At 31.6% G+C, this 288,358-nt stretch overlaps 11 protein-coding genes and 1 long non-coding RNA gene across 22 annotated transcripts; 3 read left to right on the top strand and 9 right to left on the bottom strand.

The window, feature by feature from the left end:
* Nucleotides 1-703: 703 nt before the first annotated feature.
* On the bottom strand, nucleotides 704-36,599 carry LOC130452993 (proton-coupled amino acid transporter-like protein pathetic). 4 transcript variants are annotated; one of them, XM_056792580.1, is made up of 10 exons: nucleotides 36,441-36,599; nucleotides 36,239-36,343; nucleotides 18,685-18,741; nucleotides 12,766-12,861; nucleotides 10,385-10,535; nucleotides 7,440-7,561; nucleotides 6,512-6,596; nucleotides 4,113-4,421; nucleotides 2,012-2,163; nucleotides 704-1,123 (listed from the first exon to the last, which is right to left on the bottom strand). In XM_056792580.1, exons 3-10 carry the CDS (start codon nucleotides 18,732-18,734, stop codon nucleotides 724-726), a joined length of 1,365 nt encoding a protein of 454 aa, XP_056648558.1. In that variant the 5' UTR covers nucleotides 18,735-18,741; nucleotides 36,239-36,343; nucleotides 36,441-36,599; the 3' UTR covers nucleotides 704-723. The 4 variants fall into 4 exon arrangements, with proteins under 4 accessions (XP_056648558.1, XP_056648542.1, XP_056648550.1 ...); XM_056792564.1 differs by having other exon boundaries at nucleotides 36,239-36,464; XM_056792572.1 differs by lacking the exons at nucleotides 36,239-36,343; nucleotides 36,441-36,599 and adding an exon at nucleotides 31,900-32,194.
* On the top strand, nucleotides 32,380-90,984 carry LOC130452959 (proton-coupled amino acid transporter-like protein pathetic). Of its 6 annotated transcripts, none has more exons than XM_056792520.1 (10): nucleotides 32,380-32,533; nucleotides 53,107-53,323; nucleotides 76,008-76,063; nucleotides 76,607-76,711; nucleotides 79,383-79,533; nucleotides 81,675-81,796; nucleotides 83,304-83,388; nucleotides 88,219-88,450; nucleotides 89,559-89,787; nucleotides 89,843-90,978. In XM_056792520.1, exons 3-10 carry the CDS (start codon nucleotides 76,014-76,016, stop codon nucleotides 90,243-90,245), a joined length of 1,377 nt encoding a protein of 458 aa, XP_056648498.1. In that variant the 5' UTR covers nucleotides 32,380-32,533; nucleotides 53,107-53,323; nucleotides 76,008-76,013; the 3' UTR covers nucleotides 90,246-90,978. The 6 variants fall into 6 exon arrangements, with proteins under 6 accessions (XP_056648498.1, XP_056648506.1, XP_056648531.1 ...); XM_056792528.1 differs by having other exon boundaries at nucleotides 32,415-32,533; nucleotides 53,107-53,124; XM_056792553.1 differs by lacking the exon at nucleotides 32,380-32,533 and having other exon boundaries at nucleotides 53,091-53,124; nucleotides 89,843-90,984.
* Nucleotides 47,748-50,653, bottom strand: LOC130453016 (uncharacterized). The gene is made up of 2 exons (XR_008911014.1): nucleotides 50,546-50,653; nucleotides 47,748-50,012 (listed from the first exon to the last, which is right to left on the bottom strand). It is a non-coding gene; the product is annotated as an uncharacterized LOC130453016 (long non-coding RNA).
* An 18,503-nt stretch (nucleotides 90,985-109,487) lies between the features above and the next one.
* LOC130441107 (proton-coupled amino acid transporter-like protein CG1139) lies at nucleotides 109,488-138,327 on the top strand. Its single transcript, XM_056774641.1, has 9 exons — nucleotides 109,488-109,818; nucleotides 123,359-123,425; nucleotides 127,937-128,038; nucleotides 129,261-129,411; nucleotides 130,612-130,733; nucleotides 133,524-133,608; nucleotides 135,055-135,334; nucleotides 136,711-136,897; nucleotides 137,000-138,327. The coding sequence occupies exons 2-9, from the start codon at nucleotides 123,367-123,369 to the stop codon at nucleotides 137,400-137,402; spliced, it is 1,389 nt and encodes a 462-aa protein (XP_056630619.1). The 5' UTR covers nucleotides 109,488-109,818; nucleotides 123,359-123,366; the 3' UTR covers nucleotides 137,403-138,327.
* A 3,443-nt stretch (nucleotides 138,328-141,770) lies between these two features.
* On the top strand, nucleotides 141,771-150,224 carry LOC130443779 (uncharacterized). Its single transcript, XM_056778605.1, has 6 exons — nucleotides 141,771-142,347; nucleotides 144,679-144,975; nucleotides 145,366-145,621; nucleotides 145,680-145,913; nucleotides 148,365-148,542; nucleotides 149,921-150,224. Exons 1-6 carry the CDS (start codon nucleotides 141,987-141,989, stop codon nucleotides 150,071-150,073), a joined length of 1,479 nt encoding a protein of 492 aa, XP_056634583.1. The 5' UTR covers nucleotides 141,771-141,986; the 3' UTR covers nucleotides 150,074-150,224.
* A 907-nt stretch (nucleotides 150,225-151,131) lies between these two features.
* LOC130448221 (protein king tubby) lies at nucleotides 151,132-167,389 on the bottom strand. Of its 2 annotated transcripts, none has more exons than XM_056785502.1 (8): nucleotides 167,176-167,389; nucleotides 166,986-167,112; nucleotides 166,844-166,933; nucleotides 166,578-166,732; nucleotides 164,104-164,374; nucleotides 163,448-163,662; nucleotides 160,597-160,832; nucleotides 151,132-160,286 (listed from the first exon to the last, which is right to left on the bottom strand). In XM_056785502.1, exons 1-8 carry the CDS (start codon nucleotides 167,215-167,217, stop codon nucleotides 160,214-160,216), a joined length of 1,209 nt encoding a protein of 402 aa, XP_056641480.1. In that variant the 5' UTR covers nucleotides 167,218-167,389; the 3' UTR covers nucleotides 151,132-160,213. The 2 variants fall into 2 exon arrangements, with proteins under 2 accessions (XP_056641480.1, XP_056641487.1); XM_056785509.1 differs by having other exon boundaries at nucleotides 166,587-166,732.
* A 3,135-nt stretch (nucleotides 167,390-170,524) lies between these two features.
* LOC130446059 (retinol-binding protein pinta-like) lies at nucleotides 170,525-180,851 on the bottom strand. Its single transcript, XM_056782082.1, has 3 exons — nucleotides 177,367-180,851; nucleotides 173,972-174,239; nucleotides 170,525-170,779 (listed from the first exon to the last, which is right to left on the bottom strand). Exons 1-3 carry the CDS (start codon nucleotides 177,723-177,725, stop codon nucleotides 170,540-170,542), a joined length of 867 nt encoding a protein of 288 aa, XP_056638060.1. The 5' UTR covers nucleotides 177,726-180,851; the 3' UTR covers nucleotides 170,525-170,539.
* Nucleotides 180,852-181,011: 160 nt separating this feature from the next.
* On the bottom strand, nucleotides 181,012-185,212 carry LOC130446054 (uncharacterized protein C2orf42 homolog). Its single transcript, XM_056782068.1, has 6 exons — nucleotides 184,272-185,212; nucleotides 184,075-184,209; nucleotides 183,913-184,019; nucleotides 182,527-182,751; nucleotides 182,219-182,341; nucleotides 181,012-181,304 (listed from the first exon to the last, which is right to left on the bottom strand). The coding sequence occupies exons 1-6, from the start codon at nucleotides 185,029-185,031 to the stop codon at nucleotides 181,050-181,052; spliced, it is 1,605 nt and encodes a 534-aa protein (XP_056638046.1). The 5' UTR covers nucleotides 185,032-185,212; the 3' UTR covers nucleotides 181,012-181,049.
* Nucleotides 185,213-185,378: 166 nt separating this feature from the next.
* LOC130447686 (cilia- and flagella-associated protein 58-like) lies at nucleotides 185,379-209,190 on the bottom strand. The gene is made up of 13 exons (XM_056784649.1): nucleotides 208,889-209,190; nucleotides 206,203-206,564; nucleotides 202,050-202,224; nucleotides 201,445-201,759; nucleotides 201,078-201,336; nucleotides 200,752-200,963; nucleotides 200,377-200,648; nucleotides 198,699-198,795; nucleotides 198,490-198,640; nucleotides 198,118-198,400; nucleotides 192,235-192,406; nucleotides 186,321-186,635; nucleotides 185,379-186,254 (listed from the first exon to the last, which is right to left on the bottom strand). The coding sequence occupies exons 1-12, from the start codon at nucleotides 209,006-209,008 to the stop codon at nucleotides 186,387-186,389; spliced, it is 2,667 nt and encodes an 888-aa protein (XP_056640627.1). The 5' UTR covers nucleotides 209,009-209,190; the 3' UTR covers nucleotides 185,379-186,254; nucleotides 186,321-186,386.
* On the bottom strand, nucleotides 185,500-186,246 carry LOC130443234 (copper homeostasis protein cutC homolog). The gene has a single exon (XM_056777802.1). It carries the CDS (start codon nucleotides 186,244-186,246, stop codon nucleotides 185,500-185,502), a length of 747 nt encoding a protein of 248 aa, XP_056633780.1.
* Nucleotides 195,700-196,026, bottom strand: LOC130447695 (cytochrome c-like). Its single transcript, XM_056784660.1, has one exon. The coding sequence runs from the start codon at nucleotides 196,024-196,026 to the stop codon at nucleotides 195,700-195,702; it is 327 nt and encodes a 108-aa protein (XP_056640638.1).
* Nucleotides 209,191-222,561: 13,371 nt separating the features above from the next.
* LOC130449108 (lateral signaling target protein 2 homolog) lies at nucleotides 222,562-246,144 on the bottom strand. 2 transcript variants are annotated; one of them, XM_056786801.1, is made up of 7 exons: nucleotides 245,975-246,144; nucleotides 245,772-245,897; nucleotides 235,965-236,243; nucleotides 229,625-230,652; nucleotides 227,279-227,617; nucleotides 226,798-227,190; nucleotides 222,562-223,168 (listed from the first exon to the last, which is right to left on the bottom strand). In XM_056786801.1, exons 2-7 carry the CDS (start codon nucleotides 245,805-245,807, stop codon nucleotides 222,850-222,852), a joined length of 2,394 nt encoding a protein of 797 aa, XP_056642779.1. In that variant the 5' UTR covers nucleotides 245,808-245,897; nucleotides 245,975-246,144; the 3' UTR covers nucleotides 222,562-222,849. The 2 variants fall into 2 exon arrangements, with proteins under 2 accessions (XP_056642779.1, XP_056642772.1); XM_056786794.1 differs by having other exon boundaries at nucleotides 245,772-246,144.
* Nucleotides 246,145-288,358: the final 42,214 nt, after the last annotated feature.

Genomic DNA, 288,358 nt, shown 5'->3' with positions numbered 1-288,358 from the left:
TGAGAGAAAAGATAATGTGATAAGGAAGAAGACCTTTACGTGTAAGAGAAATGAATGTGTCCGAATCTGTTTTAGAATTCTAGTTTGAGCGATTCTTACGAGTGAAGTTTATAGTCTAAGGAAAAACCATACTAATCAAAATTGAAGCTAATTGAATGAAAAAGGAAAAGATTGAGCTTCATTTAACTTCTAATTGAATTAATTATAGAGATACAGTTGGTTGTTAATAATTTTTGCTAGCTAGAAATAGAACTGAAAATATCAGAAATGAAATTAAATAGAGAAGTATATTTTTAACAACGAAACAAAAAACATAATAAAAATAGTTAAGAGAAAAAGGTTAAACTTTGTTTAAGACACAGATATTACTTCTAGAAGTTTGAAACTTGGAGCGAGAACCGTTTTTCTCAAGATTCTTGATTCAAAAATGTAAAAATTGAAATGTTATAAGATTTAAACCAACTGGAGTTGTAAATGTTGCAATTTTCTGTAAAACGATGTTAATACAAAGATATTATTCTCGATGCTTCAGTGATAACTAATTGAGCAGTCAATCAAGTAGAAATTGAAAGAACAATGGTTTTATCGGCTACAAAACACTAGCTTGGGATACTTAAGGAGCTATTTCTTAATCCCTGGCAACTTGTTTATCACTAAGCTGCTACTTCAATCATAGGGAGTAACTGGAAAATAAAACTCTGTATTTCAAATAAATAAAATTTATCAAATTATATTTCTTATAGCGCTGTACGTTCCCGAGGTAATTGCAGCTACAAATGCAACACACAATAATAGATTCTTCCAAAGACTCCAGTTCAGTGTACCCCAATCATTCCAGTTGATTACAATATCGACAACGGCGGGAATGAATATTCCCAATATTGAGAAGAAAATGGCTCCGGTTAGATCAATGAGAATGTTCATACTACTTCCTGCTGCTGCAGCTATACTAATAATTAGAGTAAGGGTCACCACTCTCATAATGACCTGAAAAATGTTCTGCTTTTTATGTTTCACATGCAATTCAATTTTCTTCCAAACAATCTCAGTTGGTACATAAAAGATCAAAGTAAAACTTAAGATCATTGTGATTGATATGCAGGCTTGTACCACTTGAGCTGGCCTGAAAAAAAGAGAAGGCTATTTAAAGGCTATAAAACTGATTGTGAAATTAAAATTTTTCCCTAATACAATGAAAGTTTTTCCATTACTAGACCTACATTATATAATATTCTATCTTAGGAAACGGATAGCATCTCTTGATGCAAAATATGGCAAATAAGGCGGATAGTTTAACAGTTTTATTTAGCTGGGAATATCTTCACACATAATGTGGAGATAGATGTATTGTATTTGTTAAAATAATTAATCCTTCCACAATTCCTGTAACCTTTTCTCTATTATTATTGTTTTATGTAGTTCAGCAAAACTGTTATTAATGTTGATTGAAAATTTGGCAGGTACACAATATACACACAAAAATTTTTCATTGTTTTTTTTTTCAAAGTTTGTTTAAAGAAACGAGAAGTACTACATTCGCCTATATCATATAGCTACGTTATTTGATACTAACACCAAGCACATCGATGGATGTTTTTTGTTTCATCTAGTATTGAGAAAAATGGATGATAAATGACAGTATCAATTATGAGCTGTATTTACTTCGATTTCAACCAAAGATGCTTATAATTACATTAAGTTTCCCCTCTATGTTTTCTTCCAAGGTCGATTCAAAATCAAAGTAATCTCATCAGACTACAATTGATTATTTTATCTTACCACTTCGTGACCCACAGCATTTCAAAGACTGAAAGAAGTTCAACTTTGGAGTCTGAAGTAGATAATTTGGTTATCTAAACATATGTCAGGTAGTGTATGAGTATTGAGATAGTAAAAATTTTCACTTTTCTATATAAATGTGATTTTTTTTACAATTTGAGGTCGAATTATTAATTTTTTGATATTTATTTCGATTCATTATAATATATTTGACTTTTTTTAGAATACTAACCATTCTTCATTTGGTAAGTTTTGTGTAATGGCGGCATGAGTTTCTTCTCCAAAAGCAAAATATCCAAAAAATCCCATGGCTGTGTAAATAGTTACAACGCAGAACATAGCGACATTTAAAACACCTACAGTCCCAACGAATCTCGGCTCTAACTGAAAAAAGACAGAGTAATTAGAATTATTTGATTTGAAAATAAACCTCCCTATAATCACCACAAAGTTATGTGGTATACCACTAAATTCAAACGACATCATGATGTGATGTTTGCAATATAATAATTATTTGCCAGGATTGGGGGCGGATCTAGAATTTTTATTTAGGGGCGGGGCTGAAGGCAAAGTAAATATAACTAAGACATACAAAGAGGAATTAGGTCATTCTTGCTAATGAATATAAATTACAAGCTTAAGTAATTATATTTGTATAAAATTTTCATTCTGACAAATTTTTTTTTAGACGATTTGGGGTGAAGGGGCTCAACCCGAAAGACCCCATAGAACCGCCACTGGCCAGGATTAAAAGTTTTATCGCTGGTCGAATTGTGAAAATTTGATTCAATATTTCTGCACAATGGCAGTTTCACTTCCAAAAACTATCCCAAATATTCAGTATCGACAAGAACTTTATTTTTTTGAATGGAACACTATATTCTATTGCGTTTTTTGATTTACTGACAAAAATAAACGTAACTTTCATGAGACCGACATTTGATATCCGAACGGTTAAGGAAATATTTGAGTTTCAATTCCGCAAAATAAAGATGGACACAAACCTAGGTTCATTGAATTTTCATGATTTTCGAGTCTGTAATCATATTGGATATCTTTTTACTGTATGAGTTTCGAATTTTGTAAATAACAAAATTTCATTTTTTTAAAGGTATATACTACCTTTAATAAAACGCACATAAAAATTAGAATAATTTCATATTAGCATGTCCTATATATATTATTATGGTTGTAGAATTATTTGACTCTCTCATTTTTTCGCCCATTCTATATTGAAAATAATAACACAATTGAGTATTACAGTATTGAAAAAAACTAAATAGAAAATGTTTATTAAAAACGAAAAGCTAAAGAAATATCGTACCATAATTATACTTCAATAAAATGATGCTATTTTGAAATAAAAATATTAGATCAAAATTGGTGGAATCCATTTTTCACGAGGTCCGTTTTTTATTTAGCCTTTGATCACTCCGTGCAGATGCGGGCATGCGCTGTAGGCGACTGCAAAGCTCTCTCACTATACACTTCACCATTGTTGACATTCAGGCAACAGTCGGCGTTGTGCTACAGCCATGTAAACTTGTCCGCCATTATTGATGTTCCCGCCAAGTGTGAATTGCGAACTGGAGATTTCTACAAGCTTAAGACCATAGTGCTGCAGGAATCCATCAGAAAATAAGTCGTGTGTATGAGGAAAACTTCAGGAGTGATGGTGTTGTGCGTGAATGGTATCGAAAGTGCATAATGAAGGGGTCCAAAGAAGCAAATCTGTCGTTTCAGATGACCTGGTTAAACGAGTAGACCGAATGAATAAAAAAAACCGTAGATTCACCATTACTGCTTTGTCTACGGAGTTTCCAAGAGTTTCAATATCTATTTTGTACTCTATTGTTACTGAAAGGTTAGGCTAAATTGGCGGCAATTTTCTTTGAAGTATGTATTGAAAAGCTTGTTCACAGGTATGATAAAAGTCTCAATCTCTTCGGTGATATTTCGAAAAGTAACCGTACTAATCTTTTGTTAACAAAATTATTGTTTTATGTGAACTTGTCTTTTATTTATAGCCTATCGGTTTGAAAAAAACGGCCCTCGTAAAAAGAGCGGCCCATCGAGCATGGTCTAGGGCGGCAGTATATCTAAATTTAATATGTTGAATATTTGTTTAAAGTCATTATATCACTACGCTTAATGTTGATTTTCTAATGTTTGGTTTGACGTTTTTTAATTTATAGGAGCTGAATGCTGGTTATGTTGCATGTAAGAAAATATAGAGGGTTTTCAGGCGCTTTGGGTTCTCCTAGGGGATGCGCCCCTACATACTGATAGTTTTTTTGTTCTTCTATATGAATACAAATTGAAATTCAACTTACCATCGAATTTTCCACGGGCATTATTGTTCCTATTCCTTCAATAGAGAATAACACCGTACTGAAAAAAGTGGGAAGACTTCCAACATTTGTGAATAAGTCTCTATCTTTCACATCAACTGTTTGTATTTTTAGTGCTATGTAGTACAAGGTGATGCCGAATGCGGTGACAATAGTAACATTGGCTATTAGGGACAGTGGTACCAAATGGTTCAATTCTCTGATTTGACATAAACAAAGGAGAACGCAGAACGCTGCTATTTTGAAATAAAGTCCCCAATCTACTGCAGGTGGGTAATAGAATGATACCAACTGTAAAAAATATTAAAAAACTATCTTTAAAAAATTAATCATGGAAAGAGGATAGTATCGTTGCCGCTAATAAATCTCTGAAAAAAAATCATTCTGAAATATAAATGTATTGTGATTTTAGATAATTCTCCACTATTTTGACTATTAATTTCTTGGTCCCTTTTTACATGTTTTTTTTGATAAATTATTTTGATTTAAGCTCTTTTCATTAAAATTGGTTCTTAAACAGACGTTTCGAGCTAATTTCGATCTTTATCAAAATATAATTTGATATTGTCAACTTGTAGAAATTATATCAATCAATTCATCACACATCATACGAATATAAATACAAAAGTTGAGTAATCTTAAATATTAAGTAGTAATTGTGATGTGATGTTGTGATGTTGTTTACATAAGACAGACATTTACAAAATAGATTAAAAAGTTATGATTATGATAAACAAATAGCACTGAATTAACAATTGATTATAAAAACTCTTAAAACAGAATCAAATACAAGGGTAAAAAAATTTTTAGCAGGGGTTCACATATTTAGAAACGAGAAAGCTGTCAATGATAGAAAGGCACTAAACAATTTGAGTATCATATTTTATAAATTTAGGGATATGACAATGGAGATTAAAAAAAATTCTTTTTACAGCGTGGTTGAAGTACATTTTCATGTGGTAGGTGATTTATCTATTGATATAATTATACACACAGTGCCAGTGTCGTATAATGTTTAAATTTTGGAGGGTAGAGACAAGGAGGAAATATATTGTATATGACCAAGTGTCCGTCGAAATGCGCTGAATAAAGATTGCGCCACATTTGCATTTGGGTGGATTTTAAAGGAATATTATTTACGCCTTCGATTACACGCTTTTGTACACTGCAAGTTGTTGAAATTCTATTTAATGAACTATGATTTTATATTTTTCAATGCATTATACATTTACAATTACTATATTCATATCATACCCTTTGTCTACACTAGCGCTATTTTGGAAGGTCCTCATATAAGATACACCTCCTTCTGTTTACCTTCCATAGTTTTGATAAAGACCAAAACTACGTAGCATGTCACTTTCTTCGCATTTGTTTAAAAACGTTGGGCTTACAGCATGTACAGTGTTTTATCCTGTATCTCTTCGGATTTTGCATGGAAACGGCACTGCTTGAAAGAGTTTCAATATAATTTACGATTATGTGGTAGATAAAGAAACAGGCAATTCCAACGATGTTTTTTTCCTTGCTACTGTTTTGGATCATTGTTATAATCATATTTTTTGGAAATATCTCAAGATATTTCAGACAAAATTATTAGTCTTTCAAACCTTTTCTTTGGTATACAATATTTCTCATATTTGTTTTTTTCTCTTCCATATTATTTTGGGAGTAATTCGTATCCCTATTATTTTCCATAAATATCGTAGAAAACTAGAAAATATTTTTGTCACTGTTCCAATTCTTATTTTGGACTTACTAAAAATATTGAATCTATTAACTCATTAGGGACATGTGAATTTTATTATTATGAACATGATAGGAATATTTGAACAATTGCCAATTTTTGAAAAACTGGAGATTCCTAAATTTAAGCCGTACCACTCATCATAACTAGTTCCAATTCTATGTACCATTAATGAAATACGTAGTCCTAAGATTTCAGATAAGCAAAGATACTCTTAGGAAACTATAACCAGGGAATATCTGTTCAATGTATCAACCCAGGCATGAACAATCTACGAACACTAAAAGGAGTTTTGTTGGGGTACTGCCTCAATAGACACTTGAAGACGCTAGATTTAGTAGAGAGTGCAGATTCTGTTACGTAGAGGAAGAAACCTCTATCCATATTCTCTCAAAAGCCTACAGGACTTCGGAGTATTACGTTTGGGAATGTATGAAATAGAAGACGAAGATCTCTGGCATAGGAGTAGGAATAATGGATCAGCCATAAAACTGGAGATGGCATTGCCACATCAAGAAAAGGTCACACAATAAATCATTTGAGTCGTATATTTATACATTTGTGATACTTTGGTTTTGGTCTTCCTCACTAAAGAATTCTGAAAAATTTGATTAATCAGTGAAGGAATACTTACTTTTGTTAACGATTCAGAGATTAATACAACGTATACTGCTGCTGACAGGTAATACGTGAGACTGAGGGCTATTTCCACAAAAAATCTGCAACAAAAATTTTGTCAGAGAAGTTTATGTATCATTGTAACAAAAATGTATATAGGTATTGCAAAAATTAAAGAAATTAGTAATTAGAATCCGTATACGCTGTCAAGATTGACCTATCACGGCAGTATTTCGAAATATAGTACTCAAAATACCGTCATTTTGATGTTATATTCAGAGATTTAAAAAATTTTACAGTTTCTATTACAGAATTTAGTAGTGCACATTAAGTGTCGTTTAGTCTAAGTTGATATTTCTAAATTATGCTAGTTTTGAGACACAATATATGTTCAATAAATGTCAGACTATTTTCCTTGACTTATTTGGAGCGTTTCTCCTTCAAAATAGATATGAAGAATTTTTGGAGCTGTTGAATATGAATATATCATTAAATTTACAAAACTTAATGTCCTACAAATCCTAACCTAACCTTAAACTTGTAAGCCTCAAAGGAAACTAGAAACTAGAAGGAGGGTGATGACATTTCCACAAGAATCAGGAGATTATCCAGTACATTTCATGAAATTGTGAGGAGGTTGATGATTTGCAATTTATTTAATATGGTGAATCGAAATGCTAAAGATGATCTATATCATGAATAAATTTTTCCGAAATATATAATGAACTATGAAGAGTATAAAAAAGGCCTCAAATATTCTGAAAGCTGTTAATAATTTATTTCTGTTATATTTTATATTTTAGCGATATAGTGTAACAAAAATAAGACAATTGTAATGAATAGAAATAATTTTGAAAGTATCACTTGAAAATTGATGATATTATTACAATATTAGTAAAAATAACTAGAAAAATTGTGATATTATTATTTAAACATATTCTTACTTTGCACACGACGCCCACGGTTGGATCCATCTTGGTCCGTTCTGAAAAACTGCTTCAATTGTTTCTGAAAATCCTAAACTAGGTGTTTTTGTCCTTGTGCATATAATGTGGGATGCTCGAACCTATAATATTGGTACCTGGGTGTTAAAAGAAAACACGGTTTAAGCTCTAATTGATTAATTATCAAATAGATAAACACATTTTGAGAAACGGTATATAATTTCTATTTGAAATCAACATTTTGAATAAGATAATAAATTCTTGATACAAATTGTTCGTTTTGGATGTATATCTTATTATCAGATGCTTGTCGGATTAAACACGACGAAGACGGTATGCCGAAAGGACGACGCTAGAATAAAAAAGAATGTTTTGCAAAAAAACTATTATTTTACAATATAATCTCCATTTCCCATAACAAAACTGATTCAGCGAGGACTTCAAATGTATCAAATGTTTGATATACAGGCTGTTCCTAAGCTGGAGATGGAGCCTCTTCCCATTACCTAAATGATCATCTTAATAACATTTTTCTAATAGGTGGATCGGTCGGGGAGGTCCATTTGCCCCTCTTTGGGGATATCCCAGAAGCTTGGTACATGCAACACCGGTAAACACACGGAACGAAATGATACATAATAAACTAAGATAGAATCGTGACGCTATAAGGCAGAATCTTTGAATGCACTTCCAAGTTCAAAGAAATATCCTCCGTAGAAGACTCTTGAAGTGTGTAGAGGTGTAAGGTGGCCACTTCGAACATTTATTATAGTTTTTTGTTTTTGTTTGATAATTTGTAAGCTAGCTCAATAAGTTTTCCAACATTTCAATTTTTTTCCTTATAACACGATGTTCGGCGGTATGGAGTCCAAATGGGAAATGTTTAATTGTGTTTCAGTACCTCATGTAAGTATTTTCAATAAATAATTACAATTTATGATATTTTTTTATATCTTTCTATGGCGAATTGTTTACCGTTTTCCGATCTAAAAATCTAGATATCTCCTAAACAATAAATTTTATCGAGTTACCTTTTTGTTAAAAAATCGATTGAAAAATTCATTTTTGTCATCTTTAGATTGTACAGGTTGTTCTCGTGAAAGTTACGGATTGTTAACCGTTGAGAATGAGTCGGATTAATAGTGTTCGAATGTATAATTAGAAAAATATACTTAAATATAAAGTTCTGATTACGCAACTTTAAAGGCCTATGACTCAGAAAAGAGGGATCGTATGAGAAATTTTTTTTATGCAACAAAATTATCTTATTTACGTTATCTACTTACTCCCGAATTTTTTGCATCAAATCCCGGAACATTCTGTATAAGTGAAAAAATAATACTACAGGGCAACAAGTATCAAGGCTCAATTCTTTATACCCTTGTATATTAATTAGGTGATAATTTTATCATTATATTTACACCCATACTTTAAATGAATGCCAAAAATGATGAAATGATGCCAAAAAAATGAATCAGCAAATATATATACATTGAATTAGGTTGAAAGTGACGAAATGTGGATTCATTTTAATGGTCTTAGAAGTGTATAATATTTTTGTAGGAGTTTTTCAAGACAAAACAAACAAAAGCGGATATCTTCTTCCAATGAGATTAATCACATATAGTCCATAGAAAGTCCTATGGAAATGATATGTAAGTTGTTTTCGATTATACAAATGAATATCTAAGATCATTATTTATTGTAACTACTCAAGAATAATAATAACGGAAAATATAGAAGATCTTAAAAAATTACAGATTCAGCGAGCAGTATGGGCTACACATGAATTTAAATCAAACTAAATAGATGCACTTCTCGAAGATGTAAGATCAAATTGGAAATTAAAACATTGAAAAAGTACAGAAATACAAATATCTAGGAACTTGGATTAATTCGAGAAATGACAGCACTGAAAAGGTAAAAGTAAGAATTGAAATTGCTCGCAGTGCATTTTATAAAATGAAAAACTTCTTTTGATATTATAGCCTGAACAACGAATTGAAAAAGAGAATGATAAAATGTTATATATACTCAATCCTTCAGTACGGCAACTACTTTAAACAAAGCAATAATGAAAAAACTGGAAGCCTTTGAAATGTAGATATTGAGAAGAATACTACGAATATCATGGACAGATAAAATCGCAAATGAAGAAGTTTTACGCAAAATAGTGACACACATAATAGCCCTCAAATTAGAGTAGTTCGGTCATGTAATGAGGAGACAACGATAAGAATTCCAGAGAATTATTATGCAGGGAAAGATAGAGAAACATGACGAAGAATATAATTGCTTCGAAACTTAACGGAGTGGTTTAACTGCACTTTGAACCTATTGTTTAGAACATATGTGAATAAGATACAAATAGTCATGATGGTTGCCAGCTTGCGTCCGAAGATAGCACTTTAAGAAGAAGAAACTCAAGAAATAGTTAATAAAATCCTTGCCTTTCTACTTAGCGATCGCCGAATAAAAGCTCATTCAATATTTTGTATAAATGCTGATCAAAAGTTTGCTAGGTCTAAAAATTCAGACGAATGTTTGGATGTATTCAAATGGAATGAAATGTTTTTATCTGGTTATGTATTACAGCAGATGGAACTTGGTCACATTCTTAGACCCAAATATACATTCAAAACATCTGCATTTGTTGGAGAAAATATTGTTTACAGTAGTAGTTTTATTGAAAATTCACATTTCCACCAAACCGTCTTCCTGTATAATACTTATTGTAAAATAGTTATAAAGTAATAAAAAACATTGAAGTTGAAGTATACTATTTGGGATTTTAGATTTTAGAAATTGATTCTTATTAACTGATGACTAAAGAAAAATCCTACGAATTTCCTCTAACTCGATTAGCACGATGTTAATTTCTAAATTATAAGTACGTACAGAAAATATCTTGATTAAAACATTCTAGAAATAGATGTTATACTTACTAATAAATGCACGTTGTATGTACACAATATTCCTACAAATAATGTCCCTATAGTTCCCACCAGAAGACCTGCTGTTTTAAAGGCTCTAGGTACTGAAAATATTCCTATTCCTAATGAGCCCTTAATTATATGCACAACCGCACCAAAATATCTTGAATAAAAAATACATTATTAATCATTGGAATCTCTCATATTTATTAGAATGTCAATGCCAATATTGAAAATTATGGCAGTTATTTGTATGTTATCAATAGAATATTTCATCAGGAAACTAGAAATAAGGATTTTTCCGTGCGCACGTGACAAATTCTCATGGAGTTTTAGCCCACAGCCTGACGTTCCAAAAAAGCAGAAGTTTTTGGATATTTTATGTAGCTAAACAACTCTTTAGCGTCTTTAGCATAAAGTAGAAGGTTTCATATTCTTGGCTTTTTCGATAAAATAAACTAGAATATCATCACTTTGTTTTAACTTTAACTCGCCATTTCATGAAAAGTTAAAACTTGTGTTCATATTTCAGCTTGGATTTTGCTGGTAACATATCAGCCCTTGCTTATGCCGCTATCTTAAATATGTTTTTAGGAAAATCTGGATTTTCTACCTTCTTATTCTTTACAACCATATGAAATAAACTGACAGAAAATAGAACAATGCAGATAATAAATATATCGTTGCTATGGAAATGTTAGTATTATGATTTTTTATTATTACTTTGAAAATTTTCTGCTCTAGTAGAAATCCAATGAAGTCAATTAATTTGAAGTGATTTGATTGAAGACAACCAATCAGAAACATTTACTGAAAACAGATCCCATGGGCTGTTTTCACTTTATCACATTGCCATGGATACATATTGATTTATTTCGATTTTAACGTTTCAAATATTTGATATTTTGAAATGTTAATGAAATCATAGAACCAAACATACCAAAAAATACCGTTTACAGTAAAAAATTTGTATGGAAAGCATATATGGACTTTTGCAGTGATAGAAAGTATTAATTAGATGGAAATCGGACGGCGGAAGAATTGAAGTTGATTGGGCAGTGAACTTGAGAATAAAATATGTTACAGAGTTTAATACGGTCAAAACCATGTGGAACCTAACATGTAAGCTGTTACAAGAAAAATATTATAAAGAAATGAAAGTTGACGATGACGAAAACTGCATTCAGATTCCTGTGAAAGGACAGCATTAAGTTCCGTAGAAATAAGGAAAATATAAATTTATGGAATAAAAATACCCCTGAAGGGCTGCAAAGGAAATTCTATCACATAACCGTGGTAGAATTAGCTTGCCGAGGTGGGTAAGCTCCTGCTTACTTGACTGACTTTTTTTGTATCGAATCAAACAGCGACGGTGAATATAACCCTATAGAGATGGTTCTAGAATGTATACTGAATGTAGATTTCTAATAGAAAACAACGGCATCAATGTTTGTCCTGTAAGATTACTTGAAAAATTGATGTCAAAAAGGGACGCAGATTATTCCTAAGAATAAATCGTCATTGGAAATCCAAAATTGATTACTGGTATATAATATTCCCACTGGAAGAAATATTATTCAAAATTAGGCAAGATCGTCTGCCGAAAGGATTATCTTGAATACGAAGGAAAAAATAGCCAATCACTCCACTAGATCGACCGTCGTTAGTCGATTGGACAAAAGAGTTGTACATAGCAAAAATTAGGTACGGGTCACAACAATAAAACTCTATTTACAATGTGACAATTAAATCACAATAAATAAAAGAAAAAAATGATAATAAATAACATCTACTTGCATGAGGTACAAGTTTGTGTCTTGTAAAAATTAATAAATCAAAGTCTGTTGTGTCTATTATGATCGGTTACTCATATTTATTGTCAGGAAATATTGAACGTATTACTAGGGGTGCATTAGCCTTAGCATTCACGACACGTTCACGACTATGGTCTTTCCTGTTCAACTTAGTTCAGAGCATTATAATCGTAGACCCAAGTGGAATGGCTTACGAGATGCTGTGAACGTTGATATAAATATGATCGAATAGCGAAACAGAAAAAATAAACTGAAAGCTCTAAGAGGTTATGTTATTTGGATTTTTTTAGTGGAGTGCTCTTAACTGATTTATATTAAAGTGAAATCGGATTATCTTTTGCGGCGATAGTGGAATATTTGGTGCTGCGTCACAAGAATACTTCAAAAGGACTCTCATACTATATTTTCATGGTTGCAGTTTGCGTTGCTTGAGTTTTTAAATTTCCGCTAATTATTTCAACTTCTCACTGTTCACTTTGATCCACCTCTTGACAAGGGTCGTCGTGAACGTTAGACATGAAGTCATGGGTGACGTTCTCGCCGCGACCGCTTTGTGGAATGCACCCCATACATACTTACGTATTCGGATGTTGTAACTTTCTATTAGCGTACGGCTCATATTCTTTTTTCATCACATCGATCGTACAAAGTTGATCATTGTTTGGCAAATTGACCCTGAAACAAAATCTATTTCAGAAATAATTGTATTTGTTATTCATAGGAAAGCGTATATTTTTCTAACTTATGTTTTACGTTATTTTAAACAAGTTATTCCTTATTCAAATTCATTTAGAGAAAGGGAGGAAGAAATGCTTTATTGTTACAATTTGTAGACAAAAGCTTGTAAAAACTAAAAAACAAACATAAAAATAACTAAATAAAGGTAAAACAAATAAAATAAAAATTCAATATACAGAAAAAAACCACAAAGAGTAACAAAATTATAGGTAATAATTAGTATATAAGTCCATAACAAAAATTAAACCAGTATGCACCATACCCGGAATTAAATATTATTGTTAGAATAGAACTCGTTTACAGAGTAGTAGGCATTTTCCAGGAAATATTCCTTCAAATTATTGCGTAATGCGTGAAAAGATGATGTCGATTTAATTTCAAATGGCAAATTATTGTGCATTTTTTTGCATTGTAGAGTATTGAGCCCCTGAACTAATTCTGAACGTGGATTGGGTAGGTAAAGATCGTGCTCCGCGTTCTTTAATGGATAGCCGTGCAACGATCTTTCTGAAGATATATATGTTCGTCTTATTTTTAAGATACAATTATATACTAACAAAAATGAAAGAAGAGTTTCATAGCATAGAAAACATGTTGAATATATTTCTAAGCAGCCTACCTAAATTTTCAATCTAATCGTCCACGCTTCTGGTGCTCATTTTCTAACCAAGATATTTGAACATGTGTACCAGAAAATAACTATCAGATTTTTTGTCGTTTTTATTGAGAATTGTCAATTTTTTTATGATCTGTTAATACAGTAGTTTGGTCTGTTAGTTGATGTTTCACGGATAAACGTTTAAATTGTATCATCATGGTTGCATATTATTTGAATTTTATTTATATAGGGATATTTAAATAGGGATTTTTGATATAGGTACCTCTAAAACAATGCATGAAGAGAGGCGGTTTTGCATCTGAATGTTCATTAAAAGTGGAGAGCGCGTTTTATAATAAATAAATTTTCAACTAAACGAGAAGAAATTGTCCCATGTGGTTCAAATCAGATTTAGTTGTTTTTCGTATGCGTTAAATAGACACAACGGAACCGAAATCAATTTATAAGACAGTAAATCGCTCAAATTTAGAGACTGAAATTCAGCTGTAACTACTATCCTTCTAAACATCATCTTGGTGCCGACATATATTTTAGGAATTAGTTTTGATGTTTGCAAACGTAACAACCTTTCCTTATGTCAGCCACAATGTCTAGTAAACTGTAAAAGTTCGAGATTTGATTTTTTTCAAATACTTTCTGAATATATGGACTACATTTAACTCAGTATATATGTATAAAAATTTTCAATATTTCACATAGATCGCCAAATTATGTTTTGGATGTACGATTTTGATAATTCCATATTTCTAATTTTTTTCCACAAAAACTAGAAGTATTTTCAAAATTTCTGAATTGCTTCTAGATGCGCTCTCACTTTGAGTACAAGTGTTACAAAAGTTACAAAAGTTAAATTAAAAACTTAAATTACTACAGCGATTTATTTTAAGAAAAATGCAGTTTCTTATAATTTAAGCTCAATTACCTTTAACGATTATTTTCTAAGATTGGTCCTACTGAAAAAAGTTGTAGAGCTCAATTTTCTGTGCCCTAGAGTATCCTATACAAGACGAAATAGGTTTCATTTAATTGTACTCTTCAATCACTGACCCCCAAAAAACAGCAATTAACCGAGCGATTTTGCTCCACAAATGGTCTCACTACACACATTCTGAGCGGTAAAAACCTGGCGGGTGTTCGGTTGAAGTGAAATCTTATAGAATATACATGTTTTTTTTTCTGTCTCGCATATATCTTGCTATTTTCTATATTATAAAATTAACCACCTTCTTTTTTAATACGAAAACTCTGATTCCAATCATCTCCTTTAGTTATATCCATTTATTACCTCCACGGAAAACAAAAATTTTCCATTATTTATCATTTATTTTCAAATAATAGAATAATTTTTTCATTTTATCCTCATTTTTGGACAATTTTTTATTTTATTGAATAGAATTCAGATATATTTTATTATTACCATGTTTTTGACGTATCAAGGTAATTAAAAAATTAAATTATTTAAAAACTAGGATTATAGATTTTGTAAAATGTAAATGGACTAACTTTCCCTTGTTTTCTCTGTATTTTTCTTTGTTCTCAGGATTTTCATTCATTTTTTACTATTTCATGTTGAACATGTCCTTTTTTTATTGATTACTTCTTGATCTAGATTCTAAATAGTAAGATGTCTGTCTTATGTAATCGTCATCTCAATTGTTACAAGGAAGCTCATATATAATACTACTGCTTTCAGTTTCTTGTATTTTACATTTTAGATTACGGAAATAGTTTTATAATGTATAATTTCCTTTATAACTTCTTTTATTTATATATTTATTAATATAATTTGATAACTATTGAGAAACGAAGCATCAAGAGCATGTTCTATAACAAATGCATGACTTGTTCGATATTTAAGGATCAATTTTAAAATTGGTTTGATCCTCGACTTTCTCTAAATTTAAATGTTCTTGTTAAAAATCAACATTTTCAATCTGATATGAGTAAGTTATCATTCAGGATGTGGATAACGAAGTTTTCCTTTCTATAATTATCAATGAAAATTTATATGATTATACTAGACTGAAAGCCTGTTACAGACTGACAACAACAAAGAAATAACTAAATAATGTTGAAGATAATTCTATTTTGGGGGTGATGACATAAAGCAAAATTATCAATACAGAAGTAAGGCGAAAAAATGTCCAAAGCTTACAAACTTACGAGCTATTCAAACATGAAATGGATAAACAGACTTACAAAGTTTTATCCATTGTCTTTTTCTGAGAAACAGTATTGAAGCACACTCATTCTAATAACAACTTTTTTCTCAATTTTTGTAAACAGTAAATGTTCATAACCAACACGTTCACTGTATGGTTACCGTAACATTTATATTCAATATGACAAAAATATATAATGTACGTTAAAAGTTTTGGCATAATATCAAAATTTCAGTATTTTTTCGAATTTAGTTCGCTGGTAAGGATTTGTTAAATAGATATAGTTATTCGAGCTAATTCAAAAATGAGTCATTAACTTAAAACAACAGAAAAAATACTAGAACTTGTAGAATATAGGACGGAAATTATTAAAAAATATTGCCAAAAAATATAAATAACATATTAAGTAATAATTGATGAGATTTTCATTAAGCCCTAGTCAACAATCAATATTGGTCTTCTAATTCATTTAATGATGTTTTCAAATTTACTGATTTTATGATTTCTAGTCATTTTTTTTATAATTTGTACTTTTTTATAACTACTTTTGTGTTATTCTAATTTTCGTGTTTCAGTTTGAAATTTGAGATCACAAATATTTTAAGAGAGGTTTTTCATTTGATTATATCTTCAATTTATCAATTTAAGAAAACATGGTGCTAAAAGTGAAAATAATTGACACAAAATTCCTTTCTCTTAAAAAATATTTCAAAAAACATGTATACAAACCTAGGAAGTAAAATGTATTTAGAAGTTAACGGAACTAATATATTTTGAAATGAATTGGAGTTACTACAAATGACTGTGGAACAACAGATGACATTAATGATATTGAAAGTGAATTTTTAGATCCAAGTATAAGCAAACCAAAGTTGGAATTCAAAATTACAACTTTATAATTGGTTCTTATCATTATCCGCGATCATTAGCTGATTGATTACGACCCTGTTAATATCTTATATAATATATAAGGTGGTTAGTTTTTGAGCGAAATTCTGGTTATCTGATAAAAAATAATTCAATCTCTTTCTCAATTTCTCCATTTTTTATTCGGTATATCTTTATGTATTGTACTATTCCTTTTTTTCGATCCGTTTCTTCATATAACATAAAATTTAAATTAATTTTTAAAGAACTTTCTTTCATAACAATGAATTTTTCTTAAAGTGTAATGAATTCATTTCTGCATTCTTTTTTCTTAAGAAAGTTTTTCGTCTGATACGAAATGTTTTCCTTTGATCACTTTCTTATTTCAAGGCTACTTTGTTCGCAAAGCTGAAGGCCTAGTTAGAGGTGAAATATTTAACAGCGGCAATGATATTAAACGGATGGTGTACATTTTGACTCATGCATCATGGCATAAAATCTTTAGTCAGACGTTCCCAAAAGGAAGAACATTTTGAAAAGTAATCACAGTTATTTTTATTCATGACCTTTCACGGTTATCCACTTAGGAACGCGGAGCACGACCTTTACCTATCTACTCCACGTTCAGAATTAGTTAATGGCTCAATATTTTACAATGCAAAAAATGCACAATCACTTGCCAATTGAAATCAAATGGATATCATGTTTTCCCGCAATAATTTGAGGGCACACTTACAGGAAAGTGCCTCCTACTCTGTAAACGACTTCTATTCTAATAATAACATTTAATTCTGGGCATGCTGCATACTGGTTTGATTTTTGCTATGGACTTATATACTAATTATTACCTATTACTATTACCTACAATTTTGTTATTCATTGTGTTTTCTTCTCTATATTGAAATTTTCTTTTATTTGTATCTTTATGTAGCTATTTTTATGTTTGTATTTTAGTTTTTACAAGCTTTGGTCTACAAATGGTAACATTTTTTTAACAATAAAGCATTTCTCTCTCTCTCTTTCTTTCTTTTATATTAGGCTAAGAGCTCATGGACTGGACTACTTATACTTATATCAAAAAACAATAATGCGGTAAATTTAAATGAATGTTGAGCGTTGTTGTTATAATGCAAAATAATTCTTAGAAAGCCAAAGCCATAATTTTAAATCATTCAACATATAATTTCGAATGCTATAAAAAACTGTCGAGGATGATTCAACTTCAAGGTGATTACATATGAAGAAAGGATAATTTGATTTCGATAATAATAAAAGTAAATTGATATTTTCAAAAAGACATTATATTCGATTTTCTATGCTGTACTATCCGAATTGTACTAAAATCTGATATACTTAATTGAAAAATAAATTTGAGAAAAAAATAATGCACATTATTTTTTTCAAATAGCTGAAATATTCTCTAATATCGAGAGATATTTATCTGGTAAAAAATTTTATAGATGAATTTAGGAATATGGCAAAAATGGTTCAATATCCGATGGAAATATGCATTCAGCTTCCAGATTTAATCCTAGGAATAGCTACTTCAAAAATATTCCCAAATTCTTGGGAATATTTCTTTGATTCATATATTATGCAGATTCCTTATTAGAATTAATAAGACGTTAGTCATGATGTTCAAAGTGCTAAAGTCTAACGAACTTAAAGCTAGTTCCAAGCAGGATGAATCGGTTTCTTTATTATCAAATTGGACAATAAAGAGCTACTTATTTATTTTTTAGATATTTGTTTTCTATTTCTATCAAAACAAATGTCTTCCCAAATACAACTAATTATTTAAGAAAATATATTGATACACCAGACATATATACAACCAAGTCTTTCTCATTCAAACTAATAAGTCTTATTCAATTGGATTTGTACTAATTTCACGTCTTGATAACTTTAAGAATAAAAATTCTAAAATTTGATAAATAGCATTTGAAACATTCAAAGTGTTAGGTGAACCATAGTGGTTATTTATTTGTCACTTATTACTACATTTTATTTGAAATTTTGTTAGTGTCTCGATACATTATTTGAGTTTATCTTCGGTTCATACTAATTACTTCATTTTTATAATATTAATAATAGAAAACAAAAAATACATACCGAGAGCTGAATTCTATACATGGAATACTGTTGGATTTTTCCGTTGTCATGGTTCACCTGAAAAATAAAAATGCAATAAATTTAAATTATTTATGTTATTATCATATCTATGAAAGGAGGGAGAATTTTGTTATATAATTTTACTATCTTCTAAAAAACATACAATAAAATTAGTTAAACATTTATTTACATTACAGTGTGATCCGACAAATAATAAATACTATACTATTTGAGGATTTTGGGCTTAATCAATAAAAACATTTGTAATTAATTCTCTTTTTACTAATTGTTCTTATTTTTAGAAAGTTTCGTGCTAAAATTCTAAGGATTTTTGTCATATTTAGACATTTAGGTTTATATTCCATTGACCGATAATATTGTTTTTCAACATATGTATACTATAACTGGAGTTAAAAAACCCAGTAGCCAAACTTAATATACCAAAGCTGATCCTTTTGATTTGCTTGATCCCTTTATGTATCAAAACACTTATTATTTATTATTTTGTATATACTCAAGCTACCTACAGTAGCTTTATTTCCAGTCAAATTTCAGTATCAAAATGAATTGGGATGAGCAGTGAGCGGTGGTTAAATAATTAGATTTGGAAATTTTGGCAAAATCACAAAGAGTTGTTGGAATCATCAAGAGAATCTGTAGTATCAAATAATATAATAAAGGTGGTGTCGTCAGTTAAAATGAGATATATAGTCGGGCACAGACGAACTTGCTGGTAGAAAACGTTAAACCACTACCATACATGAAAAGTCCACGTTCCCATTTTTCATTATCGATGTGTTGCCATTAGAAAATATTTGAAGATAATTGTTTTTCATACCATCTGGTAAATACTATATTAAGAGCCTGAACATGAAAAAATTTTCTGTACCATAGGTACCTCGAATGTTAATAAGTTCACACAAATAAACTTTGATATTTGCAGATTTCTTTTCACGTTATAGCCTAGATAAAGAAAATTTTATTGTTTGATTATAAGTCATGGATCCATCACTACGATGTTTGCTTGATTGACTGAAGAAAACTAAAGAATCTCCAGTATTTAAGAACATAAAAACAACGCACGCATTTAAATAAATTTAATGGGGTATATATATATATGAATAAATGATTAGAAACAGTGTTATATAAAAAATAGTATAGTTACTCTTCACTACGACAAACGTTACACATCCGAGACTACTAAAAATTTCTTTATATTTTGCATAAATAAATCTAATTATTCAAGCGCAAAAAAACAACTTTTCGATATAAAAATTAATGATAAAATTCAAACCTTACTTGTGAAATTAATATATAAAACAGTCAGATAAAAGTTTTGTGGAGCACAAATACACAGACAATGTTTTTTCAACTAAATTGCACTGGACAAGCGGGTTTCAGGACCTGCAGTTTAGTCGACAGAATCAGATATACTAAAACACTTTCCAATTATATTCCGCAAAATATTTGATTACCAAAGGAAACTTCGTGTATTGGGTATTCCCTGAGCATGTTAATCTTCAACAATTAGCCTTAGATTGCTTCATTTTTTGGGGAAACATCATAGTCAACGTAATAATATGCATACTGTTTTAATGACATTTTAATTAATTTTTTAGTTCGAGTTTACTTTTAGTTTATACATTTATAATGGACTTTATTTACAATATTTTATTTAGATCAATGTGTACCTTTTGTTATGGGAAACTGATGTAATTATTACAAAATAAAAGAAGGAATGGAATCGATTTTCATCTTGTTCGATTGGTTTCGACACGGTTAATTCAACTTTTGTTATAACACCTTTGAAATTGATTATATCGTAAAAATATCACAACACTTTTTAAAATCTAACAAACTAAAAACGAAATTAAACAGCAACGCTATCGGTACATAGAAATATTCTAATTCAACGTTTTGAAACCTACAGGTACATGGTCTGCTACTTTGGTCGAGAAATTGACAAAAGTAAAATGGTTCTCGAATCAGATAATATTTCATTTTTTTTTCCAGGAATCGAGATCGAATATTTTTTTCCTTTCATAACTGAAATTATCGTTATTTTATGATATCCATTTGATTTCATATTTTATTTTTAAAATATTTATTATTTATCAAGTTAAGTTGGAGTTTCTGGAACCGTTTTTGATATTCATTCTGAACTTTTTGTTTATACGACGTCTGGCTATTGAATAACCAGACTGGTTACGAAAAAGGGTTTTATTATAAAAATTATTCTACATTCGAATGTTCCCCTTCAATATACTCCCCTCCTATCGCCACTCACCTTTCCATACGTTTTTTCAATTGATCGAAGCAGTGCTGGAAGTCTTCTTTGGTGAGTACCTTTAGTAGCTCTGTCGTTTTTTGCTTTACCGCTTCCTTCGACTCAAATCGTGTCCCTTTCAAAGCAGATTTTATTTACGGAAACAAAAAATTCGCAAGGTGCCAAACCTGCTGAGTACGGCGGGTGCTAGCACTGGAGTGCGCTTTCTGGCCAAATACTGTTTCACAGATAGTGCGTTATGGGCAGGTGCGTTGTCTTGGTGCAAAATCCACAAGTTGTTCTTCCCCAACTTGGACCGTTTTTTACGAACTCATTCTCGCAGTGTTGCCAAAACTGACAAATAATAAGTCTAGTTGACAGTCTGACCTTCTGGAACCCATTCAGTCATCACGATACCTTTAATCAGCATTGCTTTGAATAATTTTAATTTGCTCTTTCGGCCCTCAATAAAGCGCTTAACACCACTCAAAATCACGCGCGGAAAAGAACGAGATAGAGAATTGTCCTCATAGGCCTCTTGCCACAATTTATAGCACTCGGAGTTTTTTTCATTTTAAGGAGAAATTTGAGATTGATACATAACTCCTGTTTTTCGTTACACATGGTTTTCGACAAAGCACGTTCATTTCAAACTGCTACTGTACAAATACTATAATAGTGGCGGAAACGTTTTGGGACGTGCATAGACAAAATATCTAGATACCCAACGTACTAATCGTTTTTTACCCCACCCGTATAGGGCGCTCTCTAGGCGCGCAGTCTCGTTATTCAATAGCCAGACCTCGTACTAGCACTACACCAACAATCACTATTACACTATCTGACGCGCGTTTCGATAAGCAATTTATCGTCTTCAGAGGCTTAAGTATACTGTTCACCTTCAACCTCTGAAGACGATAAGTGTAAATGTGATGGTGTAAACAGTGTGTTCAGTATGTATGTATGCAAAAAAGTACCCTAACTTCCAACTAGGTCCGTATGGGTCTCCAATTTAATGCCACATCATTACATAACTGACTCACTGATTTATTAGTTGTTATTGTACTTTGCGTAATTCAAGCTCATTTTTCTATAATCAATTGATAATTTTGTGGTATAAATCCCTTTTGGAGTGGTTTTGGACTCATAATCAACTTGATAATTTTAATAATAAATATACTCGTAGTATTGAGCACGAAACTATACAACCTTGGGTGATTTAAACATCTATTGCATCTTCTCATAAATACTTTGAACAATGGATAAGAATTTGTTTTATTTTACAATTTTGTACTTCTGAATTAATTACATGGGAAAATCATGAATTTGAGACAAACTAGAAGAGCGAAGAATCATTGCTTTTTAAAAATTAATAGATTTGAACTCATTTTCTAATTGTTTTTAGAAAAAAAACTGCATAGCCAGATGAGTTTGTATAAAAAGAAGTTGTAGTGAAAATCAATTGAAAAATACTTTATATGAATTGAATTATTTTATTATAAAAACTTCTGGATTCAAAAAAATATTTTAAACGATAAAGAAAAGAATGTGAATGAAAACTGTAAGAGATGTATAAAAACCACAAACGTAATGCATCGATAAAATCCACCGATATTGTGTTTTGAATCACTAGTATAACCGGAAATTTCTGCCACAAAACCAATACACCTTCAATCTGAAAAGTAAATCGGTAAAATGGATTTTCCGCATTACATCATCTCAATAATATTAAATAGTGAACGAGGAAATTAATTGGAGTACGTAATATTAGTCATGAACATCACAAAAATGGACGAGTTGTATAAGTTTTGGAGGGGTTCCCGCAGATAGTTGCTATTACTGAATACTGGCTACATGAAAATAAACCAGTTTTTATCGAAAAATGTAAAGTTATTAGTAGATATGACAGGGGTAATTCAGGTCACGGCTGTACCAAATTACGATTTTTTATTAGTAGAAAATGCTTATGAATTTTTCATAACTCACAACAAAACTATCGATTTATATATTACTTGTATTTATAGACCACCTAAATCAAATATTCATTCTTTTTTCGAGAATCTTCCAAAATTACTCGACGCTCTGCCTACTAAGAGTAGAAGAGTTCTACGCGGGGATTTTAACATTGACTTTTCTAATGATTATGCCGTTCAGAAAAATATGTACGTGGATTTACCAGCTCGAATTATTAAAACAACTTCCTTAATTCGAGATTACATAGTGTCAGACTTCCTAATCATCACAAATCATGAACTACAAAAGGAACACGTACTTCATTCAAGAATAGAGATCAATCTTGTATATTAAAAAGACAATCCTCACATACTCAATTATATCAATAATTCCGATACAATAGATTATTGTATCGGAAAACTATCAAAACTATTACAACAATTGCATCTCGAGAGCTAAAACTTCGTCGAAAGAAACTTGGTCTGTTATCAATGATTTGAGAAACAACACACGTTCAAGAAACTCTATTGTCCTCGACCCAGACAATTATTTCGTGAACGTTAGTAAGAATATTAGCACTAAAATATACCCAAGTCTTTCTTTTCTCGTTCTTTCCGAAAGAATAACTGACAGTATCTTCCTTAGACCAGTAAATAAATCTGAGTTAGAGCAAACCATACTCAGCATTCAAAACAAGACTTTCTGTGGCATCGATGGGTTCTCAGCTAAGTTATTTTTGAATTTTCCAGAAGTGATGCTTAACGTATTATGTTCTCTAATCAACGAATCTTTTGGAAGATCAACTGAGAGATCCATTCATGCCTACCCTACTAGAAGAAAGAATTTGGACATTTACCTTACATCTTCGGCGCCAAAAAATTATCCTTCGGAATTACAAATACATTTAATAAGTTGAAACAAACATTTCTGCTTGAAATACCTCATTACACTGAGGCAGAATTCTACAATTTACCATATACTCAAAAAACTAGCATAATTCAATTTAGTGTGAAGTAAGATATTATATAATTATAATTACTATTATTAAGTGAACTTGTTATTTCATATTTTTTTATTATGTAATATAAAATTGTGTCGATTTTTTGGTAAAACTGTAAAATTTTCTAATAGTAATAAAGCTTTATCTTTCTTGAAAATAACACTCCTTACATTTTTCTGGTGATCAAATCAAAATTGGAAAATTTCGTACTAGGATTATACGTATCCTTGGTTCAGAAAAAATATTCACTTGGTCTCCACTGATTCTGTTTGTACAAACAGAAAAAGCTTCTGAATGGCTCAGAGTAACACCTGAAAAGTTGAAAGCTATGGGGGAGGGAGCTTTAGACTTATTTATCAAAATATGCAGCTTGGGATTAGGCGAAAACATCAGTAGCCTTGTTACTACCAATTTTTAAATCAGGAGGTAGCAAGCGATGTAACAACTGCAAAGGAATAACTTTATTGTATACATCGAGACCAAAAGTAGAAAATTAGATGATGCAGATTCCGCAAAGGCAGAAGTGTTCACGATCATATAATTTTTATCAAGCAACTTATAGATAAAAGTGTCTGCGGAGAAACAGGTGCATTACTTGGATTTGCTGATATAAAAAAAGTTTTTGACAAAGCAACTAGTGTCAATAAAGACTTTTCTAACAACAAAAGGAGTAATACAAATTTGTGACTTGAGTCTATTGCTTTTCAACATATTTATAGATGATTTAATAAGTATCTGCTCAAATAACATTATTCGGTAGGGTCCAAATCGTCTTGTTCGTCACTGCATCTCTCCGTAGTTGTTCTCAGTGAACTCGTTATGCTTCATTGATGTAAGAACTGTTGCAGCTCTAACAACAGATAACTTCTTTCATTTTTAAACAAACTAGAACCACTGTGCCTCTGTAGGAAATGTTTGTATGGAATATTTCATCAATATCCCTTCGCGTACAGTCTAAATTATCAGAATATACTATTTTATAATGATGGACTGTTGAAATAGTTAGCTTCTTCTGTTTTTTCATCAGACATAAATTGTTTCAACTCTATTTGGGTGTCCCTTTTAAGCTCTTTCGAGCGCAGGGCTTAACAGAAGATTTTCTATTAGGAAACTGAAACCAGAAAACAGGATGTTGTCTCTATCCTGGGTACCTTAATAAACTCAACATGGTTGCAGATTGAAAGAAAAAAGATTCTACCATGTAGTTGTCAAATAGAAGGTACTTAATTATCTCAGAAAACTTAACAAAATAGTTTTTCGGAGATAATCATTGGAAAGTATGTAGAGAAGGGGGCACATATTGTTTTCCAAAAATGTAATGACTAATGTTCCAAATATATAGTGAAATTATAATACGTTTCAGAAATTCTGATAATAAAACAATATATTTTATTGTCTGGTTGTAATTATGAAACACCTTGTCCTCATTGTCAGTGATTACGTAATACATCATGAATACACAACAATATCCCTGTTATCCAGCTAATAAAATCGCAAATAAACGATAAACTATACAATTAATCAAATTTACATAATAGTGATCCCCGTAACACAAATTACAACTACTGTAATAGATAACTGGGTTATTAACAAAAAATAAGGACAAGGTGAAATCAGTAGCTTAGTATTTATTTTATATTTATCGATATATTATGCAATTCGCGAATCAATTTAGCGAAAACTACTTCAATAAGGACCAGTTTCATGTCAATAAATTTCAAATATAAATACCTCCATTAATATCAAGGTAAATTCAGATTGTGCAGATAGTGAAGATAAATTATTATGTACACCTCCAAATATAAGGCAAGTAGCTAATGTTTCTATAAAGAATTTTTTTTCCGAAAACAAGTAGAAAGGTGTATACAAAATTTTTAAGATTGAGGTAGCAGTAAGAATATTATTGTTTATTATATATTTATAAAATAGCCATTCGGCATATTTTAACTAACTTAGTACTAAACATAAAGCATCATATCTATGAACTTTGACTCCATGCTTAAAAGCACATTCAACATCTATAATGGAATCAATATAAAATAATTCATTAAAAATTACGTGCGTTTCTTGAACTCCAATCAGAAATACTTATTGCTTGAAATGCAAAATCTTTTTTGCTAGAACAACTCATACTCAACAACTAGCGGAACTCATAATAGTTTTGTTGATAAATTTTCTTTGTTTTTTCATCTGAAAAATATGTATATATATCAAACAAATTATTCGTAGCTGCAATGTATAAAATAAAACTGTAAATTTCACTTAAATTATTTCTCCTTTTTATGTATGTGAACTATTTCTAAAAATTCTTGATATTCAAAAAGCACAAACTGTGTTGAAAAGAAATAATTAATCGTAAAAAACGATAAACAACATATTCCAGACAAGGATAAATAGATACTATAATCAATTAAGAAAAAAACAGCAACTACACATAAAACTATTATACTTACTATTTGTTCAAGGACATTCCCAACAACGATCGAATTATTTCAATAAATATGATATTAGTATAAGTCATAGACATCTAATTATTCAGAAAATAGACTAAAAGTTCATCAATATGTAAAAAAAAATTGCATTAACGAACAAAGAAAAAACATAGTGTCGAAACGTCAATATTATATACGAAATTTCAATTGATAGGTCTAAAATCATAAAAGATTTCTACTATTCACATTTGAAATAATTTCTCAAAGGAGAAGACAACTACTTTCCTGGCTAATACCACGAAGAATACTGAATTACATCTCCTCCGAAGAACATGATGTCATCGACAATCCGCCGAAATTGGCATCCCTAATGGCTAGCAATTACAAGGAGATGGTCGTAACCCCCTACTAGTTTCGACGTTGATGCGTCTCTACAGTGTGGCGTAATGACCTCTCGATCGGAGTCTCTAAACGGAACTGAACAAGAAACGGCAAGCCAACATTTCAAATCATGAAATTTGAAATTGAAGGTGTAAATAGATATTATGTTTTTCAATTACTGAGCATGCCTCATATATCAAGTAATAATTTAATTTACGTATCGCCATCTACTGCTCGAGATCTACTTGACCAATGGTTCGTACTGAAGAATGTTACGCCAATCTGAGGAGATGCAACAACTTTGAAACTAATCATTGGTTACGACCCTCTACTTGTAATTGCGTGGCATTAGGGATGCCGTTTTCGGCGGATTGTCGATGACATCATGCTATTTGGAGGATATGTAATTAAATATTCATAGTAGATGCTGGAAGGAATAAAACTGCAAAAAGAAATAGTATAGTATTTAACTTGTGGTATTGACTGTATCTTACACCGACTTGAGCTGCAAAATTCATCTGCAATGAGTTATGACTTATTTCCACATATTGAATATCAACTATTAATCAATCAATTTTATTCTTGATTAATCTTATAAACTTTATTTTCCTTTTATTCCAAACACTTATACAAATTTTCAAACAAATTATTGATGGTTTTATGGATGAAAGAAGCCTAAATACTTCAAAGAGCTGGTATCCAATTGGGATCAATCTCGTTTTCCTGAATTTTCTAGCATTTATTGAACCGTGGATTAGATTAACTTTTTTGAACATGCTTCTGATATAGCAATCCTTGATTTGTTAGTAGATTTATTCGTACTATTTGAATTCCTCTGTATTTTATTATCTACGGTTACCACTTAGATCCCTGGTCACTTTTATCGGAGTGTCAAAGAGGATTAAGACGGTCCTTCTATAAATTACAATCGTAATCGTTTTATCCGCAGGCGTAAATTTTTTAGATAGTTATCATTGATTATTTTGAAAAAGAAAATAATATCAATTGTGACAGTGCAAGAAACAAGAAATCAAGTAGAAACGGTTGGATTTGGTTCAGAAAGAAGTGTTTTATAAAGACAAAGCTTCAACTCACGAAGCTGTTACTGTAGTGGCTGATTGCTACACCTCATGCACCCTACTCACCAGATTTAGTCCTATAGATTTATTACTTGTTTCTAAAAAATAAAAGATGAAGAAGTTGGCTAGTTAGTACTAGAAGTTGGTGGCTATTGAACTTATTAGAAATCACTGGAGAAAGTAGACAGAGTTAAAAAGATTATTATATAAATATTTTTTTTACCAAAGTTTTTTTGTTTCAATTGTAAGGGCGAATACCTTACCATTTGGTTGGTAATTTTCAAACATCTTGCCTTTTTGGTACACTCTATTTTCAAACAACTCAATTAAACATTGTCGAAACTATTCAACTATTCTGAACTCAACTTTTGCACGTAACACAACTTCATTGCTTCACTTTATATTAGAGGATATTTTTGTGTGACTGAATAATGCAGTTTGGTAAATAAACTGAAATGAATAAATAAATGTTTAATTTTCAAATCCAAACAATAATTGTATGCTTGAAAATAAGATTGCCCAAATATTTCATTTATATTCATATAAGTATGAAGAATTGAGGTGAATCGACAAACAAAGAGCCGAAAGAAAAAAACTTTACCAGAGGAAATCTTGTTGTTAAATAATTGATAATTAAAATCCTTTTAATGAATTGAGCTTACTGAAAAACGAATACCTACTCATATCGCCAGTATCTAAAGATTAAGACTTGTCTATATTTCAAAAATAAATTCAAATTCGTAGTAACTTCGCAGTTGTGCTAGATAAACGATTCTTATATCAAATTAATTTGTCTGAATGAAATAACGTAATGGTGCCAAGTTTAAAATCGTAAATTTAGAAATAAATTCATATTTTGAGTGGGAGGTCAACATGCATTAGTTGATACAATTTTCTCAGACGTAGCTAGAGTTACAAAATATTTCAAAATTTTTTTGGATAATAAATTAATAAACATTAGACAGCTGTTGACTTCAAAGATTATTTGAATTAGACTAATTATGATCAAAAGGTACTGAGAGTTCCAAATAAACTATGTTTATTGATTTTTCAGTAAATTAATTTTATCTGTTTTAGAATATCAACAATTTGACATTTACTCAATTTCTTGGAAAGGCAATTTAAGTGAAAAGAAGGAGAGGAGAAAAGTTGAAATGTTAGAAATATTTATACAATATAGAAATTAAAACACGTTATTAATGTTATTTCTTAAACTCAATACCAATAGAAGACCTCAAATACCATAATGAGCTTCTCGTTTTGTATAATCTTGAGCAGTTCGAATCAATCTGTTAGTTTTTTGTTTTAATTATTCAAATCAATATCTTGTTAAATATAAAGTAATAAGTGAATGGGATGTGCATGTCCATGCTATTAAAAAAAATCAAAACTGCAACGACAGATTACTTGAACATTAATCAACCCATAATCTCCTCAAGAATCACAGCAATAAAAGATATTACAATAACCGTCCGAAGGTTTAATTTACAACCATACAAACGTTGAGTAAAAATCGACAAAGAAAGCATGAACATTTGCTAGTTTTTCCATTCGAAGGATTGTAGTCAAAGCTTCTTAGCTATTAATCTGAGCCTTCACTCGGATTAGTAAATTTTTAATGTTACTAACATTAAATGGCCCCGTGAATGCTGCATATAAATGATAATGTTTGGGAACAGATTATACAGCGTTTAAAAAAAATCTTAATAAACCTCAACAATTATAAATGTTTGTTTTCATATGTGAAAATTCGTCTCAATTTAAACATGTGTCTATTTCTATAAAGAGTACCATTGCTTTATTTTCTTATAATCATTCTGTTTTTGTTTATTGACGACTCAGTATATTTTTATAATAATTAGATATAATTTGTTAATAATTGTAAATACATTACTGGAAACAAACGTTTAAAGCTGCCGTAACTGTAAAATATGTGAAATTGAAATTGTAGAAAAAGACAATTAATGAACCAACGGTTCAGTGTTGGTTTAATAATTGTTTTAGTAGTGACACTTGAAGATCATTCGCGCTAAGGTCGTCCATCTACGTGGAATTGAGATTACAAGGGAAGCAGTAGAAAACTATCCTAGTACCAGTACTCGTCAATTATCGGACTCACTTCTAAGGGTACTTTACTTCGCCAATCAAAGTCAATAGGTAAGATATATAAAAGTTGTCGAATAGTGCCACATTGATTAAGCGATAATCAAGCGAAACTTCGAGTAGAGGTCGTTTTGTTAGACGCATTGTTACTTGTGATGAAAAGTGGATATATTTAAACAACCCGAATGTAGAAGATCAGTGGTTAGAGAAAGGGAAATTATCTGAACTCGTCGCAAAGAGAGATAGATTCGAGCGGAAAGTCTTGTTGTGTCTGGTGGAATTATGACGGCTTAGTGAACTTCGAAATCATTCCAGATACTGCGAAATTTACGCGGAGTAAAATCGAAGAATTTGTCGTATGGGAATCCTATCACATTCAGTATTGAGTCTGGATCTTGCATCGTGAGATTACTATTTATTCAAATTCTTCTTATAACCGAATTTTCAACTAAAATTTTGAAAACTGCCATTTGAACAGTCATGGAAGGATGGTATGTAGGAAGTAAACACTGAAAGTCTTCCCTGTGGAGTGCAAAAGTATTAGTTTATATATTATACATTATGTACAACGAAACTTCTCTTTTTTATGCATCTTGAGAATAAAATAATATATAACATCAAATCGAAGTTTCTAAATCTTGACTGTTATTATTGGATTTATGTTCAAATAAAATAAGAAAACTGTTGATTACGGTACTAATAACGGTGAAATTGTAAGAGGAAATAAATTCCAAAGTAATTGTTTACCTTGGCAGTATGTGATGCAGCCAATTAAATTAGAATTGTTTCGCATATCGTTGATATATTACATCATTCAATAACTCGTGTGATTGACACACAGATGGCACTCTCGTTGTCAATTTCATATGTCATTTAGGAAGTACCAGCTTTCAAAAGACTATATGTAAAGTTTCATGACATTTCAATTAGTCAGAAAAAAGTAACAGCCATTCATGTGAAGTTAATTTTGTTATTTTCAAAACAATGGATTCAAAACAATTCCGTCTGTTAATTTATCATTGCTTCTTGATGAAAAAATACTATACAAGCTCAGCAATGGCTTCAAAAGAGTTATCCGGACCCTGTTCTATCGAAAAGAACCATTTGTTATTGGTTTGCTAAATTTAAACGTAGTCGTAAAGACATCGATGATGATGAACGTTCTGATAGTCCAATTGTGGTGTTTACTCCAGAAAACATGAAAAGTCCACAAATTGGTTATATCTAATCATAAGCTTTAATTGCGTTAGATAGCTGAGGCAGTAAAGATATCAGAAGGAGGTGTTTTTACAATTATGCATAAACATTTGACCATGGGCTTTTTTCAAAGTGGGTACCGCGTTTACTCACAGACGATCAAAAAGAACAACGTGTTGATGATTCAGAGCCGTGCTTCGCCATAGTTACATGTGATAAATCAGATTTTTGAGACATTATGTGACAGCAGGTGATGAACCGATTACATAGAATTGTTAGATCGTTTGAATGCAAAAATCAAGAAAAAACGGCCTCCTATGTCGATTGCTTCTTCATTCACCGTATAGTCCAGATTTGGCCTCCAGTGAATACTGTCTATTCGCAAACCTCAAATAATGCTAGTCGGTAAGAAATTCAGCATGGAGAAATTGGATAAGCGTTGGAATGATTGTATTGCTCTTGACAGAGATTATATTGATGAATAAAATCAATTTTTGGCAAAAAAATGTGTATTTCTTAGTTAGTCTCACACTCAATACATAGTAAGACTCAATAAGGTCGACTTATTGAGTGATGTGTTAATATATTACAGTGAATTTGAAAAAAAAATATATTTGATAGTATGAGAGAGTTAATATGAAGTATTTATGCTAAAAATCAACATTGTTATTTTTATTTTAGCAAAATACAAAAATGAGAGTTCGTTTATTAATTTCGCAAATATTCGAATAAAAAAATTAATATGCATATTAAGTATTTATTACTAGAGCCATAGCTTTGATAAAAATTTTATAATATACTTACTAAATATAATTGGTAGGAGAAATCCATAAAATTTGGGCACCCCACACTTACTAACCACTGACTGTCGCGTGAAAGAGTAAATTTTGGTTTTCAATGAGGGTCTCACTACCTTATTTACAACTTTGAGAACAATTCAGGTATCTAAATATATATAGAATAGGATACGGTTGCCAAAAACATACTAGCAAAGAACGATTTTTTTAGAAAATATTACATTTTCAACGTTTCCATTATTGTCAAGTAGATTTAAAAAAAAATAGAAGCGTTATTTCAGTAGCGAGTCCACGTCGAGGTTATGTGTCTTATTTATCTGCGAATGTGGGTTCGATGGAGGGGATAAGTCACATTAAAAATTGTGTTTATATACACAGAAAGTATTTTAGTTTTAGTTTAAAAATATCAACACAGCAGAAATAACGAAATTTGATTTCCTGGCAAATTTTCAATGGAACGAAAAATATTTCTTCCAGGTTTTTGTAGTTTTTTTTTGGGTATATGAACCACTAGACATAAATTACGTATAACCAAAAATTTCATTAGTTTAAAGATCAAAATTGCAAGTCAAAAGACAAAGAGGAATTTGGTGCTAATTTATTCAGTGTATACAGAGTGTAGCATCTAAATTTGATATCGAGTAAGTTTAGTATTGTGAACTTTTCGTACAGCGGGAATTATTTTATTCTGCTAATTGAGATAAAAACCAAAAGATGTTTCACTTCTTCCTAAAAAATCAAACAATACAACTCTACATTATACTGATCCATAGAGCGAACATTCAAATGTTGCTAATTCTCTTTTATGCATCTGCTTATCTTTTATACAGATTCTTTTATATCAAATGAAAAAGTACGTCGAAGTCAATAAAAAGTTTTTTGGTACTAAAATATGAAACTGTATAAATTTAATAACAAAAGACCTAGACAAATCGAGTTTTAATAGTAATATGATAATCCTTTAATTATAATAATATAATATAAGATGAAAATAAATCTCGTAAAAAATATTATATTTAAATAAATGTGAATTGGAACGAAGTCTTTGCCAGCTAGATTATGAGAGTTGTCATACTGGGATTGTGGGAAAATAAAACACCAAAGGGTACTAATTCTAATATATTCCGAGCTTTCGCATACTTATGTATTCATAGTCTGGGATTGAAATTATGAATTCGTCGGTTGATCGTAGCATGCAAGCCCAGCCCGTGTGTCGCTAGCAGCCCAAGACCCAAATTTTTTTAATTTAATCCGGACTACAAGGAAACCCGAACGGATGGCAACCGTACATAGGACAGACACGTCGATATTTGAGAAATAGATCAGGCGTTATCAGTACGTTGAAACAAACCATGGAAGAACGAAAAAAGAAAACATACATTTCATTGAGAAAATTGAAAAATCCCTAAAATAGAATCGAAAATCAAAATGAGAAATCTGGTAAAAATTGTCATTTGAAACTTTTTGATTTTTCATGTTTAATAATTGGTCTCAGTGGACCAAAATCAGTAGAATAAAAGCAATATATGATATGCTGTTTCTTTCCTTCTTTCTTTCTTTCTTTCATTCATTCTTTCTTTCTTACTTTTTCTCTTTCTTTCCTTCTCCCTAATGTGTTTTTGTCACATATCTATCACGCCAACTTTACGAACGTACGTTAGTTTATACAATCTACTATCATATATTGAATCATATAGTGCATATAATTATTCATTATTAATAGAAGATTTTCTAGAAGTCAATGCTAAACGTGTTGGAACATTTCCAGCTGGCAATTTGTCAATTAGAAAGCTTATAGTGGTTCTTCGTAAATCTGTTATTTGGTTTTTTTATACCAAAATATGCTTTATTGTATTGCTTGGTAGACTAAAATTATCAGAATCAAATGACATAAATAATTACAATAAAATATTATACTTTCTGATAGCGAGAATAAGGATTCCCAAGACCACAGTAACAAATTATGTTCATATCGAATGTTGAGTGAATGTTACTCAATATTCTCATATTATATCAGAAACGGCTTGCAAGATCTTATAAATTTTATTTTTCAAGGTTTTCAATACGAGAAATAAATGTTATGGTTATTAATTGGTTGTACTTTATAAAACCAGATTTTTCACTTCATCTTCTGAGAAACACATTATAAAAGTATTGCCTCACAATATGCTTATAGTGAGGTGGATCTCCACTTTGTTGCAACTTAATAGCTACATTGTAGGCTAATCAAATCAATATATTTCGAAGAATTAATTTCCAGCCAGTTGGGAATCATTTTACAACCTCTATTTGGTCTTCAATGTATGAAATCTGACTTCAGATGGTCAGCTCAACATTTGGTGGCTGAAAAACCGCAAAATTGTTTCAAGTTTTTTGCTTGAAGATGGAAAACGGTGCGTCGGACTAAAAACGTTTTTCTATTTAAATATATGGAGAACTAAATTCTGCGTCAATTGACATATAAAACTTCAAATTCAGTTAAGTGGTATAGCCAAAATCTAACGTTTAAAACGAAAAAAAATCGTATTTTGGTGCAAACTTACATTCGCGGTTTTCCAGGACCACATATTGAAAACAGATGCTCGAAAATATACGTGGAATAAAATTTGTAGATTATAAAATTCTACGTATTATAACTGCCTCTGTTTTTTAATTCAGTCAATTTTCAAACACTATATTTTGCATCATTTTAAAGTTTTATTCAATATCTACAAACATGAATTATATATCACATAATGAGGTCTCATCAGCAAAAGAAAGAGGAATAGAAACAAATATAGCAAAGAAGAATGAGAAGCACCTTCAACTTCAAGGTCTTGCTTTAGTGATGATTCACAAAAAATGCAGGAAAATATATTCGAAGGAGAAAAGATGTAACGAAGAGGCGTAGAGAGAGTTTTGATTTTAATTACCGTGCAGTATGTGTAAAAATTGAATTTACAAATTTCCTCTTCACTGCAGCTGAATAGTGGTGGGATGAAGCTACTTGCAAGAATTCGACTTAAAACTGTTCTGGTTGATGTAGAGGCCAGGTACCACCACTTTTGCAGTATCAAGTTCTTGAAAAAAGATGTAATAACTGGATTGTCAACTGGACGACCTGAAGATGGAGACGTGTCCCTTGCACTCATTTAATTGTGAATAAAAGAAGAAAATGAAAACCATAAACTTTGTCAGAACTGTCAGAATTCGAGGGCTATGTCCCAACTGCTAAATTCCTGATGTGAAAACTGAAAACAAAATTATAACTTGCATAGTGAAAGTCGTCACTGTCATTATCCGCGAGGATATTAGGTCAGTGATTTATGGTCTTGATACTTATCTCAAAGTAGACGAAACTTTAAGGACGTTGAGAGTGACATTCCAGAAACCCTCAAGGTACTTGTAGGGTCCCGTGTAAGCCCCAAAGCGGGAAAATACCTTCCGCTAGGCCTAAACAAAAAACAAAAACCTGTGCTATTGCTCACGCAATAATTAATCCCGCAAGACCGCGATCCTTGCTGTCCCCACAGCTCTCAGGACAATTATTTGAACTACTCCAATTTATACTCAGGTTATGCATATTATTTTAGCATTGTAAAGCAATGAGAAGGGCTGATTTAGTGTAAAATTTTGATAGTTTTTCACCTTAAATAACACGAATTTACTCAAAACGACAAAAAAAAACGATTTCGAATTGATGTCAAATTTCGAATTTCAAATAAATGTATTTAAAAGCTAAGGTATCTACGTCAGATTACATTTATTTATGACTAATTAGGAGTTTTAAAATGATTTAAAGCTTGCTCCTCCCAACGGATTCTTTTTTGACTTAATTTTACTGGCCTATTGTCACTGAAAGTTATTAGAATGAGAATTAATCGAAAATACTGTTGGATCTGAGGCTAAGATCACGTTTTCCGTATATTTATCTAGTACTCAAGTGCGAATAGTCTTCTAACATAAATATCTAAAGATCTGTTTTCACTTTTTTATATCCTTTCGTTATTTTTTAGCAAGTTACCAACACTAGATGTTGTAACAGGATTATTGTTTGGATATAAATTAATATAGATTTTACATGTGTCTTGTTAATTACTACATATATGACTATATCATTTAAAAAAATGCAGTGAGATCAATTTGAAATAAAAACTTCATTATATCTCCCGAAAAAATTATAGGTCTGACAACAGCGGCAATAATATAAAAAAAACTATACAAAATAAAATAAAAATCGTAGAAGTTAATTGTTGCCTTTCATACTTCAAAAGTCAGAGTAAATATTTGGCCAATTACAATGAATACTGTAAATATTTTGAAGCAAAAAATAACAATTACATTATTAACTTAATGATGGTACTAACCTGTAAAATAACACGACCAATAACACTCCAATAAGTCAAAGAATAAAACACTGATTTCACTAATCTTAAAATGGCGACACGCTAATTATTGTTCTTATAGAAAGGCTGAAAGCAAAGTTGATCTTAAATCAAATATATTTCCAGATAAAAGTAGCTGCGTCACAATTGCAGAATAAATAATATTAGTGAATAAAACACCTACCACCGTGTGATATAGAATACTAAATAATTAAATTTCCTAAATACCGATTGCCAAAAAAGTAGCAGTCCTTAACATGCCAAGTGGAATTTTACAATTATTATTTGTTTATTTCACATCAGGTCGATGTTGTGATACCATAAAATATGTTAATTATTGACTTATTTAAAATAAATAAAAACTGTTATCCTTGATGTACCTTCATAAAATACAGAGTGGTGCATAATAATCAAATTATTAAAATTGATTCGAGGAGACACAACGATATGTAGTTAATTAAAAATACTAATGTCAATTGGATTTACGGTATCAAAAAATCTATTTCGACTGATAATATCAATATGACTAATGATATTATATGAAAAACTTAAATTAACTTCCAATGTAGTTTTCTCATTTCACCCACAACGAGAAGCAACATTGAAGGCAATTATTTGTCTACTTTATTTATATATTTATTCGGTCGCATCTACCAATGGGGTGGTTATAAGGGTCTTATCATACTAGTGGATTGCGAGCGTCGCATTCAAAATCCAACTCATACGCCTCACTTCTGCCCGAGTTATTTAAAAGTGAAATTCAAAATCGTTATGTAATATGGAATCAAAAAAGCAGAAAATTTAGTGATCGTAATTTACTGCATGATTACAAAGTTAATGCAAAGGATGAAGGAGAGGATGATTAAAGACAGAAAAAGTGGGGAAAGTGAACCAGAATACAACTTAGCATTGTCTGTGGTTGAAGATTTAAAATCAATTCATCTAGTCTATAAAATGGATGCTAGAATGGAGATCATACAAGCATATGTCTAATAACTATGCTCCAAACTATCCATGATATTTTACAAGTCCAGAGCAACCCCGGAATAATTCATTGCAGTCAATCAATTCTTCATCAAGTAACGCTGAAATACAATTTATAATGATTTTAATTATTTTTGAATAGCAATGACCTATATCCTGGTATTTACCACCTTATATCCATTTTGTTAATGATTGTATTGTGCGCTAAAAATACGCGACGAAAACGTTGTATTTCTGCCACGCGACCGCGACGTCTTCGCGGCACAGCCGCGGCCTTTTTCACAACGCATTCCGCATCCACTTTCAAACCGTTATAATTAGTTACAATTAGTTTTGTTAGAGAATTATATGAATAAAATACCGAGAAAGATTGTTGTTTTCACAGTTTATGCAAAGTACTTGTTTTTGATTGTTTTTGAGGCTGTTGTCTTGTCTAGGTTGGTGAAATTTTGGGCATGACTATCAACTGCAGGTTGTACATATCATAATCCAAATTTTGGGGATTTACTTTAAGTAAAATTATGAGTAAGGCTAGATTGGCCTATTGGTAACCTTTTAAGTCTCGGTTTTAATCTACAGATCTACCATATAAATTAAAAATTTTGCATACCTATCAAGGACTATTTGAAGAAAGTACTTCAATAAATCTTTGTAGAATTTATACGTAAGAAAGTATACTGATATAATGTTCCTTCAATAAAGAAAGTTCCGATGATTTAAGGAAAATGCGGTCAATGAGTTCGTGACCTCATATATTAAATAGAATTTATTCGCAAAAATATTTATGCATGCGTCAGTAACAAGTTTCAACTTGCTACTTCGAACTATTTTAGTACTGTTGAGCTCGAACCACTATACTCAGTCAACTTATGTTTTCAAATGTTTCCAGTTTGAGTTTCACGCTGCACTAAAGAAGAATTAACACCAACACAAATCAAAAACAGAATTAAGGCTCTTTACGTTGACTTGTGTCCATCAATCTGAACAATTAAAAATTGGACTAAGTTGATTCGTTGGGGACGAGAAACATTAGAAGACGACCCACGTGCGGCAAGTCTGTGACGGTGACTATTCCAGAAAATATTAAATTAGTGGAAGAAATTGTTCTAAGTGACCGGCGTATAAAAACAAAAGAAATTGCAGCACAGACCGGCAGTTCCAACACAAGTATTCTAAGGATCCTACATGAGCATTTATATATAACAAAAATTAGTGCAAGGTGTTTGCCTCGAATTCTCAGCGCAGTGCAAAAGTAGTGTCGAGTAGATTGTTGTGAGCGATTTTTAGAGCTTCGTCGTGAGGACCAAGAAAGTGTAATTTGATCAATTGTAACAGGTGATGAAACTATGGTCTTATACTATGATTCGACATCCAAAAAAGATTCCTTCTAGAAAGGAGAGTTCGTGCCAAAAAAAGCAAAGGTAACGAAATGTACCAAAAAAGTGATGACTATATTTTTGAACTGCAAAGGTATCCTTTTAATTGACTTTAAAGAATTAAATACAATAGTTCACTTCTTATTCATTTCTGTCTTTCATTCAGCATCTTTCATTAACAATGAAACGTCTAGGCATTAAATGAATAAAAAGTGATAAATGAATTTATTAGTGAACCAATCCAGCGATGTTGGATTTCGGCATTTGGCATCAATCACTCGCACTCCGAAGGAACGAAAAATGAAAAAATGAAACGTATGAACACGAAGAGAACGTTCACTCAAGTTCGTTTGACGACATATTCGAGGAAATGAGCAAATAAAGTTCATTTTTTTGTCATTTTATGTGTGTCTTGTGAAAAGTGAACCGTCTGATATCACCTTAAGGGCGCGGCAAAAACAGTGAGCGTTTGCTTAATGGCAATGACAATACACCATATAGCACTGATCTTACCCCTTCCGACTATTTTTTGTTCGCAAAGTTAAAGGTCGAGTTGAGGGGTGAAACGTTCAACAGCGACTATGAAATAAAACAGGTATACGAAAATTTTTACTCAAAAAAGCGTAATATGTTAATAGTTGCATAAAAGCTTTAGTTAGATGTGATAAGTATGTGGAAACAAAAAGAGATTATATAGAAATATGATCACAGTAATTTTTATCTATCTTTGATCGCAATACATAGCTCATTAGACACGGCACACCAAACATTCAGATTTTTTAAATACTACCTGCTTGCAATTACATAATGGGAATTGCCTTGTGAGTAATTGCTTTTATCCGTGTAACTTTGTGGCCATTTTTGTCAATCATCATGAATATTGTTAAATATCTTGTAAATAAAAAAAAATTTAAAAGTGAATTTATAAAACAAGTTGGGAATCGCTGCCTATAAACTGCTGTAATTGTAATTACAAAACTAGTTATGTTATAGTTTTATGTGCACCCATATATATATATATATATATATATATATATATATATATATATATATATATATATATATATATATATATATATCGAAAAAATTATTGGTTGTTAAAATGATGTTTATAAATATTATTTTCATATACAGTACTCAACAATTGTCACAAGTATTTTTGAAAAACTCAAATTTATTTGTCACAGTCACAATTTAATTGTTTTTACTGTAGTAATTTTATTTGCTCTTCTTATGGATATAAAAAATTACATTTTGTCAAAGATGTCACTTAAATAAAATATCATTAAAATTAATTATTTACCTCAGTATTATAGAATAATACAGAAAATATAGAAACATTTCTTCTCTATCTGGACGTATTAGTGAAATTTTGATATAAACTTGTCCAGCATTTTATAACAGTACATGCTAAATCATCAATCTTATTGAAAGGGTACTCTAGGATATTAATTTGTCTAGACTAGACAATGCGGCCCAGACATATTCTATCCAGTTCATGTCTGGTAACCTTGTAGGCCACTCGACTCTGGCAATACCGTGAAGCTCTAATCTTTCTGTCATAAAACATTCATGGTGAGCACGTGCATTATCATCAATTAACACGAAATTTTCACCAGTGGCATTCGAAAATGAAAAATCATTTTTTCAATAATCATATCTTCATAAATAAGCGATCAACTTAGTATTGTAGAACATTAACTAAAAGCAAATACTGGAGCCATGAGATGCTTATTATATCTCTGGCCTCGTTCTCACCAAACCAAGATGCGTTTATTGCAGTTACTTAGACGAAACCTGGATTCATTCGTGAATAAACAATTTCCACATTCGTTGATGATACATTTGCTTTATCTAGGACAGCCAACTCTTTTGTTTCTGTTATTGAAGTACATTGGTTGTTATAGGTGAAAAAAAAGTGCATAGTATTAAAATTAAGTACAATTTATTTTCGTTTATTTTATGTTAAAACATATTTTTGTGACGTTTTGCTGTTTTTGCACAGAAAAAACTCTTTTTGTGCATGCTGACATGCAGAAATTAAAGTGTTTACAAAATTATCATTACTCTCATTAAATAATTGCTGCCATTTTGTGCTGTTAATAGTTCTGTCAACTCCTTGGTAGTACATATCTGACTATAAAGTTGCTTTATTGAAGCATTTTTCCATAACGAAATGCCTGCCCATTTTCTTCGTTCTAGTTAGCCCTGGATATGATGCATTTCTGCTTACCCTTAAACCCTGCCACATTTTGACAGTTTAATTTGAAATTATTGTATGTGTCGTTAAGAAATGTCCTATTGATGCTAGAAGACACTAAGCTGGGTTCCTTTTTGATGTAATGCTTCACAGCTAGAGTTGTGGTATATTATCAACCTCCAATATGATCATAAGTTTACGCTATCCATCACATGCGACTCTACACGCGACTTTTTCCACTTTTTGTAAATTTCAAAGGTTGAGATACTTCATGTTCTCGTAATCCACTCTATCAATTGCTGACGGTGGGTAGATTCTAAAGCATATTTTACAACAAGAACTCTTTCTCAAATCGATTACTTTTTACAACAAGTTAAAATAATCGTAGAGTTTGATTTTCTAGTTTTTCTAAATTTGATAAAACCAAGCAAGAAATAAATAAATTCTATTATCATTACGTTGAATTTACATAAAAACAATATACAACTATAAGTTTGAATTTATTTCTGTAGCTTCTACAAGGTTTACTTTGGTCTCCATCAATTGTTAAGCAGTGTACTTGAGAACTGTAAACCATCCTTCTCTCCTCATTTAGTTATTCTTAGGAGTGATGACATGAGATGTAATTATTGCTTATTGTTTGTGCTAAGTGATTTACAGATTTTCAAGGTTCAGCTGAAAGACTTCCAAACAAGGTTAAATTATCCAATGTGAATGCCTTAAGCTGAGCATTCTAAGAATAATTTTTTATTATTCAAATTAGTAATAAAAAAACAAATGATTATTATCACGAGTAAAAGTGATGGTAATCTTTAACATCATATTAATTCAGGGGCAGATTCGATAAATCTTCTTTTAATACTGACAAAAACATTTTTTAAGTCAATTCTTTCGTCACAAAGTTATTACTATTATATAACGGTATACAAGTTTAGTGGTACTATTAATTCAGGTCATAATCTGTAACAATAACTTTCATAATTTATTGTCACTTTCACTCCTTTCCTCAAATCGCATACTTCTCTAAGCAGATTATTTATGTTTCATCAAATCGACAAAACTATGAAATAAAAGGAAAAATTGTATAAAATTGTCCTCAAAATTAAAACAAAATTATAAACAGTAAATGAGCATACTCGTTCAGTTTAGTTTTAGCAATGGGAGGACACAATAGATCTTCCAGATCACAGGGCACATTCAAAACCGCTTATATCTCAATATACTCATAAGTCTAAGTCTTTACTGGCATACTATTCGTTGTAGTAAAACGAGGTTATGATTTTAATATACACTTTAAGTAACAAAATTATAAGCAAACTTGTAATGTCATCTGTAGAGTCCAACAATCCTTACCAGACGTACACGGATATAATAGATTATTTCAAGTTACCGTCAATTGGGGTGTCCAGTTTTTGAGAAAATGGCGGTCTAGGAATTTCTTATCATTCCAAACAGCTGTTTTCTCTATCAAACAGTCAACAAGTGTTTTATAGTGGTGTTAAACTTTGGTTTGTGGAGCCTCCCTGAGCAAAAGGTGAGTTAAACCAACTACATATATAGTTTATTTAGGAATATTATAAGGATTGACTATAAGTTGTTGTTTTTGTTTAATTCGTTTAATTAAAATTAAAAAAACTTATGGGCAAAGTCACCTTGGACTTCACCAGAAAAACGGGGTTTCTTTGTCCACCTAGTTTTCTTGTTTAATCTTCATTAAATTATTAAAATAATTAATTGTAATACTAATTTACCTATGAAAATGATTAAAGTTTTATTATAACCAATGTACGTTTTTGTATATACATTACTAATTGAATAAAATGTTTGAGTTTAGTCATGTCTTCATTTATCCTATTCTCCATTTCGAAAATTGTATACCAAGATCTCAAAACCAATTTTGAAATATTTTGTAGTAATAGTAAATTATTATTGTATTTATTTTCCTATTTTCTCCCTCGTTTCAGATATCCTCGCCATGGTACGCAACTACAAGGGAAAGCTGGGTACACGACCCGACATAAATTATTTAAAAGAAGTTCTGCAGTCTGCCATTGAAACAGTTAGTAAAGGCATGCTAAGAGGAGTAGCAGTAAATTTTGGAGTTCCAAAGAATACCCTTGCAAATAAAGCGTATGCATTCTGGAAATGTTGGGGGACAATGCGTTCTCACTTCGAACAAGGAGAGGGAAATCGTCAAAAAAATATTCGTGTGTGCTGATCGGGGGATGCCACTTGATTCTTTGGACCTTAAAAGTAATTGTTAAAGACTACCTGGACAAGCCTGGAAAAATCGTCCCTAAATTTAGAAAAAATTTTTCTGAAAATGATTGGTATGTCTCGTTCGTGAAACGCCATAAGACTGACCTAACTGTAAGATGATAAAACATTTCTAGGGCTCGGGCAGGTGTAGGGGTCACCTCATTGACGACTTATTTTGACCACCTGGCACAGTCGAGTTTATGAAGATTTTTCTATAAAAATAATTATTAAATAAAGTAAATTTTATTTTGTATTCTCTTCAATTCTGATCCTTTCAGCATGCCAGAGTGCAAAATTGCCTACACGGCGAATATGAACCTATAAACATAGGAAAATAGTGGGGGGCAAAGTTACCTCTATCATGGCGATGACTTTGCCCACCCACTTTTAAATTTTTGGTGACAAGCTATAATGATGTAATAGAAAAAATATTAATTCAGTAGTTCTAGATCATAGTCGCACAAATGGGGTGATTTTTTTTGTGGAAAATCCATCTGCAAATATCTGAATTTTGATTGTAAACTTTAAAATGGGCAAAGTCGCCCCGATTGACGGTACATAATATTTTGTTTAGTAAGATATATCATAATGCTATTTAGATTCAATAGTTCGAATTTATGTTTATTCTCGTAATTATGAAATTGTTGCTAATTGAAAAATCAAAAAGAGTGTCAATAGAATTGTTGATTAAGATGTATTCAGCTATTTCAAATCCGTATACTTGACTATACAAGCATAAGAAGTATAAATAATTTTGTTTTTACCATACTAATTTTTGTTATTTTCCTAATTCAATAGATATTGGATTCAAGATTGCCACCACGGAACGAAGTATTTATTTTAGATTGAACAAATAATGTATTACATAGATAGTTATAACGTAACATTTATTTTGTTACTTATTACGACAAAAAGTACTTAAAAAACATTTACTATTACCTTTTATTTTATTCATTACACATTTGCATTTCTTGTCTCCACAGTTGCACCGTACAAATCCCTGCGAAGAAATAGATTCTTTTTATTCAAGAGGTACATCAAATTATTTCAATGTATTTATTTAGGAAGGTTGTAAAAGAAAAATGATATTAAAACCATTTTTAAATCCATTTAATTAACAATCTTTCATTTCTTGCATATAGTTTTTCTAAAACAACAATTGATGTATGAAGTAGGTTCAAACCCTCTTTCTCCGATAATATAACAGCCAAAACATTACAAGGAGCCAAACGTCCTCTACAGACATCAGGAATCTTTACCAAGACGTTCTGTCCAGCTTCAATTTTAGGAAATTTGAAGCAACTTTGTTGTAACATTTTCGCTGCCTGCTTTTTTAAGCACTTTCAGAGCGATGCTGAATTACTTATGAATTTTGTATGAAAAATACAAAAACCACTAACAAACATCTACACATTAGCACTAATTTGAGGTTAGGTTGCTTATTTACAATTCGATCAGCAACTGCGTATTCAATGAAGGTGTGTATTCCGCAATATGGCCAAATTAAGTTAATCAAAAGGCTATTGAAGGAAGCTTATCCGAAAATTTCGGAATAACTGTTTCCTTCTAGAAGTGATTCTCGAAAGCGAAAGACAAGTCCTGGCATATGCAGATGATGTAGTGCTAATAACCAGAACACAACAGGAACTAGAAAAAATATTTTTATTGTTTGAAAAGTCAGCAAAAGGATATGGCTTACGTGTCAACGACCAAAAGACCAAGTACATGGAAATGCGTAATGACTTTTTAGGTAACAACCAGTTAAAAATCCCATCACAACAAAGTAAAGAGTTTGAATACCTGGGAGTGACAGTAACAAGTGAAGGTGACGAAATTGAAGAATTCCACGACCAGTGGCAAAAAACAGTTGAAGCTCTAGGGAACCTATTTGGCTCCAAAGACATCTACAGGCCAGCAAAGTTAAGAATTTATAGGACAGTTATACAAACTAGAGTGTTATGTTGTAGTGAATACTGAGTCACGATTAAGAAGAAGGCCAAATGCATAGAAGAGAAGCGTTTAGAAAAATATATGGAGGCATACGAATGGAGCAAATGGAATTGAGAGGAAGAACTAATGCATATGTTGAAACGTTATATGATCAGACACATGGACTATATAGTAAGAGCAAAAAGACTGCATTGGTTGGGGCATAGCCAGATTAGAAGAAAATGGGTGGGTGGAAGGAGACTTAACAAGAAAAGGCGTAAAATAAAGAAGAGGGCAGAGGTATGTAAGGAAGACTGACAATATTTAGAGGTAGTAAATTGGCGCAATACATCATTAACAAAAGGAACTGTGGTCAATATTCATTGACGTGGGGTGACTGGCATTGGAATCGCCTAAAAAATTTTGACAAAAAATAAAAAAAATATTTATTTATGCAACAAGTGAGTAAAGTAACACTTTTTTCACAAGTAAGACGGTTTGACCGCACGAGCCGGCAATTCCTACCTATGAAAAAAAAGTTATTTTACTCACAAGTTTTATACAAAAATTTTTCTACGTCCGTAGACTTAAAAAAATCTACAAAGCTTTTATCAATTTTTGTTTTGTAATAGGAATACTAAAAGTACAACTGTGAGCATTATTAATTTATAGTGAAGAAGAAGTTATATTACTATTGGTACTTGATTTGTCAACATGAGTTCAAAAAAATAACATCGTCTACAGTTGTATCAGTACTTATTGGATTACGGCATTTTTTTAACTCAAAAGCGTGAAAAAATGAACCACTATGGTACTTTTTCACACGCTTTTTGACCGATTCAGAAATTATATTCTTCATAAATGCAAATGAATGAGAAAACACGTGAATATTATAACGGACGTAGAAAAAATATATTATTGATCTCCAAACGAGTCCTTATTATACGTTTATGCACTGCACTGTGCATAAACGTATTTTTTTAAGCGCTGACTATTATTTATTTAATGACAGTCTTCAACTTGAATACCTTTACCTACTTTGAACTTTAGAAACAGATTATTCCGTTCATCACAAATGGGATCTTAGTGAAAGTTGGCGGACGTTAAGTAATTGCAAATTAATGATTAAACGTCCCAATTACATAATGTTTGTTGATTATTTTCTTTCGATTAGTGCAGTATTTACAAATACAGGTCATTATCTTCAATTAATAATTTTATGAATTACAGGATTGCCGAAAAAAATTTTTTCACACTTAACAGACTTGGCCCAAACCAATTACAGTTACAGGGTAATACTTCGTATAAATAATTCATGTTATAAACTCTATATAATAAGAAAAAAATTATGGCCATTTCTAATACAAATAGTGAAAGAGTTAAGGTAATAGGTAATGGCCCCAATTATCACAAGGATAATGATATATTGGACTAAAATATAATAGATATTTACACAAGGACAAAAAATTGTCTATTATAGACGAGTCGTGGCCGAGTCAAGCAAACAGGTGAGATAATCACACTACATACCTTTATGAAAGTAAGTACTCACCTGTTATGCTAGTATCGGTTACTTCTCACTCTTCAAAGCTTCGACCTCGATCTTAATTTGAATAAATTCAAACAAAATATATTCTGATTATATTATACTCATACTCTTTATTAATAATATTATTTATTAGTTAATCATTATTGATTTTATAGTGTTGGATATTTGTTAATACAGGTGTTAAAATGCTTTTTGCGACGTTAATTATATTGAAAATGACATCTTCAATATACACCTTGACAACTGTTGTATTTCTTATCTCCTCCCCCTGCTGTTTTCATGACAGAATATTTACTCCAGAATTGACCAAAAGTGTGCTGATGGAAGTTGATAACAATGCCTGATGTATTCTACCTTTTGCTTTGTTTGCTTTCCTAAATTATAAAAATTTATTCCCATTATGATTGAAACGGTGTAATATTAGATTAGTGTATTGATGAAATATTTTAACATTTGTTTGTAACCGTGAAAAATCGCCTTTCATCCAAACTTTGAGTTGTATATTGAGAGTTTCAAATGGGGATAAGTTAATTAACTCATCACGGACTATCAATTTAATCACTCATTTACTGCGCAAATTCCGATTTTATAAAATTTATAAAATAACGTGTATATTCTCGAAAGGATGAAAGTTGTAAGTGTTTATAGGACTGAAGTAATAGGGGACTCTGTATATTGTGAGATGTCCCGAAACTAAAGGAGTTACAGCTGGAAATACTGATTATTGAATATCACCATTCTTGATTACTAAGGTGAGTAAGTGGTGGCATATACGAAATATGAATTGACCAATATGTGCTATGATATACTATGATTTCAAGATTTGTTCAAGATGACAGTCTTGAACGGTTGCAATACACATCTGGTGATGAAGGTCTTTCGAGAGCAATTGGGTTTCGCTGGAATAGGAATTTTAGAAGAAAACGGACTTAGCTCATTTATTTGAAAAATTGAGAAAATTGATTGAAGAAGATCCAAGATGTATTTATCAAGTGTTTGACGCAACTTTTGGTGTTGGATGCCAAACTTTAGTAATTTTATATAACTAAGGACATTGTATTCTTTCTAAAACAGGTGACCATTTTATGAAATTTTTACCTTTCGGGAAAGTTGTGTGTTGACTCACGAAGATTTCCCAACACAAAAATTACGAAGTTTTTCCTTGTAGTAGGGGATCAGTGAAAGCAAACAAGCTTTAAGATCAACTTATAATTACAACAAATTGATACAACTTACAAAGTTTACGTACAGCTCCAACATTGCATCATCTTAACACACAGTACAGCATAAACTTGAATTTTTACGTTGAAATAATTTGACAGACATTGTTTATCATTCAACATTACACACATTTTAGGACTCGATATTTCATGATTGAGGATAAGATAGATGAAGCAAATCATCAATTTTTTCAGACTATTCCAAAAGATTACTGCTTTGAAGCTTTTAAGTTGTGAATTCTTCTGTTACAAGAGCATTGCTTAAGGTGGTGATTAATTTAAATATAAATAAAATAATTCTCTTAAAAAGACTTTTTTAATTTCCATAGCATAGATGACAATTACATCAGCTTTACAAGAATGTTCGGAAAAACATTGCCAGAAAGATTTTAGACATTTTATGTTTCTGACGTCAGTTCTTGTATGTGTTGTTTCGTAATTTCTGTAGTAGGATATCAAATTTGGTCTTAGTTTCTAATTTTTGTAGTTAATAACTGATTAAGTGTTACCGCATATACCTCCACTTATATTATTCTAGAGATAACAGAGAAATTTGAAAATTAACTAATCAGCAGTGATCTTGTTCGGAAATAAATTTATAAATCCACCCAAAACTAATCATCATTTATTTATTATAAAGAATATGAGAACACATGACAGTGATTTTGTTTTCTCTTGAGTAATGATCTGCGAACGCCCTTGAAATTATTAATGTAATTCCTCATATTTCTTCTCAAGTGAACTGCGGAAGTAAACGTAATTTATACCTTCGCTGGTAAAAAATTATGTCGATATTTTCTCTACAGAGATATTAAAAATCAAGTCACAAGCAATTATCTAGGTATAGGTATGAATAAATCACTTAAGTTATAGCACATTTTCAATATAATTTATGATAGAATGTTAATTTGAAGAGCGTTTTCAATAAAGAGATGTTTTAATTGATCAATTTGAGTTACTAAGTTAATTAATACTTATACAGAGATAAAAAATAATAATTGTACATCCTTGTTTAACACGAGCGTACAGGTACAAGTTGATACGGTTACATTTTATATGACCACGGATATTCATTGATTTGTTTCGAAAGTGTATTCCTAAACAATTTTTTAAGTTCATTATTATCATATCGCTACAATATAAGAATATTAAATATCGCAATTTGATATTTGAATAAAGGACGACCACAATTTCAATCTTATTTAGACTTCTTGTAAATTTGGGTAAGTTACTTACCGTAAATAAATTAATATACTCGTTTCTCAACTCATTTGATTCTCAACAAGACAAACAGTCCTTCAAATAATTTTTTTTATAGTTTTATAGTTTTATAGTTTTTAAAGTTTTATAAACTCATTTTGATGTGAAGAATTATTGGAGGTGCGATTGATTGTAGCGAAAAGAATACTATTGATGACTTTTTTTGCTAACCTAATTTTGTTAGTGTTGAATATTTCTATATAAAAGTTTTTTGATGTGAACTTTTGAATACTTTTGATTCTGTCCGTAATATGAAAAGTTGGTGGAATACAACAGAATTGTAAGATGACGATGAATGGTGTGATAAAATCATTGAAAATAGTGTGCACTAATCCTATGAAGAGCAGTTTATAACTTTATAATAGCTCAAACGGGCATGGTGCTCAATTTTGGTTAACGCACAAGATCCAGCCAAAATTATTCCGAAATTAATACCCTAATAACCCGAAACTAAATCATTAAAGCATTTTTGAGGTGTAATTGGTAATCGTTTATCAATTTTAGCACATATTTCTAACAATTTACATAAGCTCTTTCTTCATCATCTATTTTGCTGAGGAGTATAATTGTATACAATTATTTTATGTAATGAATTATTACAAGGATTGATTTTTAAGTTTTTACAAATAGTGTTTTATTGCTTTTCGAAATATTCTTCTTCTTCTTCTTAAGGTGATGAAATAGCTGCCTGAGCATCTTTTCTTTGCAGCCAGAGGTAAACAAAAAAAAGTCATTAGGAGATAAATAGGGCAAATACGAACAACGAGACATTATCCCGTATTTTTCTTCTTCACAATAATGTTCATGCAAAATCGATGGTATTTTAGTCTGAGATATCCTAAGAGACGCCGCTATCTGTCTGTAAGTCACATGTCAATCTTTTTTAATCATGTTGCGCACAGCATCGAATGAACAATCGGTTTTGGCCAACCTTCTCAACATCACCGACAGATGCACGACCTTGACGAAATACTGCAAACTAATAGTAAACGATGGTTATTACCAAAAGTTGAAGGAAGCAATTCTATACATTGTTATTGATTAAGGCCTTTTTTAATTCATGAAAAATAATCCATCGTAAGGCTTTCAACTTGCTTCTCTTAAACGTTCACAAATCAAGAACTCACTCAATCAATTTTCAAATTGCCACTGGCTTCACTAAACAAACATCAGTGTTCACAAATACAGTGTAACCTCAACTAATTAACGCCACCTATTGTTCGATTGTGAAAATTCAAACGCAACCCTTGTATAGATAGGATTTTACGATCTAGTAACAGGTAATGAGAGCAATTTGGCGTAAAACATGAGAGTGAAATAAAGTACCGCGCGCCACTGGCACTGGCGTCGATCAAATTGCACTTAGTTAAAAGTCAAAAAATAATGAAAATATAATTTCCATGTTCACTTAATTGGAACACTAGACGTTCAGCTTTTAAATAATTTTTTTATTGCTATTTTATTTACAAAAATCATGTAATTATATTTTTGAGCATTTAAAAAGGTACTTACTGGACTTTATTGAACATTATATACACGTCAGCACTATTTTTATAGTATTGCATCTAAATTTATATTCGTTTTAGATGATCGCTCATAATCCAAGAGATAACTATGATTAGTTACGCTGGAAAATTCCACTTTAAGGCGTGCAAATAATTTCATCGTATTGAATAATAATTATATACATACAGGAAAAAAAATTATATGAAAATGATACCTTTCCATTTATAAACATTTTAGAGGATTCCTCAAGAAATCTGTAATTGAAAATGCAAATTATTTCTGAATCTGTCATCATTTGGATCACGTTTGTTTTATAGTTTAATTTTTATTTTATTCTTGATTCTTACACAATATTTCAATAACAGACAGTTTTCGTAAATTAACTACGGAAGAAATAGAAAAAAATCATTATTATATCTCGTTAACTTGTTACAACTGGATATTACATTATAAAACGTATATAGACGAGTAAAGTGTGCCTGCCTGTAAAGGTGTTTGGTTTAAACAGGATACCAGACCAGAATAGAATAAATTTTCTCTAACTTTAGACCTTTAATAACAGTAAGCAATTCTTTTTTTTCTGCTTTTTTTACGATCGCTGACAGGAATAGGAATATTTTTTGTAGACATAAATGCTAAAATATGAACTTTGTTACTACTACTATTTGATATCTTAAGAAGTTGCTGCCAGTGGTAGGATGTTAGGTAGAAGCTGTTCATTAAACCACTTTTCAAATAATTCTGTTGTCATATCTTCATGAAATCAGCTGTACAGATTTGTTTAGCAGATATTAATAAAGCATTAGGCACGAAACCGTCTTCGCTTTCAGCATGTACTATTATAATGCGTTTGCCTTTAGAACATGGCTCATTCAAACAACAATTTTTACTATTGTCAACTCAACCGAAATTTACTATATCGTGACTGTCAAAGCATGTTTCATCTAGATAAATTATGTGTCTATTACAACTTTTATCTGTCGCCATCGAACTATTTTTGACAATTTGGTTACTGCAATTCGTCTATTCAGTTTTTTTGGGCTCAAAACCATATGCTGACAAAACTTGACGCAATGTTTCTAAACTGGTATCATTTTATTCTGGATAATCTGCTACTTTTTGCTGTATTACTTCTAATTTCACAACCTTGTTTTCCTTATGTAAACTATAAATTGTCCTACGTATAAAATCTTGAGTACATTTGTCAACTGAATTCCAGTTTTTCTTCACACGTTTTTCGGTGCTGTAAATGATCCAGCAACCTCTTGACTACTCGATAAATGGAAAATTTGTTTACTCTACCTAATTCAGCAATTCTTATTAGAATTGCATTATCAGATTGCTGAATATTTTCCTTTCCTAAACATTTGAGTATATTTAAAATAACTTAGTGTGTTTGTATATCTAAATCTTTATTATTAAATTTATACCTGTCTTTATTCTTACTAAACTGTACAATTTCATTGTCTTCATTCGTCCATGGTCTAAAGAACGCCATAATTCTATTTATTTGAAAAAATTTTTGAATTAAATAAATCTCACCAAGCCATGCCACAGCTTATCGCAGAATATCTAGCACTAATATTTCAAAAAATTGTGTATATACGCCTTCCGATAGCTTCGACCAATAGAAATGCATTTATGTTCACGATTCATTGGTGATGAGTCTACGTGGACTGACGGTTTGTTAGATGTTTGCCGAATTTTATACGGGGCGTAAACATTATTCTGCATTTCTTAATTTGGTATGTGTGCCGTGCGTATATATGAAATATTGATTGTTCCTCGCATATGTATGCGATTCACTGAGAGCTCAGAGATCTGTAAATATCCCCTCCTTAACTAAGTTCTCCAGGTCTGTCTTTGGAGCTAGTACTAGCGTTTTCATTCCCGATTCCTTCAATAAATTATAGGATATCCCCTATCTTAACTTTGGATAAGTCTTCTACTCTGTATATTCCCACGTGTCGAGTTCTGAAATTCTTCGGTGTATTGTATTCAGCAAGTATGTAGAAATAAAATAACTCACACAATTTGCAGTCGTCTCTTCGCAAGCTTTAATTCTTTGCTCCACATTGAGGCAACAATGACCGATCTGGGTTTTAATATTCTATCGAAGCTGATTCTACAAAATAAATTCTTATTTTTAAACTTATCAGTTATCTCCAGTGTGCCATGATATCCACAACTTGTTATTTCTTTCTAGTTAACTTTGATTTTGTAGTAGCTTCTAAATGACGATACATATTTGTAAAAATCACCTGAAGTGAGAAATTATAATGTAAAAAAATTGTTTGTGATATAAGCTAATTACGATAAAAATTATTTGATCCCACCTTTTCTATTTCTATTGATATTCATAGCTAATTTGCTCGAAGATCAAGCTTACCAGGTAGATTTCCTTATGAAACTAAGAATGAAAATTTATAATATCTTGTTTGTATCGGATACCAAGTAATTATATGACTAGAACAAAAACATTACAATGAATTTGCAATTTACATTATATTATCAGATATAATATACCTTCAACTTGTATTGCTAAATAACCGCATTTTGTGTTTTAGTTGACGACCTTTCAACAGGTAGGTTGTAATAATGGCATTTGGAAGGATCAAATATCTCTATATCTGTCAGTGTAGATATGTTTTCTCTTGTTAGAAGTTTTCGGGTCAAGATCATTGAAAGTAAAATGTCGGTTTATATCAGCAACACTGAAAATATGTATGTTCAGTTAAACGTAACGGTTCAGTGCTGTTGTGAACGGATTGAAAAATATACCAGGTAAGTGAACATTGAAATTACTTTTTGTATTTGCAGTGTGTAATTGGGTTTCATTGAAAGTTATTTTTTCTCAATAAAATACGCGACAATATCCGAGGGTACTAATGGAAAATGAGAAGAGGACCATGAAGAGAATAAGATGAAAAACCTTTAAGATGTGATATTACCAGGTTCCATGAAATATTTATAATACCAATCCCATGGTATAAACTGACTCATGATAAATAGATTTCACTTATATTTAGAAAATATATTTATATTTGCTCGAAATCTTTATGATCCAGTCAAGTTACTCTCTTTTTCCTTATTATATTTCTGAGCCTGACTTATGTCCGATATTTCTCAATAATATTTTAGAAACGGAACTATATACTTGAAAGTTCATCGTCTTTTGTATGTAGTTAATTACTAATATTTTCAATTTTCGTGTTGATCAATATATATATATATTTATTTTTCTAGTTCCTAAAGTACGTACTTTAGACACAGTGCGTAAAAATTTACTTTACGCACTCATGCGTAAAGAAACATAGCTTAAGCAGAAGTGCGAAAAAAGTATTATTAAGTTCTCTGTAGTGTAGGGGCTAGGTACGAGACTTACATGCGGGAGGTACCAGGTTCAAGTTGCGCAGATGCCATATTTTATTTTTATACTTATGTAGTAATAATCGTTTTCAGGTGGCATTTATACATGCCAAAGAGAAGAATTGAAAAATTTAATAACACAAATTCGTCTGTTGTTTTGTTAATTTCTTCCAATTTTAAAATGTTCAAATTACCATTAAACTTTGTTTGATACATTTTCGTTACTAAAGGCCTTTTTTGAGTCATGTGAATGCCTCATTCGTCGAAAAAAGGCTTTACACACTTGTTACATAAATAATTATTTCATGTGCCCTATAGTTTTACAATGGGGATTTTTTTAATGAAATCTGAATGACGGAGCAGTTTTATAAAATATTTGTGGGGATCATTGGACAGTAATACCAGTACCATACTTATTGTTAATATTCACGTGATGCAGATTAAAGGCGAAATACACTTTTTGTTCTTTGAGCAATAAAAGTGTCCAACAATTTGGTAGCTCACATATTTCAAAGAAACTTTCTGTGTAAAGAATTTTTTTATAAAGCGCTAAAGGATCTCTAACTTACGCATTGTATACTGTACGAGAAATTATGCATATTCCCACAGTTCTGAGATCAAAGTGATTTAAATACAAGAGAGATAAATATTTTATTTTTACATTTTTCTACTACGAAGTAAAAGTTGAAATTAAATTTATAGAAAAAACAGAAATTAGGAAAATCTTGTAATATTTGTATATAAGAGCCTCCAAATTTTCTGGTCTGGTCTTAAACCATTTTATATATTTTTCTGTATAAGTCGTCTGTATTTGTTTATATCAATATTTTGATTTATGAGATCTCCGAGTCCCTCGCAATCCCCGGTAAATACCTATAAAATTGTTTCCGTTTACTTTGTCTAAAATTGTCTCTTTATTTATAGATTTATTTCAATGATATTATATGTGTTGAAAAACTTATCAATTCGTTTTCCAATTTCTTTAAATCGTATTTCAGTTTCATTTATTACTCAAAAGTATTGCAATGAATTTATTCGCTCAATATATTATCATCATCCGTTTTATCAGTCATTCCCAAATCATTTTAATTCGTATTCAATTACATTCTATGTAAATATTGAAAATCATATATGGATACGCCGTTTTTGATATTTATATTAATTGATTTTCCTACATTTTTTGTGGTTTTTCAATCCAAGACATTTTTTCATACAAGATGTTAGTACATCACATTGTTTCGATACAGAGTTTCGCTAAAAATATTGAGTACGATCTCTATTGTTCTTTTTTAAAATCTATCCATTATATTCATTTGATTAATTTATGTCTCTCGCTCCAACGGCGGTATAAATTCGAGCCGGAGGTTTCATGGGGTTAAAGATCCAATTTCAAATAATTTTCATTAATATTTACATATGCTAGCTCCATTTTTCGCCCTTCTGGTTCAAGTATCAATCCTTAAATACTTCTTGTACTTGGTTTTTTATTTATCCAGTTATTTATCGGCAATTATTACAACAGTAGTGTAGATCGTTAGTGGGGGAGGGAAACTTATCTAAGTATATATAACGGGGGTCCTAAAGCTTCCTTAATCACATCCTGCATTTCGTACGCCACATTTTTTTATCTGTCCAATCGTTTTTCTGGATATCTCTGGATTCCTTGCTGCCAGGTACTTGAGTGTCTTCCTCGCCTTCTTCCATTCTGTGGTTTATACATCAATGCTTGTCTCGGCCACCTGTTGTACTCCTCCATCATCACATCCTCGTATCAGAGTAGTTTTTTTAGTCTGTATTCACTCTGAAGTCGTGTACTCAACTTATTCTTTGTCGTATATCTTGATTAAAATGGGATACACTATGACTTTTCCTTTTGTCATTTTTGAGTAAGGATAGTATTTTTCTGACCAAAGCAATGCATTCAGAATTTGTGTAGTTTTTATCCTTGTTGCACTGTATTTCTTATATCTTATTTTCATTATTCCATCTTCCGAAATTATGCTTCCTACGTATTTGAATTGTCTTCATCGTCTTATCCTTTTTATTTGCAGTTCGGGGTCACCATGTGTGTTCCATACAGGCAGATATATTCATATTCAAACCCCATTTTGCATATTCGTCGTACAATTTTCTCAGCATATAATATGCGTCGTCTTGTTGGCGTTTATCCTCTATCTAAATTTTTAGTTCTCCAACTACTCAGAGCAAGTATCCTACTTGCTAAGTTATAATAAATAGTATATTTTCCAACAAGTGGGAAAAGTTCAACTTTTTTCGCGAGTGTACAAATTTGTGCAAACACACGAGTGGGAAAAATACTTCTCCCTCATGTCGCACATTATACTTTTTCTACAACTGTACAAATTGAAAGAATAAAAGTAATGGAACTTAATGTTTATTTTTATTAGTAAAACCAAAATAATACTAAAGTATCCTCTTAACTGTTGAATAATATTATTTAAAATTGTAGTTGATTGTGAAATTTTTACAATTTTGTTTAGTCATTTCTTATTTGTTTCTTTTATTGATTCTAATTATTGATTCTTAACTTCTATAACTCCTCTCTACGACATGCCCCTGCAAACGCCTATAGCTACTGCTGTCTGCAAATAAAAAAAAACTCAGAATAAACTCGGTTCCATGCGGACACACTATCCACTGCACCATTGACCATTGGTCTAAATGTTTTGGTTAAAAGTACAAATATCTATCTACCCTAATTTGAAATAGAATGTTTAATGATTATTTAATTCTTTTTATCTACTGAAACACTCACTAATTTGAAAAATCTATGTGAATTCAAGGAAAAATAAAATTACATTCTAAAAATAGTTCCTTCTAAATAAATTTACATTTATTCGTTTAAAAATCTCTGCAAATGGTCTGTTGTCAAATGTTTGATTTTTTGGGGACTTAATTGTCGGACTTTCTTTTCAAAAATGAACGTAATTTCTGATACGTGGATATATCAATGTTATTTTTTATACTGATAGTACTTCGCAACATTGAATATTGTAACCAAAGTGTAGACGCCTTTGAAGTTTTCGACAACTCTTCAAAGTGTACCAAAAGTACAGTTTCCGAAAAAGATTTCATTTTTGTATTTATTTCTGCATTCCATAAATTTCTCGTATGCTAATTTATATTTTTTTCTTGAAGTTTCCGACAACCAATCTAAAATTACTTTGCTTATTAGAATCGTAACTATTGTCAGTATCCATATTATTTGTTATAAATTTGTATAATTATTATTATCAAACCACGTATGAAAACTACCTATGAAAGAATTTAAAAAAACTTATATACATATAAATAATATTTCTCACAATGTGAGCAATATGTGGTTTTGAAATTAAGTTAGCTATGTGAAATACGTCACTATTCATAGCAGTTGTAGAAAAAAATATTAGTTGTTAGAAAAATGGGCTAAAATAATTGTGGAAAAAAACACTCTCTCTACCGTTGAGGCAGAATAGTGGTGGTGGATTGGTGTACTAAAGTTTCTCCAGCTACTTGATTGACAATTAGATACAGATTATGTTTTGTACAGCTTTCGTTTGAAACATTTTTGATATCTCTATTAGTAACAAAATTGATTGATAATTCAATGTATAGTAAAAAACTACCAAGTAACAATATTGTTCCAAATAATGTTATTTTCACGACATGCGGTAACGATTATTTCAAAAAGATATTTGAGTCACGTTTTGTTTGTTATTGAAATTGTATTGTACAATTCGACTTATTCATTCAAACAATACATGAAAAAAAATCTCAATCAAATTGATTGGAATACATTTTTCAATCTTATTATTTTGTAGTTACATAAGAGGTTGATTTATTTGTTTCGGGCCAGTTAACAGCTTGCCGTTATTCAATTGTTGACTATAGATATTGTTGCTACTGCACTAGACAAAGTATGATTTCACTTTTTGTTTTAATATACCGTTGTTTGGAAATAAACTTTTTCATTCTATTTGAATCAACGGGAGCCCACCGATTAACTTCACACTAAATGATTGTACCTAAAATGATTTTTGGCCACTCGCAAGGAAAGGGGATGAAAAAAAATTCCTATCCTAGCCTAACCACGTATTTTCAGCTACTGATATTTTGTATCTGTATTTAAATTTTTTATGACACAAAGTACTCGTGAAAGTACTCTACTTTGGTGTAAGAAAATAGGATTTTTACCTAAAGGAAGTTATTGCAAAAAGCATAGAAAGAATATGACGGTGCTGGATGAAGGAATTTGCGGAGTTTTTTGTCATAAAGAATCTAAATATAGGCACAAAATATCAGTAGCTGAAAATTCGTGCGAACGCCAACACTCCTCAATAGTTGTCGACAATCGTAATTGTTAAATGACATTCGTATAAAGTTATGTTAAATGTTTTAAAAAAATGTAAACAACTAATATTTTATATTATAATATATAATATATAAATAATAAATGAGTGGCTTTTGTTTTTTTGTTACCTTCATGTTTGCCTTTGTCAAAAATCAATCATCAAATTTTTTTATTATGATTCAATTTTAGCTGTTACAAATAACTAATTTTTTATGAGGAAAGAATACTAGTAGGGGTAGGTTAAAGAGAGGAGTGATAAAATAGATATCATCAATTTCAATATTATGACCTGGCAAACGTTGTTTTGCCATATACATTATTTCTAGGAAATATTTTTTGAGAAATATGTGGGAAATATTTTCAAAAATAACTAACACTATAAGCATGTGGGGATATATTATAATTGAAATAGGAATTAATCGATAGGTAAGCCGTGCAATGGTTTAGGTGGTGTTGACAACGAATCTGCGCGTATCTCTTAATTTTTAATTGTCTGTGTTAATTACAGTAGTTGTTCAAACTGTTGGCCGCTTACTTCAATACACTTATTATACCGTTTTGACATTGAAAAACGTGTCTTTGAGAATGAATCTGGAGGGAATTGAATGATTTCTGCCGCAGCTTGAATTCTAGCTCGTACACTAAGGACATCATACAGCCCCATATAAAATTATCGATAGGATTTAAGTCAGGTGATCTTGGAGGCCAACAACTTGGTCCACTCCAACCAATCCATTTTTCTTTAAAACGTCTGTTTAAATAATTTCATGCCGCTGCAGCAAAATAAACAGATGCCCCATCGCATTGAAGAGGAAATATTAAATAATATTCTTGAAAGGCCATCTTTAAGTACTCGAACTGTAGGTCGCGATTTAAGAGTGAACCATTCTACAGTATTAAAAATCTTAAAAGAACAAGTGTCATGAAAATCCGTACTTTGTTCGTGAAAGAGGATGTCAGCATAAATATTCGGTTAATGTGTGGGTGGGTATGGTTGGAGATTGCTTAATCGGGCCTCACATTTTACCAAATAAATTAAATAGAGCAATTTATATGCGCTTTCTGAAAGAAATGTTGGATGAATTGTTGGAGAAGGTACCGTTATATATTAGACAACACATTTGGTTTCAACACTATGCGGCATCTGTTCATTTTGCTGCAGCGGCAAGAAATTACTTAAACAGACGTTCTAAAGAAAAATGGATTGGTCGGGGTAGACCCAATTTGGCCTCCATGATCACCTGATTTAAATCATCGAATATGAACAAGATCCAATTGCTAGAATTCAAGCTGCGGCAGAAGTCATTCATTCGCATCCAAATTTATTCTCAAAGACACGTTTTTCAATAACAACGGCAAAACGGCCAACAGTTTGAATAACTACTGTAACTTCTACTGTCTACTGTCAATTTTGTTATTGTTGTAATACACTTTTGTTTGAAATTGAGATTATGAATAATGAAATTGAATGAATAATTAATCAATTTGTAAATTACTCACGTGCTTGCAGACTTATGTTTAGAGGCAAATTTCTACAACACAGTTCATTTTAGCTCCATAGAAGGTTATCAGTTTTTTAACTAAAAATACTCAAAGAATTTAAAACAAAATACAAAAAACTATTTGCTCCAGTGGCGTAAAAAATAGTGACAACTAACCCTGATAGCGCGCCACTGGTTAAATTTGACCAAAGTTTGTTTACGTCAAAATATTACTTTATTAGGAAGCATCTGGGTCACTAAAATTGAAAAAAACATTTAAAGGCGTTCTTGATTTATGGCAAAATTTTGATTTTGATACAAAATTTTGATCACCCTATATCTCAATAACTAGACTCCGTAAGGGTTCGTATTCCTATATCAAAATTAATTATTTATTGAGATCTCTCTGTGGTATAGCGTTCTCGGTCAAATATAGAAATAACCTGTATAAGTTAATAATGTTTTTAGCAAAAATACTAAGATTTTAATGTTTACCCCGATGTGCCAATTTAGCTCCAGAGCATACGAGAGCAGTTCGACATCATTACTGTGTTATTTCACATAAATCTAACAAATATATTAGTTTCAGTACTCATATATAGAAAACTGTTATCAATGGATGGTTAATATTGAGAAGAAATAAATTCAACCGAACGGATGCAGATTATTTTGCACGGAAGGTTATATGAGAAAAGGCTGGAAAGGGGGTGCCATGATTGCTTAATATTGGAGGCTCGCTCGCATTGAAAATTCTAACGAATGCTTGGATATCTTTAAACGTAATCTGTAGATTTTTCCGTCGACACAACATAGTAGACGAAGCTTGGGTACACAATTATACTCCAAAATCAAAAATACATTCAAAACGGTGTACTTCATCCGATCGTTAAAAAATCGCTCTTCCTAAAAACCATCCTCGTATATGATGCCTGAATAACAATCTCAATTGACAATCAATCAGTTAGAAAAAAAATTTTAAATGTTAATATAGAATTTTTATGAACTATTCGTAAACAAATTATTGACAAGCTGAATTTTGTAAATCTTTTAAAAAATAATTTGTATCAATTAATGACATCCTTATATATTTTAATGAAATTGTCTATTACCTTAATGAGACTTTATGTTAGTTAGTTACTTCAAATTACAATGAAGTGTTCATCCAAAATTACTTAATAATAAATAACGGTTCCAGAAATTCCAACTTAGAAAAGGTGTTATTTTACAACATGATAATTCATAATCGCACTGTGTAAGAGAAGTTTTTATCAAGGTCCGTTTTGGAGTTAGAATATCAGCATCTTTTATAATTTCACCCTCTAAGGGTGACAAAAGGATGAAGTTAGAGATGCATAAAATATGCAAAAAAGTTTCTTGAACGACCAAAAGAGGATTTCAGCACTCAAGGATGTATAATTGGGATTATATATTTATATGAAACTCTTCAACATACATAATCTTAATTGATAGTCATATATTTATTAATTTTTCGAGACAACCCTTGAAAAAGAGTGCAATTGAAAACTACATTATTCATGAACTTACTCAGCACTTAATCTCTACTAGCAATTATAAGAAACTTTTTTTTCTAAGCTATGAATATATAAACTAGTTTTACGGATAACTTTTGATAATTTTCAAATGAATGTCTCTAGGTATTATATAAAACCTCCATAAGCCATAGTTATGTATAATAAATTATATAGCTAAGTTCGATCACACCAAAACATTCTGTTCTACTAGTAATCGGTTAACTAATACTATTTAAAGGATGAACAACCTCTATAAATACATGTTAGTAACTGATTCATAATTAAAGGTTCAACATCCGATCAAAATAATCGTGTTAGAATTCTGTACAATCAAATAATTATTCTATAAGACATTTTCATTTATAAAAGAACAATGGTATCTGATTAAATCTTTTGTGTTACGAAGATAATTCGTTGATTCCAATTTGTCCTCATCTCATCCTAGAACTGTACTAAATGAAAATCATTTTAGAATTAATCGGACAGTCCGAATCAGTCGAAGTAACAGGCAACTTCTGAAGATGCCAACCGCAGGAGTTGGCGAAACATCAAGCAGCTGTGGTTATTTATGATGACGGTCTAAAAGCCGATTGACATAATGCAAGAAAACATGCATGATATTGCATGCAATTCCTTGCAAGATCGAAATATTACATAGACAAATATTGCATGTCGCTTTCTATTGCATCATCGTTGCCACTAATAAAAATTCCATAAGTAGAAATAAAGCATTTCCTAACCTCAAGCTTTATTTAATATTTTATGGGCAGTTTGAAAATGAAATTAACAAAACTAGGTGAAATTAACAAGAAAAAAATGGTCAGTGCATCACTGGCAATAATTATATCTGCAGTTACCTTTATTTCTGACATCCGATGGACAGTTTAGCTGGAGAATTGGATGAGAAAACATAGAAAACTTTGTTGGAAATGGACGAAGAAACATATAAAAAATTCCTAAGCAAAAGAAAACGTATTATCAGCAGATTATAAACTTATTTTTTTCTAAAATTAAAACTTGCACGGAATAAAAATGGTACAGAACCGATAATATCAAGATCTTGTCTGAAACAATCAACTGAACTTCATCTACACATGCTTTTGATTAAGAAATAATGTATCTTGTATTATATTGCACGTTGTATTGCATCTTGTCCAATGGTGAGAAACATTCCAGCAATCATCGATTTGTTGAATTTGCGAGATGGTTAGACAAACACTCTTGTTTTCTTTTGTTTATAGAATAAAATAAATAGAAAAGCATGCTTTTGTTTTATTCTAGAAGCTAATTTATTTGTCTTTTTTGTTTATGTTCAAAGGTAGATATAGGCGTTAGATACTTATCAATCGTTTGTTACCTGTTAATTTTGACTCGCGAATTTGGTTGAATAAAAAATTCATTTGCTAGAGCCTGCTCTCGTTTTACTGTGTTCACTTCGCTGGTGTAACCAGTGGTTAACGGTTAGGTAAATATGTCAATTTGATATTTTTGTTCGATACAAATACCATTATTAAGTTATGATTATCATGTGCAATTTGAATGTGCTAATTTAAATTAATTAATGTTTCAGATCATATCTTTTGTGTTACGAAGATAATTCGTTTATTGTATAAATGTACTAAATGAAAATGATGTTGGAATTAATCGGACAGTCGGAATCAGTCGAAGCAACAGGTAACTTCTAAAGATGCCAACCGCATGAGTTGGTGAAACATCAAGCAGCAGTGGTTATTTTTGATGACGGCCTAATAGTGAGAAGTTTTTCAGAAATCATCGGTTTGTTAAAATTGCAAGATGGTTAGGCAAACACTCTAATTTTCTTTTGTTTATAGAGTAAAATAATCAGAAAGCATCCTTATGTAAAAGAGAATGGACTGTATGATAATAAACTTAATATCAAAAAGACATAATTCTAGTTGCTTCATTGGAATTGGATTTCTCAAAAAATAATATACTTTAAGGTAATTGGGAAAGATTGTAGGAGCAAAAACGATATACTGAAAATTTTTTAAACAGTTGAGACTAGACTAGAGTACGCTAATCAATAATTCATTTCTTGTACAAGAAATCGAGGAGAAAACTTCAGAATTATGATAATCAAAAGTGATTTCCACTTAGTATAAAGACACTACAAAAATAGTTATATTGTCAGAAAAAATCATAATAACATTTATAATAAGCAATGACTCTACATACTCTACATACTAAACTGACGAAAAGAAACCTGAACCTTAATCTGAACTTGTCTTTAATAACATGTTTCGTTTATTAGAGATACTCCGTATATATTTTGTTTTATTCTAGAAGCTAATTTATTTGTCTTTTCTGTTCATGTTCAAAGGTAGATACAGGCATTAGAGATACTTATCAATCGTTTGTTAATTTTGACTCGCGAATTTGGTTGTATAAAAAATTCACTTGCCAATCAGAACCTGTTCTCGTTTTACTCTGTTCAGTACGTTGTTGTGACCAGTGGTTTACGGTTAGGTAAATATGACAATTTGATATTTTTGTTTCATACAAATACCATCATTAAGTTATGATTATCATGTGCAACCAATTTGGATGTGCTAATTTGAATTAATTAATGTTGTGTTACCCACATTATCAAGTGTTTAATACACATCGCAACAGACTTATTCCTAAGTACAGTCCAGACGTTCACTTTCTTTGGATAATGCGTTCCCTAAAAAGTTTCGAATTTTCTTTGCTCCAGAAGCAACATGTTATTTCTTAAAGTGTGTTTAAATAGCGATTCGAGATGTAGATATAATAATTATATTAACTTGTTTTTCGGAACTTACTTTACTTTGCAATTTTTGTATTAAATGTTTGTGTTGTGTATTTATTGTTATTACCTAAATTCGTGTGACAATTGTGACGACTTTTTGGTGACCATCCGAAATAGGATAGATGTAGTTTTAAGTGTCTAATGTCTAATAATGAATTTTTAATGAATAAATGCGATTAATTTAAATTTCACATTTCCACGCAAACAAGGTTGTTTATGGCGAAAAACCCCAGTTGTGAGCAAAAAAAAAATAATTTATTTCTCAATTTTCGAATTAATTTTTAAAAAACTTCAATAATCTATTTTTTCAGAATTCTATCAAGAGAAAATATACTTGCGTGCATAGTACTGTATACTTTTGACTTTAACTATATTTTTGAATAATAATACGCTGTTTGAGTATATTATGATATATATATATATAATATGAGTATAAATTTATGAAATCAATGCATTAGGCAAATTAAGGTTTTTTATTATTAACATAAATCAACACTTAATTTCTTAATAATGGGTATGACCTCCTCTTGCCCTGATAAGATCTCTCATACGATTAGGCAAAGATCTAATCAACTTGCTATTGTTTCATGTGGGATTCTAGCGCAACAATAAACTCTGGGATCGAGTTGGGGAAAGGAAATCTAGCTCTAGTTCTTCTTTTCAGCTCATGCCATAAATGTTGTATCGGATTTAGATCAGGACTGTGCCTATTTTCATTGTCTTCCATAAAGGTAAATTCGTCTCCAATGTAGTTGACGTGAGTTACCACATAAATTACTAAAATCTCCTCGATATATCAATCAGCTGTTAAACTTCTTATTCCTTACTCCTACGAATGAATACAGCGTCGTTTCGAGCTCCTATAGAAATTACACCCCAGATCTTCCACCTCCAAAAGCACTCCACTCTTCAAATCAATCATTCTGCAAATCACTCTCTTGATCTTTGGTACACTTTTCTTCTTCAGTCGCTACGGTGGAGGCATACTTTGGTCTGATCTCATTTGAGAACGGAACAGATCCTCATTGTTCCAACATCCAATTCAGATGATCCTATGAAGAACGCAGGCGAGCTTGCCGATGAGATGAAGTAAGTTTTGGACCAATCGCAGGTGTTTCAGGGGTCAGGTTATTTTTTCGCAGTCATCCTCATTCGGTCCACTGTCTTCTTTGCACTTGAACGCAATTAAGGTGACGATTTCTTAATTTTGTTAACACAATATAACGGTCGTCATGAGTGGTTGTAAATCGCCTTCTGTCTGTTACATTTCGCGAATAAAAGGATCCATTCTTCTCATATCGCTGGCAAACTCTTCGAACTGCTGCGCGGGTCATACCAAATTGTCTAGTAAATAGCTCGTTGCCCAAATCCTATTTCGAATAAATCAATAACTTGGGCGAATTTTTTTGGTGTAGTATGCATTAAACTAACTTTTGGGAAAATCCCTTATAGTCGGGGAGCTGGCTACATAAAACAGCATCGATAAGATGTTTGAGCTTGGAAACGGGGGGTCCGTAATTAGTACATCACCAAACGGCATTTCTGACACTCTGTACAGGTCGGATATGAAAATGCCAGCCGGTGTTTCCGAGCGAAAAAATGGGCTGGAAAACCTCATATGGTACACGAGTGAAAACTCTTGGATCGTGGGGTCTGAAAGTCTCGCCAGAAGTGACCGAAAGTGCCGGAATATTTGTCCGAAAAACCCGATCTCTGGGACTATTATTGTTTAAATCGACTCAAAGCTGCTTTTAAAGTGGTTTCAAACTTGTCACCGCAGCGTAATGAATTGTTGGTATAAAACTTCATTCACTACATTTTCTTATCACACCTCGTATATATAATTATTTTATCACCCTGATGAAGTTACTATTATTATTAACAATTTCTTGTTTTTCATGTTATCCTAATTATTTAGTGTGTTGGTGTTCAATTTGTAGATGTTTTCAGGTCACATTTTACACAAATCTTCCTTTAATCCGTTTACTAACGATCTGATTGTTTAAAATCAAAATAGCGCTGATAATAATCAGGAGCAGAAATTATTTGTTGCTATATCAAAAGAAATTGAAGATTTTTATAGGTAAATCACGGAGAATTTGCAAAAACTTGTACTGTATATTTCCTCTTCGCCGTAACTATTGTCGATCATTGGCGATCCAGCACCTCCTTCACCAAATTAATGAAAATATAGTTGGAGACCAAGAAACTATTTTTATTACACTTATATGATTAACCATATTTGATAGAACTACTAAACGACATTCCTGTTCGCTCTGATAAACCAAAGCGTCTGCTGACACATCTGTTCTAATGAATATCTTAGGAAGTTGAATACTAACTTAAATCGTTATAATTGCATTCAAATTCCATTAAGCGAAATTTTTTTAATTGTCTGATTTCCACTCTAATCTCTAACCGTAGTTATTTAATAAATGTCCTCGTCAACACGTTGTTTTATCATTTAAACGTGTACGCGCCTTTGACGTACTTTTATCGCGTATTATTTGCTTTTAACAGGAATTACAAAAGATAATTAGTTACCTAATTATTTTTGTAAGAAAAGTAAATAGATCATATATGTTATAATAATTTGTGTGTATTCAAATATTCAAAAACGTAAGTACTACCGAATACTAACATGTGTTATATATTACTGTTATGTTCTTTATATGCCTTCTCTATTTGTTTAAATATTCAGCTTTTGTTCTTCAAATACGTTTTATTTCTTCATAGAGTTTTGATGGTTCCGAATAACGTTTATGGCTCTTTTATATTGTAGGAAATTTACCAACATCAAACTCATTTAGAAATTTTCAATGATCTGAAATAATAAATTATAATTTACAATCTTACAATTCAGTTCATTTCGAGTCATGAAACAGTGTCAGAATCAAATAAATTTTATAAAATACTAATTTATTTTAGTCCGGTCAGTTTAAACACTCGAAGATACATAAATTCCCATCAAGCTGAAAATCAGTAAAATTGTTTATAGTATAATTAATATTTCCCATCATTACTATGTATGGAAAAAAAATTATTCAAGGTCAAGTGTCAAAAACGGTCGGTTTTTTCATACAAATATTCCAGACAAAAATTGTAGACTATAAAATTATCGACAAAAAAAGTATCGATATTTTTTTTCTATGGCCACTGTTTCTAACGTATAATGATTCAAAAAGTTGTAAAAGTTGTAAAGTGGTTCCTCCAGTAGGCATATTGTACGGGTCCGATACGTAACTTCTAAATTTTTCTTCTTGTTCTTCTTTTTCATCTCCATCTTCATTCTGAGTGCATGCAAATCAATAGCGATGTATCGCATGTCGCCGCGTTGGAATCAAAAGGATCCTCCACTGTTGGTAATTCAATACTAGAGCACGACCGGTCTTGAGAAGGTCTATATGTCAAAGGACAAAACAGTCCGACTTTTTTGCAATCAGTAAAGTTTGAACAGGATCAACTTGCACACACAGTCTGTAGGATCTAGCTGATAACCAAGACACACTTGAACTTGGTATTATACCCGAAAAAAATGTTGATGAGCAGCAACTGAGGTAGGAGGAAGACAAGCCAATTGAACATGCACATCGAGACTGTTTCATTTTACCTGATATTCTTATAGTTACAACTTATGTATATTTTATATTTTAAGTGAAAGTTAGAAAGCCAATAGTGCAGCAGGACGCCTCAATAATACAATATGGAGAAACAAACATATTAGAACGGAAACTTAGACTAGAATTTACAAAGTTGTTATAAGACCAATAATGACATACACAGCCGAAACGTGACCGGACACGTCCAAAGCACAAAGAATGCTGGAAACAGCTGAGATAAGAATACTGAGGAGAATCACGGGGAACGCACTGAGAGATCGAGTGAGTAGCGACTACTACGAGTGGTTATTGAATAGAAAAAAAGAATGGAACAACCATATAAGTAGAATGACAGATGATAGTAAAGACCGCAAGAGACAAATCGCCGGCCGGGAGGAGAAGCGTCGGTCGACCCCGGAAAAGATGGAAGGATAATATAACTTAAAAGTACAACAAAAGAAAGAAACAGGCAGAATTGCCTATTGAAAAGATAGAAGAAGAAGAACAAGAAGTGTAAGTTACAATGACCGATAGAAAAATATTACAACTAGAGATTTATATACGTAGCGTTCTCATGCATATTGTGACAATTACAGCTTTTACACATTTTTGAATAATTATATCTAAAAAACGTAAGAAATAAGTATTGACACGTTTTTTGTTGATAATTTCGTTATCTACAATTTTTATCTGAGATATTTTTATGATAAAACTTTTTACTGAAAATTGCAAAAAACTCATTTTTCTGACCTTTGACCCAGAATCAATTTCTTTTCATGTACGGGAATGATGGGGAACTTCCAAATTTTATTTTTAATCATATTTAAGCAATTTTACTGATTTTCAGTTTGGTGGGAAATTATGTAGCTTATTTTTGTCCGGACTATTTAAACTATAAGGAATATGCCGGGTATTAGAATAGTCTGTCAAATTTCATTCCCTAATATTGTTTAACAACTTTCTTATGTTGTTTCAGGAGTGTTTTGTGAAAAAAATGCTGTTGTTTCTGTTCTAAATTAACTTTTTTCATTTGATAACCTTCATTCATAATGAATATCATAGGTAGCCCAAATGCCCAAAAAGTAAATTTTGATACAAAAATATGGAGGAAAGACCTTATTTTTCTATAACACTAATTGTATTCCTATAGTATAATGAAAAGCTAGCATACACTCAATTGGAGAGAAACCCTTGATTTGAAAAAAAAGGGACAGCAAAAAGCACAAGAATAGCCGCACAAATAAAAAACAAACTAAAACTGAAGTAAACGATGCAATTAGGACACTATATAACGTCAATAACAACATCAAAATACGAAACTTTTCCTTATGTATCAAGCACCCAAATTTTCGAAGCAATAGCTAGATTAAGATCCGATTGAAGTTGTGATTGTAATTAACAAAAGATCGATAATTGAATAAAATCTTATTTTGTAGCTTTGAAGCCTGTTAAGAAGCAAAAAAGACACATTTGTAATTACAATTGAAAGTTTCATATCAATGGCAGATAATTATGTAATCAATCTATTCACTCACTATCATTTTTCTCATATGTGCGTTATATATAATATTTGTACCTGTTTTTGTTTTGGACTTTGATCAATTAACTACCTTATGAATTAGTATCAGTTTTTCCAAGTAAGACAATCATCACATTATCATTTATTTATGGTTTTTAATGTGGTTGATAAGTTTTTTTTTCCAAAAATCTAATGCGGGAAGACAACACGTAATAGTTTCTATCTACATTCCAGTACATCATTAATATAACTATTCCAAAAGTTTTAAGTCTACCCAAGGTCTTATACAGGACAAGGAATCAACGAGTATTTTATAGATTTATATTTTCAAACCTTATGATCATATGGACATGCGATTACTTTTAAATTAAATGGTAACTAATACAGTTTTTTTGCATACCATTTACACGTATCCAAGATGTTTCCATATAGATGCAGTGTATATGTGCAATGGGACACATTTCTGTTGATACATGAAGTCATATGAAACGTTTCGAACTGTGGAAAGAGGTAGTTTTCGAAAATATCAGATATATAACTTCCGGAACTGTGTTTCATCAAAAAAGAGAGATTGTACAAAAACATTAACTTTTGGAGAATCTTGCTGTAAAATTTGATGTTTTTGCTTGGTCACCCATATTCCAAAGTTACCAACTGGTCTTGCATAAGCTCACAAAACTCACATATAGTTCTTTGTTACCTCCATGCAAACCGTTTATAATTTTCTTACGAAGGCACATAACACGCCACATAGATGTCGAAGGAATGTTAAGTTACCTAACAGCTTATTTTCTTTGAACACGACTTGATAATTTGCCAAAGATAGCCTGTATTACCGAAATTCTTATACCATCTTTTTGTGATTTGGGTACTCTTTTTTCACAACTACTAGTTTGGCAGAAGCTAGCTATTGTTGTCTAGTGGAAAGCAAGTGAAACTCCACATGGAATATGAAGAAAGACAAATATTGCTTCAGGATTAATGAATGTTATCACAAATTGTCGAATTTTTATTTGTTTTGGAAAGAAAATAATTAGAGAAGGAACTTTGACTCTACGTAAAGATTTGTGATAGAAAGGCTGTTTACATTTGCATATTCTGAAATAAACTGTATTTGTTTATTCTTCTCACCTCACAAATGAAATCGCTGGTCCGTAAATCATATTTCAGACTACTTAAAAATCACCCATATAAAAAACAGTAAGAATGTCCTCGCTCTTTAATACAATAATGGACTGGACTAACATATAATTCTTTATAATTGATTGATTACCTGATTGAGGTTTACCTAGTAGAAAATCTACATATTTATTGAATTCACGTCAATAACTATACTTCAACTACAAGAATTGAAATCAAGGATAATCACAATGTTAATAGTTGAATACAACCTCGCGTTATTCTTATTTTTTGTGTAACATATCGACAAGCAAAGGTGAGTGTTTGATCACAAATTTAGTACATTTTTGAAAAGTTTCAGTTTAATTGTATTTACACATCTTTAACATTAATATTAGCTCTAGCTGAAACTTAAATTTCTATATATATCTGGGTTAAATATATTCCGTATATAGAAAAAATGCAGAAGTTATGGTAAATATATAAAGCAAAGTATATAATTAGCTTGGTTTACGGCAGCTGAAATAATTTAAGTGATAAATTTATTTAAAGATATCTTAAAATGATATAAATATTCACATACTTTTTAATTACTTATTACTAAGTGAAAATTATTATTGCAAAAACCTTAAATATAGAATATTACGTGATATTCTTATTGTTGAGTATTTTTCATTTTTGAAATTAATTTTAATGAAAAGTATGATAATATACCAAAAGAAAATATATGAATGTAATGGAATATTAATGAAAAGCAGATTTATATTTACGAAACAAGAAGTACATATTTGTCAAGAAAATGCACCATATCATTTTAATTGGATAGCAATACAGAGAGTATTGGGATGAGATTTTGCAAATGGAGAGTATTATGGAAAATAAATCATTGCATTATACGAGGGTTATACCTTCACTCCGCCTCTGACCCGTTGAAGAGCTTTATTGTCATCATAAAAAATAACCTATAATGAAAAAATTGCTCACAATAATGTCTATGCAAACAAAATTCTAAAATTTTTATTTAAATGGAAACAGTAGATAATAAAGATAAAGATAGACTAGCATAGTTAAAAAACCGATTATATAAGAGCAGGATTTGTTTTTCTGTCCCAAAGCAGCCGAAAGATTACATTTGTTCTATGTATACAATAATTTCACCAGACCGCCGAGCGAGGAAGGTTTTAAATAGAGGGAGAGGTCATGCAAATTCAATTGGAATAAAACCAAAACTGCAACGCGAGCAAAAACAGCGGAATAAAATTTTCTGTAAGGTAACCTGTTTTAATATTATTGCTTCATTCGCCTACTTAGAAGGTACTTTTTTAAATCAATACGCTCAAGTGTATTAATATCAATAGATTTACAATGGATAAACAAACGCTTGACATGATGCAGTACCATGTGCAAGAAATTGCATGCAATTCCTTGCAAGATCGAAATATTGCATAGATTAATATTGCACTCGCTTGACATTATGCAAGTCTCTTGCTATTGCATCATTACTGTCACTTACTAAAATTCTATAAGAAATAAGATAATAAAGCTTTACGAAAGTCAGCTGATCTAAGTCTCACATTAGGTGGCTGTTAAACCAAAAGTAACTAGATTTCTTCCTAGAATTGCAGCTTTTTCGCAATAAAAATAGCACAAAACCGATAATGTTGCAAGTACGAGATTTTCCATGTAACAATCAGCTGAACTTTATCTGCGCATGCTTTTGAAGAAGAAATATTGCATCTTGCATTGCATTACACGTTGGATTGCATCATGTCAAGCGGCCTTAATGTAAATAATCATATTAAGGAGGCAGCTTCCAGCAGGAAAGATCATGCTTACATATTTTGGGATACCTACTGAAGGCATAATTCTCATAAAATACCTGCGAAAAGATTCATTCTCAGTCTTTGAAGACCGTCAAGCAGTGTAGTTGTGAGTGTAGTGGTAGTGGTTCAAGAAAAAACTAAATTAAAATTAACATTAAACCATACTTTCTTGTTGGTAATTTTTTTATTTATCCAGTAAACTCAAGATGATTATAAATTAATTAGAAATTACCTGTATGGATCCTTTTTATCAGACAAATGTGAAAAGCTCCTCTAGCTATCAGTGATCTATCGTCTACAGGACATTGCTGACTTCAGACATTGCTTTTCCTATTTTTTGACATCAGTTTTAAAAATCCCATACCACAGAGGAAATTGATGCAATGACGCGAATAATATTTCCATAACCAAAGAACATGAATATTGTAAACAAAACAATACCACAAATACAGACTGACCAACCGTAATCACAAAATTAAGGAATTGAACCAAAAAGTTAAAAGTTGGCGAACTCTTGTTTAATTTTAATTTAAATTTACTGTTCATTTTCTGCACGAACTACTATCAGTATTTCAGTGTGTTTCAACAAGTAATTTATTTTATTAGTTTAATGGTAACTTTTGATTTTGGCTGCATAAACCAAGCTTTAGTTCCAAAATAAATGAGATGATCAAATAAAAACGCTGGTGGAAGCTGTGCGACGGTGTTATTTTGCATCAGGATATTGCCTCCAGTAAAAGCTTCACCATTAAATTAGTTTAGACAGACAGAAATTAACCACCAACAGGTACCCGCATTTTCCAAAAGATCAAAGAACATCTGATAAACGATTTTCTTCGAATTATGAAGTCAAATGCTAAAAAAATATCGACAGAAAACTTTTGTGTCAGTAACAAAAACAATACAGTATTTCTGATACCACTCTCGATGACTTTCTTGTTCATAGTCAAATTACGATTTTTTTCCGTATTAATGGGTTGAAAGCAGAATTCATGACGAATACTGATGTGTATTTTCGGAAACATACTATTTTAAAAAGTTATACGATAAACTTGAAATGTATCACTCTACATTAATATTTAAACAAAGGCTCAGTAAATATACTTACTACGTATACCTTTAACATTATGATAACAACTATCAGCCCATTGCTTTGTGTAAATTCAATTTTAATAATTACATTACAATTTGAATAAGTTTTATCATTCATTGCTATGAAGGGTATTCACAAGCCTTGAAACTTTGATAAAAATTTCCATTGCTTTTAAGTTAACATTAAAACTTAATTCGTCAATATACAATGTATGGAATAAATTCAATTTTAGTGTAAATATGTACTATGCGAAAAAAAACTGAAACAGGTCGATTTTTATTCTTAAATTGACAATTATGGGAATATTATCCTCCTCCAGCATCCCCTCTAAATTATAAGCACCCGTTGAAAATGTAAATTAAGAAAGGGGATGGTGTTGCACCTTGTTGGAAAGGGATTTTAGTCCTTTGCAATATAAAGTGTTTTGTTACATTTGGCACAATTATAACTGAGAAAATTAATTTTTTAGATGTAAAATTTTGATATTGTATATCACAATACTTTACGTAGAATGAAGCTAATAGATAATGTCGCATAATATTTAATGTTCAAAATGATCACCATTCATTCCTTGACAATAACCGAGGCGATTTTGGAATTCTCGTACAATATTTTGTATGACTTTAGGGGTTATTTTGTTAATTTCTTCCTTTATCCTAGCTTTTAAATCAACAATATTGTCTGGTCTATTGAAATATACTTAAGATATTGAATAACCCCATAAGAAGCAATAAAGAGGAGTCAAATCGGAGAATTTAGTCTGCCATTCGATCGTTCCACGTCTTCCAATTACCTATTTGAAGAAACCTCGTTTAGGTGTGCCAAATGAGGTTGAACTCCGTGTAGTTGGTAGTGAATAGATCGATCTATCTCATTTGGATGATTAACCTGAGAAAAATGTCTTTGTAATGTGGGCATTGAGAACTTCTAGATAAACCTCACCATTAAATGTGCTCCATCTAGTGAGAATTTCACTGCTCCAATATCTACAGTTCTGTTTGTTAACAGTTCCGCTTAAATGAAAAAACTATTTTGTTGATGAACTGCAAATCTGCGTTCATTCTGTCCATCATCAATTCACAGAAGTCTTACCTTCTATCAAGATCATCTTCATTTAACTCCTGAACCAACTGAACTTTGTAAGAATGGTATTTTTCATTTTGCAAAACTCTATGATTTACTTATATAATTGACGACGGCAAGTTCTCGAGTTGTCTTATGGGAATTTTCCTCAATCTCTAGAAGTACATCTAAATTTTTTTATCAGTAAATTGAACATTTCTATCTTGTTTTTCAATATTTTTCACATTTCCAGGAAACTTTTTTTCAATTTTGCTAACTGTAGACTGCAAAACGTGTTGACCACGGTATTCATTATTAAAAATTTCACAAATCTCCTTCTGAATTCTTCTTTTATTACCATAACGAATCATAATTAAAATGTCTACTTTTTAAGTCTCGGACAAATAAGCCATTATTAAATTTAATACGCTCATAATTATTATACTGACTTCTTTTAGTAACTTTAAATACCTAAATGACAGCAGCCTAATAGATTCATATCAATTGTTTATTCGGCTTTTTGACTAATATTTTAAGGCCGCTTGACATAATGCAATATAACGTGCAAGAAATTGCACAAGAAAACATTAAAAGTAAACAAATTTCTAGCCTCAAATTTTTACTAATATTTAGTACATAATTTAACAATGAAAATAACGAAGCTAAGTTTTACGAAAGTCAGCTGTTCTGCATGCTTTTGATCAAGAAATATTGCGTCTTGCATTGCATTGCACGTTGTATTGCATCACGTTAAGAGGTCTTTAGTATCTTCAAAGATTTTTTCCTGATGTTTAGCAAAACTGATACTGAAATACCTGATTATTTCTAAAGTATATTTTAATAGATCAGATAATATTGTTGATTTAAAAGCGAGGATAAAGGAAGAAATTAATAAAATTACCCTGAGGTCATACAAAATGTACGAGAATTCCAAAATCGCCTCGGCTATTATCAAGAAATGAATGGTGAACATTTTAAACGTAAAGTTTTGTGATAGAAACTTTATCAACATTTTAAATTTAAATTTATTCCATATATATGGATCGCATTGTATAATTTCCTGGATAGTGTCCGCCTATTACGGAAATGGCTATTTAATTGTAGTGACTATTGAGCTGCAATAATTTATTAAAGAAAAACGTAGCTGGCAGATTCGCTTACATCTCCTCTCCTCTGCTTAGAGAAAATAGTACACTGAAGATGAAGAAATATTTGAAATAGAAGTGGCGAAGGCGCAGGCAGTCTTATATATACTCTCAAAAAAGCACCGGGTATTCTAACCAAATTTGTGCGAACCGGGGTTGTACAGCACAGCTGTGGAAAATCTAGAGGGGTGGAAATCAGAGGCATTTGCCGAAAGTTACATCGATGAATCACAAATAACAAGCTAAAAAAAGATGTGAAAATACTGGTGTACAAGGAATATGCAAAGTATAAATAATATTAGGAGTGCAACCTATAACTTCCAATGATTATTGTTGATATAGTTAATAAAAATTAGTGAAACATTTGTTTTTTGCTCGTGTTAGTGGTAGATAGTTTAGATGAATTACAAAAATCATCCTAATAGCCTTCATTACCCACTTATTGAATGATATATTATTTTTCACGATAGTGTGTTAGACATTTTTTGTTACTAAACGACAAAAAAGTGCAATGATTTGCTAGCCCACGTAGCTTACGATATACATATCAATTTTATGGTTATTGAAGAAATGCTTTGTTACAGATCACGATGACGAAAAAAAAATTCGAGTTGGACTCCCCTAATAACTTCAACTCCACGTAAGTAGTTTTTGAAGCCATCATTTATTACTAGCATTGGGCGTATTCAAGATGGTGGCGGGATGAATTATTGGAATCAATATACTTCTGGTATGGAAAATTGGAGACAAAAAAGTTAAATTCGTGTTCCAAAAAACTTTTAAATCATACATAATCATTATGAATCTTTCTTAATCTATTGATCTCCGAGGAACATTAGATGGCTTGATTTATGTCAAAAATGGATACAACTCACAACATATGTTTTAAAATTAGTTTTTTTGAGATAGTTTTTGAAAGAAAGATAAATTTTTACGTTTCGAATTTTCTTTAGTCTTTATCAAAATATTTTTGATAAAGACTTAAAGAAAAGTCTTTTAAAAACAATCAAAAAAAACTAATTTTAAAACGGAAGAAACCTAAAATTAAGAACATTTAGATGCATTAATATATCAAAAGGTCTAAGAAATAAGAAATTGAAGAAATTTATATATATATATATATATATATATATATATATATATATATATATATATATATATATATTATTTTTTTATTTTTTAGAACAACACTAGCGAATAATGAACAAATATCCACACAGATTAGTATTGAAAGTATAGATAAAATTTACAGCCCTTATGAACATAGAATACTCGCTCATCCAAATTCGTAAGTATTTAATTTTACACTATTAGCTAATTCATTGTTTTGTCATTATTGTCATTTCGTTAGTTATAGTGATTTCTCACTATAAAAATTGGTTTACACAGGGAATATGAAGCTGCCATTATTTGAGAGTTGTTTTGATTTTGAAATTATATCGTGTATTTAGCTTGTAAGTCTAATTTTTGTTAGGCTGCCTGCTTTATTTTTAAATTGTGTCTATTTTCCAACACTGTTCATTTGACTTACGTATGAAGGTTTTATGAAGATTACTAGTCTATTACGTATTTGAGAGAGAACTTCAGGTAGGCCAGTTTTGTGATATGCTATCTTCCTCACTCTCCCGCGCCTGATTCATCATCCTACCTCTACAGATAAAATATCAGTTTTTCAAATCATTTCAAGAAGTTTCTTTTTTTTGTTATTATTTGTATTGAACCTTTTGCAGCTTGAATTTATTATTGCCAGATATTTTTCATATTATTTAGACTGTTAGTCCAAGAGCCTTCTGCAAAAAACCTGGCCTATCGAGTTACCGGATGAAGTGTTTTTTAAATGATACTTGAAAAAATCATTTAGTCCCAGGGCAAATATGGTGCATAACATTGCTATATTTTTTTACGGTACATTTTTTGGACATAAACTGTACCTGTCGAGTAACCACTATTCCTTCAAGCCTTATTCTATTGCTATTCATATTGCGAGGCTAGCCAATCTTTGACTATTTTGGAGTGAAGAGGGAAAGACTTAAGTACTTTTTCCAAAGATTTAATGTAGTTCTCTTTGAGTTTTGAGGTAATATTAGGTACCTGAGAAGTAACAATAATGAGCGTCAATGTAAATTTTGTCAACAAAAACGGAAAGCGGTCAGAAAAGTTGTTGTTATTAAACCCATAATTGTTTCACATATGTCAGGTTGACCTCATAGATTTTCAATCACAACCTGGAAACGATAAATTTATTCACCTTATAAAATTTGTGGTTTTGAGACCTCTTCAAACAAAAAGAGCGGAAGAAGTTGCAGGACAGTTGATTAATATATTCCTGTTGTTTGGAGCGCCATGTATATTGCAGTCGGCAAATGGAAGAGACTTTTGTAAAAAACTTATTGATAATTTGAAAGTACCTTGGCCAGAACTTGGCAAACCAAGACATAGCCAAAGCCAAGGAAGTGTTGAGAGAGCGAATCGGGATATAAAAAATATGTTGAAAACTTGGATGCAAGACAACTCGTAGAGTAACGGGTTAAAATTTATCTAGTTTATAAAGAAAAGAGAGCTCCATTCTGGTATTAAAAGGTCCCCCTAAGAGGCTATCTTTGGTTGCACACATGGTTGGACTGTCAACAACTACCATTCCAAAGAAAGCACTTAATTCGTTAGTCGACGAAGATCAATTGGAAATTTGACTGCATTGAATTTTTATTCTCAACCTGATAATGAAAAAATAGTTTAACAAACAGTATTCAATAATCCCATTACGAAAGTACGTGTTGTCTGTTTAAAAGAATGCAGTTAAGATATAGTTTGCTTCAGATGTATGGTGCCTGTCCATAATCATGTTCGGAAGATTATGTTTCAGAAGATGAAGTTGAGCAGAAAATCTGCAAATTGTATTTTAATAAACTTTATGTTCAAAGAGAAAGAGTCTAAGGAATGATTAGAAATTCAAACGACAAATATGAAATTAATGTCGGACAAATCTCATTCTGAATCCTCTTTGAGATTTACCGTCCGAATTCCAGTGCCTGAAGTTGACAGAGAAAAAGGTGATGCTATATCTATTCATAAAAATAGCCGAAGAAGGATCCCTGGTTTAAAAAATGTTAGTATCAAACCCAGTGTATCAACAAAAAATGTTTTTGTTTTAGAAATAATGTTCTTTGTAATTTCAAGTATTATTTTAGTGATCCTGGTTGTAACAAATGATTTTATGATACGTTTCCATAAATACCATTTATACGCTGCATAAATTGGATAAATTGCTTCTTTTTCATTTTAATTGTCTATTAGTTTATTTATAGAATACCTAGTTGTTTCATTTTAGATAAATTGTTTATTTTACACTTTAACTGTCTCTCATTAGTTAATTTATAGAATACCTAGTTATTTCATGGAATAACTAGGTATTCTATGAAATAACTGCATTATATACTTTAACGATAACATATGGTTGCATATCCAATAGGTTAGGCTCTCAAGGAGGATTGTAATCTGAACAAGGAACAACCAATGTGTTAATATAAAATTTATATCATGAAATCTAATGAAAAATATTCGTAAGATTCAACATGATATTAACTAAAATGATGTAATCAAATACTAGGAACAAACTGAATGCGTAGGTGGACGATTGAAAGTGATATTTTTGGTACTCAAATTGTAAATGTTAATAAAGATTTAAATTAGACAATGTCAATTTAATCAGATTATTGAATCGTTGTATATTGTTTTAAAATTTCAGTAATAATCGAGTTTTGATGATATTTCAAATAAGACTAAATTGTTAGTGATATATGAATACAATTTTCATTCACTTAGACCTTATTTTTCATACGGAAACGGGAGGTAATTTTTACAACTAGGAATTTCTTTGTTCTTTTGATAATAATTGCATTCTACAATTGAATATTTGAAAATTACCGACAATTATTGTTAAAAATCAACCTTTTATTCAGTTTTTTAGGCGCATTAATTCATATATTAAAAGGCTCTTTAGGAAGTGGTCTACTTGCAGTTCCTAGGGCCTTTCTAAATTCAGGTCTTCTAGTTGGTGTTATTGGAACGATGTTAATTGGTTTCATATGTACATATACAGTTCATCTTTTGGTACGTACTTAAATAAAATAAATCAATCTTCGCGTCCATTTTATTTACTTGAATCCTTTAATAAGAATTGTTTAAATATCAGATTACCTACAAAACCAAAATCTTTATATATCTTTGCTTTTTTGTGTATTTTTATAAGGATCATTAATTCTATCGTGAAAACAAGCAATATATGAAATCTATCTTTGGAATCTTGTATGGGGTATGACATAAATTTCAACACTTTATAACCCTTCTAGGGTTGGAACCATGTAGCGTTAGTGTTGGGGTTATTCCCTCGGGGTTCTTCACTTCTTGCAATTTCAGTTACAATGACATACGGTATTACTCGCCCTCTATTGCCAATTACACTACATTAATTAGTGTAATGAGTGTAAATTTGATTAAAGCAAGACTTGATAACAACTGGCACTACTATTAACCTAACCAAACACAGCGCCCACGGAACAGGATAAGTATTAGTACAGGTAAAATAGGATTAAACCCGAAATTAGATTGGACGCTTCTGATTTACTGAATTCTCAGAGGTTTAGGGTTACTGAATAAGCCTAGCAACTCTTAACAAAATTACGGGCACGGGAAATTTTAGACCTTGAAACTCAAAAAAATTTTAGAACGCCAATAACTCGAAAACTAAAAGAAATTCGACAGAAACTTTTTTTACAAAAAATATAGAGCACAATATTTTCTACAAAAAAGGTCTGTGGTAATTTTTTCGTTGCAGCCACTATTTCTTTGTAAATCTCCCTCAATGCCGAAAGCCAATTTACGTTCCAGGCGCACATGGAAACTGCTCTATTGGAAACTACTTAGTTTTCAAAAAATCAAAATACGTCATGATGATAAAGATCTCTATTTTTTACTCGGGTAGGCTAGCATACTTTTCAATTTCATCTTGCCAGATGGAGAGGTATATTGGCCACATAAGCACTAGAAGTTTCAATGGATATATTTCATCACTCGCCAAATAAATAAGATAATCCAACGAAAGATTTGTCGTTGGAGTCATTTTCAATATTTTCATGTATCTAACACACATAAACTATTTTCAAATGAACTAACTTTTAAAAAACGCGATTTTCATTCTCGGTAGATTATTATGTCAATATTCACAGACTTCTTAATAGTTTCTCTTCCACAAAAATATGGGTAACCATTTTGTACTCTATAGTTTTAGCTCCGGAACTTTTTTGAATCCTACGTAGTTTTCGAGTTATTTGCGATTAAAAATATTTTTGACCATTGAAACCCGTTTTAAAATGGAAATTTTGAGGCTAGGGAAAAATTGAAACCTTTTTTGTATAGGACGTTGTTCTCCACATCTCTTGTTCCAGCAGTTTGTGTCGAGAACCTTATAGTTTTCGAATTATCCGCAATTCAAAATGTTTTTTAGCACACGAACCGATTTTACGTTAGGAAAAAAAGTTCAAGACAATATGTAGAAAATTTTTTGCTGTACATTCTTTGCTCCAGCACTTTTGAGACTAGGAACAAATACCTCGGATACTCGGATACGTGTTCTCGTAATTTTGTTAAGAGCTGCTAGACTTATTCAGTATTCCAAACTTCCCAGAATCTAGAAAATCAAAACCCTCAATTTAATTTAGGGCTTTAGCTGAAAATCGCCTAATTTCCCTGTACTATATAGGCAGGCGTTATATTCCGAACAACTTTGTGTCATATATTGAAGATAGACTTGAAAGTGCATCTATTTACGGTTCAGTTAGTGCTAGAAAATCTCTAAATTGAAACACATTTCTCCAAAAGTGCATAGGCCAGAAAGAAACATATATCATAGAGGGTTTCATATGAATAATGCCATTATTCACTTTGTTTATTAAATAATCATACAAAAAGAAAACCGTAATATTAGATTTTGGATTCAAATTTTTTACCACTCAAAATTAGTAGTATACCTTAGAACGAGCTTTTGTTTTCTATATCAATTGAATTACGACAAGATTATAGCAATGCCAATGGCAGGTGCATCATTAAAAAAATATGTTATTATTATTTCATATACTTCTATAGTAATTTAGACTTAAGCTCAACGAGAATAATTCAATCTTCAATCATTACTCGTACGTTCACAACAAGAAGTATTCAAATCAATTATATACAATATTCAAACGATATTAAAGGTTTCAGCTTCCCAAAAAATATGCATTAAGAAGAAAATACCCAGTTTAGGATTTGCAGAAACAGCAGAAGCAGTTTTCGACAATGGTCCACCCAACATTAAGAAATTTTCCAAAGTTGCAAAGTAAGATCTAATTTTACTCTAGAATTAATATAATTTGATTAATACAAATTGATGAATTTTAATAATTTTATAAAAGAATTAGAATGAGTAACATGAGTAGTCTGCATCAAATTAATGAATAATGGCGCTAACACGAGAGAATCTATTTGTACATCTAATTGTATCAATTTTACGATTCCCTATCTATCCTATAAAAATATAATTGATCAATTACTTGCCAAACTCCAGAAGGTTTCTTCAGTGAAAATACCAAAATAAAAATGAAACTTTTATTAAAAACTCATCAATCAATAATACATTTTTTAAATCACGTCCTAATATCGGTCACTAGAATTGTGTCGCGTCATTTGAGTTGAAAAAACTAAATACTGGCAACTAAACGAATTTACTTGCCATTGCCTCCGTTAATTTGCTATTGGTCTCAGATTTATTTAAAGATATGATCGATATCAATAAAATCACACTACAATATATGTGCTTTCTATAACTATGAACTTCACTAAATGTTCTACAAAAATTGCCAGTACATTGCAGCATTAATCGCCGTTTCCACAAGTAAATGTTTCTTATGGTTAATACCTTGACTATCAAAAACAGGTGATGCTCCTACTTTTTCCAACGAGGTGATGCAAAGGACGTAATTTCGTGCTGTATCGTTTTTAAGGCTATATATTAGAAATCTGAACTCATCCTCAGTGACATACAGTTAAGGAAAAATAGTGAGTAACTTCCCATTTCTTGTTACTGACGGAGGTTGCTGTACATTCACAACGTTGCTTTCACAGTCTTCTGGAAAACCGTCGAGCTCTTTGTATATACATGTCATGGTCAGAGCATGTATGTCTAGACAAGCTTTAAACAAATTTTTAATCGATCTTTCACTTGTTTATTTTTATCTACACATTAATCAAATCTTTTTAAAATACATTTTACACGGACCGACGCGACGCTCAACTACAACAAAATTTATTTACTCTTCTCAATTCAACAATTCTTATTATCTTATCAGATTGCGGAATATTTTCCTTTTTTCAACATTTGAATATATTTAAAATAGCTTGGTGTGTTTGCATATCTAAATCTTTATTATTAAATTTATACCTGTCTTTATTCTTACCAAACTGTGCATTCGTCCATGGTCTAAAGAACGCCATATTTTTATTTATTTAAAGAAATTTATGAATCAAATAAATCTAACCAAGCCACGCCACTGCTTATCGCAGGAATTTTTCAAAGAAATTGCGTACACACGCCTTCCGACAGCTTCATTCAATAGAAATGCATTTATGTTCACGATTCGATGTTTTCATTGGTAAAAGTGGAGATGGATTTTATACGGAGAGTAAACATTATTTTTCATTTCTTAATTTGGTATGAATGCCGTGCGTATTTATGAAATATTGATTGATTCTCGTATAACGTCTTCTGCAATTGATATTAGAAGAACTAGACAAGTTTATTGACTGGTGTGAATTTGATAAATATAAAAATATTTTTTTCTTTTTAGATTGTTTGTTGAAATAGCTTTAACGATGACACATTTTGTTGGGAATGCGGTGTATATTGTATTTATATCAGAATCAATGGCGAAGGTATGTAGAATATTTTTTCCGGAATCTCTAAATGCAGCAAACAGAATCAATCATCTATTGAATCGGTTATCATTTGTTACGATAAAAAATTGTTAATTGAGTTAATTGAGATGCAGAATTTATTCATTAAATTTGTTTCTTCTCATGTATCTATGCTGTTATTAAAGTGAAGTTTGAAATAAATTTGATACATCCAAACTAACTAAGAATTGGAGAGACACCTTCCTTCTGCAGAAAATCAGTTCACATTCATTATTTTAGAAAAAGTGTGGTCATTTGCACAATATATTGGAAGTGATATTAGATCCTAAGAATTTTCTTAGAATTGAACACATTACTGAGCCTGGGGCAAATAAGAGCTAGCTTTCAAGAATTTGTTCATAGTAGATTTTGAACAAACCACTAAAATATGAAATGGAGGATAAAAAAAGGAAAAAATAAGTAACGATAAGATGTAGTTTCTGATCCGGCTAATTAAATTCCTACAAACGTATATCCTATGAGATCGGAAACTTTAAAGAATTCGTTAGGAAAGGGTTAGTAATACTGGACATTCACTAACCTATATCAACTATATAATACCTTCAAAATACCATAATTTATGAAACTCGTACATTTTTCACTCGGATACGTCAGTCCATTTCCAAATCTAATCAAAATCTATTATTCGAATTACAGTAAAAGACCATAGCTTCATCACCCGTTACAATTGATGGAATTAATCTTTTTGTTCCTCGTGGCAAAGCTCTAAAAATCATTCACAACATTTAACTCGACACTGCTTTAGAACTGCGCTGAGAATTTGAAGCACCCTCTTTGCACTACTTTGCACTATTTTTTTTTCATATTTAAATGCTTTTGTGAGGGTCATGTTCTAATGATTCTCGTCTCCAGCGGAAGAACCAAGACCAGTTGTTGAAAATTATGGAAACCAATCACTGTAAACAGTCTTCATTCTGTTTTTGATTTGTGTTGGAGATAATGCTTCTTTAGCAAAAAATTTTATAACAGCAACAAACTCAATTTGAGATATTTTTCAAAACAACTTGACTGATTGGATGTTCGACCTCTACTATAATAAAATAGATGGAAACAGCAAGTCGAAACTTTGTATAAAAGTTTTTGTTACATCAAGCCAAGAACTCATGCACCACACTACGTATTTCTCAATAGAATAATTGATTCACGGTCATCCAGGCTGACGAACTTCTATGGACTATCAAAAATAAACAGATTTCGATTTGCTTTTACAGCAGAGTTACTACGTTACTCAGTAATAGTTTAGATGTCTACATGCCTATCACTTTTCGACATAATCACTACTTAGACATTTGTGAAAACGCAGAACCAGTTTTTTCATCAGTTTATGTAGCATTCATATCACTGATCATTGAGCCAGGCTTCGGGGAATTTTTACATAGGATAGCTGGTCAAAATAGTACAATAATGATTTAAGTAATCAATCAAGATAACATTAATACCAGGGTGTGGTTGCCATTGCTTTTCATTCAGATAATCTAACCTTAAATTTCTTTTTTATTGATGTTTCCACTAATTAGTTACTTATTTGCTCGTGGAAACGAAATGACGAAGACAGGTTTTGTTCTTTGAAATGTTGTGGTTAGTGAAATGCTGAACAGTGTCCGGAAATTATTCGAGACAAAGAAATGTTAATTTTTGATTGGGACTAAGGGATAAATCAAGTTGACCATTAAATTATATATATATATATATATATATATATATATATATATATATATATATATATATATATATATATATATATATATTAATTGGCTCATAGATTGATTAACTGCAAAACTCTAATTAAAAAGGTGTACACCAACCATTGAACAATAAAATGACTAACGACATGGATAAAGTCCACAAATGTTCTATTCCGAATTTAACAGTTCTCCATTTTCTGTAAACAATTATTATTATTATTGTCATAGCTAAGGCACATATTTAGGGACGCATAGTTATAAATGCGATGCTTATTAATGGAAGTACTAGATAAGATTTTTGATAATTAGCTGGTAGACAGCCACTGGTGAGCTGGTTGCCTTGAGGGTTCTTGATATTCTCGACGTTCAATCACCCATTAATCAATATCTAAATAATCTCCCTATATTTCGCGCATTACCAAACCTGATATAATTTATATAACTCCACATTATTGCGCTATAAAATCCCCGATGAACAGAGTTTTAAGAACAATAGAAATCGAATTAAATAGAACAGCAGAATTTGAATAAAATACAGGTACATGAAGTTAATCAGTTATTATTTTGGTTACTCGTGAAGGTAGTTTATAAGCAACTAACCGCTGTATGTTTTCGACTAAAATTTAGAGGGAGACTTTTCAAAAAAGACTTTTATTGTTGGCATAATAACCTTATCAACTAAAAAAATAATACAGCTTACCATATTGCAGGAATTTGATTTCCTAATTTTTTTTTATCAGAAACATTGGTAGCAATAATCGGACAAAACTTGAGCAACTGTTGTAAAACCCTAGCGGAATCGTTTGGTGGCAATGCGGTATAGAAAGTTCCGAATTGGACGACATGTTTCGGAGTGCTTTTAATTTATGATAGGTAGCGATACCGGAAGTGAAAAGTGAATAAAAACTGAAACAGTGGTAGTCCACAAATTTACTAAATCAACTGTGTTCTGTGATCAAACATTAAGTTGTAGTCTTACTTAGAAGAAAAATTATTGAATTCGTTTATAATGAGGAACGGAATTGGGGCTCCATGAATTATTCTCCATAATTTCTTTATGAATTATAATATCCATTTTCATATCCATATAAAAGTGGGTGAGTGATAGATACCCCTTTCTTTAAAAAAAAACTAGACAAAGTACGGCCAGATTTACTATTTTTAAAATTCAATAAAAATAATTTCGTTTCAATAAACTAAGCAAAAAAACAACCAAAATAGTATTCGTTTAAAAAAGGTAGGTAGCTGAATTATCTCTAATTTTCCCGATTCCAATGGTTTGACGAACTTCTCCGTACTTTTCTTAAGTAGTACTTTGTATGCTATATTTAATATAAAATTAAATTGCGTAACTTGTATCTGGAAGTAATTCTTAAAGCTATGATGAGCACTATGATGCAAATTAATATATTTTTATACGATTTTCAAAGCGTCACTCAAAACCTATAAAGGAAACTATGTTTTTTGCTATGGTTCCATTGTCAATTTTATATAGTAAAGGAAACAAATACCAATCTTCAGTCATATAGTACGAACAAAAAATTTCGTAGTCGTTGATATTCTTATGTCAACGATTAATCAAAGCAAAAAATTCTCGATATTAAACATTCGTCAAACGCTAAGTCATCATCATGATTGAAACGAGGATTTAAAAAAGATCAATCGGTAACATTGAACATATCACAATAATAACTGTCGAGAGCAAATAATTATAATTTCACATTGCCAAAGATGAAATTGTCTTTCCGCAGATAGTCGACAAAGGATATAACATCCACATTCCCAAATACCAAATACCAACTCAATAACATTTCCAAGTAAACGCTCGACTCTGACGATTAATGGTGGATCCGAGATGATCTGATCACACCAAAATAGATCCAATAAACTGTCATAATTATTGTTCTCGTATAGTTTTGTAACTACAAACGTGGGATCTATTTAGAGTCAAATTTTTCGTAGAAAAAAATTTACATTTTCATAAAACATTTCTGAGGAATCTGCTTGTTGTAATCTATCGTCACCTTTTTGGAATATTAGAACGTGGTCTACCAAAACGATTATGTTAAACAGACTAGCCAAAAAGTTCATAGACTAGCATAGAGAAAATCTTCGCCTTCAAGTGCGATATAACAATTATAGTGTTCATCCTGGTTTTCGATACCATTTTTTTAATACAATTTGTCTTTCTGGAAATAGACTTCAGCTTCTACGATTATCTCCTTATGGGCGCAAAAATTCCGTTCAGTGACCATCTTCTTAAAATCCGCGACCATACCAGAAAAAGTCGCTGAGGACATAACTGGAGAATACGGTGGATAAGGAAGCAATTTGAAGCCCAATTCATGCAATTTTGCCATCGTTTTCATTGATTCGTTACAATATAAATGTCTTGATCAGACAGCACTTTCTTTTTCTTTAAATGGAGCCGTTCTCCACGATTTCGTCCTTTAAATGCTCCAATAATTTTCTGTAATAGTCGTTTTTATGGTTTTTCTCTTTTTAAGTCAGTTAAAATTAATGTCATAACCTTTAGCATCTGTCCAAACTTTGAAGTAGGTTCATCCCGTGTGCAGTCCACTCGGCTGACTATCGACTGTTTTTTTTTTGGTTGACCATAAGCTCGCGTGTACCCATTTTTAACAGAGCTTCCGCATCAAATCTTCATTTGCGCCCAACACGTTCCTTGGTTTATTAACATTCTGCTCATTTTTTCAAACTAACAAAGTTGCTTCATTCAAAACTTATACTAGTGTCTTTTGAAAGCTAAGGTTATATGAAAATCATTTGGATTTAATACTGATAGCAACATCTATGTGTCCGTCTATGAATTTTCTAGCCATCAAGTCAATCCAGACAAAGATAAATTTTCAACTAAAGCCACCATAACTTTTGAATGAAACTTGGATAAAATAAAATATCTAATGATACTAAAATAGAAATTGATTCTGTATTCATAGCTCTCTAATTGTATCAAACCAGACAATTATTCATCTCAATCTGTTTCAATATTTAAGACTCAGATTGTATTTCAAATGAGCTACAAAGTACTTTGATATATTTTCGCTTTAATTTCTACATCCGTTTTTTTTTGTATTTTTAGTTAATTGGAAGCCATTATGAACCTGCGAAATATTGGAGTCAATATTTCAAAATAATAATTCTAATTCTCCTCATAATATTCTGTCAAATCAGAGAATTAAAACATTTAGTACCGTTTTCATTTTTAGCTAATGCGACAATGGTTTTAGCGTTAGCTATTACTGGATATTATATGGTAAAAGATATGACCTTAGTTGATCCGAGTGAGAGAAAATTAGCGACAAGTATATCAGGTAAAATCTAATACAATTTATTACCATTTTTTTAATGAAATAAAATTAATATGTGGTAAATGTAAAGGTTCAATAAGTTATTTCTAGCTACGTGTAGCTAAGTTCTTGCTGGAATAACTCGCATAAATAATTTATATTGAATATTCGAAATATTTGACAGTTGGTTATTATTCCACTTTGTATTTCATATTTCTTCTCTTCAAACTTAATTCCGAAATTTTATTTTTTTGGCTCACATCTTATACCCATTTCCATGATCCTTCTTTGATAATGGCTCACAGCGAAATGTTAGATAATTCCTCCATTTGTAAAATGATCCTCCTTTTTAGTTTACTCTTTGATTTCCTTGATATGTCACAAAATATTTACCTGCAATTCTTAAGTCAGTCAATACTCGCTGGTTAATGTTGTATCACAATAGTTCACAGTCACAAACTCCACAACAGCCACTTGAACTTTTGCATGAAATAATTGAATACTCTTAGAACATCCACCCCATCCATCTGAATTAATCACAAATTTAAGATTATTTTTTTACTGAAAAAAAGACATTTCCATGTTTGACGACAGAGGTTGAAATAGATGATTAAGACAAACACATTTATCTCAATAAATATACCATCACCTAAATGTATATAGCCATTACTTCACTGGGACTTCACTAAACTAGTCTAGTGATCGAGAATGGTGAAGAGGTAACACAATAAACAAAGCTGGATAACTACTTAAACTTACTATATATACATTTGTATCATCAAAACAACATACCCAAAAATAATTACAAAACACGAAATTAACACTTAAGCCGAATTTCTAGGAACAGCGTAGCTCTGCTGAGTTCTAGGCGTTCAAAATCTGCTCGCCTGCTGTCCCGAACAAGAGTGAACCCTTGTCAGATCCAAAACGTTCTTTCTTTTCTATTACCTGATTGATCCAAGATCATTGAAAACTGGGGTCTTACTCCAGTTTGTATTTAATATTCATTACTACTCTTCATACTGACATTCTCGTATTTTGTTTGTCTTGGCATATATCTAATCTTTCTTTTTTTCTGATAATATTTCCTGTGCTATGTTAAAAGACTCCATCAACCATACGTATCTTTCAGGTATACCAACTTTCTTCACGACAATAATATTTGCTATGGAAGGAATTGGAACAATAATGCCAGTGGAGAATTCAATGGTAACAGATTCATTCATAGGATGTCCAGGAGTTCTAAATGTTGCTATGACTTTTGTTGTAACGTTTTACACTGTTATTGGATTCTGCGGATATTATGCCTTTGGAGATAAAACTGAAGCTACTATTACTCAAAATCTACCCGATGATGAAGTGTAAATTATTGAGGAAATGAAAAAATAATATGTTTTTATATTTCATATTTTTTAGTTTGGCTCAAGTGGTTCAAGCATCCATATCTATAGCAATATTTTTTACTTTCATGCTTCAATATTACGTTCCTATTGATATAACATGGAGAAGGATGAAACCTCACATACCACAAGAAAAACATAACATAGCACAAATAATCTGGAGGATACTAACAGTTTCTTTCATCGTTGGAGTAGCTGCAGCAGCAGGAAATCACCTGGGTCCACTTATCGATCTTTTAGGAGCTATTTTCTTTTCCACATTAGGTCTTTTCATCCCATCTTTCCTGGATATTGTGGTTAATTGGAATGAATGGGGAAGATTCAATTGGATTTTGATGAAAGATTTAGTTTTGATAATCTTTTTTTTATTTGGTTTGATAAGCGGCACTTATTTTGCCATTCTTAATTTCATTGAATGAAAAGTGTTTTATCAAATTATCATTAACGAATTGGCTCTAAATACTTACGTAGCATTAAAACAGTTATCAAAGAAAAAATTGAAATAATAGTCAAGCTTCGCAGAATTACACACATAACATCAAGTAATTCCATTTATATAGGTAACATACCACTTTCGTAATACCCATTTTTCTAACAAAATCAATAAGGTTTAGAATCACAGGTGCTATAATATAGTTTAGAGAAATCCCAAACGTTGAAGTAAAACGTTATTCAAATATGTGATATTTTGTACTTTATTCTATATATTGGGATTCGATTGAAAGTTATCTTTAACACAATCTAGAATGCATCAACATCATACCTAGTACTTATTTTGATTAAATTTTAATTTTACTCCATTGTCAATTGCTTTGATGGTACTGAAAATATTTTAACTACCACGTATTTGGAAATATATGCATGCACAAAATTAGTTTTTTAATGGTAACGCTATAACTGTCTCTTCATAATTATTACTTGTAAGCATATCATAGATTTTTGTTATTAAAAAGGCAACAGAAAACATTCATCACGCGGTTCAAAGTTATCCTGTTTTTTCTATAATCGAAAAAACTAATATTAGTCACAGTATGTATTTTCTGACAATTTTATAATGTTTTGATTCATGACTATTCTAGTAGATAATAAGAAAACCTGTGTGATATTGACATATATATTTATATATTTGTCAGATGAATATAATAAATTTTATTTTGATATCTTGTTTCATTTAAATTGCCCTACTATCTTCAATTCAGAATACGAAATAGTAATATCCACATAAGAGACATACATATTTCATTTCCTAGCTCAAAGTCCTTCAAACATACTTCAGATTCTTTGGATGTTTTTTACTTTTTTAGCTTTTAGCTTTATACACTTTTCCCAGCAATTTTCAATAAGTTCGATACTCTTTTTATAATAAGAATCGTCAAGTTCCTCAAAATATTTGACCACCTAACATTTTTTTAAGTCTGGGATTGCTATTGCAATAACGGATGTGTGAGCTGGTGGATTGCCTGGTGAAAGAAACAACACTTTCTTCTTAGCCTAATGCGGCCGTTTTTGCTTGATGCCTTCGCAGAAATGCTACAATAAGTTCGCATAATACTCGCCATTGATAGTTTTTCTTTTTTCAAGATAGTCAATAAAAATTATCCCACACTCATCCCAAATAACCGGCGCCATGACCTTGCCTGTAGATGAAACGGTCTTTGTCTTCTTTGGAGCCGATTCTCTCTTTTCAGGCCATTGTTTTGATTGTTGACGTTTCATCCATGGTTATGAAACGGCGCAATAATTTGGCTTTATTTTTGTTAAATATTGCCTAACACTCGATTGAAACATCTTCACGACGCTGTTTTTATTCCAATGTGAGCAAACGCGGAACCCATCATGCGCACAGCTTTCTCATGTACATATTTTAAGTTAATATGCGATGTACTGCATTATTTGCAATGCCTACTATGTCTGCTAGCTCGCGCAATTTCAGTCGACGATCATGCAGTACCACTTTGTAGATTTTCTTCAGCATTTCTGGAGTTGTTACCTCATTTGGTCGACCGCTGCGATGCTTGTCTCCGCATGTAATACGGCCTCGTTTAAACTCTGCTACCCAATATTTTAATGTTGATAACGAAGGAGCCGTCTCACCCAGAGTAGAGTCTGGTTCAGCGTTTATATTGGTTGGGTTACGGCCTCTCAAATAAAAGTATTGTATCACATAACGATGACCATTTTTTCCATGTTTACAAATTCACTGAAATAATTCACTATTAATGGTTGCCAAGCAAATACTAAACAACGTGGCGTCTTCAAACTGAACATATGCTGTATAGATCGTGTACTTTCTAATACAGTGGTATGTTTCAAGTAACTACCGTCTTTTTTTAGGTCAGACCAGGTACTTCTAGGACCATCCTCGTATATTTATAATTCTTAACTGAATTAATTGAAAGTAAACTACTCAAACTTCACAGAAAAATAAATGTAATGTAAATGTACTTGACATTCTTGTCTCGGTTTTAAAAAATATCTATCAGTAGGCCTATGAATTTGCTTTTACGATAAGAACCAAGAAAGGAATCACCTGATCGATGACTTTATAGACGTCGCGTCAAGTTCTACTTTTGTTGGCATACAAAATACAAAATATTTAGGTGTCATCATCGGGCATTACCGAACTAATCATAAATTCTCAGTTAATATCGTTCATAACTTAAAAAAAATCTATTTTATCGATTTTATCCAACTGTCTATTTGCTTTGCTTCTTTCTGGACAAATAGAAATTTATTATCAAATTGTCACTATTTTTAAACCTATTTACTTTAAACTTCGCAAACTTTGTCACTTTGGATCACAATACATGATTCAATAAAAACCATTTTTCGTGAATTAATTAATTTAAACAGAATATTCTAATTCGCATTTTTGTCGTTCCGTTAACTTGATTTTTGTGAATCAAATCATTCATTTGAGATTTGTATGTAAACAGAAACAGAAACAGGGTTAAAAATGGAGAAAATCAACTAAATTCTCTCAACGCATACGCAATTATATTTCCTAGCTTATAATAATTAAGTGCTGACATATTCTAGTTGAGGTCGAAAACTATTAGACAATCCTCGTAGGACCAATTCTACCAAGATTTATGGATACAAATTTTTATTCCTTAGTGCATTTTAAGTATGTTTTTATCAAAAAACTCTTTCACTTTTTGAGTGTTGTTTTATGCTAAATCTGGCCATGTCTCGTAATTTGCCTAACATACTCATACTTCTTTTCCGGTTCGTCGCCATACTAAACATTTATTATAAAAGTCGTATAAAAAGTTCTAATGGTCTTTTTAATCTTTTTTCATCAAATAAACCTTTCGACTAATAATATGTCATCTTGCAGTAAATACTCCCATAAAATTGTTCTATTCGACATACACCATTTATTGTAGAGTAAATACTATTTCCTATTTGTTTTTCTATTTGAATTTAATGTTTTATTCCATGATATCGAATTTCTTCTTATAATTTCAGTGGCTTAGATAATGAACTGAGAAAATTCACAGACCAGAAACAATATTTTATGTTTAAATCGTTTTTTAATTCCTCATTTCTAACAATTGTCACGAATTTTAATGTAGTGACGGTTTATTAGAAGAAAAAACACGTAGTACCTTAATAATCATATTAACTACGATAGAATTACCAGATTCTCACACAAAAAATCAATTAGTGTTCGAAGATTGAGAATTTTATCCAATTTTACTACTTCATGCACCTAAATTAAGTTCATTATTTTAATTATTGAAAATTACTGAAACAAATTAATCAGAAACACTCCGTGAAAGATATTGCTTTCAAACTTTAAAAACTAAAAAAAATAATTTCATATTTTTTTGTTTTCCATTGCTCTTAGCAGTAGAGAATCAGAAAAGTGTAACAGGCAATTCATGGGAAGAAATGCCAAATGTGTTACAGACAATACGTTTACATGGAATCCTGTAAATGGATAATGTATCTGGATGAATATAGTACTTGGTTATTTGAACAATGTATGAATCAATTGAACGACAATATACTTCTTGGAAAAGGGTAATGGTAAAAGAACTATGAAAAAGTAGGTGTAAACAATAAATATTTACAATACAAGGTGTCTTAAAAAAAGGTGATCCCCTCTCTAGGATAGATAGAAAACTGAAAAATACTTGAGGTTTTCTCAGAAAAATCATCCGTATTCATTATAAAGAGCGTTGAATAAAAAAAATTATACACATTGTATTGAAATTGATATGGAGAATGATCTCTACGGAAAATATGGGGCCTTCTCAGGAATAGAAAAAATCCGATAAATGAGTACATACAAAACACAAAAATCACTATGGAAAAATGGGAGAGGAATTTTAGAGAACTGTACAATTCAACAAGTACATCAACACAGAACTCATATCAAGATGAGGAACAAATTGTAAGATGTACCATATCTTTGGTGAAAATACAACAAATGGTGACTAAACTGTAAAACAAAAAGCTCAAGTTATTGACGAAATATCAAACGAGATAACAGAAGGACAGAATGTCAGATGAGAGACTGGCAAAGATTGCAAAAGAAGAAAAAACGAATACATCCCGACCACCAAGACGACCAGCTACAAGATGGTATGAAAGTTGATCTTCACCAACCCAGCGGCAGCTAGGCAACCGTTGATGCAAACACAGGAGTAAGTCCTAACGTACGATGAAGAAGAACAAGAGTATTGAAATTTTATAAGATTACGTTTTGGATATTGATACATCCAATGAATTTGTTTTAATCTTTGACTCTCATAGAGGACGGTAGTTACATGGTTCGTACCAAGTGGTATTTAACATACCACTGATTGAACATATTGAACAACTTTTTCAATATTAGATTTATTAAGCAAAATTTCAAGTGAATTTAAACAAAAAGGTACTCTTGATATAACTATATGTACTGTGTACCGTTTTCGCAATATTTTGATTTGAAAATTATGAAGTAATAACCGATGCTGGTATGAAGTAATGATAAATGTATTAATAAAATAAAAAATCACAAGATGAAAATTAAAAAAAGCTAATAACATAAAATAGAATTCACTTAGAGTAGGTGTTCAAAATGTGCTCTGTTTTCACGAATACACAAGTCTATCCTTTTTATAAAGATCCATTAATTTTCCAAACGGTTGTGAGTCATTTATGAGGTCATTAAATTCTGTCTTTCAATTCTTGAAGTGAACTCTGTGGCATAAACTAAAGCATATAGAAAAGGTATAGACCGAACAATGAGATGTAGGGAAGCGATGCAATTAAGAATCTGGAATCAGCATGGAACAAGTTGAACTAATAATGTGAAAATAATATAATTTTAAAATAATGAATGAAGAGGTTATAGAAATGAAAATAAGCTCAACGCACACAAAAATTGAGATAAACAAACGAAAAAATGTATAAAATACAATTTTAATAAAGAACAAGAGAAAAAATTAGAATGACGCAATGATCTAATAGTAAGAGCAATAATATTTGTCATGTTAGCTAAAAGATAAGAATGAATTGCTCTTTCGGTACAAAAGGAATAGACAACATAGAGATGGTCAGAATAAAAAATCAACTGCAATAATGTCTTACAATTCACAAATATATATTTTGAGAAATATTTCTAACCAGTAACTTTTCAAAGGAATTAGCACAACTATACATTAGAAAGTCTCTAAAAAATAAAGTAAACATTTTATATTTAATTATTTAACAAAGGAATATATTTTGTAGAAGCTACGCAGCAAACAGAATTATTTTGAGTTCATTCATTCAAATGGCGCGTCGTTCAATTAATTTTAACCAAAGACGCTAGTGAACCCGAAAATTCAATGTCAAATCAATCAAACGAAATTTTTCTATGCATCAAATTTTTATATCAACCGTTTCACTGTCTCATTTTTATCAAATGTTATTGCTCCATTGACACATTATGATCACAATTGCAAAAATTAAAACAAAGTGTCAGTGAACCAATTCTATTTCGTACACAAAAACTTACATCTACTATTGAAAACCACAACTACATGAAAAATTATATGTACCGGGTGTTTTTCATCTTACAACAACATATTTATTAAGAATCAACCAATTATTATAGAATTTCACGTGGCAAATCTTTATTATGTACAGAAATCGTGCTTTCGTTAAGTTTCACCCGCAATTAATGACTGTACTGTTTATCAAGGGCTATTATCACTGATACCCATGAAAATGAAGTTGGATTAAATTTTATTATCGATAAATGAGATTGTGAATGAGTTGCGTACGAAGTTCATAAAAAAATAACTATTCCTCCTCATTACAGAGCGACTTCTCTGGTAGAAGATAGTCATCCTGGTCATTCACAAACTCAAACAAGAAACACGAAACACAAACTAAATCAAATCTGCTTAGATCACATTTTGCCACTGAGTTAAAGCCAGTCTCTGTATATTTCTGTGCCTACAGTGAACGAGAAGCTATGGGTACTCTTCCAGATCACAAATTGGTTGTCAGATTGTCAGTTGCCATATTGTGCTACTTGTTACAAGACCAGCTTTCTAAGTAATATCTATAGACCAAACTACAGCCTTGCATTCAATAACCTCAGATGTTCCACAGGAAAACATAGTGGGACCAATTCTGTATCTGCTGTACGAGTACAACTGATCTCTCCACTAATGCCACATATGCAGATGACACTGCTGTCATGGAAAATTGTTTTTGCAGAAATGTTTAGTTAGGTAGCAATATTGAAATAAATAGAAATTGAATATACAAAATATAACCATGATATTTGATTTGGAACATTACGAGGGAGCTCGTAAGCTTACCAAGAATATTGGCGATGTAAATATTTCTTAGAGAATCGGCAAATCAACTGCGGTCTAAAAATGATTTGCCAAAAATGACGTCACAGAGTATTTATTTTTATCTCCACAAAATTTTGTAGTACTGAATCTACCAACTACGTCTAAATCTACAAATCCATCACTCATTCTTATCATTCATTTAAACCACTCCATTTTTATCTCGTCGAAATATTTTCCACCAGATTTAGGTCAACCCGGCAAAGTGTTTATTTATAGAATGGAAGTATTTGTAAAAATATATGCTTTTGTTAGTTTGTTTTCTCTGATTATTGTAAGATTTATTAACTTCAATGAATACATCACAGTTCACAAAAAACTGTATGCTCAGGTGATGTCTCTATCAATGAATATTATTAAAAGTGAAATCATTCGCATCCAAACTTGACAATAAGAGATTTATCGATTACATTTGGTCACTTTTCTGGAAAACCATAATTTCATCGCTCAACATCTTTGAAGTTTCAATGTATACCATTAAAAGAATTTTTAATGTCAAGACCTATCAATCAATTTTTGGTGAGTTCGTTTCTTTAGCTTACTTTAAGGCCACAATTGTTGGTGAAATAAACAATTGTTGGTGAAATAAACAATTGTTGGTGAAATAAATAGTTAAACTAGATCAAAACAGTTCAAACTACCTTTCTAATGCCTCTAAGCACTAGCCATTGCATTCCTTTGCGTAAATAGAGGTTTTGCAAGTGTTTGTGAAACTTCTTTTAGCTTCAGCCACGATCTTTTTGGCACATTATTGTCGAATGCAATCCACTTCTCATCACTAGTAATTATTTTTTTCAACAATGACTGAATTAAGTTTCGTTTCAACCAAACGAAACCTTGGTACATTGAATTATTCGACGTTAATTAGTAAGTAAGGAGCTTTTTTTGATATCAATCTCACGTGAATAGTTCAAAACGATTTTAGGATCGATCTATTCCGATAAGGTTCATCTCTAGGATCGAACTAAATTCTAGCATAGGCGTTCACTTAGCGATGCATCACCATAAAACCCACAGCAACTTTTTCTTTTTGAAATAAAAGAAACAAAATGTGACCAAAGTGACTTTCTGGACCCTCCATAAAAGCAGAGGATATTTTTTGAGTGATCTTATGACGTCATTTTGTATTCTAGAATATCCTTTAGAATTTAAACTAATCATCCTATAGCAGGGCTTCATACATAACTTTAACACTATGTATTAAGAATAATAGAAATCTTCACTCCAACTTACTATTTATTGTTCATGTGAACCAATTTGAAAATTACGTCAAAATTCAATATGGCCTTGATGAGCCACCAGTATTTTATACTTTGAATAAAGTACGATCAACATCAGCTGTATCATTTTTTCGTTTGTTATTTTGTCTCCACCAAACACTCTACTTAAATGTTGATGCAATTTTACTAGGTATCAACTTCGATCTAGTGTATAATGTACTAACAGATTTTCAAATTACTCCTTTACTCGATTTTATTCGAATTTTCATTTCTATCTTCGTCTTTATCAAACTGTGAGTTCAACCTGTGTGTAAAAAGCAAGAACTGATAAAATACCTTGAATAGGAAAGGGGAACTGACGGGATGGTCAGACCTATTTATTCGTTTCTAGACATTTCACTGTAGTAGAATCATGAATTTTATTCAAGGTCCCAGTATCAATTAATATTGAATTATGTCGATTTTATTTGTAAATTCATCGAAATGTACAAATCAAACTCTACCTTGTGGGATTAAGGACAGAATTATCATAATTCAAACATCGGAGAGGCTACTACACCTGTCTGTTAGGGAAATACAAAGAATACGACGACAAAGCAACAAAATAAATAGCCGACCATCAGCGATTAGAAAAGAAGTAGAAAGATGAAGTCAAAGACAACAAAAAAGTTGAGCAGGAATCTTTGAACTGATTATGCCATCATTATGATATGATAGTTCGACTGAGAACATAGATGGAAAGGAAAATTGAAATGACCATGTAAAAGGCTGAAACATTCTCGAGGTCGACTAGCACTGCTTAGAATTTATTTTGAAATATCAAAGTCGTTGGATTATTATATTATTATTAATATATAAATTGCAGCCCATCTGCATCTTGAAGACAAAATATATTCCCAAACAAGATTCAGTCTCCTTTTTTCATTCAAGCAGCCCCAATTATTTTTATCTATGTTCTTATAATTTGTATTTTGTGTCATTATTTCAACATGGATTTTTGTTTTAATAGTAATAAATTTCCTTTTTTCTTCATTCATACCAGTATAACAAGTGTAAATTTAACATCACATTTTTGTTAATTTTCACCTTAACCTTGAACTATGATTTTTTGGCAATAAAAAGTTTTGAAATTTATTAATTTTAATGAATAGCCATTAGGAAAATATTATTCATGAAATATTTAAGATAAGGATTTTAATTGAATGGATAAGTAAATACCTCTTCGGGTTTGGTTAACTACAGTTCAAAATATTTTGAGAACAGTAGCGGGCATAGATGGTCTCACGACGAGACTTCCGAGAACGTCAGTAATGTGCATGAATTCTTAGAATATATATCATTGCGACTGTTAGTAAAAAGTGTTGTGAATATATTAGTATTGTTGTAATGCTGAAATGTGGAATCCATGAAAAAGTCCCCGCACCAGTGCGAGCGATATCAATGAGTGAAATGTTTCTTTGATAAAGGTAATCATTCTGTTGGTAGAAACTGACAACATTCACAAATAAACGAAAACGGTGAATACATAACAGTCTTAAAAATTATGTATAAAATTCTCATATTTAACGATATCTATGTTCATAATCACATCGCCAAAATTCTTGAGCCCCCCTCGTAAATTTTAAAACGAAATATTTATGGGTGTTCTATTTAGTTGGAACTCAATTTATCAACTTGTTTTTTGGCTCCGATATAAAAATTCGAGATTAATTTACTTACAGGGATTAAAAAGAACCCTTGAATTCTGGCTAGGCGACCAATTTAAATGTCGGATTAGTGAAACAAGAAATCTTGGCGACGAGTTTACCACTGACAAGAAACTAACAACGTTGGAAACGTAAAACTGGGAATCCAATGCAATAAAAGATCCGTATGTAGCAGGTTGTGTACATCATAATCAAAATGAGCGGTATAGGAGATCATAAAGAGTATCCAGGTTACTCTCCAGTCATATAGCTGCTCGTCTTCATGGGCACAGGAGCACAGAGATTGACTTTTAGCTCAATGACGAAATGTCTTTTTGGTTTAGTTAGTCATAGTCAGCGACATATAGTTTGAAGAAGGCTAGGGTGAGCAAAAACAAGAAGTCCAAGAAGTCATTTTATACCAATGAAGTAATGTTTTGAGCACACAGGGGATGGATATGCTCGGAATATTATTGACCCCATTATTTAATGTTAATTTATCCAATTCGTATCGAATACGTAAACAAATTAAATGTACTTTATATTACACTTCTTGACATAATAACAATGTGTCATTTCGACGAACATTATTGAAAGTTGTACGACATAAATATTTTCCTTCTGCTGCCCAATACTCGAATATACTTAATTCATTTTAAACATGTAGTATGGAAAACGAGAATTATTTTTATTTCTTTGGAACGCAGCTTAGCGGTAATCGTTTGATATATTACAAAATTATGGACAGAGCAAGTAGTTAATAATACTACAAGAATGCAAGACGTGAATACCAAACAAAACAGAACGAAAAACGTAAAAAACTCTGAATTTATGAATTTTTAAGAAATAAGGGGAAGAGCCAGTGCAGAAGTTAAAAGAAATGCCTACATCGATGAAACAAGTAGCTGGGAAAGATTGAATAGAAGTGGCTTATAAAGCTGATTCTAAATAAGAACATAATGAAACAACAGTAGAAAAAACCGAGGAAGTAATAGATTAACAATGCAGAAAAATTTAGGGTAGCTCAGAAAACGTCTCAAAAAATTTGATGGAATAAAGTATTAACGCAGTTAGTAAAAGCTGCCTATTTCAAACAAGTGGTTCCTACACAGCTTTCGTAGTTATACAGGAATAGAGAAAAACTAACAATTACTGTATTTACTAATTAAAGTTAACAGCTCTATTATATTCTTAATCAAATTGAAATTTGTACCGTGTATTATATTTGAAGAGCATTTAGACAGTATCTGCAAGAACAATTATTTAATTTATTACAGAATGAAACGAAGTATTTAAACGAAATATTTTCTCATAATTTAATATTAAGCAATTTTTTCTTCATAATATATATAGAATTTTTTTGCTTCGATAAGGAAATTCCCACAAAAATATTTCTGAGAGAAATAACAAATTTTTTTTAAATTAGAAATAATGAGGTGACGTCATTGTTTTTAAGTGATAAATAAACTACATATTAAAATAGAAGCGACGCTCAACAACAAAATAGTTATCGTTATCAGAAACATTTCGATATTTGCTAAATATAATTTCATTATACACTAGAAAAATATTTTATTGCGTTTATTTTTATAAGAATACACTCCGAGACCAGAATCTACAAATTACAGTAAAAGAAAAACGTCACTATATTCATATGACAAAAATAATACGGAAATATGGATACTTCTACCATCTTCAATTTATTGCTATAACATCATTGGCACATAAGATAAAAGTACGGGGGCTGCTACCTAAGTTTTGAAATAGACAAATAGGAACAATTTATAATTGGATGCGACTTTATTGTTTTAAAAATATTCATAAATATTCAAACGACTGAAAAGAAATCATTTGGTACCCAAACAAGGACTGCACGGCGGATAACCCATCAACCCTTCGTTTTATGAGATCTCACATTGTCGTGGAGGAAAATGATTCATCTTCTGCGATTGATTTCCCTGATTTTCTCGAATACTTCTGCTGGCGTACCATTCAGAATTGATCCTTCTAAATTGCTCTAATAGAATGGTGGCGACAAGTCTAGTTATTTCTAAAAACAGGCGCCATCAACTTTTGTTGGATTTGGCTCATCTGGAAAGACCCATGTAGTCGATTGTTGCCTGTCAGGATCTTTTGAAGCACCGCGATTGAATTTCTTTGCACAAGCTTTTTTTAGAGCAATTGTTAAATTATGCGGTATCCAACGCGAACAAATCTTTTTGAGAAGAAAATGTTCATGCAATAGTGAATAAATACGAGTGCTGCTAACACTCAAGTATGTCTCAATCTTATGGTACCTCACAGGACGATCTTATAATATTTTTTACGCACAGCATCAATATTTTCTTCCGCAGTAGCCGATTTTGAACAATCCTCATTATGTCTTTATTATGGCAATGTTAGTTTTGATATATTCACATCAGTGTTGCCATATCTCAAAACTTAAGTAGCAAGCCCCTTATACCACATGCATTCTTGTGTCTAGCTCATTACAAATGTAAAACAGTGGCGGAAATTAGTTTGTACAAAGTTGATATTCGGAGAAGACATTTTTTTGATAGGTATACAAAATTTTTAGTGTTAAATGGCTACATAGATTCTTATAAAGCAATATAATCAATGTTTGATTCATGCTGTTATTGGATTAATTTTCGTATTGAGCACTGACTTGGCCTTTATCTGATACAACCTGCTTGGGAGTACCTACAAACAATCTTGAATTTCAATCATTTCCAGTGATACTACTAGACAGTTTTCAGTAAGATTTCAACAAACTTATTGAAAATGTAAGTAATATCGATTTTCTTACACCTCAATTTATACAGGTCGTAACTTGGTAAACAAGTCTCTAATTATATGAAGAGAACAATTGCCTTTCTTTTAATCATTGCCTTTTCATTTATTTGCAACCCAACGCAGTACGTTTCTATAATAAATAATATGGAGAGAATTTGAAATTCGTGTAATGTTGAGAGATTATTAGAAATAAAAGCTTAAATCAGCCGTAAAGACAAGGAAAATATGTAAAATTAAAGTAGGCATAGTTAATGAGCAAATGGTACGGCGTTGGTTTAATTGTTATTTTTGACGCTTGAAAAACGTTCGCGTTTTTACCTGCATAGGATATTGGGATTACAAGAAGTGGGAAACCAACCTGATACTAGCAATCGCGGATTATCGTACTTTCTTCTAAAGATACCATAAATTACCATTTAAAATCATTTGTTAAGATCTCTAAAAATAGTCAAATAGTGCCACACGAATTAACTTCAGATTCAAGCGAAATTCAAGAAGAGGTGTCTAAATAGATTCTTGTCCTGCCGAAAGATGATCGTTCTATTAGACTCATTTCAACTTACGATTATCTAAACAAGTCGAACATGAAAAATCAGTTGTGAGGCTACCAGAACCCGTCGCAAAAAAAGTTTGATTCGAGCGAAAAATATTTTTGTGCATCAGGTGAAATTATCATATATCCTGGTTCAGTTAACCAAAAGGGTGTTCTTCCCTTTAAAATAGCTCTGTTAGGCAGATAAAAAGTCGACATTGAGAACAATTCTCGACAAAATTGGAGAGAGTCTTCTAGAGCGCCAAAAACAAAAGTATACACTTGTATACAATTTTTTGATAAAATTAATCTCAAATTGTTGCTTCTATCGTTCCAAATACCGTTGAACACATATTCAAAAAAAATCAACGGTCCAGGAGTAATTAGGTTGTTTCCATATAAATATACAGAGTGAGTTTTATGTATAGAACGTCTCAATTATTTCGGAAACGGCTTGTACGATATTTATAAATTTTCATGCGCAAGGAATTATGATGGTATCTATATTGTTGTCAGATCTTTCTTTTTTAAGGGAAAATTATGAACTATGTTATTTCAAATGGATCTCCCTATATATTTTGTGATTTTAGAAATCCTTAAGATATACTGACTATTTCATGTAGTATTTTTTATACCTTTATGCCATAATTTGGGAGTTATAGCTACATTTACAGTATCTCTACCAAAGTTTCAATAAATATTGTACATTTAGATAGCTACTATTGAATAAACTCGTTTAATTTGAATATTCTTTAATAATTTATGTGCTAATAAAAATTTCGTAACAAGGTCTAGTGTCAGTAAGTTAGTAGAAAGTTTAACGAAACTAGTGCAGTAAAATATTTATCCAAATCATGGCGCAGAAAACCTTCACCAACTGAAGACAAATCTTTGAATGTTTATTATTTACTTCAATACAACAAGCCATCCGATTTTTAAAACTTTGCAATACATTTTGCAATATCCCTGACTGCCCAATTCTTCTTATCTTTGTGGTAATCCTATCTTTTAATTACTGAATATTGTCAGGATTTGTTTTATAAACAATATTTTTTAAGTGATCCTACAGGAAATAGTCTAAAGAGTTCATGCCGGATGATCGCAGGGGTCATTCGATAAAACCACGCCTTCCAATCCAGCTCCTGTGAAACTCATTATTTAGGTATTGCTTTACCACAAGTTACTTTGTATAGATGGATTGTAATTACGGATATTTGTAAAATATCAAGTTCCCTGGATATTTGTCTAGTACTTAAGTGTGGATCGTCTTTCAACAGAACACAAACATCTAAAGATTTGTCTTCAGTTGATGCAGTTTTTTTGCACCCTGATTTGTATAAATCTTCTACTGAACCAGTTTCGTTAAACTTTTTTACTAATTTACTGACAGTAGATATTGTTATGGGATTTTGGTTAGGATATAAATTATTGAAGATATTACACGTTTCTTGTTGACTTATGCTAAATGTTTCAATTTATCTTCGGCGAAGATAACGATAACTCCGAAATTATAGCCTTTACGCATAGGAAACATTAGATAAAAAATAATAAATATTTCTTAAGGACTTCGTAAAGCGAAAAATAGGGTGATCCATTTGAAATAACTAAGTTCATTATTTTTCCGGAGGAAGGAAAGATGTGACAAACATGTAAATACCACCATAATACCGGCCGTATCTCAAAACCCTTATACACAAAAAATCGTCCAATCCGTTTCCTAGATAATTAACATGCACACATAAAACTCACTCTGTATACAGTTCAATCAAATTTGTTTGGATGTCAACATAAAATCAAGATAATTTAAACAAATCCCTAATTTGAGTATCGAATTTGTTACGATAAGACAAATCATGAATAGAGATTAAATATCTTTAATTCAACTCTAAAAACATTGTATTAAGATAATTCGGTGGTTTTGGATTAAAAAGTGAACAATCACAATCGGATTGGATTATTGTATAATAATGCTACATATCTTTGCCTATATACTCCTGGGACCTATTGCAATTTCGGAAGCATCAGTATAACATAACTATTTGTTGCTCAGTACTCTCAAAATTAGTGTTTTTATTAAAGCATCTACATAATTTCGTACAATAAGCAAGTTGAGTAAACTTTACATAGTGAAAATATTATGTTATATTATTGTTATGGAGTGAATTTCATTTTTATCTTAAAAACCATACCGAACAAATATTATTAAGATTTAATACTTACAAAGTGTTTGTAAGGTATTATACTTTCATTAGTATTATTAAAAGTATGCGGAAGTACTAAATATATTTTTTGTTTTCTGCTAAATTGTCTATGTACACAGTGTATAAATAGTAATTTATAATCAATTGAAATGAAAAGGGAATGTGGAATTGACTAGACCAAATAAAATCCAAATTATTTATTAAAAAATTACAAAAATCGTAACTTTGATAAGCAAAGCATATAAAGGTATTTGACGGCCAAAATTAAATCTTATTCAAAAATGCTTTGTCGTATGGTTTTATTATTAATATTATATATGGAGAATGAAACATCAAGTAATTTAATACATAACAGGTGGCTAATTTGGCTACATACCACTCAGAAGAGGATCACAGCTTGGTAGCAGTCTATTTTGTACATCAAGTTTGCATTCCCTCCATGAAAATTTTCTTCCGAAGTTCTGCCGGAAGAGCCGAAAACGGTTGTTCCATGCTTCTGCGGCTTCTTCCCATAGTAATCCAGTTGGTAAGAAAGCATGTTCTACACTATGCTGCTCAACGTAAAGCTTGACCGTTTTCATCCCATACTCTTCGAATTTTGTCATGTTCACCATATAAACACAAATACCTATAGGGCTCGCAATGGTGTGAGTTGAAACCACTGCGTGTTGTCTATTCAAAATAAATCTGTTTTTTTTTGTAAGCCTTTGATAAAATGGGGTTTTGACTTATGAAAAATTGTGTTAACATTTCAATTATTCGTCTAAACTGGGTATATCCTGCAAATGTATCTCCCAAAATAAAAGTTTCCTAGTAATTATTTTGAGGCTGGAGCCATCTGGTGTCTTTGAAATAAAATCAAGACGAATAGATTTTTAAATATATTTAAACAACTGAAAAACGTCAACTAAATCTTCTTATTTCAAATATGAGCAGAAGCAGTGGAATATTATGCAAATAATGTTTTCTACTCTAAAAATTTGAGATTTTATAACCAAAATAATATAAAAAAGGCAATAGTATACGTCTTTGGTTGGAGCCTTCTGGCACCACGGAAAATAATTAGGTAAAGCAAATGCTTACCGACGTTATTCTCCACAAAGGCGTTATTGAGCTAATACTTCAAAAATTAAATTGGTGAATATGCCATAACAAAGCAACCCAAAAAAAGACTTGAACTCATTAGATACTGGTAATCGATACTGGAGTAAAAAAGGTCCAAAATCTAATAAACATAACCAGAACTTAAAAACATAATAGAATAACGAATTCAGTTATATTAGGAATCAGTTCCATCATATTGAAGCTTGGAGTGAATATAGACATTGGTTGATATATCAAATAAAAATATTCAATCTACTGGAAATGTTTGCATTAGATAATAAGAGAGCTTAAACAAAGGTACGCATAAAACGTGTTTAATGCAGATCATGGAGTGCTTTACATACAATCTACTGTTTACTTCTATTAATGAAATGTTAATAATAGATATTTAATTATATAATAATAACACATTTTTATCAACTTTTTATCAGCTTTGTTTACTTTTATCTGATCATATTATAAATCGAAAATAATCATTTTATTAGTTGTACTATATGGAAAAAACTTGCTGGAAAACGGAAGCTCAAGTTAGACCAAATTCTACCAGTAAAGTTTAAACCTCAAAGTTTCTTTTGCGTTTTATAGTTGGCATTTACCAATAACCCTCGGTTTAAACGTTACCGTCGGTCAGGGGGTATTTTAAACTTCAGTTTAACATCAAACAGAGGAACTTTTGCAAATTGTCACGATGTTATAAAGGATTTTAGTAAAACGATTCAAAATTTGCATGCTATAATTAATGAATTCGACGATGATGATGAACCAATTATCAATATTGTCCACGCGCCGAGAAAACCAGAAGTTAGTCGTCCAAGATCAAATCTTTTAATTGTCCCACTTATTTTTTAAATTTGTTTTGCTTCTATGGGAAACATTTCTTTGTTTCTTCACAAGGTTAACCAAAAACACTACTCAACTACTAGAGAAATTGCAATTGCAAATTGTTCTTTGTTAATTTTTGTTTATACAAGTTACTTAATCAATTCAACTTTAAAACAAATATAGGAAAAAATTTAGTTATATCTCCACGCGTGACAACTGCATTTAATCTCCAGTTGTACTCTAGGCTGTAAAATTAGCCCTAAACAGTAACTTGTATTCCAACTAAGTCGAATTTATTATATCTATATTACGTTTCAAATGCGATGCATAAATTCATTATCAACTAAAATTATCATATCTTTACAGGGGACATGTACGGACTCTGAGACACTTTTATGTAAATTTTTAAATATGTCAGAGATTAGAAGGCGTCTCTTCTTAACTAAGGAACTGTGAAGTTCAAATGTTAGTAATTGACAGAAAATTGTTGAACAATGCACGTTTTATATTTTATTATTGTTTTTTCAAATCAACACCTAATATTCATAAGATGATATTGACTTAATTGTTAAGCAAATAGACTGTGAAATTTTAAAATGCAGCACTTGATTTTACCAGCTTACGAATATATGATTCAGATGACGTTAATGAACAATGGAAAGGCGATAGTTGAAAGAAATTTCCTATGATAAAGATGATTTTCAAAGAAGCTAGCTACGAAATCATCAAGAATTGTTTTGCTGAATCTCATTGTACGTTATACTAATGCTTATATAGACAGATAATTATAACGAGGTACCGGCGGAAATTCTTCAAGTGATGATCAAACTGAGGCCTACCGATCGCTGAGCTTACTGAATACTACAGGTAAATTATTCGAACATCTATTGAGACCAAGACTAAAAGACCTGTAAGTCGGATTTAGAAAGGACTGATCAACAATCAGAGCAATCCAGAAGGTAGTCGACACCTTTTTGAACAGGTACTGCAACGTGGCGCGACTAATCGTGATTATAGCAGCATTCGGCCAGAGGGTAGACATCTTAGAGGCACAAGACCCTTTCGGGATCCCAGACTATTCGAACCAAGTGGTGGAGGATTATCTGACAAACAGTCGAACGAATAATCTACGAGACGACAAATGGACAGGTGACAAGACAAATTACCGCAGTGGTCGCATAATGATCTATATTGGGACCGGATCTATGGAATAGTCAATATGATAGTCTGCTTAGACTCGAATTGCCTCTTGGCGTGCTTCTCGTTGCTTACGCCAATAATGTGATAGTTGTGATCACCGAATAATCTGCAGAATTAGCGCAGCTTAAATTAAACCAGACAATGAGACGAGTTGGGGGATAGATGTCAGATAACGGACTTCATCTCGATACGGAAAAACTGAGCTGATATTTCTCAGAAGAAAACGAATACAAACAAGACTTGACATCGAGACAGGCATTTTTATTTATTTATTTGTTTGTTTGTTTACTTGGAATTTTGGAAAAACTTTTGAGATGTGCTGTTATAGGAGTATGTTGATAATATCATTGATGGACAGGCTCACCAATTCCAAAGTACTCAACAACAAAACATGTGAAATCAATAATAATATGAAAATAGACCGGGATGAAGATGAACTCTTGTCTCTAAAACGGATTAACACTGCGTGGGAACTAACCTCTTCAGTGGAATTTACTACAGGATAATAGAGAAAGCGGACCTAGATAGGGAAAACTAAGTTAATGAAATAAATAATCTATAGAATAATATCAGTCTAAGTGAGAACAATCTAAAATTTATGAAGTCTTGTTAAATCAATTCAACCTAAGAAACTCCACAGAATTACACCTGAAAGCATATGAAATAGGAGAAGTGGGATTGGTGGATCAGCTGTAAATATTGAGTATCGCAGACAGAAATAGGTCGGAATAGATAAACTAGGTCGCAGTGTATATGACACATACATCCATATGTATCATAATAAAGCAAATAGCACTATACTTTTAAGGTTAAAATCGAATTTTTTTTCCATTTTATCAAACATTCTGATAACGTACTAGATAAATATCATTATGTACGTTTTACTGGTAAAGAAACAACAGTAGTTTTTTGATCTTACTCCAGTCGATGTTTTTACAACACATTCGTTTTCAGTTGATTTATTCACTTTTGAAAACACTTTAAAAAATGTTTTATTGTATGAATTATTTATAAGAAGTGGAAACAATAAATGTTATACTCCAAGTCAATCCTGCTCTTTCCAGAATTGGTCCCTATAAGAACGGTGCATATTTATTAGTACAAGATCGTAACGAATAGAGCCGATACGTCTATGGTACGTTTACGTTTGTTGAAATACAATTTTTACAAATAATAAGATAACAACTTATTCTGCTCCGTGTTAAACAAATAAACTGTTTCCCAACACATTATTACTCAAATTAAACAATTATAGCAACAATTTATATTTTTTGTTAATAAATGTTTATAAACTATTTTCGCCGTACCGAAAAAAACTATTTCATCTCATTTTTCTGACGTAAAACTCACATAAAGAAAAATATTTAAAAGAAAGTATCCAATCACAATCTTTATCAGTCTAATCGAGTACTCAGGTCGCGTAGAAGTAGAAATAAGCGCTTGTTAGTGTGTTTAGTGAGGACGCAACGCCAAAAACAGACTTTGAACAAATTGGAAGTGAACCGAATTTCATCCATATTCGATTAATCATCGCATGTAACAGTATCGGCATTTGTTCGCAACTACGGAAGTAATAACAAAGTTTACGAGGTTAGTTCGATAGTTAAGTGTTCGAAAATTTAGAAATATTAAAAATATTTTCCAAAGAAATTAACTCATTGAAATGACTTGTTCTAAGAAATAGTAAATATTTCGGTTTGTCTTTATAAGTTTTAGAAGAAAATAAGTTTTGTTACGTACTGGAGAAATATTAAAAAGTCCAGCATTAAGTTTTTGAAAATATTATAGAAAATGTGTGGATCCATCAACTACTTAGATCAATTGGTTAATGAAAACAAACAATATAACAAAAATTAGCCTATGTAGAAATATTCTAGGCATCTATTTTATCAGAAGGCCTATTGAAACCTTATTATACTATTTTTTAAAAATATTTATTTACATAAGAAAATTTGGTTGTAAAAATGTTTCATGGGCTTTTTAAATTCTTCTATTCACTTTGCTGCATTGTCTTGTTTGTTTGGGAGTGAATCCCAATTTTCATCTGAATTTTAAGGTACTTAATCATATTAAATTCTTCACAAATTTCAAAAACTTACTTAAAATGGATTTATTTGTTTCCCCATGTTTTATATCAATTGAAAAAAACTTTAACTACAATATTTAGAATAGGCATTTAAATTCCCACGTCAAAATGAATAATTTCTTCACAAATGCATACTTTTACAGCTTAATATTAAGCCCCTAAAAATTATCTCTATACGATGTTATTTAAAGATTTGTTTTTGCTTCGATCATTAAAAGAGAACTGATATGTTACTTTATCTATATTTTTGTGTGACAATCTTATTCGAAATCAGTAAGAAAACAGTAAGAAAACATTTATATATATATGGAAATATGAAATATTTGTATCGCCGTTCAACTAATAACATTTTGAAAATAAATCAAATGCTTGTTTTAATTTCTTATTTCTTAGACCTTTTATATTTGTTTTTGTTTTTAAATCGTCTTGATTTTAGGTCTCTTCTGTTATAAAATTAGTGTTTTTTTAATAATTTTTGAAAAATAAACAAAAATTTTGACGTTTCGGCTTCTTTCAGTTTTTATCAAAATATAATATTGACGCTGACAATCTTTCAAAAATTATTAAAAAAACTAATTTTATAACAGAAGACACCCAAAATCCAGACGATTTAGAAACATAATCATCATGATTAAAAAGAATTATTCAATTTCAGCCATCTTTTATTTTAAAAACATGGCTAGACGTTAAATGTATACTAAAATAATTGCACAGCAACTACATGCCCACAAAAAGTTTCAATATGTGAATTTTTCTCGCATTCAACAAATCAAGTGTACATGAATGCCTAGTGATTCATTCAGAATGCTCTATTTCCAAATTATAAATTATAGACAACAAAAAGACTGCACATTTCAGTATTGCGATAATTTTTGTAGTTTTTGATTAAGTTATTTGCAGATTATAAATCTGAATTAAATATGAACTTTTCGAATAGATATCTTATTGTTATCTATGATTAGCATCAACTGATAATATTGAATTACTCATACATAAATTGACAAATAAAGAAACCGAAAAATCATCATGTTGATTGCATTGAATTTTTTTTAAGCGCAAAAGCTGTAAATCTCTATCCAGATTCCAAATCAAAAATTGGGTAGAAAACTAACTAAAGTTTAAAGTGAAATATGAAGTACTATGTATTTGTAAACTGGAGTTAATCATCATAATTTGAAGCCTGGTGTTACTAATAATTGTTAAAAATTATGTTTTGAATTAAAAGTTCACTCATCTGAATTGATTCACTCTAATAATATAAAATATACAAGTTATGTTAAACTAAAAGTTCCATACATTTCCTCCTCTTTAAATGCTTCCCTTCTTTTCAAACCTAGTAAAAAATGCAGCTCTAAGTTCAATAGATCTTGTTAAATTTGGCCAAATATTCATTTTCCCAAATTTCATTGTGAATGTAAAACTTAGTTCTGTTTTGTAGAAAACTTACTCTATAGGTATTTGATAAAATAATATCGGTTCTAAACTAAATATTCAGTTGGTATTGGTTAAAAATTGATTGTATAGGTCCAATTACCAAGAAATTGAAATTTTGAGTTTCTTGAAAAATTAGTTTTTTTCAGCTTAATCAAAAATTGGTTCAAAACACATTGTTTACACTACCACTACACCAACACTCACAATTACACTGTCTGACGCGCGTTTCGATAATGAAGTTATCGTCTTCAGAGACTGAGTGTTCAGTATGAATATCACCAACGGTTCCAGAAATTTCACCTTAATCAGGAATTGGTTTTTCAAATGTTCTATGAACAATAAATGGCTGTCATGAGATCAGTTCTATTAAAACAATGATTAACTTACTTCATAGTGGTCCAGAATCAAATTAAATAAGAGAAAAAATTACTTACTCAAGTTTAATTTAATGAAATAACTGTTTTTCAATTGTCTTCTGAAATATTGAGTTTTTAAATTTATTATTTACTGAAGTTAATGTTACAAAAATTGTTTATTCCGATTTAATTTTGATAAAGATTGGCTTCTTCTAAGTTAATTTGCTGAAAAACTAGTTAGTCTAAATATTTTCCTATAAATTAATATATTCGAGTTGTTGTTGTTGAAAGATGACCCTTTCAAATTCAAGATGAACTTTTTCTTAATTTATTTTTCGAAAAATTGATTTTTACAAGTTTATTTCTATTAACAAACGACTTAGTCCCTTCAAACAAATTGCCCATTTGAGTGTTATTTTCACAAAATGTCGTGTGTGAATTCAATTTGAACGATGAATGAAATTTCTAGCTTCCATTTCAATATATTGAAATTTTAAGTTTTGCCAAAAATTGAGTTCTATCTTACTCTAATCAAAAAGTGCTTTTCAAAATGTCGTGTGCATAATACTTGGATTCTTTGAGCTCAGTTCTGTGAAATAACTTAATTAGTTGTAGCCAAATATGTTTTTTTCCAAATTGAATATGGATCAAAACGGCTTCTCGAAGTTTAATTTTATCAAAAATTGTCTGACTTTATTTTCTAAAAAGTTGAGTTTCTAAATTTAATTTTTGTCATCAAAATAGATTTCCGTAGTAAAGTTTGATCACGGTTTGTACACAAAACATAGCTTCTCTAAGTTTAATTTCACCAAAAAACTGTTTGTTACAGTTTCTTGTAGGAAAAAAATACCTTCTCCAAATTTAATTTAGTACAGGACTTGTTCGTCTTTTTTCGCTTAATAATTGTTGAGGTTTTGAAGATCATTTAAGATAATAATAAGGAAAATTAAAATAATAATAATAAGGAAAAATGACTATACTGGATTTAATATATTCAAAAATTGATTTTATTGGTTTAGGTTGGACATAAAGTGGTTATTTAAATATATAAGCATCATCAATCGCATATTGAAATTTAATATACTAAAAAAAGTTTCTGTGAGTTAAATTTAATAAAATTTTGGCTTCTATAAATTTATGGTCAGGAAATTACTTTTTCACTTTTAATGCTAACAAACAATGATCTTTCCGAGTTCAGTTTGTCAAAAATAAGTTTTATTCGGCAAATAAATGGTTTTCCAAATTCAATGCTCATAAATATAAATGTACTGAGTTTAGTTTGTTTGAAAATTGTTTTTTTTCATTTTACTGCGAAAAATAAACTTTCTAGAACAGAATGTGAGCAAAATGCTTCTGTTAATTAAATTTTGTCAGAATATTTCATTCTATTTGCTCAAAGAACAGCTGATTCAAATGAAATTTGACCAACAATCTAATTTCCACAAACTACATAACTAAGTTCAAATTGGCCAAAAAATAGCATCTCTAAAACCACTACTTGCTATAATAGAAAAATGTTAACGTTAAAATTAAATGCCGACAATAAAATTATTTATTTCTCTGATAATTTTTTCATTACTTTTCTAATTAAAAGTTCTACCTCCATCCACATTTCTTAAAATGATTAAAATTTTAATGCATGTTGAATAAATTATTTTTTTCAACATATTATTTATTCAGTTATCTTTTTAATGTAACAACATTATTCTAATTTCTCGATTATTCTCACTGTCAAGTGCACTTAAAACTACTAACATTCATTTACATCATGCATGAAATTAATTATAATAAAAACAATATTATCTTTTTCCCTTCAAAACATTACAAATTATGTGTTTGATTTTAGTGATTTAGACAAGATACACCAGAATGAAACGACATTTACCATATTTTAATAAGGGTCATCTACTAAAAGAAAAAAATTTCTTATTCATTCACATATCTGCAATTCTCATCCTTGATTTTCTGCTATTTATCTGGTATATCTTTGTGGTTTAGTAACAAAAAACTTGGCATGATATTTCTCAACGCGTCCTCTATTACCTAATTTCTTTTCCGTCCAGAACGTTCTGTAAAGTCTGGAAAATATTATAGTCAGATGATGTAGGCATCAAGTTCAATTAATTTTTAGCGAGTCCTCAAAGACTTTTGTGAACTGCATGTGGTGATTCCCTACTGTAGTGTGATCACTTGTAACAGTATAGTACTGTATGTACCATTAAACCAAGCTTCAGAATTTCATAGCATCACCTTACAAGCCGCCAATCTACGCTTTTCAGTCCTTTCAACGCCTCCACCAAGATCTTTTACGTTAAACGTTCTCATGTGCCATCCACTTTTCATTGTCACTTGTGAATATTATAAGAAATGGTTCCATTTCATTCCGTTTCAACAAAATTTATATTCTTAACCGTCTCATGGTTTATGCTTATCTGAGATATCTATCTCGGTAAGTTAAAAAATATCATGCGGTTTTTCTAAAGCATCACAGCGTAATTCTAAGTGTAGTTACTTTCAAATCCTCGCAGCTTTGTAATACAACACTAACAAACCGAACTTAACCTATTCACACCAGTCTAACCTCAAATATCACTTTTGAAACGTGCAGCAAGGTGGCTCAATCAGACTAAAGCTGCATTTAAAAAACTACTATTTTTAAATTTGTTGACTTTTTTGTCACTTGGCTTTATTTGGACGAATCAAAATGTTATTTCACCTGAGCATAAAACATTTGTTTCCAGTTCAGCATTTTTTCGAATGATTATTTTTATTCAATATGTTGTTTCTATTTAAGTTATGTTTGTACATTCTCGTAAAAACATTGGTTGGTGAACCAGAAAACCTAGTATTAGCACAGGTAGCAGCGTTCACTGGAATTTTGTGACTTTATACTTTGGTAAAATTAAAAAGGAAATGACAATTCAAACAGAAATAACTCCAAGGTACGCCACACCAGGAAAATAGACAGAAAATGGTTGAATTTGGTTATTGCTGCTGCGCATTCGGGGTCATGTGACCTGGATACCTGGGTTCAATTACTAAGCACTGGAACACGAGAGCCGAACAGGAAATAGGTCATCTCCCAGCGTAACTCAGCATGAACTTGAGCGCGAGCATGGGCGTTTGTGTTTATAAATCATACTTCGTAATCTGTTGATGTTGAACGAGGGCGTAGTGCGGGCGCGAGCGTAAAAGTTTATATATTGACCTTATATGGTTTTAGACCACACCATTTACTGTAAAAATAAAATAATACTCTAAGTACTTAAATTACTTATATATTGCTTATTCATCTAGGCTAATTGTATTTTGAATAGATGAGCTTAAAATGTAACCACTAAAACAATGTTTTATTTTGCTTAATTGTTATAAAGTCGTTTTTTATTCTTGTTGTGTTGAAGTTTTGTTAAATGACCAATAAACAGGTTAGTTTAAAATTGTCGGAAAAAAAAATTTTTCAAAATCTATTTTTTTTTATTTTCCAAATGGAATACGATTTTTCCCCAATTCATCTCCACTGTTTGTACCGGCTTCATTGGATAATATTTGCGGAATATTTCTATTCACTACTATTGCAGTTATGCTATTATTTGTTTCTCAACGACAGAAAAAAAATATTTGTCACCACTAAATCATCATAATTTTCCTTAATTTCTTATTTAGACCTTTTAAATATGTTTATGTTTTTATATCGTCTCGATTTTAGGTCTCTACTATTATAAAATTAGTTTTTTTTAATAATTTTTGAAAGATGAATAAAAATTTTGACTTTTCGACTAGTTTCAATCTTTATCAAAATGTGATACCGTCAGCGTCAATATCATATTTTGATAAAGACTGAAAGTAGTCGAATCGTTGAAATTTCATCTGTCTGTCAAAAATAATTTAAAAAAAACCAATTTTATAACAGAAGCGACTTAAAACCAAGACGATTTAGAGACATAATCATCATGATTATAAAGAATTGTTCAAGGGAACACAATTTTTTCTCCGACGAAATTGCAAGAGAGTTGAAAGGCAACGTTAAACCTGTTTCTGAGAGCTGCAGCGGTCGGAAAATTATGTAAAAAATATTTTAACGAAAGTGCGGGACGCAGTGTGTACTTTATGCCCGGATCATCCATTATCTAGATGGTATATAAGATATAGAACACAATATGATTAGTATGACATAATTAAAAATCCTGTATGTCATGTTATGTCTTTTAGCGATTGTTGTTATTATCAAATATAATATATTTTCATCCTTGTAAATGTTTCTGTGATACCTAACCTTGCCACAAGTTTTTTAGAGTACACAATTCTATAAATACAAATCAATGACACCCCTGTCATACTTTGATAATGTTTTAGTGCTTCCGCTTGTGAAAATATATTTTTCAAATATTCTGACACCACACAGTATCTGTTTAGATTGATGTCCTAATTATTGCAATTCATCTCCACTGTTTGTACTGGTTTATTGGATAATATTTGTGAAATATTTATACTTACTTTTATTGCAATTATGTTATTATTTGTTTCTCAACGACAGAATAAAAATATTTTCCTCCTTCCTTCCATATTAAAACAAAATTTATAATCAATTTTCTGCTGCTGACAATGAAATTCAAATGTTTTTGTATACCAATAATGCAACTGACTTATTTCATTTTCAATTTGTTCAACTAATGTTTCCTCAAGGAATAAATTGTTTAGGGAATTTATGGCGACTTTTTAGGGTGATTATCACGTGAGAACAATAAGTTTACTCTATAAACTCATAAATCTTGTAAATTATTGATGAAATACATATTCACTTATCTTTTTTAATTTCAACTAATTAGCTACTGATTAATATCATTAGTTTCCCAATTATTTCTTTTTGAGAATAATTGTTCCGAACAACTTTATCGCGATTAATCAAACACACATTATTTGTTTGATTGATTTTTTATAGATGCCGCAAGATACGGCAACAAATTAGCTAAACAAACGGAAAATTTCCAAAACAAATTATCACATTTGTTTCATACATAAACAAAAATAAATATCGAAATAAAACACTATTCTTTGGAAATATTTTTGTCGAAATAGAACTCTGATTACTTTCAGATGCAAATAAAAAAATGACACTCACTCAAACTCACATAGCAACCGTCGTATATTTAGTTTATTAAATTAACATAAAAAGCGATAAAAAAATTATATTATTCACCTCAATTCATACAACTTGCTAATAATCAGATACCCAAAATGCTCTTCCAAAAATTACTCTAAAAGTTTTTATTTTGGGTTAAAAATATGGTGAATGTAAGTTACTAGACTAAACGTGGAAACTGTGCCATATTCACATCGGAAAATCAAAAAATAATGCAGAGAGAAGATATCAAAAACTCTATATGATATTTTCTTGAGACTGACATATCAGAAGAAGAAGACACTTAGGAATTGAAGATCAACTGTTAACCTAAGTGTATTGTAATGATAAGTAGCTCATACTTAGAGGCATATTAACTAGTTCTGCAATTAGCTCGTAAAGGAATTTTGTTCTAAAATCTGTTATTTGACGTACATTCAAATATTCATTCCATACTGCTATTTTGTATTAAATTTGTTCCACATATTTAATTAAATGTAGATTTCGCAAACGAGAGACCATCCTCTTGGAGTGGTGAAAAACTTATCCACATTAGGATACCAAATATCTACAATAAATATATGTTGAGTATGTTTGGAATTTATTCACAATATGAATTTAAGGGATTAATTGATCATTTTTCAGATCATATAATTGAAAATTAAGTATTTCTACTATCAATATTTGATCGTTGAATGCTAATACACGCGTGAAAATATATAAAGAAGACAAGATAAATATAAAATGCTAAAATAATATGGAGGTATATTTCTTCAATTTGATTGTTACATACCCTACTTTGCAATAAGCGAAATTTTCTTCATAATATTAAGGTATTTCTTTTGACTCTCTCATTTCACATTTAATACCTTTATCTCTGTTACTTTGCCATGTTAATCAAATCATATATATATATATATATATATATATATATATATTTAGAATGTTATTCCTAACTAAGTGATCTGTCAACTGGAATTTAATTATGATAATTTGTCTGTCAAAATGAAGACTATTTTCATGAGTCCGCTTAAGTTGTAGTACTGATCCAGACTGATTTCAGTCTTAGTCAGATATCTTCATTTGAGTCAGCTTTTAAAGGAAGATGTTCGCATTATGGTTTCAACAATTTTGTGATGTGTCTGTTAATGAGAGGAATGGTTACTGTTCTCACGATTGGACACTCGAAGAATGTAGGCTTTTACTTTTTATGAATGAAAGTGGAAAAATCAACAATCTTATTGCATATAACTCAAAGAAGTACACCGAAGAGAATGAAAATTTAGTTTACAACCTAGTTTAACCAATCCGCCCACTGAAACATCCAGGAGGTGTTAAGATAACAAAGAATGTCATACTTGTGTTATATAGAGGAGAGTTTCACGTTTACGAAGTGTTACTCATGTGAAAATTACTATTATAAAGTGGCAAGCAAGAAGTCTGAACGCTTTTCCCATTGAATATCCAAGAAAAGGTGTCTTTTGAAGATGAGTGGTAGAGTATATCTAGTAGTATATATAGCTTATCAAAACATTAAGAAAACGATGCAAAATATTTTTTTTAGTATTTTTCGTTATCCCATAATTTTCCATTCAAAATTAAGTAATAAAAAATTGAGTAATTCGAACTGACATTGATTGCCAGTGTACAATGAAAAGAAAAAAATAATTTTCACTATAGAATCATCTTATAAACGCTATGGCTATTTTTCAATGAATTTGATTGAAAATTATTGTTTATTTCGATTTATCGTATCCTAAATGTGGGAAAATTTAATTGCACAGGAAGGTATTTGTGACTTGTTAAAATATTTATTTCATTGCAAAATGTAACTTAAAATTTAGAATTGTTTCGATACAAATCGACTGGAATCAAATTATTTTATCTAAGGAGAAAGTGTGCCCGTCAGATTTCGATTGAATATCATTTCGATTTAAGGCTGGCAATAAATTGGTCAAAGTAAAAAAGTCTCGGATGATATTGCCTCAACCAAATTATCCAATAACAGCATCTGCTCTAAAAAAAGTTAATACCATGTCATTTTATAACCGTTTTGAAAATTATATTTCCTCCGGTATCATTCCTACCTAATTATTTGTCAGTGGTGGAGAGTTAGTGTGAGATACATGAATTTTGAACTGCTTCAGTTTTAGTAGATGGGAGAAACTTTAATAAGTTTAAATAATCGTTTTTAGAAAATGGTTCTGAATCATTCCACTCTTTTGATACTTCATTAGATATTAAGCAGAAGTATTATCGTTGTTTATATTTTGTTCCCAAAAAGAGTCCTCAATAAATCCATGTGTGTTCAAACCAATATTTGTTTTGAATCGATTTTAGATATGATCCAAAAGAGAAACATCTGATCAACAACTTCCAACAACAGCTTTTACCTCTGTAACCTTGTAATATATGCCTACTCCTTGTAACTCCTCCAAAAAAGATCCACAAACTTGTCTGAAAGCATAAACAAGGCATGTAGAAACAGCATATCGGTTGTTTTTGAACACAAATCTATCAGAACTTTGTTGGAATACTTTCAAAAATAATAAACAATTCACCAATCTACCATTCCGAATAAACTTCTGGCCATTATCCGAATCAACACTCATAACCAAAGTGAGTGTAAAATAGTTCAAGCTTCCTCTCCGGTGGAGACATAAGGTTAGTTCCAAAACCATGCTAGAGTAACTCGAGATATATTTCATGAAACATTTGGGATTTCAGATTTGGAACGGATTTATCTATTTGAAACCCTACAAAATTAATATCATGGGTACGAATTAAATTAATAATATAATAATTAATTCCAAGGTGAAAACACCAAATATAAACAAAGTTTATATTTGGTGTTAAATTTTAATCAAAACCCTTATAACAATTCGAAACAACGATAATTGCTAGTTGGAGCGCCAAAATTCGATATACGCATGCTTCAAACGAATTTGAGCTACTTCTGATTAATTGACCTATGATTTTTTTGATTGACATATTGGTTTACTTCCTTATCCCCACAATCATGAAATCAAGTGAATAATATAAATTTCATGTCCCATTGACTTATATACACTAATTCAATAAAATTTTGAACATCCTAACAGATTATATGCTTGTAATTCATAACCTCAAACGACTTTAGTACATAACCTCAAATATCGCACGATTTCCATAAATTGGACGGATTTCAGTCGTAAATTTAAATTCACACGAAAATATACTTTGAAATTAACCCTTTGCAATACAGAACTTTATTATGTTTTATGGGATTCTAGCTTGACTTTGCAAAAGAAATTAGCTTGGGTGAATCCAGTGTTTAGTTATGCATAATTTTTACTAGTACTATAACTATTCAGCATTTTGTTTTATCATTAATTACCACATATATTGTCTGAAATATTACTTTCTCCTTCTAATTATTCAAATTTCTTATGCTAACACAGTCATAAGTGTCAGGTGAGACCTGAAATGACCTTATAATCTATTACTCACAGATTTGTAATTGTATGGAATTTTCCATTGTTTTCTGTACATTTGATATTTATATCAGGTGATAAGAAAGGTTTATGATATTTCTTGAGCGTTTTACATTCTTTACTTATTACAAATATTGCAAGAAATATAACGATATTACTTCCAGATATCATATTGTAACCTCGGTAAAATGAACTTCTCTACCTCTCCAAATCTGTTTGTTACTTTCAATATGAACTGATTAATAAACTGTAAATATGATCAGATGATTAAATTCAATCAAAATATACGTTAATTGAATATAAAATAATCTTAAAACTGAACAATTTACAGGTTACAATCATTCAAACCAGAGCGGAAACTTAATCTGTTTTAATGAATGTTATTTGTGATGAGCCTGTCACAAACTGATGTGGATAGTGCTCCGACACTGGAGCATTCATGGTATATTATTTTGGGATTGAGGAATTTTATAATTGGTCTATTCACCAGTTTGTACAATTTGACGTATTGAAAAAAAATTTTCGCAAACTTTCCACCAATTGTACGCTGGCATAAAAACATAATTTCAAGTTGTAAGGTATTCCGTTGAAGCAGTTACAAGGTGTCCCAGAACAATATCCTTAAAACATGTGCAGTGGAGAACAATACTACGAAACTAAAAATCCGAAAACGACAAAAAAGAATTTTTTAATACTAGGCTCGAATTTTACTCAATTGATTGTGAAAGAATAAAAATTCGTTATTGATAAAATTTACTAAAGAATTAATTAAGATCTATAGAAAGATTTGTAGTCACTAAAAAGTAAATATGAAAGCAAAAAGTGAAGATCAACAGTCATAGAACTGATATGTGGACGACAATGTAGAATTAAAAATGGATTGTTTATGATTATACAAATTATTGCTAAAAGCCGCTTATTAAGTTGTAGTTCTTTGACATTATGAAAGTCTCTTCCCATTATATCTTGGTTACCACTAACTAAAACGAACCTTTTTTGTGTGCTACCTAGTTTCAACCAAATCAAGAACGTCTTGATATATTTGGTGAAAACAGCCGAAAAAACGACTAGTTAAAGGTATAAATACAGATTGATAAAACATTACAAACAAGAAAAAAAGGTCATTTAGGTAGTTAACATAAGACTTCTTTTTGGACAACAAACAGATGAGTGAATCATAAATCTAGTATGAGAGGGAGATTTTGTGAAGATATAAGATAAGATGCATAGGCTACAATTGAGCGACATTATAAGTAAAGCTATGAGAGCGACAAAAAAGACTGTATATTTTGAAGTGAAAGTTGGTAGCACTGCATTTTGAGCTCTAAATGCTGGTGAGTTGTTGTTTACAAAATGTTTACATGCAGCTCATGGGTCAGTCAATATTCGCAGGTTAATACTACATCAGGATAATGTCAGTCATATAACATCTACATCATTCGCCTGATTTGGCCATAAGTGATTATTCTCCTACCTAGGAAACAGTTAAGTAGTGGACGTATTACAACGAGGTACGAGATTGATAAATCAATTCATTAATTTCTTCAAAACATTCCAGAAAAGGATTGACTTCAATCTTCTAGGTTGCTAAAAAATTGGTTACAAAAGTGCATTTTACGTGGTGAAAACTTTGAAAATAAATAAAATAATTTTCTTGAAAATAATCAAAGTTTTCGTGCACCTCAAAATATATAGCGTCATCTATGTTTAAATGAAAGTAATACTAAACATCAGAAGATGTAGGCAAATGATGAGGTTTGCCGAAATCCATCAGCAATTGAAATTATTAATTAAATAAATTCGCCTTTTAGTTCTCTTATATCATTAATTGTTTCTGAACAAATTTCACTCAGTCATCAGAGATAATTGCTTTAGATTATCAATAACTTTTAAACCCTTAATTTGGAAGTGTACCCAAGCAAAAACATAACTTTTTCCAATTATTTGTTTAAATGTAGTGCGTTATTTGCATCCAAAAAGTTGCCGCATTTCTCCTTAGGGCTTTTACAGTAACCTCTATTAGTTTTCAGCACAAATTTGACTTGTATACAATGCAATGAAAACTGTTAGCATAATGACTTATCTACTATAAACTAGCACATAAAAAATGAAAATTAAGAATCCAGTGTATACACAGTGTTGTGTAACTATTATGATGTATAAGCCAAAAAATTATTTTTTCACGCAATGCTTGTATTGACAATATTGAGTTCTTACTGTAAATACTCGATCAAATCCATCTTTTCCAGAGTGTAAGGTAGTTATCCGACTCATGGCATTGAAAAACGGTGGCATGTAGTGGAGTTCTAAAACAAAATGTCCAACCTGCTCATTTCTCTCAAATGTTCCAAATGTGTATACGGTTATTTAAATATTTCTCTCCCAAATATATAATATCAAGTTAGATATACTAGTTAAATTATTATTTAAAAGAAGACGAGCAGCGTTTAAGTCGTTGACTTCAATATAATGTACTATTAGAAATGGTGCGGAACTTAAACTACCAGAAATTCGTGGTCTTAAGTCAAATGTGCTCTGAATTTAAATAAAAAGGAAAGTTGTTTATCTTATAGGATACCATGCCAAATTGATGGTTAAAAGATAGTTAAGCGAAAATTACTCTTATATTCATATATAATACTACATTTTTTTTTATTTTTAGGGAACACAATGGATGAGAAGAAGGATTGTTTTTCGTCAACTTATACTGTTGATACATTCAGTTCGACGTAAGTATTTTCATAAATTGTATCACCATTGCTATGTTAGATAATAACAGCCAGTAACAATGAAGAATAGTTTTGCATCACGCTTTTTTTCATGTTTTGATTCATATTATTTAAACAAAACGTACAAGTCTAAACAGAGTTAGATCTTAATTTAATCCGAGAAATGATTAATAACTAACATAATGGAGGTCGTAATTGTTATAATATTATCAGTTATTATTTCATTCCACGATTAAGCAGTCTGGGTTACATTTTTGTACAAATAATATTGAATGAAAGATTTAGAGGATTCTATGCGTATACGAAACTTTTAATTCAAGAGATGTTTAATTGCTTACTTTATGCAGTTCTGTAATTGTTATATCATTATCAGTTTTTTCTTATTTTGTGTTGACAAAGTCTGGTTTACATACAAAGATTTGAAGGATATCTAAATTATATGCATTTATGTTTATGTATGTTCTGAGATTGTCTCAATCAAATGCCAGTGATAGATGGCAGAAAAAAATTTTTTGTATTATGAAATCTTAACAAATTTTGTCCTGACGTTTTCTTAAGCCCTCAACTCAAAAAAAGATTCATAGATTAACCGGTGATACCCCGATGTATATAAAAACTATTTTTTTCTTTCGAAATGCAGCATTGGGTTTAACTACGCCAAACGCTATATTTGAGCTACGTGAAATATCTTCGATATAATAAGATATCAATTAAGAAGTGGGTTTTGTTCAGTAAATTTTGTCAATACTTGAGAAGCTTAAAATCAGTTTCTACTATAATCAAAAAGAAATATGCAATAAGAATACATTTACTTTGAGATAAATTAAAATTATTCTAAATAATTCACTGCAGCGCGAAATAAGACACTTCATAAAAGAGAATCAATGGATATATCGTATAGCTCTTATTTTGCATTCTAGATACACTTTTTCTTATGAATCTGAAAATGAACTACTTTAAATACAGACATGGAGTTTCGACATTATTTTATCTGATAAAGATAAATTTTGAAATTATTAATATGATAGAAACTAGCTAGCTAGCCTAAGACAGAAAAATCTGACAATATATTTGAATATTGTAGAAGTCAAGTTCTAAGCTAGGAGTTGGTTTAATCTTTTGTGTCTAAATTCATAGCACACGAATACCAATTTTTAAAATATGTTGAATTTATTCAACCTTTGTCTGCAGCTGTGGTTTCAACTGGAAAATAATCTAAGAGAGAGATAAATGCTTTATTGTAAAAAAATTTTTACAATTTATAGATAAAAGCTTGTAAAAACTAAAAAACAATAAAAATAACTAAATAAAGATAAAACAAGTAAAATAAAATTTCAATATACAAAAGAAAACCACAATGAGTAGCAAAAGATGATATCGATTTGATTTCAATTGGCAAGTGATTGTGCATTTTTTGCATTGTAAAACATTGAGCCCTTTACTAATTCTGAACGTGGAGTAGGTAGGTGAAGATCGTGCTCGACGTTCCTAAGTGGATAGCCATGCAACGACCTTTCTGAAATTGGAGAAGCGTGCTTACAAATTAGGCAAACGATTTCAAAGATGAATAAGGAAAGAACTGTTCAGTCCGAATAATTATCTAGCAGCTCTCTTCTGTAGTTTGAAGATTCGCTCAAATTGAGTCGCACCACACGTACCCCAGAAGGGAAGGGCATACTAAATAATGAAAGAACATCATCTTGACTGAATGACTAACCGATCACGTTGTAATACAGCCGAAACTAAAGCTACAATAATGAAATTTAGATGTAGGTTTCTGATGATGAACCATTAAATCCACCATACCTTTTCCAGTAGTTGATATTAAACTTTTTTTAACAGATACGCACTATTTAACCGATACCACGGTGAAATTATTGTATTTAATTAGTTTATAGAAACACTGCATTTAATTCTTAAATACAACTAGTATTAATTAAAACTAGTCTGCAATCTTTTCCTTACATGGATATATATTTTCTTTAACAGGCCGCTGTAAAAACATACGGAATTTGAAGAGTTTAACCGGAAATGTATTTAGGGGAACGTGTTGCCATTTCCACAATTTAATTGTCTATGATAATAATATGTCAGTATAGGGAGATTTTTGTGACAAAACATAAACGGATGTGATTTTACTTAATCAGAATTGGAATTTACGAATTAGGTTACATAAATCACAAGGGCATCCAGATGTACCAGCATTTTTTAATAAGAAACAACAATCTTAGACTACGTGATGATCCTTGTTGAGTTCTGTTTATTTAGTTATGAACTGAGAGATATATGAGTACGAGTATACAATTCATGTTTTTTCTTTCTGTTCATATTAATTTAATATTAGTACTGATGCTGAATTTTCAGTAATTAATTTTCACGAATGTTAAAAGGCTCTGTTACATCAACAACGCTAAGAAATCTGAGAAACTCCTCGTGATGTCTAGGAACGACATTAAACTGGTAGTAGATCTTCTCACAGGTTACTTCCCAGTGAAAAACATTCTTAAGTCAATAGCCATGACAGAGGACGATAACTAGTGATTCTAGGAGCAATCCATAAAGACAACATAGCATCTAATCTGCGAATATCCTGTCCAGGTAGAACTTGAAAACCTAAGAAAAATAGCCTTTTTCAGCAATCTACGTATTGTGGAAACAGAACAATGTAATAGGTTTAGGTGTAGAGGGGCTGAATAGTAAACGACTACCCATAGAATATATGTATAATCCACATAAACAAAATGAAATTACAAGTACGACATTTGAAGTCACGTAATTCATAATAAGGTTATCAACAAACAGCAAAATCATGACAGCACTCGTAATTACAATTAAAGGACGAAGAGAATATGTGCTTAGGAATATGGCTTACAACTTGAATTAAAAATTTGACCGTGATATACATTATGTAGTTACCATATTAACTAGGTGCAATAGATAAACTCAATGAAATAAATATATGACTCATTTTAAGCAATAAATCCAATAAACAATATAGGTTGTCATTGTCTTGAATTGTTGCCTAATATTTTCTCTTGGTAGTAATTCAGGAAGTCATTTGTCCTTATTTGCACTTTTTATGTGAGGTGAATGAATGTTGTTTTATTTATTATCATGTACCCTTGGGAAGTGACCGTTTAAAAAATAAATTTTCATTTCTCTCTGAAATGATATTTATACCGAAGGAATTATTATTTGAATTGTAGAAACACTGATTTTGTCGTCTTACTTTCTGGATTTTTTGTTAATTTCTTATGCCTAGCTAGTTTCTGGTTCTTTTGATACATGTTTTTCCAACATTATCAAGAAATAAAATTATAAAATTAGTTATAACTATTGAAATATGGAATACCTGCTTTTCTTCAGTAGCTGCTTTATCAGAAACCAAATTATTATTTTGAACCAACAATAATTTCGTGCTTTTGTTTCTATTGGTTTGAAAAACAATATTCTGACTGTTATGTGAGCACATGGATTGAATGTTGTTTACCTTAATTTTAGACACAATTTTCTTTGGCTCAAAAATGCTTTAATTTCATGTAGGCTTTGACGTTTTGGCAGAATGAGATCTACACTGTATCTCAACTAAAAGTACTGACCTTTGAGAATTACTAAGGTAACAACTTTTTTAAAAATGGGGGGGTACATTACACCGACACCCCTCTACCCTACACACTTTTCCTTTTAAAAATGTGTGCAAGGGTTATGGAGTTCCTCTTAGTTTAAAATATTTTTAAACGTTGTTCTTCGCGAATATTTAACAAATCTATCAGTAAATTTTTATTTCATTTCGATTGCTGATTTCAAAAATAAAAACACAAAGAATAATATTTGAATGATTGTATATGTTGGTCAAAATGATCTCTGATGACCATCGTACAATGGTATATCAAGTTCCTTCACATAAATCTTCTACAGCTTCAGGTTGTCTTACAAAAGTCCCCGTCCTCTTCTTCCAATATGTATAGACAAGAACAGTGATTTATCAGAAATTGACGCGCTCTCGTGCTTTAACGTTTCGTCTTCAATAATTTGGGTAATAATTACATCAATATATATATATTTTGAGAGGTATGTAACTTACATCTAGGTGCTAGGAATAGGGGATGATCAGACGGTGTAATTTCCTAAAATATCAGTGATTTTAATTTCCAAGACCTTTGGATATAACTTGAAACACTAAAATCTGTATCCAGATTACATCTACACTTACGAATCGATGCAAAACAATTCAATTTTTTTCTTTAAACCGTGTCAATTAGGTCTGGGAAAAATTCATTCGAATGCGCGTTTGGTCCAAGTAGCAAACACGCACTCTAACACACGGATAGCTGACGCATGCATAATTCTTCGGACAAATGCGCTCTTTTGATATGCCTATAACCTTTTATACATATATTTTGTACTTTAATATGTTCTAGACTCCACTCCAGTGTTTCCTATTTTGTATTATTCATATACCTAGTTATCAAACATTTGACTCTGTTTTGCAATTACATGCTTATTTTTAGAGCTACTTTGAATACAAACGAACCAGTGAAAGTTCCAATTGGAGCATTACCGGAGAAAGAATATAACCAATATGAACATAGAGAATTGGAACATTCTAATACGTAAGTATATTTTTCACTTTTTTCGTTCATGCTATCTTAAAAATACAAAATACTCGAAATAAATTAAGACTTTTTGCAAAACATTTTTCTCTTCTTCTTCCAAGATAGTAGCCGATATTTTTGTTAATTTACATAATACTATTTAGATTCAAATCGTTGAGTAGAGCTCATTACTTTTGTTTCAGTGTTGATGAGTTTATCAGTTATTTCACGCCATTTTATTTTGACTACATAATAACCCGATAAAAAATGACAATCAAATAATAACAATTTATTATCTAATAATATATTTCAGTCTTGCTTTTCGGCATTAATTATTGGGGGGAAATAATTTATATATTTTAACACTATGTCAACAGAGAGCGGTTCAGGTAAGTTAATTATTATTCGGATATGATGTGATTTACGGATATTACACGACCACGTAATATTTTCAAGAAATGGAAAAGAATAAGACAATTATCATCTTCAGATGAATCATACCTTGACCTCACTGTTTCTTTAGAAATCCCAAAAATGGTGCAAGGTAAAACAAAAAAAAAATGGTGGATATAAAGAAAGATAAGAAAAGAAAACGGGTAAAATGCAGATAGTTACGCACACGATATCAGAAAAATTAAGAGAAATAATGGCGAAGAATACACAATAACAAAAAAATTAAAACTTGTGAGTGAAAGAAGGAAAGAAAATGTAGAAGATGATTTGCAAAAAGTACTTCCGTATCCTAAACTGTCGTTATTTTTTAGCGAACATTTGTAAGAATCTTAAAAACTCGAAATAATCAAAATGGATTACGTGTTAAAAATAAATGTATTAAAAATATTACATTGAAGTTCTTGTTTCAAATGAAACTTTATTACTTTCAGTTATTATACATATATTAATTTCCATTAATTGAAACTAAGAAATTATAAATTAAAATGCCGCATAACGTAAAATTATTTTTTAATTTAAGCATATATATGCCGAAATAAGAAATATATGACTTTAATAATTTTGGGCACATTTAATTCTATTAAAAATATTTTTAAGGACGATTTGAAAAAAAATTTAAGGTATATAAAAAATGAACTGCTGCCGTCGATAATTATTATTATTTGGTTAGTTAAGGTTGTTACGGTATTAATTATTGAAGTAAAGGTCGATATGGTCAACGATTCGTAGAAATCAAATTCTTGAATTAACATTTTCAAAATGTACAATTACAAAACATTTTTTTTAGATTCACAGGTGCATTTATCCATTTGGTGAAAAGTTCTTTGGGAACGGGAATCTTAGCGATGCCCAGGGCTTTCAAAACAGCAGGTTTAGCGGTAGGATTTTTTGGAACTCTCTTTATTGGATTCTTATGTACGCATACAGTACATCTGCTAGTAAGTACTGTTTTTACTTTATGAACGTCATTTACTCTCAGGTTCATTTCGTATACCTGAGCTTTATACATTTTATCTATTGTCTCTGAAAATCGTCTTCCTACCTGCCACTTTTTGTACCCAAGGAAAGTTTTATCATGATTTTTGAATAGGTCCGCCAGTCACTGAATGAATAACGTTTCACATATTTCTCATTTATAATTCCTGCAGGTACGTGAATAAAAAAATGTGTAGCATCTGTATATTGGAAAGAACGTTCAGATGTATTAGAGAGATCAAAAAGTAATGCCGTTTCTGCGAATATCTATATTTGATTGGCATTATGTGCTATCGTGTCAAAGACATTTCATGCTTACTGTAACTTGTTCACTTCAAAATAATTAAATATTGGGATTGAATGGCCAGACAAATACCAGTAGAGCTTATTTGGCATTGTATGTTTTTTTTATTTCTCAAAGGTAGTAACGCAAAGATGCATTAGACGTTCGTAAAATGCCAAATATTGCTCTTCTCCTAAATTGAGAAGACCATCAACATCAGACAACAGCATGCTTATGGCGAAGTATCCATGTCAGAAAATAAGTTCGAATAGAACTAAGCATATGACGACACCACACAGAACCTTTTTTGGATCACTTGATCTCTGAGGATAAGTAGTGATTTGATACAAGGGTGGATCGAATACATTATTATTTCCACAAATATTTCCAAATTTGTTTGACCGATTTCTTTCTAAAAAAGGATTTCAATACAATTAAGTATATTGGACAATTTAGCATAATTGAGAGAGAAATAGAGATGAATGCTTTTTTGTCAAAAAAATTGTACAATTTGTAGGCAAGAGCATGTAAAAACAAAAAAAAAACAAACATAGAAAAACTAAATAATGATACAAGTAAAATTAAATTGGTGGTACTAAATGTTTTGTTGTCGATATTTCACTTTAAAATGTTTCTAATTCTGTTATATCCTCTCTTGTGCAAGAATTACACATAAATTCTTGAGCCAAATGCAAACTAAAATTTTGATTTGAATCTCATCAGAATGATCTGATTATGAATCAGTAGTTTTCTTGAACAGCAATTCTATAAACGACAGGAACCTATTATTGGTAGAGATTATTATAAGATGCAATGAACAAACCAATATCCAGGCCTTGGGTCTTCGGAATGTTACTAAAATTATTCAATTCTATTACAGGTATCGGCATCCCAAAAAATGTGCGTAGAAACTAAGACGCCAAGTCTTGGATATGCAGAAACGGCGGAAGCTGTATTTCAAAATGGTCCGAAAAAGTTTCGACGTTATTCTAGATTTGCCAGGTAATAACGTTACTCCAATTAATATACCGAGACTTGTTAATTATCAATTTAATACAATAAGTCGTTATATAAAACAATTATGTTTCAAGTTGTGATACTCGGTATTTTCTAACTTCTAATTATGTACAAACCAAAACCAACAGTTGATCCGAACTTCATTTAGAATATTTCAATAAAACTTCTGTCTATTCCACAATACACCAAATACCAAACGGCAGTCAAAACATCCCTTTCGGGATGCACATGATCTACATTGCTTAGTTTCACAAGGATAAAAAAATCAATTGCGAATATCGTGCCAACTTATCGAGTCGATGTAATGAGATACTGAAGAAATACGATCAAGACAATTTTTTTATCAATTTTTCAATCAATTGAGACCATTAAGATTTTCTTTTATGTCCACTCTATTCTCCGTACTACCCTTCAAATAACTTTTTTTTATTTCCAAAGAATGGCTTGGCAGGAAAGAGTTTGATTTCCACATCGATATCTCGACAAATTATTGGGTACACATGTAAGAGGCAACATTGAAAAATAAAAGTGTTTCTTATAAAATTTATTGGCCGTCTTCGTAAATTTCGTGAACTCATTTTATTTTGTCAGAATGATCTTATGCAAGGGAATGGAATTTGTCTTTGTTCTCTGTATATCTTTGATAGTAGTTTTATCACCACATTATGAAACAATATTGTAGGTAACTCAATTAAATGTTGATTACTATCTAAATAGCTCTATTGAGATTTCAAGACACTTTTATTACTTGAAATATAAATAAATATAGTATTTAACCAATCACTATGTTATCAGCTCGTTTAATGTAATGATAATCAAACAAATCAGTATAAAATTGCAATTCCTTACATAGAGTAATCTTAAAGTAAGCAATCAGATATATATCTGGAAGTGTGGCAACATTATCTGTTGATTTATGTGACAACAATTATTGCCTCATAAAGAATTCACGTATTTCCCAAAAATCTCTTTGCGAAATATATATTTTGGTATGAATTATAATTGCAGCTAACAAGTCTGTTAAACTCCTTGTCTTTTTGTTATTACCATTTACAAGCAGGCGTCTCGCACATAGGCGAGACGTCGAGATTGAATATTTATTAATGGTGATCACTTATTGTTGGTCACTTATTGACATTTTATCAAAATAGGCTCTGCATATGTGTCAAGTATTCATTACACACGGAATTTAGGTCCGAATGACGAGAAGCGTTTTCTTCAAGTAACTAATTTATGAAATTAGATTCAATAAACTTACTGACTGAAGGTCCAAGATTAGTAGATTTGTTAGGTTAAGTTAGATTGTTCTGACCATTGTTTCTATAGTCAGTGTTTTCCACTTCGTATTAACCAAGCAGACAATTTTTATAACGGTTACCATTATTGTATTCATTTTACTCACACATTTTTAGTCGAATTTTTCAAGGAAAAATTAGATTTTTACGGTAGGCATGACTAGAAGAAAAATGGGGGGCACATCATTTTTCCCATGTTTTGAGACCTCCTGAACACGATTATGATGGTTTTTCGAATGTCTGTAGTTCATATATTGCTCACCTCTGCAGGTCAAACGAAAAGCGACTAAAAAATGAAATTTCCGACCTGTCTAAGGTCGAAACTTTCCATCTCCACCCCTCTCCATTTTATGGTCTTTTTTGTTATATTTTCTTATTTTTTGGCCAGAAAAAGATTAACTAGAGGGTTCGAACTTCGCATGCAAGTAGGGGTGATGTTGAAGAATTGTCCTTCTCAAGTTCAAAGTTTTCTTCTTCAGTTCTTCTAGCACAAAACGCCCGAAATCATTTTGATCGTTGTAATTGTTGAACTGGACCGCCTCCTATTTAATGAATAATACGAGTATAATCGTTGCTAGGGTGATTTTTTTTACTTCCCATTTTCGAAATTTCTTGTCATTATGACAATTTTTTCTTTGTTGTCAATTGGAATTGAACAAGAGGGTTCGAGACCACCGGGTCTATTGAAATTATGAATTTTCATTCGAGAGAGAGAGAGTTAACTTGTGAAATGAAAAGTTATTGAGGAATAGCAAATTTTCCATATAAAGAAATAAGATTGAGAATTGATATCATTTCCAAGAAATTCATTTTATGGAAAGATTTGTTTGTGTATTAGTTAAATTCTTCATTCGATGAAAAATTCGACTTTCGTGATGGAACTCTGCTGCTCACAGCTTTTATTTAAGATATTAGAGTACAGATTTCAGGATTCTAAAATGTTTATTAAACAGCCTTAAAGTTCTTAAAAATGAAAGAATATGATAGCTTCCCTAGTTATTTCTACTGTTGCTAAATTAAAAAGTCCTTCCTCTGGCTTGTCTTCATCCCTTATTAACACGTATTTCTATATTCATGTAAAGCTATAGCGAAAGAACTAATTTCTTCGTTTTAGTACAACTTGTAACAATTTTCTTTTACTATCACGAGCCGCCTTCGCCGTCGAAAGGATCAATATTTCTTTGGTACTTACTAAACTATTTTTCTAGCTCTTTTTTTACAGTAGTGAAAATGTTAACAGTATTTGAATAAGCAATTTAAATAATATAAAAAATTATATAATCAATAATATTGAGGCTCATGTCTAATTTATTTCGTATCCATATTACTCTATAATGATTTTGCCGAGTTACTGGAGTGTATATTATTGTCACTTATTGTATTCCTATTATTTCTTTTTTGCTTGGTAATACTTTTTTTCAAACTCAATTGCAACGCATTTTAAATATAAATAATTTTCAAACCCTCTATTTTGTTATAGAAATTTCTCGGACATATCATTGGCGTTAACTTATGCCGCTGGAACTGCTGTATATATTGTATTTATTTCAGAATCATTACAAAAAGTAAGTAATATTGATTTGTATTAACAACAAATACCAGCTTTACTGGTTTCGTTAGTCACATCTTTATTCATTTTAATTGGAAACTCATTAACAATTTGTATTTAAAAAAGGACTATATGTGTACTAACTAAATACCAAGAATAATTTCTGCGATCTATTTACTAATAAAAGAATTCTTCTGTGCAGTCGACAAAATGAGCTAGTTAAATTGAAATGTGTTTAGAAAAACGCCTGTCTTTGATTATCACTAATTTTTCAAAATCTTTTGAAATAGCACTGAAATCTAATATAAACAAATAGGAATATCTCATACCAACATAACCTAAAACTGCTTTAATTAGTGTTTGATATGTATATCTACAGTGGCCAATTTTCTTTTATTAATAATTTAAGTTAAGAATTTCAGACTAATACTTTGATATACTTTACAGCCGCACATCATAAAAGATTTTATTTTATATTATTTCAAATTTTACATAATTTGAAAAATACGTTATTTGATAAGTAAATTGCTGTGTATCAGATAATCAAACACGAAGGTGTGTCGTTAACATTTATAAGTAACTTTAGTGACTATAATTTTCTTCAATTTGAATTTTTCACTCAAACTCCTTCAGTTCGATAAAGATACTTGTAACTATTATATTTTTTCAGTGCTCAAATCGATAACGTTTTGTAGCATATTGCGGTACAGTATGAAATAAAAAGCATTCCTGGATTCTGTTCTATAACTTCACAAAGAAAGCTTATTCTGTAAACCTTTCATTCATTGATGAAGCTTACCTTATATATTTTATACTACCCCTCCTAAACTCTTAATATCGTCGAAAAACAAAAAAATACTAATATTAAAGAAACAATTTCAACCTCTAATAAATTTACTGTGTTTACGGTATTTCCTATGGTAGTATATAGTAAAGTAGCTAAAGTTAAAATATACCGACCAACGGTTACATACGGAAGTGAAACATGGGTTTAAACAAAGGCTGAAGAAACAAACCTGGTTTTATGGCAAAGGAAGATGTTGAGAAAAATGGGGAGATAAAAACAAATTAAGGACTACGAAGAAAAAGAATTAACGAAAAACTGAAGACTTTGTAAAGATGCCCAAATAGCAAGATACATAAAAACTCACAGAGTAAGATGTTTGGGGCATTCTAGAATAGCTTTGCAAAAAGGGTCATTCAAGAAGGAAAAGGAGGTACTATAAGGAGAGGAATAACAAAGAAAAAATGGTTAGATGCAATTTTTAAGGATATTGGAGATATTGAATCAAATTGGAGCGCTAAAGTACAGTATCGCAACCTGTGGAGAAGAATTGTGAAATCAGTGGAAGACCGATGAGAAAAGATAAATAAGCCATGGGCCTTAAAGGCCTCTAGTACTATGAAATTAAATAAATTAAGTTTTAACCAAAATTTAATTCAAAATTGCCTATTATTTCAGCTTTTGAAAGAGTACTATGAACCAGCTGGTGAAGAGGTGTGGAGCATATACTTCAAACTAATTATTCTTGGTCCTCTAATTATTTTTTGTCAAGTAAGACAGTTGAAGCATTTGGTTCCGTTCTCATTTATAGCTAATATAACGATGTCACTTGCATTTGCCATTACTCTTTATTACACATTCAAGCAGATTCCGGATGTCAAATTTTCTGAAAGGAACATGGTGACTAGCTTAAGCGGGATACCATCATTTGTTAGTACTGCCATATTTGCTATGGAAGGTAAGATATCTATCAATGTATATTTTTGATAATACGATCAATCGTTCAGATTTATTTAATATTTTAATGTGCCTTATTTCACCGAAGTTCGTTGGCTCAGTCGAGGAGTAGTTTCAGAAAGATTTTTTCCATTATGTGACCCTATTCAAGCTTTCATGTTAGAAAAAGGAAAACTAATTGATTATGACAATGACTAGTGGATTAATTGTGCCTTTTTGGGGTAGATATGAATAAACAAATGACTGATCTGAGTATAAAGTTACAGGGTGAAAATATGATTGTCTCTCAAATGTATTCATATATTCAAGCCTTTGAAACAAAGTTGAGGCTGTAAGAAAATCAGGTAAAAAATCAAACTTTGGACCATTTCCCTCATTTAAAATAATTTGGCAGAGTGAAACAAAAAGAATTGGATGATTATTTCCAGCTTCTGCAAAATTTTATTACGGAATTTAACAACTGTTTAGAAGACTTTGACAAAATGAATTTACAACAATACATTCAATTTTGAAGCCTCACAGGCACCAGTTCATTTGCAAATAGAGTTGATAGATCTTCATTCGGACAGTATTTTGAAAATATAATGAGATTATCGCCCTTACATTTTATACACAATATTTCAAGAGTTTGGATAATTACCCGGAATTAAAAAAGCAAGCAGCTCGCATTCTCTGCATGTTTGGTAGCACCTATTTATGTGAGCAGATGTTTTCCGTCATGAAAATAACTAAGAACATCGCATAAGACTTACGACTGAACATCTTCAATCAATTCTTAAAAATTACTACAACGAATATAATACCTGACATCAATGAACTTGTCAAAAACAAGAGAAGTCAGGTATCTGGATCCTCAAGCTCAACATAATTACCTAACATCTTTTATAACATCTTTTATAACTTTATAACTTTTATAACCCTAATTAGGTTAATTTTTTTATTCTCAATCTGGCCCACCTACGAATTCAAAATTTAATATATGGCCCTCGGCAAAATTGAGTTTGATACCTCTGCACAAGACTTATTCCCACGTATGCAATGAAAACAAGACCCGAAACATTAACAATAAAAAGAATAATAAGAACGACTAAAAAAGAACTAATGAATAAAAAAGAGGAACCAAAGACACCAAGACCATTAGGGAAAGAATCAAACAGATGGAATGAGATCTGGAGTTTAGCGACTCACAGAAAACTTAAGTAGAGGCTAAATATTCGAAATTGAGCTGGATAGTGTTCTATTAAAAAAATAAGAAGTACTCCTCTCGTGTAAACTATTGATTAACTTTGTACATGTACATTGTTTTTTTATAAAGATAACTTTATACATTTCTCAAAAGAGAGAAATTAATTACAAATATTTTTTGTTGATTTTCAGGTATTGGTACTATATTGCCAGTAGAAAATTCAATGGTCACTCCTCAGTTCTTAGGATGTCCTGGTGTTTTAAATTTGGGTATGCTAGTTGTTGTAATGTTCTTTGCTACTATGGGTTGTTTTGGTTATTATTCTTTTGGTGACGAAACCCAAGCCACAATTACACAGAATCTTCCCCAAGGTGAAGTGTAAGTGAATCAAATTCTATTTACTCAAGTTACCCAAATCAAAATTATTCCTTTCTCGTCACTATTCAATTGATCACTTTTTCAAAACGAATGTTGTTTCAGGTTAGCACAAATAGTTCAAGGATCAATTTCCTTAGCAGTATTCTTCACGTTCATGCTTCAATTTTACGTGCCAACTGAAATAATATGGAGAAAAATTAAACCTCGAGTTCAAGAGAAGAATCACGACATCGCACAAATTATTATCAGGAGTATAATTGTTATTATCATAGTTGCAATAGCTACAGCTGCCGGTCATCATCTAGACGCTTTAATAGACTTGGCTGGATCCATTTTTTTGTCGACTTTAGGATTTTTAATACCTGCTATATTAGATATCATTATAAATTGGGGTAACTGGGGAAAATTTAATTATATATTAGTCAAAGACATCATGATTTGTGCATTTTCTTTATTCGGACTGGTTTCTGGTACTTATTATGCACTATTAGAATTTAGTAAATAATGTTGTTTATTGAAGGTATTATTTTTACGTCTATTTATTACATATTCTCAATTGTTTATGCACGTGGAAATAAATCAATAACGGGGCTTTAATATTTCATAATATTTATTACAACAAACAATTATAAATTATACAAACGAAAGAGCAACTCGAAAAATTTGGTTTACCGAAAACGTTGGTTGTTAAGATGACGATCAGAAAACAAAAAAAACCTTCATTCCTTATTTAGTTCGTTTGTGATAACACCTGTAGAGTCCACGTCTGCAAATACTGATTAATCAGAAAAGATTTAAATAGGAGAAGTGAATGAACTAATTTATTGGGAGAGTTGGACTCAAAGTATCCGTTTTCTGCAGCAAAGCTGTTTCATCGTCCATCTTCGACAAATGTTGGGCTCGAATCTCTGAACTAAACTTTGGTTTGGAACAGAGTGGGATATTAGCTCTTGTTATGTGAGACAGAACTACAAATTTTGCACCGTAATAACCAATTCTCAATATTATTGTATCACTCAATAAACAGGTGGATACATTTTCTCATTGTCTAGAGTAAGTTAAAATTTTAATTTATTGTTGATTATGAGAAAGGCATATTCAAATTTATTTATACTTGAGTTTTATCAATGATTCGTTTGGTATAAATATCAACAAATGTGTCGATATTATAAGCATAGACAGAACAATAATTGTATGTTTTGTGTGACTTTTTGTAAATATTAGTATTTATTTTTCAATTTTAGTATGATTTTGTGATCAATAAGTATTATTTCATTGTTTTATGTTGATTACTGAGTATTATTTTTCTTTGTATATCTTCATAACAATGCAGATTTTGTAACTTAATTAAAGAATAAAACATTATATTTTAAAGAGATCATTTCTTCAATACGTCTTCATAAACATGGCTATTGTTGGGTCATTCTCCCCAAGAACACATTTTGTTTCAATAATTCAATATCATTCATACAACACGACACAACTAATTGTTGTACTATGTAGCTTATATGTAAGGTGTGGGGAGAAAAGTTTAAAAAGTATCCACCTGTATAAGATAAATAACAGGTCAAATACCTTCCAGGCGGTGGTGTCACAAAGATTTTAGTATGAATGTAACAATTGTAGACGAATCGAAGTATGCCGAGTTAAATAAATTATAGCAGAGTTCACTCTGATGCTCATATGGCACCGCCCTCACCGCCCTTATTTAGCACATTTCGACGGAAATTTTTCATATACACAGATTGTTCTCCTTACCTATCCTCCATAACTTGTACTTAGTACTTGGCTGAATTCAGTATAATTTTAAAAACATACACAAATTATCTACTTACAAAGCATTTTCATTTGCCACGGATGCTCTGATTTATTAGTATGAAAATTAAACCAGCGATGATGTAAAAAATTGTTTCATTCGTTTGTATGACCACAGAACATATTTTTTGTGATACATTTTCTACGTCCGTTATAATATTCACGTTATTTTTTCATTCATTTGCATTCATAAAGAATGTAATTTCTGAATCGGTCAAAAAGCGTGTGAAAAAATACGATAGTGGTTCATTTTTTCACGCTTTTGCGTTTAAAAAGCGCCGTGACGTATCATTTTTAAACGCAATTATAAAATTGTTTTATCAAAATAGTGGGCTATGAACGCTTTCTTTGTCATATCAATTCATTTCTCCGATAAACTCTCGCACTTTTAATTCTTGATATTCGTTCAAGAAAATCCGTTTTGTGCCTAATTAAAAGGAGTGTAATATTACCCATTATTAGTGATGGAGAGTAATAGTGAAGAAAGTTTATACTGCACACTTTCACTGAGAAATCCAGGGAACAGTATTTAAAGAAATATAATTCTTTTATGGAGTGGCGTAATAAAAAAGGCATAAACAGCTTCACAGAAAGAGTGTTACTTGTTTACTTTTAACCTAAATCCAAAATGTGGTAGTCTTCAACACTTTGGTCGACTTATTCAAAACTGAAAAGCGCCTTAATGGTAAATAACAACGTGGAAATCACTAAATACTCGAAGCTCATTGCATATTTGAAAAATAAATTAGTTGGCTATAGACCCAAAGAATCTAAAACATTTGCCCGTGAAGAAATTAATAAGTTTCTGTTGCAAGCTACAGACGATCATTATCTCATGCATAAGGCAAACACCAAAAAATTTTAATGCAAGCTTAGATATTATTTGTAACATCTTTCAGGTTGCTTTAATATTCAGATTCGCGGGAACGCGGAATTTAACGGGAACAACTAGTTCCACTTCAAGCAACATTTTAAATGTTCAAGATCCTACCAACAATCCAATAAGTACTAATCCATTATATACGATGTCATTTCCTTAAACTCGTTAAATGTTGCTAATTCAAGTACCAATAGTAATGTAACTTCATCTCCACTTTAAATTAATAATGCTCACAGTTGTCCTTTTAATATCATATTACAAAATAAAAATTGGTAAAAGCTTTGTCGAATTTTTTTAAATCTACGGACGTAGGAAAAATTTTGTATGAAACTCTTGAATAAAGTAAATTTTTTTCACTCGTTGGAATTGCCGCACTCGTGAAGTCAAACCGTCCTACTCGTGAAAAAAGTATTACTAGCTTGTCTATCTGAAACTCTTTAATTAGATCGTGATATTACAGCCAAAATAGACCGCACGTGCTATAACTGGTATTATTATCAAAATTCGCAATTATGTTGTGATATTACGACTAATAGTTGTTTATTTGGTAATATACGTTCAAGAATTTTTGTCACATCATTGCGTTAATTTCGTGCGCCTTATGGACATTTTCATAATTTATTGATTTTTCTGCCTTGATGTCTCCAATTTAAAAAAGTAACGCGGGGCACGACCTTTACCTACCTACTCCACGTTCAAAATTAGTTAAGGGCTCAATATTTTACAATGCAAAAAAATGCACAATCACTTTCCAATTGAAATCAAATGGATATCATCTTTACCCGCATTCCGCAATAATTTCATGGATTATTTACTGGAAAGTGCTTTCTACTCTGTAAACGACTTTTATTTTATTTGTATTTTTAATCATTAGTTTTTATGATTGTTTCTCAGTTTTTACAAGCTTTTATCTATAAATTGTAATAATTTTTTGACAATAAAGCATTTCTCTCTCTCTCTCCCTCTCTCTCTCTCCCTCTCTCTCTCTCTCTCTCTCTCTTTGTATAAAATGGAATTTAACTTTAACACAAAGAGTGGAGATGAAAAATGAAATGTAGGCCATTGCCAAATATTATTATAGAACAAACAGTGGTAGGTAAAGATATTTATGTTAAAAATGACTTTGGTGTAACAAAAAAATGCGTTATATTGTTGCTCATTATACTCAGTTAACAAAAACCAGAAATAAAGAAGAAAAACAAACTGAATTTTTAAAGTTAATCTCAGCCAAAGATTATATCAGAAAATTCAAGGCGGTTTTGATTCGTGTTGACAAGAGCATCTAGTGTTACGTAAATCATACGTATTTGTCCTGCATAATTTTGAATAGTAAACCTGTCTTGCGGGCTATTACAGTCGGCTTCTTTAAAGAAACAACACCAATTACTCCACTAATACAGATTTCAGTCGAAAAGTCTTTACCCAAATAATTGGTACCCTTAACATTAAGATGTAGTACCAATGTTACGATAGCCCAGGTGGCATGATTCGTTTCTAAAAATATGAAACATGAAGTTTCTAACTCAAATGTACACAACCTGTTCTAAAAATATTGGACGCATTTTCTTTTCTTGTGATTTAAATTCGCTCAGAAATAAAAACGTGCAACGATTTTTCCAATTTATATATAAATAACTGCCAATAGAATTAGATGAGCTGATGATTATCCGACCATAAAACTTCCTGCCTAGACGTCTTTTTTCGTAAATTTTAACTTGAATACTGAGATTGGGTACTTTTTCCTAATTTCGTAGAATGTGATAGAATACTTCAGTTTCAGGGGTTCTACTTTTTTTTCTTATCTTAGTTACTTCAAAGTAACCCACTTGAAAATTCTGTCCATGTAAATAACTTAAATTACCTTCTGATATATCCACTTCCAAAAGCATCCTCAGAGATTGTCTAACCTTTAACTGGTACAGTAACATTGGAAAGGTGAAACATTGTCTAAGTGTCAGACTCAATTTCAATTTTAAATTTATTTTGTATAATTTCTTAATCACGTTGGCTTACCATCTTCTGTGTAGCACGTTATTTTCTGACTACTAGTTTCTACAACCTTACAACTATATCCTGTATATATGTAGTCATGAAAACATACAAGATTTCCACGCATTTGAAATCTAGTTCAGTCATGCGCAATCGCCTACACCAGTTGAATGCCCTACACCCCCACATAATGCGCCCCGTCTTCACGTCTAATAAAAGCTCCGAGACGATTAACAACCCTTCATCTTCTGTGTTAAATAAATTAGAATATATTAAAAATACAATGTGTGTTTACCGGAGTGGTCGAAAAACATGGACTAGTTGGTATGTTGGATCGCGCTGAAAATACAAACAAAAACAGTCTGAGCAGGTATAATCGATATAACAAAACGTCATTTGTGGAAAATGAATGGTAATCTGTCTCCTATAGCTAAGAATCGTAAACACAAAGAAGAAATGAAGGAGCAGATCGTAGCGCAAGTACATAAAACAGTTATTTCTACTAATAATAGTGATGATTATCAAAATTCCGAACCCGAATCAAATAGGACGTACACAAAATATGAAGACAACAATGAAAACATAAGTTTGCATACTCCCAGCAGAGAGATCTCGGTGGATGGTGAAAGTCAAATTAATTCGAAAATATTATCCTTAATAGAAACTGAAATGAAAAGGGATATAAATAGACATTCTCATTTCACCGATTCTAGACCTCAAAGTTTAAGTTTTTACGAAGACGAAAAAATGCCAGAGGAATTGTCTGGTATGTATTATTTAACATTTTAGTTTTTTACATTCAAAATTATTTGAGAAAAATTATAAGTTCTTGGAAAGGTTGGAAGTTCAAGGTGTGTCAATATGGTTAAAAGGTCAGACGTCAAGTATTCACGTACTGGTCAGAGCTGTATTCACCCTATTTGTGTGTTATGACTTTCTAAGTATTCCGTACATTTCGGTATATTTTTACCTTTCCAGGTGAGGGATGGATGTAGATTATTAGTAACATTTATAGATTTGTTCCAAATTTATTTGACATATCTTCAAGGAACCTTTTTTTGTTTTATTTCTATTTTGTTAAGACCACCGAACGTAACGCCAAGCAATATCTATTGCAATACATAACACAAGATATCTTGTTTCGAAAACATTTAGAGAAGAAGCTCAGATGATCGATTCATGCAAGATCTCGTCATTGAAACCTTATCGGTTCAATGCCATTCAAATTTCACATAAATTGCAATTCTAAGGAGAACCTACTTATGGTTTAAAAACGAACCAAATGTTAGCCAGATCAGCTAATCCATTGAAATACTTTTGTTAAACATTTTTTTTTTGTTTTCTGCGCTAAATCTAACCTTGTTTCGTTGATACATATAAGTCTCTGAGGGTACATATAAAATTGAATGTACTTCTAAAGCTCACACAAAAATTTCTTTGGTAATCTTACAAAAATGTATAGGAAGTTTTTATGCACAACAATTTATTCAATTCAGATTTAAAAAATTACGAAACATTTTATAACATTTATTAAGCATTACTAGAAAATTTGATTAGCAATTTTACCGTATAATTTTTTAATTTGAATAAAAGATTTGTCTTAAGGAAACTCAGAAACTTTGTTGTGTAGTGTAACTTTATCTCTGAATTAAATTGAGCAATTTGAAAAACAAAATATATTTTTTTAATCACTATACAACAAACTATCTATTTCTGACAAGCTATTATGATATGGTCGTGATTTATTTCGGGTTTAATTTTTACATTAAATCCTATATCAGAAACTCACTAAATATAATTGGAAATGAGAGGCTAAGAATAAGTTTCCAAGCATAAATGCAAGCAACGTAGCTACCGCCATCTATCAAATTTTTCCATCCCTTTTTTTTTCTACGGTAAAACATAGTGTGTCAAAATCAAGAAATTTTTTATAATCTTATCCATAATGAAAAATAATAAGTAGTTAAGTATAATTCCTTTCCAAGTGAAATTTTCTCAATTGTCTAAGAAAATCACTCAAATTGTATCATAAATTTAATTAATTAGTAATTTTTTTATTTTAATGACACAAATGGTAAATATTTCTTAGATATGTAGAGGGTAGAGGTAAGGAAAACAATCTCTGTGTTTCAGAAATTGTCCATCCAAAGTCATTAAATTAGAGAGGCGCCACTGTAGTAGGACTAGCGCCAATTTATCATTTAGTACTTTTTAAGCTAAATCTCATATAAAATAGTTCTCTCTACCTTGACCCTCCATACTCAGATGATACATTGAACAGTATATAAAATTAATAAGGGACTCTTTCAATTATAATAACATACTTACAAAAAATTCTCACATCTTTAATAACAGATGTACAAACCTGTTTTTGGTACATGTCACCTTTAAAGTATAAATTTTCGGTAAATTGACTTCTACTTTCGAAGAATCCAGTCTCTATTGTGTAAAAATTCGTATTTTTTCATTATTATAACAAATATTGAATTTGGCTTACCTATGATACTTTTAACAAGAGAATGATATACGAGGTGTGTCTAAAAGATCGCTGATGGTCCAATATCTCAACGGCTAAGCTACGCACACGCGCTTGCTTATGACGATCCAGAGACATGTTAAGGAGCGCAACCTAGAAGGGAGCCTTGATGAGGCTGTCATTGAAAAATCCGAGCTACAAGTGAACATCAAATTCTGCTACAAATAGAGAAAAGCGGCTATGGAATCGCATGAAATGTTGAATTCAAACATTTTAGCAACAAAAAAAACGACGTCTGGTCGGCCGTCGATAAGTGAGTCAAACCGTGAACTCCCCTTGTTACGAGGAAGTTTTAGAACGGTTGCTGAAACGCATCCGGCGTGTTTGGCACCTGCAGAACTCTTGCTGGTTTCCAGCGTGAAGGAGGTCCTAAAAAGAGCACGTTTTGCTGAAATGTTGGCCATCTAAGGAATCCGTTCGGTGATCTATTTTGAAATAGATATTTTCTGGTACTCTTTACAAGCTTTATGAACGTTGTCTTAATAAATAACATTAAGGTTTTTTAAATGTATCCATATCTGTATTAATAATGAGAGTGAAATTAATTTCTTTTGAATAAAGGAAATTTGGAACTTCTCAGTCCGGAAGAAAGAAAGCATTATAAAAAACGAAAAGAATACCTCCAAATGGACACTGATGAAATGAACGCGTACAATTCGTTACAAGTCGCTCATAGTGGAAGAGATCCTGACGATATAATGACTTCTTCTCTAAAAAAATCAAAATCAAAGAAGAAAAGACACATAGAGTCTGAAATGGGAATGGGAGATAGCAGAGAAATGATGATTCCTAAAGAAAAGAAAAAGAGTAAAAAGAAAAGAAGAGATGTATCTCCAGCAAATTCTAGTAATACTAAGAGTAAGTAATAGTTCTAACTGGTATATGTCAGTATGTGGTAATAGTATATCTAATGTCATGGTGAAGCAACTGACAAGCGTAGGAAAATCCTTGAATACGAACTAACAGAAAAGCTTTGCTACAAAGCAAGCAACCTTCTGAGGATTCTCTAGTTTTGTATTGTTATAGCCGAGAAAGGGGACTATGAAGTGATTACCCAGGCAATTAGTCCCAACAAGGCCTTCTCGTTGTTAGTAATAGTGAAATTGCTTTTTTGTCTTCACGTTGACATTAGAAATACTCATTCCTTTTTAACATGATACTTTCTAGAGATACTTGCATAGAAATTAAAAGTTAATACATCACAATAAATATGCAATCAAACCTTTGGTGTTTTCATAACATTTTTAGGGAAACATAAAAAGAGAGAAGAAGATTACGATCTTCGGAACGATATCGCAGTCGCCTTAGAAGAACTTCAGGATGACGTTTTCGAAACTACTCCTGAATTTAATTCAAAACCGGATAAAATGAAAAAGAGCCCCAGGAAATCTGATAAACTGTATATACAGAAGAAAACCAAATTTGAAGTAACCCCTAGATCTAAAAGCGCTTTATTGCACAGACAACTATCGATAGACAACGTGGACGACAATTTTGGAAAAAAGTAAATATAATGAAATTATGAAAATTATTTTTCATATCTACAAGTATTTTTATTTTAGGTGCGCAGTTTATCCATTAGAAATCTCTATTTGTTTTCAAAAATGGTGGTTACGTTTTTCTACGTTATGTCACGGTCTTCTTGGGGGATTAGGCTTAGGACATTGGTTATATATAATTTGCAATTTTAACCAACAAGATACTAGTTTTTTAATTCACTACGCTTATTATAGTGACATATATGTCGGGATGTTCTTCGCTTTATGTGTCTTATGTCTTGTATCAGTTTTTGACAGGTAAGTCCAATTTATACTTCTCTGTTTTGCTCCAACTTTACTTGGTTGAGATAATTTCTCTATACATCACAAAAGTGGTAGTTTACACTTGAATTTCTTCCTATATATAAATAGATCTCATGTTCTTACAATTGTTTTGAAAGCATTTTCAAGTGGAGAAAACTTATCAGGTTAGGTTGGGTTAGTTTAGTAAGAGAATCCTTGATCTAGAATGGTCGTGGTTTATTGAGAGGCGTGAGCCTTATTGTGTTACACTTTATTTTCCGCGATCTAAAAACTTACTTAACTAGCTAATCACAATTCGTTTTTTTTATTGATTATTTCATAAAATAAAGCTTTTTTCTTTTTCTATTTTTAATTCTGCAAATTTTTCAAGGCAATCTATTGTGTTGTCCTCCAATATTTGACGTCCTGTATATACATCAATGGTTGTCTAGCTGCAGCTGGGATGATGAAGATCAGCTTTAATACCATCTTGTAGGGATGTATTCGATTTTTCTTCTTTTGCTATCTTTGCCAACCTGTCATCTGATATTCTGCCCACGTGGTCTCTCCATTCCCTCTCCATTCCCCTCCATTCCCTCGCCGATTTCTCGCCCATCTCACTACATCCTGGATGTCATAAATCTCCCTTATTTCATTATTTCTCTTGTTTCACGCAGGTATATTCTGACTTTGCTCCTGGTAGTCATAATGATGCCATTGTTGTTTGAGTTGTTAATTCATTCTTTAGATTTCTATTACTTGTTATATTCGCTCCTAGATATTTGAATGACATCACTTGTTCTACACTCTGATTGTATATTGCGAGTTTACATCTTCTCGGATACTGTAAAAGATTTGGTTTTCTTCAGGGATATTTGCATGTTACAAGTTTTCGCTATTTGTTGAAACCTAGCCTTTGTAAATTATCTTCGTCCTCTGAGATGATCACTGCGTCTTCAATATAACATACTATTTTTATTTATTTGTTTCCCATCCGATATCCTTTTCCAGATTGCTTTACCTCGTTTATAATCTCATCCATTATGATGCTGAGCAAGATCGGGCTGAGGTTGTCTCTTTATCTGATCCCGGCCGTCACAGGTATTCTACTGCTCAGTTTCAGTGTTCAGGTTTTCGATTATTTTTATTATGTTCAGGTGAATCTTCCTTCTCTTCAGTAGATTTGTTACATCCCTCAATCGTACCCTATCAAATGCTTGGGTGAGAACTATGAAGCACATATAGGCTGTCTTATTGAACTCTATAGCCTTTTCCATAATTTGGCGAGTCACAAAATGATCATCTATAGCAGACCTGTTCTTTCTGAATCTCTGCTGTTCCTCAGATATACCAGATGACATCACTTCTTCCGCTAAAAATTTGGTAAAAAGAAACCTTTTTTAAAAATTGGAATCAAAACACTTTCTTTCCATTCTGATTGTATACTCTTGGTGTCAAGTATTTTATTGAAAATAGTCCGTAGTTTTTCGTATAACGTGGTACCTCCATACTTGATCATCCAGTTTAATATTTCGTCAATACCTTAAGCTTTTCTGTTTTTCAGTTTAGTCACCATTTGTTGTATTTTTTCCACCACTTTCATCTATTGTCTCCTCGTTGAATCGATTTCTCATGTAGCAGTAGGCCTCCGGATGCTCCGGATGCCACTTTATATCAGTATGGACTTCCCATATTTGCTGTTTCCTTTGCCCTTCTTTTTGGTCTCGGATAGGGCTCATATGTCTAATGTATGCTAACCGCTAGGTCGTTATCATTGGATCCGGTCAACTCCGAGGCTATGCCATTGATTCTAGGAGCACTTTAATTTTTGCCCAAGCAAGTCGCTGGCCTCACTTGGAACCCCCCTCTTCTATCCGGGCTTGGGACCGGTTATGAAAGCACTGGGCTACTCAGTCTACCCAACGCAATAATAGGCAGAGTTTTATGTCACTGTTTTGGTATTAGAATAACATTATTCTCGCACGCACAAGAATTGATTCCATGCTTAAACGATTTTTGGTAATTTTCTATAGTAGGTTAGTGACCCTGAATAACAGTTTCATTCTAGCAGCTGGACAAGTCATAATATTTTGACGAATAATGAATTTTACATGGAATAATCCTTTGGCATAGTTGAGCATGTATAACTTTTACTCGTCGCATCAAAAAAGCAATTGCCTATAAATCAATTAATTTTTCATATTCTTTGTCACAATTGTTGTTTGATTCAACAGGTAGTAAATTATTTATGGCGGTAGAAGCCACGTTCCGCACTTCTGGTGATGTAAATTGAAGTTCTTCACCGAACATCCCGCTTATGGATGAGTTTTTTTACTCAAGCAAACTTTTAAGTTCAAATAATATTTTCAAAGTCAACTATCAAACATCAATCAGTGCTACCAACCGACCATCTACGTTACATAATTTTATCTACACGCATATATAGAATGCATATTTTTATTTTAGGATTGACACTGCTCACTTTGAAAAAAATTGCCTGAAAGAGTGTTGGAATCAGAAAAGGATTTCTGTAATAGTTTTATTGTATTCTGTTTGTTTGATTATTCATCTAGCTACATTCAAGTTCGACAACCAGTTCGCAACGTTAGCATATCAAACTTTTAATGAAACACTTGTAAATAACGTAAGTAATAGATTAATAGGAACAGTATTTTATCTCTCGTTATCTAATTTCAATAAAAGGGGTCATAACTAAAATAAAATCTGGTAGTTTGTAAGCAGTGGCGTAGCAAGGCGGCACGAAGGGGCATCATGCCCTAGGCACTACTTACAAAGGGGCGCCAAATGGTCTACAAAACAAAAAATTGCTTGATAATTTTTATTATAATTGATTTCTGTGAAATATATGTGTCCGAAAAGGAAATCTAGATTATAAAAAGAATGAAGATGTAGAATCAGATTCGGGAGCAAAACCAGATTCAAGTTATACTCCTACTGCTGCTAAACTTTTATGTGCTAATAAGCAACTCAAACGAGACTCTTGAGAGGGTGAACCAAATACATCATATATCTCTCATTGAAAATAAATGTCCCATGTCGTCAGGTATGTAGATGTTGATTTTATCTATGAAAAGTTTCCATCAAAGATTATTTTTTGGGTTCTATTGAAATACATGCTAAAAATGCAGCTACGATCGAAAATCTGGAAATTCTGGATATAGTACGATTCACGAGATCGAGAAGACGATATTGGAGAGACCACGTCGATAAAATGATGGAAAATCGATGGGCTAAATGGGTAAAGGATGGAAAACCAACTTCAAGGAGACCACCCGGCAGACCTCACAAGGGATAGCACCAAAGCTGAACATCTACTTCTCAAGAGGCAGAATAGTAGATGAAACAAGATGCAGTCATAAAAAAAGAGAAAGAAGAAGAAGTAATTAGTATTATTACTTATTTTTACTTTTTTATTGTTTTGAAACTGCGTGTTTTCGAAATATATCTTTGTAAATATCTAAAATAAATAATAGGTACCTATGCAATAATAGATGATCACATACAAACCAAAATGTATTTGTTGTCTGTGTTCGAATGGGTAAAAGCGTTAAAAAGGTATTGCACACCGGACGCGAATTAAGCTCGCTACGCCACTGCTTGTTAAGTGACTTTCTTCAAAATTAAATGAGATGGAAATACAAGTGAAAACATTTTTTGTTGCAAACTTTTTAGCTGTCCATAAATCGAGACAATAAAAAAGTGCATAGTCAACAAACTAGAAAACAGTATATGGAATCATTTCTGTATATTAATATAGAGAAAACTCGAATTTTCTAGCTAAATTGTTGAAAAGATACATAATTTTATGCAACGATATTGTTGAAACAATACATACATGAAGTATAGTCAACTTTGTATTCGCCTTATTTTATGTGTTGTAATTCAGATTTTGAATTTATTAGTGACTACATACTGTTGAAAGAATCAATGATACGAAAGTTTGAACAAAAATTTTAATGAAAGACTGACAAATTAGCAATAGTAACACTATTTTTTTCCAGATTACCAAAAGTGATGTAAGTACATGGAATCACTTATCACTTTGGAGGTCACTGCTAGCTTTTACAGCTTGGATTTTAGTTGGCTTGGGACCAACAAATGACCTACTATATCAACACTTGAAAAATCTCGAAACATATCTACCGACTAAATGATAATTCATTATTGTTTACATGTTGTATAATTTGTGATATTTTATTTAAATATTGTTCTAAGACTGTTAAGATTGTTTAAGAAAGTAGTATATAACCAGCAAACCAAATAATGTGTCTAAGAAATTTTGGACAATATAATTTGAAAATTAAACAGTTTTTTTGTATCCTTTCTTATATTCATTAGAGACAAGACATAGTCACTAAAATACTTGGATAAGATTTAATTTGACTAAAAGGTTTTTGTGGAAATCTTGGAATTATTAGGAAAAAACTTTTATAAGATATACATGCTCTGGATATAAAACTGTGATAGTTCAAGTCTATCAAATTATTAAATGTAACAAGAAGCAACATATTTGTTAATACTGTATATTAACCTTTTAAATACTTACATTATTTTACAATTACAAGCTTTTATTTAGTTTCACCTGTCCCGTTGTGTGTAATTTAATCTTGCAAGTTAAATTTGATCCAATTCCCGGTCTCCGATTGACCTAAAGATGATGGAGAAGATGGGCACAGAAACTCTGTAAATAAAAAACGACGCAACCCCATCCAGTTTCGGCTCATTTAATTAGTCTTGACAAGTACTTTGTTACTAGATGGTAACCAGTGTCTGATAATAGGGAAGATGGCCATAGGAATTCCGTAATTAAAAAAGACGCAACCCCCACGAGTTTGGGCTCATTAGATTCGAAGTGACGAGTACTTTGTTACTAGATGGTAACCAGGGTTTGATGATGGGGAAGATGGCCATAGGAACTACCTAACTAAATGAACGATGCAATCCCATCGAACTTGGGCTCGTTTGATTAGTATTGAAGAGTATTTTGGTTGAATGAATATAATTTTTTGATAAATATTGATCAAATAAAAATAATTATGATAAAAGATATATATAAACTATCAAAAACTTTTTTTCTCAAACCATGCAAGTACCCTATTGTTGTAAGGAACAAAACTGTAAGCTGGTCAAAAATGTTGAGATGGACAACAGAAATTCAAATTGTCAAAAATAAAACAACTACCAACATTAGTTCAATTAAACTAAAAACATATCAATAGTAAAAATATATTTAATGGACTAGAAACAATGTTACATCAATCGGTAATAGTTGAAACTGTAGAAGTATAATAATAAGAGAACGAGACTTTACATGTAAGGCAAGTTCACGATTACCTAAATAAAATTATATAAAAATTAAAATGTGTGAAAAAAAAATTTTTCGTTTTAATGCATTGAAAATAATATGGATAATTAAAACTAGTACCATACCAGTTTTGAAATTAGATGATATATTTTGGTGATCATGAAACTTGCAATTTATTGACTGCGATGTTGGACATATATGGGTTAATGATAATACAACATTGGCATAACAGCAAATAATCGGAGTCGATTTGTTAATAAATAAACACGAGAAACGTTTTTTAATTTATTTCTTGAATAAAATTGGAATAGATATTATAGTTATTCCTTTTGTAATTATTTTAAATTTTGAAGAAAGTAATTTTTATAAAATATATTGAAGTTATTTATTATTTTTAGCTACAAAGGCACTTCAAATTAAGTGATTGAAATTAAGGCACTTGTATAGATTACCAAATATTATCCATAAACTACAGATCTGTTTAAATACAAGTTACAATTATTCAGAGTAAATTATATTTGTTGTAAACTTTAGGGCCGAAGACGATTTTAGGGCTCAAATAGAAAAAAACTTGCATCCTTTGCCAATATCGAGTCCCAATGAACATAGATTAAAGACCCTCTAGGTACACCCATATATGTTTGGGACTCCAAGGAGATCCGGAACTTTAGCCATCTGTTAACGATATTGTACCCATCTTAGATTTTTCGCCAATTCAATTATTGTATAGATTTTGATAACTGTATTCAGTGGTTAATAGCGAAGTTGCCAAATGTAAATATTGACTGAGTAGCTACTACATTAAGAACTATAAGTATGTTGTCAGACAGTTTCCCCTTAGAAGACCTCATGAATGCAAACAACGTTCTATTCAAAAATATACTGCTCTACTGCAATTGTTAGTAATGGTTAATGTAGCTTGGTATAGTTCAATTTGTTTATTTTTTGATGATTCTTCTTTATTTTTTAATAATTTAAATAAGCCAACGACCAAAAGATTCATAGGATTTGATTTTAGAAAAATATGAATATGATTATATTGGATTGAAAAAAATAGATTGATAACCTATAGAGATAGACAAGGCTTTAAAGTTAAACCAAACGGGATACCACAAAAACTATAAATAAATAACAAACTGATTTCTAGATCTGACTTTGACTGAATCTCCATTAACGGTGTTTTTCTTTATCGTCATATTAATTGAGCATTAGGTTTTTGATTAAGACATGCGTTTATAACCCAGTTTGATTAGGGCAAATATTCTTTTAATGATAAAAAATATTATATCATGAGTCTCAATCATTCTAAAACTATTTTTCATATATGATGTATGCTACATTATAAATAAACGATCTGCTAGTTTCAGATTTCAACTCATACTACATTTTTTTCGCACAGCCTCAAACAAATAGTAGATGTTAATAACTGAATTTAAAACAACAACAACAATAAAACCTGTAATATAAAGATTCGATATCAAATCTTTCGGAAATAACATTATTATTTATCAACCCATCTAGTTCCAAGAAAGCAGAAATGGTATTCTTGAAAAACATAAAAGACCAGTAAAGTATGGCAATGCTTAGAATAAAACACAAGAAAGTCGATCTAATTTCACTGTTTTAAAAACTCCATGCCATTTAAGGTGCCTCGAAAACATTGAAGTCCAAAAATTTTAAATATCCCATTATGGAGGCATATGAATAACTAATAATATTGAATACTCAAATACAAAAAATTGGACTACTACTTTGAATACAATTAGTTATTAATTTTGTTTAATTTCTCACTTGTAAACCTTTTTTTAAACGTTTTTGTTGACATGTAGTTTTGGTTTAAGTCTCCTTCAATTAAATTAAAACAGATAAAAATTTTGACGTTTATAATTACATATTGCCTAAGACAAAAATAAGTCGAAACATCAAGATTTCTAACTATTTACTATTTTAAAACTAATTTTCAATTAAAGGTGACCTAAAATCATTACCATTTATCTACAAAAAAATAAAGGGTAATGAACCCAAAAATTATAGAAAAGTCAATTTAGATTAATCAATTTTCACAAAATATTATATAATCCAAATTTTGAACATTTTTTCTAATCACAAACTCGGCTTTCTTATGATTTTCTCTCTCCACACTTCAATCCAATATACAACAATATTTATTCTACAATCTGTAAAGAAAACCAATTTTTGGACTATTCACTTACGGATGTCAAAATGGTAAAGCTACAGTTACAACTTTAAATGATGAGTATCTATTAGTATTAACAAAGGAGAGAGTGGTCAATCATTCAGTTTTTGATATATCAATTATTCATCTCACAATGTACGATCAAGTGTAACATAGAACTGTTTTTTTTTGGATATGTCGCAGTGCTACTATATGAAGCCAGTACTACACGATGCGTCCAGCTTTTGCGCCAACATTCACATTCCAATGTACGGCTGAAGATTGGACATATGTTGAAACCTTAAACCGGTACCACACAATGCGCCCAATGCTTGCAACATTGGACGCTGGTATGATTGGACGCATCGTGTAGTCGTAGTGCACATGTCATTTAACGAATGTTTTGCTTCCAACATTGGCATTGGAACGTTGGCCATGGAAAGTCGATTTTATGACCCGCGTCAAACGAGTACCCAGCATTGGAATGAAGTTTGAAGTAAAACTTGTACAAATACAAACACTTCTTGTCCACTTGCGTCTAAATGGTACGTGTTTTGTATAAAAAAACCAAAAAACCTTCCAATTTATTTCAAAATAATTTATGTCTGTTGTATGCCGTTCATCACTTTCTTGTCACATTTTCATATCTATAAGTAAGGTTAAGTAAGCTTCCAGTCTTTGTCCAATGTTCAGCCAACTTTTGAAGGTTAATGTTGGCGCAAACGTTGGACGCATCGTATAGTCCGGCTCTGCACCTAAACTTACATAAAACGTGGAAAAAAAAAACTTATGAACAGCATACAACATATATAAATTCTTTTAAAATAAACTGGATGATACTGGGAACTTTGGTTTTTCATTCACGCGAAACAGGACTAGAAGTATGTATAGTTGTACCGCAAGTGTTGGTCCCAACTTCGTTCTAATGTTAGATACTCTTTTGGCGCGGATCAAAAGAACCGACTTTCCATGGACAACATTGGAAGCAGAGCATTCATCGAATGACATGCGCACTACCAGCACATGATGAGTCCAATCATATCAACGTCCAACGTTGCAAGTATTGGATGCAACGTCTAGACCGGCTTAAGTTTATGTTCATATAGGAACAGTTTCAGTTTTTTCAGAACGAAAATGGGATACTTCAAATCATTACTGATTGCTCCATATCCGTAAGTCAATAGAAATTCATCAATTATTACAAATTATAATATGATTTGTCATAATTATGAAATACTTAATGATGAAGAAGAATATTTCAAAATCCAATTTTACAAATATCAATAACACTGAGAAATATTGTTTTACCGTAACAGATACTCAATACTTAATTCTTTCTAACTCTATTACAAGTGTACTTTGTGAACACTCAGATGGAATGTTTAAACTGTATAAATATAATACTGACAGTTTTTAATTACATACATATTTTTTGTAAATATTAGGAAAAAAAGTTGCTACAAAATGTACATCTGAGAAATTACATATAAAAATCGTATTTTTCTATTCAGTTGTCGGAAAATGTTTTATTATATATACTGGGGATGAATATTTCTTCAAAATCACAAAACGTACCTTGCTAATATAGTTTCAATACATACAAAATACAAGTGATACATAATTGGGGAAAACTTTAATTCAGTAATAAATAATAAAGAGAAGTACAGCTGGTGCATGGAGAAGGATGTAGACCACGTTCTCTGTGAGTGCCCAACAATCACAAGGGTTCGATTCAAACACTTGGACAAGCCTAACAGGTGGTCTAAAGATATCAATAGATCCAAGACAAAGCGCGTGATCGGGTTTGCAAAGGACATCGGCCTTTGGTAATAACAAATGGAGCACGACGAGCCTATTAGAAGGCCTATGTGCCACTTACTCTTCTACTATGTACTATGAGGAGTAATACATTCAACATAAAATAAATAATGGAAAGAACTAGTCAAACAAGAAAAGTAAAAAACCATATATATAAAGAAACTATACAACATGAGAAAAGCTAATAAATAATGGCATCTAGTATCGATGAAGTAAACAAGGACAATCAAAATGAATAGGAAACAAGCAGGAGGTAGAATAGTGACAATCCCTTCTTGAACTAATCTTTACCCGGACATATTATAGTGTACTCATCAATTTAAACAAACTTTTAAAAAATTAATGAAGTATTTTGCACGCAACATTTTTTTCTAGTTTTATTTGTATTTATTACAACACAATTCACTGAAAGGTTGTGAATATAATTTAATTTCATTACAAAATTGATTTGAAATAAGAGACTTAAAATTCAATGAATCAACTTTTTTTATCCATAGCTTACATATTGTTGTGTCTAAGGTAAGTAGACTGATGTCTCATGTTACTCTTCTCTCACATTATGTGACACTACTTTTTGACATCTATAAAAAAATAATTTTAACAAAAATGATTAATTCATATTTTAAATAATTTTAATAACAATTCTTTTAATGAGCGGAACGTTTAGGGATTAAAATAAAATCCAAATAAAAACAACCTACGATCTTAAGAAATAAATTTAAAGAAATTAAAAATACCTATATGTGTGAAATATTTTTTAGTTAATTCTAATACTTTAATATGACAGAAATTTTAATCCTAAAACAATTATTGAATTAATTTAAATTAATAAAATTATTTTAAATATTTAAATTGGGTCGACCGCCAGCGATGCAACCGGTTTGAAACAAAGGTTGCAAAGCAGTTGATCTTGCAACAGTTTTAAGTTGTTCCATGTGTACTGGGCCTTATTCTCATTCATTCAACTTGTCGAAGAGAAATTTGTGAATGAAGATTTGATAATAACGTTCATTAAAAATGTTTACTTTATTCTGTATGAATGACAAACTTATTTCTTTGTTCAATTTACAGAATGCATTCCTCTCTTCAATAGTAGATTAATTCAGATTAATAAACATTCCAATTTTCATATTGAAACAATATTCAGCAACCCTTTAATTACAAAGAATACATTTTAATCTCAAAAAGATTAATATACTCCACAACCTTTTAGTAATTATAAATTTGAGCACAAATATTTACTTTAACGTTTTGATGAAGTGCATTTTTGTGCCATTGGTGCTTTTTCACCATTTTTAATTTTTTTTTGAGAACATGTTCTTTTTATAATCAAACTACCAAAACAAAAAATACCGCTAAAAATGTTTAGTTAATACAAAAACTTAAGCTAATATTTCATAATACTGCAAAAAAAGCGGAGTGTGTCAATTTTCGATGATTTAAATATATCACACTGTGACGATATACATCACAAAAGTTTCCATGTCAAATATTGGGGTGAGATAAACGCAACAGAGGTTGTTATGTATTGTTAAACAGACATTCTCATATTTGATTATGTTAACCATAGAATACAAGAGCTATGGATAAAAATCTGACAATCTCAAAAAATTAATTCAGGTATGGAATGGTACTTTCAGCAAAATTTTTTCCACAATGGAGAAAATAGACAAACATAAATTAGACTTTCCAAATATTTTGGTACTAACCCCAGATTGTGGAGTGGTAATGTTGGGAGAGTATTTAAAACAAACAAATAATAAATGCATCAAATCATTAAACTTCTATAAGAAATAGTTTTGGAAGAAGGAAGCAACACAGTGGTGTGTTACCCAGCTAAACCAATTCTGCTTCCTTGGAAATTTAATACTGGTAATTATAAGATTTATTTGGATTTAAGTTTCCTTATAGGATACTGATAAATGAGGAAACGTCTGATGAGATCAGATCTAGCTGAAAGTGATGATTGTAAGTTTTGCAAGGGGGATGGAATTCCAGTACAGCTAGTGTTAATATGTCTGCAAGCATTCAAAACGAAAATATGATTTTGGTAGAACGTGTAGAAGCGAAATTCCATGTATAAAGCACATATCCTTCAGTTAATCAGAACTCTGAAACTGCAGAGCTTAATAAATCTTATAATTCAAATTAAATCTATTTTACTAATCTGCATCTAATTTGTCTCTTTGTCAGCAATCTTATGGCATTTCTTTATTAATTGATTAGTAGTTTCAGCCAAATTTTGTTTCCAACTTCTAATTAACATGATATTCTGTACTTAATGCTGATTTTCTCTAGCTTATTATTAATGCTTATTTCAATCACACATTCTGGAAAAACACACAATTAATATAGGTGTAAGTAATTATCATAAGTATTACTCTTTACCTTAGTAGTTTTAATTATTATTTATAATGAATCGACTATATATAAGATTGAGTTTAAATGAAATTACATATAAATTGTTAATGATGTTTGTCACTATGCTGGTTTTTTTTTAATTCGAAAGATTTTGTTAACATCGAGAACGCATTTTTAATTAAGTCTAATAAAAAATATTTGACATGGAAAAATATTATTGAAATTTCTTATTCAATAAATTTTGTTCACAATAAAACTCGAAAGAAAGTATGTACCAGACAATTTTGTAATGAATAAAAATATTAACTAACAAATACTTGTCATATATATCTAACCTAAAAATAGGCACCATTAGTTTGATACCAATAGTACTGGGAAAAATAAATACTTACATAGCTGTGTTGGAAAATTGTACAAAATATAATTAGTTTCAATTTAAATGACAATTTTCTATCAGTCTCCAAATTTAAAATCCAATTTTTCTCAACATGGAACTGGTTTTAATTGTAAATATTTGAGAATATTATCATTTTACTTAAATTATATAACAGATCTATAAGTATTATTCCAACCAAAATATTTTACCTAATTGCACATCGACTAATTTCAAATTTGCTCAATAATTAGAAGGTATTTTTAGCCAATTTTTACCATAGTTTAAAAATATTAAACTTAAGTTGAGCATTTGAAGTATTAGTTAAAATATTTGAGTCTTAAATTAAGTTTCTTGTATAATAAACAAATATATTTGATTTAGATTATAAATAATAAGAATTAACTACCTTTACTTGAGAATATACATCCAATTGACATTTTTGTACACTTTTTAATACTGTAAATATAAAGATATTTTTGATAATTTCGAAAAAACTTAAATTAATGTTTTCAATAGATTGTAGATTGTTTTGGGAAGTCGTTTTGGCTCTGCACCTATACCTAGAAGATATTTTGTACAAGATTATACATGTAATTGTTCTGCTTCCAAAATACATGGACTGCTTCCAAAGGAGGTTATTTGTGGGAGGTTTGTGTCCCACAAATAGAGTAGATGCTATGCTGTTTCCAATGTTTTCAATAATTCATTATATATTATGTTATGCCCGATTTAGAATTATAAATTTTTGAATTTCAAAGTATTGTTGAAAATGTAGTAAATGATAATATTTTTTCCATGAAAAATAAACAGCTAACTAAGAAATTCAATGTACTTAAGATACTCTGTGTACTATAATTTATATGATAAAAAAGTATTTCTGAAGCACTCGCCATATGTTCTTTTACTTTTCACATTAATACTAAAATACCAAATTTGAAATTAGTCGATTGAGCATTGTACATGCTTTTCACTATGTCAAGTAGAGCCGAATATTTATAGATGACTCTAAGGTTACTAGTAAAAGATTTTATTATTATTATGCGAAAGACTTATGCACTACTCAGCTTAGAGCTGGTATTATTTACCTATCCCGTATACAAAGTATCAAAAGGATTAGGCTCGGTTCACATAATGAAGAGATTTTATTATTATTATTACCAGTATTCACTTAACAGTTGGATAAGCTGTATCCACGAATACAAGAAATAATAGAATGGAAACCGGAAGATAACACTTGGAGATATTCAGTAGATCAGAGGGATCTAAATCATATTAATGAAGGAAGGAGAAATACACAGATTTCGAAATATACAAATTTAGTAAAACTATTGTGGATTATCTCTGTGGTATTATGAAAAAAAACAGGAATAGGTCGGGTTTATAAGGATCAAAAGTATTTACCAAACAGAAAACTAAGTAATGGATAAAAATCCAAAGCAAAAATACTTACATTATTTCTGCAAACAAATATGGAATACAATACTTAATTAGAATTTGAAAAAAATATATCATGGATTTAAACTGAACACATTGTTAACTATCATTACAGCTCAATTATAATGTGTAACGTGCAATTAGAAAATCAAGTTATCTCAGATACATGCATAGGTAAATGTTCAATATCCGAAGACAATAACTTGATTATTAAAACGCGAGCCTATTTGCATTTTTTTTAAATTATATCATCAATAAATAAGATAAAAATACCTTCGACTCCTATTTACAAATGAAAAAGCTAAAAAAGAGAAACTGTAGATACATTGCATGTCGAGTTTCCAGCAAATAAATCAATACCTGAGGTCATATATAAATATTCAGAACCTTTCATGACTAAAATTATAAGCAATAATTCATATCTCAAAAGTTCGACACGATTTATGAAATCAAGATTTTTTTGTAGCAATGAATTCGTTGAATAATGAAAAAAATTTATTTATGAATTAATTTATTTTTCGAGTGAAAATATAATAAATATGATTTTTCATTGTTCCTTCAGAAATTTGAGATTCCAACATCCTACATTTTCCTAATTAAATATTATTTATAAATTAATTAATAAACTTAATATATAGTTTTACAAAATTCAATTCCAGCAAATATTACAACTGAATGGAATCAACAAATATACGGTTTTAAATTATTTGTGTAAAATTTATAAAAAATTCTTAAATTACTAAAAAACAACTCACGAATTTAAGCTCAATATTCCTTTTTAAAATAATTGAGGCACATTTTGGAACATTTCTGGCATCAAATGCTCATTCGCATGCCAATTTACTGTCAAAGCTGCTCAAAGCTATTGCAAAAGCCTGCAACGCACAAAGAGGATACCTAAAAAAATTATTTTTCAATTATTTACAGATTTATCACCTTGTATATGAATATTTCTATGCAAACGAACTTTTCTTTATCGGACATTGTCACCCGTTAATTATCATGAAAAATACAGCATAATAGGGGGATTTGGTTGAAAACACACAATTATTACATTACACATACAAACGATAAAACAGCGAATTTTAAATATGTTTTTGACACCAAACATTATATCGATTTTTAAACATAATATTTGTATACATTAGCACAGCAAAATAATTGGAAACTAGAAAAATAGTAGGGAAGAAATTTTGTATTTACTTACCTAAAATCCATTGTGAATACATCTTCAGCAACCCTGCCAAATTGCATAACCACATAATCTGTATCACTATCGTGAACAATTTGAAAATTTTTAACAGAAGCTTGTGTAACTCTACCATGGAAATTTAAAACATACGATTGAGTTTCGTCATTCCATACAGGAGTTTTATTGTGCAATTCGATGATGTTATCCATATTTTTTGCTTTCCACGATTCAATCAAACCTTCACTTTCATCCTATAATATTTTAATAAAAAAAAATATTCAATGATGACTTATTTAATGTTAAATCTGAATTGGTTAACAAAAAACATTGATTAATCTCAAAGATGCTGTGTATATTAATTTTATAGCTTCGATGGTAAGGAGAAAACTATTTATAAATGTCTGGTGTTCCTAAAATTCCGTGACTCTAGTTGTGATTTGAATTTTTTTAATTTAACCACAGTCTCTTCTAGATATTATCAAGAGTTCTAAGTTACTTTAATTGCGTTAGTGTTACTAGTGTTACTTATTCTTCTATTAATGAAATCCATTTCCGTTAACTCAAACTCTTTTAGTTTTATTTTCCTTTCGATAGCGTATAGACACTATTAAAGGTGTGTGAGATTGAACAATATATCTGAGCAGAATTCTATAATGTATGTATGTATGATTTTGGGGTATCGTATACACAGCGACCCAAAGGATCTATTATGCCTCCCCCTCTTGTCCCGACACTAGAGAACCCAGTGTTTATAGCTGATCCACTCCTTTTAAAAAGTCTAGAATGTGGGATGGTTTTAATTGTCAGAGATCTTCATTTTCTATTTCAAGTGCTCCCATGTGTAGTGCTCTGGAATTCCTTAGTGATTCACACTTCGAAAGAATGTGGATAGAGGTTTTGTCCTCAAACAAAATCTGCATGCCGCATTATCTGCTAAGTATAGCATCTTCAAGTGTTTATTGAGGCGATAGTACCTCGATAGGAATCCTGTTAGTATTTGTAGATAGTTTTTGATTATCTTGATACATTCAATAGATCTTCTCTGGTTATAGTTTCCCTTTGCCTGTCTCAGCTCCTGTAGGTTGCCCTAATAATTGGTTTTATTCCTATCTACTTTCCTTTCCATTGTTCTATAGCTGATACCACAGAATAGTCGGGTCCCATGAATGACTTGTCTGCTCCCGCTTTAGCGAGCTTATCAGTTATTTCATTTCCCTTCGCTTTGGTGTGTCCCAAAATCCATTGTAGGTAACTTTATTTTTCTTGGGTAGCTCGTTTAATTTTTCTGTGCAATCCCAAACGAGTTTGGATTTTTTAACATTGGAGCTTTAATGGCTGCTTGCCTAACGGACAGGATGATGATCTCCTGTTTGCGATAGTTCCTCTCTAGATTGAACTGAACACATTTTTCAATTTCATACATTTCTGCTTGAAAAATGATTGGTGCGCTGCCCAGGCTTTCAGCGCTTTCAGAGTGTTTCGTTCTGTTGTTTTTGATCCGTTTGTATACCATTTAATGGCATTCCTGTTCATTTCTTGTATGGTGCTTGCTTTTACAGTTTAATATTGAGGTAAAGTTTTTCTCAAAGCTAAACTTTTTCAATAAAACGTTCAAGGCATATCCCAGGCTTGGTCATTATTTAGGAACAGGTTTTCTTTAGTGATTCTCTATGTGAACATTATAAGTGATGTTTTTTTTCTGCCACTCTTTCCAGTACTATGTGGAGAGGTGGGAGATTTAGAAACACTTCTAGTGCAGCTGATAGGCATGATTTCATGACCCTGGTTGCACATAAGCAAGCCAGTCTTTGTACCTTTATGAAATTGTTACAACCTATAAGCTTATAGAACTTCTCATAAAATACTTATGATTGAAATTACAATTAATATTTTTTTTTATGAGAGAAGCTATGCATTTTACATTAAACCCAATCTACTAAGTACTTTACTGTCCAAAGAATTCTCAATGGTTCACTTACGACATTTAGGCCCACTTCACTATTGTGGCTAGTAACTATTAAACTAAGTTTTAACTATCACTTTTTTACACATGTTTAAAAGGCTGCGGAGTGCGTCTTGATTAACAAGAAGTTCCAACATTATTGTTTATGTGGCTGTAGAATCGTTCTTCGTGACGTTCAGCAATCTTCTTTATCTACTCCTTCACTGTTTTTATATGAAGTTCCCAATGTCTTTAATATACAGATGTAGTCTTAGATATTTGACCGTTTTCTACCCCATTTTTCAGCTTGCACCACTCTTTTAAGGTATTACTATTTTGACGGTTGTGCTGGGTTGTTCTATTATATATTGTTTCAAAGTGTGATGTTTGAAAAAAATATTTTAAAACTTGCATTTTCCATCTATCACAATTATAATTGTTGTTAAGAGATGTTCCAGGTTTATTTTCATTTTTTCCAGAATATTGCTTAGGTACCACCTCAATGTAATCTATTTTCTTAAAATTCCTAAAAAATTACTGTCTTTTGGAAGAACTATTCTGTAATAAATCAGAACAAACTTGAGACAGCTCAAAAAAGAGATTTTTCTGTAGAAGTTTCATTATCACCTCTCTATGCTCTTTTGGAACAAAGTAGAACAAACATAGAACCTTCAAAATTTTTGTATCTTCAAAGTGTGATGTCAACTTCTTAGAGGTCCGTTTTCTATTATTTAGTAATCTTATTGTTTAATGTAATTGGAAGATTATTTATCTTCTTATAAGTAAAGTTGATATGGGCATATAATATTGAAGTGAAAGACACAAAGTAAATTTGTTTTTTTCCCCTTTTACCATATCATGCGAAACAAATTTGGAATCAAAAATTAAAGATAAATTTACTTTTGAATCTCTACAACTACGTACCTGTGGATATATTGTCACTCTTTGTTCATCAACCATTCCCGGTATGATAACAGTCATTTTACGAGGACCTTTAAAGCCTAACACATTAGTGTCATAAATAACAGACGCCAGCTCTTGCCGTGGAATTATACCTTCCCTCAAATTTGCCTTTCTAGGCGATATCCCATTATCATACACTGTAAACTGGGTTCCAATTAAATTTGATCTAAGTTTACCTGAAATACATACTGATAGATTTCATAACCTTTAAGGTACATCGAATTTAAGACCTGTGCAGAGGATCAGGAATCAGAAATATAATAATAAGAACAATCAAGATTGGCAGGCTTGGGTGGGCATGTCATGTAATATGCATTGATAACAGTGTGCCCAGAAAAAAAACTTTAAGGCCTACCAACGGACAGTAGATGTAGAGGAAGACCAAAGCTAAGATAGAGAGATGAAGATGTTACAAAGATTGGTGCAGCAAACTGGATGGTGTTTGCAATGAACCGGAAAGGATGGCATTTAAGGCTATAGAAAGTCGAGGCCCACCTGTAAGCCTATAGCGCTAGTAATGACGAACTAATATGGGAGATCAAGTAATTTAAAATATTCTGATTTATCTTGTAATAATGTAACAGCACATGCTCCTTGTTATTTAAAATTTTACTTACCTACGAAGGACTCTGCATTCCTAGATAAATCTGTAGGATCAGTGGATATTAAGTAATTGCTCGTTGTGCTTTTCTTCCTTTTCCTTGCTGCCAATAGAAATACTTTTTTACCATAATCTTTCTCTAAATGTAAATAATAAGTTGGATAGAGACCCCTATCCATTCCTTTTCTGTCTCTTGTTATTCTACATTTATAAAGCACCTTAAGTTGTGCAGATTGAAGGATAAACTTTTCTATGTTACCTTCTATATCACCTTCCACCTCTGAAGTCTTAAAACAAAATATCAAATTCAATGTAAATAATTGTTATATAATCATACTAATAATACTAATTATTTGTGGAATCATTTTGATTTTCTATTCAAACATTATCCATAGGTGTTGGACTAAAATAAGGTAAGAGCACCATTGGCAGAAACTTTAGTGAGGATATTTGTTTAAGAAAATATAAATATCTTCCAAATTTGATGCAGGAGAGTTATTTGGTACTTAGTACTCAGTAAATTGACATAATTAAAAATCGTCAAGATTTTTATTTCTTTGGATATTTGTACTTCTTTATTTAGTGCAAATGTTTCTATACCAGACACTGCACAACCAAGATCAAACATCACCGAGTACTAGTGGCAGACTACTAAATTAATAACAAAACTGCAATAAACAAAATGTTTGAAAACAAAATAGTATCAATTAATTAAATATAAGATACAAAAAATCATCATTATTAGTATCTGCCAAATGCAGATTTTACATAGGTACTTAAATAACAATTAGTTTTCAAAAACATCTGGTACAGGATCATCAAAAACATGTAAACATAAGGGTCCTATAATTTCATCTGGTTTAACAAATGACATATTATTTCCATTTGCAGTAAAGGTTTTTGTAGAAGTATCTATACAGTTAAGTGTTATGACATTAATCTCATCATTTACTTTTTCTTGAATGATACAGACATATCTGTAAATCTGTCAGTTTCTTGTTTCACCCACAAATAATAGTAATACAAAATCACCCACTTGTTCACACTTTTAACATCTTCTGGGCCATACTCATCAACAATACTATAGAAATCATCTGACTCCATGTAATGAGCATTTTTATTACTCTTATCTGAGTCTTCACTGCAGACTTTTTTTCTTCAGCTACTTTTTTCAGTCTGAGCTTTACATTTTTCTTTCTTTTCTTTTTCATCTATTTTCTTCTTATTATAATCCTTCCTATAATCTGAAGAAATAATTAATGGAATTTTTTTCTTTGTGAATGTTTATTACTACAAGGAATGTCCATCTACAAACAATAACACAAGAAAAAGGATGTTGTTTTTAATTAGGCATGGTAAAAAAGATGATAGCTATTAGATATTTTCCATGAAATTTTCCTCAAATGGTGGTTCTTGATACATTAAATTTTTTGCAGCAGTTGCTAGAAGTATACTATTTCTACAGGCAGACAGAACTGAAGACATCTGCTCTTCTATCCATGCCAACATTTTTTTAGACATTGGAAACTAAAAAAAATTGTCAGTATTTTTGATCAATTTATTTTTATCTACACACTTTTCATTTTGAAAAAATAAACAAAACAACTTTAAGCTGCAATTTAATGGTTATTACCTTTAAGTTACAGAACACTAAAAATATCAAGTATACAGGGTGATTGATTAGTGTGATAAAGTGTCTTTTGATTTATCAATTTAAAAATTTGAGGGATTACAACCATGATAGGTCTTCACAATTTAATATTATTTACAATCTTACAGAGTGGTCCAAAATGCTATGTCATAACAAAGTTACATTTTTTTAAATGAAACACCCTATATTTTATTCCATATTTGAAATTCATTTTAACAAATTTTCAACGAAAATCGTAACAAATTCAATACCCTGTACAATGTAAAAGAAATTTAAGATCCAAGATCTGTTGTGGCCAAAGCATCAAATAGTAGTGAAACTTCTAGAAAATTATCATTTCATTCATATTCATTGAATCTGATACACAGGGTGATTCAATCCACTAATACATTGTTTTCTCGTTTTGTCACATAAATCACTATGTATGTCATGTATCAAAAAGTTCTACCACAAACTTATTTTTTTATCAAGCATTCCCTATATATAAAATTAATATTTCTTGGGATATTTTGATTTTTCTGTACAAAACAATGATTATGTACTAATATCTAATCATTTAACAATTAATTGTGAGTTGGCTTCAACACAAACAATTCTTGTTTGGTTCACTAAATGAAGAAAAGTCAGTTATTTAATGCGGAGGGTATATATGGAGGGTATCCTATTTCTATTTCACCCATCTACAGATAGATGAAGATAATTTTAAAGATGAAATTGGAAAGTGTTGGCTATGGTGCTCATACTTTAATTAGTTTTTGTCATAACAGAATCTGAAAGTTTTATTTAAGTTTCCAAACATCAATTGTTGTACTTTTCACTAAAATTAAAATTACATTTACCCCATTAACCTGTTGTATGAAACTAGGTTTGTCAGGAATGGGATTAATAGGCACATTTCCATTATCATTTGGAGTTGAAGCAACTGGAGATGACTCTTCATCTTCTACATCCATCAAATCATTTGGATCAGTTGTTAAATCTTCCACAACAGTTCCTAGAAACAGTCTCTAGTTAATATCAAAATTGATTTAGAAGATACATTAAATTCAGGAATATATATTATATAATCAGTTTAAGCTGAATTTAAATCAGTTGATGATATTACCATCTATTCTATCAGAGTTTGGCAAAATAGATATAACTTGATCTGGATTATTATCGTTGGTCATGGCAAATTGAAGTGGACCATCATAACCTGAAATGGAAGTTATAAGAGAAAAATAATTAATTGAAATTGTTTTCCTCACCGTGAAGATCTCTTCTGTTTCCACTAGAACTATTTCTACTCTTGGCTGAATTACCGCGAATATCAGAAACTTGTATCATACCTGATGTAAGCCTTTTCTGTTTCATTTTCTGCTCCATAAGCTGCCTCTAAAAAAAGCATAATTTGGATGATTGAATAGAATTAAACAATAATAATTATTTTATTCTTACCTGTTGTTCCAATTTTTGAGTTCGGACATCCATTTCTAACATTTTCAAAATTAATTTTATTAATCATTCACGGTGCTCCAATTCCATTTGTTGTTGATTATTGTTACTCTTGGAGATAAAATGTATCGATTTGTACAAATCTAGTAGAAAAATATATTGAATCCTATTTGTTTACGATTGTTCACAATGTTGGCATGACATTTGTATACACACAAAGCTTGGTCCATAGAGAAATATGAGATAGTATAGCTTCCAATATAAACAAAGATAGAAAATGTTTCTTACCATTGACAAATATAGGATACGTTGAGCATATGAAAATACTACGTAACTATGATGAATATATCAGATTAGATTAGATAATCTAGGGCGTGAATTTACCTCGCTAACAATTTGACCTATTGATCTATTGTGTACCCCGGACTGTTTACCAGTCAGGCAGCAACGACTTTGTAAAGTGAAGCTACCTGTCTGGAGGCTATGCGGCTTAACTACTTTAGCTTTAGGCTTTAAAAAGCTTGAATGTAAGTATTGTGGTCTTTGTTTATGTGTTCTCTCGCATTCACAAAGGACGTGTTCGGCGGTTTTCTTTGGCTCTTTACAGAAGCGACAAGATCTGTCGAGAGTTTCTTCGATACTCTTCGGGTGGTAGTCACCGGGCAGTGTCCAATAATAATACCTGTAACTCTCTCGCCTTTTTTCCCAGATGATCGACTTGTTCATTGCCGTGTACTCCGGTGTAGCCAGATACCCACATAATAGTAACTTTATTGTTTGCTCCCATTAAGTTCAAAGATTCAATGTAATTCTCTATTAGTTTGACTCTATTTTATGAAAGTCAAGTGCTTGCAGGATAGCGTATGTTTCCACCTGTAAAATGGAAGGTTTTGGGCCCATTGGGATAGCGAGCTTGGTTCCTGGGTCATATATTCTTGCCTCTACATGTCCATCTTCCGTTTTCGAGTCATCAGTGTACCATACTAACGAACCTCGTGGAAACGCAATCTCTGCATTTGTCCGTTGCTGTCGATTTGTCATTATAATTTTATGGTTTTGGTGAAGCCTAGTTTGGAAGACATGGTGTCCGTGACCATATCTATGAACACCTCACTTTATTGCTTCACTTTCTATGAGGTCTTCAAAGGGGGCAAGTCTAAAATGACTTGTAGTGCTGCCGTGGAGCATGACCATGTCGCGCCTGTTTTCTCCCTTTACAACTTGTCTAGTGCTCACTCCCCAATTTTGGATTTTGTCCTTGGCCACCATAACTGCATAGCTTATGATAGGTTGCACAATGAATTTGTTTGTCCAGTTCATCATTATGCCCCAAGATGTAATTTCTATGTTAGTTTCTGATCGAACGTCATCCGAGTTCATTCTGAGGGCTTTTGGAAAGTATTTATTCTTCCTAGTGAATGGCACTAGAGTGGTCTCTGAGGGATATATACTTAGACCTTCACTGACACACCATCTCTGAGCGATTGTTAGGGTAGATTGTTTTTGTTCACATACGATACCATCTTGCTTACCCCGCATAATTATCGCCAGATCATCGGTGTATCCGCATTGGTTGGATTTATGGGACGATCGACTACTAATGACCGTAGTAGTGGAGATAGGCAGCCACCCTATAGGTATTGGTCTCCCATGGCGTCGGCCATATTGTTTACGCATTTTTCGTAAACAAATGGGTATAATAGCACCAAATCTTTGTCTTTCAATTTTTTTAAAGATTTACTCAAAGATGGTGAGCTGCGCTGTAGTGTATTCATAAAACAGATGAATACCTTGTCAGACTAAAGAATGAGTCATGAGACGCGTGAAATTTTTATCAACAATCCGTCCACTCATATACGAGGATATATTGAAAAATTCTTTGTCTACTATTTTATTACTCAACATATTCTCCTCTTAATTGGATACATTTATTACAGAGAACCTGCAACGTCTCTAGACCTTTAAAAAATATATTTCTTCTTGCTCTGCAAACCAGACCTCCACAGCTTTTATTACCTCCTAGTTAGAGGAAAATTTACGACCTTTTAAGCTTTTTTTCAGTTGAGGAAAGAGATGATAGTCGGATAGTTCATAGTTGTGGGCGACCAAGAAGCCGTTGAGCACATATGCCTTCAAAGAGACCCCTTGTGTCCCACTTCATGTTACCAAAGTCCGATGTCCTTTAAGAAAGCGCTTTAAGAAGACGCTTTGGCTAGAACCCTTTAATGTCGTTAGGCAGATTGTGGGGTTTGCTCAGGTGTTTAAGCCGTGCCCGGCGCCCGTGTGAATGCAGGGCACTCACAGATAACGTGATCTGCAGTTTCCTCCATGCACCAACGACACTCCGGATCATTCGTGATGCCCATTGTGTGACGGTGACGTCTTTGATGGCAGTGTCCGGTTAGAAGTCCGCTCATTAGTCTGATTTTGCACCTATTTAGGTGGAGCAGTTGTTTAAAGAGACGAGCTTGTCTCATGCCAGGCATCTCTATCTATCTCTGCCTAGCACGCCTTGCGAGAAGGCTTCTGAGAGATATGATGACAGCGTTTTTAGCCACACTAAGGATGGGTTCGCATATCCCAGTCTGGCAAGTGAATCCGCTTCGTCGAGCAACTATCACACCCGATTTTGAAGGACTCTCTTACACTTTTCTCACTAGCCTAGAGCATACCTTTTCAGCCGTTATAGCTTGTATGGCAGCTCTGCTATCTTAGCAGATCGAAATTACTGTGTTCCTGTGGCGTTGCTTGAGTATTGCACGTCCGCATTCCATCACAACGAATACCTCGGCTTGGAAGACGGTAGCGTCTTTCTCCATGATTCGCTTATTTTCTTCTTCAAACAATAATCACTAGCAATGTTGCGGTATGTCTTCTCTCCTCAAAACGCATCAACAACATGGCTGACACTTTGTTGTCATGACTGCTCAATAGATGGCAATTGCTTGTGCCTCGTGCTCCCCAAGAGTATACCCAGTATTTTCATTATATTCTAGGTAGACGCTAAACGCACGCCCTGTGTATTCCGAGAATCTATTAGGATGTATCTCAAATATTCTAGAACTATGCTAAAGAAGTTACAATATGCATACCGGGTGTTATTTACGATAACAAGGTATATACTTATGAGTTAAGTTTTAATTAAAGAATAAGTATTTGTTTTCGAGAGTATTTTTGTTAACTAGAATATTTCCTTGTTTGTCCATTAGTGTGCAGCCACCTTCATATAAATTTTTTGTAGAAATTTTCCTTTTTAGAATTTCTGGTACAGTTTGGTAGGTATTAATAAGCTTTGTACTGGATTGAATACGTTTTTGTATATGGAATTTTATTCATAAATGAAGTAGAAATATGAAAATACAACTTTTTATTCAGATTTATACATCTCATCATCTAAAAACCAAGTTTTATATTTTAATAATACACCATTCCAATATTTTATAAGTTCTTCCATTGTTTCTCCATGACCTCCGTATTCTGGCGGTAATATATCTTTGCTTACCACTTCATATAACTTTTCGTATCCGTCCGTATGAACTTTTATTCTATTTTTCAATTTTTCGCTCATGAAACTCTTGAATATTGATAAAATTACATTTATTGTGGGCTGAAACAGAAATAGCAATTTTTTCATGCCAACTCTAACGTCTAATTAACAATATAATAATTCTCTAAAATATAGTGATTGGCAAGATATTGATATTAAGACACCATTAAACAACTATAAATAGAAATGTTTAGCTCATAATCTATAATGGGGAGCACAAAATAATAATGATAATAATTCAATTTTCATAACTTCCCTATCCCCTGGAAGAAGGGTTAAAATACAAAAAAAAAACATGATGTATAATTTACGGAGTAAACGGAGCCGGATTACCTAGGAAGCGCATGAAATGGACCAGTGAGTTGAATTCATTCATAATGCGCTCCTATTACAGAGCAACCAACATGGAGACCGATATGACCACCTACGCCATTCATCGTGATTTTGTTAAGAGGTACTTAGAATTGCAGCATTTAAAGGAACAACGAATAGCTGACCCGAGAAGGAGTATTGTGAAGAACAATTTGCTTCCTGCACCTATCCTGCAGCAAATACGAGGAGAAGTCCTTCTAGATCTTCAAAGAATAGATGATCACACACGATGAACATGAACACACTGGCGAACATGAAGATAAAATCACCAGCAATCAGACTATACATGATTTAGACAATACCGAACCAAACATCGTCAAAGTGTCACTCGAAATGCATAAGACATTAGCGGAATTTGAGGGCTTAATCCCTATACGGCGGTCGTCCAAAATTACTTGAGCTGAGGAAGAGCAAATACTCTAATAACATCATTGCAGGAGTTGACTCATTAATAGTTAGTAATAGTAATAAATAATTTGACAGATGTAGCACAGCGAAAATGTGTAAATAATACCGGCTCTAAGCCGAGTAATGCATAAGTCTTTCGCATAATAATAAAAATAAATCGTCTCTATTGGTCTGATATGTGTACACAATACAATTTACAATGTATACTATACGCAGGCATCATGCAACAGGAATGGCGAGATTTAACATATATGTTAATCTTCCATCTAACCACTTTTAGCCGCCTTTCTACACTCTCAACTATAAACTTATTAAATAATTTAAAAAGATAAATTTAGTTACATATACTTATTAAGCAAAATTGCACGTACTTAAATTTTCATGAATTCATACCACACAATTTGATATCGTCGTGGAGAGCAGCTAAATACGTGAAACTTCTTTGAAAAAGCGCAGATTTATGGTAAGGCATAGTTTTTTATATCTTACATGTACAATATGTATTATATCACTCTCAAATAAACAGATGTCGCATATTTTAGCACTTTCTTAAGAAGACACATCAAATGAAGATTGGTAACATTCGATATTTTTAATCAATAATACATTTTGGCACAAATATGGTCATACTTTCTTCGCACGAAACTAAATCTACGAAACACGTTTTGTACATACTGTACACGATTTTTCGATGCTATGTCAAGACAAGGATAGTCGAGAACATTACAGTAGGTAAAAATCGACAATACTAAAAATTCACAAAGCTTTTTCCTCATATAAAAGAGTTTCATCTTTCATGTTCTTCAAATCTCAAGTCCACATATAGAATTAGTACTAAGTTCTTAGCAAATGATTTTATTACCAATGTCTCACTGCCCAACTCCAATTTTAAACAGCAAAACTTCAGTCTCATTTGCATTCAGCTTTAGATTATGTTCAGTGGAATATTCAGAATACTTGACAGATCTCTATTTAGGTGTGTAGCTGCTGCATTTGGATCTACAAGATCAAAGCAGTGTAGATCCTGAGTATCATCAACATATGATTGTATGTGACGGTATGAGACACTGTCACAAATATCAAAGACATATAACAGGAACAAAAGTGAGCCAATTATTGAATCCTGCGGCACACCCGATACTATTTCGCCAGCCTCACATGAACTCTGATACGTACGAACTCTGCCTTCTTCTTGTTAACTAGATTCAAAGAATTTACAAGATATTTCCTCAAACCCCTGATATTTATTATGTTGACGCACGCCACTTCATAAATACTAGTTTGTTGTTTTCAGTTATTAAATAACCCAACCATTGATGTCGCGTCGTTGAACCTATGAAAGGGCTTGTTGTGGTCAATTCCTTGAAATATATATTGCCGTCTTATCTAAAAAATTTAGTTGCTCCTATTTTGCGTTGTGATTGAATTCCAAAGAACTGAACTATCCACCTAACAGTCTATTATGCCTTATTGAGTTACATTTCCTGCCTTTCCCTCCTGGGGTACATGTGGTGCGACTCAATTTGAGCGAATTTTCAACTTACAAAAGAGAGCTATTAGATATTTACTCGAAATAAACAGCAGGTTTCACTCCAAACAATTCTTTAAAATATTAAAAATTCTGACTCTTCCTTCCTTATTCATCTTTGAATCCGTTTGCCTAATTCGTAAACACGCTTCTCCAATTTATAAAGGTCGTTGCCCGGCTATCCACTTAGGAACGCGGAGCACGACTTTCACCTACCTACTCCACGTTCAGAATTAATTAAGGGCTCAATATTTTACAATGCAAAAAAATGCACAATCACTTGAAATCAAATCGACATCATCTTTTCCTTTATACCGTAATAATTTGAGGGCATATTTACTGGAATGTGCCTTCTACCTACCATTATTCAAAATATTTTGACCTTGTAAAATCTTGTAAATCCTGATAACATCCAGCATATAATTTTGTCCTTTATGTAGAATGTTTTTCAAAATAGAATACCACCCAATAGAAGATAGAAGAGTTAGAACAAGAATAAATTGGAAAACTCTGCATTACTATGGATATATTCAAATAACTTATATAAAAGCTGCTTCCCTTTTACATCAAAACTCAGATAATTCTCACTTGAAACCTAGTTTTTACCAGCAATCTGCACAAGCTTAGGACCGTGTGCTTTAGTGAGTTTTGTGAACTTAGATTTGAAAGTGAGGTTGAGGACATCACGTTGTCAGATGTTGTCATCAAAATAAACAAGTAAGTACACAATACTAAATTATTGCAAACAGTTATTATTTAAGTTTTATCGTTTCTTTCGCTGTGAGTAACAGACGGTTGGATGACCAATGATAATGATGATTTTATGTGGTTATTGAGAATTTCAACTCACACTACGCGTTCCTTTTTTCACTGACGTCATTATCTGAGTATAACTCTCAGTTCACTTGAATGTAAATGGAAAGCAGCTAGTGATAAATACTAACTGGTGCATTGATGAACTCGAGGTTTTTAGGTCTAACATGGTAATTTTGCCAACAAAATACTGCCTTTTTGATCATGCTCGGTGTAAATTCTTTGGCGTGATCGAAATCCATACCGTAAAGATCAAATATCGCTATGACGCCATAAATTTGAGCCGGTATGATATTTTCTAAAGATGCAACATCCATCATCATATTTCCAGTTTTGAATACATTGTCTTGGGTGTGAATACAAGGGTCGTGTATAGCTGTTCGTACAATAACTACCAGTCTGAAATAAAATTAAATTTATTATCAATGGAGATGGTAGATATTAGAAGATCCAAAAAACCAGCATGGTCCTTTCTTTATATATTGTATTGGGGCTATTCCGTGAATTGTAAAAATAAAAAAAAATACGACTTTGCATTATAAATCTCTTTATTACTTTCTATGTTGTATAATCATTAAAATGTCGAAAAATATGAGAAGTTCAAAATTATTCCATGGTCTTTTGTTTATATTACTAGTTTTTCTGTTTATACAAATAATGAGAATTATTTAACAGGGAGTCATCAATTAATGTCCATGAATCAATATTGAAAAACTTAATTTGTTTGTTTTGTTTTTAACATATTTCAATAGAAAACTACAAAAAAAAACATTTCTTTTAGAGGGAGAGAAAAGGACAACAATGCTATATGAAAAAGTGTCTGTCGAAATGTGTTAAATAAGGGTGGCGCCACATTTGCATCAGAGTAAAGTTTAAAGGAAGCGCCAAATATTATTTACCTACCTTCTGGATAACTATTCACAATTTTGTGCAACATAGGCTGTTGAAAATTTCAAGAATTAACTATATTTTTCAATCCGGCATATTCATCTACAATTGCTACATTAATGTCATACCATTTGTTTACAATAGCGCCAGTCTGCAATGTTTTTGAAGTGTTATTTATCGTATATGGACGCTCTCTCAATTTTTCTCCCATATATCTTTCTTCTTTCTACCAATTACCCCTTTCTACCCACCATTTTTTGCAATTTAAATCAACTACTTTTTGGAATAAGTAATTTCATTAATTTATCTATTAGACAACAAAACATTAAAAATTTACATAAGAATTTTAGTTTATTCCAGTAATCCAAAATCGATCATTTCCTTTTAGATTGGAATATGATATCTGTTTGGCTGTTTTTTTTATATTTTTAAACTCATTTTTCCTAATTTATCTTCATTTTTATTGTAAACACAATTATACTTATGTATAATGAAAAGACACTATACGCTTATTTGTAAAATTTTAAAAAATCCCTAAGCTATAATAGCGTTTAAAAAATCTCTGTAAATACAAAAAAAACAAAACAAAAAGAACCGAAATAAAAAAGAACGTAAACTGAAGTAAGTAATACAATTGGGACAAAAGGTGACGTTAATAACATAACCTCGAAACGAAAACCTTTCCTTTGGAATTCCAACGACATATTAGTAGTCGCTTTCCAATTTATCAAACACACCAACAACACACCACAAATTATTTATTTCGTGCTGTATCCGAAATAAAAACTACACGAATAATTGAATAAAAAATAGGCATACTATAAGCACTTATAACTATACTTTTCTTTATAGATAAACTTATTGGACTCTTTTAGTCTTCTTTATTATGTAATAATGTATATTCTGAAGTTTCTACATCCAATAATGTAATAGAATAAAGTTTTGGACAAAATCAATGTCTATAAAGCACAATTTTGTAGCTCATGAAGTCCAAACATTTATCTGATACTTGAGGGGCACTTGAGCAAAACCTAACTGTATTTGATGAACAAATCTCAAAAACGAAAACAAGTATTTCAAACTTTTCTAAGTACATTGTGTGGTTTTCACTTTCTTCATAGGTGTCTTTTCCAATTAAAAATGCCACAAGAAAGTCTTGTAGTTGATTGTGGAAAAGAAAAGTAGCTTAGAGTTTATAAAACATGCTATCCACCAAATCCCTATTTTTTCACAGAAATGTTTCTAAATACTTACTTTTCATCTATATTATAAGAAAATAAGTTCTAATGTACTGTAAAAATACTTCAAATGAACACCCACAAACTTAATGCTCATTATAAAACTATTTTCCAACAAACGCCATATTGATTCAAGTAATTTGGAAAGCCTGATTGCAAATTAGAAAAGTATTAAATTCTTTAGTGTATATCAATTATATATATATATATATATATATATATATATATATATATATATATATATATATATATATATATATATATATATATATATATATATATATATATATGTATGTATGTGTGTGTATACAGCTCAACTGGCCGTACAGGCCCAAGGCTTGGAGTGGCTCTACTGCTTTCCTGCATATATTTTTGTTCATGGCTGCTTCACGTTCTCTATTCCTATTCATTCTAAATATTCTCTACATGCTTCTATCCATTTTTTATATCTATCTATCTATCTATCTATCTCTTTTCCTTTTCGTTCCTTCTTCCCTTAACAAGGATCTTTTCACCCAACTGTCTTCGTCCATTCTGGCTATATGCTCCATCCAAAGGAGTCTTTTTGCTCTGACCGCATAGCCCATCTCAGCTTGACCATTCAGTACTTTAATCTCTGCGTTTGTTCTTCTTCCCCACTCGTTTTGCTCTCACACTCTTCTGAAAATCCTCCTTAGTACCTTTCTCTCCCATGTGATTGTTTTGTTTTCTTCTTTTTTGTTCATAATCCAAAACTCACTGCCATACAGCACCGTTGGTTGTATAACTGTCTGGTAAATGCATAACTTGGCGGCTCTTCAATTATCTTTTGATCGTAATGGTCCTCCTAGGGCTCCAAACGTTTTATTCCCTCTCGCCAGTTGATTTTCCAGGTTTCACCTCCTTCGTTTGTCACTGTTACTCCCAGATATTCGAACCCCTGGATTTTATCAAAACTATACTTGTCGTCACTTTCAATTGATTGCAGCTATCAAGATCCCTTCCCATCTCCATATATTTGGCCTTTTGTTCATTTATACGCACTTTCTTTTCAAAGAGTACAAACGTTTTTCTAGAACCTTTTTCGTTCTACTTATATATTAAGTACCACATCATCTGCGTAGGCTAGAATTTGTGTTTTGTCATTGTAAATCATCCCCTAGATTCGGTTGCCACTACTTCTCAGGATTATTTCTAATACAAGGTTAAAGCCATATTCACTGAAATTCTTTCCGAAAGCACAAAAAATATCTCTAATCAATTTAATTCGACCACATTTATCACCTAATAGGACCACATTTAATTTAAGAACTTATAGAGGAATTTGTGTCAAAATGTCAGTAAAATTGTTAAAATATTTGAATATAAGAATGATAGCCTCAACGCCAAAAATTTCGTTTGAATTAATTTGAAAAACTTACTTATTATCCTGTAGTTTTGTTAATGGCACAAATACTCCTAATTTCATTAAATCCTGAATTTCTTTCAACTCTGGATTTCTGTTTTGGAACCATTCGGGAACGTTCTTCCTCATAGTATAATAATTAACTAATTTCTTCTTTGTTTTTTCCATATTATACTTACATCCTCTTAAAAAGGGTAATAAATATTGATCCTCCATTCTTGCATGTAACTTAGCCTGGTCTTCTGTTAACCATTTTCTAATTTCTTCCAAACATTTTTCTCTGTGTTCGTTGGTTTCATTCAAATTTTCTTTAGCGAAATGTTTAGCTTTTTCATCATTGTTTAAAAGTAAATTTTCTATATCAATAGCTTCCATTATAAAGAGTTGAAGTCAGTAATATGATTCAAGTCGTACTATAAAAATGAAATTCTAATCTTATCTGTGTTTTATGGACTACAGGTTTAAATTGATTGAGTACGTAGTTTTTGTTTCACGTTTCCTATGATGGATGATAATATGTCATGAAAAGTTGATTGGAGAAGTTCAATTTCAAGGATGTACACGTATTTTATAATAGAATGTCCCAGCCTACATAAAATTTGTTAAAATAATTTAAATTAAAATTTAAAAGTTCTTTGGCACCTATTTATGATAGCTTGTTTCACTTGCATTACTAATCCGAAAAGTTTCTTCCCTTGCAGTTTTAGAAATATTATTGCATGGTACTAGATCAGGCGAGTACAATGGTTAGTCCATATCGCAAGTCATCTCATGCAATGAAAGAGCATCCAAAAGATTTGCACGATTCACGTCAATTTATCCAAATATACCCTGGATTATACATAAGATCTCACATTGCATTGCAACCTCAAGGTTTCTTGTGCTCCTCAAAACCTCTTTGCTTGATGCAATGTAAAACGCAATATGTCTTGATCAAAAGAATGCGCAGATGAAGTCCGGCTGATTGTTTAAATCACTTGCAACATTATCGGCTTATCGACAAAAATTTTTTAGTTATTTTTTATATGTTCATGTTAATTTTTAATTTAGTTAAGTGGCAGGCGATAAGCACTTTTTGATATGTTTCCGCGACAGCGAAAAAAAAGCAAAATGAAATGGCGAAGGCAAACGTGCTCTAATTTGTAATCCAATTTTGTTAATCAAAACAAGTATTGTCAAACGATTCAAAAGGTATGTTCATTTCGTATCAAATTAAGCTGTATTTTGGTATTCAAATTTTGTCGCCACATGCCAAAACTTTGTTCATTAATTTTCTTTCACAGAATTGTAAACAAACAAGTATGTTGCTTTTATATGAAGTCCTGAATATTTTTCTTATTAAAATTGTAAATTAGATACTGATTTTTGTGTACATTGACAGGTACCTTTTGAAACTCTGTTCAATAAACTAAACATTTTGTTAACTTTGAACTTCATCATTCCTCAACAAAGAACCCAAACCCACTGAAAATAACAACATTAACTCATATTTCCCCTTGTTCTATCTAGTCAAGGCCTGGCCCGCCTGGGTACTCTTTCCTGTCAATCAGGGTTCAAAGCATATGGAATTTTGATTAATAGCAGCCAAAATGCAATGACATAATGTCAACCTATATACAATATTTTGACCTTGCAAGAAGTTGTACTTTATTGTTTGTAAGCTGCCTTCACCGACTACAACTCCCCTTTTAGTTCAAAAATATGTATAAACTCCAGTATCTATTCTAGAACTGGAATTTCTTCCTCTTCGCCACAATTTCTTCCATATATAATTTCATAAAGCTAATGAGGAGTACATTTTACTGAAATCCAAATACTTCCCTGATCTCCCCTATTTCCTAAAACTTCTTCATAGGAATACTCATTTCTTTTTAAGTGGAGACTGAAGATATTCTAATATCCTGGTATCCTATCAAGCTCTTTACATAATAGACAATAAGTCATATCATTTAACTGTATATTGAGTGATTTAAAATTAGTGATTGATAACGTTCTCAAGTAGGAACAATCAATAACCATTTATAGATATAGATTAGCTTTTGAATATCAACTATTTTTTATTTAGATTCTTCTAAATGATCTCTTATCTCTCTAATAATCCCACTCTGACATTGAGATTCGTATCAGAAGTAAATGAAATGTAGAAAATCATTAATGTTTGGATAAGACCCTAAAAATATCTATTTAAAATTTATTATACTCAAGTGCAAAGTACATTTAAATATTTCAAGCATTTTGTTGTCAAGTAGAAGTGAACAGTATTTTTTATTAATGTTATAGTCTATTTATTAAATGTTATAATCTATTTATTAAAGAAAAATAGTAAACCAAAACAATGATCAGTGCGTGATCAGCACGTGATCATCCCGAGCGAAACGCGGCACGGCAATATGCCACAAAATAAAAAGCCGCATGGGAGGGTCGAGCGCCGCATTGCTGAAGAAGCCATTAGATCAGGTGTAGTGCAGGGAAGGCATCGTATTATCGTACTGCAGTGAGTTTGTTTATATTTGTCTTTTGCGTAATTTTCCTAAATACGTCTGACACTGAGACAGATGATTAAGTTGTTGACGTTAGCTATAATCTGTCTAAAAAGAGAACTAAAAAGCTTCATTTTTTCTAAAACGGTAAATATTTCGGGCTTCAAGATTGAAACAAAAATGTGAAATATAGACATTGTCATTGATGGTACCACCCCCTTATTATAAATGTTGCCGACAGTGGAAGCTCAATGTCGTCTGATGAGGCATAAAGAATGTGTTTGTTGGGATAGAAAATTGAGATTTTATTTCAATATGATCGAGCTAGGAGTTCGACATTCAATGCACCATGCTCAGAACACAACAGATTGGCAGTTGATTATTGAGATTCCCTGATTCTCAAAGGAACGTAGCGCCGGTTAAAAAAGAAGTGGTAGAAGTCTTTCGGCTTTATGTAATTTTTGTTTGTAAATTTTGTTTTATTATGTAACATTAATTATGTTAAAGATGTGTCCATTTTTTCATTTCATTGTTAAGTCAAAATAACCGAAATAACTTCTCTTAAAACTTACAGGGTAAAATAACACTTATTTTATGACATGCAAATGCCCTTGCAATAGCGAAGAATTTTGATATTATGCGGTATAGTTTACTAAACTTTGAAATACTAAGTAAAAATGCTACCATCGCATTATTGTTGCTATCGCTATGATAAGCAATTTCAACACTTTTGTTTGATTGTGGTATTTTTGTGTAATTAATAAAGATAAGTAAGAGTTTAAAATTCAACGTGTGCGTTTGATTTAAGCAGAGTTGAACTTAAGACTAATGCACATCACAATAAAACTAGAATATTACAGAATATTAGTTTGCAGATTTAGCAGATCTATAAGTGATTTTCCTTTCTATAAACTAAGAAGAATATTTTGATGACTACCATCACCTTGTTTATAAAAATAGATAATTTGAAGAAAACATTTCAAAGAACTGCACTTTTTGTTACTTATATAGAAATATAAGAAAAAGAAATATGAAGACCGGGACAATATAGATATTCCTAACAACATTGGAAACATTTCTATCCTGTGAAAAGAAACGAACGCCATGATTTAAAGCTGCTAAAGATTTCTACTAACTATATATATATATATATATATATATATATATATATATATATATATATATATATATATATATTTTATTCAGTATAAATTTAAATTTAAGTACTTTTACGTCCATATTTATATTGTAATTTCAATTGTCCTATATTTATTACACTAAACAAAGATGGTGTCCATTCGATATAAAAAGAGTTGTTGGTGTTATCACTTTCGTCTACAGTGGATTGTCCAACATTCAGAAAATATATAAATGGACATAAAAATGATTTGTCCACTTCTTCATTATTCTCATTATATTCTACATAGCCTTTTTGATCGTTGTGAACGAATTTTTTGGAAATCATCAATTTTATCTACAAAATGAATAATAAAATGTAATAGTAGTTATTTACTGCAGATAAATTTTGACAAAACTGTATGTGAGAGTGTGGAAAGGGTCTAGTTGACGATCCTTACCAACGCAGAAAACATTAGCATATAATATTCAAAGATGTGAGCCTGTAACTATAATTTTTGTACTTTTTTATCATTTTTTTTATTATAATAAAAATTCAAATTTGAACAATCAGTGTCATTTACAGTCCACTTACACGAACTCAAAGTTCGTCCAACTGGATATCGAGTAGTATTTTATAGCAGCTAATTCGCCTCATTTTGGGACAATGGCGTCTGGGTCGCATTCTCAAATTAATGCCAGGAAAGGATGGTAGTAATCGCGTCATTTCTGTGAATGCAGCAGGCATTGGAGTTACCCATGTAGTGACAAGAGTTTATCCTCTTCCCATTGAAAGTTAAACCAGAACTTTCAAGGACGGGAGCATGTTTGATGTCGATAAATTTTGACCAAACTGTACGCGGGAGTTGAGTTAACGATCCCAACCAACGAAGCTAATTCGCCTCTTTTGAGGGAATTTAGAAGGCGGGGTTAAAGAGTTTAAAACATCATCTCAAGCGTATGATAAGTGACCATAAGTTGTTATTTCGTGACTTTCAAACGTTACTCGGCCGCATTGAAGCAGTGTTGAATTCACGACCTCTTACTCCTTTAACACACTGATCCTATTGATTTGACCTTTCTCTTGCCATCCCATTTTCTAATTGGTAGACCAATGGCAGCAGTACCAGAGCTTCTAATAATTAATGTTAAGGAAAATCGACTGAACCAGTATCAACTGAATTATATGAGCACTTTTGGAAAAGATGGAGTCGAGAAATTGAATAAATACACTCGTAAAATATTATCCATGAATATAATGAATTAACTTACTTTTGGAGTGTCAAAAATTTCTTTTAGATGTAAAATATTCATGATATAATAAACATGTGAATTTCCATTTTCTACAACGTCATAAACATTTGGAATTCTTTGTTGGAAGCACTTATAAAAATCCTGAAAAAATCTCAGTTGATGTTTCTAAAGAACTTGTATGGTATATATTACATAAAATCAACTACTACACTTGGTACTTTCAGATGTTGCTGGTCAATTACTTCAAATCAAACATTATTATTTACAAGTTACCCTCATAAATATCCAGAATTTAACACAATATATTGCACAGCTAACTCAATTACCTCAGGTATTTGCAGAATAGTTGTATTGACAATACCATAATTATCAAACTGCATTGTCTTGTTTATTGACTCCGTAACAAAAGACAACCAATCAATGAAACCCCATGATACCATATCATTTGGTTTTGGTGTATCTTTTAAGACTTTTATTTCAATTGGTAAAATTTTTGGCATTATTCTATGACATCTTTTTAATGATTGTTTCTTTCTATGTAATTTTGATTTCTGAAATTTAAAAAATATTTATATATATTTAAAAATAGATAAAAATGTATCCATTGAAAAATTACAGAAGAATAGTTCACAAGGGAAGATTGTACGCTGATGATTTAGTTTTATTTGCAAATGGTAAAAATACGACTACTACTCAAACGCCTATATAATCCGCTCTGGACAAATTAAGCAGCAGGTCTAACACCAATGGATTGAAATTCTCAGAAACTAAACAAAGTGTATGAATTTTTCGAGAAACTACATACAAGAAGGTCCATACTCACCTTAAACAGTCAAAAGAAGATGCAACTCAATAAAAATAATCCTGTTAACGTCAATATTTAAACAGATTACTTTAAATACTTATTTGAAAATAAATGATTCCCTTCTATGAAATAATTTGGCAATATACAAATACCCTAGCACTTGGAGTAGTAGATTTGCTTCCAATTAATATAAATATCCACCCTCCTTTGACATTCCCTATTCCTACCATTAAGGTAAAAATGAATTCTTTAAAGAAAGAATAAACATATTATTCGTTAATAGCACAATCATTTTGTACTTTTACAGAAGTAAGCTTCAAAGAATATGAATTCAAATTTTAATGAACATCGACGCACTTAATGGCCTATTAGCAGCAGTAGTACTATGAATTCACATATTCAAACTATCTACATATAATAGCGTCCACACTGAAGAACTCTATACCAAACTACAGGCACTAATAATCGCCAGAATAAATCAATATAATAAAATAGCTTTAATTACAGACTCTATAGGTTCCATCATTCAACAACTTATTAAAATCTATAAAACCATTTGTTTAGCCATGGAAAAACAATTTTAAAAATCGTATGGATTAAATAAAAATTGATTGTTCAAGTGCACACTAAAGTGACACACTCATATCTATTTAACTGAGAAAATCCACCAATATGTGAATCTTATAATGAGAATCTAAATGTGAAGCATTTATTGTTGAACTGCGAAAAGTACAAAAACGAAAGACTAGTTAACAACTGCCCAAACAATATAATCACCCTACTTAACTATAATTGTAATGCCATAAACCTCAAAGACACTCAATTGTATCACAAACTGTGTACTGACATATTTTAATCACAAATGAATTTCTATTTTCGCTATTAACATAAAAATTCTTAGTCTTACCTCTCTAATTTTAGGTAATACTTTAAGCTTGGATTGTAATCTTGTTACATTCGCCGTATAACTGGTATTTACTTTAGTCAGTTCAATATTTTTTGGAATAATTAAATCTACAAAACTTATATTGTATTTCTAGTAAGAGATTAGAATACAATATACTCCAACCTCTGGATGTTTCGCAAGTAACAATACTCGCATATTCATCACATTTCCCTTCACACACTAAAGCCCAAATACAAGCGTAATAATGAATACATTTTTGTTTTCCATGACTGCATTCATGGTCTAATATTTCTAACACTAAAATTTTAAAAAATTACCATCACATCATTTATAAGGTACGTAAATAAATTCATGCAAACCTGGAAAATTTGAACAGCCACAATCAAATTTCTCATAAACATCTTTGCTATTACCCTTTATAAAGGTAAAATGTAAATATCCTAAGGGGTGCTTAGCACTTGCATGGCATTTAACAACTATAACAGATTTAGAGACCCTTTGTACTAATGTTCCTTCTTTCTCAGAATTTAATAAGCACAGCCTCTGTTTGATATAATTTTTAATATTCAGTGAATGGAGAACATCAAGTTTAAGTTCGATAGGAGAAGCTTCGTTTTGACTTTTTAAAGCAGATTTTATGTGTGTACATAAAACTTTATTCGAATCTGTACTAGTTCTTTCCTCTTCATGACATTTTAATATCGAATTATCGAATGAGTTTTGACAAGAATCAACGAAACAAATAGCAACCTCTGAATAATTACTCGTATCCTTCTCTGTGCAAGACTGTAGTACTGGAAGCTGCACAAAGCCTCTATAATCAGACCCCATATCAGAAATTTTAACCGAATACACTTGTTTTTCAGTATTGGTTAACAATTTTACGGCATCCAAATCTAATTTAGATTTTTCTTCCGACGGTTTTAGAACTGCGTTACAACTTTTATTTTTACAAGTAATACTTCTTGTGCCATTATATACTCCGCAAACTGAACACTTTTTAATGCCTCTTTTGGTCGATTTACCTAAACCTGAGAGTAGTTTTTGAGGATATTCACTAAAATCCTCTGACATGGTAAGTAGAGATGTGTACAGCTGCCTCTTTTGATTTGGAAGCATTATTTCAATTTATTCTTTCAGACTAACCTCACTCATGTGTTTGCTATTTATATAAAGCATAGGTTAGGGTGTACATATCTGACATATTATATGTCTAGCAATACGCATATAAAAATTTCCTGTTTAATAGTATTCATGATTATTTCGATATTGTTTTAAAAATAATTTAAATTGGAATTTTAATATTCAGGAAATGACTTTCGATTTGTAACATTTTTATTTTAATATATCCTAATTTCATAGAGAAGTTACGATCATTGCTAATAGATGGATTTAAAACGATTGTGCAAGCCATTTTTATTCCTTCATTAAAACGTGAAATAGGATATCGGTAATGAAAAACTATATGAAATTGTTACATTCAATTTATTTTCGTAGGTTCACATTTCACGGGAGTTTCACAGAAACAAAATTGAAATACATAGTCATAAATAAAATAGAATTTAACATTATTCTTAGAGAAGCAAATTATAGAGTCTTTAAAATATCAACAATTTCCATCACAGCATTTTCAGTAGTAATGTAGATTGGTCCTTCCCTTTCCCCTATGACAGCCTCGCTATCTTCTTCAGTTTTTTCTGGCTCCTCTTTGGGCACTTTGAATGATCCATGTATTTCTTTGGCTTCTGTGTTTTCCAAGATGTACTTTATGTTCTCTTTGGTTACTCCTCCTCCTGGCATGATTATAATTCGATGACCAACTTGTTCTACTAGCTTTTTAATAAGTTTAACACCCATTTGAGCATTCTGTTGCTTACCACTGGTCAAAATTCTTTGGAAACCCAAGTCTATAATAACTTCAACTTCAATAGTTGGTCGTCTACAGAAATCGAAAGCCCTATGGAAAGTTACAGGAAGCGGATGACAGACCCTGATTAGTTCTCGGCAGATTTTCATATCAACATCCCCATTGTCCGACAAAGCACCAAAGACAAATCCATCAGCTCCATGTTTGCGTAAAATTTTGGCATCTTCCTTCATAATTTCGATTTCTTCATGACTGTAAATAAAATTTCCTGGTCTACAACGCAACAGACAATAAACTGGAACATTTTTTGAATTCATATTTTGAATTTGTATCAGTAATCCAGGGGTTGGAGTAAGTCCGCCATCTATTAGTGAGGAGCATAATTCTAATCTATCCGCGCCACCCTCGATCGCCGCTAGTGCAGATTCGAGACTGTCAACACAAACTTCAAGTTTAACCTTCGACATTTTCACATCTACAAACAAAATAAAGACGATTTACTAATATTTAAGTTATAATTTGAATAAAATTTTATACTCACGAAATCCGGAATATTCACTGAGACAGTAGATTCTAAAATTATGATGGTAAATACTTTAACTATCAATTATTTCGACGAAATTTGGGAGACTGACATTCGAAAACCTCCACCAGTAAACTTAACTTCGCCGGTATCACCGACTCGACTATGATTCAATTCCCGGCGTGATTCGTGCGCCATGCGCAACGTTCGATTTGCTTTCTTTTCCGCCAAATACTTCTTTTTCAAATCTGCTAATTCTTCTGATACGCGTTGCAAATCAGATTTATATTCGTTTACTTTTAAATCTGCCATATTCAATTCAGAAACCATGCACTACAAGTAATATATAATAATTATTACCGAACATCATTTTAAAAAATAAAATAACATATTAGTAAGGGGGATTAGTGGCGAATACATATCAGAAAGTCAAGTTACTTTTTTTAAACTTGTTTTTCAATGAGTTTATACGTTGAAAATGATAAATGAAACTACAACTGAAATGGAAGCATGTGACAATTAAAATTACTAATAAAAATAAATATAAATTATAGCTCATGGGTTATAAAAAATTAAATATGTTGGGGAGTGATGTTAATATTATTATTTGATAGGAAAGAAAAATGGTGGAATAATGTAAAAGGCGAAGTTGAGATAATAACTGTTTGAAAATACACCAATGCTACCAAAAAGTATTAGAAAAAACGCTTCTTGATTGTTATTTGTGTAATTAATCACTATTAAATTGATGCCTTTCATGTCTTTAAAGCTTTTTCTACATATTTATTAGAAAAAATATTATAAAAAATTGATTTCGTTGTTTTTTGCTGTAATCTTCACAACTTATCCACTCATAATTATACATGGTGTCCGAATGAAGTGCCAACACAAAAAAAATATATAGACGATTATGAAGAGAAAGTTTTTTTAAGCTTTCGATCAGTCGCCTCTTTCGCAATTTCAATGTTTGATGCGATTCTTGTGTAGGGTAGCGTAGTGAAGTTGAGATTAGGTTAGGAGCCCTCTTGCAATTTGAATGTTTGCAAAAAGATGAAGATATGGGGTAGAGTTACGTAATCAAGTATTAAGGTGTTACACTTGAAACTAAGGTCGATTTAATTCCCCACTGTTTTGTAAAGTTATTACCTACGCAGTTATTTAGGGTTGGTATTTTTAGTTGGAATACTGTATTTATTCAAATATGTTACATTTGAAGAACAATGAACAGTCGTTTACTTTTTCACATTGATATTCAAATATTTATTTGAAAAGTTAGTGCAGACATTTTAAATAATAATAAGTAATCTAATATTAATTTTATTTCGGATAAATTTGGCCGCCGACACTGATGAAAATTCTCAGATGAGTTGATCCGCGTAGTTTCTATTTTTTAAACTTGTGAATATTTTATTATTTCCATATCCCCAGCAGTAAATATAAATAATCAAAAAGGCTGAATAAAATATGCGTAATTAATATTGTTCCGATGTGGAGTTTTTCGTAGATTTTTTGGTTGAAAAATTCAGTGGAGATATATCAAATTTCACTTTCAAAATAATGTATCATAAGGTCGAAAAAATGAAATGTTTAGATCAGTGGCAAAAACAAAGGGCAGCGCCCGCTCAAGGGAAGGCTGACCTGGACATCTGTCCGGAGCGACAAATCTAAAAGGCATTTTGGTTGTTATTGACATAAAATATTGATAATCAGTCAATCAAAATATATATTTGTAGTAACTGTAGCAAGTAGGAAAAGGAGTTTCTCCAAATTAAAATTAATAAAGAACTTTTTACAATCCACTACCACGCAAAATCGTCTTAACGATTTGGCCATTTTGGCTATTAACATGAAAGAGAAAAAGTTTGCATAAAGTGTTTTGTTCCCTTTTAATCATATGATATAATTTTTGCTTATTTGTCTATGCCGTAGTGTAGAATGTACATTTTTAGGAGTATTGGAAAGGTATTTTTTTAAATGTACTGTTTTGTTTTATTTGATTGTTAATTTTGTGTTATAATGTCTATTTTATAAAATAAATGTTGTTTTATTAATATCTAAAAAAATGATTTTTTAATTATTATTATCAAATAAAGATATAGACCAAAAGTATAAGTCAAATAAAAGTAAAAATATTACATTTTTTCGTAAGTTCTGGTAAAATTCTGTAAAATGATTATTGTAAATATATTTCTTGTCTTAAGCTTTTGCTCTGACTAAAAAAAATTGTTTATATTGGTAGTACAATGGTTATGCCCACTTTGGTTACTGATTATTTTTGTACTTATAAACGTTATCCATGACTTTTGCTATGTTTATTATTTAAGTTTTTTTTTTTGATAAATCTATCGAGTAGGTACCGATTATAGTGAAAATTTGTTTGGAGAGGAATAAATACACTTGCGTGCATAGAAATCGGCCAACTGCAATCTTCTGAATTCAACTATATTTTTTTTTAAAAATTGTTCATCAGATTAAAAAAAAGAAATATGCTGTTTAATATTCAGTTTAATATGCTTTAATGTGAGTATACATTTATCAGCAAGGCTTATCGTTTATGTGTTTATCGTAGTCTAAGCAATATTGATATTTCAAAAACTCATGTGCACAGTTTTTCGGTACAGAAAAGACATTTTATTGATAATTTTCTTACTACGAGGTCAAACAATCAATGCACATATTTACTGCGGGACCATTAAGAATTTGCGCCAAGCAATACAGAACAAGAGTCAAGCATTACTGTCAGGTATTGTTTTTTTGCATATAATACCTGACCTCAGGCTGCGAACAAAAAATCATTGATAATTCTCCGTACAGACAGGAACTCGCTCCTAGCGACTCATCTCTTCTTGGTCAGATCTTTTCGGATATAATAAATAAAGTTACATTCATTAGCTTCTCAAGTATAAAGGCCGAAAATAGTCAATAATGAACGATGGCGGAAGACAGACAAAGAGAAAAATAAATATAGTTTAAAAAAATTAAATTATAGTTCAAAGAAACTATAAACATGTTTTTATCTATAATCAAAATAAAATGTAAAAAATAATTCATGGCGTAGTAATAAAATTACTAAAGCAAAAATTACTTATTTCATTATTTTGAATGTTTCCTATGACATTTTTAATTTTCAATAATAGAATTACAAGGAAAGTCCCCGGACTCGGAATCAGAACTCAATTTTTTCACCAGTAATTTTATTACTATACTATGAATTATTTTTTACTTTTTAGTTTGATTATTGCTAAAATCAATCATTTATTTTCACTTTTCAGTATAACTAAGCCTAAAGTGTATTTCTCAGTGTTTTTAAACTGAATTTTTATGCTTTGCTTTTTGGCGAATCTAATCAGGATAATCAAATATTTTAATCGATCTAATCTCTCAAAGAAGGACAATCGAGGAAAAACCATTCACCAGCATGCAGGTAAAACTGATAATAACGTGTTAAAAAGAAATAGGCGCCAGGGATTAACGTAACTTTCACTTTTACTTTAATATTAGAAGTTAATATATTGTTAGTTTAGGTAAGTGCCTACCATTATCACTTTTACCCTTTCAGAACTCACAATAACCTTATTTTGGTGTTACTAATATTTTTAATTGTTTATTTTGTTAATATTCTTTCAAAATATTCACTCACACAGATTAAATGTTTAACTACGACTGTGTTTTGGTATAATTGAACTTGCCAGCACCGCGTTTAGCCATGGGAATATTCTTTAAAAGCAACTAATTACAAATTTTACCACGAGAAATTCTATTTAATAACCTCCAGAGAAATCAATGAGTAATTATCAATCATTTAAATTTTATCCAATTTTAAAACGCAGACTAAAATGTTATGGTAATGGAAGAACTCGAAATATAATATCTTTTATTCAACAGCTTCGTGAAATGGTTGCAGACAAATAGCATTATTGTAAAAATTTCCAAGAAATACTTATAAATTCAGTTCAACAAAGTTTTAAAGCAACAGTAATAGTAATAACAATAATTGGTTAATAGAAATGTTAAATGCTATATGTATCATAATATGACATCAAAATGTATGGACAAAACATTCAATATTTGATCAATAATATCGAAAAAAACCATTACAACGAGGACAGTACGAGTTAGATTAGAAATGTTGACTCATAAGCGTGCGAGAAATAAATTCCTAGGTGTCTGAGAACAAAAGTTTTGATAAGAAATTGTGAAATGGAAAAGAGAAAATACAAAATCATAAATTAAGACAACTATGAAATGAGAAAGAAATATTTGACACAATGAAAGTTCATGGAATGAGACGAGAAGAAAAGAGGAGGTTGAAAGTAGGTAAATTGCAGATGTAGAGAATAATTTAGAGGTGTCAAGAGTTCAAGAATGAAAGATGGAAGCAAATGATAGACTGAAATCGAGGATAATATAGAGAGTCATAAATCAAGACAATTTGAGGAAAAAAATAATTTGATTGAAATTTATTTATGTTATGACAAAAAAGTTATATTTCATTGGAAATTGTCTATTATAGATTAATATTTGCAAATATTTGAATTGTTGTTTGACATTCTAACGAAAATTGATATCTTTTAGAACAAAACGAGTTTTAAACTTTCTAAACTCACCTTTCATCTTAATTTTATAAATGACACAAAATGTAATATTTTTCATTTTTGTCATTTTTCAATAGTATTTTCAATTAATTTGATTTTACAAATTTCATAATGATTTTTTGTGAACTAAATTAGTGGATTTGGAATCTGATTTTGGACGTGAATAAAAATAAAAATTTTTCGCAAACTTTGTGAATTTAGACTTTTTATTTTCATTTTAAATCTTACGAAATGTTTTTGATAAACCTCAATTTGTTTAAAATGCATTGAATAATACAATTTTTGAAGTAAATTCGACACAATTAATGTTAAAAAATATTTAAATAAAGATACTGATGATGACAAAGTAAATCGTGAACATATAACTAGAGAAATGTATAGAAAAACTGGTCTTATAGAAACTATTACTTTCTAATAATTAGCTGAATTATCCGCTATCGAATAAAGTTGAAATTCATTGTCATATATACTAAAGTACAATCTGATGCATTTAAAATTATTAAAATATGGTTCTAATATGTAAAAAAAGTTTAAGAGTAAATGAACATGGTGATACCATAAAGTGCGGACATTTGCTGTATACAGTGAGTTGAGAAAGAATAAGAATAAGATAAAATTTAATCCATTGTAGCATTGCTGAAAAATATCACACATTTTGACAAAACAAAGAGACAGTTTGAAATCAAAGTACTCGAAGATTTGAAGCTACACTTTGATAGGAAGAAGTTCAACAGATTCATCCAATTTTCATCCTTTTTATCTTCACTGTGCAATTTTAACGGTTTTTTTTCAAATAATTACTCACTTAAATATTATTACGTTTTACCTAATTTCCAACAATTATTAATTATATTATAACCATTCATTCTGTTAAATTTCAAGGAAAATATCATAATCCCTCACATAACCAACCGCAACATAGTGAACAGAGTTTACTGCTACTACCACTCTCTTTGGTCTCTCGACGATGATAACGTGGTTATCAACATTGGGAGTGTTGTAGTGGTAAACAGTATATTACCAACGGTTCCAGAAACTCCAGCTCAGCAGCTGTTAAGTGTTTAAGTCGATAAGTATTTTATATCAATAGGATTTTTGGGGTTTTTGAGGTAAGAGTTCATTTTGGAAAAACTCACAATGGTTTGATAACCCATGAGCCAGTGAATAAAAATATTATATAAAATGGTTGGCTATAAATATTTAGAAATCCAATAAACTACGTTATATCAGAAACAAAAATTAAATTATTCATCAAAGAATGTTAAACGTAAGAATCTACCTGAACACTTATTTTTTTTAAGTAAACGAAAACCATTAGACATTGGAAAGTCACTTACCTTCAGTTTATTTCCTCTAGACTTCAAAGCCCTTTGCGTTTTACTTAATTCTTCTTGTATTGCTGGTCCCGGTTGTCTAGCCACTACTTTTCTTAAATTCAAATACAAACGTTCAACTTGCTTCAACTGTCGTTCTCTTTCGATAGCTACTGAGCCTTGTTGTAACAATCGTCTGCAATCATAAAATTGATGCCAGTTTAAAGTTTAGTTCAATTTATATATTACATAGAAATATTTATATCCGTGACTATAGACCAAGGTAGAGGTTATATAAGTATACATAAGCATGGGCGCAGTTATTAAAGAGGGAAGTAGACAAAGTGTTATGCATACGATTTAGATAAACACATTTTGTTCAATTTGATTCAATCGTTCTCTATTTGCTTTTACAGTGGCAAAATTGACCATCGTAATAGATGGAATAAAGCTTCTATGTTTACGATTAAAATACACAAATACACAGTCTCTGATGTAAACGAAGCTTTTAACCGAAAAAAGTTGCGAAATTTTGACGCTCGTAATCTACCACCTTGCAAAAGCGAACTATTCCAGCAATTTTTACGAGCAAATTATGTATGTACCATTTGGAACAATGCCCATTTAAAAAATCCAACAACATATCAACCAGGCAAAAACGGTTTGGAATTGAAAGATGACCAATATCAGTTCAAATGGTTTGAGGGAGATCCACTACCAAGTTATGTTAGTGATTCACTCATAACTCCACCAGGTACGTAATGATCATGATGAATTATTGTACATAAATTTTAATGATTCGTAATTGTACAAACTTATTTATTTTTTTTCAGAAACCGATGACGAAGGCGATATTGGCAACGATTGTAACATCGACTGTGGAAGTAGTGACGGAGAAGATGAAAATAATGACGACAATGATGAAATTTATAAAAATGATTAGATTTTTTTTCTCCGTATTTCCTTCCTCTGTTTTTTATTTTTTGATATTAAAATGAATTTTTTTTACTTTTTATAACCCAGATATCGACGTAATAAAATTATTTTCACTAGGATATCCTAAGAAATCACAATCGACTAAATACCCGCGCTCGCACCTACAGCTTTAAATGTGTCTGGCAAGATGAAAAAACCATTGAAATGGTCTGGCTACTAGGGTAACATTTTTTTATAAACCCCCAAGCAACATATATAAAATTCAAGTTTTATACTATGACAAAAGTATAATTATAATTTATTATAGGGTGTAGGGGTGTCTGGCAGGGGTAGCAAGTGTCATAAGTGAAGAAAATAAAAAAAATTAAGCTTTATACTTAATAGAAAGTAAGATACTATTTTATACACCTTTATTATTACCTGTTACCTGTTCAAGTAAAGGCGACCCGAGGACACACAGACAAATTTTCATCTTTTATAAAATAAGGAAGGTCTGGCGGTCGTGGGCTCTTGGGCTATGTATAGACTAAGGGTTCAAGAGAGTGACATATATGAATCTAGCCGTATATAATTTAGACATATCGGTGTGGCCTGCTCAATAGATTCGATCGCATATGTGATTTTCTCTGAACAAAATTCTTTATATATAAATATTAATTTTTTTATTAACATTCATTAAGAATTCTGCCTGTGATCTACTGTTATTCCAGATATTTTTTGGGCCAGGTAAAAGTCGGAAATAACACAGAAAAAATTCGAATTCAATTTATGCAATTGGGCCTAGTTACTTAACGACTCGTTCATTAGAAAGGTAAAAATCAGGTTCCATTATCAATAATAAGCTTATTAATAACTATTCACGTTTTTTTACGTAATCATCCGCCGACAAAAATGCATCGAATGTAATTTGCAATGAGTTAATTTTAACCTTGAGCTATGTATTTATTTCTTTGTCCTTCTTTTATACTTATGTTCGTTGACCTACACATATTTTTCTACTATTTGCGAAGTATTTCCTATTATATTTTTATTTTCCACATGGTTATACAATATGTCAAGTAGACTGTAGTAACTAATTATTTTATAGTTATTTTCATAAACTTTCAATCACTTAACAGGATATTACAACTCCGATTACAGGTTCTTGTGAGTTGACGATAAAAAATGAGGATGGCGCTATCCTTGATTTAGTAGAAGCACGTTAAATTCCAAATAAACAGATATTTGTTGCCAGTCAAGAGAATTTTTCCAAGGTCTGGACAGTTGCCTATACAAAATGAACTTCGAAATCTTGTAACTAGTAAAAATATATTAATATTTAGTTTTAAATTATATCATTTGGTTTTGTTCTTAATTTAGAGTAAATATACTGAATTGTTTTTGATTTATTTGCAGACTTTTACTATTGTTGTTAGATGGCAACTTCTTTTGTTTGTAACAGTACAAAAATTTTTTGTTGTAGCTTCAGAAAGTGACTTCAGTTTGTCAACGAAATCTCCAGAGCTCACCAGTCAGGTTCGTTATTTATTGTCAGGATAATAAACAAGAGAAGACCTCCATAATAACAATCAAATGGACATCAAAGATGAATATATTGCTCATAGCTTTTATAGAAATAGTTTCATAGGCGTCGGCTGTGACGAATTTTATAAAGTTGATATGGCAAATGAATTCTTGGAGGTATGGTTGCTCTTAGAATAATTTTCGTTGCCAGGGCAGTGTGTTCAGGAAGAATTTAATATTAATTTTGGTCTCCCAAGATTGAATACCTGCTCTGTGACGAAACTATTGTTAAAAACCATGGAGTTAAAAAATGCTAAATCGCAAAAAATAAAAAAAACAAATCTCTAAGTAAGATAGGTAGAAAATTGAAATAGAAAAAATACATCTAGCAAAAGCTAATGCATTTTACGATAGAGAACATGCTAAAAGATCAGCCAGGCTTCAAGCAAATTTGCATATTTCTCTCTTTTTGAAAATCTGATTCCATCTAAAGCTGTTCAAATACTGTGGCGAGGAGTCGAAAAATTGACTTGGCTCATAAGAAGTAAATGAGAATAAGTGAACTAAGGGAAATCCCGAACAGTCATTAAACATAACTGTTTTAAACTTAGTAACTCTTCGTTTTTTGGACATTCATCGTTTTTCCCTGCAGAAACATATGATTGACTGACTTTTAGAGTAATACTTTTAAAAAGGAAAGTCACACCAAAAAAACTATATGTATCTAAACATCTTAATTGGAATTTAACGATTTGTTCAAAAGATAATCGTATTTTGAGAATTCAAAGTTAAAAAACTCATTTCGGAACATTTTCACGTGTTGTCTTCATTTATTATCGTAATATGATTTTGTGGTAATTGAAATATAGGACCTTCAACTGAGATTAATATGACAATTAAAAGTTGAATATTTTAAGCCTTGAAGGGTTAAATAAATAATGCAAGGTACCTTAAAGTTAACGAGACCCAGGAACTGAATAAAAATTTATTTTTTCTTGACCGAACTATCAAACAAAATTAACACAACTAACACTTCAATTATAAAAGAAATCACTTCGTAGAAGCTTTAAGATATGCTATTAAGTCTATCCGGTCATTAGCCTTTTTCAATCCGGCAAATACCATCTTGGTACCTGGAATAAACTTTTTCGGATTTTCAAGATATTCAAATAACGTATCTTCAGTCCATGTCACTCCTTTCTGTTTATTCGCATCGGAATAACTGTAGCCTGGAGATAATCCAGTTTTTCTTCCTATTAATCCATAGAGGTTAGGACCTGTTTTGTGTTTTCCACCTGCTTCGACGGTGTGACATTGAGCGCATCTCTGTTGGAATATCTTTTTACCGTTTTCTACATTACCCGCTGGTATTCCCATCAGATAAAATTTTTACAAATATCTATTGATATTCTTGCAATAATTGTTTAATTTTCGCAGTTCCCGATGACATTGTCATTTTTAATTAAGGCTCGATTCGTAGTAATGACAATTGTACTGAAATATGTCAAAATGAAACCATAGGAAACATGGATGAATACTTTGGCAGAGAAAGTGCCACATATCTAAAAGGCACTTAAAACAAAACGATCTTGACCGATTCCACATTCACTTAATTAGCTGCTTACAGCGCTTTTAATGGCATGAAGAGAATCGAAAAGCGTTACTTTTCTGATTCGAAAATAGTTTACTATACTTTCATAAGAATTTTAATTGTTTCAGAAGAATTAGAAACGAACAATAAGAAAGAAAGTGATAAAAGTTAAAGAGAAATGGCCCAATGAGGAATGCGAAGAGAATTAGAACGGAAATATGACAATTTCAAAATGAATGAGAAAGTTGGATAAATAGTAGGAACCAGAAAGCAAAGACCGAAAGCTTATTAGTGGATAAAGATGACAAAATAATCATAAATACTCAAAGGAAATTAGAAAGATGGACAGAATATATACATTAGATATAACAATAAGAGAAATCAAACATACATTCAAAAATATGAAGAATAACACGAAGCACCAGGAAATGAAAGTAATAATGAAAAAACTGGAAGCCTTTGAAATATGGATATTGAAAAGAATACTACGAATATCATGGACAGATAGACTTGCATATGAAGAAGTTTTACGCAAAATTGCAACACAAAGAGAATTATTGACTACCATAAAAGCCCTCAAATTAGAATACTTCCGTCATGTAATGAGGGTCCAACGATAGGAATTCCAGAGATTTATTATGCAGGGAAAGATAGATGGAAAGGGAGATATAGGACGACGAAGAATATCATGGATGCGAAACTTAAGGGAGTGGTTTAACTGCACATCAAACCAATTGTTTAGAGCAGCTGTGAATAAAATACAAAATCATGATGGTTGCCAGCATTCGTCCGAACATGGCACTTTAAGAAGAAGAAGAAATGAAATGTACTCTTTTTAAGGAAATGGGACCGATTAAAACAATAATCAGAAATGTTTTTATATTATTTTGAAAATTAAAATGCAAAACAGAATATGAATGCTTGGGATGGAATCGATTTTTGAAAAATTGAATTCCCTTTTTCAAAAATTCCCCACTGGTTGACGTTAGTCCTAATATATGTTTTGGTACTTTTCCCTTACTGGAAGAAAATAGGAGAAGTAGCAGTCCACGTAACTGTTTGGACAAAGAAGTAAATGGATTATTATCTTTATCTGATAACGCCTTTTTTCTCCAGTTCTGGATGATTTTCTCTTTAAGGTCTTCTTCCACTACTTCTCTCCCCCTCTATCCTTTCCTTGGTCTCCCTCTTACCCTCTTGCCCTCTAGTATCTTCGATGGAACTCGTTTTAAGAGTTTGTGACTCATTGAAAAGTGTTAAAGTCCATGGTTTGATCTTCTCTTCCATTCTAACTCTGTCTGCTTTCCTCCAAAAATTCTTCTTATTATTTTCCTCTCTCAGATTTCCAATTTCTGTTTTATTCGTCATTATCCAGGTTTCAAATGGGGTGAGTTTCAACATTGTTTTATAAATTCAAACTTTCGTATATCTGGATATTTCTATCGATGTTCATAATAAAAGCTGCGGAGTTCTGGTTTGCAGAGCAAGAAGAAACATTTTTTTTGAAAGGTCTAGGGACGTAGGTTCGCTGTAATAAATGTATAGAACCAAATGTTTGGTTCTATGTGAACTATTTCTATAAACGGAAGCTGTTTCGACTACGGAGACAGAATGGCAACGATTTCTCTATCTTCCGAGGTTTCACCTCGGTTCTGCTCATTCTCAAGCATGCGCCTTATAGATAAAGTATGTCGAACGAGAGATAAAATACCAACTGTCCATATAGGAGTATTACATATATGGTTAGGTTAGATTAGGTCTGCCTTCAAAGTAATTCATTCAAGAATCTTTTATACAGAACCCCTGGCTCTCTTGTTCATGTATTGTATAAAGGAACAGTAAATATTAATATTATTATATGGGAAAATATAACTTACTTCTGTAATATCTGAATTTTTTGTAACAAGTCCAAAACTTCTGGATCAGACCCAGCCAGTTTTCTCCATCTGTGTATATTCAAGGGATTTTGAACTTCTTGTTCTAAAGCTTTACACTTCAATCTACTTTTTGTTAAATCCCTTTCCAAATGGAAAACTTCGTGGCGTAAATCAATCATACTCGCCATTGTTTTGTTAATGTGATTTTTTTCTTGTCTAAGACGTTTTATTTCCAATTTTAGCAGTCTAATATCATTCAACCTCAATTCATAATGAGTTTCGCCTGAAAAATTAATATCGAAACATAAACAAAATGAATATGCAACGAAAATTTGTAACAATGAAATAATTCATATTTTGTGAGGACTTTACCTCTGGCTAAAGTGGCTTGAAGAATCACAATTTTTTCATTAAGTAGAGCAATCTCGTCGTTTCTCCGTACTAATTGAGATCCAAGAATGTCCCTTTCGTTCATCAATTGATCTAAATCTTTAGCTTGATCCTTGATCGTACGATTCAAGCTCTAAAATTAGAAAAGTATTTAAAAAATAACAATTCCAGTATGTGTAAATAAATCTTACGGTTATGTTTTTATTTAGTCTTTTCTCCTCTTCACGCAATTCTTTAACTTCATATCGTAGCACTCTTATTTGATCCACTCCAGTCATAACCTCAATTCTGAAATAATAAAATGTTCAATGATACAAAAATTCAAAATAACTTGTTGAAAACGATAGGAACAATATATTGTAAAGGTTTGATACGGTAAGTGACGTTGTTCCCAGAATCATCTCCTTAAACGACATAAAACATTTCCAGCATACCGTGGATTGATGAAGAGATATGGAAAAACATACACCGGCAAACGTTCATGCACAAAAAACTTTTTAAACTTTTCTTTCGATATATCAGTAAAATTAATTGAATTCGCCTTTCATATTATTAGAAATTTTATTGTAAATTATATATTATTAACCAGTATGATTCTGGACAGAACATAACCAAAATTATTAATCCAGAAACAAATATCCCATCTAAAGTGGAATATCAAATAATAAGTATGCTAATGCTTCGTCATTGATATTTCCAGTTGCTTTAGACCTTCCTTCACCTTCTTCAGTCATCGTTCATTCTTTCCTTACTGTGCCACTAATTGGCCTCCACTAATAACCCTCACCAATAAAGGTTTAAGAATTGTTTTTTCGTGTATCGTGACCAATTAACTTTGAGTAAACTGGATTGAAAAGTTCCTTTATCTCCTCCAAACAGTATTAATATAAAAAATAGTTGAGATCTTCGGGATCTGGTGGTTTAAAATTCTTTACAAGATTCCAATATTAGTTCAAAGCATCCCTGGTTATCGTCTGAAGTAAAATCCACGTCTACATTTTCTTTGATCACCTCTAAGTCACCGTGATGAGTTCCTTTGAGGCGTGACTTGAGTATCGAGGAAGAAAAGGCTAAAATAATGAAGATAGAGTATGGTGAAAAACTTGCACAATCAATGTAGAATGGAACGGTGCGTTTTGTCGTGATGAAAGGTTTCAGGGTCGTAAATGAAAAAATTGGGTCGTCAGCTACTACAGAACACTGATAGTAATATATTCACCATGAACGATGCCGTGGATAGAGAAAAAAACATTCGTTAGTTGGGATGTGTCCATCTTCACCTTTGTTCGATTTTCCTCACTCATTTTTTAATCCAATGCTCACTTTTTCACGAGTCTCGGGAAAATACTTAAATATTGTCAGTTATTGATCTGAATGCGGTGCAACAACTGTCTTTTTTCAAGCAGATGTGAATAGAGTGAAGAATTGCCAGCTGCCAACTGATACCAGAGTAAATTGCATTTTTAACAAGAATTATTCAGCTCCTGAATCTTTGTATCTTAAAAAAAATAATAAAAGACTTAAACCTCAATCATGAATACGTTTTAGAAATTTCATTCGGACCTGCAACACTAACAATCTAAAAAGAAATAATAGGAATATCATGAGAAATTGGAAAGTCGTGCCAGAAAGAAGTATAATAATGAGACAGCAAATCTGAAAAAAAACATCATTGCTAAATAAAGCTTCTTCGGAATAGTAGCTAGACAGAATCACCCTTCTAACCATAAAAGAGCATATAGAATACAAAATTCCAATTACTGTTGAATAAATGATTTTTAAAACAAATTTTATTCATTGTATAGTAATTTTCTCATGATTGATGATTGGTATATCAATCTTAAAATCGAAAACATGAATTTGTCTTACTTCAACTGCTCTTTTTCTCTGTTCAACTTTCTTACAATGCTTTCGTCTTTTATTATTTGCTTTTCCTTTTGCCCAACATTCTCTTTCAGCTGTTCAACCTGATGTGTCACTAATTTAAGTTTCTTCCTTAATTCATCGCATTCAGCAGAAGAATCTTGATATAATTTTTGCAAAGCATTCCTATCCGATCGCATAGCTTCGTAAATGTTTTGCTGTTGTCTGATTTTATTATCTCGTTCTGCTGCTTCTTTTTTCAAATCGAAAATAAAAACCTAAAAAATACATTTTAGGAATATATCAAACACAAACTGAAACACATTTATAGGCGGTCAATTGAATTGTTATGTAAACTGTTCAAAAAACTTTTGCACTAACTTTTTTTTGACGAATATCTTCAAGTTGATCTTGTATAGTGTTGGTAAAATCTAGTTGTTCCTCTGTGAGCCTATCTCTTTCTCTTTCTAATTGACTAATTAATTTTTTGTGTTTACCACTTTCGATAAAAAATAGGTCTAGCTCAACTTCTAATTTTCTTTTTGCTTGCTCTTGTATTTGTATCAGTTTCTGTTGATCTTTCTGTATCACTTGTTGTCTAGAAGAATATAATTTTATTGATATATTTTGAGTTGGGATTATTTATTAAATTGCGTAACCAATAGGATATGAATATGTTCACTAGAACGTACAATTTGTTATTGAATCATACCTTTGCAAGGTTTTGTTGAGTATATCTTTTTCTTTCACCATTACTTCAATATTTCTCTTATCTTCGTCCACGTATTTCTTAAAATCTTCAATTTCTTTTACTAGAACTGATATTTTTTGTCTAAGATTATCTCTGTCCGACGTTATATCGTCTTTATCCTTAATTATAACCATCATTTTTTTCTCCATCAACTCTCTCGCTTTTTGAGCTTTGGCGAAATCGTTTTTGTATCTTGTCGTTTCTTCACTAATTATCTGGAAAGAATATAATGACGTTACATATATTAACTGCCTAACATTAAGATATTAATGAAAATATGGTGAATTCTGTTAAACATTAATTTTTGGTAAATTTGAAATTACCTTCATGTCTACAGCCTTTTCTTGTAACGTTTTTCTCATACTCTCAACCTCGAATAGCGCTACGTTGTGCTCATCTATTAATTTGCTTGCTTTCATTATAGATGCTTCTAAGTCTTTAGACAGTCTATCGTGCGATAATTTCCACTCCTTAATATCTTTCTGTAATCCAACTATTTGCTTCAACTGATCTTTAATAGTTTCATTCAGTTCAATAGCGTGTAAATCTTTTTCGTCTAATTTAAATTTCAATTCTTGTATATCAGCTTCAAATTTTTCTTTGGCACGCTTTTGGCGATTGGTTTCTTGTACTTGGTCCTAGAAATGTAATAAAATATCAATCGAATTTATTACAAAAATGTATTGCGATAAGAGGAAAGATTTATAACATTGTTATTTCATTGTAGCAATGTGTTTTGTTCAAGTTACCAATTAATAACGTATAATAATATTTCACCATTGTCGCTATAAAGTACTTTCATTCTTAGTATAAATATTCAAAGATATCTGTGGTAATTTTTATATTAAAAATATTTTTTATTAACAAAAAATATAATAAACAATATCACAACTATGGTAACAATTTTAACTTTACTAAATAAACTTGCCTCTAGTTGTCCGGCTATTTCATTTATTTTTAAATCAGCCTCAGAATTTTTTTTTTCCAATTCTTCTTGATATCCGACAGCGTTCTGTAATTTAGTGTTTAACTGATTGACTTCGTTTATAAGTCGGTCTCTCTCTCGTTCCAGACCGTCCCGATGTTTACTAAGCTCTCCGGTACTACAAATAAATTTTAGTATTTTAGTTAAATAGAGTAAAGATGGATAGAAAGAATATTGAATAACTAATATTAATATAGTGCTTAGGAAAGAAAGGAGTTCTGATAAAAAACCAGCTAAAAATAATAAACAGACATTTCAAACACCAATAAATTTACAAGATAACGAGACAAGTTCAGATCAGAAACGAAAAATCAATTATAGATTAATTTCTGGAAAGTCGGTAAGTTTGTCATTCAGTGAAAGACATTAATTTAAAAGGAGGAGCAGATATAGGTAACGACCGTTATTTATTTAAGAATTATAACTAGCAGAAAAAGATAAAATGCTAGACGCTACAAAATTGCACAATCTGCAAACCAAGAGGTACTGAACGTAAGTTCAGAAAGATAGAAGACAAAAATGACAGTATACTAGGAAATGTTTAAGAGAAGAAGTCTTAGGAGTTGAAACAGAAAAATGCTGTAGGATTATGGAAATTTTAAGGGAAAGATAAAAAGAACACACTGTTGGACAGAAAAAATAAAAAAGGCAGTCAAAGATTAAAAGAGAGTATAGGGTCAAAAAAAATATTAAGGAAGAAAAGAAAAAGCCTTGGAAACTGACTAGATCATACAGTGATAATCAAGCTTTTCCGTGGCATGATGGGGAAACAACGGAAAAAAATATAACTCTTAAGTATATAAAAGACAAAAGGGGCACAGTTAAGTTAGGTTAGGTTAGGTAGTAGTAGATAATCAGGGAGCTATGGAAAGATGGCGAGAATCAATATCTCAAGACCAAAGAAGAAAACGAATAAAATAGAATATATATGGAAATTACATTAGAAGATATACAAACAGCAATAATTATAAAAGGGCAGGACAGCATGATACAATAATGTAACAGCTACAATGGTAGAAGCGTTACAGGAGAGGGTAGTGAGGTATCTAAAACATAAAATGAATATCACAATGAAAACCGAAATAACACCTAAAACTGTCAACAGCAGAGAAAGCAATCCGAGAAAACAGGAATTCACATCTGTGTTTCATCTATCTTGGAACAGCCTTCAGTACAATAAATATAGAAGACTTGTGGAAGATAATAGAACAGAGAGGAATGAACTAAAACGCATTAGGAGTCTGTATAGCGACAACAAAAATTATTTCAGAACGCAACATGGAAAATTAAGAACGAAAAATGGAGTGACACAAGGCTGCATTGCTATACACAATAATATTAGATGTATTAGCAAAGCTCCCGCTGCTATAAACGTTTTAGGGAAATCTGTTGTGGAGTTCATTATCACTTGCAAGCATCCCTTCTACTACATATGATGTCTATAGTCTCTCTACCAACTTCTCTACTTCATTTGTATAACTTGATACATCGTTACCGCTTTGACGTACTTTGTTCAATTTAGCCAAAAGAAACTATGGTTATTTCCTCGTATTGCAGATTTAAGTTTATTTCTAGTTTCTGCAATCGAATCTTCTGTTATTATTAATCCTCTGGGCTTGCTTGTTAATCTAGTTTTGATTATTAATACCGCATTTTCTTTATTTCCTGTTGCGTTTAAATGAACGGACTAAAAACTAGTTTAATAGCTATAAAGTAGAGCAATGGAAAATAGGTCAAGTTACATTAACAGAAATATGCTACGCTGAAAACATGATCAAATTTGCAGGTGACAAAGAAACTCTAAAACAAAATCTCCCACTATACAACCAAACATTCAATAAACATATTATCAACACAAACCTAGATAAAACTAAGACGATAATCGGAAGCACAAAAACAAAGACACAAAAAATCAAAATAGGAGATCGAATATTTGAAATAATTTGTCTCGATGATAGCAGAAGATAGAAAATTAGACAAAGATATAACAAAAAGAACAGCAAATTCAGGAAAACTATTTAATGCGATAAAAACATCTTTTCTGGGGAAGAATGAACCACCCAAGTAAATAAGAGTAGAAATGTGTAAAATAATAGTTATTATAACCATACATACAGTTCCGAAGCAGATACAAACAAGGAAATGAGATACTTCCGGAAAATTGAGAAAAGGACCCGATTAAACGACATCACAAGTGAAATATACAGACAAATATTAAATACGAAACAATATATAGAAGAAAAAAAACTAAGGTGATTCGGACATGTGAAAAGGATAAATTAGGAAAATATTACAAGAAGAATATTAGCAGCAAAAACAATAAGAGGGAGAAATAGAGGAACACCATGGAAGATCTGTATAGACGAAATCAACAAAGCGAATGAGAACAAAAGAGACGAAACTACACGAGGTACTAACACAAAAAGAAACTCAATCCTCTGTATCACACCAGTAAGGCCAGATAGTTATAAGGATCAAGTAAGTGAATAACTATTACTGAAAAAGTGAATATTATTCCCTAGTGTAGTACTAAAAAGAGGCATTTGGATGAAGTAATACAAAATATTAATTATTTATACAGATTTATTCTATGGCATATTAACAAAGAATCCATTAATCAAGCTTGAAAAGGGAATATTTTGATATTGGACAAAGTTTGGTCCGACAGTTGAAATATAAAATATTCGACTTTACTACACTAACTTACGCTGCCACTCTCCTGCGGTCACCGTTTAGTGTATGCGCGCTGGAAGCACAACCCAACATCTGTTGAAAAGCTGCAGATGCCATAACGGAGCCATCTGATCTGTTTCTGTGATTTTTAAGTACCTTCTATTCAAAAGTACGTGTTGTAATCCGTTTTCTCAGTACTAAATGCTTTAAAGCAGCTGACAGTCATTATAAATCATTAATTTTTATGGTAAAAGCATTAAGTGCTGGAATGGTGTTAAAATGGGTCAAGGCACAAACATTTATGATGAGGAACGAAGTGGAAGACCTTCAGTCATTATCGATCACTTGATTCAAAATGTGAACAGTAAAGTGAAAGAGATACACGAGATACCACAAAATTGAACAGCGTATTGAGTTTTCTCCAGTGATATAGTAACAGTATGATTATTTATTAAGCGTTATAGGTGATTAAACATGGGTAGCCTACGTTTGGAATGTTCAGGTACATTCAACACTTTTGAATGCTCTGCATTCTATGTAAATTAAGCAAGATCCTTTGTGTATTCGAATATTCAGGAGTATACCGAAATTTAATCAATGTTCGAAATGTTTTTACTAGATGAGGGGTAGTAGTATATAAAGCATGTTCCGTAGTGGGTTTGATTTCTAGGATTTCCTTGCAATCTAGTGCGCCCATTTATAAGCCAGCCCTTGCATATATTCGCTTGATATAGTTTGTTTTAAACATGATCTTGGGCGTTCTACTAAAATCAATGCTGTTGGAATGTCTGTTCTTGATCATCTTCTAATAAATGGTACCTGATGTATTAATGTTACCATTTGAACACTAAATACAGGTGGTCCACCTTGTATAATTGTCATTACTGGAATGATTCAGATCCACAAATTTTCTGAGAAAGTCATACAGAAACGCCCCAAAAACTGTCCACTTTCTAGGATATCATATTATCGAGTGACTTGGTGAAAATTTGACTGATAATATCTATTTAGGTTTATAAATAACCTTAATAATATTTTAATAGCTCTGGAAAGTGACGAAAATTTATATGAAAATCAATTTTTTTTCAATGTGAGAGCTCGCTTTTTAGATGGGTAGCCCGTAGAAGTTGCGAGATGTTACGAGAAAAGTATTTGGGAGCAAGCTATAGAATTGCATGGAAGCTGGAGATGGATTCTTTTCATCGTGAATTAAAATTAAATTGGTTCATAAGACATAACTTGTTATACAATAATCTAAGCAGTTTTTCCAAAAAAATCGCTCAAAAAGAATATGGTTGTATAGATAATGAAAGGAGCTTCTGAAAAATGTTTTCTCAACACCTTTTGTCATGCTTTCTCTAGGTGGAAGAAAAGAAGCTACCAAGAAAATTGATGCATGTTTTATTTAAGATAATTATCTTACTCGTCAGCTTCTTCGCTCATCTTATTTTTAAATTCGATTTCGGCATTTAAATTTTCCACTTGTCTTCTCAAATTGTCAATGATCTCATGAGCGAGTTGCTCACGAGCATGAGCAGCGTCCGCCAATTTCCAAGCGTTCTCGATTTGTTTTCGTAAATCATTGATTGTTTTTTGATCTTCATCAGCTAATTTCAACGCCAAATCTATTTTATTGGATTTGTCTGCGATCTCACTCTTCAAATTTTCATTGTTTTGTTCTAACTCTTTTTGTTTTGTGTAAGTGAGGAAAAACGATTCGAAAAGTTTGTTGAAATCTTCGGTGAATTGAAGTGCTTCAGGATTTTGTTCCAAATTGGCAAGCGTCTACAAATGTATAATATTTATTAATAAACTGATCAGTGATTTTTTAAGAGATATAGGATTTTATTTTGAAGAAACAACAAAAAATTGATGAAATCTTTATTGGAATCGATAGAACGATCAGTATAATTTAATGTTTGAAGATGATTTCATGCAAATGTTTTCCGCGGCTCCACTTTAGATAGCCCATGCGCAAGGTCCAGTTTTGGCACACTCTCTCTAACATATCGGCCGGTATTTCACGAGTAAATGCTTCAATATTGGCTTTCATTGCATCAATCCTTGCTGGTTTATCCCTGTAGACATTAGCCTTAACATGTCGCTACAAGAAATAGTCCAAAGGCGTTAAATCACATGATCTGAGCGGCCAATTGACGGGCCCCAAACATGAGATGAACTGTTCACCGAAGGTGACTCTCAATTTAGCCATCGTTTCGCGTGCCGTGTGGCATGTGGCACCGTCTTGTTGAAAACACATGTCAGGCATGTCAATTCTTCTATTTGGACAAAAAATAATCGTCAATCATCACACGGTAGCGCTCACCATTCACAGTAACGTTCCGGCTATCATCGCTTTTGAAGAAATACGTCCCAATGATGCCACCAGCCCATAATCCACACCAAATAGTGACTTTTTCGGGATGCATTGCTGGCTCTTGCAATGCTTCTGGATGGTCTTCACTCCAGATGCGGTAATTTTTCTTGTTGACCCATCCATTCAACCATAAATGAACTTCGTCGCTGAACAACAATTTTTTGATAAAAAAGTGCATCTTCCTCCAACTTTACCAGCGCCCATTCACCAAATGTTAGACGTTGTCAGAGATCGTGTGGCTTCAATTCTTGCACCAGTCGTATCTTATAAGGTTGTAATTGTTTTAATTTCTGCGAACGGCGGCGAATCGACATTTCACGGACATCAGTAACACTGGTGGATACAGCCGCAATATTTTCTTCGGTCCTCACTGTAAGTTTGCATGTTAGTGGTTTAATGTCTAGTAGTTGTAAACTGATTTCCTAAGTCACAAGCTTCGGAATAGTTCCCTCAGAAATCACTCTTTATATTAAAGATTGTTCGGTTGCTAAGAAGTTGTGCAAACTAAACTATTTACAGTATACTTCACGTGATGTTTGCAAACAATTCAGTCAGATATCCTGGAATAGGGTCATTAAAGACTATTTTTGAAAATGTTTTTATTCCGATAAGAATGATGTGCCTTGAATAATGTAATAATAAATTTAATTGACTGAAAAAAAGAAGAAGGTAAAAGACTACAAAATTCGAAAAGTATTGCCTGTGGCTTTTTCTCTCTGTGAAATTGATCTTTAGGATCAAAAACATGTTATCGTTTCTTTTAATTTAAGCTTGTTCAAGCCACAACAAAACAATACTCTTTCAGGAATATCTCAAAAAACAGAAAATATATGAGGAATAATTGAGATATTTAGAATAACGAAATCATTTTATAGCTGTGGACTTCCTAATGAATATAGCTGGGATCAACACATGGGTAGTATTTACCATGGAAATGTCACCAATGCTCCTTATCGAAGAAGTACATTTCTCAGATATGTGGCTCAGCATTTGATGAAGAATTATTGTAGGCTAGGTCAAATTTTAAGAAAAAGAAAGTGCTTTTCCACCAGGTCAACGCACCTTCTAACAATTCAGTCATCGCCATTGCTAAAATTCACGAATTGCAATTCGAATTGGTTGACCACCTACCGTATTCAACAGATCTAGCTCCGAGTAACATTCTCTTATTTCCTAACCTTGAATTTTCATTTGGAAAGATATTTTCATCAGACGAAGATGTTATCGCATATGCAAACAACTATTTTGAAAAGACGGCAAATATCATTTCGAAGGATTAAAAACCTAGGACATCGCTGGAAAAAATTTATAGACTTCAAAGAAGAACAATGAAAATGATTATGAAAAAAAATTGTTTTAATTTCTTTGTTGGGTCCGACAACCCTCGTAATGCAGATACAAAAACCTGAAAAATGTTCAGCGTGTGTGTTTATAAACATTCAAAAATAGTAAATGAAGATTGCTTACATGCTACGGAAGGTGTTAGGAAAATTGATTTAGTTAATTGTAAATGTTGAACAAATTTTGTTAATTTTCTTCAACTATATATGAACAATATTATAATTATAAGAAATAAAATCGTCATTAGGAAGTAAAATAGATCAAAAGTTGTCCGCTGTCCAAAATACGCTTGTTGGTCTTGCTTAAGATTTAACTGTTGGCGGAATATTAAATACTTTCTTCATTCAAAATAGAAGTTTCTAGCAATATTTATTTAATTTTTTATTATTACCTTATTAAAATCTCTTTCGACAATTGGGAAAAAGTGATCGGGATTTTCGGGATCAAGTTGTTCTTCCGTTTTTTCCTCCTCGCTAACAAATCCATCTCCTTCAAGATCACTGTCCTCCATTTTCAAAATTTACAGAGTAAAAATAAGTATGAAGCTCGTTAAAAAGAAAAGACTCAGTTTTGGGATGTTTTTCAAATGGAAGTCATCGCTGACGTTTAGAAATATAAAAGCCATCAGGTTAGATTATCGTAGATGTTGACTTTTGATTTCTAAGCAACAGAATACAAATATGGTGGTTTTCTAAAACTAGTGTATTGATCAAACTTTTCAAACAATAGATGAATTTTATCAAAGGAATGAGGTCATTGCTCCTTTTATATAATGTGAATGAATAACTAGCTGTTGAAACCTCATGAACTATATTTCCTAGAAAAAGTGGATCACGACTTCTATCATTTGGATTATGCAGCTCTGCAGTTCTAGACATGTTAGTCAAAAATTAATTTTGACAATTAAACAAAGTTTAAAAATGGGTAATAATATTGGAAAAATAGATGAAAGTGACGAAAAAGAATTTTTTGGGACCCAGCCAGAAGTTGGTGTGATTAAACTTATTACCTATAGATTAAAAAAAAAATGATATTAAACCTTCATCATTCTGATCTGAGTACTCAATGGTGAGAGCTTGCCTTTCTACAAAAGAAGATATTAATATTAAAAGTTACACAAAACTAATGGCATTTATGAAGCAGAACTCTGCAGGATTTCACTAAAAAAAGTCAAAAGTATTTATTTATCAATTTCTAAAAATAGCTTCGTATTCCCAGTATTTGTTGAAGTCAGTAATTATTGTTTAGCTTTTGTTAAGACATATTTAAATTACTTGTTGTATGTTGTTGCAATATTTGACAAACCCATGGGCATGTTGTAGGGATGAGCTCCAAAAATTGAGTATTGAAAACATAAAAGAAGTAGGTTCAGTATTAATTGTAAAACTGCCACATTCAAAAACTAACAAGTAACGAAGTTTTGTCATTAGAGATGAGGTTGAAGAAGTGTTAGTTAATAGATAGATAGTGTTAATTAATTATCAGATATTTTGATCTTAAATTACGCTTTTTATTTTTCTACACCTAAATAAAACATTTTTTTTTCATGAACTTAGAAAAAGTATTGTATGCAACTCGTACATTTCTTGCACTCTATGTGTTGTCAAACTCGGCCTAACGCCCAAATTCACGTCGCATGCAATAAACACTTAATTTTTGCATTTGTTACATATAGAACTATTTATGTAACAAGTGTGTAAAGTAGACTTTTTTCGACGAATCTGAATATTGACATGAGCCACAGGCGAATGCAAAACACGAATTTAATACAAAAAATTTATCAAAATACCGAAGTTTAATGGCAATTTTCTTCAACCACTAGTGCTTAAAGTATGTTTCATTAAGCACTAGTGCGTAAATTGAAGTTTTACGCTCTTGTGTGTCAAAAGTACGTACTTTACGCACGGTAGTAGAAAATAGCTATTTATTCATAAGGGATGTGAGTGACATTTACTAGTTGAGAACAATTTTGCGCCCGAGATAGAGAGGGTTGCCAAAAAAGTGCTAGACTACTAAATAAAGTATTTAAGTTTTTGTTCTCCTCCCCGCAGAATTTGTTGAAAGTTAAACTGACAGTTTATTATCAAAAATTGGGATAAATTGGAGTTATTGATTTCTATAAAAGCTGAATGAATATGAAAAAATAAAAAAATATTGCTTTTCAGTAACTGTTGTGAAGAAGAGGTATGCAGCATCCTGTACCTAACATAGACTGCTTGTACAGTATCAGAAACAGTCCTTTCGGTGTAATTTCACGAAAATTAATTGAAGAAAAGTTCCCATCAAGTTTATGATATGAATATTCCGTGAGGAAGCTCACCCTCTCAATATAGAAAAACGTATATTTTCAAATTTCTTAAGCTACGAGCATTTTTTAAAAGAATCAATATAATTTTTTACTGTTGCAGTTCATTAATGAATATTTCAACGACTTCCAGCATCATAAACGTGACTTCTTTTGGATTTTTAAACCAAAAACCTTGTATTGATCTCATGTTATAAATGTTTTTGTTGGAAGTTTCCTCAGGTCAGTTTCGTCGGGATTGAACACTTGTCCATGTGTAAGGTTCAGTTCATTGATTTTGTATTTAGATTTGCAATAAAACTAGAAACTTTTGATTCATCAGCAGATAATTTCTGACCGTTCATATGTATGAAACGAATACCATGGCGCTTCTTAAATTTTATTATAAAAAAACTTGGCTTTTTCTTTTAAAATGTCTCCAAACATGTCTTTTACTCTATTGTTGGAACCATGCACTTCTTCAACTTGGATATTTTCGCTTGTTTGGGTCTTTTAGACCTACTTTTAACAGATTTTACTAAATATTCTATTTTTTTCTCTATTTCTCAAATTGTCGAAAACCGTAGCTCTTCCAAAGCTTTCAAATATGGCTGTAGGAGTTCCCATTTTTCCGGAAGAGTTAAAGTTTATGTTTGCGTTTGCTCGACCTTATAAAAACTAAAAAAAAAAGCTACTGAGCTGAAGTACTTCTCAAACTAAATAAACGCAAATATTCGCTATTGGAAATACATAACAAAATAACAGCCGTTGATATCTCGCCTATTTTCGTTACATTTGTCAACTGTACTTGTAATTGTAATTTCATATTTTTAATTTCTTCTCAATGAAATAGTGACAAAAGGCTTGTCTTTTGTATGAGTAATTGCATGCTGCAACATTATGTTTCTGTAATTTATGGAATAAGCAGTTTTCCTTTATCTGGAATTTTAGTAGCTTCCTCATTCAAAGTAGTGGCTGCTTTGACGAAAATAGTCGCAGTTTTAATAAAAATAGAGCCTTTAATGCCACTTTAACGTAGAAATAATCGCTATAGTAGTCTGAGATCAATTTTAGTAGCAATTAGGTCGTTGCTGGATACCCTTCAGTTTTATATAAAGGTTTTCTATCCATATGAAATAATTTTGTATCCTTACCAATTTTATAAAAATGTGAATGTAAGTTTGTTTGTTACGCTTTCTCGCGAAAACTATTTAACCAATCATCATAACACTTTATACACATATTCTTGGAGGTATTAGAAATAACATAGAATACTTTTTATGAACAAAATTATGTTTTAAGAGATGTACAACAATTTTTTGTCAAAAATCTCAAAATCTAGCTTCCTCAACGCCATCTATCATTCCATTAATGGACTTCGAACACAGAGTACTGTAATACCGTTCCACTGTATTACCAACTGTCACATCAATATCCAATGCAATTGAATATAGTTTCAGCTGTTTGGAATTTTTATATATTTATTGTTATTTTGTCTGACATTATATATGCAGTATAGAACTATTTGAATTTTTAAGGTTAGGTGTCTTTTCAGTGGTTACATGCTATTCATTATTTTAGATCCTACTCTTTGGTTTTAATTCTTACTCAGTTCTTCTTTAAAAATGCATCGGAAGCAAAAGCCCCGTGCAGCAAAAGTTGCGCAAAATAAAGAATTTTCGGTTCACGCAGAGATGAGGAGACAACAGCAAGCAGAGCGACAAAGTGATTTGAGAGCAGCTGAAACTCTTCTTCAGGTACGAGTTCGTTTAGAAAGACAAGCTACGTTGCAGGCAGCTAGAAGAGCGATAGAAATGCCAGAATAATCGCAGGCGAGAAGAATTCATAATGCAGACTATGCGCCGTCGAAATTTCATGCGTAAGGATTGGTCGGTATTTAATTGTTTTAACATGATCCTTCAATTTAATATCATAATCATCCTTTGATTGTTATTGGCTCAATGAATAAAAAATGTCACTATTGCGATGCTTCAAATGGAAAGATGAAACTGTTGGAATGTGCTGTTCCACTTCCATTACTTAGTGAACCAGAAGAGCCTTTAAAAACTTTATTGTCAAGTTTTAAAGGTGAGTCAAAGTAATTTTTAAGCAAATTAAGAAATTATAACCCTTGCTTTCAATCGTATTGATTCATTTTTATTGTAATGATCTCTGATACTTATTTAATGGCTTCAATGCGAGCGAAGTCGTGGGTAGAAGCTAGTGTTTTCATAAATTAGGAGAGGTTATAGAATATAATAAAAAACTTTTTGAAAAATATTCTTTAATAGAGATATGAATCCCATAAACCATATTATAAATAAATGTACAAGTTTATCACAAAATATTTCAGTACAATAATTAAAATTATTGAGTCGTTTTAATTTTTTTGTGGTTCTAACGTTTTCTATATTAAAGTCAAAATAATTACGATTTCGTACTAAATGGAGATATCCGGAAATTAAAAATTAGTTAAAGAGAAAATTAAAAACTATTATGGATTGGTAGTTCATTCCGCCCAGTCCTCGTATAAGTGAAATGAAAAATTAATATTTCTAGTTTTACGTGTTTTCAGTTTATTTATATTTATATTAGTCACTGTCAGGGTTACAAACGAATCAATTTTAATAAATATTTAATTCAATTCATGAAATTTAATGTATTAAACAGATGATTGTTATACAGATCTGTAGAATATCAAATTTATTTTATATTCATCTATAATAAATCCAAAAGATTCAAACTTGAAATAACCTAACCTCAAAAATTGACATTAAATCGATTTAGATTTATTAATGATGAACCTTCAATTCTATTTCAAAAGATATTCTGATGCACAAAACAAGTTTCAGTACTTTTCGATTCTAAAAAAATGTAATAAGGAGATACATTTGCCTTGTGAATCAAATTTAGACAAAATTTCGTTTGTAGCCCTGACATGTAAAAATATCGATGGGACTTTATAACTGATATGGTTTATTTTAAAAATAGTCCAAGTATCTACTGTAGAAAAAATTCTAAAAATGGGTGATTCTTACAAGCTAAAATATTCAAGAAGGTTATAAAGGATGCATGTTCTGACTAACACATACAGAAATCATTTGAATGAATAAAGAATATGAATCCAATTTATTCCGGTTATTCTGCAGGTAACTAACACAAATTCTTCAGAACAAGTTTAAAGTTATAACAGATTTGAATTCATATTCGAACTGCTAAAATTTTTATGCATAAACATATGATAGTTGTCCAAAAACTTAACTTTTGTAAACAGATGGATTATTTAAGTAGAAAAAATTCCATAATCAAGATATACAATTGCTAAAATTATATTGTTCGGTTATGATTTCTTATAGAATTTTAATCATAACTGTTACTTAAAAAACTCGTTGGATTTCTCTAATAGATCTTAAAATATCATTGTTTCCTTATTGATCTGTCATAAATAGGCCGTATTTTTTTAAAAATTGTGTTAAAATTGCAATTTCTTCAGTTTTTCAATATATGACAACGCGCTATAACCACCGTCATCTGACCAACAATTATTACTTTCTATTCAGAGCATGCACCGTCTATACCGTAGTATAGAAGATATAATAACATAGGAATGCAAAATGTACAGTGAGTAGAGAATAAAACCAGATATTTTGTTGTAACTATAAGTAATTAAAATTTCAAATGAAAATTATAAAGGATGAACGAAATGTTTATATTAACTAGTGACATTTGACAAAATCAAAAAAAAATATTTTGTTTTCCCCAAGCTGCAACCAAAATGATTATTTATAAGAAAAATTTGAAGTATACAAAGTCATCCAGAATTATTTAATTTACAGAGCTGATAGTATACCCACAAATAAAGATGCTTCTTCATGTACCCATTTTTAAAACCTAATACTAATACTTATTTTTTGAAAAGACAGTACAGGAAATGTAGAGGAGACCAGGTAATCGTAAGAGAGTGAAGTTAATGGTGTTATAGGTATCATTTCAGCAACAAAAATGGCGGAAAGGTTTGGTTTAGGTGGTGACTTATAAAATAAAAGAAAAGTTCTTACCAGATGGTAAAAATAACCCTACAAAGTCAAATTTTTTTAATGCAAAACAGCGTTGCAGTGAAAATTGGTAACATGAAAAATTGTGTCAACAAAAACAACTTACAATCTGTCAATTTGAAGAAAACTTTTATCATCGGGTTAAAATCAGTATTACAGTTTGAGGCAGTCAGCCATTATCAAATCATTCAGTTTATTGGGGAGAGTACGATTTCCGTGGCACTGCGATTTAACGGGATTAGGGATTTGGCTTAATTATGTCAAAATAAATCGAAAATGAAGAATGAAATTTTTTAAAATCTCGCTTCGTTTTCGAAATATCGATACTTAAAGTTATAATCAAACGTTAATCAAAATGCGCTTTATTGTACAGATGGTGTTCAATACTTCATTTCAAATGAATATTTTATCACTTCAAATTCAATATGAATCTTGTAATTCAATAAACAAAAGATTTTTTATTTAATTTTTATATTATTTACTCTGACACTCCAAAATTATATTGAAAAAACATATTTTTATAGCAAAATGAGCCATTTTGGATAACTTTCATCACTCTGTGATGAATATAACTTTACATACGATAAATACATGAATAATTTGATGTTTTTCATAAAGAATTGTCGGTTCTTTCTCATTATTTATAAAATAAAAAAAATATTTAATGATAGTTTGAAGGTTTAATTAGTAATTTAATGTAAAAATATCCTCTTTCTAGCAAAAAATACGTTATGATTGATTTCAAAAGTTATTTATTTAGGTTAGGTTAGGTTAGGTAGAATTTATAGTATGTAATAATTATTTCTATAATAAATAAATAAAAAAAATTGTGTTTAAATATCTTTGAAATATACATATGGCGTAGGTGTAGCTGGGCCGTATATAAATAGACTAGTCTTTTACAAACGGACAAGACAGTTCATTAAAAGACAAGCTTTTTACACATATAGACTAATATCCTCAGTCCTTTTCTATACGGACTAGTCCTTTTATATATGGTATATTTGTCATAAACGGTCTGTAACGTATACAAATATTCAATAAAAATAAATTTTTCCAACTTCAAGTATCGATATCTCGAAAACGAAGAGAGATATCGAAAAATTTTATTCTTCATTTTCGACTTATTTTGGGTCGATTTACAAAATGGCATAGTCAATTCGAGGCACAACGGAAATCGTACTCGAGCCAGTTTATTGAATAATTTTTCTCTCACACACAGTTAGCAGCTCCAAAATTTATGCCCACTATTAAATATCTCTTTTTGGGAATCGGGAGTAAAGTGAAACATTAATGCCGATTGTTCGATAGTAACTTGTTGAATTAACTGCATGACAGCAGTCGATTACACGTCAACCAGATTACAACCTTTCAACATTACGAATAATACAAACTGTTCTATTACCATTAATATGAATAAATGAAAAGAAGAAGAAAATATATTTAGCTATGTAACTAAACGCAGCACTCTTAACCTATTCTGTTCGCCTCAATTCTAAATAGTTTCGCAAGTATGTTTGAATCTGGACGATTTCAAAAAATTAATATTTAACAAGGCACTAAGTCTCGTTTTGTCACTCGTCTGGTTAGTTGCCGAGGCGTTTAACTAATCTCCATTCTCCTGACAAAAAGTATGACTTTAGTGCCTTGATAAATAAGTAACGGTTACCAAATATGTAATATGTTAACATACAAATGCAGGTTTTTGTATAGAGGGTGACAAATGGGAAGTTGCCTAAAGTATAAGTATTTCTTTCCACCCTATACTCTATCGTATAAGGCTGGGCCCACGTAGGTATATTCTAGAATATTGTCAGTTTCTATTGAGATGCCGTAAAGAGTAGCACATGTATTTTAAGATGAGTTTAGAAGTAAGAGAGTAGTCAGTAAAAATACTTTTTGAAGATGAGAATAAAAAAATTTATTTGTCTTTATGGTATTACAAAGTTTATGGTGAACGAGTCATCGGTATAGGATGTCCTAAGTTTGCACACGTACGTATATAATGGCCCTCGTATTCACCAGATGTAAGCCCGTGTGATATCTTCTTATAGGGCTTGCTGAAAGATTACTGTTATGCAGAAAACACAAGACCAAAGATGATTTGGGAGGAGCTATTAGAAAAGGAATTTCTATTATTATTTCATTTTGAACAACTTTTTCATATCTTTCAAAAACGACTTGATTATTGGGCAAGTTCAGATGGGGATCACTTCGAAAATATTTACTATTAATAGTTATTCCCTGGTCAGGTTTCATTTTTTTTTAATTTAATTGTGTCTGTTGAAAATGTTCAATTAGAATGAAACATATTTCAAATAAAAATGTTTTTATTTTTTTTTCCTGCACCCATCTCAACATTATAAGTGGTTACTTTAGGCATAGCCAGTTGAATATGGTCAAAAATTTTGGATTTCTGTTGACAAATAAACAAATTATATAATAAATCTGTTCCCCCACTTCAGAAAAGATTATCACAAACCTTATGAAGAGCGTTTAGGTGACTGGGTGATAAAAAAATTGATGGAACGTTACCTCAACAAAGGTAGTGTTACCCTGACAATTTTTTTACTTTACTTTTACTAGTGGGATATTTGAAATCTAAAAACACTGTAAATAGAGTTCGAAGTACCCATTTCTATAAAAACAGCCGAAGAAGAATTATACAAGATGTCTCTCCTAAAAACTGCTGACTCAACTGCTCAGCACTATGCTTCAAGATATAATAAGTTGTTGGCCAGTTCATACATTTTATAATCATTAGATTTGGCGGCTATAGGTATTGTATAAAATTATCAACAGCAAAATTAAATGAACACAGTACATGAATAACAGAAAACCAGCCATTCCTATAGAAATTCCAGAACAGCTACCAGAAAGAGAGCAAAAACATACAGGCAAAATCTTCTGTAAAGTGCCACATGTGTAAAAAACTGTCTGTAATAAATCCACTGGAATATTATTTATGTAATATTTGCCATTCTAATAATTAGTTTGTAAAATATTTGTATTTATTACATTTGCATTTTTTATTTTAATTGTGATGATTATACTGAGGTTTGATGAAAAAAATTCATAATTTGATAGGTGTTTGTTTCAGTAATTTTATTTAAATAAAAATGATTTCAAGTAACTTATATTTTATATTTATACTTAATGCTAAAAGCATTGTGAAAAATATACTGGAACAAAATTGTCTTAGCTAGATACTTTATCCCATTTGTCACCCGTTAGGTTGATACACAAAATGATTGTAAATGTCACTAAATTTCATTTCTCATTGTATCAATTAGAAATAATTTGCTATTCAGCCTTAAAACAGTTAAGAGTAAATTTGAAATGTCTTTTATAATAATTATTATAATTTTTTTAATTATTATATTGATATAAATTACACAGACATTTAAGGCAAAATGTTGAAAATCTTATATATTTATATAGAAAATGCTGTAGTGGATTTTCGATAGTTAATATTTTCATATGTTTAAGTTATGTATGATTCAAAAAACACATTTTTTTTTGAAAATTTCGTTTGATTTTCACAATTTGTCAAACTAGAATCACAAACCACCTATTTTATACTTGAAGCAAGGTTTCAGCATAAATAGAAATCAAATAAGTAAAAATGACATGAAAGTAAAACAAATTATTTTGGTATTGTTGATTCTGGTTTATACATTCATGAACATTGTGCTGTGTTGGCATTATAATTTGTGTTGTATGTTTAACAAAAAATTTTTTTAAAAGATATGAAACATTTTAAAAGATGGCTGCTGGATTTAATAAATATTAAGAAGTATTCTGGTCAAGAAATATTCAAAGCTTACACCCTTAAGAATATGATTTTAAGATTTTAAAAAGTAGCATTATTTCCGGAGATACAAAAGATTCTCAAACTTTAAAGGCTCGAAACTAAGATGAACCAGCACAAACGTCATCGAAAGTTGGAAAACAATAAAAAAGCTCATGTTTTGTTTTTTGAGTTGCTTCCAAGGAATAAAACGACCCATTCTGATGTTTACAATCAACAATTAATGAAACTGGATGAAGCAATCAAAGAAAAACGGCCGGAATTGTCTAATCGGAGAGGTTTAATATTCCACCATAATAATGCAAGAGCTCACACATCTTTGGCAACTCGTAGGAAACCATTGGAGCTTGGCTGGAAAGTGATGCCACATCCCCCATACAGCCCTGATCTGACACCATCTGATTAAAATTTATTTCGAAGTTAGCAAAATTCTTTGAATGGTCAACTTTCACAAATAACGATGACCTACAGTCGTACCTGGTTTAGTTTTTTGTTGATAAGGACCACAAAATTTTATAAGCGTGAAATCATGAAGCTGAAAAAGGTGGCAAAAGATCATTGAGCAATATGGAAAATATATAATTGATTAAAAACTATTCTTTGTTAAAAGAAAGTGTTTTATTTTATACTAAAAAACCGAAATACATATATCAAACGACTAGAGATAAAAAATAGTTTTTAATTCTATATAATGAGTCCCCATTATGATTTTAAAGAGATTTAATGAGAATTTTACTTTTTTCTAATGGAATTGTTTGTAATAATCAATTAATATTACCATAAGTTTTTGCAAAAATGGGAATCACTGTTGAAGGATTATATTGGGTGATTTTTAATGATTTCGAAAAATATCTCACTTAAAAACAATGCATAGAAGCGCTTTGTGCAACATTTGGTAATGGAGAACCATCAGAGAAGACTGTTCACAATTGTTTTGCAGAATTTGGTCATGGTTTTGCGTCGGTGAGTGATGAATGTCAAGAAGGTCGGCAATCGGTGTACGCAATATGATTGGAAAATGGAAAATATATGATTGATTAAAAATGATTCTCTGTTCAAAAAAAGTGTTTTATTTTATACTACAAAATTACTTTGTCGCCAACCCATACATCTCGAAAAATGCAATTTTGAAACACATTTTAAGACAAACAGGAAAAATTATTCCTTTTTTTGAGGAAGTGGTGAGAACTACCTTAAATTACAATTAAATTTCGCGCCATTAATAGAATTCATAATACCGAATTTTTATCGAAAATCCACTTACTGAATATATAGCAGTCTTAGTTTGAAGCTATAACAAGGCAAGAGTAAGAAATGTTTGAAATATTCAAAATGAAAAGTCTCTACCATCATCAGATATCTTTTCAAATCTTTTTAGTTACTAGCAAAAAATTTTTGGGATTATTATATGAATAGTTAAAAACATGAGATATTTTACAATATCACAAACATCCATAATAGCAAAGGCGTTTCAAAAGGATTCTGTAATATTGGAAATCCTGTGATTAAGTACAAATTGGTTGGACTTAAACTGCCAAATACACAAATTCCTAATAACTGCAAGCATCAAATGAGAGCAGCAATTCCGTTATCAGCACCAATCAAAAGAATATAATAACGTGGTTAGACAGAAGAGGGATAATTGTTATACATTTTTTAATTTAAATTTAACAAAAACTAGATAAGCCGACGGATGTTTATACAAGAGTGTTACACCTATTCGATGCCAACACTATATTGATCATATATTAAAAATTTTGCTCAACTGCATTTCCGTCAACTTAACCCGAACAGTGATTTTGTGATTTTTAAATCAATATTAGGTACAAAAACATTTGAATTTAAGAAAAAATGCTGTTTGGTTTCCAATTGGGAATTGATTTAACGTCTTCGGGGTAAGAAGAAAACGACCTTTTAGGTAATCGAATCAGTATATATATATATATATATATATATATATATATATCATTTTGAAAACGATTTTATAAATTTATATTAAGAATGGACTTTGACAACTTCAATGGTTTGAAATTACAACTTGAGATAATTAAAAATTTAATTTCCTCCTAAAAATTGACGTTCAGGTAAAAAATCAACCTCCAACCGTTAGACCGTTACGTTTTATATAACCATGTAAAAAAATTTTATATAAAATTGTACCAAGCCATCTACAAGTTAGTTATAGAAACTTTTTTCATATAGTAGTTTAATTACTACTATATATTTTTGCGGATTTCTCATTTAATCCATGTATAGTAATCAAAATTTATAGATTTATTAGGAGCATCCGAACGAATCCTGGAGGAACTATTTGCAATAGGCTCACACAGCACTTCGCCTATGTCGATGATGTTGCCATTATGACACGAATTACTTCGGCTCTTTCTGAAGCGGTTGAGGAGTTCGAGCGAGCAGCTGAAGCAAGAGGACTCAAAATCAATGAACATAAACCCATGTACATGAGAACCTCAAGGAGGACCCCGACCTCCTAAAGCTCTCAATTTACAAGAAAATAATCCGTTCCGTAGTCACATACGGATACGAGTCTTGGACTATGACGACGACAAGTGAGCGGATTTTGAACTGCTGGGATTGTAAGATCATACGAAAGATTTTTGGTCTTGTTTGCGAGAGCGGTGCATGGAGGATCTGGAGGAATGCTTAGCTGAGATAGATGTAAGACGAGTCAGATTTGGTGGTGTTCATCCGGGGCGCGCGTCTGAGGTGGCTGAATACGTTGAGAGGATTGGAGGACGTTGGAGGCAGCCGATTATCGAGAAGGCCCTGGTTCTCAAAGGACTGTAGCACCAGTTAGGTAGAAGAATAGATTGATTGGAAGTTGAATCAATATTTGTAGTAAAATTTTATCAAAAGAGAAAAATTGAGTTGTATTTGATAGCTAAAACCTAAATTGTGTATTCCTTTTTGGAGTACACTTGATAAGTGATACAATTCGATGGTGTGAGGGTTATCACACATTAAAAAATGTTTTGACATGAAAAATCTTTTGTTAAAAATTGAATTTCAATATTTAAGCAAGAAACAAGGATAATTTGAAGTAAACGATTTGTAAAACCTTCTTGTTGTTCAATAAGTCGTTAACAATATGCTTTATTTCTCCATAATGCACAAAAAATTTGGTTCGTACTATGATTTACTTGATTCCAATGTACTAATTATCAAGGCTTTTTCCAGTAGATACTATTATAGGCCCTATATCTTTCCATTTGATGAAACAATATTCAACTAAATAGTGTTTTTTCCACTTGATTTCAGTTTCCCTGCTGAAATGTTTTGCGTCACTAGGAATAATTGAGATTTTTTTCAAATAATTAGATATAAAACTAATAAATTCAGGGTCTAAGATCATCTTTGACATTTCGATATTTCAAGTCTTTTATGGGAGTCCCATTATTTCCTTTGCGAAAAACCTAAAATTTTCTCTATTATATCCATGTGGAACATTTTCATCGTGAATATCGATTGATGATTCGTGTAGAGTATATGTAAAAAGTGCAATATGGATTATTAGTCCTTGGTACTATTCCTCATACTTCTTTCACAACAAAATTTGGCGTAATGTTAAGTAGCAGTTAATATATTTGAGCGGTCAGATTGTTGATTGAAATTTCACGCGCCCCCTTACTCATTTTTTAGTTTGACATGGTATTTATCTGTCCTATGAAAATATATCTCTACAGCGTAGCTCACTATCTTTCAGTAATTCTTTAAAATAATTGAAAGTTAAAGGTATGGTGCCGTAACCACCATGGCGCGTTTACGAAAAACGCATCAACCATATGGTCGACACCCACTTGTCATATCTAACAGCTCAATAATTATTTTTCCGAGATAAAAATTTTAAAATATAATGAATCAGTCAAAAATGGAAAGTATTCAGAATTAAAAACAAATTGAGCTGTGACTGTTTTTATATTTTGAAAATAATTGTTTGAAGACCTACAGCAACAATATCAATAGAATTATTACTTATCAACAAAGGACAAATTCCACAAAATCAAATCGTCCCTCTAGAGTGTACAAATATAGTTAAAAAATTTCTGAGTTGATTGGAAAAGCAAAAATGTTCATTGTATAAAAATTTTGAAACATTTTCATTGCAGTAATCCATCCATAAGATCCTTCCTGTTGGACAAACCGATCTATAATTAATGTATAACTCACGTCGAAAATCCAAAGTTTCACATAGTAAACGGCGTCAAATTATATATAAAACATCTGTTGCATACTCTCACAGGTTTAACATGCCCAAATTTCGGCAACGGAACGCTGTTCGAAGAGCACCGAGCACAAAAAACTTTGCCGCAGTTACGGCAGTGATGTCGACGTTTAACTACCGTGAAGTTTACTCCGCAGCTCATACATTTTGGAGCTTCAACGTCCGGTATCCAAATAGGAGGTTGCGAATAGGTAGACGGATCCAAATTGTGAATGTCCGGCTCGGTTTGTGAAATTTCGCGAGACTGCAAATTAGCTATATCTTCACGAAGCGAGGCATACCTGTAAAAAAAATAACTAATGAGAATCTATAAAAATATAAGTACAGATGAGAAATTATACAATCGTGAGCGAAAAAATCGACATACTCACGGGCAAAAGTCTCTAGAGAAAAATCTGTAGCTTCCATTCTTTTTCTGATTTTCGCATCTCAAAGCTTTAAGTCTTAGCGGTATAACGAGTGGTCTATATTGTTACTGAGTTATTTTGTTGGGAAGAAATAAAATGTGAAGTAAAGCTTAAATTGATCAAGTAACCTATCAATATTCAGTGTTCCCTCGCCTGGCCTTAATAACAGCTTACAATCGCTTTTTCTATGGTATTTAAGATTAAGCTACGCGCTGGCCAATCCATGGCAATTTCGACATCCTGTAAATACTGCCCTACGGAACCTGCAGAATTTGGAGGGGCATTTTGTCCTGTATTAAAATTTCTTCTACTTATTAGTTCGTTGTTAAACTCTTGTTGCTTCCACTGAAATACCCGTCCAAACCATCCAAGAATCTCCTCCAAAAACCACATTTTATTTTATGCAACACTGCGCGAATGTTTCTCCAGGTCTTCTGTAGACTCGTCCTCTTTTATCGCTATCATGCAGATACATTCTTTCGTCTGAGAAGACGGTGCCCCATTGTTCGTCAGTTCAATGAAATCGTGTCAAATCGTGAGTGCTATTTTTTGACTCGAGGATAGCTGCCTTAAACCTTCTTTTGTGCAGCTACTCCTGGCGTTTCTCTGAGCTTAAACATCAGCGAGGGCCGATTTCTCAGATATGTGCTGACAATTAATCGGTAATCTCCCTAGGATGAGTACCTTTTTCTTACGGAACCACGCCTTCGATGAAACTTACCAGCTTCTTGGTAACGACGGTAAACTCTAGAAACAGTAAACTGACTCATGTTAAGCGCACTGGCCTCTTTTCTCCGACTCTGGCCTTGTCGAAATAGGATGATCGATTGAGCAGATTTATCACTTGTTGGGTCTTATTAGAATTATTGTTTGTTATTAACGGATATGTGTATCAGTTAACATTTGATAATTGATATTGGTAGGTCAGGGAGATAACCTTTTATATAAGTTAGTTACACCTAATTAGCATTTTAGTAAACAAGCATAAAAAGGGTAGTTACCAATCATAACTTATTGTTGGCCTATGAGAGCAAGAAAAATTACAATATGTTATATCATTTTAAAGCTTATGTCATTAGATTTAAAATTTTACCAACAAAAATACAATTTCGTGTTCAATTTTTCTGCCAGTGACTTGCGATTGCAGGGGTGTCAGCTGAGTCGATTTTTTTGCTCATGTGTATATATAATAGTCTTTGCCAACTTTCAATTTCAATAGCTAAATAAAGTCAACAAACTCAATATTTATGCCATTTGTCAATCTCAATGTTGTATTTCGGGTCACATAAATTTAATAATTTTAATAAAATTCGAGGCACCACAATTCTCCATCAATTAATTCCCCGATGATGAATGCATAATTCTCGGAAAACTCGGAATATATATTAAAAAGAGAAAAACATTTTGCTGTTGTATTTCCTCAGTCCCACAACAATCACGTTAATATTTAATTCATATAGTGGTTTCTAGGCGGAGCTATAAGTTTTAAGTGCGTGAAAAGTTGGAAATCACTAAACGGCCTCAAATTTACATGGTTTGAAACTTTTCATATATTGGGGAGCAATTTTTTTAGTTCCTATGGAAAAATCATATTACTAAACCTAGCACCTAATGTTTTAACACATGATTATCAACCGATATACACTTATCGAATCAAGCGTGCACCACAACATCCAGATTTCAAACAACCCGATTTTCCCATACTATCTAATACTCTTAAATTTATGCATTATACATTTTTGGATCTTACTTATTTGACCACCATAATGAAGAAATTATGTTTATCTGGTGGTACTGTAGCATTTTAAATGACCACCATGTTATTGAGATCTAACACAATTACATTTTTTTGGGTTTCCAAAAAAATATACATACGAGAAATCCACAAGCAAAATACAAGTCTCTGTTGTTCATAATCACGTTCATAGATCTTCTGTGCGATCATAATTTTGTCAGGATGACATTTTAAATCATCGTTCAGGATGCGCTGCAGCGAGCATCGAGGCAAGTTTAGAGTTGGAGCGCGCCGCCTAGTGAACCAACGCCCTAACTCTGTCGACATTTTGTAGAATTTGCAGAGTGCCGACTAGACTACTTCTGCTTCATAACTGAGCCAGTTGTGCGAAAAGAGGCAGCCCAACGAAGTATTATGTTTTTTACGGAACATTTAACTTTGCGGAAAAGCCGTTGAAAAGTAATAACAGATTCATTACTTTTGAAGAAATGTCAACAGCAAAAACGCTATGCGCCACGGTCCACTGCGCTATTGCTACTAAAAATAGACGCCCTAACCTACAAACAACCAGTCCCCGCTCCTCCCACTACTCAACTCAAATTCATGGGGTCAAAAAATTGAATTAAATCACCAACATTTTCGTGCGATGATTTTCTGTGACTTTTGACGTGGATTGAACCAACTGCTGAGTGCCGAACAACTTGCTTCGATCTTTGGTGATGAAGCACCAACTCGAATCATAGAATTTCGCTGGTTTTACGAATTCAATCGTGGTCGCACTTTGCTACAGGGTGAATTTCGTGAAGGTTCTCCAAAATCGGCTATTGTGACAGAAAACGTAGATGCTTTGCATAAACTGATATTGCAAGATCATCATGTGACATGCCGTGAGATTGTGGCATACATTAGTTCCACTCGCATAAATTCAATACTTCATGAAAATATTGTTGTCAAAAAGATTTGTTCGAGTTGGATAGTTTGAGGAGCCAAATTGAATCGAAGTTGTTCTCGCGCGAAGCAAATGGTCGCTTGGAATAGTTTGACATGTCGCCACCGCAACTCAGAACGGTAATTTTTAGAATGTACACCATCATTTTTTGCCAGTAATCGAAAAAATCAGGGAAACCAATCGCAGAAGACGAATCCTCCATGACAATGCGAGTTCTCAGACATCAGTTCAAACAAAAACGTTTTTGGACATTCAAAACATCGAATTGATGGGTTATCCGTCGTACAGTTCTTGTTTGGTACCCAATGGTTTCTTCTTATTCCCGCATATCAAAAATAAATTGCGGGGTCAACACCTTAAGAAGCAGTTGTTGCGTTCAAATCCCCACAATTGGAATTATGAATATTATGAATATTTTATTATACAATTGTGAATATTTGCTTTTATTTGTTTATCTCAAAATAGATTTATAGATCGAAGAGTTCATCATATTTTGGGAGTAATTATAAGATATAAAGATAATGAATTTCATGTTACCATCCTGATCAATTAGTTAGGTTATTCTTCTTTTGCTATAACTTGACCTTTGACTATATATCAGTTATTAGATATTCTGGAATCTTCTAAATGTCCTAGAATAATCAGATTAGTTATAAAATCAGTGTACGACAGGGGAGAGAGAAGTTTACAGATAGATTTTAGCACAACTTTTGTATTTCAATGAGTTTTCTTTATCAGTAGATTCTATTGTGTTTATCTGCTACACACAAAAAAAATGAGGAAAAAAATTCCTTTCGCACCTGTAACTACTGAAATTACCTGTTCAAGTCCGATGATAATGAATTTAAATTTCTATCTTCCTCTTGCTGTTGCCTTGGATGATTAGAGTACTCAGGTGACTCATCTTCGGAGTCTAAATGGAAATAAATATCTGAATCAAAAAGGGCTTCTTGTGCTAAAATATTGGGGTCTACTGAAAACTCGTTGTTATTTTCTATTACTTCACTTTCAGTTGGATGGTATTCGATATTATTATCTAGATTATTTGGTTCCACGATTTTGGCTGGAGGGGGTTCTGCAGAAGTGTCGGAAGCATTGATCAAGAACACAGATTTTAAAATATTTCGGAGATCACAAGCAAAATTCGTTTGAAGTTGATCAGCTACTCCCGCTATACAAACAAAGAGACGATGTAATAAATCTTCGCTTGATCTGAAACAAAATAATGAATTTTTACACATTTTTCTTAGATTATCTCATACGATTTAAAAATTAACCTGACAATGAACTCTCAACTTACTTGTATTTAGCTCTAACTTCGTTTTTAGTAGCCAGCTCCGCAGCTTGCATTGCCATTGCGATTTCTTCATCATCGGCGCATGTGCTGTTGAAAGAGGACGTTTCCGAACTTCCGGTACTCGAAAATCCATCATCTAGTGAATTTTTTGGTCCATTGTTACCTTTTCTCTTTCTGAGTGGTAGCGAAGATTTTGATAAGATTTTCTCTGCTTGGTAACGGGATTTTTCAACACATGGGTCAGCTTTTGTAGATGTTCTATGACAATTACATACTGGGGACGAAGAGTTGCCAGCACAAGCACATCCATTTTTTGAATCATTGATGTCTAAACTAGGAGACCTAAACAGAATAAAAAATTTAGAATAGTCTCCGAAAATTTTTAGATCATTCAATAACAAAATATCGTTGTCATATGGAAATCTAATTACTCGAAATGTGAAAATAATTATACGACTAGTCAAATTTTTATATGGAATTAGCTAATTTTTATTGAGACTATTTTTGTTTGTGAAATATAAGATAGATTTTTCCTTATTTGTATAAAGCTTTTTGCAATATACTGTAAAACAATTTAAACGTGACAAAGCTGTGCACTTTTTAGTTCAAACTATGAGAATTGGGGAAAGTTTTCAGAATATAAAAATAATAATTTTTGTTGATTAATTTTTAATTCCCTCACCAATTAATACGAATCCCTCGAATTTCCAAATGCATTAGTAGGAACAAACTAGACCAGAGTTGACAACTTTTGGAACAAAAAAATAGTAGTAGGATGAAACCTATTGGACAGGGAAGAGAAAATAACAATGAAAGGAAATATAACCTGAGAACTTGGTTATTTGAATTTTTCACATGAACTTTGATATTATGTGAAAAAAGTGAATACAAAACTTATAGATCTTATGATCGCTTACAATTTTGCTGTTCAACTTTTTTTCGTAGGATTTGTAGTTTTGCCGCAAGTCGAAATAATCTATTTTTTATAATAAAGCTCTACAATTTTCAATTCAAACTATGAATTTCGGAAGAAAACTTTTTAGAACACAAAAATTATTTACAATATATGTTCATTACTCTTGTATCCTCTCACAAATTAATATGAATGCATTCACTTTTGAAAACTTTGAGGTTATGTGGAAAAAGTGTGAATACAAATCTTATAGATCTGATGATCACTTACAATTTTGCTTTCAACTTTTTATCGGGGGATTTGTAGTTTTACCGCAAATCGAGATAAACTATTTTTATAATAGTTCTCAATTCAAACTATGTGAATTTGGAAAGGAAACTTTTTACAATATAAAAATTACATATGTCTGAAACAAAAATGCAGCCTAGATGTTTTTAATTAATTTCTATATATTTAGGTGTTCTACCTTTTATTTCACACCTGATAACATATCGTTAGTTAGTCATTTGAGAAATAGCACAACAATGTTTACAATTTTTTTAAAAATCAAAATAAAAATATATTTTGGTACAATTAGCTTACCATACCCCTCTAGAAACATATAAGAAATTAAAAAACATATATATATATATATATATATATATATATATATATTATATATATTTTCTATTTATTTGGGGAACTAAACTGTCTGGTTATATTTTAAAAAAATATAAATTCGGTTTTTATGTATGTCAGAGCATAAGCTCCTTTCATTCGAATCTGTTCTTTCTTCCCTAATTTCTATCTGTGTTCTTATTTCACTTTATTTTTTTCTGCAGTTCTACAGCAGCTGCCAGGTGGGAGTTTCAACCACTAACACCGGACTTTAGAAAATATGAATTTACGAGAAAACTTAATACAAAATTTGCTTAAAACAAAAAGGATATTAATAACTTTAACTGGTATTTATGTAAGCATGATATAAAAAGCTTGGAAAACCTACCAGTGAATATAATGAATAAAACCACCACAAATTTACTAAACTTTACTTTTATCTGGAGTGTAGATAGGTAGAGGAAGAAATCGAATCAATTTCGAGGTTTTATTGAGTATCGAGTAGGAGGTCGATAAATTATTTTCTTCTAAAAACTCAGCCATTAGAATAAATGAATGAGAACTGATTACTTTGTCGCAATACGCGAACAAATGAATATTCAAAATGTTTGAAGAAAAAAGTCTAATGGCATGTTACAAAAGCAAAATAATAAGATTTTATTTTGATACAATTAGCTTAACAAACCCCTTTAGAAACAAAAAATTCAAAAGATATGTGATGTTAAATTAGGAACAAACTAGGTGTTTTTTTGAATTTCCGAATGTTCACTTTTTTGGATAATAGGTATTTCTCAAACGACCGATTCAAATATGGCGATAATCAATTAATGTTCACTCACCTCTCTAAACTAGCAGTTTCAGTCGATACTCCAGAATCGTTTGGAGATCCCAACTCTACAGTAATTTTTCCGCTCTCCTCCCCCTGAGTGTTCAAAATTGAAGAAAGTGTGGCAGCAGCTACTGAAATGATCTCCAAACAATCATGCTCAGGGGGAGAATCGTGATTAGATACTAACGAATGAGCCCTTATATTAGCGGCGATCATGGTGTTTTGGATGGCATTTTGAGGAAATAAATAACCGGATGTAGAAGGTCCTTTCTCCATATGATCAGTTTCTTGTTTGGTACATTTACTACTAGAACCCGCGTTATAACGGTCACTTTTCGTATAATTATCAACAGAATATTGTCCTAGGGTATAATCGGTATAAAAAGGAGAAATGAATTCCAAAAGGTCATTATTCACTCCCAGTTCGCTCACTGATTTAACATCTTCAATTTGTTCATTATCACATAACAATTTTTCTAATCTATAAAGTTCTAATTTATTTAAAGTAAAAAGTAACTCGCGAATTTTGTGCAATAATGTCCTAAATGGTCTGAACATCTCGCTCATTTCCTCGATCGGTTTATCTATACAAAGAGGTCCGTTGGGAAAAATCAACAACCCACTTACTATAGCTAAACGAGGTATTGTAAACATTAAAGCTGGATCACAGTCATCTACCATTTCTTGCGTTAACAATGACATTTTAAGCGCCCTCTGTAAAGTCTCTGAAAACAAAACACCAATTAATTCTTGCAGCTCGTATTCCTGCGTCGATTTTACGGGAACCATGGCGCTAACGTAGGCGAACTCAAATTCCGCAAAGAGTCTATCAAATATTTTCAAACTTTCTAAAAGAACTTCGGTCACTAATTCGTTGGAATCTAGTTTAATTGGTCCGTTTGGTGTGTTGTTACGTAAACAAGTATCTCGGAGGAGGTTCCGTACGTTTTCTAATCCCCTAGTTACTGCTTTGGCTAACGGTCGCATGGCGTTACTCTCAAATTCCCGATTCATGATGGAGGAACCAGCTGCTAAGCACTGAAACAAAACATTAAAATGTGGATAAATTCAATTTTAGAGTTATTATGTGAGTACTATATGAAAAAAACCTAAGACGGGTCGATTTTTATTCTTAAATTGACAATTTACAATGTGAAAATATTATCCCCCTCCAGCACCCCCTCTGAATTATAAACACCTTCTCGGAAATTTTAGATAAAAAAGGAGTCGTGTGGCACCTTGTTGGAAAAGGATTTTAGTCCTCTATTCAGCATTATAAAGTTTTCTAAGCTTGGTGTAATCATAACTGAGAAAATTAAATTTTAAGATATAAAATTTTCATGCGTCAATCTTTTATGTTCTTTAGTCCACTGCAATTTTATTTTGACGTTCTAAATGAGGGTTTTTTACTGTCACTCTTCTAAAAAGACCAAAAGTACTCAAAGGCAGATTTCTAGATTCATTGATCTGAGCTGCTATCTCAGTACCCGTGAGTCGTCAATATTAAGCAGTTGTGGTTTTTAGAAGCCGCCCTGAACTATTTCTAATGCCAAAGTTCCTGGTGGATCCATATTTTTTCACGTTGTAGTCCATGGTATATCAAGGTATTTTTGATTCAGCGGCGATAGTACAGCTACTTTTGCCTAGATTATGAGGACTTCCGATAAATGCACGAGTTTCAACCGATAGTTTCTAGGTTTTACTCATTTGAAAACTGACAAGTCGGAATTTGGGAGAACGAAAACAATGCGTATAAGAACTTCACAAAAAGATTTCTTGATCTAAAAAGTATGAATAACAGCACGTTGTTTTGTCTCACATGAATAATTGGGACTAAACAACAATCATAAACACCGAAGAAATAATTCACAATTGAAGTACTTGCAAGTTTTAACTTGTCGCACTCACTGACAAAATATAAACATGCGCTCGTATAAAGTAAACAAATAATTCATCTATTTAATCATAAGGTTATTTATAATCAACATTTATTTACAAAAGTAGCGCTAATTGTCGTATGGCACCTTATTGGAAAGGGATTTGAGTCCTCTGTTCATGATTATAAAGTTTTCTAAAGTCTCATAACTGAGAAAATTAATTTTTTAAATGACAAATTTTGATAATGTCTTTATATTACAAAATGTATTTAGAATATATTATTCTCCAATGTACTTCACAATTAAATTAAATGTTCAAAACAGTCACCATTCATTTCTTGACAATAACCGAGGCGATTTTGGAATTCTCGAACAAAATTTTGTATGAGCTGGTTATTTTATCAATTTATTTCGTTATCCTAACTTTTAAATCAGCAATATTGTCTGGTCTATTAAAGTATCCTTTAGAAGTGATCGAGAGGTGTCAAATCGGGGAATCTAGCCGACCATTCGATCGTTCCACGTCTTTAAATAATTTCTATTTGTATTTATTATTATTAACATCAGGAAAATGTCTTTGTAATGTAGGCAGTGTAAATAAAAAAATATAGATAAACCTCACCATTAACTGTTCGCTCAAAAAAATAAGGGCCAATCATTTTATTGTTAATGACACCAGCTCAAACGTTCACTTTTCTAAGATATTGAGTGTGAGCCTCACACATCCAGTGAGAATTTTCTATGCTTCAATATCCAAAGTTCTGTCTGCTAAGCGTTTCGTCTAAATGAAACGTCGCTTCATCAGAAAAAACTAAGTAACGGATTCCACCAGGAGACCTGATGGATATGTGGGACTCTCGTAGCCTACTTACTAAACCCGCCATCTTCTGTCATCTCCGTCCAACCAGAGACTATTGTGATATTACTTCCGGTCGGTGGGTCTATCCGTGTATGTTCCATTCGTTACGTTTCTGTGATATCGTCATACCAGGCAACCGCGTATATTCTTTTGCCTAATATTTCTCTTTGTATAGGTAGCAAACAGTTGCCAACATTCTATTTTGTGTATTAACACCTCGACGATATTATCAGGGTTTATGCTGCTCCTCTACTTCCTCTCTCAAATCCCTCCACAGTTGTTGCACACGAAGAACGTGTGTTCGGCATCATCTGAATCGTGTTCACAATACGTACAGTCAGGTGTTTGTATATTTTTCATTGTGTGGAGATACAATCGGAAGTAGCCGAGTCCCGTTAGAAGCTGTGTAATGTAGAACAGCACATCTCCGAACTTTAATTTGGTCCAGAGTCTAAGGACTTTTATTAGTCGTCGTGTCCGTTTAGCCTAGTTGCCACATCCTGTCGTGTTATATCTTAGCTGCTTCTGTATATCCTCTTACGCTCGAAAGCCAGAAGGTCCACCGGAATTATACCCATCACCACTAGTTCCTGAACATTACCATCATTGGCTAGTCAATTATTTATTCTTATTCCAGTTGAAAATATCAGTCTTTCATAAATTATTATCAGAAAATACACGAAACCAAATTAAATATTGTAAATTATTGTGATAGGTAATGTAAAGATAAAACTTTGGTAAACATCTCGCTAGTATACGAATCTTAATTTTAAACGGTTATTGAAGATTAGCTGATGTATACAAAATAATTATACAAAAAAGGTGTTAATGACCTAGCGAAACATCCATTTGATTTTTTGCCAAGACAACAATATCAATGACCTCTAGATGTCATGTATTCATATTTAGAATCGGCTGATTTAATCTGTTTTGTTTCACATTCTTTATCACATATATTAACTGCGCGGTAATTATAAAATATTCATCTTAAGATTCTATCATTTATTATAAAATAGAGATTATTCATACAAAATATATTATACCCTAGTTAAATTATCCAGTTAAGGGTTATGCTATTCTTCTTTTAAAGTGTGTACACACTAGTAGATATGTTGCGCTATTTGTCTGTAGACCGTCTACACTACAATGTGCAAATTTAGACGAAACAAAGAATTTCTCACCAGTCTCATCTTCACTGTCCGCTATGGAGGACATTGCATTGTGCGGAATTAGTTCTTGCTTAGCGATAATTAACAGTGAAAGAAAGTGAAAACGTAAACGTTGGAGGACGCTAGAAGTGTTAACAGAAGGATCTACGTTCCAAGTCTGTATTCCGACTACCCTTTAATTTGTACGCTTGCAGCAGGAATTGCAAATACTCGCACGCAAACCACGAGGACTTTTCCGGAGATGATCGGAATATTTTTTTCCGCTACCTGTTAAATGAATTATGAATTTTCTTTTCAACTACCACTGCCACATTGTGCTTTGCAGCCAGCGATACCAGGTCCAATTTCCTTGTTATCAGGTTTTTGTAGTCGGCACTTGGTAACATCCCACAAATAATGATGAGATGCTTGGAATTCTTCAATCAGTATTAAAACCTATTCGTTCGACCACATCTTCACAAAGCGCTATAAATACAAAAAACATATCTTCACAAAACAAAAAATAAAGAAGCACGCCAAGTCGAACCACGCCACTTTGTAGCCGGAGACAGACTGGGACGTCTCGCCTCTAAACTCCGATTGACGTCCATACTGTCAAAATGTTGGGCAACATGTCTAACGTTGCATGAAGTCTCCCATTCCTGTCGGGACACCCTAGACTTGCGATTTTTGGTCTCGCAACAGGCCCTTAGACTTGGATTGGCCTATAGACATGTCTACTTAGACAACCTTAGTCACGTCTCTGAGTTCAAAATCGCGGAACATGTCTACTAGTGTATACAAGCCTTTATATACAGTTTCTGAACTTAAGTTATTCTTCTTTTCTGCGTTACTCATCTGTACGATTATGTAGCTATCAAATCTTCTGGAGTAATCATAACATTCGCGAACTGAAGAATAAAAATAAGATCGACTCTAAAAGTAGCACGTGACAAGCAATAGTCCAGTGATTAGTGAAACGTTTCAATAGTGAAAGTTTGTTATCATAAATTTCAATTAATTTTTGGATTTCTCGAAAAAGTAATTTAAATATGGATACAATACAAATATACGGGTTTTGGTGTACCTTCAACATTGCAGTTCCACTTATCAGAAAAAGGGAAACAAGCAAGTTGAATGTAAACCAGATATAAAGAGACTTCATGAATGAGTCAGTTTCCTAGAAGATACTATTTAATTAGACATCTAAATCAAAGCACTCCAATGAATTATGTAAAAAGAATAGTAGCTACGAAAGTTGATGATTTTTAACGTAAGGCGTTAATTCCTCACGCACGTTTATATTAGGAATATAAGGCTCAACATTGTAGAGATATTTACAAAAGTGGCACTAATTGTCGGTATTTTAAAAAAGATAATAAAATAAAATTTTGCGAGCGGTTAACGAACCGTCATCGACGTGTTCTGTGGCTTCGGTAGAATCATCAAACACCCCCTTTCGTTATACAAATTGTTCAAACAATAATATTAATATAAATTTTTATAACCAAATAAGAAGAATTGCGGTAGGTATGTAAATAATATATAGTAAACTGTTAATATGAAAATATGTAAATTCGAAAAAAAATTGTAGGGATCGTGGAAAAAATTTTGTACATAACTCGCCGCAAAGAGATAAACATACTCGCGTAAGTTCCGCCTGCTGCCCCATAAACATTCCCACACGTGTGTTAAATGTCGCTTACCGCGCACTTTATGTATTGAAATATGATAGCAACATGTTAAAACAGTTTTTGAATAATATCTTTATCGCAGAAACACAGAAGCGTTTTTTTTCCTAAAAAATTCTGGAAATGTTGGGAATAAAGAAATGAGGAAGCAAAATAGTAGTGAAAGGGAAATGTTTGCAACGAAAATATGTGGTATTGTTTCAAGCTCGTCCACGACATAGGCCGTGAATCCAGTCCTATCCTGTTATGATGGAATTCTAAAATTTGGCGAGTTCGCGACGCCTTCGATATGCATTTTATAAGAAGAGGCGAATTGTTTGTTATTTTTTTAAAACTAATTTTTAGGAAGGTCTTTTTATTTGTTTCTTTGCTATCTAGAAATGTCGCTGCTAATAAAAAATCAAGCCTGTTTTGATGAGTTAGTTTATAATTAAAAGTCATAATGAACGGAACGATATACAAAAGTAGCTGGCGAATTTGAATAAATTATATAAGTTAGTTGTGTCCAGTGTAAGTGTTTAAATAAATTAAGAAATGGTATAAATAAATAAGAAAAGTATTAGAGTGCTAAATAATAATAATCATCAATAGAACGTACTGAAGATTGTTGATGATTTCGATAAGTAAATTTGATGTTTGTTGATGAAGTTCTACAAATTTTCAAGACATCCTAGAAAATAGTCTAATATGAATGAGTTTGATATGAGAAAAGAAGTTATATATAATGTAATTTATATCAGAAGAATAATACAAAAGAAACTGATGAATGTTTTACCTCTGCTCCAAACCACAACTGGCCCGCCAAATTTTCTTGTAGAACATCTTCAGGAAACTTTACCCTAAAATCTCGATTGGCCCGTTCGTTTCCAATGAGCACGTCCATGATTGCGTTAGTAATAGTAAGAACTTTGTCTTGAGCTTGTCGTAACTGGCTCACCAATGTCGTGCACCTATCGGGATCTTTTCTTCCATCAAAGCTATCTAATTCGTTGGCTACTATATTTAAATCCTCGTCGGCATAGAAGAACTGTGCCAACAGAGATTTGTCATCTTTCTGTAAAATTGAAAAGTTGATAAGTAATAAGTAGTATGGGAAAGTATGACTATTTTCGCATATACAGGGTGTCACACATAATAACCGACACAGAACAGATGTGTGTAGTGGAGACCACAATATGAGATTGGGGGCAATTTACCTCTATACCAAGTTGAATTCCTGAGTTATAGGGCTAAAAATTTCCAAAAAAAATCAAATTCTTTGGAAATCTTTAAGTTAAAAATTCCAAATTTTGTACTCTATATCAGACTACTAAGGGCATAAAGTAATGGCGATCAAACCAGTCTGAGGGGTTAATTAGGAGTGATCTAACCTTAAAATTTCACAGAAATATTTTTATTTGTCAGCTAATTTGAAAAATTTTATTTTCATACCAAGAATAGTTTGATTTTTAAACTTTTTATGCTCTTGTAATTTTTCATAAGACTTAATATATAAATTGTATAATCAAAGGCATATTTCAACAATGTTATTTAAAAAGTTACAAAAAAGTTAAGTTGGCTATGAATTTATTCATCACATTAGACAATATTTTCCATTCAGTTCTTCTAGTAATCAAATTCTTATAATTTCTAAGGAGCGTGGAGAGTTATTGGAGGTTTCTCACAGAGAAACATTTTCTAATTTTGAGAGAAGGGCTCTAGAAACAGGAAATTTTACAGTGTTAATCGAGAACGTCCTATTTAAATGAGTGTGTGAGATGTACTAGCACTAGAACATTATTTAGACAAAGCGATATAACAAGATCATCTGTAGACCAAACTATCAAACATAATTTATTACTCCATACATATCATGCCTAAAAAGTGCAAAAATTGTAACTTCAAGTCTTGATTCAGCGAGTGAATTTCTGTCGATTTAGTTTACGTCTTGATATTCACTTTCAAAATAAAATTCTTTTTACTGATGAGGCTCTTAGGGGTATTATGTATAAGTATCATTAGTATTCAGTTGAAAACCCTCATGTAATAACTGTTCGACATTTTTAAGGTGAGTTTGACATTAATGTTTGGTTAGGTGGACTTAATGGACTTATCGATCATTATTTATTGGGACCAGTTATTTCACCAAACCGATTAACTGGCGAAACTTATTTAGAGTTAACTAAGAATTTCTGGAACCGTTGGCGATATTCATAGTGAATACACTGTTTACACCAACACTACTCCGATACTCACAATTATATTGTCTGACGCCCGTTTCGATAACAAAGTTATCGTTTTCAGAGCCTGAAGGTAAACTCAGTTTATGGCTATCGAAACGCGCGTCAGACAGTTTAATTGTGAGTGTTGGTGTAGTGGTGGTGTAAACAGTGTATTCAGTATTATTTAGAGTTTCTTAAAAATTCTTTTCCAGATTGCCACTCTGGATAAAGTTCTAGTGCTAATATGTCGTTGATCGTCAATGGTATCAAAAATAAATTTTTCATTTCTATGAGCACGTTCTCGATCAACAAAACCAAAAATTTGGAAATTATTTAGAATTGGGGCTCCAGATAAAAATCGCTTCAAAAAGATATTTTTAAGGATTTATTTTGTTAGGTACAATTAGATATTTAAAGGGAGGAGACATGTTTTATGAGGATTCATAGAAAACAACACGATTTTTAGGTATAGGTATAGCTTAAGCTCAAATCATAAAGTGACAAAGAGGATGGAAGGTAAGGTGGGGTTGGGGAATAAATAATTTTGTAATTATTCAATATAGTTATGCCCTTTTAATTCATCCCCCTGACGTAACTTCCATCGTTCTTGTCACTATACCTTAAAACCGGTTTTTCTTTCGATGAAACCCCATAAAACATGTCTTCCCTCACCTTTAATTATGTAATTCCACATAACAAAATAGTTTCCTGTTAGGGATGAAATTTTTAAAGCGATTTTCGCCTGGAGCCCCATTTCTAAATAACTGCCTGAAATTTTCTGTTCCTCGAGCACTCTTCCAACAAAAGAAAATATTTCTCAAAGAGGAATAACGCTATCAGGCAGCATCCTTCTATTCTACCACATTCCTTCTACAGTTTCCTTCACACAAATATCATATACACTGTCTGCTAAAAGAGAATTTTCCATTCATTTAAAAGGAATTATAACAATTTAATTACTTCTTTTTAAAAAAAAGTGTTATGAGATAAAGATAATAATCCATTCACTTCTTAGACCAAACAGTTACGTGGACTGCTACTTCTTCTATTTTCTTCCAATAAAAGAAAAGTAACAAAACATATATTACGACTAACGTCAACCAGTGGGGAATTTTTGAAAAAAGGAATTCAGTTCTTCAAAAATCGATTCCATTCCAAGCATTCATATTCTCTTTTGCATTTTAATTTTCAAAATAGTATAAAAACATTTCTGATTATTGGTTTAATCGATCCCATTTCCTCAAAAAGAGTATATATGATTTCTTCTTATACTTCTTGTATTTTATTCACAGCTGCTCTAAACAATTGGTTTGATTTGCATTTAAATCACTCCCTTAATTTTTGCAGCCATTATATTTTTCGTCGTCCTATACCTCTCTTTCCCTCTATCTTTTGCTGCATAACCAATCTCTTGAATTCCTATCGTTGTCCCCTCATTACAAGTACTCTAATTTGCGGGCTTTAATGGTAGTCAATAATTCTTTTTGTATTGCCATTTTGCGTAAAACTTTTTCATTTGCGAGTCTATCTATCCATGATATTAGTAGTATTATTCTCAATATCACACACATAATTACTTCCGAATTTATATTAAAAAGTATTGGTAATTATATGCAACAGGTCTTACTCCACGTTTTATATGTATTTCTTCTGTTAGTTCTCCCTCTATATTCATTTTGGCTGTCTGGTTATGAGAGTATTTTTATTATTTTTAGGTCTCTGTAATGTATTTGTTTTTCTTTCAGTATCTGTATCAATTAAACACGTCAGACTTTATCAAAAGCCTTCTCGTAATGAATAATGCTCGTTTGCATTTCTATGTTAACATTAAGGCAGCATTGGATTAATACATTAAAACTAAAAAGTGCATCCCAAGTACCACTTCTAAAACCAAATTGAGTGTCACTCATACCCATAAGATTCAATAATGTGACATATTAGTGATAATACCTTTTTAAATAACATTGTTGAAACATGTCTTTGGTTATTCGACCTTTATTTGAAAATGACAGTGTTTTTTTTGCCCGCAATCGTCATATTATGATTTCCCCTATACATCTCTGCTCTGTGTCGGTTCTTATGCGAGACAAACTGTATATTAAAAGCTCATATTTTTCGTTTACTACATTTTTTTGACTGTGGATTTTTGCTTATTGTATATTAATTCATGTTAAATATTTACATGAAATCGTGATTTTTGAATTATTCATGATTAATGATACATAAATAGAACACTCATCGAAAAGAATTACATATTTTTATCAAAGTGTTAATCATACTGATGTGATTTATTTGTTTTCCAAATATTATATCTGTAAACAGCGTTATAATAATTATAATATAATTATCTAAGGCATGTATTTCAAACATATCAACTCAAGCAACAGATGCAAAGCAGCCTAACCTAACCTAACTTTACTAAACCAGAAGCAAAGCCCAAAAAAGCTAAATCCACTTCTAAACAAACCTAACCTAACTATCACCTCTTATTTTATTAGGTGATTTCAATAGCCACAATCCTATATGAGGATCAACAGGGTTGCAAGGAAATTGATTTTTTTCTTAATTTTGGGGCTTACTTTGAGACCCTATTACTCCTCAGATAGATGTAAATTGCCCGCAATCGTCGTATGATCTCTCCTATACGCCTCTGCTCTGTGTCGGTTCTTATGCGAGACACCCCTGTATATTAAATACTCATCTTGTTCATTTATTAAATTTTTTCACTATGGATTTTTGCGAATGTTTTATCATCTCTATTCTATTCCAAATTGTATATGAAATCATATTAAATATTTACATGAAATCTGTATTTTTGAATTATTCATGATTCATGATACATAAAAAGAACATTCATTGAAAAGAATTATATATTTTGCTCTAATTGTTTATCATTCTGATGTGATTGATTTATTTACCAAATATTATATCTGTAAACAGCATCATAATATTTATAAGGTATCTCTATATCACAACATTAGTTATTTTTTCTTTTTCTGAAGTGTTACAACCTCAGCAGAATAATTTGGAGGACACCTCTAAATAAAGACATTTGGAGTGTTCAGTTGACATTGTCAAAAAACATATTAAAAAACGATAATTAATAAAGATAATAAAATTTTAATACTAAAGAAAATAAATAGTAGAGTATATACTGCAATGTGACCAATGAAAACGGCCACAGTTTAATGGTCCAACAACAAAAGTAGTGAGGAATAGTTCTTCAATCAGTAATATAGATAGTAAAAATAGTCATAGTTGATGTGAAGTCATGATATTGGATATAATGTTACATATTTTCAGTTTGATTTTGTATCTTTGTTAAAAATCATCAAGTTGCAGTTATCCCATCTAAGTTTATTTGAAGTAATATTATATACTATAACCTATTTTGTTAATAATTTTGTTATGCATATTGTTGATCAATATATTTGTTTTTTCCTTTCATCTTTTCAAATATTTCATAACTGATTCATTGTTTTTTTAGTGCCTATTTTGTTCTTTGAATAGCTTTATCAGATAAGCCAATAGTTACATTTTTTTGTAGGGTTAATTTCTAGATTAAAATATATCACTCTGTATATTATAACCTAATTTATAATAATGAGTTCTGGTATCTGGTCGATTAATTGTCTTGTTAGTCTTTGCTTCCTGGTGTACCCAAAAGATATGTATAGTTGAACAATTTGATTTCATTTATTGTTTTTCTCAATTCAACCTTGAACAAATTCAACTGAAACTGAGCTTATTGTTAATTCAACTGGTATCCTTATTGAAATATAGGTGAATTTAACATTTCTCTTGATATAGCGTATAACAAAATATAAAACCTTGGTATACTTAGTCAGAATAATAATGCTTAAATTACATAACTACGAATTATTGTCTTATTCTTGATATAAATTTTAGTTCAATATTAAATTTCGATTTGGTCTTCATTTTCATACTATAAAATATTGATAGTTGACTTGAAAACAAGGTCGCGGGATTTTTTTATGTAGATGAAATCACAGCAGTAAATGGAATTAAATTACTTTGTTGACAAAATTGTTACCTTTTTAAAATCATTAAGAACTATATTCTCCTGATAATATGATGTTCGGAAAATGTAGAAACTATTTCAAGTTTTAATAGTTCATTTGAATGATATACTGACTTTCAAGAACAAATCCCATTTACAAAACTGTTTGAGAACTTTGAGGATATTTTCTAACATTTATAACAATTTTTTGGAATACATACGCGAGATGATGTTCCCAAAAACGTACTACTATTCTTTATACATACTAAGTCTATTGGAAGAATTTATTATGATGCACGATAATAGGATCCATTCATAAAGATCTCACATTTGCTATTTATGTTTTCTGGTTGGTTGAAACCTTCGAGATTAATTATGAAAATATTAAGGTTAATCCAAAATAAAATTAAACTGAAAAAATAAATCACATCATATGACTCATTTGGATTTATTCTACTAAACAGAAGTTATTACTAATAACACTGGTAATAAAAATCTTTATGTGCCAAGATAGCTAGAACTGGGGATGTTTCCAGCACTATGCCTCCAAGATTGTTAACATTGAAATGATCAACTATAGTTATGTACCAATTTTGCCAACAGCACATATAATATTTTGAATTATTGTTCCAGAAAAATACCAATATTTTATTTTAACATTGATAATAATACATTGTAAATAAGCATAATATGCATTATCATTATCTGATAGAATATGTCAACAAAAATGAGTATATATTAAGTAATCTTCATATAAATTACATTTATTAAAATATTAATTCACAACATGTTTTCCTTTCATTAATATTGAAAAATAATCCACAGAAATATTTTTATGGACAAAATCATGAGAATGTAAGATGTAAAGTTGAGATTCAGTTTATTTCACTATACTTGAGTAGAAATTATTTTCAATGTACCTTGCCTAATAATTGTATATCTATATTAAGCAGTGGTGTTGTCAAGCCGGAACGCTCCAGAACGTCGTTCCGGTACTTCCTTTTTGGACAGAACGCGTTCCGGAACTAAATATGATTTCTGATAACGAGAATTAGCTGATGTATTAAAAAGATTTGCTGATTTTTTTTCCCTAATTTTTGACGAATTTTTATATGTATTATTATAAACAAGGGTTTGAAAAGAACCCGAATCGGAACGAACTGTCTTGTTTTACCGAACCGTGAACCGGAGTCCAGAACGTTTTTTTTCTGCTGAACCAGAACTCGAACCAAACCGAAACAAATACGTGAACCGGTTCAACGGGAATTAAACTTTATTTATAATAAACATTAGAAGAATAAAATATAAAATTTAAAAAAAGTAAACATTTCATACATAAATTTTAATGCAACCTATGTTACTCATCCCTGGAATAGTTTATTGCCATACCCAAATGGGCCTGCAGCTAATGCTAAGTCTTTTTATTATACATTTGTTGTGAACTAGAATTTCCAAATTGGTTTCTAATATTGATAGATGTTTTAAACTTTATTAGTTTATTACAGTGATGCTAAGAAAAATGCCGACAAACGTACCGATTTTCATCTGAAATGTGCATTGCTGGGAAATTCCCATCTTTGTAGTTTTTACATTTCCCACCCTTAATGTAAGAATTTGAGTATTTAAAACCATTTTTTTAATCAGTATCAAACCATCTTTGCGACAGCACATTTATAGAAAGTGGAAATTTTAGTTAGTGAATAAGTGCCACACAAAAGTATTTTATGCATTAAAACCTCTATTACATAATAAGATTAATAAGTACTACTGTTAGCAAAATATTCTATGCATGCTACCTACGCTACCTAAGTCAAAGTGTCGATTAAAAAGTGTTAGTGTCAATTTCGCATATTTCCAAGAATCTCTCGCTACAAGATTACATGCGCGCTACATGTATGTATCTAGTAGTTGCATCAACTGGAATCTATTTGAACTTGCAGTCATAGCATCAACGCCAACGTCAACAAGTACTTATAATGATAACGATTCTGACGAAGTGTCGTGGCCTAATATTTGGAGTGTGTGGAAATGTGGTTAGAAAAGAAAAGACTGTTTCCTTGGTTACTTTCCGAATCCGGAAAATTAGTTTGCTCTTTTTGTAACAAAATACTGTACTTAGGGGTATCTAAAACACGTGGTGTAAATATTTCAAAGGAATGGAGTTTCACATCTGTTTCTTACTACTGTAAAGATAAAAAATCGCAGTTAACGTCATTAAGATAAAAAATTTTTGAACACGCGAAAACAACAGCGCACATTAATTCAGAAAAAATTTTAAACATTGAACAGCATCAACGCGAACTAGAATCATTTGGGAGAAGAAATTAAAAAAATAGGACGTGTTTTAGGAATAAGGTGGATAGCTAGTTCATTCAGAACTGTTAATGCAGTTTGGCAAAATTTAAAATTTAAAAATTGCTGAACATTTTCATCAAGCTGCAACTGATGAAACTCTTTCAAAAACTGATCAGAGTGTATACATTGGTCTCAAAAAATATATCATGTCTAAACAGTTTATAACTAACTTGGCATTAATGTATGACGTTTTGTATGAACTTTCTATCTTGTCTGAAGCGTTACAGAATAGAAGTGTAATCATAATATATGCGGACAAACTAATCCATTGAACTATTCGCTATTTGGAATCACTAAAAGACGTTAAAAAAGGAAACAAACTGATAGAAGCATCAGAGGCTCTTCAAGTGATGAAATTAGGAACATTAACTTAACAGATAATAAAAAATTGCTATTATTAAAAGTAATCAATTCTTTGTAAGTCTCATTAATAATATGACTAGAAGACTACATACAGAAAATGATTTGATAAGTGAATTTCGAGTACTAGATTCAATGGAGTGGCTAGCAGATACTGAAATTGGCTATGGAGAAAATGAAATCCAGTCATTATGCACCAGATTTAATTTAACATCACCGATGCAATGTATCAATGCTTTTATATATTATATATTTTATATATTATATTGATACTAGAGGCAAAGTAATTCCTGAAGATGTAGAAATCTTAATTTGACACATAAATATTGTACCATGCAGTTCGGCAGAGTGTGAGCGTGGATTCAGTAATATGAATATTATTTTAAATGAATATAGAAATAGAATATTAATTGAAAATCTAGCAAATATTTTATTTATAAAAATGAATGGCCCACTACAACAATTATTTAAACCAGATTATGTAAAAACTTGGTTAAGGTTTCATCGTTTAGCTGATGACAACAAAACAAGGAAAACTCAACCACAAGATCCTGAACATAATCCTATTTGGAATATTTTATAAAAACCATTGGTGTTTTCATGTTTTGTGAAAAATATAATATAATTTTTATTAAATGTTCCTATTATTGTAATAAACATATATATATATATATATATATATATATATATATATATATATATATATATATATATATATATATATACACAAAATGGATTTCGTAATGATCCTGGCGACGGGCGAAAATTGGGGGAAATCTCTCCTCCCCGTCGTCAAATTTGGGACATGAGACCTAAAAAAACATCGTTGCCAGGATTATCTTGGAAAATAAGCCTCTCCCCCCGTTTAATTTGGGACGCACATAGTGGTCGCCTACACAGGATCGGCCCTGTCTATATAATTATATATATATGCGTTCCAGTAAAAAAAATTAGCGCAACACCACTGATATTAAGCACACTTTCACAACCTCTACATTAACACATTATCAGACATGTGTTTTAATAAGCAGAGACAGAAATTCGTTATGTAAAAAAAAATTCAACCCATTTTAAGTGTGAACATTATGCAAAACATAAAGTTAAAAAATAAAACTAGAAACAGTTTGATCCTAATGAATTTATTTTTACCTTTGTAAACAGATAGATAAAATAGTATAAGCTATGAAAATAATTAGTTGCCAGAAAACTAATTTTTGCAAAACATACTTTTATGGTGAGATAATAATATAGGTGTATCTGAAATTTTTAAATACCTGATTATTTTAATCTGAACTGGGGATTCCATACATAACTTAAAATTGATTACATTTATGCCCAGAATTTATTAGATATTGCAATGAAATTCCCTTAATTGATATTACTGTACCCATTAGTTATTAATAAAACGTGAATAATAGATAAGGAAAAAACATAAGCATACATAGATATCACGCATTACCATTTTTCACAACAAAAACCTGAATTGGAACATTAATAAATAGAATGTTGCATTTTACAATTTCAACAGAATAAATTGTTATTGTTAATATATATATCCGGTATGAGAGAAAACTTGTTCTATCAAAAACAAAACATGAAAGCGCAAAGGTTTTCATAACAAAGCTAAATAAAAATATACAGTTACCTTAGGTTTATACAGCCACTTTCTTATGGAATCCATAATAAACGTACCAAGTAAAACTCTAGATTAAAAATTGCACTAGCATATTCTTGAATTATAATGTATAAAATTTAATGTTGAATTAGAACACTGCAAAAAGAAACCATGTTGCAATTCTGGTTGTTATAAAGCACTTTTTCGTCACATTTCCAAGTGTTTCAACTTACGGCAAATACTACAAAATTCATTGTTTTTTAACGTGTTTTGTTCGACGTTTAAAACCATGTGGAATGTTTATAAAATAAACTGAATTTCAACAATAAGAACGGAGATATTAAATAAATGAGTCACAAAAGTAAAGTATCAAACTCTTTTGACAGTTTTGACATAGACTTTCAACTTTCAGCGTTGCCAGAGCTCCAATGACCTCTGAATAAAAACAATTTTCTTCTATATTATTTACTTATACTGAATAATAAATATGAATCAATTACTAAATGTTTGGAGAACACATACTTTTCGATTAAATAGATAGTAAAAACTGATATCTTATATACATCCAATATAATCGACAACGTTGTATAAAACGTAGTGCCCCTTTTAAGAGTGAGCCATGCTGCAATTTATTTGTCCTTCTTTTACTTTTTCGGTATTTAGATATGTTATAGTAATAGTTATGAAATTAATTTTATACTTGTAGTGCAAATCACGAATATAGCATCAATTTTTGTAGGAAATATTTTGCTACCGACATCTCGTAACCGTTAGTAGAAGCATTATTCTATACTTTAGAGTTTACTACAATTAGTGGTGAGCATAGATAGAGGAGGTCGTGTGAGTAGTACAATTCATCCATTTTTTATCCATTAAGATGTCTTGATTATTTGAAGTATATATTATGCTTTTATTAAAACTTATGATAAAACTAGTTCCACACAGTACTACGACTTTAAAAAGAAGTTGCTTGACATTTTGGATATAATGCTTTCAATTCCTTGTATATCAAAGAGTTGTAACTTAGTTGTAACCCTAAACAGTCGAACTACATATTACAGTTTTTAACTGTTTCCCCGTGATGTAAGATTTGTGAAATTGATTGTTTATTTTTTAATCATAATGTGGTTTTTATCACTCACAATAACTACGTTTAAAATTATTTTAGAGTACTAGATTTATGATCTGATTTGATAAAGTATTGACAGACAGTTGTCAAATAAAATTTATGTTAGTGTTTTATAACGGATTCAATTTAAATGTTATTTACAACTCATTTGGTGTCCATGTTCAATACGAACATAAGAAGGTGTTCTTCGAAATATTTGAACGCCTACAAATCCCTATTTAACGAAATACAAAATTCTCAAGAACTTGAAAATGCTCACATTGCTGATAAGGTGTCCAAGTTCAAACATAAAATAATGAAGAATATTTCTAATACCCAACAAGCTTTTGAAAAAAGCGATAAACCTGGTGAAGGGGTTTGTATGACAAAAAAATTTAGGCCTGCTGGAACGTTTAAATTGAAAGACTTTGGAGATGATTTGTGAATGTTTTCATTAAAAATGCTAAAAAGATTACCTATAGCTTATTTTTTATTTAGATAGTTAACTGGAGTTGATGCACTATTAAAAAATGCATGTAGGGGAAGGGATTTATTAGGTATGGCTCTGATATAGGAGAGGTCTGGGGTTTTGGTGAATGGTATGGCGTTGTGTACTACAATAGGCTGAAAGGCGAAAGATAGGAAAACAGATGAAATGAAAGAAAAATGAAAAAGAAATAAACGTCCGACAAACAAACGGCTCTTCGCAAAATACGGGTAGGCGAGTGGCGGGTACAGCTGCGGTTGTATTATTTCCTATGGTCGGCCATTTGACGGATGAACCAAATCATTAAGTTTAATGAAAGTGTTGATAATAACTGGGCATAAAACATTCAGAGTGTTCCGGAACTTGATGCAAAAAATTCGGAAGTGAGTAGATGACATGAGAATAATACTGTGACTCATACGACCCCTCGCTTCTGAGTTATGGGCCTTTCAAGTTGCAAAATATATTTAAGTATGTTTTCTAAATTACACATTCGAACATTATGAATTTTTAATAGATAATTACATAATAAATAATTCTACACTAATATCTGAATGCCCAATAGTTAACAATACGTAACTTTTACAAGAACATCTTGTACAATCTGAAAACAGCAAAAAAGAATTTTTCAATAGATTTTTCAACAAAAATGTACTAATTGTTTAACTCGATGAAATTTATGGTAATTTACCGTTTTGAATATCTTGTACAAAAAGAATTAATTTTTCTTCAACACAAACAAATTCTTCTATCAAAACATAGACTCGGTTTTCTTTTCCTTGCAATTTTAGATTCAGTTCATTTAATTTCGATGTGATATCTACCATAAATTTTTGTTACCACCTGTCGCTCTTCAATTCTGGGTGACTAATGCCTTTTCTATCTAGGAATGTATTTATTTCATTCAAGCACAAAACAAAACGTTTCAACTTATGAAAAAGGAGGTTGGAATCCTGAGTCTCCATTACGTTTAACAATTCTTCAAATTGGCAATGATAAAGTGCTTTTGACAAAGTGCCATTAACAATTTTGATTACCAAATTCATAACTTCTACTCTTTTGGACGGAAGCTTGAAATTTCGTATTTTATTCTGCTCTGAAGAATCGTTGTTTGCCCCGTTATTTCTTCCTGTCATACTGCTGGCTCCATAAGTTGCTATTGAAACGATTCTACATTGATTTTTTATGTTCCATGACTTATCGATAGCAAGTGATAATGCACAAGAAAGTTGAATATCTTCCACCTGCAAATATGTTACACTAGAAGACATTGTAGCTATTCTGTTTTGTACTTCTTTAGATGGATAATAGCAATCTTTTTCAAGATTTATGATTTGCTCTTAAATTCACGAAACAGTTCTTCACACGTATGAAGTAATTCTTGATCTGTGTCACGTGGAAGGAGGCGAAAAAAAGCACGCACAAGTCGCGTTAACAGATTTTTAAATATTTTCGTATGGAACTAAAGAGCCGCGCTTCACATCCAAAAAACCGCATGCGGCTTGAGACCCGCAGGTTGCCGACAGTTTATATCAGTTGTGTAATGAGGATAAGAGTTTAGTAGCCGATAAGAAGACGAAAATGGAAACTACTTTAAATAAAATGAAAAGCATAATAAAATATGTACAAGGATTTAATATGAGGAATACCAAATTCAGTTCTCAATGAGCTTCAGCCCAAGTTCTTGGGCTGTGAAGATTTTTCTGTGCTAGAAGATATAACAAAACAGTTGCTATAGGTGAAATGGGGCTTAATAATATATACAAGCTCGAGTAACAATTATAAGAATAATATCTAATGATTTGGGTATAGAACTATTGAGGAATGCAATTACCATTAATCGGTTTCAGAAGACGAGAAAATTTTTACACTCCAATGATAACGGGATAGTCGTACCAGGAGCTTCTGGAGGCCAAGATCGGCTGCACAAAATAATACCAACACTTAATAAATTTTCTCATTTATAATATGGATGAACAATTGTCTTCAACAAAAATGTAGGTTGTAGTGTTCTGGTACCTTGGTAGTTGATTCCACAGGATTGCACTTCTTCAAAAAAGGCAGTCCCGATAAATTGACGTTCTGAGCGTCTGCAGGCAAACTCGGTGGCAAATCGTGATTTTGAAGGTAAAAGATATTGCTCAGTAGCCTTCCTGGACATCTCACAAGACTTCAACAATAACACACTCACTGATGTCTATCCAATCTTATCTGGAGTTCCTCAAAGAAGCGTCTTAGGACCGGTTCTCTATTTAATCTGCAGATCCTGCAGAGATTCCAGAACAAGATGTTGCGCATTAATGTCAACACTCCCAGATTTGTGCCCAATAGTGTTAGATATAGTGGTATATTTTATATATTTGTGAATTGATCCTATATTTGTATAACTATCTTTTTGAACAATATTTGTGTCTTTTCCATAAATTATCAAAATATCTATTATTAATAATTTTTCCCAAATTACTATATTTGATTCTCAAGTGACTTGTCATGAGTACGAAAATGAAAACAAACAATCTAGAAAAGAACAATCCGAATCGATTCCTGTTTGTCCTTATGGTCCTTATATCAGTAGGAAATCTCTTGTTAGAAGGGAGAGAGTGTATTCATGTTGAACAGTTAATATAATAGAGATGTACCAGACGAAATTCCCCGGGGATGCACCGGCTTAATTGATCCCTGATGATTGGGGCGGGTGCGAAAAGTCTGAGAATTACACCGAACTTGTTGTGGACGAACAGTGGCGGAGTATAAATGACTATAAAATATTGTACTCATAATTTTTTATTCAATAAGTTGCCAATATAGGACTGTATTCTCAAAATTATGAAATATTTTTACGAATATCGATATTATTCGAAATTGTAATGTAAAAAAGCATCCTCGATCAAATCACTGCATGTCGAAGAAGAAATCTGCTAGACCTTTTCATGTCCCTTTTTTGCTCTTTAATAGCGTTAATAAACGCAGTTTTCACATATTTTCATCTCTTTTTGAGACCGAAGAACGCCTCGACCGTTCCAAGTCCTCAACTCATTTTCACAATTTTATTTTTCTACTGCCACGTGAAGACAACGTAATGTGTTGTTCTGAAGCTGCTAGGCGACGACGAAGTCACCATTAAATAATTCATAAAACTAGATTACCCTTAGACCACCAACTAATGGAGCATAGGTGCAACAATCCTGCCTCTAGCTTATATAAGTCTGGTGTTTGTGGGTTAACTATAACACCGCTTTATATTCCTTGTTGTTTGAACAAGCAGTTCATGTGAAATTTTCGTATTTTCAATAAAAACTTGTGGTTAGGTGAAGCTATATATTTTGAGATCACAACTTACATGGATGCAAATTTTGAAGGCAGTCATCTTTTGAAATGCTTTAGAACAATTGGTGAATTGTTTCATCTATCACATCTTCCGTCGTGAAACGTCGACGACGTAAGGGATTCTTTGGGTGAAAGAATCACTAGAAATCACACATGCTCAAATCAGGCGAATAGAATAGATTTTAATGATTGTTACATTATTTTCACGTTAAAATTCAACGGTCTGCTGTATGCATAGTGTGATGAATGAGTACAGGTGAACAAGCCTAATTGCTTCCACTAATCCTGTACTACGCGTACAGAATTTTCTTGGTAGCCAATTATAGTGAATCCACATATAGCTCTCCTGGTTCTTATATGTGACACCTAACCAGTTTTTTTGAATTTAATGTTGCGAATATAATAGCAAAAAAATGCCTCAACAGCTTGACAGGTGCATTACGGATCTTCTTCGAGCACTCTCTTTTTCAAATAGTATCTGAAGAACAAAGCCTACCAGCACATGACTCATAACCAAGCGATATAAGTCCTCTTTTAAATTCGATATACTGTAGAAAAAAAAATTCGTGGCAGTAATTTTATTGGAGAAGATGGTGACATTTTTGTGAGGGTTGTCGTTTATTTTAGACAATGGCCCTGATATAACAAAATTTTTCGTGCTGGGCTTCAAATTATAAGATATCACAGATCGTAAACACCTTTAATAGTCAATCAAAAATATTGGTTTTAATTATTTCAATTCATTCACAAAAATTTAATTAAAAGTATTCATGACAGAGTGGAATTAGTTGTTATTACTCTTGGTATTAAGAAATCTACGATTTACAGAGTTATCAAGAAGTGAAACGTGGCGAATTCCAAACGACAAGTAAAGAATTATTTCTGTTTTCTTTATAACGAGAAATTCAAAACATAAAATTGCAGATAACTGTGAAATGACAATATATTTTCGAACTAAACTCGATTGAACTGGTATGGGTATAATTAACCCTTGTACTTATATTATAACCAGTATGATACAATGGTTTACGAAAGCTTTATTATTTCAACACTGTATCATCATAAAAAGAGACTATAGCTACTCTATTTTCGTAGTGTCTCAAAATATACTGTGTGGCCCTCGTATATAAATGCTGAAGGCTTATTTATTTTATTAGCAAATTTCGTTTAGTTGAAAAAATGGTATCAAACGAACAATTATTGTCTATCCCATCTGAATATCAGCTGTTTGTATTTAATGTCAGGCCGAGTACTATTTCTTGAGGCAAAATGTCCAACCGAAGACTTAAGGTTGCAGTTCATCTTGCTGGATTTTTAAAAGTTATATCTCCTTTTCATAATATATAATTAGCAGCAGTTTTCTATTATTTTCTATCTATGGAAGTTAAAAAATAAATTAGGTTCTTGTGTGAATAAGTTTCGAAGTTTTGATTTTGATGTTTACTCGATTGCAGTTATTCTCTCCACAACCTCTATATCTTCTCAACAAACTTGGAGTAACATGTGACAAATTGGTGTAAAAAGCATTTCAATATATATATATATATATATATATATATATATATATATATATATATATATATATCTTATAAAACCTCTACTATGTAGTAAGTATGAATATGAAATCACTACCAAAACAAATTTGGTAAAAATGTGAATGAAAATTTTCAACATAAATTATTAGTGTTTAACAAAGCATTTTCACCGAATTTTAATTCTTTTTCAATTTATTGTTCCATCTAATCTTCAATTTTCGATATATTCATTTAGTTTGAAGAAATATTCCGAAGTTTTCTTCGGATCTGTATATGTGGTATTTGAAGCAATTGTGACAATTTTAGTTATTTTGAGATTTTGGGCAAAATCTCAGCAACTATACCACGTAGTAATTAGAAATCAAAATAAAATCTTTTCGATCACGAACTCGACCGCGTTCCCTATAATTTGTCCTCAAATGACATTTCTTGAATCAGAATTAGAGATAGTCGTTGTTGCGTGTCACTTTTTTCAATTGGCAATATCCTGTACTAATTTGAGGTTATTTCACGTAGATTCACCTGCTACTTTCAACTGTTTAAAACCAATTTTGTGGGTATTTTGGATAATTTGAACCACCCCCACTTATTTATTCAGGTAAACAATTTCGGAATGTTGAACAAAAAGTCTTACCTTTTCTATTATATGGACTCAATTAAAATTAGTTAACATTGATAGTAATAATGACTCTAGATGTTTGGAAAACTGAAATGAGTTTTGAAAACTGAAAATATAGAAATGGCAAGCGAATTATATATGATTAAATGTGAGGAAAGTTCAGCTAGAACAACCTAACACAATATTAATTGATGGAAGTCTGGCAAATAATATATACAAATATCGAAGGCATACCAACAACTTTATTTCGTCTCCCAATTCTACAACTTTAATGAACTCAGGTATCTGTGTTGATTTGGCTTGAAAAATGTTACATCTACACACCTAAAGATTTTTTGTCCAAAGTATCCCTTGCGATTGATGCAACGGCGAGGTCTTAGAACTAAGTGAACTGATTTAGAATATCATCAACAGACTTCAACAAGTTTCCGCTTCTTATATTACAAAGCACAACAAAATAACAGCTATTTACATCCCACATCTCCTCCTATGTGGATAGATTGACACTACCGCGAAGCGGAGGATATTAATATCCTAAGGAGGAAACGCATTTTCTTCTTGAGGTACTATACCTTAACAGAAAGTCATATCTAATGATAACACATGTAAGTCAAATAAAGTCATGCTTGACTTATAAACCTATTGAACGATATGTCATTACCCTAAACTTATTTTCATGGCAAAAAAGAACGATTGAGATTACATTTCCACGTCGAGGATTTCATAATTCGACCTCGGGATCTTAATAATTGAGAACGTTAAGCGAAAATTGTATTCATTCCGTAGGATTTTTCACCCTGTAGATTCGCTCTAACAACGAAACCAATGTTTTTCTGTGAGAGCTCACTTCTCTCATAGCTTCAATACGTACAAAACGGAGAGAGCCTCACGCACACTATGATCAAATCACTACATAGGTAATTATTATTGCCCTCCACTTTCTGAATGAAAATAGTTTTATTGATGGTTTTTCCAAACCAAAACAGTTTGGAAATACACCTACAGATATTATAAATGCATCTGATGTTTGTAATGATTTGCTACAAAGTACGACAAAATAAAAATATGAAATCATAATAACATTATGGACTTGAGAAAGGAAGCGAAGCGGATTTTTTTGTCTAAAAATACTTTTTGTTGGAAAGGTTATAAAAAATGGTATATCAAAATTATTGTCCCAGTATGAGGTGCTGATATGCATAATTATTTAAAACTGTGTACGTGAAACTAAGCATCACCATTTTTGGTTATAATATTAAAAAGTTATTGCATCGATTATCGGTTATCTGGTAACCTGGCTATTATATATTCTGCTAATACATAAATAAAAACTATTAGTTCGCACTCTGGCTGACGCTCTTGTTCGCGTTGGAAACTATTTATAATGTTTTTGACTTTCCTTTGTCGCTGGAGATTTGATTGGCTGACCCAGAATAATCAGTAAATCATTTCATTTAAGCACAAAGCTTTTTTTTGTATTTGTTTGCTTATTAAAAGTGTAATGTTTTTAATTATTTTTTATACAATGAAAATTTTGTAATTGTAAAGCAATTCAACAATGTCTTCCGAGCTCATTCCACATTGTATAATTTCCAACACAGTCTACTCAGACATACCAATACTTTTTTGATCCTGATTAATAAAATTTGAAAACACAAATAACACCAAGGTACTCCACACCAGGAAAATAAAACAGACAATTGTTGAATTTGGTTATTGTTGCTGTGTTTACGTCATGTGATCGGGAGAAATGTTTTCATTGGTTAAGTGCTGGAACAGAGCGTCGAACATAAAAATTGGCCATCTTGGCATTTGATCGCGAGCGCAAGCGTTTATGCTTATGGCACCACGAAATCAGTGCGAGTGTCAGTGAAAAAATTTATAAATTGATCTTCATTAGGTAGTTTCCAAATTTCGGAGAAGAAAATGAGAATGAGTTTAAACCACTTTAGGATCGAAAATTACGTAACTAGGTTCCCTAGTTAATTTGAATACATATACTAACTTGTGGTAAACGGTAGAAGTAGAAAATTATACCGAATACAAGTACTTGATTTGAAGAGTGAGTTGCTTCAGAAATTTTTTAGAAGCAAAAACTAATATTTAGTTCATACCTCGTTCATCATAGAGTGGCCAGCAAGAAATCCTGACGTTGATTCTATTGAATATAAATGAGATGAGCTTAAGAGAAAGCATCTTTTAAACAGAAGTCAAGATTAATCACTAAATAATTAGACAACTCTTACTGACTTGTTCTCTGAGTAAAAAACAAACAAAAACATTTTCACTGTTGGAAGTCGTTTTATAAATGTTATGTTGAATAAATAAAAGAATCGACATCCCAAATGTCAGGTAATAAGTATGCAGCTATATATATATTACCTCTACACGTAATATATACAAGTAATCAAGCTACTTCGGTGTTGACGACGGCCGAAGTATCTAGTCAAAGTACAAACAGATCGTAGTGATCTGTAGTAAAGCAGAATGTGAGTTAGGGTGTAAATAATTTTTAAGTTGCAAATTATTGTTACTTTTTTTAAAAACATAAAATAAAATATACAAATTTAAAGAAATAGAATGTACAATTTATTATTTTGAATAATAAAGAAGTCGTTCTCCAAATCCAGTAAACAGTATATATTTTGAAATAACCGCTGACTTCGATTCTTCTTATTCAATTGAACATGTGGTTTCCAGGCCTCTAGTTGGCACGTTAAAATTATATACATATATTAATCATTAGTTGCTAATAACGTTTCATCTTTAAAACTCTGTACTCTCATTTTCACCCTCTACAAAGAAAACTTTAAAAACTTTTAAATATTAACTCATAAGTAATCATAATGTCTCTTCTAGAGCCTTTTTGGAAATTCTAAAATGTTTAAAGCTTATTATACTTTTATAGATTATCAAAAGTTTAGAGAGTGTGCTCGTTCGTCGGGCATGAGGCAAACGTATACCAAGGCAGTTTTGATCAATTGAATTAGCACCCTCGATGGGAGAGAATATAAAGAGCGGAACATTGTTGGTCTCTGTGTATATGTGTGTTACAAAAAGGGGATGGGATAACTGAAAAGATCATGCGATTGCAGATATCAAGTTTTGTTTATATATAGAATGACTGTTACACCAGCGAAACGGGATAGAAAAATTAATATGTATGGAAATATAACGATTCAAACAAAGGTTTACTCGTATAAATTATTTGTTTGCTATTTCCCGAAAACTAATCAAATTCTCATTAAATCTCAATAAATCTATTGAAATTTCGTATACTTTCTCGCTCTTGATGACGATAAATGATTCTATAAATTTATAGATTTTATAACGCTGTTTTGTAAAACAAATCATATACATATATGAGCTTCTATCCAAATAAGGTTTTAAATATCAAAAACTAAATTAGTACTCTCAAACTATTTGTAGTTGATTTCTTCAAGCTACACATACCAGGGCCGTTTTTTTCAACCTCCGATGGATTATAAATAAAAGACAATTTCATATATAAAACAATAATTTTATTACCAAAAAATTGGTACACCTATGGTTACTTTTTGACATAATCACCGAAGAGATTGAAACATTCCACGTATCTGTGGAAAAGCTTTATTCAATACCTTCTTCAAAGAAAGCTGAAGCCAATGTAGCCTAACCGTTCAGTAACAATAGAGTACAAAACAGACCTTGAAAGGTCTGGAAATTCCGCAGACAAAGCAGTAATGGCGATTCTGCTGTTTTCTTCAACCATTCTGTCAACTTTAAACTTTCGAGACCATTCACACTTCGCAATTTATACTTGGCGAGAGCATCAATAATGGCGGACATGTTTACGTGGCTGTAGCACAACGCCGACTGACGCCTGAAAGTCAACAATGGCGGAGTGTGTAGTGCGAGAGCTTCGCAGTCGCCTACAGCGCATGTCCGCTTTCTTTTACCCGCGCAGCGTCTGCACGGAGCGATCGGAGGTTGAAAAAAAAAACCTCATAATTTAAGCTGCGAAAGTGAAAATTTTGGGATAATTTGTATTTAAGAATGATTTGAATAATAGTTTCCATAGATCTTTCCAGTTAAGGAAGAACAATCTTTGGAGCAAAATAATTATGCACATACAACTATTCTACAGGAAATTGGTAAAATAGGAGAAAAACGAATAAAGTATCTATTAGCTCAGAACTAGGACTAGATGTTCACAAAAAGGGATTTCAGGGAGAGGATAGTAATAAAGATATCTGCAAGGATAAGTAATTTATCAAGGTAGAAGAAATATTAATCTTTACAGATGGCTCGTTAACAAAAATTGAGCAGGAGCCGGAGTGTGTTCGAAGGAACTGAACCTCAAGATGGCATACAGACTGAAAACTGAATGAAATATCTTTCAAGTAAAAATTTACGCTATAGAGAAGACTGTTAGTCTGTTAATCAAGCAGAAATATAACAATTCACACAGATAGCTAAACAGCCTTAAAATAACACCATCAAAATTGAAATAAACAAAAGGTATGATATGCTGTCACAAAACACTGTCCTGAACTATTAAAAAGTAAGTCCCTGCTGGGTACCTGGGCACTAAGAAGTGGAAGGTAATTCTAAAGCAGCTGGTCTTGAAACAAATGAGAATCATGGAAGATAAAATAATAAAGAAAATCAGATTTACGGAATACTTTTGTCATGAAACTACTAGAGTAATCAATATATGCTGTACTGTTGGCACAAGACTCTAGAAATAGCACTCTGTCTAGAAGAGGCGATCAAGCCTCTACTCTGCCGGATTTCCGTCTTGAAGTACCTAAGTATGTGTCCTCTTTTCTTACTGGTAATAGTCAGTTCCAGCTCATCTAGTAATGTGTTGACGTAAAAACCATATTAAATGCTGGAAGATGACATACTATATTGTCTCAAAAGAATAGAAGAATTGATAATATATGGAATTTCCCTCATTGTAAGCGTTTAATGTATATAATGGGTTCGGGAGCAGTGAAATAACATTTGAAACGCTATTTATGATGGTATTACTATGTTCTTTTACTGTTTAACTATTTTATTACACATTACAATCATTATTTAATAATTTTAACTTGATTAGGTTATCATGAATTTAGATGTTTTCGGCTGAGCATAAGTATATGTGATAAATATGGTATCATTTTGTTATAATTAGTAATTTATTCAGATTGCACCTGTTAATTAAGTAAAATATCAATCTCCATCTTCTATACTTTGTATGCTGACCTACATTAACTTTATTTATTCTATTTATTATCGTACGTTTACTTACACTGTGAGAATTATTCAAAACTAATACATATATCTTTGGTTACATAGCTACGCCCGATAACTTTTTCGAACAAGCAGACTCGTGCCCATACCCATCAAAAAGTGAGGGTGTTGTTCGTCGCCAAGTGACTAACAACTCGCTTATATATTATTTATAAAGGCAGATATCGTCTTTCGGTAATTATTTTGAAAGCCTTTGTTCATCTTCTCGTAGGCTGTTACTTAATTTATACGAATATTTCTCTCTCGTTCATCGTATTTATCCTACACGCAATACGTTCAAGTTATAACCCCCTAAACGGTATATGGGACTACAGGGAGAATTCCAAAAAAATTAAATGGATGAATACGATTTTTTTGCCTGTTTGATATAACTTGCAAGCATGGAACTGGAATAATGGATATAAAATAAAATAGCCAGGGTCTTGTTGTGACACAAAAACAAGTGTGTTACCAGATTGTTTTTGGGTATATAGATGTAGATTATTTACACATTTATGGGAGGAAACATCTAAAAAACATTTAGAAGTTGCCATCTGTGAAACAAAATTGGCAATAGCGGTTGAGGTTTTTAGATTGTGCGGCGTATATTCATAAACATATTTTTAATTAAAAATGTACTAGGAAGTGCAGGTATGTGTATTAGTGTTTATTCTGAAAATTAAGTACATTAGGATGTAAATACATAATGTTCATAACATGTCTTGTCTTCTTTTATGATGTTACAGTCCACTGCTGCACAAAGGCCTACCGTAATTGAATCCATTTGTGTCAGTTCTATGCGGCATTCATCCAGTTTGATTCCATTCTTTTAATATCGTTGATCTATCTGATGGATGGACATCCTCTTACTACGTTGTGCCTCATAACGACGTCTTCACTTCAAAATCTTTTTTGTCCAGCGTCGCATAACTAGCTACGTGATCGCCCAGCTCCAATTTAAATTACCTTGTCCATAAGAGAAAAGCCTAGTATCGATATTTCCATTTTCTTCCAAGCAATACAAATTTTTTTCTCAGCATCTTGTGAGCGGGAGGGTTTTTGCTGGGTGAGTGAGTACTGGCCATATGCATTGATTGATAACTTTTTTCTTTAAGCATATTGAGATATATAATTGGAAGATATGCCTTAGTTTTACAAATGTAGCCATTTCTGCGTTTTATTTTACTTGTCTGATTATCTCTCCTGATGCAGATTCCATGCCCTGAATATTTATACCAGCTGGTTTGATTTATGAAGGTACCATTTGCATTTGCTTGTAACGACGTTGGTCATAACAGCTAACCTCTTCCAATTTCGTCTTCTGCGATTTCTTCGAGCCACATTTCCGAGGTCTCGCACTTGGCCTACAATTCCTGAGATTAGTAGTTCCTCGTATTTACATTTCAGGTCATATATTTTCCTTAATATCTCACTTCTATAGGTATCTACGTAATCTGCAATTTTTTGTGTTAAAATCTACAGCCGTACGTTATTATAGATCTTTGATATTGTTTCTGTCTCTAGATCTAAATATGTACAGAATAGTATGCCTTATTTGTCTGGTTGGTTCTTCTTCTGATCACTGTGTTTTAAATTCTTCTTAAGTTGTACATCAGCTATGTGATAATTGTTACTCTTTCCAGATGATCATCTCCTCTTGTAACGTTTTGGAGCATTCTGTGTCGTACGAGCTTTTGTTAAAACTTTCGTTTTTTTCTTATGAAGCGTTTAGTAGCTACATTGGATTACATGGGTGCTAGACAATCACCCTGTTTAAGGACCCTAGTTATTTTGAATTGATTGGTCAGCTGATTCTGTACACGTTCATATGCTATTATTTTACCTAGCAGATAATGCGGCGAGCATATTTTGTTGCACATTCTCTCGAAGTGTGAAACACTAAAGAATTCCAGAGCACTACACCTGGGTGCATATGAAATAGAAGACGAAGATATTTGGCATCCAACATTCTAGACCAAGTTCATACATAGACATTTTTTTCGTAATTGTGGCTTTCACTAGCCGTATCATCTTTACTGAGATTCTCAACTGGTTCGTGATAATAAACAGTTTATTCGTGTTTTATTTTCCTAAATGTAGCCTCTTCATAGTTTCGTAGTTTCATCTTTTCCTCACCAAAAAGATAACCTTCTCACTCATTTCGATTTTTCAATCATATTACATTATAAAAGTGGCGAAATTTCTGGACATTATTCTAGTTCCTTATTGGATTTTCATAAATTTCCATCCTTTTCATATCTTTTCGACAAATATTTATTATATCTAAATTGAATAATCAAATTGATTATAATTAGTTAGAAATGCAATATCAAAATCTTTCAAAATTGTTCTAAATAAGGATTAAACTTAATTTTCTCATCCTGTATTGAGGTAGTATCTCCAGTTTTTATCCTCTTAATTCTCTCTTTGTTACACCTCGGATGGTGTAACATGACCGAGTTTTATGGGCATTTTATTACCTACCGCGGCGCATTTTCTTATCTGGCTACACACTAATAACGATGTTCTATCTCTCTTCTCAGAAGCTCTTTACTCTAATTAATATTAATTAGATTTTATGTAAGATGAAAAACTATGCTACTTTATGTTTAAAATTGGTCATCAAAAGTAGATCAAGAATGAAAGCTTTCTGAAAAAATATGTTGCCATTGTGTAGATTGATACAAAGATGTGGTGTTATTTGAATATTTCATCTTTTAATTACACCAATCTTTGTTTTCTCGATCAGTTAGGGTCTATAACTTTTTTTATGGAATAAGATGATTTTCAGAGCCTAAAAATAAATTTATTATTTCCAAACACCTCGATTTTTGTTTCATGCGGCTTCCCTCTCACTATCTTCCTTTCTTTTACTCATTTCTCTGTCAGTCCTCTGTTTGTTTAATAATATTGTCACCCATCTTGGAATTTCTCACGAATACCAGCAGGTTTAAGAAATTATCAGTAATTTATATACCAGTATCTGTTAGCTGTTACTCGGAGTTAAAGATAAAGATATATGATTGGATGATATAATAAAACATGACTATAATCTCTTCTCTGGCAATGTATTTATCCCAACGTAGAGCTTAATTTCGAGAAGGTGTCCTTCGCATTGGTTCCAATGTACTTTAGCCTTTCTTAACTCTAGGAAAGGGTCAGCAGTCACCAAACCTGGTGAGTAAAGCAGATGGTTGGTTGGTAGAAAAGAAGACCTTTCGAAGCTATGTTGAATATAGGCGTAGAAACTTCGAAAATCGAACCGTGAAATGGATTTCCAGAATAAGTTACTATTAAAGTCTGAGGGTTGTCTGAGATGTTTTCGTCACTATTTCTCAATTTACTCCTTTATCACCTTATCAAGCAAAGATGCTTAATACTCTTCTATTATTGTTTCACTTTATTGAAGAGTGTCCATAAACACAATCTCATGATTTTCTCAAAAAACAGCCGATGGTCTTTGCTATTTCGGAGCAGGTTCATTCCTTGAAATTGACTGGTTTTTAATTTATGAAGTGAGTGATGGATCCAGGTTTGACTCAATGCAAAAAATCCGATTCATTTTGCTTAAACAGCCCCAATATTTCCTGGAAAATGTTTATTCGATTGCACTTTTTGTCCAAACTGACCAAACAAGGCATTCAATGTGCGTATAGTTTAAGTAAGCATAATTCTGTATATTTCAACAAAGACTCATACAATTCCAAAGTGACTAAAATTTCTGTTAAAATCTGTGAACGCATGAGCAAATATATTTCCCAGCTTGTAACTTCTAGATAGAACCAGAAATTTTATAAAATGATTAGGATTATCCAGTTTTTTCTGATATTTTTATTGATGTTTTGTAAGCATCTTTTTTTTGAAATGCTTATATACTCTCTATTCAACTTAAATCTTTTTCCGTTCCTAACATTAATATTTCACTTTCATCTCTACGTCGTCGGTCATTTGTCTATGCAATTATAACTAGTTTTTTTTCTTTAACAAATTGTCCTGTCATATGCTGCTAAATTTGAAAATAAGAAGATTGGAGATGACATGTTTAACAATCTCATTTTTCTATTGCTTGAAACCCACTTGGATCGTTTCCAATTAATTGGAGTAAAATTATATAAATTTCCATTCTACCGCCTCGTAAAACCCATCTGCGTACTTTTCAAAAATAACGGGTCGTGTGTCTTCTGGATTTTATCAAAAACCTGACAAGGATCTATAAAAACAATTCAATAAGCTGCTACCCCATCACTAGTATTAAAGAGGGTTACAAACCGTACATAAATAAGGGTGGGAAAATTTTGAGGACGCAGCAAATACTTTTAATACATTGGTGTATATGAAAAGGAAACTATTTAAAAACTAGAAATTTTCTAAATTCTACTCACGAGCTTATGAAAAATCTACTTATTCTTTTATAAACACTTATGAAATTTGGATACCAACAGGCTTTAAATTCTATTCCAATACAAAGCAATCAAAACCTTCGGTACAAACTATTCTGTGTGTTGGTTTTCATATAATTGTGTGATAATATAAACAAAAATTTATAAACTATTAAAATATGTGTTGAAGTATTTTTTTAAAATATATTTTTACATAGACTTCTACTAATAATTTCATACGGTTGCTATTAAATATTATGTGTTACGCCCATGTAACTCGGTGTGTATAAAAGCAAGTGCTTGCCTTTAACTGAATGTTATTTGATTGACTTCTAATGAACTTATGGTGTCCATAATCCTCAGGGGTCCTACAACCATAAAATTAGTTTCGCCCTCTTCAGTTACGCCAACTATGATGAATTAAACTCCATTCAAGAGGATAAAATGATTGCTCTTCGCTCTGGTAAATAAGCTGTGTGAAAATAGCTCAGGAAACATTAAATACAAGGGTTCTTCGAAATTATTATTTTCTTTTCTACATAGGACACACTTCTTAATATTTAGAAAATAGACTAAAACCATGAAATACCAGAAAAATATAAAGTCAATTATAAAGATTCAAAAATTCTTGCAACGGAATCTAATACACGAAAAAGAAAATTTTTAGAAATGGTTCACATTCATAAGAAAAACCTATAAATTTAAATAAAATTTATAGCTCTATTTTGGAAATTCTAATAAAACTACAAATAATTTGATTGATTAAGTACTGTTACATATTTGAGATGTAAGGACTGAGGAAAAATTAATGTTTCTTATAAGAACAAATTTCTATTTCGATTTTGATATTCATGATATAGGTGATAAATTGATTAATGTAAATACGCAAATTGTCAGCGTCAATATTATATTTTGTAAAGATTGAAGTTAAGTCGAAACATAAATTTTTTATCAATCTTTTGAAAATTATTAAAAAAAACTAATTTTGAAACAGAAGAGACGTAGAATCTAAAACGTTTAGAAGCATTAATATATCAAAAGGTCTAAAAATCAAGAAACCAAGTTTTATGGGCTGAGTAGCATGTGACACCGTCTTGTTAGAACCACATATTGGCCACATCAGTATTATCCAATTGCTGTAAAAAGAAATGTGTTATCATGTCTTGAAATCAAAAACTAGTAACAGTCAATACTTGAACAGCCTCATTTTCAAAAAAGTATGGTCCAATTATGTCTCTAGCCCAAAACGCACACCAAAAAGTGTTGTTGTAGGTGCATTTATTTTTCGACAATCACATGTGGATTCTCAAAACTTAAAAAGTGGCAATTTGGTGATTAACGATCTCATCAAGGTGAAAATGTGGTTCGTCGTTAAGAATTATTTTACTCGATGCTTTAGTTGATGCTTAATAATCCATTTAACAAACTCTCTTCGTTTTGCATTTGAATTTGATAATGACATTGTTTCTATTAGGTGGATTGGTCGGGGAAATCCATTTGTATGGTCACCACGCTCCCCTCAAATACAATGAATTCATTTTTTTGGGGATATCTTAAAAGCTTGGTATATGCAACACCGGTAAACACAAGGAACGAAATAATCGATAGAATAAACTTCCATTATGGTGGTATGATGCAGAATCTTGGAATGCCCTTCCAAGTTCAGAGAAATATCCTCCGTAGACTTTGGGAGGGTGTAGAAGTGCAAATGCTCACTTCGAATATTTCTAATAAGTTGTAGGCTACAAACTAAATTTTTCAATTTTTTCTCCTATGTAAGTAACACGAAGTTGGTCAGTATGCAAGTCAATGTTTGATTGTGTTTTAATACCTTCTGTAAGTATTTTCAATAATTAATATATATGATAATTTTCTTCAGAATGTCTCTTTATGACGAACGGTTTCCTTGGCATGTACAACGATCTAAAAATTTACATATCTCCTAAACTATTAACTTTATCGAGTTCTCGTAAACACAGAGTACCTATCTTTCAAAAAATCATTTATGAAATTAATTATTGCTATCTTTAGATTGTGCAGGTTGTCCCTGTAAAAGTTACGGATTGTTAACCATTGGCAATGAGCCGCCCCTGACTTTCAGATAGTAGTGTAGATTTATTTATTTCGTCAAGCACACCACATGGACATACATAATCATACTCGTACATTAAAAATTCATGATGATCGAATGTATAATTTAGAAAATATATATCAGCTCTGATTTTCTTAATATCACAGCATTATTTTCACGTCATCTTCTCATTCGCCAATTGTTTGTATTATTTATCATTTAGATTTATTTCGTAAATGCGCAAAAATGAGCTATAAAGAAAATCCAAGGAAAGACCAACGGACATTCAATTTAATCTGTTTGGAAAGCCGGTGATAGTAGACGTAATCGCTTGTCCACCATCGTTTACTCTCCAATAATTCACTTCAGACCTTTCCTTCATCGAGGTTCGTTCTTTTTTCCAGTCGTTATGAACAACTTTTATTGATTTCAGATATATAAATAAACACGCTAAATAATATTAATTTGAAAGGATTCAACAAAAGTGGATTTAGATCTAAGTGTCAGAGAGTATACAAAAACGTGACTAACCGCAGAATATTGAAAATACATAATATTGAGTTATTTTGTTCTTCGCAATGTAGAGACAGATGACGCATTTGTTATATAGCTTGTGTGGTATTATTAGGCGTTGAAAGGTTCTAGACAGTTGAAAACGATTACAATGGAAAGAGAAGTAAGAGAATTGGAACATTTACAGTGAACTCAGTGACGGATTAACAGGGGGGCGGAAGGGGCGTTCCGATCTTGGGGGGCCTCAAATACCTCCACGTTCCCCTGATCAAATCCTAAACAAGACTTTAATCATGTGCTTAGTACCATCGAAGAAAGTTTTAAAATAAATGGAAGGGTCCACAAGAAGCACACTTTTGAAGTGGATCTAATGAGCTATAATGTCTCATCACCTCTCACTCCTTCTCAGGATAAAGATGAACTACATTTCTTCAGTGGTAGTGCAATAAAAAGAAACCAAAATTATGACCTCGTTTGGTTTCCCTTTGGGTAAAAACACATGAGAATAGATAACGAGATGAACAAATCGCTCGCCTGATGGTAAGCGTTACACTTGTCCATAACAGTTCATTGCCGCGCAGAATATTAAAATTCTGCCCGACAATGCACTGTGGTCGTCACCCTGAGATATTAGTTGATAAATTTCTAGAGAAATTATATTAGTTCTTTTCGTCATCTACACATAGATGGCAATTACTGAAAGAGAAAATTGGAAAGCCGTTTTCGGATACTTGCTGGAGTGCTGAATCAGCTCATGATATTGGATTATCAATTCAAGAAGAAATACGTAGGTCAATGTATGAATACATAGACCGACTTATACAAAAATTGTCGTCAGGATACGGGGCCATTAAACAAATGGTTGGCTGTAGCAGTTGACAATCTGATACAAATTTATGGTGAATTTGACGAGGAGGAGGACAAAGCCACTGATGCGAGTATGGACGTTGCTGCCAAATGGAGAGCCCAAGAAATTCTTCAATATATAATAATACGGGACTTCAGTGAATCGTTACCCTGTATATCGCTTATACTTAAATACTTTTTGAGCATTTGCATCTCGGTTGCATCATGCGAGACGAAGTTTTCGAAAAAAGCTTGGACGCCTCATTCAGCTTTGTCGCTCCGAGCCTCTAACGGGCTTAGTCCGCCACTGATTGAACTGGTGAAATTTTTGTCGAAGAAGAAATGAGCAGACATGTAGATAAATGATGTCGCTTGTTTTAATCAGTCAGATATGTTGTTGCAACTATTTGGTACAAGGTACTCTGAATCACCAACGAGTTTAAGGCTACATCTACTGCCGATGAAGTTATGGCAACCATATTCATTGAATGAAATTCATTTAGTGTTATCTTATAAGCTGGATTTTAACAAGAACATCAACGTTGATCAATATTGTGCTTCTTTGACGAAGCCATTCATCGTAAACTGCTGGGAATGTTGAGAAAAGTTATGAGAATATGGTCACATTGTCAAACACATTGTAGGAAACGATCGTCTATAACTGTCGAAGCAAAGTAAATACAAATTATACTTCTTCCAGTCTTTCAACATGTTCGAAGTCAAGCTTTTCTCTTTAAGATGTGTTCTATCTATGAGAATCTACCTAATTTAATCTAATAGTTTTGGATTTGGTGAAGATTGTCATTTTAAAAATGTAGATAATGTGAATTCTTCTTTTTTTATTCAGTAATTTGAAATATCTGACTATAATTTATTATAATTAAGTTGGTGTTATCTATATTGAACAAACTAGCTACTTTTACCACTACCCCAATTCTCATAATTATACTATCTGATCAGTGGCGTAATAATACCGATCGAAGCCGGTGGCAAATTAATCGTATGGGGCACTTTCCCTAGCAATATAAAGAAGCACAATTAACGATAATTTTTTTTTGTTTCATAATAAATCACTAGATAAAGGAGGTATATCAAACGCTATAATCATTATCAATTTTCTGGTAACTTTTGTATTAAACATCGTACTCAGTTAAAATCACAATTTTTCTTTGAGTACAAAAACTTTATTTTTAAAATTATTTTTTTGGGCTTTTTGTTTCAAATTTCAGGCTATGCAATATTCAATGTATAGAATAAAGTTGCGTAACCTTTCTTGTCCCATAGAATTTCGTATATATGTTTTTATCAATTTCAGTTTTGAAAATGATCGGTCGGCACCAGCCGTAGCTATAGGAATGGTTAAAAATAATAGAAATATAATGATTCTTTATAATTAATAAAGCAGCAAGTTCTCCTACAGAAGATGTTGTTTTTATTTCACATCTAAAAGCAGATCGATAACTGAGAATTTCCTTGGCTAACGAGATATGTGTGACTTATTTATGTAAATCGACAAATACTAAAGCCTTTTCCAATAAATCGACATCACTTTAATTTTACAAAATATTAGGTTGCAAGGTCTTCCAGGTACACTTGCAAGCGTTTGAAAGATCGATGGCTTTAGATTGAAGTTCTTTAGAGGCCACGTCTATGGTTTGTAAAATTTTGCATCGGAAAACCATAACATAATGAAGTTGTAGTTTTCGGCTTTCTGCTTTAATAAAATAGCTTCATTTCATCTCATCTGCTTTGGAATTTGATAAAATAGTTTTTGTTAATGCTTTTTGAACTTGGCACGAAGCGTCCTGCTCTTCTAGTTGGATTTGATGTTTTCCATTTTGCTAAATTTGAAGATTTTTTAGACTTCTAATTGATACTGTGCCCCCAAAAAATATAAATTTGTTGCGTAAAATATTTTTTTTTATTCCACACTATATCTATACATTTGAACATTTAAACCAATATAACTTTTTATCTTTTTGTATGGACGGCTTCTATTAAGGCTTCTAGAACGAAATTTTAAAATATGAAGACATGCGCTCGTTCTTACAGCAACAGCGATGCGTTTAAACGTGGCGAGGATTCTGTTAGCTACCGCCTCTACCGGATACATTCTAAAACTGACTGGGTGGAATGCGTGCATCGAGCACACGGTGGTTTGAGCGCACATTTGCAGGTATAAAGATGGTATCTTCAATCCCTGTATTTAGCTTGAAATGTTCATTACTGTGAATAAAAGAAGAAAAATTATAAAAGCGTTAACAACAGAGTAACAAAGAGTTGATAATGATAATAATTATGCAAAAGTATATTTGCCCATCTCTAGGACTCGGCCTATGCGCTCGATGCACGTGCGCTCCTCGCACCCCACCAACTTCGTGATAGCTTTTCCAAAGAAATCATTGAAATTTTGATGAAATTTTTTGTTTGTCTTGTAAATAAATCTGATCCTCATGTACCCACGGCCCACTCAGGCTGAGGGCCACGTCCTGCCATCCTATTGTTACGTCCCTGTATCTTTCGCTCGGACGCTTCTAGTATAAAATTTACATAATCGGAATCGAAAAATATTGCTGTCAAGTTTGAGATAAATCATTTCATATATATAATGCGGTCCATATATATAGAATAACTTCAATTTTAGCGTTATTAAGTACTATGTGAAAAAAGCCTACAACATGTCGATTTTTATTCTTAAATTAATAATTTACAGTTTACAATTTTTTGGTGCAAGCATAACTGAGAAAATTAATTTTTAAATTCTAAAATTTTGATAATGTCTCTATCACAAAACTTTACGTAGAAAAAAGATAATAAAGTAACATCAGTTACACACTTCTTAACAATAACAGAGGGGATTTTGGAATTCTCGTCTCGTTTTCTATGACTTAAGGGCTTATTTTGTTGATTTCTTCCGTTATCCTATCTTTCAAATCAGCAGTATTGTATGCTCTATTAAAATATACTGTAGATTTTTAATAACCCCATAAGAAGTAATCGAGAGATGTCAAATCGGGGGATCTAGCCGGCCATTCGATCGTTCCACGTCTTCCAATCCACCTAAGGAGAAAAACCTCGTTTAAATAATTTCTAACTGCACAAAATGCGGTGGAGCTGAGTCTTGTTGGTAGTGAATAGATCGATCGATCATCAATCAGCGGAGTTTATTAAGAATTTATTCAAAATGAGTTGTCTTATGAATTTCAAAAAACAATAGGATTATAACTTAAAAATTATAAAAAACTTGAGAATATTTTAAGGTTTTGTACATGTTTATACAACTTTTTTAATACATCGTATTGGAAAATATAAGAAAAAACATGGCCTATTAATGGAATAACATTTAGTAGAACCAATTATATCCAATTCCACTTTATTGAATAACACACTAATTTCTCAGTCTGCCTTTTTATCGCGTGACAAACTTTTGTCGCCAGTGTAACTTTAAACAAAAATGAAACGACGATCGAGAACCTCCTAATAAGCTAAAGAACAAAGATAGGTAAAAAAATACTTTTGAAATAGCTTGTAGATGCATTCAATTAAAACTGATAGTACTTTTGAAAAAAGGGATATCTACTTAAAAGGAAGATATCTTTAAGTGAGGATCCAGTCAGTTATTGCTATCTATTATATTTATTGGTCTTGATATTTTTAAAAGTACTTTTAATTTTCTGTGATGTCTCAGGTATTTTTGTTTTAACTGTTTGATGCAGTTGTTTCCAGTATATATTCCAATCCCCTTTTGAGAAGTTTTACGAAAAAATATAATAAAAAATATATCTAAGTACTTTCGCTTTTTTACTTATATAGAGAGCCTTGTTTAAGTTTTTGATTAACTTATGTTATTTCTGTACCATTTGTCACATTAATGTAACTTTAGAAGCAAGTAGTGCATGATTTTTAAGTTTTAAATGGAGTGCAAAAATGAACATTTTCGGCATATTTCACTTTTTTATTTCCGTAATGGAAAGAAAGCGACTTACAAAGAAATATGTGAAGTTTATGGTGCTGATTGCTGAACAGAGCGCAACTGTCTGAATTAGTATAAAAAATTTCGTTCTAGAGATTTTTCCCTCAAAGATGAGCAAAGTTGGCCTACTAAAGTTGATGTAAACCAAGTCAAAGTCATAACTGAAGATGATCGTCATATAATTATACGAGAGGGTGCGAAGAGGCTACATGAATCGCACACAATAAATGAAAAACACTCAAAATGTCTTGGGCTAATTAAGAACTTTGATATTTGGGAACCTTACGAATTATAACAAATTCATTTAACACAAAGAATCAACATTTGTACCTTAAAGAAAATGAAACCGATTCTGTACAGTAACATAGTTCGAAAACGATCATGGAGCAAACACGATGAACCAGCAGAAACCCCACCGAAAGCTGAAAAATAACAACAAAAGCTCATGTTTTTTGGGATTACAAAGATGTTGTGTTTTTCGAGCTGCTTCCAAGAAACCAAAAGATAAATACTGATATTTACTGTCAGCAATGAATGAAATTGGATTAAGAAATAAATGAAAAACGGCCAGAATTGTCAAGCCGGGAAGGTTTAGTGCCCCACCATGACAGGTATCACACATCTTTGGCAACTCGTGAAAACTAGTGGACCTTGGCTGTAGAACGATGCCACATCCCCTATACAGCCCTGATCTGGCATCATCTGATTATCATTTATTTCGAAGTTTGCAGAATTCTTTGAATGGACAAACTTTCACAAATGACGTTTACCTTCAATCACACCTGGTTCAGTTTTTTGATGATAAGGACCAGAAATTTTATGAGCGCGGAATCCTGAAGCTGAAATAAAGATGGCAAAAGGTCATTGAGCAAAATGGAAAATATATAATGGGCTACAAACTATTCTTTGTTGAAAAAAGTGTTTCATTCTATACTACAAAACCTAAATTATTTTGTCGCCAAATATATCTAACGACTAGAGATAAAAATGGTTTATTCTAAATAACAAGTCCATTATGATTTTAAGGAGAGATTTATTGTTTTCTATTGTAATTGAGGGTTTTCATTTGTAATGATCAATTATATTACTGTTTACTTTTATTGGAGCTATAATAATACGAATGTTGCCGTTTACCTTTTCACATTCAAACAATAGTTGGCAATAATGAGCTGTGGCGCAACTGTAATTCTAAACGCGTTTGTTAATGCGAAGCCATTGGCAATATAGAAATTGAGTAAGTTGTTGATGTTGAACGTTGAAAAGAAGCAAGTATGAGGAAAAAGATGATAGTCGGACAGAGCCAAATCTGGTGAATAAGGGGAGTGTTCTAGTAATTCAAACCCTAAATCACGAATTTTTTGCATTTCAACATGAGATTTGTGGGCAGGAGCGTTGTCCTGCAAAAACAAAACACCTTTGGATAGCCTTCCGCGTCTTTTCTCTTCAATTTTTTCCCGTAGAGTGGTCAGTAATGTCGAATAGTAATCTCCAGTTATTGTTCTACCCTTATCCAAAAATCAATCATCATTACTCCATGGCAATCCCAAATTTTGTTTATGCATGGAACTAGTCTAGGGTAACTAGATATCAATTCCTCCTCCCAAATGGCATGAATCATTGCTAGCTGTTTTTATGAGTCTGCACTTCTTAACAAATGTTCAGTATTTTGATCCGTGAAGCTACATCTATGCTTCTTACAGGTGAAGTTCAAAAACTTTTAGAATATAATATGAGTTTCTCTGTCTCCGGGGAAAATGATGATGACATTGTTTAAATGGTTGATTTAATTCCAATTTATATTAATATTAATCTAAAATCTCTAAATACAAGTCAAACTTAAAAAAAATTAGGTTAGAATGTATCTCTGAACACTTGGTTGACAGTCCAATCTGATCTTTGGTTACGGCTGGACCAACCGACAGTCAACCATTCGTTCAAGCCCCGGTAACGTTTATAATACGGAAACTTGGCTTCAACCACCAATCTTCAGCCAACCGGATTTTATGAAAACGTGTCTAAAAATCTGTTCAACACTAGCCTTTTGCTCTTGAAGGAAAAGTACATCACCGTATTGAGAAATGAGTTCTTCCAAAACTCTTTATATGATTAACTCTCCTGCCTTTTTAAAATACTCACAACTGTCGTTTAATTTTACAACGCGACTTCCTTGGTGACTTATGCGGTGGAAATTTTGTAAATTATCATTACCTAATATATCTTATGTAATATAAATATTGTGAAAATCATCCCTATGAAATTTTCTTTAGAACAATAAAAATTAAAAGAGATGTTTTACATTTGTTGACGATTCGATTGCAAAATTTAAATATTTGCTTCTTTGCAATTCGTTTATTCTCTATTTAGTAAATGTGCCTATAAATTTTTATAAACATTTACAACGCACTCTGTTACTTGTTCGACTACATTAATAAGCTGGAATTTCTGGAACCGTTTGCAATATTCGTACTGAATAAATACACTGTTTACACCACCACTACACCAACACTCACAATTACACTATCTGACGCGCGTTTCGTTATCGTCTTCAGAAACTGAAGGTAAACTAAAATCTAATAACTTGACTTAGGTACCTGATTTATACTAAATTTTTCCACCAATGAACCTTCTCCCGCGAATATTATTTCCAGCGGGAAAAAACTCCTTGGCGGGAATCTTCACATCCATTCCTTGACCACTAAACTATAGAGTGGGCTGAAAAGAATCATCCGAGATGTACCTGCACGTAGCGCTGTTTTTCCTAAATACATCAAATTCAACCTATTACTATTCCGAATTAATAAAATGTGTAAAAATGGTAACTGTCCATTATTTTCCATTTCTACAGATGCTTTGGTAGAAAGCTCGTTTTTGTTTATTGCCATAAAACTGTGGATATACCGTTGAATGGTGAATAGGATATTTTTTTAAATTAAGGAAACAATTGCATATTTGGCTCATGTACAGAAGGGATAATTAGCAGGATAAAATATAAGAATACATTCTGCATTGAAATCGATTCATTTTTCATTCAAGTATGCTTTGTTGAATCACCTCATATAATAAGAAAAAGAGTGTAAGTTTTTATTTACCACAGTCTAATGGTAGTAATTCATAATTAAATATTAATATGATAAAAATTATCCACATAACTCTACAAAAATTGTAAATTTGATTTCAACAACGACATTTTCAGTCATTCTCTTTACATAAAATATGCACATAGGGGAAATCGCAAAGCAATTGCTATCAAGAGCGAATTAAATCATCAAAATGCAATGATTTGAAGGGCGCGCTTTGCTGCGACAAAGCTGTGACATCATCTTTTATTATGAATAACATTCGCATACAAAAAGGTTCCGCCCTTTTCAACTTCACAACAGATTCTACATATTTATCTAATAAGTATACTTCATCCATTCTTACTTGAAGAATTATGAGAAGTATTAAAGACTTTTGACCAATTATATACCAAGGCGATTTTTAAAGAAACGCGTGTAATACTTATTCGCACGACGGAAGTAGTGAATTTTACTAGTTTACATTATCTCAGTAACCCTGACAAGAATTATTGCTAATGAATACAACTGGTTGATTATTTGAAAGAATACGCGAAGATTGCTTATAGCTGGAATTTAGCGAAGATTGCGTACCGGTTATTGATGTTTGACTAGGATGGGACTGATCCTTGAGACAGCGAATTGTGGCAGGCGAAGCAAATCTAGCCCTTACCCTAACCCCAATCTACCCTATTTTTACCTAACAAAATGTCGACTATACTCGTATATTATTTAAATGTTATAACTGTTGTGAGTCAATCACACTAATTAATATAGTAAGTTTTATGTAATCAGTAAGAACTGATTTGTGCCAAGTAAAATGTTTCTAGTCAAAAGCTAGTCGTAGTTGTTGATAATGTAAGCTTCGAGTGATCGAAATAATGAAACCTATAATTTGAAAACTGTCAATGATAGGATTTGCAGACTCATGGACATACCTTATTAAGAAAGCACCAAAAAACATTTAAATTAAAATTCGAGGCGGTTTTCATATAAAAACTCTTTAATCATTTGTTCTATTTTTGCTCAAAGCAAGTTATTATTTTTAATTTGCAAAGTAATTTTTGTTAAACTTCAATAATCTTTTTATAAAGAATTACAAAATGAACATTCCAATATAAAATTATAGTGTTTTATAATATAATTTAGTGAAGGCGGTGGATTCGTTGAATATTTTTTTACTTTCGTCATATTTTTTGCTTCTCCACTAAAAATAAAATTTTTATAGTAGCAACTACATCCTGATATTGAGATGTAGGGTTTTTCATCTTCAAATAAGTTGGATATTCCTAATACATTGTCCTATGAAAATCTAACCGAAATGTAGGTGTATTTTAAACGAGATTTAGTACATCTTATCAACTTTACAGCCTTTTTGTCATTGTAATATTTAAATGTTTGATGTACACACCCTATAGTTTGCGTGATACACAATAAATAAAAACAATTTCTGCTGATCAGGCGCTGGCCTGTCTTCAAAACTCCTAGAATTTTTACCAGGTTTCCAGGTGCCTTTTCTCCAAAACATCTCCAAATTATCACCAAGCCTCTGCTGTGTTTTACTGTCGGTATTATACTTGGATCTAACATTCTTTTTTCCTTTGACCTACTCTTAAATCCAATTTTGACTCATCACTCCATAAAACTCTCTTCCACTTTTCATACGTCCATTTTTTATGTTTTCTAACCCACTACAACCTCTAATTTGATTTTGACATCTTAGAAAGAGGTTTTTTCTCTGCCACTCTTCCAAAAGGTCTGCTTCGCTCAATATCCTTTTCACTGCAGAAGTACTCAAAGGCAGATAGCTAGATTCATTGATCCGAGTTGCTATCTCTGGGCCCGTGAGTCGTCGATCAAATTTACTGATCAATACAATACGTTTATCTTCAGCGGTTGTGGTTTTTCGAGGCCGCTCTGAACGTTTTCTGTCGCTAAAGCTCCTGATGGATGTATATTTTTTAACTTGTAGTCTATGGTACGTCGTGGTATTTTTAATTCGACAACAGTAGTACGTTTACTTTTGTGATTTCATCTATTTCAAAACCTACAAGTCTGAATTTGCGAGAACAAAAACAATTCGAATATAAACTTCACAAAAAGATATCTATTATTTTTGGTTTATAAGAGACCGTTTCGACCTTCGCTTGACTATATGAATGAGAAATTTGTTACAGTTTACAAAATTTAATGAATGGATTATGGAGTAGGCCAAAACTTTTCATCGGTGGTGTATACGATGAAAATTTTTTTATTCGGTAGAATATAATTAAACATTGAGGAATTAAATAAAAATGATTTAGCTATGGACGAATTTTATGCGAAACCTTTTAAAAAGTGAATTTCGGCCACACGATGAGAATTCCCATATACGCGATGTGAAACATTCGAACATCGCGCAACTCACAAACAAAGCCGACTAGATCCAACGATAACCACATATCGTTGGGGTAACAATTGAATTAGCCGTTTAACGTCAAGTTTGAGTAATGGCCGGTAACCCCACGCCCCTCTATACCGACAGAGTTGCGCTGCTGATTAAAATGTAATCTAATATAGCTTCCGGAAAATATACCGACGTAAACTGAATATTTTGGCTTTGTTATTTCGATTTGATCGTTTTATTTGTTTCACGGATTAAAATCTCATTTCTGGTACGGTTCGTTAGTATCAATTAAATATTCAGCAAACTTGGAAAAATTTTTCTTTTAGGAAAGTCTTATTTTTAGAAATTTCGCTTGGATTTTATAAGTTAAGTCTAAGTTATTGAAATTGTAGTTTAATTATTCAGGTCCATATACAAGTATAATGCGAATGTACTTTTATTTTCCCAACCATTTTTGTGTGTCGGCAACGCACGTTTCAATAGCTAAATTCTTCAGATCTTCAGAGACCGAAGGTAAACTGGAATATGTGATTGTTTGGTGGCTGAAGTACAGTTTTTTTTTTGGTTTGACTTTATAGATATTGTTTTCAATTGAAAATACCGCAAAGGAGTCTTTTAGTTGATTATGGTTTTCCATCCAACAGGTTTTTCCAACGCTCCCAAGAAAAATGAACTATCATAAAAACTATGGGCACTTAAACTGGACGACCTTTCAGGATCTTAACTTAAGCTCCGAAAGGAGAACTGTGGTAGACATTTTATTACAGATTCAAAACCTTTTTTGAGAATTTCTCATGTTAATTAGAAATTTTTCGTTATCCGATCATTATATGAGGGCAGACCAAAAAGTACACAACGACACCGCCCAATGCCGCTGGGACTCGTAGTTTTGTTTTGACTGCGCACGGAAGCGGCAACTTAACCTAATGCAGGCTGTTCCTTCTTTTTGTGTGCATGTAATCAATTTTACTATAGATTCATCTAAATCCATATCTTCATTCTGTTTTTGATGTGGATTGCAGAACTGCATCAAAATGTACCAACAAATAATTTTTCCTTTTTCTAAATAATCTATTAGAAGATTACACCTTCGAAATCTCAGAATACTGTTGCTAAAAAACCGTTATTACTTTCTTCAGAAAACGTTCCATGGATAGTTCATTGCTTCAACTGTATTTTTGTTTTGGGGTAAAATAGTTTCATCTACTGTGAAATAACAATGAATTTTTATGGATAGCTAGCTTTTGATCAGTATTAAGCAATCGCGATACCCACCTTGTCGGTATCTCTTGATATTATTCATATTTTCTATAAATATATTTTAATTTATAATAATTTCCTTCAGATGATTGTATTCAATCGCCCTGCTGCTGCTTTTTAACTTACTTTTATTATACGGAAAGCAGACTAACTAGAATAATGAATTATTAATATAAAAATATAATCAAAAGCAAACTTTACATTAGTTAGTAAATATTAGAGAGTAGTAACAAACAATTTTTTTTTATATACATACGGAAATCTCACATTATATAAATCTTCTGATGACACCAACTTGGCGGCATGATAAATAATATCCCAAAGACCAATTTGTAAAAAACATAGACAAACGGCCTATAATTAGTTCTCGTCCGAATCGGCCTCGTAGTAAATTTTGCGAATTTATGAATGAAACCACAGCAGGTAGGTAGCGTACTTAAAATACACCATTTCCGACGGCAATAGAAGAAATTACAGAAGCAACAGTGATGATACAGGTGGCACCGGAAGTGTCTAGACGAAAAATCGACCACCGAGCCACTTCTTCGTCAGTTATTTGTTTGTTAACGTAGAGTTCGTAAAATGGAGATAAGATTGTGTAGCAGATTTATTGTTATGAGGTTGTTTTTTAGGTTCTAATTGCATTCTGATGTCTTTTTTGTTTATTTAGGGTTACTAATTCAGTGATATAAAGTGGTGACATTCCACAGAAATGTTCTAAATGGCTTTGATCTTTTAATGTACGAATGAATATTTTAAGTATGTTATTCGTTATCTTATTCGTTACTTTCATTTAATGAAGTTAACTTCTAATATTTTGAATTATTCCTATTATTTTCATAACTGTATCTTATATTATTATGTCCATGCTTTCAGTGAAGAACGGATATTGCAGTAAAATATTGGAGATGCTATCAAAAAATATTATTTATTGAAAATGAAGTAACAAGGTACCAACTTATTTCAGTCCTTGAGTAACAAGGGAAGGACGCAGAATATATTTTCAAAATGTTTCCTTTTCAGTATTTCATCACGTTAAATTGGGTGAAAAAGGTAATAACTAGTACCGAGTCAAAAAACATTGCCTCTTACTTGTATCAATTACAAATCATCTGCTTTCTAGCAACGTGTAGAAAATTTTGAGTTCTTGACTGCATTTTCATATGTTTTTAAGGTCGAAGGACGTCCAAGCTATACCTCATTCTTTTAAAGCGCTCATACCACTTGTGAACTGTATTATTCAACTAGATTATCATCATAGACGGATTGCAACATCCTGTGAGAACTTTGGCCAGTTTTTTTTTCATTCTCGTGTAATCGTCTAATCATCACTTGAACTGATAATTAAATTCATGGAAGATAGGAAGACGAGAAATTTGTTGAGTTTATTTGTACAAAATAAGACTTCAATAGAATAAATGCTGATTTCAAGTGTCCTTTTAAATCCTCAAAAAACACAACAAGAGCTTGGCACAATCTTGAATTGTTAGCCAAACAAAACTATCTGAAGTATGGTTAATGATCTTCATATGTATTAACTGCAAATAAGCGTAATCAAATAGTGACAATCTGCAGTGCTCTCTTCTCTTATCGAAACCAATCGCTCTTTTTAGACGAAATCATAACAGGAGAAAAAAATGACCCTTTTTCTTATTTTAAAGGGATGACCAGCCACAACGTTTCACCTTATGGTGTCGTTTGATGGAATTCAAAGTATAAACTCTTACCAACCAACAAAACCATCACAAGTGAAGTGTATAGAGCACAAAATGAAACTAGATCAAGCTTTGAGAGGAAATGAATCTGGGTTGGTTGAGACGGAAAAACTAAGGTACGAAGCTTGCTACTTAAGTTTTGAGCTGAACAGTTAGTTAGAATTGGATATGGCTTTATTGCTTTTCAAAACATTCTGCATAGAGATCAATTTACTTTTGTAAACGCTTGAACCAATTGTCGATGCATTTTTTCCATTCCTCCAAAACATGTGATTTGCACGCATGAATTGCTTCTTCAGATATAGAAAAACATTGAACTGGCAATTTATTTTGGATCTGCGGGCATAAGAACAAATCATTCGGTGCTAAACAAGGACTGCACGGAGAATGACCCATCAATTAGATGTTTTGACTGTTCCTCTGCGACTGGTTTTCCTGATTTATTCCAACACTTCTAGTAATCAAATGAGGATGTACCATTCAGAATTGAGACCGTGTTACGTTGTTTTAATGGAATGGTGGAGACATGTATAGCTATTCCGAATTAAACAGTCAAACATTTGCCTCGAAGTGACAAAAATCAAACTTTATGGAGGCAATGTCAGTTTTGACATATTCACATGAGTCTTGCGATATCTCGCAACTTAAGTAGCAACCCTCGTATTTGTTGTGAGAAGTTCTTCCATGCCACAACTTGTTTTTTGTAGGAAAAATTTACTTCTTGAACAACATTCCAACAATACAGAGTACTATAAAAACGAGTAATAATAGAGAAATTGAGATGCTACTTGAGCGTTGAACACAAGGAGAAACAACTGGACTATCCCGTTGATTAAATTGATTTCATCCAAATCAATCCGTAATATTGGAAAGGGACATTAATTTTGCCTAGACTCCATAATTTTCGACTCATCTTTGTCTGAAAACCACCTACTGTGAATTGACAAATATTTTCAAATATTTTGTGAGGATCCACTCTCTCAAACTTATTGCCCCACTTATTCCAATTGTTCCTATTGCATAAACATCATTATCAATTCAGTTTTTATCAACTTCGACATGTTTTTTTCACTTCAGTTTATCTGGGACGCGTTGTTTTAGAGCTTCATGATGGATTAGCTTGTCAAAGTCGTGAAGGCATGTCCCATCATCATTCACAGTACGTTTTATGAATTTAATATTTGAATCGATTCGTTTTGGAGAGTATCTGATTGAGTTTTCACAGAAAATTTTGTTATTTTGACAATGGTCGGACAACCACTAGTTTTGTATCTGGAACAATCATTCAGAAAGATATTATTTAATCAGCTAGACGCAGAAATATTAGCAACTATCTTTATAGCCCTCTTGTATTTACTACATAGAAGTTTAATTCAGAAGACGTTATTGACATGCTAATTAGCGCGGATTTTACAAAATCTTGCTTTTGGATAGACTGAATTATAAATACGCATGAATGTACCTCAGAATTGCTCTATCACCTCAAGTTTTCAAAATGTTTACTAGATTAAAAATATGAAATTATTCGATTTTTAGATATATAGTCGTATTAGGAAATATCGCAGTTGAAGATTCCACTGTTACTTTTAAAATTGAAATAAATAGAAAACTTAACAAATATATCACACAATTTATATTTGAAATATGGGAACTAGAACCAAATAAATGGAACAGTGCAGTTATCTCTCCAATACATAAACAAGGTGACCAAACTGTTCATTTCTCTATTGGATGATATATATTCCATCAATTTGGCTTTTTATATAACAATGTCTACTCTAGCCTAAACAGCCATCAACTGCAACAACATGTGATTTTTCCAAGGCTTTCGATTATATTAATCGTAATATTTTAATTAACAAATTGCAGTATTACGGTTTCAAGAGAACACCTTTCGCATAGTTTAAGTCATACCTCACCAACGGAAGTCAGCTTGTAAGGGTTGCAAGCCAATAGAATGTGAAGTGCTCCAAGGCTCAGCACTTTGCCCTATTTTGTTTCTTCTGTTTATAAACGTCTTCGCCTGTCTAGACATCAGTAGTAAAATATGTCTTTTTTTAAACGACACTAGTTTCTCTTGGAGCAACTCACGGCACTTCATAGGACCATATCTAGTGACCTAATTACACTTAAATCATGGTGTGATTCTAATCTTCTCTCTCTCTCTCTCTCAACGTTTCTAAAACTGAAGTTTTATCATATTAAAATATATTGGCGCCTTTTTTATTAAATAACATCACTATTGACGTCGTTGAATCTGTGAAATTCTTAGGATTTGTTGTGGACAATTCCTTGAAATGAGAGTTACATATTGCCGCATTATCAAAAAAATTAAGTTCCTCCAGTTTAGCGCTGAGATCAGTTTCTAAAGAGCTGAACTTATCCACCTCTTTAACAGTTAATTATGTTTATATTCCGTTTCTATAAGATCTATTATTATTTTTTTTTTCATAGATTCTACTCGTAGTGTTAGTTTCAGATAAGCCTCTATAGTTGTTATAAAGGACGTTTTGACTCTTTTGGCATTTTCTTAGTGTGATTATGGCAAAATTAAACACAAAGTGCTCAATCTCTAATATATTTCGGAGCTTTCAAAAACGTATGTATTCATCGTTTGGGAATTAATTAGTTTACTTGGTATTTAGCCACATTCCCACTGAGAAATCGCCCATATATATATATATATATATATATATATATATATATATATATACGAGGATGTATTGATATCTTGTTAGCCTAGACCAGTTCTATGCATAAACAAAATATTGCGTTACCATAGCAACGAACGATAACTTATTAGAAGTGCCAGGGTAAAGTTTGATGTCAAAAAAGTAAATCAAAGTAACGCAATAAATTAAAAAAAAATATGTCCACCGAAATTGTGAAAATCGAAAAATTGGAGTATTGAGCCATCATCAAGTACCTGTATTTGAAAGGGTTAAGAGGTAAGCAGATTTACGATGTGTTTAATACCCTTGGTGATATACGTTCTTTGTATGCGATCATGAAAAATTGGACTGCAAGCTTTAAAAGAGGTAAATTTTCCATTGAACATGATGATCGATCGGGAAGGCCAGTTTCTGTGTCAGTCCCCGAAAATTCGATGCAGTTCATGACATGATTTTATCAGACCGTCGAATTGGGCTAAAACGAATATCTGAAGCACTGAATATTTCATACGAATGCGTTCATCATATAGTTCACGTAAATTTGGACATGAGAAAAATTGCTGCAAAATGGATCCCCAAATGTTTGAATGTTGACCAAAAACATGCAAGAGTAGAAGCATCGGGTTCGATCTGTGCTCGATTTCGATCCAGAAACGAAGCAACAATTGATGGAATGGCGACACTTCGGTTCTCCAAGACCTAAGAAGTTTCATGTCCAAAAATCTGCTGGAAACGTTCTTGCTTCAGTTTTTTGGGATTACCATGGAGTAATCATGATCGATTTTCTGAATAAGGGTAGAAGAATAACTGGAGATTACTATTAGACATTACTGACCACTCGACGGGAAAAAATTAAAGAGAAAAGACGCGGAAAGCTATTCAAAGATGCTTTGTTTTGCAGGACAATGCCTCTGCACACAAATCTTGTGTTGCCATGCAAAAAATTCGTGATTTAGGGTTTGAATTACTACAACACCCTCTTTATTCACCAGATTTGGTTCCGTTCGACTATCATCTCTTTCCTCAACTGAAAAAAATTAAAAAGTCATGAATTTTCTTCCAACGAGGAGGTAATAAAAGCTGTGGAGGTATGGTTTGCAGGGGCAAGAAGAAACATTTTTTTTTAAAGGTCTAGAGACATTTCTGTAATAAATGTATTTAATTAAGAGGAGAATATGTTGAGTAATAAAATAATTTGACATTGAAATTTTGTTTGGTTCTATAGTAGGCTAAAAATTTTTCAATATGTTCTCGTATACAAAACCGCAAAATTTTGTATGTTTGACAGTCATAATAATCAATTTTATCTAAAAAAAAACTAAAGTCTAAGAAATAAGAATGTTTTAGGCCTATAGCAATAATTCTCTTCCACTCTATCCTATTTTTCCTTTCGTTTTCCAGTCAGTCCTGAATTCTTCTCTCTCTTAGGTCTTCCATAACCTATGTACCATCTTCTTTTTGGTCGTTCTTTTTTCTTGTTCCTTCTTGTTCTATGTCTATCATTTTTTTGTTGCTATAAAATTGCATTTAGTCAGAAATAACTATCATTCATCAGTAACTTTTCAAAGCGCTTGTAACACATTAGTGTATATTTGCGTTCCACAAAACAACACTCCGTATAATAGCATTATCATAGAGTCATACATTCAATAACATTAGAAATGAAATTGAAATGACATATATTAGTATATTTAATTATCTGCTTTGTAAGTTTGCTTCCTTCAAATGGAAAATAATAATTTGCATTTTTGATTACAACAAACTTATCATTATGTAGTTTCACATTCATAGAACAAGAAATTCTCCATTAATGTTTCAGTACTTTGTGTAAAGTAATATACAGTTACTGTACATGTTCCGCCCTATAAGCTGTCATTGCGAAAAAATACCACTCCTATAATATAGTCCAATGAAATGACCAACTAAAAGGCAAACAGTAATATTCTAATTTGATCTCATTTTATCATAAATTTTAAGAATTAATAGTTGAATAAATTGTAAGTAGAAAAATTAAAAAATGTAGAAAATCGGAATGATCGATATTGGGCACCCGTCGCTTTTAAATTTTGAAGCATGTGAAAAATGGATGATTTGACCAATCAATGAAAATCTAATTTTCCATTAGAAGAGAACTGAAATCTATAGAGTCCAGCATCAAAAACATATGGAAGGGTTTAAGAAATAAGAAACAAAAGAAATCATATATAACTACAATATCATCAGGTCGTATTATGAATAATTTGGTAGTCTTATCATTTCGACTAATGCCTTGCCGTTACATGGACTTTATCCCTCAATTTTCATCATGCGAGTCTTTCTATAAATTTAGCGTAAGTGCTACTACATGAACTTGTCCATCAGGGAACGATCAAGAACTTAGAAAACGACAGTACGATCGAAGATGAAAGTCGCCTAGTATCCTAGTTCCTAATATGAGGTAGTTCAAGTAAGTACTTGTTCCGACATCTATTGTGAACAATTCTAACCACCGACTTCCTAAAAAGCGTCGAATAACGTTTCGTAGCAAACACGTAATCTGTTTCGACGATTAAGTTTGAGGTAATTTTGTGTATAAATAAAAGTTTTTGGTGACTGTTGCATTTTAGATATTTAAGGTAGCTTTAAAGGTAAGTTCTTAAAAATTTAATAATATCATTTAATATAGAATTTGGCGTAGTGCTTAGCTCATGGAAATGGTTTTGGTTTTTCTAGAAATTATTTAGTTTCTCCCAAAATATTCCTCTTCCAAAAATCTAATTAAATATGAATTCCTAATTTGAAGCACCCTATATTATGAGCTCTATGCTCTTCTCTGTATAAAATCGTAATATTTCTTTCAGAAGCCTGAGAAACGAAAAGTTTCGAAAAAGGAACAGATAACTTGGGCTATTGTAGCTGTTCGGTGATAACAATGGGCTACATGAAGAGTGCGCAGCTCCACGGTGTACCTCAAACGAAAGGTACGGAAAGATGAAGGGAGCACCTGAAGAAATTGAGTATTCTTCATTAGGACGAAAGATAGTCTTTACGCAAGGAATGGACTCAATGCCCAAAAATCACTGTTTAGAAATGGAAAGAAATTTTTTTGGAATTACTCAAAAAGACCTGTGCAGATTGGCATACAGCTTATGCGAGGCTAATAGTATAAAGAATCCATCAAGCGTAGCAAAAAAAGTGCTGGGATGAAAGGTTTTTTAAATGTATTGCAAGGCTTAAAGAATTTTCATAGAGAACGCCTCAAGGAATATTATATGCGCGATTAAATCATTTACCAGTGACCATCCTTCTTGATCACAGTTATGTGTTAAGTGCAACAGGCCAAAATATACTGCAATTTTTAATTTTTCGCCGTAAACATATGAAAATTGAGCTTATGAATGGCACCCCAACCGGGTCACAATATGCGTGTCACATATGCGGTTGAATCCAATAAGATATATTTGTAAAAGGGCTTTTTCATTTTATTAATATATTAAGCCTAGTGCTGACAATCCATTGGTGTTAATCCTCGAGGGTTATTACTATCACATCAAAACTTGTCAAAACTGATGCACGAGAAAACCATGTTAACATAATATACCATTCCACTCCATTTAACACATCGGACTTAGCTTTTATGTTCCCGGAAGTGGAAGAGGCAGAGTTTTAAATGGCAAAAAAAGATTTGCAGCAAAACTAAAAATTCTATAGAAAAGAAAGCTTTTCTGAAAAAGCCGATATTTTGTAGCAAGTTTCGATTGAAAATTAGGGCTTTGAATTTGAACATTTTGAATATTCCTTTGCTCACGTATTGTGGCTCAGCCACTTCGAACTTCTCATATTCGAGTTTTTGAATGAATTAATTTTTTATAGACCTCCCACTCCATTCGATGAATTCAATAAAAAGTTTCGTTGCTAAATCCTCATCTCTCTATCTACACCCAAGTGTTTAATTCAATGGTAAATTTAGGAAAATTTGTTATAAACTTCCATTTGTTTTAAGCGAGACAATTTTACAAAAATTATACAAGATTTGCTTGAAACAAAAAATAATTAATGAAGAAAACTGGGATTTTGTGAGCATTATGTATATAAAAAGATACATGAAAAACTTACCAGCGAATATAAAAAATAATTTAATCACTAAATTCACTTTGATTTAAACACTAGGTGTAGATGGATACAGGACGATTTAGCAACGAAACAGGAGTTTTATTGAATTCTTCGAGTGGAGTGGGAGGTCAATAACAAATTGATTTCCTCAAAATCTCTTTAGAATAAATGAATCAGAAGTCTTTAGAAAATACGAATTTGAACGGAAACTAAATAAATATTTTAAATTAAATCCCTCCCCCTTCCACTTCCCGACCTGAGAATACCTGTAAATTATTTTTCCTTCCAATTAAGTTATATTCTATTCCTTTTACAATGGGTTTACTAGTATTTTCTTTTCATTCATTTTTCACCAGTTCAAAGGCTTCAGCCCTGGTCTAGAATTTGAATAGAAGGGATGAAGTCTAAAAACCTCCAACACTAACTTATTGTCCATTGACAGTATGTATTACTATGTATTACTGAAATGATGAAGAACAATATTCCTCATATGTAATTAATAATTCACTACTAATAGACGGTAAATTTTCGAGTTTATTAATGTTTTGTCATAAGGAGGAAGCGATCAAAAATATTAACGGGAAGTTAGTAAGATTGATTACAAAATTTCAACCAAATAAACAGTGAGTGGAATAAAGTAAAACTACATAAGAAAAAAATTCTTATATAAATTTGTCGTATATTTTTTTTGAAAGAAAATGTAAGTTAAGTAAGACACCGATCAGACCATACCATGATTACGTACCGCAGATTATTTTCCAAAACAATACATTGCCATTATAAATTTTACTATTTCAGAACAGGAAATGAAACCACAATTTGACCTGAAATCACCAGGTATAATATTATTATTGTGTCTCCTAGAACGCATTTTAAAGCTAATCGTATACTTTATACCTGCAACTATTTGTTTTTATTAGTTGCGGTTAATATTGGCGTCAATGACAAAAAAGTTGCTTGTCTAACGAAAGGTATAATTTTTGTTGCTAAGATGAAGTCACTTTCTAATGGATATTCGAAGAAACTATATTTAATGTGCGATCGTCAACCTTCTTTATTTAATTATTTCAGTAGCAACCGCTTCAGTGAACTGTATTCTTTAAAAAAAATGTCAATTTGACCTTTACGTATGGAACATCGTACATTGGTGCTATACTTCATATATTCTTACTTGAAAGACTGTGAAAAACCGGGACGAGTTTGCAGGTTGTGTTTTAATAGAGTGAGGATTTACAATATAAAAATCTGTACAACAAAATGGTTGGTAATTATGCAGCTTAATTACCAACTATTACTAAATTATTACTACTACTACTACTACTATTACTAAAATTACAATTACTAAATGGTTATATCTTCTTCTTCTTCTTCAACGTATTGTAGGCCTTAGGCCTGTAGTTTCCAACTTGTCATCCTTGAAATGTTGATGTCCATGAATCCATCCATCTTTTTGAAGGTCTTCCTAAAGGATGTCGTGTCCCTGATTTACCGTCTCGTGCGATCTTTGCTAATCTTTCTCTGGTCATCCTGTCCACGTGTTCGTTCCAAGCTCGTTCCCATCTGACTATGTCTTCCACCTCACATTCGTGTCTTATGTCTGTGTTTCTCTTTTTGTCTCTTAGTGTGTATCCGCATATGTTTCTGAGTATTTTCATTTCTGTTGTTCGAATGATGTTTTTAGTGCTTTTGTTGTCCGCTCTTGTTTCTATAGCATAAAAGTCAATATGGGTCTAAAGAAGGTTTTGTATATTTTAACTTTTGCTCTTTTGTTCATATAGGTATTATTGTTCTGGTCTGCGCTGATTTGTGTGCCTAGGTAGTCAAATATTACACCTGTTCTATGGTTTTAATTTCTAGGACGAGTTTGCACCTCATTGGTTCTTTAGAGATGACAAGGGTTCTAGTTTTGGCGGTGGATACTTGCTTGTTAAAGGTTTTAGCTTTTTCGTAGAATGAATATAGGAGCTGCTGTAAGTCGTCTTCGTTCTCTGCCACAATGACAGCGTCATCGGCATAACAGATTATTTTTATTACGCCCGTTGTAAGTGTATATATTCTTGCTGTGTTTCTTAACATGATTTATTATTTCGTCCATTATCAGGTTGAACAATTGCGGGCTTAAGGAGTCTACCTGTCGGATACCCGTTGGTGTTTGTATTTCCTCTGTCAGGTTTTGGTTAACTAATATGTGAGTGCATGTTTTATAGTTTAAATGTCTTATGCTGTCTATTACGGTTTTCGGAACGTATTTCTTTTGTATTATATCTACTAATTAGCCTTACCTGTCGAATGTTTTGGTTATGATGGAATCGAATTTCGACAACAGTTTTTATATAGAATTGAGATATACCGAGATTCGAACAAAAATATAATAGTTGAATTGGCTGTGTCGATAGTTTCAAAAATTGTGTCTTGAATACTCCTTGCTCAAAGAAAAAACGGTTAATTATTCTTTATGCTGACAGTAAAGATGATTTTTGTATTAAATTCTTTGATTTTATCCACAAAAGCTATTTCCTAATCCTATGCTAAGTAATTGCCGGGACACACTTGTCATACACCAGTTCGATCCGACTCCGGCCTGATTTTGCTCCAAAGAACGGGGTCGGTACGAGTTTGGAAGTGGTGAGCACACATATCCAATACGCTTCCAAGCTCTTTCCGATTTCCAACTCCAACTCGATACATTCGCCACTCTGGCCTGTCTCGATTCAATTAAAATCACGAAAGGTTCTGTGCGTAAAATATTAAGAAATTTCAGCAACTGCGATTTAGTGATGGTGACATTGTTTAAAAGAATAGGATGAAGAAAACCAGAGATATTTCATGGAAAACAGAGGAGAATGTAGATTTTGGGAACGTTCTTATTTTCTTATTATCGTCCTGATTTATTACAGATATACAATGTACTTCCTATTCAATAAAATTGTTTATCCCTTTATTAATTAATTGTGTTTATGGATATTATTTTAATCTGAGGTCTTTTAATAATTAAATACTCAACAATTTTTTTTAGATCATATATCTGTAATTGACGTTTTGGTACTGCTCGTTTGTTTGGTTATATAGTAATGGATACTGCTTCACTTCTTCAATGAGCTTTTCCGGTTTTATACTCGACGTTATTGCCAATTTAGTGAAAAAAACAAACACTGCAAAAACTCAAAAGTATTATTACAAATTCCAACAGACACTTGTCCTGCAGAAGTTAAACGAATAGTCTGCACGATCTGAACACGATGTATGATGGAAATCGAGTAGGAGTGGAATCAGACAAGTGTTGGGAAGGTGTGAACTAGGTTGCTCGAACTATAATTTT

Source organism: Diorhabda sublineata, chromosome 1, assembly GCF_026230105.1.
Source record: "Diorhabda sublineata isolate icDioSubl1.1 chromosome 1, icDioSubl1.1, whole genome shotgun sequence".
Lineage (NCBI taxonomy): Eukaryota > Metazoa > Arthropoda > Insecta > Coleoptera > Chrysomelidae > Diorhabda > Diorhabda sublineata.
Note: the sequence above shows the minus strand (reverse complement) of the source record. Positions and strands in the feature narration are given on the sequence as shown.

Bases quoted from the DNA above. Each gene is read 5' to 3' on its own strand.
- LOC130448221 (XM_056785502.1), bottom strand. From the start codon at position 167,217: ATGTTAGAAATGGATGTCCGAACTCAAAAATTGGAACAACAG. The intron at 166,934-166,985 runs GTGAGGAAAACA...CTTCCATTTCAG, and splicing joins AAACAGAAGAGATCTTCACG to GTTATGATGGTCCACTTCAA. The intron at 164,375-166,577 runs GTAAATGTAATT...TTTTGTTTTAAG, and splicing joins TCATACAACAGGTTAATGGG to ACTTCAGAGGTGGAAGGTGA.
- LOC130452959 (XM_056792553.1), top strand. From the start codon at position 76,014: ATGACGAAAAAAAAATTCGAGTTGGACTCCCCTAATAACTTCAACTCC. The intron at 76,712-79,382 runs GTAAGTATTTAA...CCTTTTATTCAG, and splicing joins ATACTCGCTCATCCAAATTC to TTTTTTAGGCGCATTAATTC. The intron at 88,451-89,558 runs GTAAAATCTAAT...CGTATCTTTCAG, and splicing joins ATTAGCGACAAGTATATCAG to GTATACCAACTTTCTTCACG.
- LOC130447695 (XM_056784660.1), bottom strand. From the start codon at position 196,026: ATGGGAATACCAGCGGGTAATGTAGAAAACGGTAAAAAGATATTCCAA.
- LOC130446054 (XM_056782068.1), bottom strand. From the start codon at position 185,031: ATGCTTCCAAATCAAAAGAGGCAGCTGTACACATCTCTACTTACCATG. The intron at 182,752-183,912 runs GTAAGACTAAGA...TTTAAATTTCAG, and splicing joins TATTACCTAAAATTAGAGAG to AAATCAAAATTACATAGAAA. The intron at 182,342-182,526 runs GTAATTGAGTTA...AGATTTTTTCAG, and splicing joins CTATTCTGCAAATACCTGAG to GATTTTTATAAGTGCTTCCA.
- LOC130449108 (XM_056786794.1), bottom strand. From the start codon at position 245,807: ATGGATTCCATAAGAAAGTGGCTGTATAAACCTAAG. The intron at 227,618-229,624 runs GTGAGTGAACAT...TATTCTGTTTAG, and splicing joins GAAACTGCTAGTTTAGAGAG to GTCTCCTAGTTTAGACATCA. The intron at 227,191-227,278 runs GTAAGTTGAGAG...ATTTTGTTTCAG, and splicing joins GAAGTTAGAGCTAAATACAA to ATCAAGCGAAGATTTATTAC.
- LOC130441107 (XM_056774641.1), top strand. From the start codon at position 123,367: ATGGATGAGAAGAAGGATTGTTTTTCGTCAACTTATACTGTTGATACA. The intron at 129,412-130,611 runs GTAAGTACTGTT...ATTCTATTACAG, and splicing joins CGCATACAGTACATCTGCTA to GTATCGGCATCCCAAAAAAT. The intron at 135,335-136,710 runs GTAAGATATCTA...GTTGATTTTCAG, and splicing joins TGCCATATTTGCTATGGAAG to GTATTGGTACTATATTGCCA.
- LOC130446059 (XM_056782082.1), bottom strand. From the start codon at position 177,725: ATGGAAGCTATTGATATAGAAAATTTACTTTTAAACAATGATGAAAAA. The intron at 174,240-177,366 runs GTAAGTTTTTCA...ATTTTATTTCAG, and splicing joins ACAAAACTACAGGATAATAA to ACTGGTAGTTATTGTACGAA. The intron at 170,780-173,971 runs GTTAGTATTTAT...TTTCTGTTTCAG, and splicing joins TCGAGTTCATCAATGCACCA to CCCACAATAAATGTAATTTT.
- LOC130443779 (XM_056778605.1), top strand. From the start codon at position 141,987: ATGAATGGTAATCTGTCTCCTATAGCTAAGAATCGTAAACACAAAGAA. The intron at 142,348-144,678 runs GTATGTATTATT...TTTTGAATAAAG, and splicing joins AATGCCAGAGGAATTGTCTG to GAAATTTGGAACTTCTCAGT. The intron at 145,914-148,364 runs GTAAGTCCAATT...TTTTTATTTTAG, and splicing joins CTTGTATCAGTTTTTGACAG to GATTGACACTGCTCACTTTG.
- LOC130443234 (XM_056777802.1), bottom strand. From the start codon at position 186,246: ATGTCGAAGGTTAAACTTGAAGTTTGTGTTGACAGTCTCGAATCTGCA.
- LOC130452993 (XM_056792580.1), bottom strand. From the start codon at position 18,734: ATGACAACGGAAAAATCCAACAGTATTCCATGTATAGAATTCAGCTCT. The intron at 6,597-7,439 runs GTAAGAATATGT...TTTTTGTTGCAG, and splicing joins CCGTGGGCGTCGTGTGCAAA to ATTTTTTGTGGAAATAGCCC. The intron at 4,422-6,511 runs GTAAGTATTCCT...TATTTTTTACAG, and splicing joins TCTCTGAATCGTTAACAAAA to TTGGTATCATTCTATTACCC.
- LOC130447686 (XM_056784649.1), bottom strand. From the start codon at position 209,008: ATGGAGGACAGTGATCTTGAAGGAGATGGATTTGTTAGCGAGGAGGAA. The intron at 201,337-201,444 runs GTAATTTCAAAT...TATTCTTTCCAG, and splicing joins AAAAGGCTGTAGACATGAAG to ATAATTAGTGAAGAAACGAC. The intron at 200,964-201,077 runs ATTCAATAACAA...CTTCTAGACAAC, and splicing joins CAAAACCTTGCAAAGGTATG to AAGTGATACAGAAAGATCAA.